This window comes from Oryctolagus cuniculus, chromosome 11, assembly GCF_051225735.1.
Source record: "Oryctolagus cuniculus isolate XC-2025 breed Fujian yellow rabbit chromosome 11, ASM5122573v1, whole genome shotgun sequence".
Classification (NCBI taxonomy): Eukaryota; Metazoa; Chordata; class Mammalia; order Lagomorpha; family Leporidae; genus Oryctolagus; species Oryctolagus cuniculus.
Genome location: NC_142877.1, coordinates 30,542,875 through 30,775,944, shown reverse-complemented (window position 1 = coordinate 30,775,944; position 233,070 = coordinate 30,542,875). Strand labels below are relative to the sequence as shown.

General features: G+C 46.1%; 2 protein-coding genes, 1 long non-coding RNA gene and 1 pseudogene across 12 annotated transcripts; 2 read left to right on the top strand and 2 right to left on the bottom strand.

Annotated features, from left to right (window-relative positions):
- Nucleotides 1–5,353: 5,353 nt before the first annotated feature.
- Nucleotides 5,354–61,828, bottom strand: CHGB (chromogranin B). 3 transcript variants are annotated; one of them, XM_070052062.2, is made up of 5 exons: nt 59,980–61,828; nt 15,359–15,405; nt 14,830–14,923; nt 6,861–8,554; nt 5,354–5,734 (listed from the first exon to the last, which is right to left on the bottom strand). In XM_070052062.2, exons 2-5 carry the CDS (start codon nt 15,359–15,361, stop codon nt 5,657–5,659), a joined length of 1,869 nt encoding a protein of 622 aa, XP_069908163.2. In that variant the 5' UTR covers nt 15,362–15,405; nt 59,980–61,828; the 3' UTR covers nt 5,354–5,656. The 3 variants fall into 3 exon arrangements, with proteins under 3 accessions (XP_069908163.2, XP_069908164.2, XP_008254507.4); XM_070052063.2 differs by lacking the exon at nt 59,980–61,828 and adding an exon at nt 21,000–21,024; XM_008256285.5 differs by lacking the exon at nt 59,980–61,828 and adding an exon at nt 20,148–20,477.
- SHLD1 (shieldin complex subunit 1) lies at nt 61,277–182,109 on the bottom strand. 8 transcript variants are annotated; one of them, XM_008256284.5, is made up of 3 exons: nt 181,998–182,109; nt 171,692–171,873; nt 61,277–62,302 (listed from the first exon to the last, which is right to left on the bottom strand). In XM_008256284.5, exons 1-3 carry the CDS (start codon nt 182,090–182,092, stop codon nt 61,860–61,862), a joined length of 720 nt encoding a protein of 239 aa, XP_008254506.2. In that variant the 5' UTR covers nt 182,093–182,109; the 3' UTR covers nt 61,277–61,859. The 8 variants fall into 8 exon arrangements, with proteins under 8 accessions (XP_008254506.2, XP_089163383.1, XP_089163380.1 ...); XM_089307257.1 differs by lacking the exon at nt 181,998–182,109 and adding an exon at nt 175,003–175,107; XM_089307254.1 differs by lacking the exon at nt 181,998–182,109 and adding an exon at nt 173,769–174,412.
- Nucleotides 182,110–190,184: 8,075 nt separating this feature from the next.
- Nucleotides 190,185–191,285, top strand: LOC138844478 (uncharacterized). The gene is made up of 2 exons (XR_011380363.2): nt 190,185–190,324; nt 190,926–191,285. It is a non-coding gene; the product is annotated as an uncharacterized LOC138844478 (long non-coding RNA).
- Nucleotides 191,286–192,844: 1,559 nt separating this feature from the next.
- Nucleotides 192,845–202,151, top strand: LOC100358858 (ER membrane protein complex subunit 2 pseudogene; annotated as a pseudogene).
- The last annotated feature ends 30,919 nt before the right edge of the window (nt 202,152–233,070 follow it).

The following is a 233,070-nucleotide window of genomic DNA, read 5'->3' as shown; positions in this document are numbered from 1 at the left end:
GTTGTTGGAGCCATCTCCTTCTGGGGACTCAAACCTGTTTCCAAGTCCTGTCCTATTCCCTAATTGTTAAAAATTTAGGATCCCCTGTGGAGTTTGTTAAACAGATTGTTGGACCCTTCATCCAAAAATTACTTATTCAGTAGTTCTGGGATGGCACAGAGATCCTGCATTTTTAGTAAGTTTCCCCTCCAGCCCTGGAGAACCACTGTGCTGTACCTGCATCACAGATACAGCTAAATGTAGAATGTTGCCTCATGTAAAATGGATATTCACCTTTGGAGCAGAGGGAGGTGTGGATAATTTTTTAAAAGGTTATTTATTTAGGGGCCAGCATTGTGGCATAGCAGGTAAGACTGTGGCTGACAATGCCATCATCCCTCCCGTCTGGGCACTGGTTTCTGTCCCAGCTGCTCCACTTCTGATCCAGCTCCCTAATGTGCTTGGGAAAGCTACAGGGGATGGCCCAAGTGTTTAGGTCCCTGCACCCACGTCGGAGAGCCAGAAGAAGCTCCTGATTCTTGGCTTCAGCCTGGCCCAGCTCTGGCATTTCAGCCTTTTGAGGGAGTGAACCAGCAGATGGAATATTCTCTTTTCCCCCCACCCACCTCTGTGTAACTCTGCCTTTCAAATAAATATTTGAAAAATTATTTATTTGAAAGGCGGAGTTATAGAGAAAAGAGAGATTACCATCCACTGGTTTACTCCCCAAATGGCCACAATGGTCAGAGCTGGGCCAGGTCCCCTATGTGAGTGCAGGGTCCCAAATACTTGGGCCATCCATCTTCCACTGCTTTCACAGGCACATTAGCAGGGAGCTAGATCTGAAGTAGAGCAGCCAGGACACCCGTACAAGATGTTGGCATGGCATCTCAAGGGCAGCTTTACCCAGTATGCCACACCAGTCCCAGAAATTAATGTATAGTGTCTTGGTGCCCCACTGTTTGTTTTTCGCCTTTTTTTACAGTTCCATTCATCTGAGGTGGTTTTTTTTTTGTTTTTTTTTTTTTTGTTTTTTTTGTTTTTTTTTTGGCATTTGGTTGAGCTATCATTAAAACAAGACTGGAAAGATTTTGACATTTCATTTTCACGTTGACAGGTAACAAAACACCAAAGAAAACTGTTTTGAAATGTGGGTAGGCTCAATCTGTTGGATTTTTCAGCATGCTTTGTGTTATCATTTGAAACCAAAACTTTCACACAGTGGAGAAATTGAGCCAGAAGGCAGAAGAGATGATAGAGGAGTCCTTTGCTTCCTGGGAGTCCTTCCCTGTCCTCGGTTGTTGCAGTGGCCTTAGTTCTTTTCCATTACCTGTGAGTGAAGCAAAGTTGCCACCTATGATAAAAACTAAAATTATATGGTGACAGATTGAAGGAAGAGAAGGGGAGGAGGAGGGATAACAATGGTTGGGGTCAGCAAGCTTGAGCCTATAGGTCAAATCTGGTGCTCTGCCTACCAGTTTTTTGGTTTGATTGTTAACTTTTTTTTTTTTTTGACAGGCAGAGTGGACAGTGAGAGAGAGAGACAGACAGAAAGGTCTTCCTTTGCCGTTGGTTCACCCTCCAATGGCTGCCACGGCCGGCGCGCTGCAGCTGGTGCACCGCACTGATCCGATGGCAGGAGCCAGGTGCTTCTCCTGGTCTCCCTTGGGGTGCAGGGCCCAAGCACTTGGGCCATCCTCCACTGCACTTGCAGGCCACAGCAGAGAGCTGGCCTGGAAGAGGGGCAACCGGGACGGAATCCGGCGCCCTGACCGGGACTAGAACCCGGTGTGTCAGCGCCGCTAGGTGGAGGATTAGCCTATTGAGCCGCGGCGCCGGCCGATTGTTAACATTTTTAAGTGGTTACAGAAGTTTAAAAAAAAAAAAAAAAAAAAAAAAACATGAAAATTACATAAGATTCTAACTGCAGTGCCCATAATGAAATTTGATTGGAGCACAGCCACACCAGTTTGTTTTCATATTGTCTATTACAGCTTTTGCACTGTGGCAGAATTGAGTAGTTGGATAGAGACTGTATGGCCTCAAGGCCTACAATGTTTGCTACCAGGCTCTTTGGGAAAGAATTTGCTGACCACTGATTTGAGAAACCCATGAGAGGGGTTTGAGTCCTTTGGAGCAGCCGCAGTAGGGAGCTGGTTTGGAGTAAGTTGCCACAAAAAAGGTGATGTGAAACCAAGAACCCCTCTTTGGCCCTCGGGACCTGTCAGCAGAACTTGAAAACAGCCATCCACCCCCCTCCCTGCCTTGGCTTTCCTTGCTGGGCTTCTAGGAGACCATGGTCTCCTGGTTTCCCTCTACCTGTTTGGCCTTTTCTCTTTGGCTGGTTCTTCTCATTGCCAAGGTTGACACGCTGCAGGTGTCAGCTATTATAAATCTACAACTCTCTCTGGTCTACACTGGCTCCCTAATTTGTTCAAGGGATTTGGGAACTGGGCAAAGGAAAAGCTGTGACCACGAGGTGGCAGTAGTGCACACATGCTTCATTAGGTGACAGTGACACTGCAAGGTGACAGTGGCAGTCTATCCACTGGCTATATGTTGGGGCATGCCACTCAGCAATGGAAGAGGGTAAGCGTATTCCCCTGGGAGAGAGGGAGATAGAGAGGGCGTCAGGTATGGGTGATGTTCTCAGCAGTGTGGTGGGGAGCAGTGCAGTGTGTGTGGGGGGGGTGTCTTAGAACCACAATGCTGTGTCTTATCAATGGGCTACAGATGTGTGTAGTTGGAGGGGGGATGAATATGCGAAGCAGGCAGGCCCTAAATAGCTAAAAATTACTTAAAATTTTGCTTAAAATAATTAGCTGTGTAAAAATCTGACCTTGGCAATCCTGGGCTTTTAGCTAACTGGCTTCCCCCTGCAATGCTGAAGTAAACAGCCCAGGGGCCAATACACAGAGGCCATCTTTGACTCATTTATATAACACTGGGTGATCTCATTCTCTTTTGAGGCTTTAAATACCATCTCTGTGATGATGACTCCCACATTAAGTCCTCAGCACAGGCCTCTTCCCTCATCTCCTGGCCCTTGTTCCCAACTTGACACCTCCGCTGAGTGTCTGTGCACACCTCAAATATGACATAGTCAAACCTGAGCTCCCCAGCTCTTCCCCTCCCAAGCCAGACACTCCCACAGTCTTCCCCCATCTCTGCGCTTCCCAGCTGCAGAGCCTAAAACCTTGCTATCATCCCCTTACTCCCTCACACCAAACCCATCAGCTGTACTTGTCATCTGCTTCTGAACAGATCTGAGGATCCGCTACTTCTCCCCAACCTGGGAGCTGCAATCCTGGTCCACGCCATCACAAATGACCAGCCAGGATATTGCAGTAGCCCTCTCACTGGTTTTTGTGTTTCTGCCTCACTCCTCTTATAGCCTTCTTGCCACCCAGCAGCCAGCATTGTTACAGCATGAAGCAAAGCATGCCAGTCCTCCATGGAGAACTCTCCAATCATAAAAGTCAAAGTCCTTACCAGGACCTAAATTGAAAAAAAAAAAAACGCTCTGCATGGTTGCCCCTGTCACTTCTCCACCCTTGCCTGTAAGAGCCCCTGTTCTGTCTCTCTGCTCTTCTTCTGACAGGCCAAGCACATTTCCTGTCTCAGGGACCATCTCTAAGCTGGTGGGCACCGTGCTGTGCTGTGCTCCGTCTGCCAACAGCTTCTCTTGAGTAGTGCAGTGTGTGCATGTGTGTGGGCAGGCTGGCATTTGGGGCATTCAACCATTTTGCTTTCCTCCAAGTGATTGAAACCCTAGTTCATTTTGGGCCCCTCAAATTTTCTTTAGGAAATTATTTTCTACTACATGGGATACAAGGCTTCGACAGAACTCCGTCTTCTTACAGGGTACAAATCAGCCAGACCTCAGGGGGTCAGGGATCTGTTTGGACAGACCAGATGTTCTGACTCCAAATCTACAGTGCTTCCTGTTATCCAGGCTTTCATATTAGCCCCCAAAATGGCCATTACATGGGACTCTTAAAAATCAGCTGATAGAATGATTTCTTCTTCTTCTTCTTTTTTTTTTTTTTTTTTTTTTGACAGGCAGAGTGGACAGTGAGAGAGAGACAGAGAGAAAGGTCTTCCTTTACCGTTGGTTCACCCTCCAATGGCCGCCGCGGCTGGCGCACCGCGCTGATCCGAAACCAGGAGCCAGGTGCTTCTCTTGGTCTCCCATGCAGGTGCAGGGCCCAAGCACTTGGGCCATCCTCCACTGCCTTCCCGGGGCCACAGCAGAGAGCTGGACTGGAAGAGGGGCAACTGGGACAGAATCCGACACACAGACTGGGACTAGAACCCGGTGTGCCAGCGCTGCAGGCAGAGGATTAGCCTATTGAGCCGTGGCACCGGCCGATTTTTGTTTGTTTTTAAAGATTATTTGAGAGGTAGAAGGACAAAAGGAGAGACAGAAAAGTCTTCCATCTGCTGGTTCACTCCCCAAATGGCCGCCTCAGCCGGAGCTGAGCTGATCTGAAGCCAGGAGCTTCCTCGTGGTCTCCCACTCAGGTGCAGGGGCCCAAGCACTTGGGTCATCTTCCACTGCTTTCCCAGGCCATTAGCACAGAGCTGGATCAGAAGTGGAGCAGCTGGGACACAAACCAGTGCCCGTATGGGATGCCGGCATCACAGGCAGAGGCTTAGCATACTATGCCACAGCACCAGCACCAGCTGATAGATGTTGGAAGTAATGTCTTATGATTGTTTTTCTTTATTCACTTATGTAAGGAACATATTTCACATGCTTCATATATTCAGTTGTAAGCACATGATGATACCCCCCACCATCTCACTGTTTTTGAAACAGGTTCTTCAAGCCTATCTAATCTCCTTCATCCTAGGGGAGCAGATGTCTTTTCCTGAGCTCTTTCTTTTTATCCTGCACATTGCACATTCTTCTACTTCAAAAGGTTCACTTTGTTAATGTATCCAGAAGCCAACAAATCTTAATGCTGTAAATATGTGTGCGTGTGTGTGTGATTTGCTTTATTTGAAAGACTGACAGAGAGGAGAGACAGAAAGAGAAGCCCTTCCATCTGCTGATTCACTCCCCAAAAAGCCACAATGGCTAGGGCTGAGCCAGGCAGAAGCCAAGAGCCTGGAACTCCATCTGGGTCTTCCACATAGGTGGCAGGGACCCAAGTACTTGAGCCACTCTCTGCCACGTTCCCAGCTGCACTGAATCAGAAGTGGAGCAGCTGGGACTCAAACTGGTGCTCCATTGCAGGAAGCCATTGTCGCAGGTGGTGACTTAGCCCACTGCAGCACGATGCTGGCCCCTGCTTTTCAGAATTTAAAGAACGGATTTGAGTGTTGTACTCCTCCCCATTACCCCACAGGAAGTGAAGAACCACGAAGCTTTTGGTCTCAGGTGAGTCTTTTATTAGTTCAAAGTGAGACAGATGTTTTTGTCAAAGACACAGTCATTGTCACAAGCAGGTTAATAGTCTATTTTGCAAGAAAGAATATGCTACAAGTCATGCTATTCATATCTTCAGTAGCATCCTGGCAAACATTGAAGATATTTGCAATTGTGTCAAACACTTAATGACTAGTAAATTCTACTTTCTGCCTTTGGGTAAATAAGTGGTGTCTTCCAGTGATGTGCTGGAAAATAGATCACATGAGGTCTGCGTCTTGAAGTCGCCCATTGCTCTGACCATCAGCCCCTTTGGCTGAATGTTTCAGCTATTTTCTGTAGTTCCAAATCCATCGCAGCCAAATTTTCAAGTTCTTTTTCCTGGAAAACACAGAAAAGTGGAATTGTGAGTTTCCAGGTTGCTGTGGTTTGAGGGAGCATGAACTGAAAGGAAAAGCTGAAGTACGTTTAAGGCCATGTGAAGGGGCTGGCGCTGTGGCTTAGTGGGTAAAGCTGCCACCTGCAACGCCAGCATCTCATATGGGCGTGGGTTCTAGTCCCGGCTGCTCCACTTCCGATTCCAGCTCTCTGCTATGGCCTGAGAAAGCAGTAGAAGATGGCCCAAGTCCTTGGGCCCCTGCACCCACGTGGGAGATCCGGAAGAAGCTCATGGCTCCTGGCTTCAGATAGGTGCAGCTCCAGCCATTGTTGCCAACTGGGGAGTGAACAAGCCAATAGAAGACCTCTCCTTCTCTGTCTGTGTAACTCTGACTTTCAAGTAAATAAGTAAATTTAAAAAAAATATAAAAGGCCACGTGAGTCAGTGGCATCCGTGGCTGTCAGAGTGTGGTCCCCTGAACAGCAGCATCAGCATCATTAGCACTACAAAAAAAAAAAAAAAAGTCAAAAATGCAGATTCCTGGATCTCGCTCAGAACCAGCTGAATCAGAAACTCCAGGGCCTGGGAGATTCTTAGGCACATTCAAGCTTGAGAAGCATCAAGCTACATAATCAGTCCTGGGGGGCAGGGTGTGGATTGTTTAGAGAGATAGAACTCAAATGTTACTTCCCCCAGATATAAATTTCTGATTGTGGTCGGGCATAAGCCAATAAAGATAGGTCAAAGCAGCTGATTTCTTCATCACCTGTAATCCCTCCCCTGGGAGCTACTGATGAGCCTTAAAAAACCTGATGTCAGGCAGTGTCTAGTACCAACTAGATGGAATCTATGGGGGTGGGTCCCAGGCACAGAACTTTTTCAAGCTTCCTAGATAATTCCAATGTGTAGCCAAGGTTGAGACGTACTACAATAGCAGCAGGTGGACAGGGATGTGGACCATGGCTAGATGGTTGGTGGAAGTCAGCCCCGGAGGTCACCTTGGCAGCACTGCTCTCATAGAGATTATATCCCACCAGTTTATCCTGCACTGGCATCAGGAAGTCTGGGACATGGCATGCTAACGTTGACCCCCACAAGTGAATTTTAAGCAGAAGCCCCATACTGTACCTCCTCCTCCGTCAGAGCCCTCTGCTCATCCCCGTCCCTTTCACTTGCCACCTCGTGGCGTGGGCTCATCTGCTCCTCGGAATCGTAGAAGTCGGGAAACTCTGCCGACTTCTTCCTGTAGTGAAGCAGCTGGTCCAGCTGGGCCACCCTGTCATGATGCCTCTTCAGATCCAGTCTGGGGGCCCTCGCGAAGCTTCTCTTATCATAGCCCCAGTTCACGTCCTCAGAGAAGGGCTTCCTCTCCCACCAGTCATAGCTGTATTCTGGGAAGAAATTCTTCTCGTTCAAGGTCACCCCATTTTCCTCTTCACCTTCAAGAAAGTTGTCATCCATGCTGTCTTTTTTCTCAAAGCGGCTGTTCTTCCACTGGAGAGGGTCAAAGTAGGGGTTGAACAGCCCCCCTAACCTCTTCTTCTTTTGCGTGCTGGGGTAGGGGCCGTATTTGTCTCGAAGCATCACTTCTTCCCTGTTTGCTTTAGGGTCTTGCAGGTCCTCTGGCTGCTGCCACCTCCCACGGGCTCCTTCCTCTCCATAGTTGGGGTAATCTCTGTCCTGCTCTTTCCAGTCCCCTTGTGATGGTCTCCTTGCCTCATCCATCTGGCTCTCCTGAACACGGTGGTGCCCTTCCCCCAAGAACCCTTCCTCTTCCCTGGCGTTAGAAGAGGCAGCCAGCTGGCCTCCCTTGCTTCTGTGATGCGGCCCCTTCCCCTGCTCACCGCCCCTCGCTTCCTCACTGTATCTGTGCTCCAAGCTGGGGTGGCCTCTCTTGTCCTCCTCCCGGCTCGCCACACTCTGAGGCCTTGGGGCCCTGTACTCCTCACTCCCTCTGCCCCTGTGCTGTTCCCCCTCCACAGCGTCAGAAGCCGGGACACCTGGATAACTCCTCACTTCTTCCCCATAGTCTGGCTGTTCCTCCGAAGCCCTGAAGTGAGCTGAGTGGTGGTCCCTCTTTTCCCCCACACTGGCCATGCCCACGTGAGCCTCCTCAGATCTTTCAGGGGCTTGTTCGCCCTCCCTGGAGGGCAGATTCCCATCCTGAGACCTGTCAGGCCTGCTCCTCCCGTGGTGGTGTCTGGGCCTCATGCGTCGTTTGGCCACCTCCAAGGTAGCGTCTTCCTCGCTTTCCTCCGACTCTTCCTGGCTCTGGGATTGGCTCTTTGGCTCTTGGGGGTGTTTCTCCTGGCTCCTTGTCTCCTCTCCACTCTCCTGGCTGCCCTCCCTGCTGTGTGTCTTCTCCTCAGAGGGTCCAGCAGAGTGTGTGTCCCACCTGGCCGCTAATGCCTCTTTTTTCTTAGCCAATGCCTGGTTTCTTTTGTTGAGAAAGACGTTTTGTGTCTCTCCTGGTTCTTCCGGGTGTTTCCCTTCACTGGCATCTTCCCCACGCCCCTCCTTCTCATCATTCGCTCCCTCTTCTTCTTCACTCATCTTGGCTTCTCTGGAGAGGTGACTGTCGGAGGGGTGGGGGCTGCCCCGAGGCTCGGCTGTGCTCTCTCGGCTGTGCCCGCCTCCCTCTGTCCATTTCTCTGTGTCTGCCTTTGCTGGGCCCTGGGCGTCCTCCTCCCCTGGGGCTCCTGCTTCCTCTCTACTCGAGGGCCTGTGGGCTTCCGAGACATCAACTGGGTCTCTTAACAATCTGACTTCGAACTTGGTGTTTTCATTGTCACTCTTCTCTTCATCTTTGGCCTCTTTCCCACCTATAATGAGAATACAAGAGTAAGTATAACTTCAAAACTGTTTCTAATTCAATAAGCACTAGCCTCAGCAATCACTACAAATCCTGAGGACACTGAAAATTTCTTGGATAATTTTTTCAATTAATAAAGAATATCCTCAGATTCCTTTTAAAAGCAAATGCTATAAAAGTCCCTTGGCTGTTTTTTCTTTAAAAGACTTATTTTATTTCATTTAAAACACAGAGTCACAGAGAGAGGGAGATACAGAGAGAGAGAGAGATCTTTCTTCCACTGGTTCACTCCCCAGATGGCCCTGGGCTGGGCCAGGCCAAAACCACGAGTTTTTTCCAGGTCTCCCACATGAGTGCAGGGGCCCAAGTACTTGGGTCATCCTCTGCTGCTTTCCCAGGCGCATTAGCAGGGACTTAGATCGGAAGTGCAGCAACTGGCACCCATAATGGGATGTTGGCATTGCAGGTGGCAGCTTACCCTGCTACACCACAACACTGGCCTCAGGCTTTTTTTCAATCTAATAATACACTCTATATTTTTATGTTTCCATACTATCTGACCAGCATTTCATCTGTAGTATCCATAACCAAATTGAAAGCCAGATATAGAATTATGAAACATCAGAATTTAGAACCAGAGCAACTCCTCTTTCCATAGACATTGAGACGAGACTCAGAGAAATATAATTAGGGACCGTTCTTTCCATATTTACTCTATGTGGGGTTTACATAGTTACCATGGTATCAATGACTCCAACCAAAATCTAGATAAGCAAAGTTAAATAGCCAAAATGAGAAATAATCAACATTCAAAGGAGAATTTAAAAATTTTTAATTATTAGTGTATCTGGAGTATATTACTCAATCAGCTGTGCAGACTTAACGCCACAGGAAGTGATGACATAACTCAGGCATTGGTTGCAGCGGGAAGGACCATTTCTTCCTTCACCCAGGTCCTTTGGCCAAATGTGTTCTCAGACACTGAGGATAAACTTCCTTGGCTGAGGTGTCTTTGTTTCATGAGTCAGCAGCAGATGGTAAAACTGATATTTTAATGGAAGGCTATTCTCTTTCCATCTTTTCCAAATTCCAGCAGCTCCTTCGCTGACTCCCCCTTCACTCATGAAAGGATATACAGCCAACACTGTCTCAGTCACTAGATAGAAGGGCTTGCGTTTCTTTCTTTCTTTCTTTCTTTCTTTCTTTCTTTCTTTCTTTCTTTCTTTCTTTCTTTCTTTCTTTCAAAGATTTATTTTATTTGATGGTAGAGCTACAGACAGTGAGAGGGAGAGAGGGAGAGGGAGAGAAAGAGAGAGGGAGAGGTCTTCCTTCCGTTGGTTTACTCTCCAAATAGCTGTAACGGCCGGAACTATGCTGATCCGAAGCCAGGAGCCAGGCACCTCTTCCTGGTCTCCCACATGAGTGCAGGGGCCCAAGGACTTGGGCCATCCTCCACTGCTCTCCCAGGCCATAGCAGAGAGCTGGACTGGAAGTGGAGCAACCAAGACTAGAACTGGTGCCTATATGGGATGCTGGCGCTGCAGGCAGAGGATTAACCTACTGCGCCACAGCGCAACGGCTTGGATTTCAACCCATGTCAATGAGTTCAGCTGTTAGGTAGGAAGTCAGTTATGAGCTTATGTGTGTGTGACATAAAGGCCTAAAGAGAAGACATCTATGTCCAGCATATGCATCTGCATCTCAAAGTCACCCTGACAATGTTTCAGGGGCAGCCCGGTTTTCGCATCCTGCCCTGCCCCCTTCTACCTGATAACCTGCCAGGTGGGGTCCCCGCCCCTTCTGCCTGACAAATCTTCCACAATCTCCCAGGTGCAGTCCAGTATCTGCATTTCAAACACCCTGCTCCGGATCCCCATTCTCTAGGGGGTCCTGCTCACCCTTCCTCTGAACCCAGGATGGCGCCAGCTAGGCTTCCTCCTGTCTGATACCTTCAAGGGAAAACTCAGATAGGAGCTTAATATTTACAGCCATAAAATCCTTTGTTTCAGGAGGAGATGTGTGAAGACAAAGACCCATCTCCTTAAAAACCCCCGGCCTTAACCAGACTGCACGCTCTGCCTCTCTGCTGAGCCGCCCGCCTGGTCTGGCCAGGTGTAATCTCTCCACTCAACCATGTAACCTCCACCCCCCCCACCCCACCCCAGTCTCTCAGGCTGTCTGGAGAGGTGCCCATCCATCCTTATGGATGTCCCTTCCCTAATAAACCTTGCTATTTTACCTCCCACTACTCTCTGTCTCACGCCTGAATTCTTTCTTGCGCGAAGACAAGAACCCTGCAATTTCTCTGATAACACAGCCAGAATGCCTAAGGCCAAGATCACTGCCTGCCTTGGGTCTAAATCTGCACCATCCATTGCAGGAGCCACAAATGTGCTTGGTCCAGATGGGGAATCATGCTGTCCAAGATTTCTAAGACTTCATAGGAAAAAAAAAAAAAAAGAGTGTAAAATCTCTTGGCCAGCACCGCAGCTCAATAGGCTAATCCTTCACCTGCGGACCGGCACACTGGGTTCTAGTCCCTGTCGGGGTGCTGGATTCTGTCCCGGTTGCCCCTCTTCCAGTCCAGCTCTCTGCTGTGGCCCGCGAGTGCAGTGGAGGATGGCCCAAGTGCTTGGGCCCTGCACCTGGCTCCTGGCTTTGGATCAGCACGGTGTGCCGGCGCAGCGGCCATTGTGGGGTAAACCAATGGTAAAAGGAAGACCTTTCTCTCTGTCTCTCTCTCATTGTCCACTCTGCCTGTCAAAAAAAAAAAAAAAAAAATCTATCAGTGGTGGGACTGGCACTGTAGCACAGTGGGTTAAAGCCCCGGCTTGCAGTGCCAGTATCTGATGTGGGTGCCAGTTCAAGTCCCAACTGCTCCACTGATCGGGCTCTCTGCTGTGGCCTGGAAACACAGTGGAAAATGGCCCAAATCCTTGGGTCCCTCACCAGCATGGGAGACCGGGAAGAGGCTCCTAGTTCCTGCCTCCTGGCTTTGGATCAGCCCAGCTCCAGCCGTTGCAGCCACTTGGGGAGTGAACCAGTGGATGGAAGATATCTCTCTCTCTGCCTCGTCCTCTCTGTAACCCTGCTTTTCAAATAAATAAAAAAATAAATCTTAAAAAAAAAGAGACCTGATTTGCCTTTAAAAAAATCTCTCAATGGTTTCTTCTGTCAATTATATGTTAAAATGATAGTATCCTGGAGGTATGTTATAGCAGTCTGAGCTCTCTCTGGGCAGACACTGATGTCATCTGAGAGTCAGCTGACATGGAGCTGATCAGACAGGATCCCAGCCTCCAGACGCACAGGGCCAGGTGGGTATGTGGGGTCTTAGTGCCAGGAACAGAGTGTTTTTATTTTTTTCCCAGTTAAGTGTGTTCTGTCTATAGCAGCTTGTGCCTAAGGCTTAGCACTTCTTTCTAAATTTAGCTATCAGCCCTGCAGGTGAGATTGGAAAAGGGCTATGATTAGCAGCACACAGTCACTGTCAATCTATAAAATCAAGGTGGGGAGCTCATGGGGGGAAGTGCACCTGTCATCCCTAACTGTTGTGCTACAAGGACCACCAAAGCAACCCCAACCGAAGAGAATTTTTGTTCTTGTGAAGAAATTGGATGGTGTATATTCCATGAGGCCCCTTCCAGCCATAAAACAATGATTCTCTCTTACTCTCCAAATGCTCATTTGCTCAATGAGTGCATCCTAACTCAAGACACGCAGGAGGAGGGGGCATGTAGCACAGCAGTAAGACGCCTCTTGGGATGCCCACATTCTCTACTGGAGTGCCTGAGCCCAGGTCTCAGCTGTGCTTCCAATCCCAGGTTTCCATGAAAGTGCATCCTGGGATGCAGCAATGAGGACTCAAGTACTTGGGTTCCTGCCACCATTGTGGGAGACCAAGATGGAGTTCTAGGCTTCTGGCTGTGGCTTGGCCTAGCCCTGGCTGTTGTGGGTATTTGGGAGATGAACCAGCAGATGGAAGATCTCTCTGTGTCTGTCTCTTTCTCAGCATTTCAAATAAATGAAATTAAACTGAAAAATACTTTTGAAAAAAGACATGCAGGAGAGAGGGGGAGTGGATATGAGCTTGAGGTGGGATGAAGGCTGCATGAAGGAATTGGCCACCCCCTCCCCCCAGGTGGCTACCAGCTCCAGAGTCTTCTGATCAACAGAGGACAGATTACCAAGACAGAGAAAACTGGAGTAAGACAGACGTTGCACCCTGGAGCCCAGGGGTGAGTTCTAAACAGCATTTTCAGGAAATTCAAATTCCAAATACCAGAGGTGATGCTTAAAAAAATAAACATTTAAATGTTTTGAAAAAAATCTCAAGATCTGGTGAGAGGGTTGTATTTCTGCACTATAGGATAAGAGCTGAGAAGTGTCTGCTCCCCACCAAGGAAGGGATTAATGTCTTCCAGCTTGTGAGTCATTTCCTGTTCTGCTGCACTCCTTTATGTTATCATCTGTGTAGCTCTGGCTGGGGTTCAAGGCTGCAACCTCAGAGGAGCTCTCACACCCTCCCCATCTCAGGGTCTGATGTCTCTATGGGTACAGTGCCTCCAGGGTCCTTATAACATGGGTCATCTTATTTTTACTGGTTTCCTAAGACTCTCTCAAGAGACATCAAAAGACCCCAGGAACCTAAAAGCCCATATGAGATACCATTTCCTAAGCAATCCTGGTTCTTTTGGTGACCTAAAATGACCTCTCACTTTTGCATCCATCAGGTAAACAAAAAGAAAAAGGCAAATAGCAAGAGGGATTTGCTGTTTGGAGACCTGCTCTGTTGTCACTCGTTGTAATGGCCAGAAAGAAAAATTCAGAAAGAGGTGTATGGGCCAGGTTGTAGGAAAGCTTCCATCCTCTAAAAGTTGATTCCCAAAGGCTGAGGCCCAACACCTTACCTTGAAATCCCCAAAGGTGGTTTAAGTTACCCTGGATCACTCTTCTGGCCAATTTCTAACATTACTTGTTGTCATCATGTTATGCATGAGGGCTCATGTGCAGCAACAATAACAGAGATTTGCAATGAGAGATTTTAAGAAGCAAAAGGAAAAAAAAGTCAAGCTGTTCCGAGCTTGACTGAAAAGTTAAAAGCAGAGGAAGATGTTAAAAAGAGCACTGTTGGGGCCAGTGCTGTGGTGTAGTGGGTAAAGCCACTGCCTGCAGTGCCAGCATCCCATATGGAAGCCAGTTTGAGTCCCGGCTGCTCCACTTCTGATCCAGCTCTCTGCTATGTCCTGGAAAAGCAGTGGAAGATGGCCCAAGTCCTTGGGCCCCTGCACCCATGTGGGAAGACCACGAGGAGTCTCCTGACTCCTGGCTTTGGATCTGGCACAGCTCCGGCCATTGCAGCCAATTGGGGAGTGAACCAGCGGATGGAAGACCTCTCTCTCTATCTCTGCCTCTTCTGTCTCTGTAACTCTGACTTTTAAATAAATAAATAAATCTTGAGAAAAAAAAAGCACTGTTTCCTGGATTCATTTAGACCAGTCTGACTTCATGCATAGAAGAGACTGCGTGGCTTTGTAAAATTGGTTGGTCTCATAATGTCAATTCCCAGTGGATACTGCTTATCTCACTGTTCAGATTTTGTTTTCCACAGAAGCTATTTAATATAAAGAAGACTTCCCAAAGGCCTTTAGTCTGACTCATTGGGATACTCTATTTCTATCCTAAAGCCTTCTAGTCCTTGGGCCTGGAGCTCCTGGTCCCACCTGGCAGTACCTTCCATTCTAATAAGCTCTGTGTTGAAATGTCATAACTAATCTATTGTGTAAGCAGGCTGGGAATTTTCAAGCCACACTTCTAAGCTTCTAACTTCCAGCTGTCAGAAGAGGAGAAAGCAATGAGAAGAGCAGTTTTTCACTCTCTCTTTATCCTTTTATCTTCCCCACTCCCAGGACCCCCTCCTCAATGAATCACATATAAGCATTCCCCACATTGCCTTCCATCAAAATGAAGGCCCATTCTAAAATATGGAACCAAGCTGTTACAGATCTCCAAGACTATGACAGAGTCCAGCTCCTTCATTTTGGTACAAAGAAGTAAGCCCAAGAGGCAAGGTGCCTTCCCCAGAGTCCCACTCTAAGTGGCAGAGCAGGGACTGGAACCTTTATCTTCCCAGACACCAGTGCAGCCAGTCAACACTCTTACTGCCATATTCTGCACCCCCTCACCCCAATCAGGTCCTGTGTAGGTAAAATGGAAGGTGACAGGGAGGGCGCAAGAGAAAAGTCACTGCAGGGACAAAGCAGCGCCTGCAGGCGGGGCACTTACTCTTCTTCAGGACCTGTCGGCACTCAGGGGTGATGGGTGGAGCACTGGTCTTGGACAGAGCACTTGAGAGAACCTCGATGATGCAGCGAGTAACCTGGAGAAGACCCAAAAGCAGTTGGAAAAACTGATGCCCCTGGGATGATGGACTGACTGCTCAAGTCAAGGAAGAGAGGCCAGCCTGTGCAACCTGTACTGATGCGGGATCTGTGGGCGAGGAGCCAGGTTTGGAGGACCATAAACCTCTCAGCCTCTACACAGAATGATACAAGAAGGCACTGAATTGGGAAGGGGAATAAACACCCACTTCTGAACAAGGACAATGAAAGACAATGCTGTGTTAACACAGCTGTCCTCAGGGCCACTAAACTATCCAGGAAGAATGGAAAAGCACTGCTCAGGAGACATATTCTCAGTGAGGAAAACCTGACTGTGTCCAGCTATGTGTGTGTGTGCGTGTGTGTGTGTGTTTGATTTGGTATGATGGGGAGTGGGAGAATCTAACAGATTCCAGGCTGACAGTTCTACTTACCATCTCTTCATTGTGGTTTCTGTTATCCACTGGCACAGCACTGACAGCTTTGAAGGAGAAAAAGAATGACAAATGACTTAAGTTGATTTTTGGAAGCTGTGTGAACCCAGACTCACAAAATCACTCCACATTACTTGGAGAGGGGGCAGAATTAGAGCTGACCAGGTAGCAGACAGTTGGGAATGCCTTCTACAGCAACCACACTTACCCCAGCTGAACTCACACACATGTAATCAAACAAAATTGTTTTCCCATAGCAATGTCTGAAACAATATCTAAACGCTATCTAGCATCCAATGTAAATCAAGTCCAGAACACAGAGAATTTCTTGAGCTGGTTGCTGGTTACATAGGTATACTCAATTTTCTGAAATATTCATTAGGCTATATATAGTTTCCTGTATGTTATACTTTAATATAAGTTTAAAACAAACCAAGTCTAGATAGAACGAAGGCACCCTCCACCTTTCCTTTCCTTTTTTTTTTTTTTTTTTTTTGGTTTTTGTTTTTAGAATATTTATTTATCTAAGAGGCAGAGTTACAGAGGAGGAGAGGCAGAGGCAAAGAGAGAGATACAGGGAGAGATCTTCCATCTGCTGGTCCACTCCCCCAAATGGCCACAATACTCAAAGCTCAGTCAGGCCAAAGCCAGAAATCAGGAGCTTCTGGGTCTCCCACATGGGAGGCAGGGACCAAAAACTTGGGCCATCCTCCTCTGCTTTTCCAGGCACATTAGCAGGGAGCTGGATTGGAAATAGAGCAGCTGAGACTCAAACAAACACCCATATGGAATGCTGCCCTGCAGGCAATGGCTTAACCAACTGTGCCACAGGGCCAGTCCCCCTCCTTTCCCTTCTGTCTACAACAAACAGGTAAAGATCTGTGGTCCCCTTTGCCTATTTCCATTCCCAACAACACATCCTCTCCTAAACTCATTTCCTTCACTGAAACATGGTTATTGTGAAATAATTACCTCGTTTTTCACCCCAACACCTTTGCCTGAAAAGGTTACAGATGCAGCTACATCAATGTGCTTACCCTCCCCTACATGGACTGCAACCATTAAAGAACCTAGAAGTTTCCTAATTCTCCTAGGACAGCATCAAGTCCATAATATCATATGCACATCAGTGTTGAGCAACTGATTTATGAGAACACTGTAAAAAGAAAAATTTTAATTTATTTAAGTCAAATGCCATGAGATTCTACCTATCTTAAAACAGCATTAATGGGGCTGGTGCTGTGGTGCAGAGGGTTAAAGCCCTGGCCTACAACACTGGCATCCCATATGGGTGCCAGTTCAACTCCCAGCTGCTCCTCTTCCAATCCAGCTCTCCACTAATGGGCCTGGGAAAGCAGCAGAGGATGGCCCAAGTCCTTGGGTCCCTGCACCCATGTGGGAGACCTGGAAGAAGCTCCTGGCTCCTGGCTGCAGATCGGCTCAGTTATGGCCATTGCAGCCATGTGGGGAGTAAACCAGCGGATGGAAGAGCTCGCTCTCTCTCTGTCTCCACCTTTCTCTGTGACTGTCTTTCAAATAAATAAATCTTAAAAAAAAAAAATAAAGCATGTGAAGTGCCTTTGTATTCTTAGGAAATATTTCTGGTATTTTAAAATTTTCAGTGCCATTTTTTTTCTCTCTCTTAACACTGCTTTGATTATTTTATCTTTCATCCTTTCTTATGTCTAAACCTTTTCTACTAGAGGAACTCATTGCATTAACATATAGATCCATCCATACAGTTCTCCTGGCACCCCCTGAAGTAGACAAGTCTGTAATGGTGGAAGACACCCAGTACAGAAAATTATTCTAGGTTCCTGAAGCAAAAGAAGAACTAGCGGGGCCAAGAACAAAACCTCCAGACATCAGACATGGAAGCTACTCAATGCAGATTGCTTATGACCTGCAACCTGACCTTTCTGCCCAAAATGCTTTGCTCTCCAAGCCTCCATAACTGGCCCCTCAAATTAATTACATACCAGGGAGCAACTCAGAAATAGAACAGCTATTTGATTTATTCACTTTACTAAGATATCTTTTTCAAAGCATGACCTGGAATATATTCCAATTCTTCCAAGAGGCCCAGAGTTATCCAGCCTATTAGAATAATTATAAAATGCTTGAGGAGTGGCTGGCAATCCACAAAGACTCCAAGTTTTTCCTAAAAGCAATTCAGACAGGATCCAGATGGCCTACCTTTAGGACACAGGGTCCATATGCTAGGTCATTCTTTTATGCCTAAAATAGTCTTTCTCAAGAACACACCTACTTTGGTGCTTTCTCTTTCCACTTGAAACCTGCTTTTTAAAAACATCCTCTGGAAAACAATAACCATGAGAGAATTACTCCCCTAAGAAATTAGAAGCTTTACTAAACCTTCTTTGATAACTGAGTTTTGTGTGAATATTTTTCTCTTTTTTCCTCCCCACAAATGTAAAATACATGCTTTTATTACCTGCTGGCATTGCTAAAGTGTCAGTATTAAAAATTCTCATATCTATGGAAGAGAAATTTTTATACTTTTAAAAAATTTGTAGCTTTTACCTGTAATTACAGAAAAATCCTATTTCTCTGATACTATTCAGACCTCTTTTTGATGTACTTTTTGATGTAAAGAAACAAGGGTCTGCCTGTGAAAGCATGTTATGCTTCTTGGTGAGACATCTAAATGCTTCTGTATTTCTTGCAGTAGAATCTGTGACAGCAATGTAATAGCCAAAGACATGTTGACTGCCATAGAGCAATTTAACTTACTTTTCTATACAATAAGATTCGGGATCACAAAAGAAAACAATGTTCATGTTAAAAGTGAAGTCATTAAGTGGTAGAAATAATATAATAAATCTGAGAATAATTTCTCAAGTATTAATACTATATGTTATGATTATGATTTGATCCCAGACTAAAAATAATAGCTGTAAAACAGATTAAACAAACTTTTCTAATAATAAGCTATGAAGACCCAAAGTTCTTCTTATAACATGCAGGCCAGCAAAATCTGAATGGCAGAAACCATCTTACCTAATATAATGTAGATATCGTGTAGCTACTTCATTCATATTAACTTTTAGAGTACGCAGCAGCTACCACAGAAGGTTGTGGATCTCCCTCTTGAAGCTTTTAATGGTGGAAGATGAACTAAATGGTTTCCTGAGGTTTCTCTTAACCTTGTGATTTTGCTAAATAACAAATTCTACTTGAAGGTACTCATATCTCATTGCCAGAGGCCGGGGGCAGAGGAGAATGGAAAGATAACTACTAATAGGTACAGGGTGTCTTTCTGAGGTGATAGAAATATTCTGAAATTTGATAGCGTTGCTGGTTACACAATGCATGAATATACTAAAAACCACTGAATTACACACTTTAAAAGTGTGGATTTTACGGTGTGTAAATTACAGCTCAAAAAATGTTTTAAAAGAATATCATGTACCCATTCTGTTGCTGTTAAGACATTATCTTACATAAGAGAGCTGTAGGTATTTTATCATCACAGTTAAATTAATCCCACAAATGTCAGTTTTTGAGGTCTACAGCAAAAATAGGCAGCACAGCTTCAACCTCTTAAACAATTCCTTTCTGAAAATGCTTTGACTAGAAAGAATTCTAAATCATTAATTTTAATTAAATTGAGAAAATTAGCAAATTATAAAAATAAAATCTTAGAAAAATTTTGAATATATGTAGTTTGCAGTAAAATAAATTGCCATTGGCTTTCAATCCATCTCTAAATTTTGGATTGAGTAATTTTTGTTAATGAAAGCTTCATGATAATAGATGGCAATATTTTAACTCTAGTTAGGAATCTCAACTTCAGATACAATTTGCTATAGATCATTCAAGAAACCACAGAAAACCTCTACTTCAATTCATGGTGGTATACATACATCTCAGCACTCTCAAGACACAGAATATTGTTACACACGCACACACACACACACACACCTGAAGATATTGTTTCTTTGAGATTCAGAGTAGTCTCAAACAGTAATCCCAGTCTTTCACACATATCAAAAATCAGCGGTTTAAAATGTCATACTCCTGAATGGACTGAATCATTTTTATTTTACTACTCCAAAGACCCTTTTGTAGTTACTTTATACCCTAATTATCTTTATGGAGTATAACAGTAAAAAATGTCTATTGCAGTTTCCATTCATAACTTTAAAATAGTTGGAGTGTGACATTACCTCTTTCTGCAGATGAAAATACAAAATACAGAAACAGAACAAACCTGTGCACACATACACATACAGATATATTATATACAAACGTTTCTCAAAAGGCATATCCTATGTGCAAATGGGACTCACTTCTCCTTCCTCAAGTTGATATCACAGAGATAGTAAAAATAATAAAGGACAATATGCAGAGGCCAGTTGATACCATACTACATATATTCCTGCCTCTCTGTGGTCACCTGTCTTTAAAGAGTAAATTAGATACAGAATGAGGCTTCAGTGTCCCTAGACGGGGAGAGAGAGCTGACATCCTAAAGTGAGCACAAAATGTGGGTTTCCTTGGAGGTGCGGCACGCTTTCCTCCTATCTACAGGAAAACTCAGATAGGAAAAGGCAGACTCTCCAGGCTGACCGAGTCAATCGGTGGGGAGGGGAGGCAGTTGAAGGGAAACCCAGGAACAAGAAGCGGAGACCCTCTAGCAAGGACGGGAAATCTGCCAGTGCACCTGCCAGTCTCCCAGATCCCGCGCCCAGATGCCCCGAGAGCTGCGAGGAGAACCGGGGATGGCGCTGTCCGCGGTGCTGAACGGCCCGCCGCGCCCACTCACCGGCCAGCACCGCGGCTCCCAGGAGGCTGAGAAGCACGGCACGCAGCATTGTCCCGCTCGCCTCAACCTGGGCGGAAAGAGGATGCGGCTGGATCCAGGAGGCCAGGGGCCTAGGGCAGGCGAGATGGAGGTACTCCGGGAAAGCAGCCGTGCGTCCTGGTCCCCGCGGTGCGGCGCGGCAGGCGCAGGCTCCGCTCTTTTAAAGGGCAGGCGGGGGCCGCGGGGCCGGGAGGAGCGGGCAGCCAGGAGGCGGCACCCCCTCGCTTGGCCTGACGTCACGAAGCAGCCCCCCGGGCGGCGGCGCAAGTAGGCGGAAATTTACGCCAGTCCAGGCGCCTGGGTGCGCAGGGTCGGGGGCGGGGGAGGGGAGTAAGATGGGCGGAGGGATGGGAAGGGAGAGGGCAGGTGGTGCAGCCCCGAGGCAGCAGAAGAAGCGAGCTCTACTTGCTTGGTCTGCAGAGCCTGCGCGTATCTCCCACCTCCACCACCACCCTCCTCCGCAACCACCTCCAGTTCTAAAAGCGTGCGCGGGAGGCTGCATGCACAAGCGTGCGGTTCTGCAGAGAGGGCGTGCGTGACAGTCCGATGTGTGTCTCCACTACCTAACTGAGGAAGAGACTCCTGCCCAGGTCGAGGAAGTGGAAAAGGGAACGATGACTTTAATAACAAAAGATGCAGCCGGAGAATATGCGACCTGCTGTTCCTTAAAACTTTTGGTCTTGATATCTATCCATGATTCATTCATTCTCTCTCTCTCTCCCCTCCTCGCTTTTTTTCTCCCCTCCCTCCTTCTCGGAATACATAACATATATATTTGGTTAAAAATAAAATCAGATGGCACCATGGATTTACCTCAAAAGTCTCCCATCTCTCCAGTTTTCAAATTGTCCAGTCCCCCTGCGGAGTCAACGCGACTTAACCAGTTTGTGTGGCTTACTTGCAACATATGCTGCTGCGTCTTTGGAATGACTGTGCTGTATCACATTGCATGGTTACACTAGAATTTATGTAACCAACCCCCTTTCTGGGTGGCTACCCTTTAGTTTCTGCTCCTTTACAACACAGCCAGTGTCAGGGGCAGGCAGGGAATAACCCATTTGTAGGAACTGGTGCATCCTGTAAGCCCTGTCCATTCTCTCCAGCTTTAACACAGAAACAGCAAAGTATTTTTAGTATGTGTGAGAGAAAGGTGAAAACCTCTTCCAAAGTATTTTGGATCTAGATTCCCTCATCCTAACGAGGAACCAGCAATGCCCTGCACAGAAGAGAAATGATCTCTACAACACAGGCTTTATGGAACACAGTGAGCCTTCATTCGTGGTCTCTGCGTTCAAGGAAGGAGGCTGCCTGTATGCTCAAGTAAAAGGAGGTTTCAGTTTCTTTTTCCTGAAAATTAATGCGGCTCAAATTCTTTAAGCATGGGCTACATGGATAGCTATATTTCCCTGAAAAGCCTGGGAATTATTACACCAAGACCGTAGCCACAGAATATTTTTAAAATATCAACACAGCTCTGGCCACTGCAGCCAACTGGGGCATGAGCCAGCGGATGGAAGACCTCTCTCTCTCTCTCTCTCTCTCTCTCTGCCTCTCCTTCTCTCTGTGGAACTCTGACTTTCAAATAAATAAATAACTCCTTCAAAAAAGAAAAAGAAAGTTTCACCACACCTTTAAAAAAAATAGACTTGAGGCACGCTTTTGTCACAGAGGTTAAGTCCCTGCTTAGGATACCAGCATTCCATATCAGGGTGCCTGATTTGTGATTCTGCTACTCCACTTCCGATCCAGCTGCCTGCTGATCATCCTAGGAGACAGCAGATGATGGCTCAAGTAGTTGGGTCTCTGCCACCTCCATGGGAGGTCTAGATTGAGTTCTGGGCTCTGGTCTTCAGCCTGGCCCAACTCTGGCTGTTAGGGATATTTGGGGTGTGAATGAACAGATGGAAGATCTCTGTCTCTCTGCCTTTCAAACCAACTGAAAATAAATTAATGTTTTAAAAATAGTCTTAAAAAGGATATAAGTGGGCCAATGGGTAAAATCTGAGTAAAGTCTACAGATTATATAATCATGTTATTATTGATTTCGTTTTTTTAAGATCTATTTATTTATTTGAAAGAGTTACACAGAGAGAGGAGAGGCAAAGAGAGAGAGGTATTCCATCTGCTGTTTCACTCCCCAGTTGGTCACAATGGCCAGAGCAATGCCCATCTGAAGCCAGGAATCAGGAGCTTCCTCCAGGTCTCCCACGTGGATGCAGGGACCCAAGGACTTGGGCCATCTTCTGTTGCTTTCCAAGGCCATAGCAGAGAGCTGGATCAGAAGTTGAGCAGCCAGGACTTGAACCAGCACCCATATGGGATGCCAGCACTGCAGGCTTTACCTGCTATGCCACAGCACTGGCCCCATATTGATTTCTTGATTTTGAGAATGATACTGTAGTTGTGAGAATGTCTTTGCTTTTAGGAAATGCACATTGAAGTATCTAAAGGCAATTATTCTCAATTTTTAAAACGAATGTAGAGTTAGAGACAGGAAAAAAGAGAAGGCAAAAGCAAGTAGGGCAAAATGTTAACATTTGGGGAACTGGGGGTGTAAAGTGTATGAGACTTTTTATACAATTTTGCATTTTTCTGAAATGTAAAATTCTTTTAAACATAAAAAACCGGAGTTTTGGGACACAAAAGAGTGTTCAATAAATCAGCGGGTAGAGACAAAGACGAGTGAAGGCCCTTCTCTGGGTGTAAATCTATGAGTCTTCTGCTGTTGAAATGGATTATGTAAGAGTTCCAACTGCTCTTTCAAATGCACTGATTGCCAAAAGTTCTTGAAAATTTCCACCTTCCAGGAGCATCTGCTGCCTGGTTCTCCAGCGATTTCTCTCTCTCTCTTTTCCTCCTCTCTCTCTCTCTCTCTTTCCTCCCTTGAAAATGCAAGGCTCAATAATGTTAATGTCAACTTGTGGCTCCTCAGACAGGGCTTCAGTTGTTTGTTTCTCATCAAGGCAAGTCCTGACTTAGGAAAGACCTTTTTATTGTTGTCAATTGGATTTGGAAAAAAAAAAAAAAAAAAAAAGGCAGCCCTGGCCTGCAGCGAGTTCCCACATTCAGACTTAGCTTTCCCTTCTCATTTTTTTTTTTATTATTCTGCCAGCGTTTTGTGATTTTCACCTCTTACATTTAGAGCTCCATGTCCAGAAAAAGAAAAAGGGATCAGGCGGCGCATTACTCAGGAATGCTTCCAAAGCAGGATGAATAAGGAAAAGCAGTGTTTTCTTTAGCAACCAGGGCTTAGAATAAACATGGTTTGAGATAGAGGAAAAGTCACCATTTTTTTAGCCATATCATCATCCTGGGAATTTTTACTGAAGTGACTGTCCTTTCCCACCTGCTCTGCAATACCACTTTGAAAAAATCTACAAAGTGAGAGCACACAGGTTGGACCTATTTCTGGAATCTTCCAGAACATTGGTGCATTCCATCTCGTCAGCCCTAGGTGCTTTGGAGCAGTACCATGCTTCCTCTGTAATATCTTCTTAATAAGTCTTGATTTCTTGTAAAAGAAAAAAAAAGTTCCCCTCACCTTCAGAGGAGGACTGGCTATTCTTGGTCCTTTACATGTTCATATACATTTTGTAATCAAGAATCAATTTCAATGAAAAAACCTACTAGGATTTTGATAGGAATGATATCAAATCTGTGGTCAGTTTAGGAACAACTGACCTATTTACAATATTGAGCAGTCTTAACCTTTCTAATTGCTGATAATATTCTGGATACTATCTTATCTCCAGTAACACAAAATACCAGGAAAAGAAGTCAAAGGGAAGAGTTTCTCCCAGGAAGTCTCTCTATTTTTATTTATTTATTATTTTTTATTTTTTTTGATAGCCAGAGTTAGACAGTGAGAGAGAGAGAAAAGGTCTTCATTCCGTTGGTTCACTCCCCTAATGGCCGCCACGCCCGGCGCTGCGCGGATCTGAAGCCAGGAACCAGGTGCTTCCTCCTGGTCTCCCATGCAGGTGCAGGGACCCAAGCACTTGGGCCATCCTCCACTGCCTTCCCGGGCCACAGCAGAGAGCTGGACTGGAAGAGGAGCAACCGGGACTAGTACCCAGGGCCCCAACCAGGACTATAACCCGGGGTGCTGGCGCCGCAGGCAGAGGATTAGCCAAGTGAGCCACATCACCAGCCCAGGAAGTCTCTTAAAGAATTAAAGATGAAGGGGCCGGGCGCCACCGCCGCGGCTCACTAGGCTAATCCTCCGCCTGCAGCTCCGGCACACCGGGTTGTAGCCCCAGTCGGGGAGCCTGATTCTGTCCCAGTTGCTCCTCTTCCAGGCCAGCTCTCTGCTGTGGCCCGGGAGTGCAGTGGAGGATGGCCCAAGTGCTTGGGCCCTGGGAGACCAGGAGAAACACCTGGCTCCTGGCTTCGGATCAGCGCGGTGCACCGGCTGCAGCGACCACTGGGGGGGGTGAACCAACGGAAAAGGAAGACCTTTCTGTCTGTCTCTCTCATTGTCCACTCTGCCTGTCAAAAAAAAAATTAAAAAAAAAAAGAATTAAAGATGAAGATAAATATATCTCCTTTAGCAACCATGGTTAAGAATAAACCATGGTGTTATACTGAATGGGTTGGTTAAGAATAATAGTAGATTATCTATTGGGGTCCAGCCTGGAAAATTAAACCAGTAGAGGGAAATTGACACAGAAAATACTCCAGGATCTGAAAAGTTGAAGGAGCAAATATGGAAAGGTTAGGAAACTCAGAAGTTAGCAACTGCAGTCAGCTGCTATATCTCTAGTGACAGAAGAACAGAAACAGATGTATCCATCCTCCCTGGAGCCAGAAACATAGGCCCTTCAGGGAATGGGAACCCCTGTGGCCTACGGAGAGATTTGAAGCCATGGGAAGGAAGGGCTGGCTAATGGGTGCTGGAAACACAGAAGAGAAGCAGACACTACTAGAGACGCATCCTCTCTCCCAAGGACAGAAAGGGAAAGAACCGCCTTGGCTTCTTCCTTTCAGTGCTAGTGTTCTGAGTGACTGGATCTAGCTGGGAACAACTGATTAGGAAGCCGGGGAGATGTAGTTTGCAAGGGCCAGTCCCCTCGAGAGTAGGGGAGGGAACTGGAAAGAAACAGACTAATGGCACACAGATCAAAATTTCCTAGCAGTACAGGTACTGAATTTTGTTTTTTCTCTCACAATTCATCAGTCCATTTCATTTACATATATGAATGCTGATTGCATGTCAAACACTGTAGTAGAATCACATTCCCCTGGCTATAGCAAATTATGAGATCAATCCTAACAATAATGGCACAAGGAAGTATGCTCCACCTGCTCTGGCAATGTTCAGCAGACAGGTAGAGAAGGTGGGAAGGGTGAAGGGTACACTCCAGTCCTAGAGATGGAAGATGAGAGAACATGGCAGGCCAGGAAAACAGTATTACCATGGAAACTGCTGCCCTGCACATGGACAGCTACAGCATTACCTGTGTGTGTGGCTATCGGGATAAACATTCATCTCATAATAAAGAGCACCATGCCAACAAATCCTTCTCCATGGGTAGTTTGGTCCTAGTATATATTTAGTATCTGGTTTGTTTCATTAGATCAGATTATTGAAGCACCAAACTGTAATTAAGAAATCACAAAGCAAACCTTCACCTTAAGATAAGATAGAAACTATTTTTTTTAAATCCACTAGACTATGGATAATGTAACTCCATGTAACTTGCATGCAGATACATATTAATAAAAACTAACATTTCTCAGAGGAGTCAAGAGGTAGGGCTATACTGTTTGGGTGTGACAATGAAGGGGATATTCATCTTCAATTTGGATTTTATGTACCATGGGATCTTCAGATGAACAGATTCACTTATTTGTTTATATATATGAGAGAAGGAAGACATTGACATTGAGACATAGGTAGGATAACAATACTTTGGATTTGATGAGAAGACCAAATCACACTCTTGACAAATTTCCTGAAGTCGGCAATTTTTAAAAAAGAATGATTTATTTTATTTGAAAGGCAGAGTTTGAGAGAGAGAGAGAGAGAGAGATCTTCCATCTACTAGTTCATTTCCCAAATGGCTGCAATGGCTGGGGCTGGGCAAAGCTGAAGCCAGGAGCCCAGAACTCCATCTAGGTCCCCAACATGGGTGACAAGGATCCAAGCACTTGGACTATCTCCCACTGCTTTCCCAAGCACATTAGCAGGGAGCTGAATTGGAAGTGGAGCAGCCAAGACTCAAACCAGCACCCACACTGGATGCCAGAGTCCACACAGCAGCTTAATCTGCTGGACCACAATGCTGGCCCCTACTTAGCAATTTTTCCCATAGTAAAGATTTAGAATGGAGGATGCTTGCTGGTATTTTGTATGTTCCTCTCCCAACACATGTTTACTTGGTTAGAATAATTTACAAGTTTCCAAAACACTTTCAGAAATGCTCTTCATTGGATTTTTACAAAAACTGTTATGGAATGAATTGCTCAGGTCTCTAATATCCATTTTATAGATGAGAAAAATGAGGTTAAAATGGAAAACACAAAATGTCTTGTCTGTGATCACAAGGTGGTAAGAAGCAGGGCTGAGATCATTTGTTTTTTTTTTTTTCAAACGTTTACTTGAAAGGCAGACAGAGATTGAGACAGACAGAGAAAGAGATCTTTCAACTTCTGGTTCACTCCTCAAATCTCACAGCTGGATCTGGGCCAGGATAAAACCAAGAATTGGGAACTTAATCCAGGTCTCTTACCTGGGTAGCAGAGACATAACTACTTGAGTTATCACTGTTGCCTCCCAGGGTATACATTAGCAGGAAGCTGGGATTTGAAGTGGAGCTGGGACTCAAACCCAGGCACTCCAATAGGAGACGTGGGCATCCCGAGACATGTCTTAACCCCTGTCCCAAATGCTCAACCCCAGACTGAGATTTATTTTTGGTTCATGTCTTAAGATTAATTTTAAGAAAAAAAATTTTTTTTTAATTGGGGGTATTAACGTAGAGTGAAGTGGTAAAGTGTGTAGGTCATTACAGTTCCACACACATGTGCACCCACATAGTCACCACCCAGGTCCAGAACATTCTCAGTACCCCAGAAAGTCCCCTTGTGCCTCTTGGTCAGCACTCCCCATCGATAACTACTCTTCTGTGTCTACTACCATAAATTATTTTCCAGACTGCTTTAAAACTTCATGTAAATGGAAGCATGCAGTATACCCTTTGCATTTACTCTGACTCAATATTTTATCTGTGGGATTCCTCCAAGTTGTTATACTGTATACAGCAGTAATTTGTTCTTTACAATTGCTATTTGTATTCCTTAATATGCATGTGGAACAACAGATTTATGTATTCTATTACTGGTGGCTATTCTAATTATTTCTAGTTGGAAATATGAATCAGTGTGTTCAGAATACAAGTGTCTTGGTGGACGTAAGTACTTGTTTCTAATGAATATCTACTCGTGTGACTTGTTGGCTCAGCTCTAATAGGAACTCTGCTCTCTGAAGGGGTGGTGCCAGAAGCGAGGATTTAAATCTGGGTTGCTTGGCTGTTGACACTCTTTTGTGACATAAGATTTCCCCCAAATGCAACCCTCTTCCGGTTGGAGGAGGTAGCAGGATTCCAGGGCGTCTTGAGTGAAAGGCAGCGAGAAGGAGGCCAACCACATTCCCTTCACTCCATACATTGGTTCAAGGGTTGGCCCTTGCTTGCTCAGTCTTGATGCACACAGGCAAGGCAGAGAGACAGAAGAGGGACACCCACTGGGAGAACACTTTATTCATCCTGTTCATTTCCTTAACCAGCTATTGCTTTGCTATTTCTTTCTCTCTCTCTCTCTTTTTTTTTTTTAAGATTTATTTATTTATTTGGAAGGCAGAGTTACAGAGAGGCAGAGGCAGAGATAGAGAGAGAGAGGTCTTCCATGAGAGAGGTCTTCCATCTGCTGGTTCGCCCCCCAGATGGCCACAATGGCTGGAGCTAGGCCAATCCAAAGCCAGGAGCCAGGAGCTTCTTCTGGGTCTCCCACGTGGGTACAGGGGCCCAAGGACTTGAGCCATCTTCCACTGATTTCCCAGGCCATAGCAGAGAGCTGGATTAGAAGAGGAGCAGCTGTGTACTTGAACCGGTGCCCTATAGGATGCTAGCACTGCAGGCAGCAGCTTTGTCCACTACACCACAGCACTAGCCCTGCTGTTTCTTTTTGAAACTGATAAACTAGGGGCTGGCACTGTAGTGTAACCTATGAAGCCACCACCTGTGGTACCGGCATCTCATATAGGTGTGGGTTCAAGACTCAGCTGCTCCATTTCCCACCTAGCTCTCTGCTCATGCACCTGGGAAAGCAATAAAAGATGGTACAAATGCTTGGGTCTCTCCACCTATGTGGGAGACCTTGAAGAAGCTCTTGGCTCCTGGCTTCAGATCGGCCCAGCCTCAGCTGTTGTGGCCATTTGTGGAGTGAAGCAGATGGAAGACCACTCTCTGTGTCTCTGCCTCTCTCTCTCTTTCTAACTCTGCTTTTCAAATAAAATAAATTTTAAAAATGAAACTGATAAACTAGATCAGCATGGCAAGAATGATAGGATGCTCCAGGCTCCTTTGACCTTAGGCTCCAGAAGAGATTACACACACACACACACACACACACACGCACACACACACACATACTGCAGCAGATGCTGCTGTTCCCTGCCCATTTCCCTTGCCTGTACCACTCTGAAGCACACTGGCTTCATTCCCAGCCACCAAGACATGTCTTTCTCAGCCAGGGAGGTTTCCCAAGCCACCAGAACTGACACTGCTACGCACATGGCAGGTTGGATGTGCTGGGGAAGTAAGGCCCGCAGGAGCAGCTCTGAAACAATGACTGGCAGGAGTCAGTGTATAAGTACGAGATTCCCAGAACCCTCTGAGCTGGATGCCCTACAGAGACTCTGAGAGCTCCTCAGTGGGACGGAGCTCTGGTTACCCAGGGTGGACACTTTCTCCATAGCATGCTCGTTAAGCCAATCTCTCCTCCCTGGCTAGCTTCCCCACTGCCCTGGTGCTTCTGTTTCTAGGATTTATCTCCAAACTAAATTAATTACAGTCAAACCTTTGTCAGGGTCTGCTTCTGGAAGAAATTGAACCGTGACACAAACCTATCTCAGTCTATGAAATAGAATTTTTCTTATTACATCTGATTTTGGGCTGAGGCCTCTGAGCTAGAAATCATGGATTTTTTTTTTTTTTAAGAGAACAAAGCCATCAGATTCTGGGAAAGAGAAAGGGAAGAAAGAGAGGATATTCAATTCTTTTTTTTTTTTAAGATTTATTTATTTATTTGAAAGAGTTACACAGAGAAGGAGAGGCAGAGAGAGAGAGAGAGAGAGAGAGAGGTCTTCCATCTGTTGGTTCATTCCCCAGTTGGCCACAATGGCTGGAGCTGTGCTGATCTGAAGTCAGGAGCCAGGAGCTTCTTCTGGGTCTCCCAAGTGGATGCAAGGGTCCAAGGACTTGGGCCATCTTCTACTGCTTTCCCAGGCCATAGCAGAGAGCTGGATCGGAAGCGGAGCAGCTGGGTCTTAAATTGGCACCCATATGGGCTGCCGGCACTAAAGGCATCGGCTTTACCTTATGCCACAGCGCTGGTCCCAAAATCATGGACTTCAAGTACCTACATGTCCCAAAGAGGAGCCAGTGATGACTCTGCAAGACTTACTAACATTGGGGCCAAAATGGCACAGGGGCTTCTCAACGTCCTTCTCAATGTGCAAGTGACAGAGAACTGGGCGTGCGAAGGCAGCTGGCTGGAGAAGGAATTTATCTAAATGCAGGTTGCAGGGAGTCCTGTGCTGCTCATGACACCTCCTCCTACCTACGCAAGGGACCTCAGAAAATGATTCAGCAGTTATCAGTGAGAGGAGAGACCTCTGTCCCCTTTCCTGGCTGGATGTGTGCTGAGCTGACACTACCAAAGGAGAGCGGGAAGGAGACCAAAAGGCAATTTATGTCCCTAGGAGTTCTGAGAGTTAGGGAAGAAGGTAGGAGGCTGGCTGGAGCATCCTGTGAGGGCAAGTTGAGGAGAGAGGGCAGTGGCTGGCATAGTTGCATGTCCAGAGATTTTTCCATGACCCAAGTGGCCTCCTAGGAATGCTACTGGTTTTGAGTCATCCCCAAAGGCTCCTGCCTGATGGAGCAAGGGGGTTCCAGGGATGTGCAGATGAAGGGAACTGGGGGATGTTGCTGGAGGTCAGGCAGAGATCATCAGACTTATCAGGCATGGGAAGCCACGGAGGCTCTGAAGAATCAGCAAAGACCCCTGTCATTGGCAAGCCATGCCTGGAGGTGTGCATAGCAGTGGATCTTGGTAACTGGAAAGAGAATCGCAGAGGATGCTGCGGCTTCTGTGACCCTCTTCCTTGTGCCAGACTCGAAGCGGCCAGAGGTAGGGGCAGGTAAGGAAAGAAACAAGGACAAAAGAATGCACCAGCCCTTCCCTTTCCTACACATCTGGTTCCTGGTCATGCAACTGGAGGAGCTTGCACCTGAGTGATAATGGAAGTCAGAGTTTAGGTAAGACTGTTTCAAGGTCCAGAGTTCTGAGATATTGTTCAAGGATCAGGAGGCAGTGGGGGGGATTTGACAGAATGTGCCTGAAGACAGCTTGCTGTAAGTAATGCTGTTTGCGGAGGGTACTTTTCCAGTTCAGGGTGTTCCAGATGGTAAGTGTGAGGCGCTGGTGCTGCAGCGTAGTGGGTTAAGCTTCCACCTGCAATGCCACATTCTATATGGGCATCAGTTTGAGTTCCAGCTGCTCCATTTCTGATCCAGTTCTCTGCTTATGGCAGAGGAGGATGGCCCAAGTGCTTGGGTCCCTGCACCAACATGGGAGACCCGGAAGAAGCTCCTGGTGCCTGGCTTCAGTCTGGCCCAGCCTCCTTTTTGGGGAGTGAACCAGCAGATGAAAGACTTCTCTCTCTCTCTCTCTGCCTCTGCCTCTGCCTCTCTGTAACTCTACCTTTCAAATAAATAATCTTTTAAAAAAGAAAACAGCAACAACAACAAAAAGACCCAAAAATGGTATGTGTGTAGCACAGGACTGAAACTGTTTACACAGTGTTTATGCATATCAGTGCTGCAATGTAAGGCGGAGTGCTCCAGTTGAATCAGAAATAATGAAGGGATAGGGTGTGTGGCATTGTGGTTAAGTTACTGCTTGAGACACGTGCATCGCATATCAGTGCCTGGCTTGAGTCCTGGCTACTCCACTTCCAACCCAACTTCCTGCTAATGTGCTATGGGAGGCAGCAGAGGATGCCACAAGTGCTTGGGTCCCTGCACCCACGTGGGAGACCCGGATGGAGTGCCACAATATCAGCTTTGTCCTGGCCTGGCCAGGGCTGTTGCACATATTTAGGGAGTGAAACAGCAGATAGAAGACCTCTCTGTGTCTTTGTCTTTCAAGTAAAACTATATAAATGTTTTTTTAAAAATTTAAGTTCATGAGAAATCCTCAAAAGACATAAAGCAGGTAAGTTCATATCAAAAGAGAAAGACCGGCCGGCGCCGCGGCTCACTAGGCTAATCCTCCGCCTAGCGGCGCCAGCACACCGGGTTCTAGTCCCGGTCAGGGCGCCGGATTCTGTCCCGGTTGCCCCTCTTCCAGGCCAGCTCTCTGCTGTGGCCAGGGAGTGCAGTGGAGGATGGCCCAGGTGCTTGGGCCCTGCACCCCATGGGAGACCAGGAAAAGCACCTGGCTCTTGGCTCCTGCCATCGGATCAGCGCGGTGCGCCGGCCGCAGCGCGGCAGCCATTGGAGGGTGAACCAATGGCAAAGGAAGACCTTTCTCTCTGTCTCTCTCTCTCACTGTCCACTCTGCCTGTCAAAAAAAAAAAAAAAAAAAAGAGAGAAAGACCACAATGGACAGAACTAATTCCAGAGGTCAGAGCAGCACTGGGGTTCCTCTACGCCTACAAGCAGAGAGAAGCCTGGCATAGCTGCTGAGAAGCCTGGGTGGGATCCCCAGTGAGAGCACAGATGGAGTGGTCCTCCCCTCCTTTAACATTATGCCCAGCAGAGACAGCTGAGATGTCAGACCTGTGTCGTGTTGCATTGGGTGTGTGTCGGGGGGGGGGTTCCACTTTTTTGCAGCGAGCTCTCTCTTACTGTGGGGACACCCACAGCCTGTTTCTCCTGCAGAAACCTTCTCAGTCAGGCACTCTTCCCAGGGATTCTAAAATTTTGCTCTCATTGCAAACCATGCACCTATATAAATGAGTGGCACTTCCAGCAGCAAGTCGGACATGGTGGCCTTGATCCTGAAATTGGACCATCTACTGGCCAGCGTGGCTGATATTGACAGCCCAGAGCAGTGCAGGGAGGGCTGCTCGGTGGGCTCCCTCGTCTCCTCTCTCAGCTGCACCCCAGGACACTCCTCTCTGTACTCATATCCAGGACTCCTGAAATACGAGTTGGCTCTGCCTCCGCGGTTGTCAGATTTGGCTGACTCTGCTCTGGGAGGAGGCATCCTCCTGCTGATGCTGAATTTTTCATTATTTATGGCAACTATTAGAGCGCAGCAACTCCCAGGCAGGCCTCTCCTCAACAGAAATGTATCCTGTGGATGTAACTCCAGGAAAAGTTCACGTAGGGTAATTTCAGTTTTATACCTATCAATATTTTATTTCCCAGTAATTCATAATGGTCCTTGAGGAGCCATGATTGTTAAGTAAATATGCATATTTTGAAACCTCTGAAGATGTAATTGCCCATATATTTGTTCTGGCCAACAAAGATATAGATGTATACACTTCTCATAAGTTTTATTAAAGGTCTGCTCTCCCTCTCTTTCTCCCTATCTCCTGGCTGCCTTTACTTTCTTTTACACTCACTCCCATAGCCTAGAAAAGAACCTCAAGGGCTTGGTGTTCTGGCACAGTGGGTTAAGCCACTGCTGCAACACTGGCACCCATATCAGAGCACTGGTTTGAGTCCCACTGCTCTGCTTCTGACCCAGCTCCCTGCTAACGCACCAGAGAAAGCAGGAAAAGGTGGCCCAAGTGCTTGGGCCTCTGCTACCCATGTGGGAGACTCAGATGGAGTTCCAGGCTCCCAGCCTGAGCCTGGCTCAGCTCCAGCCATTGCAGCCATCTGGGGAGTAAACAGCAGACAGAAGATCTCTGCATCTGTCTCCCTCTCTCTGTAACTTTGCCTTGCAAATAAGTGATCCTTAAAAAATAATCTCAAATATTTCTTTATTATCAAATAAACATGGTATTGTCTGAAACTGCAAATTATCAATGGATGACCAGATCCCAACTCAATCGTTCTTTAGAAAGTATATTATCTTGGCCGGCGCTGCGGCTCAATAGGTGAATCCTCCACCTGCTGCGCCGGCACACCGGGTTCTAGTCCCGGTCGGGGCGCTGGATTCTGTCCCGATTGCTTCTCTTCCAGTCCAGCTCTCTGCTGTGGCCCGGGAGGGCAGTGGAGAATGGCCCAAGTCCTTGGGCCCTGCACCCGCATGGGAGGCCAGGATAAGCACCTGGCTCCTGGCTTCAGATCAGCACGGTGTGCCAGCCACAGCGGTCACTAGGGGCCGTGAACCAACGGCAAAGGAAGACCTTTCTCTCTGTCTCTCTCTCTCTCACTGTCCACTCTGCCTGTAAAAAAAAAAAAAAAAAAAAAAAAAAAAAAGCAAGCAAGCAAGCATATTATCTTACCAGGCATGAAAGCAAATATTAGAAGACCTACTGAACTGGGTCCTGCCCCCACCCTCCAGAAGTGCAATAGAGGCAGACTCAAGGCTAACTTTGGAAAACAAAAGGACCCATTGCAGAAATACGACTTAAAAGGCACAGTGCTTCCTAGGGTCCTCCAGACTACCAGACTACAGCAGAAGACATGGGGTTCATCACACTTGGGTCTGTTGCATCATGAGCCAGTGGCCAGCCCAGAGGTAAAAAAGAATATAAAGAGGCATCTGAAAGACCCTAGCCAACTCCAGTCCAAGGAGAGGTGGGAGATGGGTCACAGCAACACGAGTGTTGGGGGTGGCTTCTTAGGGAAATGGTTTGGTCACTGTAAAGTGAACTCCAATCCCCTAATTCCTAAATTAACTCAAAGACTCCATGAAATGGAGAGATAGCATTCTTCAAGTTCTGGAGCAATGGTTTGATTGCATAAGTCGCTGTTTCGTTGTAATACTCTGGACAGTGTCCTGACAGTGGGGATATAAAGGGAGAAAGAAGACAGGGAGGGGTATTTGTTCAGTGCAGCCATAAGCCACTGGTTGGGACGAATGCCTCCCAAATCAGACTGCCTTAGGGTTTGAGTCTGGGATCCACTCCTGATTCCAGCTTCCTGCTAACGTTGACCCTAGGAGGCAGCAGATGATGGCTCCAGTAGTTGGGTGTCTGCCACCCACATGAGAGACCTGGCTTGAGTCCCAGGCTCCTGGATTTGGTGTGGTCCAACCCCAGCTGTTATGGACATTTGGGGAATGAACCAGTGGAAGAACTATCTCTCTCCTTCAAATAAACAATCAAGGAGAATATGTAAGAGGCAGAGTGTAACACAGAACTTCCTATCCTTCGCTCTGGATAAACACACACAGAGTAGTATTCTCGGATGCTGATAGTTCCTGCTTTTAGGGAACAGGAAACCTAGAAGATCATGCAAGGTTCAGAGCAGGTGTTGAAATGCCAAGTCAGTCAATGGCTCTCTACCGTCTCCTTTCCATACTCTCTTTTCCATTAGTCCTGGTCCAGCTTCATGGAAGGAAGACAACTTTGGGAGACGAGGAGACAATCACCCAGGGACCATGTCCCATCTCCCTGTCATTCTGCTCCAGATACACATCCAAATGACCCTGATGACACATCTGCCTTCCCCTTGAAGACCAGATTACCATCCCACCATGCAAGATCCAAAAGTAAAGCGGTAATTGGCACAAAATGTGTCATTACAACGTGCTAGTGAGTGCTGCAAACCAATAGGGTCCCTAAAGCCATTTCAGAATAACTTGTTCCTGCAGATACCCAAGGGGAAAGGATCCATGAGTAGAATTCCAGACACAGAGCAGAGGTTCCCTGAACTACCTCCGGATTCTTCAGCTCAGAATCTGTGGGTCGGAGCCCACTTGGTGAACCGGCTCTGTTCTGGCTCCACCCAGAAAGAGTGAGCCCTGGGATAACATCTTTGGGTGTGAAGAGCTTGCTGAAGCGGTCATTTCTGTAAGCACTGCAAAGTGGGGAGTGGACTGGAAGGCCTTCCAGAGATCCCAGGGAGAGGATACGATACAAAAACTTCAAAAAGTCCATGGAAAACAGAGTGACAAGATAACAATTTTGGTGCAAAAAAATTGAAATATATGCATAGTTTTTCTTAATATGCATTTTTCATGAACCTGTCGAAGACTCCTTATAAGAAGTATAGTTAAGAGTTTAGGGTCTCAAGTAAATTCCGTTTAAGCCACCTACTGGCAGTGAGACTGTGGGCAAATGACGTGAAATTTGCCTTCTTTATCTGTAAAAGGAGGTGCCAACAACAGTACCAACCTCAGAGAGCTGGACCATGCAGGCAATGTGCTAGCTTCTGTAACCCCCCTGATACCGTGCCTGACACACATAGTGTTCAAGACATCACACTGCTATTGGATTTTTTTAAATGGTAATTTGTTAAGATATGATTTACATGCAATAAAATTTATCCTTTCCAAAAGTCCAATTCAAATGATTTTTACAATATTTACAGACTTGTACAGCCATTGTCACTATGTAATTTTTTTTTTTACTATGTAATTTTCTAACTTTTTTAGCATCCCAATAAGAAATCCCCATCCTCCCTCCTCTAGTGCCTGGTAAAAGCTGATACATCTCTTGTCTGTATGGGTTTGCCTACTCTGGACTTTTCACATAATCAGAATCACACAACAGTCCTGGCAGTGGCCAGCAGCCCCTTAGGACTCAGCTCCCTTTGTCTCTCTCATTTCTCTTACTTTCCCTGCATGCACTTTTCCCCAGCAATACTGACCTCTGTGCTGTTTTGTTTTGTAAAGATTTATTTTATTTATTTGAAAGTCAGAGTTACAGAGAGAGGTAGAGACAGAGAGAGAGAGGTCTTCCATCCACTGGTTCACTCCCCAGATGGCCACAACAGCCAGAGCTGCGCCAATCCAAAGCCAGGAGCCAGGAGCTTCTTCCAGGTCTCCCACACAGGTGCAGGGGCCCAAGGACTTGGGCCATCTTCTACTGCTTTCTCAGGCCATAGCAGAGAGCTGGATCAGAAGAGGAGCATCCGGGACTAGAACCAGCGCCCATATGGGGTGCTGGCACTTCAGGCCAGGGCTCCAACCCATTGCGCCACAGCGCCGGCCCCTCTGTGCTGTTTCTAAAACATTCCCAGCACCCTTCTGCCTCAGGTCCTTCCCACTTACTGTGCCCTCATTCCGGGCAGTCCTCCTCCCCCACTCGGGGCTTTGTGTTCTTGCTGTCTTTTCAGTGAGGCCTCCCCGGACCTTTTCCCTGTCCCTTTGCCAGCATATCACGGTGGCTATGGTTTGGATACGGTTAGAGCATCCCCCAGTGCCAATGCTTCATGTGTAGAAACTGAATCCCTATTATGAGGTAGTAAGAGGATGGAAACTCAATCCAGTTGTGGAGTTTAGAGGTGGAGCCTTTGGAGAATAATTGGGATTAGGTAAGATCATTAGGACAGACCCTTCATGACTGAATCTCAATGGTTTTAGAAGAAGAGGGAGAAAGACCAGACAGATATACAATATGCACTACCTGCCATGATGTGACACAGCCAAGGATGTTCTCACCAGAGCTGAGCCAGAGCTCCCAGGATGCCCTTGAATCTGCGAATGACATAAACCTCTTCTCTTCAGAAAGTTAACCTACTTTGGGTATTTCACTAGAATAACACATATGAACTAACACATTCATCCTTTATCCCTCATCATTGTTCTCGATAGCACTATCACCACCAACAGAATCTTAGATGTCTAATGCATTTGTTTGTTGCCTATCTCTCCCATTAGAATGCGAGGTTCATGAGGTTGGGGGTTTGTCTGTTCATTCTGTACTCTGTTCTCAGCACCTATAGCAGCACTTGGCTCATAGTGGCTGCTTGGTGCATATTGTTGAAAGCATGAATGATGCCTAACCAGATATGGAAACCATTATTAGGGAGGGCATTCAACCAACATGATGATGGGCAGTCTACTCTTGGTGCCCAAGCTATGACGTTACATGGCTTCAGGAAAGGCACAGTGAGTGCCTATTGTGAACATAGCACTGTGGTAGACAAAGCATGATATGGGCTCTGGCCCCTTTGCTTAATTTGATTTGACAAGTGAGCGAAAATTGAAGTCTGATATTGCGCAAGCTGTTGGGATTCAAGGACAATTAAGACACATGGAAACTGCCCTTATTAAGGCAGGCAGGAATTCAGATAAGCAAATAAATACAGATGTTGCTCAACTTATGATGGGGTTATGCTCTGATAAACTCATCATAAGCTGTAAATATAATAAATCAAAGATGGATTTAATACACCTAACCTACCAAACACTGTAGCTCAGCAACACAGCACCCTGTGCAGAATGGATTGCTGACCCTTCTGGTTGCCAGGCTCACTGGGAGCTTTGACTTGCAGCTGTTGCCCAGCAACATGGCAGGACATCATACTGAATATCATTAGCCTGGGGAAAAAAATCAAAATTCCAAAAAGTACAGTTTCTACTGAATTCATATTACTTTTGTACCACCATAAAGACAAATAATCATGAATCAACCCACTGTTAAATCGGGGACTTCTGTAGTTTTAATATAGAATTCTGAGTTCTTCCTGGAAAGAAAAATGCAAAATGCAAATGTCAGCCAATGAAGACTTCAAAGGTTGGCAAAGGGATCTTCAAGGCTTCCACTGAGCTGTCTTTGAAATAATATATTTTATTTTTTAAAGATTCACTTATTTATTTGAAAGGTAGAGTGACAGAGGCAGACCTTCCATCCGCTAGTTCACTCCCCAAATGTCTGAACAGCCAGGTCTGGGCCAAGCCAAAGCCAGGAGACAGGAACTCCATCTTGGTCTCCCACTTGGGTGGCAGGGGCCCAAGCACTTGGGCCATCCTCTATTGCCTTTCTAGGTGCATTAACAGGAAACTGGATTAGAAATGGAGCAACAGGGACTCAAACCTACTCTTCGATATGGGATGCTGGCATCACAAGCAGCAATGTAAACTACTACACCACAATGCCAGCCCCTGAAGCTTACTATAGAAGCTTATTCTTTCACAGAATGATTAGTAACATTAAAAACAAAACAGCAGTTACAAGGCAGTTTGACACTGGTGCTGGAGTTGAGTCATAGCATCTTGAGAGAGTTGATTGTTAAAATTTCAGGTTGGTTAGCATCACAGTGGTAACCTAAATTTGGCCATGTTTAGAGAATTTACAGCACTGAAACTTTATATTGATAGATAGATAGATAATAGATATTGACAGATATAGATAGATATAGATAGATACACACACACATATATTATCTCTCAAGGATTCCCTCCCCACATCTAGCCCAGGAAACTGCCAAACTTTATCAGCATAGCCCTGGGCACAGGACAGATGAGCCATGGCAGACAAATGGTCACAGCATCTATTAGTGAAGAACAGCACACCCTGGTGATGGATCTGACTGGTCCTCCTTAGTGGATGAGGTCTGGAGGGAATAGTGGTCCCCCTACTATCATTTGTTGTTCATCCCCCAAAGGTTCATGTGTTGGAAGCTTTGCCCCTAATATGGCAATGTGGGAGTTGATGGACCTTTAAAATATGGGGCCTGGTTAGGGTTCTTAGGTCAACTGGGGGTGTACCCTCGACAGGGATTGTGAGACCCGTCTCTTCCTGGCTTCCTGTTTGGCGATGTGATCTTTTGCTTCCACGTGTGCTCCCACCAGCTGAATTAAGCTTTTTTCAGAGCCACTGAGCTCTCAGCCCCAAACTGTGACCTCTCTCTCTCTCTTTTGTATAAAGTTAGGTTGTCTCTGGTATATTAATGAAAAAATGGAGTAATAAACTCCCCAAGATTCATGTCCAAGTGGAACCCAGAATGTGTCCTTATTTTGGAAACAGGTGCTTTGCAGATATGATTGGAAAAGTTAAGGTGATGTCACGGTGGATTAGGGTGGGCCCTAAATCCAACAACGGGTGCCCAAGTAGATTTGGATACGAAGACTCAGATGTGAAGAGGGACACGGAAATTAGAGTGATGCGGCTGAAAGTCAGAGAAGGTCAGGGTGTCTGTTACTCACCAGCAAGCAGAATGAGGCAAGGACACACTCTGCCCTGCAGGATTTGGAGGGAGCACAGCCCTAACAACACCTTGACTTTAGACTTCTAGCGCCAGGACTGTGAGAGAATAAATCGCTATTGTTTCCAGCCACCAAGTTTATGGTCCTGTGTTATCACAGCCCTAGGAACCTCACACAGAACCGCATGAACAAGACAAAGATGTGGAGATATTCAAGAGAAGTCTGATGGAAAGAGAAGAGTAAGAATCGCTGCCATTTACTGAGGGCTTGGAAGCCTCCTCCATCCCTATGGTGTGCTTCCTGTGTTGGAGATGTTGTCTCTACTGAGGAACATTTCCTTAAAATACTGCTATTCAGTGGGGTTCATTAACCTTGTTTTGAAGCTCAGAATGGCAAAGTTCAGAAAAGTAACCCAACTTGCTTAAGGTCACACAGCTATTAATGACAGAGCTGACTGGCTTTTAGCACTCATATTCCTTCGCCCTGTGACAGAAGAGGGATCTGCTCGTGTGTCTTACCTCCCACTTCTCGGTTTCACCTAGAAACATCGTTTTCATAGTTGTCGTGGCTGACACGCCAGTTCATGTGCCTAGGAGGTTTGGGTGGATGTGGCAGCCTGGACTGCTGTCTTGGTCATGGAATCACATGTCATTTACTACTCTGAGGTGCAGTGAGCCCTGGGTAAAACAGCAGGTTCTGCAACTTGTCATGTGCCAAGAGCACACGTCTGGCTCAGGCCAGTTCAGGTGGAACAAGATGTGATCAAACCATATCGGGTTCTCAAAGTGCAGTACTCTTTTGAAAATGAATTATTCTTTATCACCATTGTAACGAATTGTGAGGCAATTGAGTCTGCTCCAGATACCTTCTGGTCCTGAGAAGCTAGCAAAAAAAGAGAGAGCACAAATGAAATTCGTCAGGTGCGGGCTTGCTTTCTAAGGGCAGTCCAAGTCAGTGGAAGCCTTTCTGGTTGCTTATCAGAGCCCATAAGCCAATAATCTTGAGGTGTTTAATAGCCAGGACAAACCCAGCAAAGAGTTGATGTCTCTTACATTTTAGAGAGTGTGATTGACAACAGTCAGTTCCATTCACACTTTATGTGTGTTGTCAGAGAAGGGGAGGATTAAAATTAAATTTTCATTTTAGTTAAAAAGGACTACTCGTGCTAACGCAACAAGCCTGCTTTGCTCTGCTAATTAGACACTCATGTAGATACAGATGTGAAGTTTACGTCATGTAGTGCAGTTGTAGATACGGCAGATGCTGTAATGTAGCCGTCCGTGACAGATACAGACATAGATGTAGATGACGCAGACATAAAAACAGATGGTGACAGAGTTGATACAAATACAGATAAGCCCAGCATGGCTGTACGCATGCCTACAGAGGATATGGATGTTGTAGACTAGGGTTTCCCAACTTCAGCACGACTGACCTTTTAGGCTGGATATTTTTTTGTCATCAGGGGGATGTCCTGTGCCTTGTTGCAGGTTTAACAATATTCCTGCCTGCCTTCTGCTCAGCAGACATGGGCACTTTCCTCCCCCATCAGGACTTGTGACAATCAGGAATGCTTCTGGATGTTGCCAAATGTTCTTGGGATGCCAAGTTGCCCTGGTTGAGAACCACAGATGTAGGAGAATGTAGTCATAGATGTACATTTTGACACAGTTACTCTTGTAGATGTACATGCAGATGCAGATGATACAGATAATGAAGATGAAGAAGGAGCCATAGATAAGAATATCAACATAGATATATGTAAAGTAGATGTAAATATAGAGGTAGAAGATGATGTAAGAGTGGATATAGGGGCTGGCGCTGTGGCGTAGTGGGTAAAGCCACCATCTGCAGTGCCGGCATCCCATATGGGCACTGGTTCGAGTGCCGACTGCTCCTTTTCTGATCTAGTAGTCTGCCATGGCCTGGGAAAGCAGTGGAGCATGGCCCAAATCCTTGGGCCCCTGCACCCACGTGGGAGACCTGGAAGAAGCTCCAGACTCCTAGCTTCTGTAGCCATCTGGGGACTGAGCCAGCAGATGGAAGACCCCACCCCGCCCCCGCCTCTGCCTCTCTGTAACTCTGCCTTTTAAATAAATAATCTTTTTTTAAAAAAGAGTGGATATAAATGACATAGCTCTAATCATAGGTGTAGATGCTACATTTAGGTATTATGGGTATGTAAATAAATTTATGTTTAAGTAGGAAAATGTAGGTGCTGACATAATTTTGAACATCACGAATCCAAAAGTCCCAAATCCCAAGTGGTCTAAAATCTTAAACTTTTTAAACACTGGCATGATGCTCAAAGTGGAAAATTTCACATCATGAAACTTTGTCTCATGAACAAATTTTAAAAATATTATCTTCAGGCTATGTGCATAAAGTATTTATTAAATATAAAAGAAATTCTGTGTTTAAACTTGGACCCCATCCCCAAGATACCTCATTATGTTTATGCAAATATTCCAAAATCTACTTCCCCCTAAAAAAATCCAAAGCCCCAAATACTTCTGAGTCCAAGCATTTTGGATGAGGATACTCATATTGCTTAATGTATAGGTGATGAGATAGACATCTTGGGGCCGGCGCTGTGGCACAGTGGGTTAACGCCCTGGCCTGAAGGGCCTGAAGCGCTGGCATCCCATATGGGCGCTAGTTCTAGTCCTGGCTGCTCCACTTCCTTTTTTTTTTTTTTTTTTTTTTTGACAGGCAGAGTGGACAGTGAGAGAGAGAGACAGAGAGAAAGGTCTTCCGTTGCCGTTGGTTCACCCTCCAATGGCCGCCGCGGCCGGCGCGCTGTGGCCGGCGCACCGCGCTGATCCGACGGCAGGAGCCAGGTACTTCTCCTGGTCTCCCATGGGGTGCAGGGCCCAAGCACTTGGGCCATCCTCCACTGCACTCCCTGGCCACAGCAGAGAGCTGGGCTGGAAGAGGGACAACCGGGACAGAATCCAGCGCCCCAACCAGGACTAGAACCTGGTGTGCTGGCGACGCAAGGCGGAGGATTAGCCTAGTGAGCCACGGTGCCAGCCATGCTCCACTTCCGATCCAGCTCTCTACTATGGCCCAGGAAGGCAGTGGAGGATGGCTCAAGTCCTTGGGCCCCTGAACCCACATGGGAGACCAGGAAGAAGCTCCTGGCTCCTGGCTTTGAATTGGTGCAGCTCCGGCGGTTGTGGCCATTTGGGGAGTGAACCATTGGAGGGAAGACCTCTCTGTCTCTCTCTCTGCCTCGCTCTCTGTGTAACTCTGACTTTCAAATAAATAAATTAATTAAAAAAAGAGATAGAGACATCTTGATAGATACGCAGATACATATAAATATAGAGAAATAATTTTCTCAAGGTAGGCATTTGGCTGAGCAGTCAGAACAGTCAAAACACCACTTGGGACACTCATATTCCATACTGGACTACCTGGGTTTGAGTCCCAGCTCTGCTTCCAATTCCAGCTTCCTGCTATGGCTCAAGTAGTTGGATTCCTGTCACCCACATGTGAAACTTGGCCTAAATTCCCAGCTCCCAGCTTAAGTCTGGCCAAGTTTTGACTACTGCAATTTGGAGAGTAAATCGGCAGGTGGGAGCTCTCCCTTTCTGTTTCTCAAATAAATAAAATAAATTAACTTTTAAGATATAAAAACATTTTTCAATTTTAATTTAAATTCTTTGAAGGTGGGGACTATGTCTAATAAATATTTGTATCTCCAAGAGCAATTTGGAGGCACCTATTAACGAGCTCTCGATTGTTTAATGAGTTCTACCACTTAAGGGCTGATAAAAGTTATCTTTCATATTTCAAGTGTGCTCTTTATTAAGAAAAAAGATTGCTTTCAGGAAAATTTATGACAAATTAAGATTCCAAGCTATTATAAATAAATGTTTAAGGATAGACATTTAATACACTCAAAGTATATTGTACATATATTTTCCCAGCATTTTATTTACTTATTTCAACTATACAGAAAACTTGGCAAAAATGTGCAACTAAGACCTGTGTACATATGCATATATTTTATCATTCACATTTACTGTACTTGCTCATCCAAAGTCTACCTATGTATACACCATTTATCTATCCATTTCTCTATCTTGTTTGTTAATGCATTTCAAAGCAAATTCTACATATGTTTTTTATTGCTTTACAAGCAGATTAAACTCCCAAAATGACTGCACTTGATCATGGGTTCACTCCCTGGGATGGCTGCAATAGCTGGGGCTGGGCCAAGCTAAAGCCAGGAGCCAGGAACTCCATCTGGTTCTCCACCATGACTAGCAGGAGCTCATTATACTGTTTGCCAAGCACAGGAGCAGGAAGCTTGATCAGAAGCAGAGCAGGTGGGACTTGAACTGGCACTACAGAATGGGATGCAGGCGTTTCAAGTTGTGGCTTAGCCCACTGTGCCACAATGCCCCATAAGGTCACTTGATCCTGAGATGTATGTTTCTACTAAAGGCTGATATGCAGGTTAAATTTTTATAAATAGTAAATGATGAAAAACTTTTAAAAAGACATCAGACTTCAAGATATCTGTTTATTAACTTAGGATCATATGGCAAACCACAGATGGTCTTTCAACTGTCCAGTCAATGTTAGTAGGATGTTCATCCTTAGCAAGATACCAAACAAAACTGAGTGACTGGTTCCTGCTTTTGCTAACGTCCCAGCATCTCTCATAGACATTGCCAAGTTGCCAACTCATTGTTGGCTGACCCTCAGTTTAAGCAAAAGCTATCCATAGTCCAGAAGGAATCCAACCTCTTTCCCCAGAAAAGAGAAATATTCTATTCTCTCAAGATCATGCTTCTCTACTTACCCAAGTCTCTTTATATACAGCAAATTGTAAATCTCTCCAAAAACATCAAAGCCTATTTATCTACTAAAAGTGAATTGGCTGTGGATTATATATCCAGGACATTTGCTGAATGGCAGGAAGTGGGAGCTGCTCAGTGAGCATTTATTCAGTTCTTCCAGGACTGTGGTCAAAGTCTGCCACTGTGGCACACTGGGTTAAGTTGCTGGTTGGGACACTGGCATCCCATACTTCAGTGCCAGCTTGAGTCCCTGCTACTCTGCTTCTGATAAACATTTCTGCTAGTGAGCCTTGGAAGGCAGCAGAAGATGGTCCACATACTTGGACCCCTGCCACCCACATGGAAGATCAGCCTGGAGTTCCTGGCTTCAGCCTGGCCCCAGACCTGTCTGTTATGGCCCTTTGGAAAGTGAACAGCAGATGGAAGATCACTCTCTCTTTCTCTGCCTCACCCCCATCTCTGTCTTTCTACCTTTCTAAAATAAATATATCTTTGTAAAAAAAAAAAATCCATGGCTGCTAATGAGTTAATGGGCAGGGCTGAAAGAAGACTCCATGTCGCAGTGATCCTGTAATTTGAGTGAAGCATTACTAAGCAGTAAATAGTGGAATAAAGAAATTTGGTGTAGGGGGATGGCAGAGGATATGTCTGCACCTCCTGATTCTGGGAAGATTTATGCTGGGCTTTCAGTGGGTGTGCAACCGAAAGTGTGTCCACAAGTATGAGGATGAACACAGGGTAGCAGATGCTGCGGGTGCCCAGTCCTTAGCATTTTGTGCACACTAGTCTCACTTTCAACTGCCAGAGTCGGCTTCTTTGCCTGAAGGTTTTGTCTGATGGCCAAGGCCTGCTATGTCCTGGAGAATGGGTGCCATCCCAGGTGCAGCCTTCAACCAGAGACAGATGGGAACTGGTGTTTAATCATGCTAGCTCCCTCGCTCCTTGAGCAGCTTTCCAAGCTGGCTTTCAGAATTTCCCGGAGGATTAATATCCAGCTGCCCATGGTGGTAACGTGATTGATAATTTGCACCTCGTATTGGCTCCTTGCCCCTGCCTATCTCAGGTCCCCACTGTCCTACTCAAATGTCTTGCACTTCTGAGAAGAACCTACACCAAGGACAAATACTCTAAAGGCCCTTCTGGCTCATTCATTTCCATCTTGTAATCCCTTAGGACAGTCAGCTGGCAGAGAAGATGGGGTCTGCCAAACATTCTTACCTCAGCCCAAAAAGTTCAAGGACATCTTTTCCTGGTAACAAAAAACTGCACACCTTTGGGAACAGCTGTCAGTGTCAGCTCTGGCCTCATGTTACTTAACCATACAACAGCACCTCCCATTATGGAATTTGAGAGTCATCCGAAATAGGCAGAATCCTAGCTCTCAACAAATCTCCTATATTCTGGTTCGTCTCCGCCCCACTCTGATGCATAGCAGCATGGAATATCTTCAAGTGCAAATTTAATCACTAATGGGAGCTTGCACCTTGCAGAAGAAGTTTTAATGCCTCTGGAGGCTAATGTGCTCACATTGAGCATCTGAGAAAAGTCAAGTGGACAGACTGGTCTGTGGTTTTCTTCCAGAAATCAGACCAGGTGGCCATTAATGAACTAGAACACACAAGATGAAACTGTTTCCCCTTCCATGAGGTTAAAGCCCTTACAAACTTAGCACTTAGAAAATTAATGTTTCTTTGGGGATGTAATCCCTCCTGGGTGCTGATAGGAAATGCCTCCATATTTTGTGAAAATAAAATAATTACTGTAGGCTATGTCCATATGCTAGCAGAAGTTCAAGAGGGGAGGTGGAGTAATCATTTGTCCTTATTTGGTCTTACTTTACATCCCAATACCCTTCCCTTTGTGATGTTGGTCATAATGGCAAGCAGGTTCCATTCAATGCTACACAAGAGGGCTTTAAAAAGTTCATGAAACAATTGAATTAGGAGATAATGCACATTTCCTGTGAACATTTTGAAGTAATAATTACCCAGATTTTCATTACTACAATGAAATACTTGAGACAAACTACTTGTGAAGGAAAGAGGATTATTTCAAGTCACATTTTTGGAAATTCACCCAAGATTTGTTAGACTCATTAGTTTAGCTTCTGATGAAGGCAGTGGATGGGTATAGTAGGGTGTATGTGGAGGAAGGATCATGTAGAGAGCCCAGGATGAAGAAGGGAGAGAGAGAGAAGGAGAGAGAGAGCGAAAGAGAAAGAGAGAAAGAGAGAGTCCAATTTGGCTTTTATAACCAACCCTCTCATGAGAAGACTGCCCATTAGGCTCACCTTATAAATAACATAATTGGACTAAGTTTCTCATCCCTTAGTACCATCTGACTTGTGGCTTTAAAGCTCTGTATGAATTCTGGAGCCAAAACATGTTCAAAACACAACATCCCTCATAGAAAGGAGCTGAACCAGATACCCTTCCCTGGTTCCTGGCCACTAAAGAACAGTCCTGGGGCCTGCACCATGGTGTAGTCGGTAAAGACGCCCCCTGCAGTGCTGGCATACCATATGACAAAATTGCATAGAACTAAGTGTGCACAAATAAGTAAAGTACAAAAGGAGAAATCTGAAGAGGATCTGTCTGTATCAATGGCAACAGACTGGCTGTGATATTACACTGCAGTTTTGCATAATATCATTAAAGAAAATGGTTAAGGATTGACAGGATCTCTATTATCTCTTACAAATGCACATGATTGTATGGGTATCTCAAAATAGAAAGCTCAACTAAGGGGCCAGTACTGTGGCACAGCAGGTAAAGCCACTGCCTCCAGTACTGACATCCATATGGGTGCCAGTTTGAGTCCTGGCTGCTCCACTTCCAATCCAGCTCCCAGAAGATGCACCTGGGAAAGCAGTGGAAGATGGCCCAAGTGCTTCAGCCCCAGCATCCACTTAGGACCCAGAAGAACTCCAGGCTCCTGCCTTCAGATTGGCCCAGCTCCGTCCATTGTGGCCATTTGAGGAGTAAACCAGTAGATGGAAGACCCCTCTCTCTCTCTCTCTCTCTGCCTCTGTAACTCTGCTTTTCAAATAAATAAATCTTTTTTAAAAAATTAAAAATTGAAAAAATAAAAAGCTATACAAAGTACACCAAACATTAGCTTAAGGCAATACCATATTAAAAAACAAAAACAAAAAATAGTCCCACAGTAAATCCAGTGCTCCCATCCAAGACTTTTAATTTAGACTCAAGAATGGTTTAGAATTTCATAACTGCAGTGGCATCTGACTCCTGGCTCATGGCCAATGGCCAGAATGGCAGCAGGGCCAGAATTGGAGAAATCCTAACCATACTGTCCCTGAAGCATGACCTAGGCTGTGTCCCTACTGCTCAGCCTCACTCACATCCTGCCTCTTTTCAGAACCTGGTTATCCATCATTCTGATCCATTCTGCTAGCCATTCACTATCCCTCTACTAAAGTCAGCCAAAGGGGCTGGCACTGTGGCATAGTGGGTAAAAGCCACCGCCTTCAGTGCCAGCATCTCATATGGGTGCCAGTTCAAGACCTGGCTGTTCCACTTCCGATCCAGCTCTCTGCTATGGCCTGGGAAAGCAGTAGAAGATGGCCCAAGTCCTTGGGCCCCTGTACCTATGTGAGAGACCTGGAAGAAGCTCCTGGCTCCTTGCTTCGGATTGGTGCAGCTCTGGCCATTGTGGCCAATTGGGGAGTGAACCAGAGGATAGGAGAACTCTCACTCTTTCTGCCTCTCCTTCTCTCTCTGTGTAACTCTGACTTTCAAATAAATATAAAACAAAATCTTTAAATAAGTCAGCCAGAGCCTCTTCTTTTGTGTGCAACCCAGAACCCTGACTGGCTCAGAAACTGATATCCCATAGTATACAGTATCCTTGGGAGGTCAGAGACCTGGACTCTTATCCAGGGGGCATTTGGATAGCTGTGGGAGCCTTTGTCTCTTTCCCTTCAAGGGGTTTGACTTCTTAATAAATACAGTTATTTTTCTGTTCTAAAGTTGTATGATGCTAGTCCACACAGCAGACTCATAGCATGATGATCGTTTTAAACAGCACTCTGACCTCAGAATCAGCCCTTAAGGCATTCTGGTCTGGCTGAAAAGGCATGGAAAGCCAAGACACTGAGGAAAAAAAAAAAAAGTCCTACATGAAGGATCTCGGTGAGTGAGATCCCAGTGGAAAGAAGTGGTCATCAAAGAAGGAGGTACTTTTCTCTGAAAGGAGGAGAGAACTTGTACTTCGCTTATGGCCTTGCTAAATACTGACAGAGCTTGTGGATTCCAAAGGCTTCCATAGCCTAGGCAGCTCATCTCAAGAGCCTCAGGTGTTAACTTTCATCATACATAGAGTGATAATTGTTAAATTAACAAGAGTCACTGGGGCCAGTGCTGTGGCATAGCGGATGAAGCCATATGGGATGCCGGCATCCCATATGGGTGCCGGTTCAAGTCCTGGATGCTCCACTTCCTATCCAGCTCTCTGCTAATGGCTTGGGAGGGCAGTGGAGAATGACCCAAGTTCTTGGGCTCCTGCACCCATGTAGGAGACCTGGAAGAGGCTCCTGGCTCCTGGCTTCAGATCGGCACAGCTCCAGTCATTGTGGCCATCTGGGGAGTGAACCAATGGATAGAAGACCTCTCTCTCTCTGCCTCTCCTTCTCTCTCTGTGTAATTCTGACTTTCAAGTAAATAAATGAATCTTAAAAAAAAAAGTCACTGTGTACTAACTTCCCATGCAGGACTTCTATCCTCAAAGAGTTGTATTATAACTATGTCTAAGTGCTCCCAAAAGATGTATTATTCTTGGGTGCTTTGTTAAAGTTAATTAAGTTTCTAAAAGAAAAAAAAAAAAGTGAAATTGTGCCTGAGGGAGCGCTGACAAAGGAGCGCCATACACTGATAAATTTTAGAGCTCTTTATTGCTGAAGGCCAAGAATGGGTTCATGTCCCAAAGAACTCTCAACCCCGAAGCTCAAAGCAACAGGGTTTATAAAGGCAAAAACCACAAGGAGGGGAGGCAGAATATGTGGTTACTAGGGTCAAGCTGCCCTAAGGCCTATGTGAAACTAGCATCAGTTGCAATCTTGACAACAAATTATAATCTTAACATTAGGTGCAGCCTATCTGTTTTAAGCTTGAGTGATCATGCTAGGGAGTTTCTATGCTCTGCCAAGTGGGATCCAGTGTATTATTATTGCATGAATACTGTTAGTGTATTAGTACTGCTATTGTCTGAGTTTTAGATCATAGTTTCAGGCCAGAATCTCACAGTGGGGGGTGCTTTCTCAAGATGGAGTTTTGGGTGCTCTGAAATGGAGTCCCTACTGTCAAGGTATTCCTTCAAAATTAACTTCAAGATGCAGTGACTTTGAATAGCCCTTGTCTTGACTGTTGAGGAATAGGTTTTTTGTTTTGGTTTGGTTTGGCTTTTTACTGTGTAAATTGTTGAACTCTTAGTATAGAGTTGGTCTAATGTGTATAAAGTTAATTGAAAATGGATCTTACTGGAGAACGGGACTGGGAATGGGAGAGGGAGGAGGAGGAGGGGTGGGAGAGTGGGTATGGTGGGAAGAACGACTATATTCCTAAAGTTGTGCTTATGAAATCATGAAGCCTGTATTTCTTAAATAAAAGGTTTCTTTTGGGGCCTACTAGGCCACAGCTCTGGCTCCTGCTTTTTTTTTCTTATTCATTTTATCTAGAAGGCAGAGAGAGGTCTTCCATCTTCTGGTTCATTTCTCAAATGGCTACAAGATCCAAGGGTAGGGGATATCGAAGCCAAGAGCCCAGAACCCAATCCAAGTCTCCCATTTGGGTGACAGAGACCCAAGCACTTGAACCATCACCTGCAGCTTCCCAGGGTACACATCAGCAGGAAGTTGGATTGGAACTAAGGAATCAGGACACAAAGCAGGCACTCCAGTATGGGATGTGGGCATCCCAAGTGGCATCTAAGTCACTGCATGAAATACCTGCCCCATACATTTTACAGAGCACATGTGTGTGTTTCAAATAAAATAACATAGAATTAACTCAGAGAAGACACAGCTTACCTAGAGATTATATGTTATGATTAAAGTAAAACTTTATTTCACGAAAGAAGTCTTAGGTAAACAGAAAGCAATATGCTGGATCATAAGCATGATGCACTTTTATTATACAATAAACTCTGATTATGGAATAATTCCTTGAGGCCATGGGTCCTGAGGGTTACCCCATCTGTGTCTGCTTTGCACTAAACCCAGGGTGCTACTGAGTGAATGGTGCTTAATCAGCTTTGGCTGATAGGCTAAACTCAGGAAATGAATTGTTATGAACAGCAGATTAATGTTCCATGCAACAACTCCACATGGTTCAATCAATTCAGAAGTCAGTTTCCTGAATCCACCCTCTTGGAGATTTGTCACAGCATATTTGGGCCTGAGGGGGATTTGTGGCTTTGCTAATGCCCTCATTTTGCAGAAGTGGAAATGAGGTCCATATGAGTGAGATGAGTCTCGCTGGACGTCTGAACGGCCGTGCTGCTGCCTCCGACGCCTGCAGCTGTGGGGATGTCTTTCAGAAGAGACAGGCCCACCTCCCACTCTGGCCACTTGCTCTTGGCTATAAAATTTTGTGGTTTTACTTGTAGGAAAGAGAAAGGAGCTGCCAAGCTGGCTCTTCCAGGAGGCCAAACCTGGAGATGTGAAAACAGAACCAACCCATGACATATGAGTATTTGCCCTGAACTGGCTTGGGTCTAGCCTGGGTTGGGTAAGCTTCCTGGCCTTCAGGAACTTCCTTTCTTTCCAGGGAAAGAAGATGTGCACACACTAACAGTGAAAGGGTGGTCATGCTATGCAGGATTCAAAGTATCCATGAGTAGTCAGGGAACCTATGGGGACTAGGCAAGGAGTGGAACGTTTTTGAGGGGCCAGGTGGGAGGATTGTAGAGAGGGCACAACGCTTGGGTTACATCAGCTTGCACCTGCGGTTATGCTTCTTCCTGTAGGTGTTGAGGAGTTTGGGAGGTTCGTGGGGGTGGAGGAGTGGATGGGATGGATCACCTTAGTAATTTGTGTGAGAGAGACTAGAAGGGACAGAACTGGTGGCAGGAGAAGCTTGAAGAGGGCCATAAATAAGAGATGACAACCTGAAGCAGGAAGAGAAAGAAAAGGCAGATGTAGGATTCTGGGTTTTGTTTTAGAATTTATATCCATCTATTTGAAAGGCAGAAAGACAGAGACAGACCAAGAGATAGACAGAGATCTCTTATTTGGGGGTCTACTTCTCCCAAATCCCTGCCAAGAGCAAGGGCCAGAGAGGGCCAAAGCCAGGGGCCAAGAACTCAATCTGGGGCTCTCACATGGGTGGCGGAGAATCAAGTACTTGAGCCATTGCCTGCTCTCTCCCAGGGTCTGCATTAGCAGGAAGCTGGAATGGCGAGCAGAGCCGAAACCCCAACACAGGCACTCTGATATGGGATGCTGGCATATCAAGTGGCAGGCAGCCCAGCCACTGCACCAGACACCCTCCTTAGGAGTTCTATTTTTTTTAAGAGGGGGGGAAAAAAAACGCCACCCTGTGCCAGATGATGTTCTGAACACTGTACAACTGTGAACTCTTTTGCATCTCCTGAATCAGGTACTACCATCATTCCAGCTTTACAGATGAGGAAACTGAGGGACTGTAAGGATAAGGAATGAGCCCAAAGCCATACACTAATAAACAGCAGGGTCAAATCCCACGTCCCACTCCCCTGCCCTGGCAGTCTGGCTCTGCCAATTATCTCTAAAGCACCACTCCATGCCATAGACAGTGAGATATTTAAAAGTGAAAATCATGATGGATCCACACTTTCAGGCTGAATGACTCAGACAATGTTAATGTCATCCATGGATTAGAGACATCATATGAGAATGTTAGCCCATGGGAAGGAGGATAAAATTTTTTTTTAACACATTTTGTTTAAGACCTCAAGGACGTGTACGAGTAGGATGTCCTGTTGGGGGAGAGGAACTTGGTAAAGACCTGAAAGCTGAAAGATAGATGAAGGTTTTGTTTGTTTGTTTGTTTGTTTTACAGATTTATTTATTTATTTGAAAGTCAGAGTTACACAGAGAGAGGAAAGGCAGAGAGAGAGAGGTCTTCCATCTGATGGTTCACTCCCCAATTGGCCACAATGGCCGGAGCTGCGCCAATCCAAAGCCAGGAGTCAGGAGCTTCTTCCAGGTCTCCTACACGGGTACAGGGGCCCAAGGACTTGGGCCATCTTCTACTGCTTTCCCAGGCCATAGCAGAGAGCTGGATTGGAAGTGGAGCAGCCGGGACTAGAACCGGTGCCCATATGGGATGCTGGCGCTTCAGGCCAGCCCCGATATATGAAGTTTTGAGAGGGATCCAATTCAAAAGAAGGGCACTGTGATGCGGAAACCTATGAAATTGCTGGTTCCTGGCGATTCTGACCAAACAATGGTGGCTTCCTATTGGACTGACCAGGCACAAGACTATGCATGAGACGTTGAAGTCACTGAGGAAGAAGAGGTACTTCAGACACTGACAGATTAGGAGAGAAGAAGAGGGGAAGGCAGAGAGAACAGGACAGGAAGATGGAGAGGGCAAGGCAGGCAACAGAAGAGTGGGATCATAGCCTCTTACATTATTTATCTTTAAATTGCATTTTGTTTTTATTTTTGAATAGGCAAGATGGCCACATGGCTGATTATTCAAAAAAAGATTTTATCCATCAGCAGTACCAGCCACAAACCACAGAATCCACTCTAGCTAGTTTAAGCAGAAAAGGACTGGCCAGAAATGTACCAAATGTTAAAAAGGCTAGAGGGTTAAGCTATTAAATTTGGGATTCCAGCAATAACTCTAGAAGTCAGATTACAGAATTGGAATAACAATGTACAGCTGCCCCTGACTCCTGTGCAAGACTTCCTCAGCTCTGGTCAGGAAACAGCACCCCGAACCCTGACCAAGCCAAGAACTACACCACCTAAGCCACACCTAGAAACTACTGCCATCTTTCCTAACCCCAGTCTCAACAACATGGATGCGCCACGCCTTGCCTATTTCTTCATAGGTCACATCTGAGGCTCAAACTTGTGTCTTGGTGTTGGAACCCAACTAACATGTCTGCAGCATAGCAGAAGAAGCTGGGAAATAGCTAACTATGACAATATTTGGGCAGGTGAGAGCATTTAGCCTAGTGGTTAAGATGCCCACATTCCACATCAGAGTGCATGGATCTGAGTTCCGGCTCCAATTCCAGCTTCTTGTCAATGCAGATCCTGAGAGTCAGCAATGATGACTCCAGTCCTTGGGTCCCTGCCACTCATGAGTTCCCAATTCCCAGCTTCAGCCCTGGGCTAGCCTTGGCTGCCAGGGACATTTGGAGAGGGAACCCGTGGACAGGAGCATTCTCCATGTCTGCCCATATCCCTTTCTCTGTCTCTCAAATAAATAAATACAAACTTTAAGAAAACTTAGGCAGATGAAAATGATGAGTGTCCATGAAGAGCTACAGTTGAGCCATCAATCTTCCCCTTTGTATAGATCATTTCATAAACAGCCCCCGGTGAATCATGGCTCTTCACGTTCATGACCTTGCGAGGTCCCTTCTCACCACAACTTGGAGCCTAGCCATGTGACGTGCTCTGGCCAATGGGGCATCGGCAGATGGGATGCACGCGGAGGCTACAGAGTGCTTGTGCAGTGGAACATGACCTAGGAACTCTGCCTCCATGAGATGCCCCAGCTGCCCCCACTGCCAGATACGCTGGTGAAGCCACCTGAGGGCCTTCCGCAGCGGCTTGTTTGCCAGGTGACAGAAGTGTTCCTATGAGCCTGCCCGAGTTCTTGACTCTCAACATTTTTAACTAAGCTTTTTTTTTTTTTTTTTTAAAGATTTTATTTATTTGAAAGGTAGAGTTAGAGAGACAGAGGCAGAGAAAGAGAGACAGAGGTCTTCCACCCGCTGGTTCACTCCCCAAATGGCTGCAACAGCCGGAGCTGGGCTGATCTGAAGATGGAAGCCTGGAGCTTCTTCTGAATCTCCCACGCCAGTGCAGGGGCCCAAGCACTTGGGCCATCTTCCACCACCTTCCCAGGAGCATCGGCAGGGAAGTAGAGCAGCCAGGGCTCGAACTGTGTCCATATGGGATGCCAGTGCTGCAGGCAGAGGCTTTATCCACTACCCCACAGCACCAGCCCCTTAACTAAGCTTTTTACTTTGAGATACCTGTACAGTAATGTGCATTTGTAAGAAATTATGAGGGGGGGTGGCTGGCACAGTGGCATGGCGGGTAAAAGTGCCACCTGCAGTGCTGGCATCCTATGTGGGCGCCAGTTAGACTCCACTTCCGATCCAGCTCTCTGCTGTGGCCTGGGAAAGCAGTGGAGGATGGTCCAAGTCCTTGGGTCCCTGCACCCATGTGGGAGACCCGGAAGAAGCTCCTGGCTTCTGGCTTCAGATCAGCACAGCTCCGGCCATTGCAGCCAACTGGGGAGTGAACCAGCAGATGGAGGACCTCTCTCTCCCTCTCTGCCTCTCCTTCCTTTCTCTGTGTAACTCTGACTTACAAGGAAATAAATAAATCTTGAAAAAAAAAAAAAAAGAAATAATAAAGGGGCCGGTGCCGTGGCATAGAAGGTAAAGCCGCCCCAGCAGTGCCAGCATCCCATTTGGGTGCCAGTTCCAGACCTGGCTGCTCCACTTCTGATCCAATCCACTGCTATGACCCAAATCCTTGGGCCCCTGAAGACATGTGGGAGACCTAGAGGAAGCTCCTGGCTCCTGGCTTCAGATTGGCCCAGCTCCAGCTGTTGCAGCCATTTGGGGAGTGAACCAGCGGATGGAAGACCTCTCTCTCTGCCTCTCTATAACTCTGCCTTTCAAATAAATAAATAAAGCTTAAAAAAATAATAAAGATCCTGTTAATTTTTAATCATTTCCCTTAATGATATTATTATGCAAAACTGCACTGTGGTATCACAGCCAATCTGTTGCCATTGATATGGACAGATCCTCTTCAGATTTCTCCATCTGTACTTGTAATCATCTGTGCACACTTGGTTCTAGGCAGTTTTGAAGTAACCATAAATTTGTGTACAGATACTGATGATTCATATGGCTTATTAATTTTATTGATTTTTTTGGAAAAATTGGCTTTTAGTTTAATTTTCTGCATATTTTTGTTGTTCTCAGTTTGGTTGATTTCAGCTCTTATTTCCTACTTTTGGGTTAGTTTGGATTTATCTTATTTTTCTTTTTCTACTTTCTTTAGGAATTTGAATATGAATTTGCTTTCTAGTGAACTTGGGACAAGTAAGGCCACCATCAGTGTCACTGTACACTGTAAGTTAGAAGGCATTTCAGACACATTTCCCTTACACATACACTGAACAGTCATTAACACATGAGGGCCTCAGAAAGACTCTGAGACATAGTTATCTAGTGTTTGCAGGACCAGAGAGGTTGGGTGATTTGCCTGAGGCTGCGCAGTGGGAGAGCCACATCTCAAACCTAGGTTTTCTCTGTTTCCCAGCTCCAGCATCTTGTGTCTGAGCTATTTGCTGGGTCCAGAAGATGAGTGCAAAGAGAAGAGGAAGAGCTGGACAGAAGTGAATTATGATTAGGGCAGGCATTTGGCACAGCCGTTAAGATGCTGCTTGGGATGCCCACACTCCATCATGGAGAGCCTGGTTCGAATCCAGGCGCCTCCACTTCCCATCCAGCCTTCTACTAATGCATATCCTGGAAGACAGCGGATGATGGCTCAAGTACTTGGATCCCTGCCACCCAGGTGGGAGCCCTTGATGGAGCTCCCGGCTTCGGCCTGACCCAAACCTGGCTGTTGCAGACATTTGGGAATGAATCAGCAGATGGAAGACTCCTCTCGCTCTCAATCTCTCTCCCTTCTACCTTTCAAATAAAATAAAATAAATAAAAATTTTAACTCAGTAACTTAAAAAAATAAGGGAACTATGATGAAATAAATTTCTTCTTGGTTCACTGTGTGTATCTATATGCATTTTTTTCTAAAGATAAAAGAGGGCTAGTGCAATTAGGCAGCAGCTTAAGCCCCTATCTGCCTATGGGCACTGGTTCAAGGCTTGGCTGCTCTACTTCTGATCCAGCTTCCTGTTAATGCACCTGGGAAAGCAGCAGAGAATGGCCTAAGTGCTTGGGCTCCTGTACCCATGTGGGAGACCTTGATGAAGCTCCTGGCTTTGGCCTGACCCAGTCCTGGCTGTTGTGGCTATTTGGAGAGTGAATCAGTAGATGGATGATCTCTCTCTCTCTCTCTCTCTCTCTCTCTCTGCCTCTCCCTATCTCTCAGTAACTCTGCCTCTAAAATAAATAAAATCACATTTTAAAAATAAAATACAGATAAAAAGGACCTAGAAATACAAGTGTACTTCAAAAAGTTTGTAGAAACAGAATTAAAAGACAAATTTACTTTGTTGAAAAAAGATTGAAATCTATGCATTCATCATCATGTGTATTTCCTATGAACCTTTTAAAGATTCTCTCATATATGATTTTTAAAAAAAAAGGAAGAGAAAACTGACAGAGAGGACTGAGGGAGGGTACAGGGCTGTGGGGGGAGGTGTGAAAATTGGGGCAGCATTAGGCATGACTGCACCCTAGTTGTCAGGGACTCTAACCAGAGCATCTGACAGCTGCACACCTGACCTCCAAAGGGTCCCGCCTTCTGGAATCAATGCAGCCAACATCAATCAGGAACACAAGAGTGTGCTTGCCAAAGCACTGGGGAAACTTTCATGGTCTGAATACACATGAATTACTAGCTCATGAACTAATAAAGTGTGCTCAAGGCATCCAGCATTAAGCTGCAGATGCTGAAGGAAGTGGAGAAGACAATAACATTGGGCAGGGATGCTAACTCTTGTGTCTCCCCTGAATCCACCGCCCACTGAGACAGCAGTCAGGAAGGCTGCACTACCGGGGGGTGTGGAGAGCTCTCAGCGCCGCTGCTGGTAAAACCACTGGCTCTGATGCACAGCTCTCAGGGATTTCAGAACAAAGCAATGAGAGGACAAAGCCAGATGGTTTTAAACAAGCAAACAGGCCTGGCGCTGGTCCACAGGCAAATTTGCTAGGAAGAATCATCATCCCAAAGGGGCTGCCATTCAGATCTCAGTAACGTGTTCTTTCCCTGAATGTGAACTTGCTCATGAGCACGGAGTTCTCAGAGAGATAGGGAAGGCAATTTTCCCCAAGAGAAGAAAGTACAGTCTGATAGAGCCACGCACTGGGAACTGACCAGGAGAATGGGAAAGGAGAGATGAAAAAGAACAAGTATTCTGAGTCCCAATGCAGCCCAAACCGAGCTGGTGTGTCTTTTATTTGTGTATATACAAACCAATATGCAAACAAAACTTTAGCATATGTCTGCTTCATTTTGCTTCTGATGAAATATTTTAAATTATGGACACTAAGACATTTTTACCTCTGAATCCTCTGGTATACATCTCTTAAAAATAAGGACATCCTCCTATATCTTGCTGGAAAATCTATAAATGTCCGAGTATCGACATTTTCCAGACTCGGTGTGCCAGTCGTGGGTGAACAAGACACAGCTCACATTCCATTGGTGAGGGTGGGATGGGAGACGCATGGAGACACAAACCACGCACTACAGGAACCCACCTGTGTGGAGCAATAAGCTGTCAGGGTGAAGATAACGGTGCTATGGGAGTACACAGAAAGGAGTGCCTCTTGGTACTGGTGGGAGGTGAAGGGAAGGTGAGGGGGAGTCTAGAACGGCCTTTTAAGGGCCGGCGCCATGGCACAGAAGGTTAACCATCTGCCTGCGGCGCCAGCATCCCATATGGGCGCCAGTTCAAGTCCCAGCGGCTCCTCTCCCAATCCAGCTCTCTGCTATGGCCTGGGAAAGCAGTAGAAGATGGCTTAAGTCCTTGGGCCTCTGCACCCGCAAGGGAGACCAGGAAGAAGCACCTGGCTCCTGGCTTCGGATAGGCGCAGCTCAGCCCATTTGGGGAGTGAACCAACGGAAGGAAGACCTTTCTCTCTGTCTCTCGCTTTCACTGTCTGTAACTCTACCTCTCAAATAAATAAAATCTTAAAAAAGAAAAAAGAAAAGCCTTTCTCAGGAAGGAATCTTCCAGACAGGAGCTGCAAATGGAATGGTGAGGTGGGAAGATGGACAGAATCCTGGACCAGGGAGTTAAGAATGAGTTCTGGCACCACCTCTACTGCCTATCAGCACTCTGCTTTGGCTCACTTATCTGCTTGATGGGTCCACTACTGATGTTTCACGGCTGACATTGAGTAAGCACTCAATGATTCCACCTTATAATATGCTGCCTAAGAAGGTCTCATGTGGGCAATGAGAAGCATGGGTGGAGGGTGATGAGATCAACACTGTATTCCTAATTTTTCAGCTGTTTATGAGGGTGCTTCAAAAAAGTTTGTGGAAAATGGAATTCAAAGATGAGTTTATTTTAGGGCAAAATAAAACTTTAAAGCTGTGCATAGCTTTTCCATAATATGCATTTTCCATGAATTTTCTGAAGACTTCTCATTATTTAATTACAAAGGTAATTACATACTTCCATGTCCCCATATCTTTGTTGACATGAGATAGGATTGAACTTTTCAATTCTTTGCCAACCATGTACATTTTAAAATAGTGAGACTTTTTAAACACTCCATTTCTTTACGACAGGCCGAGCAGCTGTTCATATTTATCGACAATGTGCATTTCTTCTATGAAATACCAATTCGTACTCTTTGTTCATTTTTCTATTCATTTGCCATTATAGTATTTATGTACAGCTGCTCCCTTCTTTAGAGCTCTGATGTTTCTGCAAATAAACTTACCCTCCCAGAGATCACGGCAGGTCTGAAAAAGGCCACAGATGCTATCGCGCGCCAGGCAGAATGCTCGTGGGGTGATAAGAGGTTGGTGAATTCACGTTCGGGTAGAATCAGACAATAATGCTGAAGGCCAGAGCCTCAGGACCTTTATCTCTTAGTCTTTATTAAAGGTTCACAGAGATAAATGGAAAATGTAATTCTAACCTCACGGAGATCAAATTAAACAGCAAGATCGCAGGGAATCAAATATCTTGTACCGACCTGTCACAGACACTTACTCAGATGCAAGGAAACACACACCACACTCTTTCTACCCTAAGGTGACTGTGGCTTTTAGACCTCTCAATGCACTGCTCTCACTGTGCTGAGCTCCTCCTGCGTGGATATTAAAGAGGGCTACAAGATTTCCAACACCAAAATCCCACTGCAAAATAGAAGCTGCTGCTTCCCACCGTGGGAGATTCAAACAGCCTGCATTCTTTTGGTCCCTTGAAAACAGCAGAAAATAACCCAGTTTCCTGCTATTGGTAGCCATGGAGACTGATTGCAAATATTTCAGTGACTGAATAATACTAAAAACTACAGCATTCTTCAAGGACATCTATTAATATGCTTCACATTAAAAAACAATAACACTGGCAGCCTTTAGAGTTAACCTGCAGGGTTCTGATCATCAGTCCTACTGGTTTCAAGATTATTGGGGGGCCATAAGTAGGAGAAGCCCAGAGAGAAAATACAGGGGAAGACCTGGAATACTGTCTTCCAAACCCTTCAAAAACCTGTCCTTTTCATTTCCTACCAGTTAGGCTTCCTTCTAGCGGGGCCGCTGCACTTCAGCCCGGAGCCCTGTTTCTTACCTCTGATCGTTGCGGAGCTGAAGTCTGAGTGTCATTCCTAACTTTAAGTGGCTTCTCTCTCCATGCAGGGGTGCCCACAGGACCTTCGTGGGATGGTGCACTCACTCTCAATGTCCATTTTTCAGGGCAGGAGTTTGGCCCAGCAGTTAAGTCTCAGTTTGGGATGCCCACACTTCATATTGGGGTGCCTGGTTTGAGTCCTGGCTCCTCCACCTCCAATCCAGCTTCCTTGGAGGTAGCAGATGATGCTTCTAATGGTTGGGTCCCTATCACCCATGTGAGAGACCCAGACAGAATTCTTGGCTCCTGGCTTCAGTCCAGGGCCAGCCCTGGCAGTTAAGGACATTTGGGAAGTAAACAAGTGGATGGAAGCTTTCTCTCTTCTGTCTGTATCTGTCTTTTTCTCTCTACCTTTCAAACACAAATAAAAAACGGTATTTTTTTATTACAGAATTTTTAAAAACGTACAGTTTTAGCGTGACCTATTTGCATAATCCACTTTCTGAAAAGCTTTTGGAATCTTTTGCCCGTTAAATTCACTTTGATTTTCTCAAAGTCTAATTGCACAGAGTTGCCAGCTTCTGCTGTTTCCCCCAAACCATATAACCCTTTCTGTCCATATAATTTATTTGAAGAACTGTTGAGGCAGGGATTAGTACAAGGGTTCCAATGACAGTCTCAGAGAGCCTGCTGCCAGGTGATGTAATTCTACCAACAGAGTCTCGCTCAGGGGTCCAGGACAAGACCTGCAGAGCAGAGCATCTGCAGGTCAGGTCTGCACCAGCTATTTAAAGCCTCCCTGGCAAGGCAGAGCTCAGGCCTGGGGAGAGGGGTGGGCGGCAGTGAGGCTCTGTTCTGGGCAAGCATTTGCCAACAGAGCACAGGATGCTGGAGACCAGGGCAGAGCAGGCATAAGAAGCCAACCATTCAGAGAGTGGCAGAGGGTTCTGGCAGCAGGAAGAAGACAAAAATACCAAGAGGAAGGAGGACCCAACCTGGGCAAAAGGTTCCTTAGTCTCCAGCCACAGACTGACACAGCTGCGTGGCATCAGCCTAGTGGGTCAGAGGTGTGTTTGTCCCTGCTTCGGTGAGTGGCGCACATTTGTTTTCTTCATGCCTTTCACATTTGCAATCTGATGGAGACAGACTTCTTCTTCTTCTTTTTTTTTAAGACAACTTCTGAATTTTAGCAGTTATTTTAGGTGGTCCAAATGTTCCCTCCACATTCAGTTGGTATTAAAAACAGAATTCTGGTTTTGGAGAGGAGGCCACAGGCTGATTAAGGTGTGACATACTTCTGGGGACTGTATTTAAATCTTTATATTTTTTTTAGGACATATGTTCCCAATCACATGGTCTCTGTTTACAACTTGGGATGATTCTTATACTTGATTCAGCAGAGAGCTTGGCACATCTCACAGCAGCCTGCTCTCTTAGGCTGGCTCCTCCCAGAAACAGACTTGAGATTGGTTCAGGAAAGGCTCCTGGGGACACTAGCAAGTGAATGGGAGAGCGAGGAAGGGGAGAGGGATACGCTAAGCACAGCAGTGGTTTCCCATGAGGTTCCAGCTTTGATCCAAAGAGGAGGGAATGCTAGAACAGGAATCCCACCTTCCTGGTTTAGGACAACGAATCAAGTCAGTCAGCGGCTTTGGCCAAGGAGGGTAGACAGATGGACTTGGAGGTGAGGTGGTCACAGGGATACAGAATGCACAGGCCGTGCTGGCTCTCCCTGTGGGATGGCTGACTTCAGGATCAGCTCTCTGGTGCCAGCCTTGAAAGCACTTAGCAGGAAGCTGGGCACACAGAACTGGCGATTCACCTGGGGGGATCTGGGGCCAGCAGGAGCACTGGCCACAGCACCGCTCTCCAGGCACCAGCTACGGCTCTTTCAATACGTTCTGCTGCAAGAGGAAATGAATGATATCTTTTGAAAGTCCTGGGATTGGCTTTTCATCATCCAGAGACGCACTTCTATCTCCCAGCGGGTAGAAGTGGGTGTCCCTGGCATGTCTCTGTAAGATGGAGCAGCCATCCCGGCTGAGGACAACCCGGGCCATCTGGAAACTGCGGAGGGCATACTCTCGGCTCTCCTGGCCCCTCAGTTCAGTGATTTTCTCAGACAGGCACTGGCAGACCCGTGCAGAGAGGGGATTCCCAGAGGCTGGCTGCAGACAGCCAAAGGCTTCATAGAATGTATCCAAGGACTTCCGAAGTCCATCATCTTCTTCCTCAGTTTCTGATTGGCGCTTCACAGAAGAATTGAGCCAGAAGTTCTCAGAGGTCCAGGAGTCCTTTGGTTCAGTATTTAGGTTATCAGTCTCTGCAAGACAAAACACATTCCAATAGTTGAACACATAATCAAAAACATCGGAAAATAAGCCAAGGGGCCAGTGCTGTGGCCCAGTGGGTTAAGCTGCCACTCGTGAGACTGTTACCCCATATGAGAGCTGGTTCAAGTCCCAGGTACTCCACTTCAGATCCAGCTCCCTGCTAATGCACCTGGAAAAGCCGTGGAAGATGGCCCAAGTGCATGGATCCCTGACACCCACATGGGAGACCTGGCAGAAGTTCCAGACTCCTGGCTTCCACCTGGTCCAGGCCAAGCCAGCCCTTGCAGTTATTTGGGGAAGTGAACCAGCAAATGGAAGGTTTCTCTCTCTCAATCTCTCTGTCTCTCTAATTCTCTAATTCCCTTTCAAATAAATAAATCTTAAAAAGAGAAAAAAGAGGCCGGCCCCGTGGCTCACTAGGCTAATCCTCCGCCTGTGGTGCCGGCACCCCGGGTTCTAGTCCCAGTTGGGGCACAGGATTCTGTCCCGGTTGCTCCTCTTCCAGTCCAGCTCTCTGCTGTGGCCTGGGAAGGCAGTGGAGGATGGCCCAAGTGCTTGGGCCCTGCACCTGCACGGGAGACCAGGAAGAAGTACATGGCTGCTGGCTTTGGATTGGCGCGGTGCACCGGCCGCCGTGCACCAGCCATAACAGCCATTTGGGGGGTGAACAACGGAAAAGGAAGACCTTTCTCTCTGTCTCTGTCTCTCTCTCTCACTATCTCTGCCTGTCAAAAAAAAAAAAAAAAAAAAGAGAGAGAGAGAGAGAGAGAGAAAAGAAAACAAGCCAAAAACAGATGATGACTCTTTTCATTTCAACACACAGGGGACCTAGCAATACACAGAATCAGCTGACTCCAGAATCTGTTCCCAACAAGACCATCTTACTTGCATGCATCAGGGGTCTTTCACCAGGGGTCCCTCTATAGAATTCCAGAGTGGCTGTGAACTTGGATGGGAAAAAGTCAAACCTTTCTTTTCTCTTACCTCTACCTTTTTCCTCAGTGATGAATGCAGACAACAAACCAGCTACATTAGCAACTGTGCCTGTAACTCTGTCACCAGTAGACGACAGCTCTGTTTATACCATATTATCATGTATGTGACAAAGACAAAACCCATGTGTTGAAGCCCTAACCCCCAAAGGACTGTATCTGGAAAGAGAGCCTTAAGGAGCTAATCACATTAATGAGATCACAAGGGTGGGATCCTACACCAATAAGATTGGTGACCTTATAAGACAAGGGAGAGAGACCTATGTACAAACATCAAGGAAAACAGGTGAAAACAGAGAGAAGGCAGCCATCTGCAAGCCAGGAAAAGAGTTGACCTTGGACTTCTAGACTCCAAAATTGCAGGAAAACAAATTTCTGTTGGTTAAGCCACCCCATCTACAATATTTTGTCATGACAGAGCAGACTAAGACACTCTATTCTGAACTTACCATAGTTATTAGTCCTGATACTAGAACTTCTTATTTAAGCATTAATTAAAAAGCATATATTTATTACAATATCACATACTTATTTTTAAAATATTAGTAATTACATTTCAGTATTTTTCTTGGGAATAGAATATCCTATGCATATTTGCTCTATGCATTTTTAAATTTTATTCTGAGAAAGGGTCAGCAGGCTTCATCTGATGCCAAAGGGGTCCATGGAACAACAAACAGGTAATTTAAATAACATTTACAGTTCAAACATTTTCTTTCTTGACTCCCAACAATGGTCCTATAGACTATTTCCTTGTTAAAAAAAAAAAAAGATTATTTTTTATTTGAAAGGGAGCGTGACAGAGAAAGAGAGAAGGATCTTCTGTTTGCTGGTTTGCTCCTCAAATGGCTGGCAACAGTCAGGGCTGGACCAGCCAGAAGCCAGAAGCCAAGAACTCCATCAGGGCCTCCCACAAGGGTGCAGGAACTCAACTACCTGAGCCATCATCTGCTTTACCAGACACATTAGTTTTTGTACACAAAGAAAAACACAAAAACTTAAAAAGGCAGACACAGACACATTAGCAGGGAGCTAGACTGGAAGTAGAGTAGCCGGGAATCAAACCAGGCACTCCAATTTGGGATGCCCGCATCTCAAGCAGCAGCTTAACCCACTGTGCCACCATGTCTGCCCTGGACTAGATGAAAATCCTCATCGTTGCATTTTCTTAAAGGGGGAATAACAAACTAAGTGACTTATGACAGACAGTGAAGGAACCAGAGCTGACATCCAATGCTCATCCCTCGTCTGCCTTTGTGAACCTCTCAGGGCACCCTAATTCCTAACAGAAGGAATCTCTTAAGTCTTTTGATAGTCAGGACTTTCTGAGCAGAGTGTCCAAGGAAACATTTTTATAAATAATTACTCTGAACCACCTAACTTGCGGAATTTCTTCTATAGCTACAAATTTACACTTGAGAAGCAGACATTTCGCTTCGTGGTTCAGATGCCCACATCCCAGTCAGAGCACCTGGGTTCAGTTCTTGCCCCTGGCTCCTTACTCCAGCTTCCTGCTAATGCGTACCCAGGAAGGAGTGGTGATGACTCCAGCCACTGGTGGGCTCTGCCACCTGCAGAGGAGACCTGGATTGAGTTCCTGGCTCCTAGCTACAACCTGGCCCAGCCTCAGCTGTCAGGGTCACTTGGGGAGTGAACCAGTGGAAGGAAGCTCTGACTGTGACTGACTGTTTATCTCTCTCTGCCTCTTAAATAAATAAACTTAAAAATTTAATTTAACATTTTGCTACATTCTCTTCTTATATAGATATTACATCTCTATAAAACTTTAAAAAAGATTTATTTATTTGAAAGTCAAAGTTACATAGGGAGAGGAAGAGACAGAGAGAGGGAGAGAGATTTTCCATCTGCTGCTTCACTCCTCAAATGGCCAGAACAGCCAGGGCTGGGCCAGGCCAAAGTCAGAAGCCAGGAACTTCTTCCTGATCTCCCACATGGGTGCCGGGGCCCAAGGATTTGGACCATCTTCCGCTGCCCTCTCAGGCACATTAGCAGGGATAGAGATCGGAAGTGGAGCAACTGGGTCTCGAACTGGCACCTATATGGGATGCCAACATTGCAGGTGGAGGCTTTACCCACTATGCCACAGTGCCATCCCCTACTTTTTTTTTTTTAAAGATTTATTTATTTATTTGAAAGTCATAGTTACACAGAGAGAGGAGAGGAGAGGCAGAGAGAGAGAGAAAGAGAGAGAGAGGAGAGGTCTTTCATCCAATGGTTCACTCCTCAATTGGCCACAACAACCGGAGTTGCACCCATCCAAAGCCAGAAGCCAAGAGCTTCCTCTGGGTCTCCCATGCAGTGCAGAGGTCCAAGGACTTGGGCCATCTTCTACTGCTTTCCCAAGCCATAGCAGAGAGCTGGATCAGAAGTGGAGCAGCTGGGTCTCAAACCGGCACCCATATGGGATGCCAGCACTTCAGGCCAGGGTGTTGACCTGCTGCACCACAGTGCCGGCCCCTGCTCCCTATTTTTTCTTTAAAACAGATATTAATATCACAAAGTGAGGATTCATGATAATGATCACAACACGGGAAAAGAAGGGCATGTCGTCATGTATATGGTATGATTCAGTGAAGCAGTATTTATAACTATATACTGAATTAAGTGATATTCACACAATATTTATACTCTCTATAGATATTATCTTCCTCAAATAAGAGAAAACATGTGACATTTGTCTTCCTAGGTCAGGTTTATTTCACTTAGCATAATGATCTCTGGTTCCATCCATTTTGTTGCAAATGTCAGGATTTTATTCTTTTCTATAGCTAAGTAATATTTATACCTTATCTTCTGTATCTAGTCATATCAGTTAATGGACATTTAGGTTGATTTTAGTCTTTAAATCTAAATATTACATTTTCCTTTTTGTGCTCTGATACAAGCTTTTATAAATCAGTATGTTTGACAATTTGCTGTTCCAGCTAACCCAATTAGTAGCTACAATAAAAACACTCATTCTTTCTAATGATGGATGGTACCTGACGGAGTGGGTGGAGCTTTAGAAGAAGAGGCGGAATTTTGACTTGGGCACTAGTTTTGCTTTTCTGCTGGATATGTCACCGTGATTTCACACGACCTTTCTGGCTTTCAGCTTTCTTACCTTTAAAACAAGGGTTTTACTAAATGCTCTCTTTTCTGGAAATGTCTATGGTAATATAAGGATCAGAGAAATAGATAAGCCAAAACACTAGCACATCTGCAAAGCATGTAGACATGTTCCTGAGAGACACACAAGGCTCACACATGGACAGGTATTCACATTTAGAGAAGTTCACATTTAGAGAAAGCGGACATTAAGGCAACTCATCACGTGTTGCTGCAACAGAGGGATGCTGAAGACCAGTCCCTTACCTGAGCTACCTGGACCCTACCTAAAAAGAGGTGGCATACTAGCACTCTTGAAAAAGCTCATGGAAAATATGCATTATTTTCAAAGTCTATTTATTTTTATTTGAAAGGCAGAGAGAGAGAGGGAGAGAGAGAGAGAAAGAAATCTTCCATTCAGATTCACTGATTCATTCCCCAAATGCCCACAACAGCTGGGGCTGGGCCAGGCTAAAGCCAGGAGCCCAAACTCAACCCAAGTTTTCCATGTGGGTTGCAGGGACCTACCTACTTGAGTCATCATCTGCTGCCTCCCAGAGTGCACATCATCAGGAAGCTGGATTGAAAACAGAGGCGGGACTTGATCCCAGGAACTCCCATATAGGATGCGGGTGTCCCAAGTGGCAACTTAACTGCTATACCACAACGCCTGCTCCTATTTTATTTTTTAATTCCATTTTTCATAAACTTTTTAAAGTATCTGCCTACTTCTAGACATCAAACAAATTAAAAACAATCACCAGACTTTACTGCCAAACAATAATGTAATAAATATAAGTGGGCTACTGAGGACTCCCTGGACAAATGCAGAGTAAAGGAGGGATCAGCATGGAGCAGAATTAGCGAGGAATACCTCTTTGGAGACAGCTACTTGCAATCTTTTTCTGAAAGACCAGCAATCAGGTATCACGGGAACAAGGAGGAAGTCATACACAAAGATCAAAGGGGAAGAAGCAGCAACCTGGGGAACCCCAGAGGGTTCCAGTCCTCCGCTGCCACTCTCTGTATTAACTTCAGCAGCCTGAGCCCCGGACTTGAGCAGGAGGAGGGTGAGAACTCAGAGTGGCAACAGGGAACATGCTCTTTAGACTCCAATAAGAGAGATGGCATTTCCATTGCAGTAGTTTCCAGGCCCCACAATCATTTTTTCATAAAAAGCAAAGGTAAAGAAGCTCTCCTTGACCCGGCTATGCCCAGGTCTCCTACCTGAATTCCTACCAACAACACAGGTTCAGCTGGACTGAACCTTACTGGATGGGTGGAAGGAGGCAGACACTGGCTTCTTTCTGGTCCCAATGTCAGAAAAACAGAGAGGAAGGGTTCCTGGCCCAACTCTTTGGAAATGCCAAGTTCATGAAAAGCCAAGGGAAGACTGAGCAACTACTCTAGACTGAAGGAGACTAAAAAGAGACAGGGCCACTAAACACAACAGGTGATTTGGAACCAGATCCTTTTGCCAAAACGCATATTATTGGGGAGAATGTCCTTGTCAGTGGGGAATCAGGGATAATGGGTATCAGGTTGGCCACTTTCAAATAGTTAATTTTTTTTCTTTTTTTTTTTTTTTTTGACAGGCAGAGTGGACAGTGAGAGAGAGACAGAGAGAAAGGTCTTCCTTTGCCGTTGGTTCACCCTCCAATGGCCGCCGTGGCCAGCGCACCGCGCTGATCCGATGGCAGGAGCCAGGTGCTTCTGGTCTCCCATGGGGTGCAGGGCCCAAGGACTTGGGCCATCCTCCACTGCACTCCCTGGCCACAACAGAGAGCTGGCCTGGAAGAGGGGCAACCGGGACAGAATCCGGCACCCTGACCGGGACTAGAACCTGGTGTGCCGGCGCCGCAAGGCGGAGGATTAGCCTAGTGAGCCGCGGCGCCAGCCTCAAATAGTTAATTTTAAAAAATAGTTCTTTGTACTACAATTATAAGTTTTCCATGAGTTCAAGATGGTTTTAAAAAAATTTAAGGGGCCAGTATTGTGGCACAGAGGATTAAGCCTCCAACCACAATGCTGGCATTCCATATGGGTGTCGGTTCGAGTCTTGGCTGCTCCACTTCAGATCCAGCTCCCTGATAAATGTGCCTGGGAATGCAGTGGAAGATGGTCCAATTCTTTGGGCCCCTGACCCCACATGAGAGACCTGAATGAGGCTCTAGCTCCTAGCTTCGGCCTTGCCTAGCCCTGGCTGTGAACCAGCAGATGGAAGAGCCTCTCTGTCTGTCTCTCTCCATCTCTGCTTTTCAAATAAATCTTTAAAAATTTTTTAAAACAAACTTTAGAAGGATAATTGTTAAAATGTCCTTTGGTGAGGCTGGTGCAGCAGTGTAGCAGGTAAAGCTACCACCTCCAGTGCTGGCATCCCACATGGGCGCCAGTTTGAGTCCCGGCTGCTCCACTTCTGATCCAGCTCTCTGCTGGCTTTGTTTATTTGAAATTCAGAGCTATAAAGAAGGAGAGAGATCAATTTTCCACCTGCTGGTTCATTCCCTAGATGGCTGCAACATCTGGAGCCAGGCTGAACCCAAGAGCCAGGAGCTTCTTCCAGTTCTCATACATTGGTGCAGGGGCCCAAGCATTTGGCCCATTTTATGCTGCTTTCCGAGGCACATTAGCAGGGAGCTGGATCAGATGTGAGCAGCTCTGAATTGAACCAGCGCCAAAATGGGATGCCGGTGTCACAGACAGTGGCTTTACCTGATACGCCACAATGCCTGCCCTTGGTGACCCACTTTAATATTACAACAATCACAAGCAAAGCATAAGCCCAGGACTTGGTAAATCGTACTTGTCTGCCAAGGGTATTGCCACTGAGGTTAGAGGATCCAAGGGGGACGGGGAAAATCAGGGGTCCTACAATGGCAACAAGAGCTGTCCCTTGCACCTTCTTCCCTGGAGATGACCTGGTGCCAGGTGAGAAGGCAGGAAGATGGGTACTGAGCAGTGTCAACGGGAAGGGTGGAGACAGCAGGGGATTCCCCGCAAGCCTGGGAAAGGTGGGGAATCCTGGAAGTGTCCCCTACCGCCAACGCAGTCATTTGTACGGAACACCACTCCTAGTAGCACGACAGGCACCCAGTAAGTGGCTGTCAACACACTTTGATATACAGTACTTTACATTTTCACCTGAGTTTCATTTTTCGTTTCATTTAATTTTGGTTTTTGAAATTCAGTGTCTACAAAAGAGCCTAAAAAAGCTAGCCTGTCTCCCATATTTTCCACGCAAATGTCAAGCAGACTGCAACTCATCTTCAAAGGAACAGCCCCTCACCCTTCAGAAGAACAATGACAGACGGGCTGAGTCACTTACTATGTCAGGTCTTTGAAAGAACACTGCCTCCAGTCCATTCCACTCTTTGATTTCCTTTTAAATTCTGCTTTGCCACCAACTACAAAGCTTTCTCTCTAACCAGGTGGCTGGTGTGGCCTTTGGATGTCTCTGTTCCTTTCCTAGCAAATGAAGATTGCCATTTCTCTCCTGATGTACCCACGTGTGGGGCGGATGGTGGCAACTTGGTCAGTTCCTGCTCAGTGGTGCATCTTCCACCTGGGATATACCCCAAACCTGTGGGGCTCTCAACTGGGGACAGCAAGGTCTACTCTGGAGAGACTCTAAGCACACTGATGTGACTGCAAAGTGCTACTTGCATTAAATGAGTGGGATCAAGGATATAAACAGCCTACAATGTCCAGGACACTCCCATACTACAAAGAATTCCTCAAAATGCCTGAAGTATCCCTATCTTCCCACCCATACCCTAAAGAGGAATAAGAGTTTTCAAAGGATGGATATTGGAGGAAGTGGGAAGCCAATGCTGAATCCCACTGCACTGTAACATATTGCTTGGCCTTGAGTTCTCCAAGGCAACTTTGCTATTGATCCCCATTCCCTACCCAACACCCTTCTCACTGGCGCCCATTCATATTATCCATTCTTTTTTTCTCAGACCTGCAGATGGCTTTTCTGGCTCTCAGGAGGGGCCCCAGCCCCAGTAATTCTGGCATTGTCTTCCCTTTTTATTTCAATATTCTTCCTATCATGAGTAAGATTTCTTTAGGAACTGACAAGAAGAAAAGGAAGACAGGGGTCGGCGCCATGGCTCACTTGGTTAATCCTCTACCTGCGGTACCAGCATCCCATATGGGTGCCAAGTTCTAGTCCTGGTTGCTCCTCTTCCAGTCTAGCTCTCTGCTGTGGCCCCGGGAAGGCAGTGGAGGATGGCCCAAGTGCTTGGGTCCTGCACCTGCATGGGAGACCAGGAAGAAGCACCTGGCTCCTGGCTTCGGATCGGTGCGGCGCGTAGGCCATGATGGCCATTTGGGGAGTGAACCAACGGAAGGAAGACCTTCTCTCTGTCTCTGTGTCTCTCTCTCTCTCACTGTCTAACTCTGCCTGGCTAATAAAAAAAAAAAAAAAAAAGGAAGGGCTTTAATAATCACAATACTTTTGCACGCATTGTTTCAAAATAACTTATTTAACAGAGGGTACATATGTTAAATTTTCTCTTGGCCAAAATGAAGAGAGATAACATATAGATGTTTGAGGATCTTATAAGCCTATATATATATATATATTTATATATCTTTAAGAGTTATAGATGCTCATGTGTATTCAATAATCCAAGACAATCAGCATGGATCATACGAGATGCATGGGTGTGTTCTGGAAGCACTACATTAGCATTCAGAAACCCAGATGCCAAATGGGGGTTTTTTTCCCGGAGAACTTTCCATGGCTACTTCTGTGGTTGATAAATGCACAGCAGGATTTTATCCTTCAACTTTAACAAGTTGCTGCTAAATGGATTCGATATTTAGCATTCTGTCTCCATCTGCATCTGCATCAAGAGCCGCCCCCACCTATTTGTCCAGAGTTTCTCTAGCAGCGGCTCATTAGGAGGATCTGTCTGTGGTTTCAAGGCTGTACTGAGCCAAATGAAATCTAAGACTTAGTAAAATATAGGGGAAAAAAATGTCAAGGTCAAGTACCAGGATTTAAGGAAAGAAGAAACATAAGGCTCATTCTGGGATCCTCTGATGCCTCCTAGTTGGGAAGCTGCCCCTTTCCCAGGGCACTGCGTGGCACAGTCCTAAGTCCCCAGGCCCTGCTGCCTTGGATTGTCTGTGGAGGCTCCTGGGGTTTTGTGTGGCTTTAAAGTAAAGTCATGGCATGAGAACAAGGTGAATGGGTGGTAGGGGCATGTCTTGCTCATCAACAGTTGTCTACCAGCACCCTTTGGATGCATCGCTCACCCCTGGCCAGGATTCAGACTTCCAAGGCCTCACAGCGCCCTGGGCAGGCTTCCTTGGGTGACACTCCCATTTAAGCGCATTTGGGGCTGCATCCTGTGAATGCGGGGCTGTGCCCTGCTAGGCTGCATTTTCTGGCTCCAGACCTCACTTGCTTTTCCTTCACGTCCTCGTCTGTCCCTCTCACTCTTGCACCACATCACATTCTCTGGAGGCAAGGCGCAGTGAACATGGTCACGAGATGACAAAGTCTGACTTCCCGCTGCCCAGCCCTGGAGGCGCCATGGAAGTCTGGTGCTCACCTCTGTGGGGAGCGGCCCGGACTGGACTGAGTTACTGGAATTAAGACTTATTCTATGCATCTGCTCTCCCACAATATGGCGCTGGGAGAGAAGTAAACAGCTTCTACACAGCTGCCTCCAGTTCAGCTAATAAACTGTAGGACTTGCTCCTGATTGGAGGAGAGCAGCGTACTTGGCGTGTGGGCAGCCGAGTTAGGATTGGCAGAGGAGGACTATAAAGGAGGAGAGAGACGGCATGCACCAGTAACATCTATGGGGAACATCTATCTGAAGGAACACCTGTGCAGCCCCCGAGAAAGCCGGCCGGCGGTGTGCCGCTCCCCTGCGGAAGTGGGGAATGTGGCCAGGGGGAACTGCCCTTCCACGGAGGTGGAAGGGATAATAGCCAACCCGGGAAGAACCAGCAGCAAACCCGGGGAGGGCCGAGCAGACGAAAGAACAGCGCAGGGTCCTGTGTCGTTCCTCCACGAAGAGGGGGAGCGACACACCTCCATCTGCATCACTGCCTTGAGACATCTGGCTTCCTTCCTGACCTTTGAAGGCACTGAGCAAATTCCTCCTCTGCATCTCTACACTTGCTGTTCCTCTGTGTTTAACCTGCTTTCTCCGCATAGCTCTGTGACTGGTTCCCTCACCTCCTCAGGTCTCTGTTCAGATGTTGCTTCCTCAGCGAGGCCCTTGCTATCAGCACAAGCTGGATTATGCTGCAGCGCAAGTAAGCCCCAAATCTCAGGGGCACGAGACAACAAGGGATGATTTCTCACTACCAGCAGATCTGTCACACTACAAGTACACACATACAAAAGTAGATCTGCTCATCTTGGCTCCTAACCCATAACCCAGTCTGGTGGAGCAGCTATTAACTCAACTTTGTTCAGTGACTGTAGCAGAGGTAAAACAGCAGGGTGAAGCAGGAGGTGGCTGGGCAAGCTCTGTCACTCTGTTCATATTCCATTGACCAATGTGAAGTCACATGGCCATGTCTGACTTCAAAGCGATGAGCCTGGGACTGGCACTGTGGCACAGTGGGTTAAGCCACTGCCTGCAAACATGACACTCCATATCAGAACCAGCACTGGTTCAAGTCCCAGCTGTTTCTCTTCCTATCTAGCTCCCTACTAATGTGCTTGGGAAGGCAGTGTGTGATAACCCAGTACTTGGGCCCTTGTCACCCATGTAGGAGACCTAGATGGAGTTCTAGACTCCTGGCTTTGGCCCAGTCCATCCCCAGACATTGCAGCCATTTGGGAAGTGAACCAACAGATGGAAGATCTTGTTTTCTGTTTCTTCCTGCTCTCTGTCACTCTGTCTTTATATAACTAAAATAAATCTTTTAAAAAGAAAGATGAACCTGAAAGATAATCCTGTGGAGAGAGGCAGAGAATCCTGACAAACAAAAATTCAGACTACCATACCTTCCCTGACCACACTATTAAAACTGCATGCATTTCCCATTTTTATAAGACCCAAAAGGTAAAAGTAACCAAACGTCTGATGATAGGTGCATGATAAACAAAGTAGGGGATGGACATGCAACAGAATAACATTCAGGAAGGAAGGGAATTCTGACACAGGCTACCACATGGACAACCCTTGGGGACATTACGTTAAGTAAGATTAGCTAGCCACACAAAGACAAACACTGTATGCCAAATTCAAAAGAGACAAAAAGTAGAATGGTGGTTACTAAGGGCAGGAAGCTTCGAAGGTAAAATGGGAGCTGTTATTTAATGGGTACAGTTTTAGTTATGCAAGATTTTTAAAAGAGTTCTGGAGCTAGGTCAACAACATCTCCTATTGGAGTCTTTTTGTCTCTCGTTATCTGTTGCATCCTGTGGGCCCAATACAGTAGCTAACATATGGTAAATACTCAGACTTCCTTACTGTATGTTTAATAAATCCAGTGCTTGTGCACTTGGTACATTTGTGGAATGAATAAATGAGACTCTTTCTGAAAGAGACATGTAAGCAACAAAATTATGGAGTTACTTGAGTCCCCTTTATTCCCGTCATACATACTGCACAGGGGTGTTTCCTGAAGACTCATGTTGTTCAGGACAATTTTTAAAAACTCTGAAAGGGAGGTGAAGAATTCTATACAGCATAATGAAAGGTGATCTGAACAATAGATACATATATACGTCTGTAGTGCAATACAGTAGCCAGCCACTAGCCACATGCAGTGCTGAGTACTTGAAATGTGGCTACTGGATGGGGAAGTAAGCACATTCAAAGGTTTAGCATGAAAAAAAAAATATGTTAATAATTTTAAAATTTGAATTAAATGTCATTAAAATGAATAGTTCTTAAGTATAGCTACTAGAAATTTAAAGTGAGATATATGTACACATATATGGCTCATGTTATACTTCTAATGGACAACAGCTGTTCTAGATGTTCTTTATAGCACAAGCTGGCATATTGAGTTGGTCAGGGCCGTACTGTCCTTCTCTGCCAGCTGCCAGTGGCCCAGTTGTCTCCGTCTTTCAGACTCAATCAATATTTACGGAACATCTACTAACCAAAGCTCAGGGCTTGGCCCAGTGATAGATGGCCAAGGTCCAGGAGGCAAAAGCTGGGTAAAGCTGGAATGAGCAGGTAAAACTGGGCCTGGGAAGATGAGTCATTTTCAAATAGATGAGACAGAGGAAGAAACTGCACCAGGTAGGGGGAAGGCAGGAAGCAAGAAGACATGGAGGCCAGCGCCGCGGCTCACGAGGCTAATCCTCTGCCTGCAGCACCAGTACTCCGGGTTCTAGTCCCGGCTGGGGCGCCGGTACTATCCCGGTTGCTCTTCTTCCAGTCCAGCTCTCTGCTGTGGCCCAGGAAGGCAGTGGAGGATGGCCCAAGTGCTTGGGTCCTGTACCCGCATGGGAGACCAGGAGGAAGCACCTGGCTCCTGGCTTCGGATCAGTGCAGCGTGCCAGCAGTAGCGGCCATCTGGGGGGTGAACCAACAGAAGGAAGACCTTTTTCTCTGTCTCTCTCTCTCTCACTGTCTAACTCTGCCTGTCAAAAAAAAGAAGAAGAAGAAGAAGACATGGAGACAGGAATGCTTAGGAGTGTGCAGGTGGTCCAGCAGGGCAGGGGCAGAGAATTCTTACAAGAGAGGAGAGGCTGGGTGAGGCTCTGCAGGGTTCGGGGGCCAGGTGTCTGACAGACACTTCTGACACCCCTGCAGCTTCAGGCATTCCTCACTGTAAGCAGGAGCTGTCACTGGGGTGCCCAGTATTCACTAGGGTGACTGGAAGTTTGCTTAGGCTTATGCCTAAGCAACTTGACTCTGGAAAGGGTCCTGGCTCACACGATGCACTACAAGTGTACCTGCATCATGGCACTTCAAATATATAACCTGGTGCTGGAGGAGTGGGGAAGACACACCAGGGCCAACAGTGACACTTCCCACCATACATCCTATGTTCCATGTCCTATGTCCTATGTGACTTTGTGCCAGGAATAACTTCAGTCTATGGTATAAACGGTAGGGTGTTCATGGGTTTTGTTTTTGGCTAAACCATCCACAGATCTGTCCTACTCTACTCAAGAAGATCCTCCTGCCCTTTTCTTTTTTTTTTTTTCAGCTGGCTCCTCTTGGGGTCCCTTGCTGTGCAAAAAACCTTTTGGTTTCTGCTGGGTGAAGGAAGGGCCCCAAATCCCTTCACCCACCAGCACCTCGATTGATTCCTCTCTCTGGTTTCATCTGGCTTTTTCCTGCTGTGTAGTAAGTCTAGCTTTGGAGTTCTAAGGCACTTACATCTGATCTTATTACTAACTGAAATTAAGACCAAAGGAACCAGTAAGCTTAGCCTTCCTTTTTCCCGATTGCAACCCTACCATCCAGGGTTTATTAATTTTAGAAACTGCAACTGTTCTTTTCAAGGGCAAAAATCGCACTCTCCCAAGGAGAGGGCATGTGGGTATCCAGATACTTAATCCCAATTAACACTACAAAAGGACGGATGGTTTCGTCAGGTGCTTTTGAAACCACAGCCTGTACTTGTTTACATCTGAAAGCTGAAACTGGATGAATCACCCAGAGGGGAAGTGGCATCTGCTGTCACCCTTCATCCCAACAACAAGCAGATGCACTGTGCAGAGGACAGGGTCCTCTACGAGGCCACTGTTGTGAGGAATAGAATGAATGCTGGAAAAAAACCAGATAGGCATGATCTGTAAAAATGAGCTGTCAGGCAATTTAATCACACCAATGATCTGATTTGTAAGCTATCTCACCTTGAACTTGGCATTCTATATGTTTCTTTTGACAGATTTATTTATTTATTCATTCATTTATTTATAAGGTAGAGTGACACAGCGAGAGAGAGACAGAAAGAGATCTTCCATCCAATTGTTCACTATCCATATGGCCACAATGACTGGCAATGGTTTAGGTGGAAGCCAAGAGCAAACTGGGTCTCCCACAAGGGTGGCAGGGGCCACATTTGCTGCCTTCCCAGGGATTAGCAGGGAGCTGGATGGGAAGCAGAGTGGCTGGGACTTAAACTGACACTCTGATATGGGATGCTAGTGTTGTAAGCAGTGGCTTAACCCACTGAGCCACAATGCCAGCCCCTATATTTTTCTTAAGAAATCAAAAAATTCTACAAATTGCAAAGAACTATAACATCCAGACTCATATCATTTCAAATTGACAATTAACATATTGTCATATTTCCATCAAATCTTATTATTAAGTCATTCCATTTAAAGTTTATTGTTTCCTCATGGATATTAATTTTCGTTCCTTGCAGCCCATTTGTATACCTTAGATGCACACAGACACGAGGGTCTTCAAAGAGCTCCTGGAAAGTGTGTATTATAATAAAACCATGCATGGATTTCAAAATTTCTTTGTACCAAAATAAGTATCTTTAATTCCATTTTGCCACAAAATTTGTGAAGCATATATATATACATGTATGTGTATATATATACAGACATATATGCACATTCATAGCAATATAATGTTGCTTTATCTGTGATAATGATTTTTATTTTACTTTCCATATCCAAACTTTTGAATCTTTCTCTCAATTTACAAAGTTTTGCATTCTACTTTATGACTTTTTTACATCTAGCCATTACTGATATGTATGAATCTGCTTCTAGTGTTTCAATGTAAGAAAATACAACATTATTTTCATTCCTTCTCTTGCTGATGAGCATATAGATTATACCTAATTCATCACTACCACAAACAAGGTTTCTGTGAGCCCCGAATAGTAATGCATAGCAAATACGTCCATAAATGGAATTACTGAGTTGAAGAGATGTGCCTTTTCAGTTTTGCTAGATCCTGCCAAATTACTCTCCAAAATGGTTGTACAATTACGCTCCCACCAGCAGTGTCTGGGTTTTCCCATTTCTTCACATCTTTGCCAAATCCCGGTGCTGTCAGACACTTCAAATCCCATTCCCCTGATTATGGCTGAGCTGTTTTCCACACACTATGGGCCATTTGTGGGCCCTGTTCTTCAATATCTTTCCATTGGGGTTTTTTTGTTGTTGTTGTTCCACTCTTTATTTTTTTAAAAATAATGGCTCACAAAACAAATTAAAAATAAAACATTTTTATTTGATTTTTCTTTGATTAATCTCATGACTAAATTATTCCAGTCTTTAACACATAAAGGGATTTTAAAAAAAGTGAAATAAAGACTCCTTGAGAAGGCACAAGGTTGGTTTTTCTTTCAAAAGCAAATCTTGACCGGCGCCGCGGCTCACTAGGCTAATCCTCCGCCTTGTGGCGCTGGCACACCGGGTTCTAGTCCCGGTCGGGACGCCGGATTCTGTCCCGGTTGCCCCTCTTCCAGGCCAGCTCTCTGCTGTAGCCAGGGAGTGCAGTGGAGGATGGCCCAAGTCCTTGGGCCCTGCACCCCTTGGGAGACCAGGAGAAGCACCTGGCTCCTGCCATCGGATCAGCGCAGTGCACTGTCTCTCTCTCTCACTGTCCACTCTGCCTGTCAAAAAAAAAAAAAAAAAAAAAAAGCAAATCTTCTCAAGCAAAACAACCCCTCACAGTGTCAGCTCATCACGACCCAAAGGTGACAATATTCTGTTTCAACACCCTTTAATAAAAAAGTCATGTACCAAGTGGATGCAAGAGCAGGACATATCCAGCTCACCTGCATCTTATTTTCTGCACTAGAAAATGGAGACAAGCCCAAAAGTCTCCAGATCACTGCATAAAAGGGGTTGGCAATGAAAATGCAAAAAAGTTCTATCTGCTCATTAATTTTCTTAACTCTAATGACCTCCACATGGCTCTCATTTGCCATAATTAGGGCCAGTGATAACTTTGCACGTTGGTGACCATGGGCCAAGCAGGGTTCAAGGGCCTCCCTCGATGACTCAGATAATGAACGTTTAGGAACCACTGGCTGAGATCTGAAAAATGCTGACCAATTCTCTCCTATGAGAAATTGAGGTTTACTCTGAGGCTTCATTTAAAAGAGTCTGGGTTTACCTTTGGTGGTAAAGGAGTAACCAGGCGAACAGATCAGCACCTGACCCCTTAACAGCTAGAAGCCTGGCTGCATTCATTCTCTGGACCAGAACCTTAGGGCCAGGATTGGAACAAGAACTCCAGTGCCCTGACCCCTCCACATGCTGAGGAATAGCTCTCAGCTCCTTCTGCACCTGTACTCCTGGGGACAATGGGGTGACAGACAAAAGGAACTAGAGCGACAATTTCCTTTAGAGTGAGGAGCTCCACTGACACACAGCAATCACTTCAAAAGTCCCTTTCCCCAAGTGGGTGCTTTTTGATTTTTGTTTTTGAACTTTCATTTCACATAGGAGATTTCAAGGGATTTGTTCACATCCTGGCCTTGATGGGGAGGAGCACTTGTAGGCAGAAAGGCAAGGCAAGTGATTTGGGTCTTGGTAACTATGGCAACACTGCTATTTTTACTATGACTGTTTACTTCAGCAGAGTTAAATTAAATGCTAGCAACTTATTAAGATGAGGGTTGAAATTTTAACCTCACTTGTAAGAAAAATATAAACCTTTTAAAAATGAGGCTTGACGCGTTGTCAGATGGATATTTACGGGGGAGATTGTCCCTGTTCCCGTTGGCTTGGCTGGGCAAGCAGAAGCCCAGTCCTTTTTCCTTGAAGAAGAACGGGGCCTCCCACAACCTTTCCAAATCAACAAGTCAATATTTGGTCATTTTATGATCTACAAGGGAACAGAACAGGGCTCCTCTGAAAACGCAGTCACTTCTGGCGTCAACATCTGCACCAAGACTTTTTCAAACAAGGTAACATCTGTGACAGACAGGGAAAGCTAGCGTTTTACTATATGCAATAGAATTTTTGTTAGATGCACATGTTTGCAAACAGATTTCACTCTATAGCAATCCACAGAGACACAGATTGAACTGTAAACCAATACACAGGATGCAATTATACAGCTGAGTGTTCCCCCTACTACATGATCACCCCAGGAGCCAAGCCCTCCTTTGTAAAATGCCAATGCTGCCCAGAACACGCCAGAAAGGGGTCAGTGCTGTGGTGCACGCAGAATAAGCCACTGCCTGTGACACCAACATTCCATCTCAGAGCGTCAGTTCAAGTCCTAGCTGCTCTGCTTCCAACGCAGCTCCCGGCTAAGGTGCCCGGGAAAGCAGCAGATGATGACCCAAGTGCTTTGACCCCTCCCACTTATGTGGGAGGCTGGGATAGGCCCAGGCCTAGCAATTGTAACCATTTAGGGAGTGAATCAATGGATGAAAGATTTCTTTTTCTCCCTACCTCTGTCTCTCCCTCTCTGTCAGTCTGTCTTTCAAATAATAAATAAATCTTAAAAACAAAAAACAAACATGTTGGAGCCTCTTAGGAAGTATCTCTCTCCCTCTGGAAGGAAGCTTCTTCTGAATGTCTTCACTGGTGACGAATCTCCAGCCTCAAGGGACAGAATTGCCTCCTGGAAACTGTCAAGAAGCATTAGGAGTGAAATCTAGTGAATAGTGTAGGTGACACAGCCGGGTAACATGGCCTGGGGTAGAAAGCCGGGTGTGTTCACAAAAGGAAATCGATTTTCTTAATGCTTCATGGGCTGGTTCTGAAAGCAGTCTTCACAAGGGCACACCTAAGTCAGTTCTGTGCGATGGCAGAAGCACGGACGCAGTGTGTACATGTGTGCAAATTTGAACTGGCCTTTGCAAAAGCACAAAGTCACACTGCAAAACTCTGTATGCTTCGGTCCTGACAGAAGAGTGCTTGTAAGCGTGGCCTTTGCACTTCGAAGACTTGAACTAACTGATCTTGCGCATGTCACTTATCATCTCTGAATCTCCATTCCCCCAAGTATAAAACAGGAAGAAGAACTGCTCCTACCTCTTAGGACTGCTGTTAAGAATTAAATGATTTGGGGCCAACGCCATGGCTCACTTGGCTAATCCTCCACCTGTGGCGCCGGCATCCCATATGGGTACCAGGTTCTGGTCCCGGCTACTCCTCTTCCAGTCCAGCTCTCTGCTGTGGCCCAGGAAGGCAGTGGAGGATGGCCCAAGTGCTTGGGCACCTGCACTCATGTGGGAGACCAGGAGGAAGCACCTGGCTCCTGGCTTCAGATTGGCGTAGTTCCGGCCATAATGGCCATTTGGGGGTGAGCCAACGGAGGGAAGACCTTTCTCTCTGTCTCTCTCTCTCTCTCTCACTGTCTAACTCTATCTGTCAAAAAAAAAAAAAAAAGAATTAAATGATTTATCAGTATAAAGCTTGGCACATGGTAAGCACTCAGTAAATCAGACACTTTGTTTGTTACCACAGCAACAAGAGTAGTCCCCACAGCAGAGCTGTTAGAACTAAGTAGTGAGGTGTTTGCTGTTTGTTATCTGGGCTTCATAAAGTAAACTGTAAATGCTCCTGTGTGTCTACTGCCCAGTGACAGACGCCTATCATAAGGAAAATCCAGACGGATAAGCATTCATGGGCGCCCAGAAAGCACATCACCTTCACCAATCTCTCCTGCCCCGTCCTGGCCTGGGAGTGACAGTGATGAGTCACAGGGAGCAGTGCCCATCTCACAGCAGGAAGACCATGGCTGCTGAGAGGGCCCAAGCACACCCACTGGCAAGCAAACAAGATTTCAATGTGGGCGGGGAATAGCAGGTGTCTCAGCGTGGGCAAGTGTCAAACACAGAAGCCCAGGCTGGTGGAGCCCTCCAGCTGTCCCCAGGCACGTCCCCCCAAGCGGGACCAGCACCAGAACGTGGGAGGGACCGAAATGTCTCAACCTCCAGAGAGCCTGGTGGTGGCGGTGGTGGTGGTGTTTATAAGTTGATAATAATTGTAAATCAAGGAAAGACCTTCAGGGAAAAGCTTGGCTTCGTAAATACACTGAAGATGGAGAAGTAGGCTGGCATTTAAAAAAACAAAAAAGATTGTGAAACTGGGCAGAAAAGATGTAGGGTTCACTGAATGACTGCTGGCTGAGTCAGCCTTGCAGCGCTGAGGTAAATTTAAGAAGGCTGCAAATACAAGGGAACAGTAATAGGGGATCATCCTCAACCCCTCGCACACCCCCACTTACACTTGAATTCAAGGACAGCAAAGCTCTGAGCTTCTCTTCTGGAGCATATAACTTCAGAGAGTATGGAAAACTGGAAAAAAAAAAAGCCACACAAAATGTAAAACTTGCACAGCATAATCTGTGCAGAAAAAGTGTGCAGGCAACAGGGGAGGTAAGGCTGAGATGATCAAATGACAGAAAATACAGCCATTAGGGGTTGGCAAGTACTCGCACTGAAATGTTTCTAACACGGAGTATTAAGAGCTAGAAGTGAGGGCAATCACAGAATTGAATTTCTGCCTTTACAAGGACACCTCTGGTAGGGTTGTAGATAAGGTATTATGAAAGTCCTCCATGTTGTGAAATATCTAAAACTGCTGGACAAAAATATTTGAAAATCTATTCAATGTGACTGGGATGGTAATAAAGCATGGAAAGTTTTAAAAGACAAAAGGCAAAATGCAAGTAGGAATTCTGAGAGCTAAGTGAATCCTGAGCTGCCGTCAAGACCTACCCTGTTGGCTTTAACGGCCACACAGGGTTTAGGACACAAGGCTTGGAGACATGACAAAATGTGATGCTTAAAAGGAGCTCACTGCAGAAGACCCAGGGCCCTGAAATTGTACCCGCCAAGGAAAGATGATCTAGGAAAATATTGCCTTGCAAAGGGTCCCAGTAAGAAAATTCATCTGTCTTGGCCTTGCTCTGGGTGGAGAAAGAAAAGAAGGAAAGAAAGAGGGAGGGACGGAGAAACAATCTTTCTCGAGATGTAACACAAGTCAGAACTCATAGGCAATTGTGACCTGAACTGAGACTACTTTTGTGGTCTAAAAACCCCAAGGCCAGTATTTATTTTAATATGGTTCTAGATTGTGCCCTCTTATGTGTAGTGAAACATGTAAATCTTAGAGGAATGTACTTTCAACCCACACCTCAAAAGAAACCCTACACATAAAGTTCCATTGACTATGAGCTCACAGTAAAATTAAAACTCACAAAATACATGTCAAAAATGGGTACTTTTATTGAGGAGGTAAGCACAAAGAGCCAGCACCAGAATAAGACTCAGATAAAATGTAGATACTAAATGACCACAGAACATAAAACAAGCATGCTTAAAATGTTAAAGAAATAAAACAGGAAATGGATGGTTTGAGAAAGCTACAAGGTTACAAAAAATGAACAGAGAATTAAGAAAAAGAGAAAAAAATTTAAAATGTAAAATATAGAAAACTGGCAAATTAAAATAAAGATATTTACATCTCAGAGGATGAGTAAAATGGAAGGCTAGACACAACTGGAAAGAGAATTAGAAAATAGAAATCAGAGCTGAAGATATTACTTAGAACTTAGCAGAAATATAAAAAGATAGAAAAATGAAAAAATACATAATTCATATCATCTAACTGGAATTTTAGAAAGAATTAATAGAATGGAAGAAAGACAATGCACAATGAGTTAGTTGAGATCTCCCGTAACTGATGAAAAGTATAATTTTTCAAATTTGGCAGTCACAATGCTTTACCAAAGCCAAGTGAAAAATGAAATGTATAGCTATGTAAAGCTGCAGACCATCAAAGGCAAAGACAAAAACCTTACAACCAACCAGAAAAGGCAGGTTTCCCATAAATGAGTGATAATCAAGCTGTGCGAGTCTCCGGCGCAACAACACAAGCGAGAAGGCAATGGAATAAAACCTCCAAAGTTCTAAGAAAATAACTGCCAACATAAGGCCGTTCAGGAAACGGTCAAAAGGTTAGACATCAGTCTCTTATCTGATCACATCAACAAAATGATAAAGGTCATAGCCAGACTGCCCTTACATCCAAAGCTAATTCTTTAAGAGTGCTTAACATTGACAATAGTAATATCACCTAAGTCAATTTACAAAGATTTTCACTGAAGGTAGAAGGAGGAACAACATGGAATTTTAAGGTTTTCTATCCCCTAGAATTGAATGACACAAGTCTGTGTTAAGTCTTCAAGGTGGTTCAGGACTCTTTGAAACAGGACTCTAAAGCTAGACTTTGATTTCAAATCACAGATGATCTTTTTAAAAGTAAGTTCATGTTCATTCTACATTTTCTGAAAGTCATATTCCATAATAAGCCAATTATGCATAATCATCCAACTTCAAAGTTGTTCTAGGTTGGTTTCATGAAAAATGTAAATGCTCTTAATGTTTTGCAGATGACATTTTCTCTCTCTGTAATCAACTATTTCCATTTGCTTTTCAAGTAATGACTCTCTCCCTAACTCAGCTCAAGCCCGCTGCACTAGGGGCGTCTGCACTGCAATGTTAAGTGTGCTGCCATTGGAGACCAAGGTATCTGTTCAAAACAGTCTCATGGAAAAAAGTATTTTTACTCTCCCATGATCTGCACTTACTTCGAAGATATCATGGAAAGGAACTGATCAGGTTTAAAAAACTAAGCTTACTTTTCCCAAATACACTATGCCAATCATGAGAAGATAAATAGAGAGCATCATGAAGTAATTACTGGTAACCTTATTGGCATTTAAAAGTTGTCTGTTAGCCGGCGCCGCGGCTCACTAGGCTAATCCTCCGCCTAGCGGCGCCGGCACACCGGGTTCTAGTCCCGGTCGGGGCGCCGGATTCTGTCCCAGTTGCCCCTCTTCCAGGCCAGCCCTCTGCTGTGGCCAGGGAGTGCAGTGGAGGATGGCCCAGGTGCTTGGGCCCTGCACCCCATGGGAGACCAGGAGAAGCACCTGGCTCCTGGCTCCTGCCATCGGATCAGCGCGGTGCGCTGGCCGCATCGCACTGGCGCGGCGGCCATTGGAGGGTGAACCAACGGCAAAGGAAGACCTTTCTCTCTGTCTCTCTCTCTCTCACTGTCCACTCTGCCTGTCAAAAAAAAAAAAAAAAAAAAGTTGTCTGTTACCTAAGGCCCTCCCGAAAGCCCTTTCATTTCACATATAAATTCATAAATCTAAAAAAGGAAAACAAACTTGAGAAGAAAAAAATAGAAAAATATTATATTGGTTATACTAGATGATTCATCTTTTTTTTACCTCTAAGTGACAAAACCTCAAAATGCATTTGAAACTTTAACTCCCATAAGGAGCCTCCCAAGCCCCATGCACACAATAAATCTTTCATGTAGGGCTGGCACTGTGGCAAGAGTAAGGCAAGCCACCACCTGCAACGCAGGCATCCCATATGGGCACAGGTTCAAGTCCTGGTTGCTCCATTTCCAATCCAGCTCCTGCTAATGCACCTGGGAAAGCAGCAGAGATGGCCAAAGTACTTGGGACCCTGTACCCAACATGGGAGACCCAGATGAAGCTCCTGGTTCCTGGCTTTGGTCTGGTCCAACTGGTCCATGCTGTTTTGGCCATTTGTGCAGTGAACCAGCAGATGGAAGATATCTCCATCTTTCTCATTCTATCTCTGTAACTCTGCCTTTCAAATAAATACATCTTAGAAAACTTTTTCATGCATATTTCTGTTTTTCTAAATCTTGATCTGGGTTATGGCTATAGGGGTATGTATTCATATATATGTAGAAGTTCACCAAGTGGTAACACATAAGATGTGGGCACTTTATGGGAGGTAAATTGTATCTCAATTAAAAGTATATCTACACACACACAGGTATGCACATTCTCTATTATCTGAAACTGTATTTCCATACATTCTTAGTACAATTTTGTCTGTCAGTCTTCCTGTCTGTCTTATCTACCCATCATCCCTCTATCTCCAACCACTAATCAGTCCATCTATGCTTCTCTCTATGACCTAGCTAGTGGAACAAAAACATTAAACTGTATAAAAAAATATATCACTAAGTGTAGACTAAAGCTCCAAGAAGTGAGAAAGATCAGTTTTGAATCATAGAATGGAAATTTTGAATGTTTTCCACAAGGGAGGATGTGTCAGCTATTTTTAAAAAGATTATAATTTTGAACAGAGATCTTTCTGAGGGAAAGGGAAAGAGAAAATGCTTCATTTGACATGACAAGTTAGAAAGTGCAAATCTGCCAGGTTAGGCAGGGTAAATATTTGCTGAAGATTAAATACATGGCAAAGGTACGTCATTAAATCTAAAGTAATTTAAAAAGCTCAATTTAATATCACATGCATCTACTTCACTTTTAATAAGCCTACGTCCTCAACAACCACAAGCCACAGTCCAATCTGTCTCCATGTTGTAGAAGGAAATGAAAAATGTCTTCAAATGACTTCCAACAAGGTGAGTCTGAGTTAATTGCTCTACGTGCAAGTGAAAATGAATTTGGTTAAACAAATGGGCCTGCCAACCACCTGCTGGACAAAATGTCATATCAACCAAATGTACATCAAGGGCTCACAGAAGGGCTGCTTAAAACTAATTTTAATTCATAACTAATTTTTATTGTAATCAATGTAATACATGCGATTACCTTTTAAAAGTCAGATGAGCCTAGAAGCCTCACAGTAAAAAACAAGTTTCTTACCCTCTTCATCTTCCTTTCCATTTCCCACAATCTACCCTTTCACCTTTCTATTCCTTCTGTTTTTAAAGTCTTTTTTTCCCTAAAGATTTATTTTATTTATTTGAAAGGCAGAGTTACAGAGAGAATGAGAGATATATATAGAGAGATCTTCCATCCGCTGATTCACTCCGCAAATGGCCGCAACAGCCAGGACTGGGCCAGGCCAAAGTCAGGAGCCTGAAGCTTCTTCTGGGTCTCCCACATGGGTGCAGAGGCCCAAGCACTTGGGCCATCTTCCACTGCTTTCCCAGGCGTATTAGCAGGGAGCTGGATCAGAAGTGGAACAGCTGGGATTCAAACTGACACCCATATGGGATGCTGGCATCACAGGCAGCGGCTTAACCCGTTAACGCCACTATGCCAGCTCCAGTTTTAGAATCTTTGTGTCTAATTAATAAGCTCATCTATGACAACGCATCAATTTTAGACACTGTATGGTGATAAACTATACAGAAGTCAAGAACCCAGCTCTCAGGTTCACACATGCACACACACTCCTATATATACACATACACGGAGGCTTCGCCTGCCCCAATTTCTAAATACAGTTAGGTCAATGTTCTTATAAAAGTCATGTTCAGAGTTTATATTATTATATAAGTGTTGATCACTACTGACTGGACTAAGAATGTCTTTCCTTTATTGCACAATATTACTGCTTCCATGGTAAGAAGATATTTCTTTTCTGCATTTGCTTGCTTTGCTTTTTAACTATCTCTGCCCACACCCTCCACAGCTCTTAGTACAGTTTCCCACACGGCCAACTGCAGGGATGATGCTCCATCCTTAGCCTCCTGGGAACTTCCCCGGGAGTCGTCTATCCTCTTGCTACCATCCACCTGACCACCCTCCAAGCCTGTGCACAGCTGGCTGATCTGAACCCTGCTCAGTTCCTCTTCCAAGTATCTTGTATTATTTCAATGATGACTTCCTTTGCCCCTTTTTCTGTTATTTTTTTCTTTTCACCCTTTTGTTTTTGTTTTGCAGATTTGTCCTGCCCCATTTTGCAAGTTGTTCATTTCTTATTAGTCTTGGTCTCTATATTTTGTAATAGAGAATCTCCTTAAACAGCTGGTAATCTTTGGCTGTGAGTTCATATTTATGAGTGAGGCATTAAAATGCTAATTAGAAGCTTCTACGTGGGAAAGGACTATGGACTGGGGATCTATATATAGGATGGACAAACTGCTTTGCCAGATATGGATCCTCTCTCCTCCTGACTGGCCAGAGAGTGATGGGTGAGAACACTGTTTTAGACAGGAAGGCTGAAGGGGCAGGCATTTTGGTTGCAGCACGTTAACCTGCCTACTGGGATGCCTGCATCCCATAGCAGAGTGCCTTGGGATTGAGTCCCATCTCTGGTTCTCTTCAAGCTTCTGTCTAATACACCTAGTGGGCAGCGGATGACAGCCCAAGTAACTGGGCCCCTACCAACCACATGAGATCTCCTGACTTTTGGCTTCAGTCTGGTCCAACCCTGGTTGTTGTGCGCATTTGGGGAGTGAATCAACAGACAGAAGATTGATCCCTTTCTGATTATTTCTCTCTGTGTGTCACTCTGCCCATCAAATAGACAAAAGATGATGATGATGATGATGATGATGATGATGATAGGAAGGTCTAGAAAGTCCTCTTTGAGGAGGGGCATTTCACCAGAGACCTGAATGCAAGAGGAAGTGGGGCTGGCAGGAGCACTATGCGGGGCAGGCAGGCTCCAGACAGAGGAAATGGCAAAGCTCAGTGATGGGAGCAGCCAGAGGCCACCATGGCCAGGGTTATTGGAACAAGGGGAAACCAGGAGGAAGAATGCACACTGCTGAAAGATGGAAGCCACTGTCACAACAGACCTTGCCAGGCATTAACAAGATACATAATACAGTATTTTATGAGGGGCCAGTATTATGGCGCAGTGGGTTAAGGCACCACCTGGAAGGCCGACATCCCATCTGAGCGCTGGTTCAAGTCCCAGCTGCTCTACTTCTGATCCAGCTGCTTGCTAATGTGCCTGGGGAAGCAGTGGAAGATGGACCAAGTGCTTGTGCCCTTGCCACCCATGTGGGAGATCTGGGGGAAAGCTCCTGGCTCCTAGCTTCAGCCTGGCCCAGCCCTGGTCATGCAGCCATCTGGGGAGTGAACCAGCAGATGGAAGATTATCCCTCGCTGTATAACTCTGTCTTTCAAACAAATAAGTAAATCTTTATATATATTTTTATATATATATATATATACACACACACACACACACACACATATATATCCAAACTATTTTTATAATATTTTACACTAGGCACAGAAAATGACTACAGATTTTCCTTTGGTTAATCAAGCAGGCTAACAATTATGTGAAACTGCTTGCCCTATTCAACCTTCTGGACATGCTGAAAAATTAAAAAAAAAATCCATACCACCTCAACACCTACACTGAAATCACTCTGAAGAAGTAGAAGTCTGTGCACACCTGTCTCAGCTAAACCAAAGGAAGCAATTCATCTTGTCCAGGAAAATCAAGGCTTAAAAAAAAACAAACCCAAACAAACCACAGTCAAGGCAACAAGAATTAGACAAAACCACACAGCAGGTGTTCAGCACAGCAGTTAAGTCATGTTGATAAGGATGTACACAGCCCCTGAGTGCTTGGCTCCAGTTCTGGCTGCTCCACTTCCGATCCAGTTTCCTGCTAATGTGCAGCCTGGGAGGCAGCTAATGATGGCTCAAGTGGTTGGCTCACTGCCACACGCATGAGAGATCTGGATGGGGTTTTGGTCTGCTGGCTTGGGCTCGGCCTAGCTCTGGCTCTTGCAGGCATTTGGAGAGTTAACCAGCAGATGGGAGATTTCTGTCCCTGCCTTTGTTTCTCAGCCTTTCAAACATGAAAATAAGTAATTAAAATTAGAAAGGAAAAAAAAGAGAGAATGAGACCAAAAAACAAAAAAAAAAAAAAAAGAAAACAACAACAACAAAACAAAAACAAAAAAAACCCATAGCTTCCATCTCAAGCACTGTTGCATTCAGAAAATGAGTATCTCCTGGCCCTGCTTTGGAAATTTAACTTCATCTTTAGTCAGTGATTTTGGTAGTTGGGGCATGAAAGGAAAATGCACAACACAGGGGCAACTTGCTAGGACAAAGCTGCTTCACAGAATGAAAAGTGTGCCCTGAGTATACCAGCTAAGGCATGAGACCTGTTTTCATCATTTAAAAATTATTCTGCAACCTTTCCTATGTGACACAACTTGGCAGAGAACTTCCATGTATTAGCTGGACACAAACTGGTTATTGAGAGATCAGAAGGTCATATAACTTGCTGGAGGGTTTCCAGATCCTTCTCCTTGAATTTCTGTAATTTGCAGAGTGACTCAGAGTTTACTTTAAATGCCATCTGTGCTCCTCACCAGTCTCTGCCAAAAGTCCTGACACTCGCATGCTGCCAAACACAGCCCCGACATTCCCCTTCCCTGTTCTCTCCACCTGGAGGGCTCCACTGCTCCACAGGGACCCCGTGACTGTACCCCTTCTCCAGGAGGCCTCTCCCAATTCCCCAGGTAGGTCTGACCAGCTCTTGGCACAGTTCTGCAGCACTCCATAGCACTTACTTCCTGTGGGAGGTCTGTGGGTGTCAGTTCCTTCATCCAACTGAGACTTCTTAGAGGCAGGAACCCTGTCCTAGCTGGAGTGTTCTGGCACAATGCACTAAGGGAAATGGTTTATAGCAAACCAGAATGAATTAGTGCACTGCCCTGGTTCTTATTGCTAAAGAACAATCCCAAATCAACATGACAGAATTAGCAGGAAGGATCTGGAAAGCTAGTGGAAAGAGGAAGGCAACAGCCCCTAGCTGAACCTCTGTCACTTCCCAGTATCTGCAGAATGTAACCTGTGTCTTCAGAAATACTAGCAGGTGGTCAAGAATAAAAGGAGGGGGCCGGTGCCGTGGCTCACTTGGTTAATCCTCCACCTGCGGCGCCGGCATCCCATATGACCGCCAGTTCTAGTCTCCGCTGTTCCTCTTCCAGTCCAGCTCTTTGCTGTGGCCCAGGAAGGCAGTGGAGGATGGCCCAACTGCTTGGGCACCTGCACCCGCATGGGAGATCAGGAAGAAGCACCTGGCTCCTGGCTTCAGATAGGTATAGCTCCGGCTGTAGCGGCCATTTAGGGGGTGAACCAATGGACAGAAGACCTTTCTCTCTGTCTCTCTCTCTCACTATCTATAACTCTGTCAAATAAATAAAAAAGAGAAAAAAGAATAAAAGGAAGCTGATGGGGGCTGGTTTTGTGGCACAGTGGGTTAAGCCTCTGCTTGCAATGCCAGCTTCCCTTAATACAGCACTGGTTCGAGTCCTGGCTGTTCTGCTTCCAATCCAGTGCTCTGCTAATGCACCAGGGAAAGCAGCAGAAGATGGCTCAAGTGCTTGGGTCCCTGCCAATCCTGTGGGAGAACTGGATGGAGTCCCAGGTTCCTGGCTTTGGCTTAGCCCAGCCCCAGTTGTTGCAGCCATTTGGGGAGTAAACCAGCAGATGGTTCTCTCTCTCTCTCTCTCTCTCTCTCTCTCTCTCTCTGTCATTCTGCTCTTCAAATAAATCTTTAAAAGGGAGACTTAGGGCAGGAATTTGGCTCAGCAGTTAAGACCCAGCTTGGGACATCGGTATTGCATTTCAGAGTTCTGGCTCTTCTCCCAATCCCAGCTTCCCACTCAGGCACACCATTAGGAGGCAGATTACTCAAGTAATGGGGGGCCTTACCTGAGACCTGGATGGAGCTTCGGTCTCCTGATTTTGGCCTGGCCCAGCCCCCGGCTATTGCAAATATTTGGGGAGTGAACTAGTGGATGGGAGATTTTTATTCTGTTTCTCTGCCTTTCAAATAAATAAAAATAAATATTTTTTAAAATAGATTTGATGACTTGATTTTTCTAATAAGTTTTAGAAAGCAGGGTATTATGGCCTGAATGCTGTGTCTCCTACAAGTTCCTAGGTTGAAATCCTAAACCTCAAGGTGACTGTGGTAGGAGGCAGAGCCTTTATGGGTTAATAGGTCCTGAAGGAGGAGCCCTGATGAATGAGATTAGTGCCCTTATGAAGGAGACCTCAGAGAGCCCCAGGGCCCCTTCCACCACAAGAGGACATAGCTAGAAGGTACCCAGGAACCAGGAAGTGAGCCCTAACCAGATACAAAATCTGCTGACCACTTGATCTTGGACTTCAAGTCTAAGGTGGCTTACCCGAACAGACTAAGACACAAGGTTGAAAACATGGAGAAGTCTTCTTACCATATACCTTTTCCACGACGGTCCCTGGCCTGCAGAACTGGAAGAGGATGGGGGCAGTGATGCAAGTGAAGTGCTGTTAGAACCTGAGAAACACTCACTGCTGTTCTCATTATCATTCTGATCACTCTTGTCATCTGTCTACACTCTGTAGTCTTTTTTTTCACTCTGACAATAGAGTATTTTTAATTACCAAAAAAAAAAAAAAAGCTATTTTATTCAAAGAATTACTCAAATCAGAATGCAACCCAGCTGGGTAAGTTTAGAACAATTTTTTACCTGTCTTACAATGCAGATGATTCCCTTCTTAGTTCTTCCTCTGCATCAAAGTTGCACATGGCTAATTTTTCTATCCAAAAAACCTTAAACATGAAAAGTTGTATTTGAAGAAGACTCACAAGATAGGAGAAGCACTCCGCAGAGTCAGGGAGACCCTACCACGAACCTTCCTCCCGCCCCCTGACCTCCAAGAGAAGGACGTGAATGGTAGTTCCCAATCTACCTACCCTCAAATTGACACTCAGCAGAACACAAGTGTCATATCTACAAACTCAGCATCATGCAGTTACGTGGATTCCAAGCTCAGAAAAATCAAAGAGAATCAAATGCAAACATCACTGAAAGTTTTGTCTCCCTAATGCCAAGGACATCAGGAGCGTCTTAGAGGAACAGAGTTCCAAGGGGATTATAGGGCCACTTTATGTAACTGACATAGGCTAAGCATTGGAGAGAATGGAAATGATGAAGATGTAAATCCTAACTATCTCATCTCTCTTTTCTACACAACTATTCTCTCTCTCTCTCTCTCTCTCTCTCTGTGTGTGCGTGTGTGTGTGTGTGTATCACACACAACAGGGTATTCACTTAGCTGGACTCTGTTCAGAACAGACAATATTTTACAGCAACAGTTAAACAGGGACAGGGCTTAGAGATAATGCAGACGTCACATCGTCCTCAACCAGAACAGAACAAACAAAACAATGTGCCCATTAAGGGACTTCAGAGGTCATAAGAAACACAGTCTATCAGTGTTCCAGGGATGATTTTTCTTCCCATCGGTGAATAATCTCATTGTACAGAGAGTCATTTAAACAATCCAGGAGTCTAAAGAGAAACTAGGGACAGAGTTCACAGGAGTCCAGGGAGAAAAGCATCTACAGAAAACCCAGGAGAGGCAGGGCAGCCTATTTTGGGTCTGCTTTGGGAGTCTATTTTTAGGAGGAAAGAACAGGGGTACAAGTACCGTGTTGTGTGCACCCAAGAGCCTGATGGGCCAGGGGCTCCAGGCCATGGCAGGGAGGCCATGTCAGCCATGCAGCACTGGCTAGTTACCTCATAGTTCCAGAAACGTGAAGACTAGCACAGAACTGGACAACTGCCCAGAAACTCTGTACCTGGAGAAGCAAATCTGCTACAATTCTAGGGCATAGAACAAGGACTCATGAGATTTTACAAGTCTTAAGGAAGTGGGAGTTGGCTCTGTTTTCAGGATAAGGTTAGGATGAACGTATTGTGAGGAGTCAGAAGGGCTAATAGGTGGTTAGGAAAAACCCTATGGGAATAAGGAACCAGGTGTTTGTAGGAAACATGCTATCAACTATTAGACAAAAGACACAGCCCCAAGAAAGTAGGGAACACATGGGTCCCATACCCATAGTAACCATATGAGAAACTAGGCTCTGACATCATACAGAACACAGCACAAAGCAGCCTGTCTCAATGCTTAGCAATTGATCAGGTAAGTATAACCTACCTCAACTGGTCAGGTCAACAGTATTTCTCAACTGTCACATCTCCCAAGAGGTGGACATTAGCTAACTGGTCAGGAACCAAGACTGCTATACAAGAGACAGAAAAAACTAAGCAGACGCCTGGCACATCAAAACTACGTAGAAGAATTGATTAACCGATATGCACTCCCTCTGTGAGCTCCCAATACCCAGACTTTGATGGAGCCCTCCCATGGGGACCCCACGTGGCAAGCAGGAATCTCTGTTTCTCAATAAAATCTACTTCTACTGGCTTTACTCGCCACCCCCCTTGATTGTCTGCATTGTAATTCTTCAGCACTGTGAGACAAAGAACCGACTCCGAATCCCTGTAACAGTATTAGGAAGCAGCATGGTTCTATCCTGGAAGAATTCTAAGCCTTCGTTAGTTAGTGTATAATGTGTACACTGTCCAGGCTAATCTCAAAAAGCACAAACAAGTGATGATGAGGAGCTTGAGTTACACATCATGTTACATTCTTTTCTGGAGACACACAAAAGCCCAGGTCTTAACCAAGTTTCATCTTCAGGTACAGAGTAAAGGAAACTGAGGCAGCAACACACAGTTTCCACTGTACTAAATGTGGCCTTTAACAATGTAGGTTTCTCTGTTGAACTCACTCCCACCTCTCCTAAGAAAGGAAAACAACGTGTGGGAGGCGGGAGAGAGGAGACAGCTCGAAAGCAATGGCATTACAGAAAAGCAAAAGGAGGAGAAATATAACAAAATAGTCAAAGAGCTTCCCGCTGCCCGGAAGGATTACGGTGTTTATCTTTTTCTTCTGTGTCCTTTATCTTATTTCCTAATCCTCAGTGAACAAGCAAATAAGCACATTTTGAGAGAGGGAAAGAGAAAGGTCACAGGGATTAGAGAAATCAAATTGAGACAATTAAAAGGAAGCCACAAAAGCACTGCTACTTAAAAGCAAAGGCCTGCTCCTGCCTCCAGCAGGACCTACCCTCCTCTTCCCACTTCTTTCAGGGCAACAGTTGATCACTTGCAACTTTCTATTAAATACCCACCAAGAGCCTGGCCCTGGATGGAGAAAGGAAAGGTAGTTCTGTTGGCTTCAGCAAGCTTGCAGTCAATAAAGAATCAGGGGTCAGTGCTGTCGCACAGTGGGCTAAGCCACCATCTACAGTGCCAGCATCCCATATAGGCACTGGTTCAAGTCCAGGCTTCTCCTCTTCTGATTCAGCTCCCTGCTAATGCTCCTGGGAACGCAGTGGGAGATGGCCCAAATGCTTGGGCCCTTGCACCCACATGGGTGACCCAGAAGAAACTCTGGGCTCCCAGCTTCTGCCTGGCCCAGCCCTAGCTGTTGCAGCCATTTAGGAAGTGAACCAGCACATGGAAGATCTCTCTCTCTCTCTCTCTCTCTCTCAATCTGCCTTTCAAATAATCTTTTTTAAAAAAATAAAGAATCAAAAAATAAGACACCTAGAGTTCTAACTGCTAAGCTATGTTCTTTGACAATGGCTACAATCAAAGCTTATAGAGTAGAACCTGGAGATGCCACAGACTTCACTGAACCACAAAACCTAAGTTGACATCCAAAGGAGGTGGGGATTTGGATATGCTTTCATGGGTCTTCATAGACTATGGCTAAGCCGATGTGTCTCCACAGTTTCTTTTGGTAGATAATAAAAGATATTGCAGTACTTGGGGGCTGACATTGTGGCAGAGTAGGCAAAGCTACCACCTGCAGTGCCAGCATTCCATATGGGCGCCGGTTTGTGTCCTAGCTGCTCCACTTCTGATATGGCTCCCTACTAATGGCTTGGGAAAAGCAACAGAGGATGACTCAAGTGCTTGGATCCCTGTTACCAACATGGCAGACCTGGATGAAGCTTTTGGCTCCTGGCTTCAGCCTGGCCCAACCCTGGCTATTGCAGCCAACTTGTGGAGGGGGGTATGAATCATCAGATTCATAGGATGGAAGATCCTTCTGTCTCCCCCTCTCTCTGTAGCTCTTTCAAGTAAATGAATAAATCTTTCAAAATAAACACAAAAACAAAAAGATGCTGCAGTATTTGCATGATCTTTAACCTTCTGTCAGGGTCACTTTAAATGACCTCTGCTGTGGGGAGCAATCCGGACCAGACTAAGTTACTCGAATTAGGACTTATTCTATGCATCTGCTCTCCCACAATATGGCGCTGGGAGAGAAGTAAACAGCTTCCGCACAGCTGCCTCCAGTTCAACCAATTAACTGTAGGACTTGCTCCTGATTGGAGAGCAGCGTACTCGGCGTGTGGGCAGCCGAGTTGGGATTGGCAGAGAAGGACTATAAAGGAGGAGAGAGACGGCATGCACCAGGAACATCTATGGGGAACATCTAGCTGAAGGAACACCCGTGCAGCCCCCGAGAGAGCCGGCCGGCGGTGTGCCGCTCCCCTGCGGAAGTGGGGAATGCGGCCAGGGGGAACTGCCCTTCCACGGAGGTGGAAGGGATAGTAGCCAACCCGGGAAGAACCAGCAGCAAACCCGGGGAGGGCCGAGCAGACAGAAAGAACAGCGCAGGGTCCTGTGTCGTTCCTCCACGAAGAGGGGGAGCGACATAATGGTGCCGTGACTCGGATAGGAAACCTAGCTCGGATAGGAAACCTAGGACGGATAGCAAACTTAGGAGGGAAGAAACGGGAAGAAACGGGAAGAACTGGGAAAATACCGGAGAGAGAGACTAGCAAACAGCCTAGGGAAAAGCCGGACGAAAAAGGAGCCGGAAGAAGCTATTGAAAGCCTAGGCATAGACTCGGATTCGGACTACGGGGGGAAGCTGGGAGAAATCTCTAAGGTCGAAAGCGAAAGTGAAAGCTAGAACAAACAGACTCGGACGCGGACTGTGGGGAGAGGCCAGGAGAAATGAGGGAGGAATATCGTTGGAGGAAAGTTTGGGGAAACATACCGGGTAGAGAAAAATGTTAGGGAAATTGAAGCCGCGGGGGGCAGGCCGAGGCGGAAACGAAAGCCACTTTGGGGTTCTCAAGTTAGCCCGGGAATAGGGGGCGAAAAGTTGAAACCAGAAGCTGAGACGTAAGCCAGATTGGGATCCGTCTGATTAGCCCGGGGAGCAAAGGACGGGAAGCCAGATCGTGGGGCGGAGACGTACGCTGGGTTGAATTCGCCAGGCTAGCCCGGGGAACTTGGATTGAATCCTAGTGGCGGAGACGCAAGCTACGCTGTGTTACTCGCGGAAGCCGCCGCGTGCAGAGAGAGCATGGGGCGTGAATAGATAGGGAACGCTGGCGTAGGCCGTGGTTCAGACGCGAAAGGGTTAAGCGTGGAGACCGCGGAGCGCGCAAAGCCAAGCCGAGCCGCGCAAAGCCGGGAAGCTGCGCAGATGAGAGAGGCGCGCGGGCTGAAGCGGCGAGGTGCCGGGAACCCGCCGGCGGGGCGAGGTGCCGGGAAGCTGCGGGGATAAGAGAAACAGAAGTTTGGAAGTGAAGTAAAAGAGAAATGGGAATGCTGGAAGATAGAAGTGAAATGGGAGAGGTAGGAATGCCCGGAGATAGAGAAATAGAGAAAAATAAGGCCTCCCCTCAACATGCCAATTAGAAGGCTTGGATTCGGTCTGCCCGATTAGTGAGGCGATGAGCACCTGGGCGGCTAGCCGCAGGTCACCGAAGACAGGCACGAATTAACATCAGTAAAGCTTCCCCACAATGCAATAATTAGGAGGCTTGGATTCGGTCTGCCTGATTTAAGGCGGTAAGCGCCAGCAAAGCTCGACCAGAGTATGAGCTGCAGGTCACCGAAGATAGGCACAAACTAACACTAATAAGTCTCCCCCACAATACGGCAATGAGAAGGCTTGGATTCGGTTTGCCTGATAGGTTTTGTAAACACCTGCAGGCAGTTCTAGCAGAGCAGAGTATGCGCTGCAGGGCACCGAACACAGGCACGCATCAGCGCCTAAAAACCTCCTCACAATGGCGAAGAGAGGACCCGGATTCGGTTTGCCTGATTGATAGGACTTGTAAGAGCCTGTGGCAACTCTAGCAAGTAGAGCAAAGTGTGTGCTGCGGGACACCGAAGACAGGCGCGTATCAACGCTAAAAAATAAAAACAAAGGGGGATCTGTGGGGAGCAATCCGGACCAGACTAAGTTACTCGAATTAGGACTTATTCTATGCATCTGCTCTCCCACAATATGGCGCTGGGAGAGAAGTAAACAGCTTCCGCACAGCTGCCTCCAGTTCAACCAATTAACTGTAGGACTTGCTCCTGATTGGAGAGCAGCGTACTCGGCGTGTGGGCAGCCGAGTTGGGATTGGCAGAGAAGGACTATAAAGGAGGAGAGAGACGGCATGCACCAGGAACATCTATGGGGAACATCTAAGGGAACCCGTGCAGCCCCCCAGAGAGCCGGCCGGCGGTGTGCCGCTCCCCTGCGGAAGTGGGGAATGCGGCCAGGGGGAACTGCCCTTCCACGGAGGTGGAAGGGATAGTAGCCAACCCGGGAAGAACCAGCAGCAAACCCGGGGAGGGCCGAGCAGACAGAAAGAACAGCGCAGGGTCCTGTGTTGCTCCTCCACGAAGAGGGGGAGCGACACTCTGCCTCCCGTGGAAGAGTTTTCTCCTAAGTCAGCATGAGGCACATGGTTATTGCAATGCCACATCTTTATTTTTATTTATTTATTTATTTATTTATTTTGACAGGCAGAGTGGACAGTGAGAGAGAGAGACAGAGAGAAAGGTTCACCCTCCAATGGCCGCCGCGGCCGGCGCACTGCGGCCGGCACACCGCGCCGATCCGATGTTAGGAGCCAGGTGCTTCTCCTGGTCTCCCATGGGGTGCAGGGCCCAAGCACCTGGGCCATCCTCCACTGCACTCCCTGGCCACAGCAGAGAGCTGGCCTGGAAGAGGGGCAACCGGGACAGAATCCGGCGCCCCGACTGGGACTAGAACCTGTGGTGCCGGCGCCACAGGAAGAGGATTAGCCTATTGAGCCACGGCGCTGGCACAATGCCACATCTTTAAACGCATGTTCTTTACACTTTTTATTAAGCTACAACATGCATATATAAAAGTACCTAAAGCCCACATTCTATTAATCTTCACAAACTGAACACACTCAGTGTAAGCAGTCCCCAGATCAAGAAACAACAGCACCAGAGCCCAGGAGCCCTCCTGTGTCCCTTCCTTCCTGCCCCAGGTGGTGGGAACTGGGCTGCAGGGTATACTATGTGCAGCTTTTGGGGATATAACAGATGCAAACAGATGTAAAGGCTTATGTGAGAATTAAGATTCCAGTTCTGCTTTTGCCTGCTCTGAGCTCTAACGACGGCAATCTATACCAGGCCTGGGCCAAAACTGATCTTCCATCACCAAAAATTAAGAGTCACCAAGCAGTCTATTTTCTTTTTTTTTTTTTTTTAAGATTTTTATTTATTTACTTGACAGGTAGAGTAACAAATAGTGAGAGAGAGAGAGAGACAGAGAGAAAGGTCTTCCTTCCGTTGGTTCACTCCTCAAATGGCCACCACGGCCATAGCTATGCTGATCCAAAGCCAGGAGCCAGGTGCTTCTTCCTGGTCTCCCATGCAGGTGCAGGGCCCAAGCAGTTGGGCCATCCTCCACTGCCTTCCTGGGCCACAGCAGAGAGCTGGACTGGAAGAGGAGCAATCAGGACTTGAACCGGCGCCCACATGGGATGCTAGGCGGAGGATTAACCTAGTGCACCATGGTGCTGGGCCCCAAAAGCATTCTATTTTCATCTACTTTAAAAACATTATCTTCAGGCAGGTGTTGTGGCACAGCAGGTTAAACTGGCCTACACCCCATGTTGCAATCCCAGTTCAAGTCCTGGTCCTGCTAATGCACCAGGGAAAGCAGTAAATGATGGCCCAACTACTTGGATTCCCGCTGCCCAGGTGAGAGACCCAGAGGGAATTCCAGGCTCCTAGCTTTGGCCTGGATTAGCACTGGCTGTTTTGGGCATCTGGGGAGTGAACCAGCAGATGGAAGATCTTGCTCTCTTTCTGTCTCTACCTCTCTCTCTGTCACTCTGCCTTTCAAATACATAAATAAATCTTTTAAAAAATATATTACCTTCACAGATATTGCCTAGTCTTGTTTTATTTGCTAAAGAAAAGACTGTTAAGAAGGCGATAAGAAATTATATTGTAGCTAAAAGCAAATTATAAAGGACAAGCTGCTTAGTAAAACACTACTTATAATTACTTACAATTAACTTCAAAATAAATCAAATTACCCATGTAACCCCAACCACTTACTGGTAAATTAATAGAAAAAAGGGACAGTATGAGCTTTTAATTGATTCTATTACAAAACTCCCAAACTGAAGCCTAAGTTATCAGGCAGACAAGAGGCAATTAGTTTCTAACAGATGCGTCAGTAAAAACCTGTTACAAGGCTCCAGAGTTAATCTTCCCCAAGTTTATGAAGACCATCTGCTCCAACTTTTAGGTTTTCACTTCTGACAAACCTACTCAGTCCCTCCAAACTAATTGCTTTTTGCTTTTATTTTTTTTTATCAGTATCTTTTCCTAATATCTCCAGTACATAAGGTTCACAAGAACTCTGTTATCTCAAACCACAAGTTTAATTTCCTTTCCAGAACATTTTTTCCAGAATATTAAACCTCAGGTGCAAAGATGATTTATTTACAGTGGGGCTTAAATAAATGAAGGTACTATGCTGTGCTGCTACTTCCTGTTTCCAAAAAGTAATCTTTTTTCAGGTTATTAAACATCATCTATGACCTTTAAAAACAGCTCCCTGAAGTCATTCATTAATAATTAAATTTGGTTAGGCTATCACAATGGTAAAAATAATATAAAATGAAGCCAATTTTCAATTATAAGAGCTGATAGTGCCTGTTATGCATCTTCAAAATTACTAAATAGGCTTGAAATGATCCAGATTACAATGAAATACATTTTACTTGGAACCCCAAATTAAGAACTACAAATAAGCACCGGTGGGAAAGAGAAACGAGAAACAAAATTAACACATTTAGGAAAAACCTATTACATAACATTCTGTTCTTAGGTCTAGAGATTATTTGATGAGCAACACAAACATGGCCCCTGCCCTCATGGAGCTAAAGATCTGGAAGAGGAAATAAAACACAGAATAAACAATCACACAGGAGGCTGGCGCCATGGCGCAGTAGGTTAATCCTCTGCCTGCGGTGCCAGCATCCCATATGGATGCTGGTTCTAGGCCCAGCTGCTCCTCTTCCAGTCCAGCTCTCTGCTGTGGCCCAGGAAGGCAGTGGAGGATGGCCCAAGTGCTTGGGCCCCTGCATCTGCATGGGAGACGGGGAAAAAGCACCTGGCTCCTGGCTTCCGATTGGCACAGCTCTGGCCGTTGCGGCTATCTGGGGAGTGAAACAACAGAAGGAAGATCTTTCTCTCTATCTGTAACTCTACATCTCAAATAAATAAGTAAAAAAAAAAATCTTAAAAAAAAATCACACAGATAAATTCAGCCAGAGGACATAATAGCAACCAAATCTGGTTGTGTGTAGGGAGGGTGGGTGTCAGGGAGTGACCTGGTTACACACAACACACGATAGAGTTAATTGTGCTGGATCTGCTATTCACAACAACACCATCTTTCACCAGGAAAATGACATTGTCCTACCCTTCCATCAGTCATTCCAATGCAATCCAGTTTTTGAGCACTCGTTTTCATTTCAGTGACCTGGGAGGCACCACGATGGAATGCAGGGATGACCATGATACATGCGGTCCCTGCCCACAGAGTGGGTGCTCTAGTCCACATGGAAAGCAGTGCCACCAAGAAACAGCAAGGCCACAGCTTGTGTGTGCTGTAACGAAGGCTGCAGAGAACAAGGATATCTGTGTGGACACGCAGCATTTGGAGAAATGCCTAGAAGGAGGGAAGGGCACTCCTAGGAAAAGGAATAAGCACAGAAAATTGAGAAGAGGTGCACAGGTCATGGTGTGTTGACCAGCAGAGTGCACACTGGCAGAGTGGCCGGGGAGGAAACCTGCGCTGGGGGTATGGGGACCTGTGGGTGGAGAGGCAGGTATGGGTCAGACTGCAAGGGGCCAGGACCCAAGGTGGAGTGGGGGTTGCAGACCATGGGTGCCAGAGGGCACTGTGAAGATTCTTCTCCCTGCCCTTGGGTCTGTGTCCACTCTGCACTGCCTCCATCTGTTCTGCCCTTGGGAGGCTGCCTAAATGGGCTATACTGATAGCTGCCCTTGCCCTCTGTCTTTGAATTGGGAACCAAGAGGAGGTCTAGCAAGAGGTGAGGGGAGGAGAAAAGCATAGTTGACCTATTCGTTTCCCTGGCTCCCGCAACCTGAGGTGGCTGCCATGGGCTGGCTGTGTTGCGCCACCAGGCTCACAGCTCCTCGGGCAGAGCTCCCTCGGTATTGCTAAGCCAGGTGGTGCTTCCCCTGCAGTTGCTCACACCTGCCTGTGCACGTGATCTCTTCATTACGCCTTAAACCACCTGGTGAGACTGTTCTCTGTTCCCCACCAGAGCTTGCACTGATACAGTCATGCAGCAAGGAAGAAAGGAGAAAGGCGCAGAGGGAGTTGCCTGTGGGGGACGGCAGATCATCACGCCAGTGAGGGGAGGACTGTGGGGAAGCGGGGGATGACAGAGCAGCCACAGACCACAGCTCTAATGTGCAACCTACTCTGTTGGAGGCTCTTTTTCCTAGGCTGTAACAGAACTCATGGAGCCTTTACGGCTCTCTGACCAGGCAGCCTACTGAACAGATGAGAAAACTGAGGCAAGAAGACATTAAGGAACTTGCTCAAGGGCCCCAGCTGGTACACTGTGAAGCCTAGAGTTAAACGCAGGGAAGTCTGGTGCCAGAGGCACGTGCTCAGTCACTGTGCCAGCCTGACCACTCTGGCTGCAGCCAAAGAAGAGGATTCAGAGTCCAGATCTTGGCGAGCCAAGGGACAAGGTGTTGACAGCTCTGTGTAGACTGCAGCAGTGGAACCAGGGAAGATCGTGCCTCCCAGACAGACTCTGCAACGACAAGGCATAATCATGTTCAGGCTTCAGATGACTGTATCCAGATAAAGTACAGTTACTTCTGCTATGAACCCCTAATTATATTCCTAAGAAATGTTGCATTATATATAATCCATAGCCTACAAGTAGCTATTCCAATATGGGCAAAGGAGGGTGGTGGTCACTGAGTGTTGATAAGGTTGAGTAATTTTTCATGTAGGAGCTTTGACAATAAAGAGTTGAATTAGGGGCTGGCATTGTGGCTCAGTGGGTTAAGGCCCCACTCGTGATGCTGTCATCCCATACAAGAGCGCTGGTTTGAGTCCCAGCTAATCTGCTTCCAAAACAGCTTCCTGTTAATGCACATGGGAAGGTAGCAAAAGATGGCCAGAGTGCATGGGCCTATCCTACCCACGTGGAAGGCCCAGATGGAGTTCCTGGCTCTTGGCTTCGGCCTCTCCAAGACCTGGCTGTTGCAGCCATTTGGGGCGTGAACCAGCAGATTGAAAGATATCTCTCTCTTTCCCTCTGTCTCTCTTGCTCTTCCTTCCAAATAAATAAATCTTTAAAAGAAAGGGCTGAATTATTTTTTGTTACCATCTACAATACATATATGGCTTGCTCACAGGCTAAAAAGGGAGGGAGAGAGGGAGGGAGGGAGGGAGGGAGGGAGGAAGGAAGGAAGGAAGGAAGGAAGGAAGGAAGGAAGGAAGGAAGAAAGGAAGGAAGGAAGGGAGGGAGGAAAGGAGGGAGGGAGGGAGGAAGGAAGACAGAACTAAAACCCTGGACTGCACAGGAAATAACCAGCAGCCCAGTGTGTACCCACTAACAGTAAAGAATAGCCCTTGCCTCCAGCTGGCCTCTTTCCAGGCACACAAGGACCCACAGTGAGCCCCTGCACCCCCCCAGCAGCCACTTCCTTCCCCCAGGACCACAGCTCCCTCTGAGGCATTCAACACCACAACTCTTAGGGGTCCAGAAAATTCAAACACGGTCCATGGCGTGACAGCCAGTGCTTGGAATGAAAAAGGTATAGTGTAAGGACAATGCGAATCAATGCTCCTTGAAGGTCTCTTGCAGCAGGTCAGACATGAAAACACCAGTGCTCAGGAACACGAGGCATGCTCTGCAACTCACACAGGCAACCACAGCACAGCACGTCCTGTCCCTAGCTGTAAGTGGTATCTCACCATCTTAGACTGTCAGAGCCACGCCAACATGCCTATTCACCTTAGAACAGACATCCACAGAAGCTCTTTCCTCCCCTTAGGGAAAATGCTCCCTAGTCAGACCCAGGTACTTCTTACTTACTCCATGGGCTGCAAAAGGTGCCAGCCTGGCTAACACAGTAATGAGGAATCCAATATTGAGCGTTAAGAAAGTCACCTAGTAGGTACAAGGCAGGCGTTTGATAATCACGGATTCTATGGACTGGCCTTGATGTCCTCACACTGGGTCCTGTGCACAGTGAAGACAGGACAAGAGAGAAAGGCCCATTTCTACAGTTGTTCACCCAGGATGGAAGGCAGGTGCCATGATCACGTGCATAATCAGAGTTTACGTGCAAGAGGGAGCAGCTGGCAGAGGGCATGTGCTAATCAGTGATGTTCCTCCACACATGCATATTAACAGGAGTCAAGAAAAGCAGACCCTACTGTGAATATTTACCCTTTCAGGTTGAAACTGTTAACCTGTTTTAAAGGGGCATACCTTAATTTGGGTATAATAGAAGGAGAGATTCATGAAGTACTTCGGAGTGGTCATACTTTGGCTAAGCAATCCTGTGGTTTTGTAAAGGAATCTGGGGCCAGCACTGTGGCATAGCGGGTAAAGCCACTGCCTGCAGTGCCAGCATCCCATATGGGCGCCAGTTTGAGCCCTGGCTGCTCCACTTCTGATCCAGCTCTCTGCTATGGCCCAGAAAAGCAGAAGATGGCCCAAGTGCTTGGGTCCCTGCACCCATGTGGGAGACCCAAGAAAAGCTCCTGGCTTTGGATTGGCCCAGCTCCAGCCACTGCCACCATCTAAGGAGTGAACCAGCAGATATAAGACCTCTCTCTCTCTCTCTCTCTCTCTCTCTCTGCCTCTGCCTCTCTGTAACTCAGCCTTTCAAATAAGTAAATCTTTAAGCAAAAAAAAAAAAAAAAAAAAAAAAAGTCAGTAAAGGAAGCTAAGGCCTCTAATGACTACAGTGGCAAGGTATGGCAGAGAAATCAATCTACAACTTAAGATGTGATAAATAATATAAATATAAGGATTCAAAAAGAAATCTAAATTTTAGGATCTCCAGATAAAATTGAGAAGACACAAATTTCAATCCACATTGCAGGAAACCAGAGATTTTGTCATAAAATTTTTCCACAGGTATATTTTTTTTTCTCTTAAAAATGTGACCTTCAGGGCAGGTGCTGTGGTGCAGCGAATTAAGCTGCCACTTGGAACACCTGCATCCTATATCAAAGTGTGTGGTTCAAGTCTCAGATACCCTGCACTTCTGATCCAACTTCCTGCTAACGCACCTGGGGTACAGTAGATGACCGCTCAAATACCTGGGTTCTTGTCACCCATGTGGGAGACCAGAGGGAATTCTTGGCTCCTGGTTTCACTCTGGCCTAGCCCAGGGCAGTGTATGATGTATGATACTGTATGTATGTATCTGTATGATACTGTAATGGTGAACATACGTCATTATGCATTTGTCTAAATGTGAAGAATAACACGTGAGCCCCAATGCAAACTATGGACTTTGGGTGATGAAGATGGGTCAGTGCAAGTTCGGCATTTGTAACCAACAAGCTACTCTGGTGTAGGATGCTGGTCATAAGGGAGGTTATGGAAGGAGGGGACAGGGAGTATAAGGGAAATAACCTGTACCTGCTGCTCAATTTTGCTGTAAACTTAAAATTGCACCAAAAATTAAACCTATTTTTTAAAAATTCACTGAATAAAGATAATAGACTACTTAAGCAGGAGTCTTGCAAAAGCCATGAAGCCATTAGCAGGAAAGTTCATTTCTGTTCCTTGCCTTTAAACCAGTGCTGCCCAAAAGAACTTTCCATGGTGACGAAATATTCTCTACCTGGGCAGTCCAATGTGGTGGCCACCAGATCAAGGGGTGGAGGCAGCTGAAACATGGCAAGTGCAGCAAAGGAATGGAGTTTTACATCATATTTAATTTTAGTTTGTTTTCTTTTAAATAGCCACATATAGCTTGTGGCTGCCATATTGGGCAGCACAGCTCTAAACTCATGGTTCTCTATCTCAGAATGGAAGCTGGATGACCTAAATTCTATTTCTGATCCTGACATCTGCCAGGATGTCACACACAAGTATCATCTATATTTTCAAATCTCAAAAACTTCAGGAAGAGACAAAACTTGGCATTTCAAAGGCTTCTGGCTTAACCACCAAGTCTCGGATCTACCCTAACCCAAACATCCCCACTTGCAAATGACTAAAATCCCCTGCACAGGCTAGGCTTCCTGTTGTCCTAGATAAAATATGAATAATAAGCACTGTACCATGTTGTCTTTCAATGTCACTGTTTATATGACATTGGATGTAGGCACTTCAGTGCACTTCCCTTTAAACACTCATTAAATCAATTAACTTGCTAGTGAAAGCTGTGAACACATATGTGTGTAGAAAAATATTCCTAGGCCGGCACCGTGGCTCACTTGGCTAATCCTCCGCCTGCGGCACTGGCACCCCAGGTTCTAGTCCCGGTTGCTCCTCTTCCAGTCCAGCTCTGTGCTGAGGCCTGGGAGGGCAGTGGAAGATGGCCCAAGTGCTTGGGCCCTGCACCTGCATGGGAGACCAGGAGGAAGCATCTGGCTCCTGGCTTTGGATCAGCACAGGGCGCCGGCCACAGCGCACCAGCCATAGCGGCCATTGGGGGGGTGAACCAATGGAAAAAAAAAGGAAGACCTTGTGGGGAGCAACCGGACTAGACTGAGTTACTGGAATTAAGACTTATTCTATGCATCTGCTCTCCCACAATATGGCGCTGGGAGAGAAGTAAACAGCTTCCGCACAGCTGCCTCCAGTTCAGCTAATAAACTGTAGGACTTGCTCCTGATTGGAGAGCAGCGTACTCAGCGTGTGGGCAGCCGAGTTGGGATTGGCGGAGGAGGACTATAAAGGAGGAGAGAGACGGCATGCACTGGGAACATCTATGGGGAACATCTAAGGGAACCCGTGCAGCCCCCGAGAAAGCCGGCCGGCGGTGTGCCGCTCCCCTGCGGAAGTGGGGAATGTGGCCAGGGGGAACTGCCCTTCCACGGAGGTGGAAGGGATAGTAGCCAACCCGGGAAGAACCAGCAGCAAACCCGGGGAGGGCCGAGCAGACGAAAAAACAGCGCAGGGTCCTGTGTCGTTCCTCCACGAAGAGGGGGAGCGACATAATGGTGCCGTGACTCGGATAGGAAACCTAGCTCGGATAGGAAACCTGACTCGGATAGGAAACCTAGGGCGGATAGGAAACTTAGGAGGGAAGAAATGACTCGGATTAGGAAACCTAGGTCGGATAGCAAACTTAAGAGGGAAGAAACGGGAAGAACTGGGAAAATACCGGAGAGAGAGACTAGCAAACAGCCTAGGGAAAAGCCGGACGAAAAGGGTGCCGGAAGAAGCTATTGAAAGCCTAGGCATAGACTCAGATACGGACTACGGGGGGAAGCTGGGAGAAATCTCTAAGGTCGAAAGCGAAAGTGAAAGCTAGAACAAACAGACTCGGACGCGGACTGTGGGGAGAGGCCAGGAGAAATGAAGGAGGAATATTGTTGGAGGAAAGCTTGGGGAAACATACCGGGTAGAGAAAAATGTTAGGGAAATTGAAGCCGTGGGGGGCAGGCCAAGGCGGACACGAAAGCCACTTTGGGGTTCTCAAGTTAGCCCGGGAATAGGGGGCGAAAAGTTGAAACCAGAAGCTGAAACGTAAGCCAGATTGGGATCCGTCTGATTAGCCCGGGGAGCAAAGGACGGGAAGCCAAACCGTGGGGCGGAGACGTATGCTGGGTTGAATTCGCCAGGCTAGCCCGGGGAACTTAGATTGAATGCTAGTGGCGGACACGTAAGCTACGCTGTGTTACTCGCGGAAGCCGCCGCGTGCAGAGAGAGCATGGGGCGTGAATAGATAGGGAACGGGGCTGGCATGAGGCCGTGGTGCAGACGCGAAGGGCGTGGAGACCGCAGAGCCCGCGAAGCCAAGCCGCGCAAAGCCGAGCCGCGCAGATGAGAGAGATGCGGGCTGAAGCGGCTCAGAGCCGGAAAGCTGCCGAGAAGCAGCCTCGGGGCGGGCGCAGCCGGGAAGCCGCAGGGATAAGAGAAACAGAAGTTTAGAAGTAAAGTGAGAGAAATAGGAATGTTGGCAGACAGAAGTAAAATGGGAGAAATAGGAATGCCCGGAGATAGAGAAATAGAGAAAAATAAGGCCTCCCCTCAACATGGCAATGAGAAAGCTTGGATTTGGTCTGCCTGATTAAGTGAGGCGATGAGCACGATGAGCACCTGCGGCGGCTAGCAGCTTATGCGCCGCAGGTCACCGAAGACAGGCACGAATTAACATCAGTAAGGCCTCCCCACAAAAAGGCAATGAGAAGGCTTGGATTCGGTTTGCCTGATTGCTAGGTTTTGCAAGCCCCTGCAGGCAGAGCAGAGCATGCGCTGCAGGGCACCGAATACAGGCACGCATCAGCGCCTAAAAACCTCCTCACAACATGGCGAAGAGAGGACCCGGATTCGGTTTGCCTGATAGGACTTGTAAGAGCCTGTGGCAACTCTAGCAAGTAGAGCAGAGTGTGTGCCGCGGGACACCGAAGACAGGCGCGTATCAACGCCAAAAAATAAAAAGAAAGGGGGATCTGTGGGGAGCAACCGGACTAGACTGAGTTACTGGAATTAAGACTTATTCTATGCATCTGCTCTCCCACAATATGGCGCTGGGAGAGAAGTAAACAGCTTCCGCACAGCTGCCTCCAGTTCAGCTAATAAACTGTAGGACTTGCTCCTGATTGGAGAGCAGCGTACTCAGCGTGTGGGCAGCCGAGTTGGGATTGGCGGAGGAGGACTATAAAGGAGGAGAGAGACGGCATGCACTGGGAACATCTATGGGGAACATCTAAGGGAACCCGTGCAGCCCCCGAGAAAGCCGGCCGGCGGTGTGCCGCTCCCCTGCGGAAGTGGGGAATGTGGCCAGGGGGAACTGCCCTTCCACGGAGGTGGAAGGGATAGTAGCCAACCCGGGAAGAACCAGCAGCAAACCCGGGGAGGGCCGAGCAGACGAAAGAACAGCGCAGGGTCCTGTGTCGTTCCTCCACGAAGAGGGGGAGCGACAGACCTTTCTGTCTCTCTCTGTCTAACTCTGCCTGTCCAAAAATAAAATATATATATATATATATATTCCTTAGGTAGAAAACCCACTGAAGGCAGGAACCATTTTAATTCACAGTGATAGGGCATGCAATAATATATAAATGCTCAACAGTGGAATTTTAAAGCCCTGACTTGCAGCGCTGGCATCCCATATGGGCACTGGTTCAAGTCCTGGCTGCTCCACTTCTGATACAGCTCCCTGCTAATGCGCCTGGGAAAGCAGCGGAGGATGGCCCAAGTCTTTGGGCCCCTGCACGCACATGAGAGACCTGGAAGAAGCTCCTAGCTCCTGGCTTCAGATCAGCTTAGCCCTGGCCATTGTAGCCAATTTGGGGAGGGAACCAGCAGATGAAAGACCTCCTTCTCTCTCTTTCTCTGTCTCTACCTCTTTCTGTAATTCTTTCAAATAAATATAATAACTCTTAAAAAAATAAAGAAATAAAGTCAAAGTTACAGAGAGAGAGACAGGGAGAGAGAGAGATCTTCAATCTGCTCTCACTCCCCAGTTGAAACAGTCAGAATTGGGCCCAGAATTGGGCCAGGCTGAAGCCAAGAGCTAGGAGCTTCTTCCAGGTCTCCCACGTGGATGGCAGGGGTCCAAACACTTGGACCATCTTCTGCTGCTTTTCCCAGGCCATTGGCAATGAGTTAGATCAGAAGTGGAGCGGCCAGGACACAAATCGGCACCCATATGGGATGCCAGCATTGCAGGTGGCAGCTTTACCTGCTATGCCACAATGCTGGCCCCAGAATACAGGTGTTTTAATCACATTTTATAAAATTAATTAGTGGCAGAACAAAAAAAAAATTCAATGTAGCCTGAAAGTGAAGAGATAACCTTGTTTTATTTTTTTTTATTTATTTATTTTTTGACAGGCAGAGTGGACAGTGAGAGAGAGAGACAGAGAGAAAGGTCTTCCTTTGCCGTTGGTTCACCCTCCAATGGCCGCTGCGGCTGGCGCGCTGCGGCCGGCGCACCGCGCTGATCCGATGGCAGGAGCCAGGAGCCAGGTGCTTTTCCTGGTCTCCCATGGGGTGCAGGGCCCAAGCACCTGGGCCATCCTCCACTGCACTCCCTGGCCACAGCAGAGGGCTGGCCTGGAAGAGGGGCAACCGGGACAGAATCCGGCGCCCCAACCGGGACTAGAACCCGGTGTGCCGGCGCCGCTAGGCGGAGGATTAGCCTAGTGAGCCGCGGTGCCAGCCACTGTTTTATCTTAAAACTTTGAAAAGTCACTCACCTAAAATACACAGGCCTAGCATTGTTCAAGATAATTAAAAAATAGGCCAGCGCCGTGGCTCAATAGGCTAATCCTCCGCTCCTGGTTTCTGATCAGTGCAATGCGCTGGCCATGGCGGCCATTGGAGGGTGAACCAACGGCAAAGGAAGACCTTTCTCTCTGTCTCTCTCTCTCACTGTCCACTCTGCCTGTCCAAAAAAAAAAAAAAAAAAAAAAAAAAAAGAATTAACAAATAGTAAATTCTAGGTTATTCCTATGAAGGTAAAATTTCTTAATATCTACAACACAAAAATCCTTTAAATGCGGGCTGGAACTGTGGGACAACGGGTTAAGCTACCGCTTGATGCTGGCACCCCGCATCAGAGTACCAGTTTGTGTCCCAGCTACTCTGCTTCTGATCCAGCTTCCTGCTAAAGTGCCTGGGAATGCAGCATGATGGCTCAAGTACCTGGGCCTCTGTTACCCATGTAGGGGAACAGGATAGAGCTCCTGGCTTCAACCTGGCTGTTGCAGACATTTGGGAAGTGAATTAGAGGTTGGAAGATCTCTTTCTGGTGCACTCGCTTGCTCGCTGTCTCTCTCTTTGTAGATCTTCCTTTCAAGTAAATAAATACATATTTTTAAAATCCTTCAAGAATTTGAAAAGATTAAAAATTTAACGAAGGTAGACATTTAGAATAGTGTTTGAAACGTTGCTCAAGATGCCCACATCCCATATGGGAGTACCTGGGATCGAGTCCTGGCTCCAGCCTCCATTTGCCACTTTCTGCTAATGTTCATCCCAGGAGACAACAAGCGATAGCTCAAGTAGTTGGGTCCTTGCCACCCAGGAAGGCGACCTAGACTGAGTTCCTCTTTCCTGCCTTTGACCTGGCCCAGCCCTAGCTGTTGTAGGCATTTTGGGAAACAAACCAGTAGATGGGAGATCTCTCTCTTTTTCTCTCTCTCTCTCTGCCTTTCAAATGAATAAAAATTAAAATGAATAAAGTTAACAAATGAACAAATAAAATTACTTAATCAAAGCCATATGAGAGTGCTCGAGAGACAAACAGCAACATCAATGTATCATGGTATTGTGTATATACTTTTTTAAAATTTTTTTTATTTATTTACACTTTTTTTTATTTATTTATTTGAGAGGTAGAGTTACAGGCAGAGAGTGGGAGAGATGGAGAGAGGTCTTCCACCTGCTGGTTCCCTTCCCAGATAGCCACAGCAACAGTAGCTGGGCCAATCCGAGAAGCCAGGAACTTCCTCCTGGTCTCCCACATGGGTGCAGGGGCCCTAGCACTTGGTCCATGTTATACGGTTTTCCCAGGCCATTAGCAGAGAGCTGGATTGGAAGAGGAGCAGCAAGGACACGAACCGGCACCGATATGGGATTCTGGCACTGCAGGCAGAGGCTTAACCTACTACGCCACAGAGCCGGCCTGTTGTATATACTTTTTTTTTTTTTTTTTTTTTTTTTTTTTTTTTTTTTGACAGGCAGAGTGGACAGTGAGAGAGAGAGACAGAGAGAGAAAGGTCTTCCTTTGCCGTTGGTTCACCCTCCAATGGCCGCCGCTGCAGCCGGCGCACCGCGCTGATCCTGGCAGGAGCCAGGAGCCAGGTGCTTTTCCTGGTCTCCCATGGGGTGCAGGGCCCAAGCACCTGGGCCATCCTCCACTGCACTCCCTGGCCATAGCAGAGAGCTGGCCTGGAAGAGGGGCAACCGGGACAGAATCCGGCGCCCCAACCGGGACTAGAACCCGGTGTGCCGGCGCCGCAAGGTGGAGGATTAGCCTATTGAGCCACGGCGCCGGCTTTTTTTTTTTTTGACAGGCAGAGTGGACAGTGAGAGAGAGAGAGACAGAGAGAAAGGTCTTCCTTTGCCGTTGGTTCACCCTCCAATGGCCGCCGCGGTTGGCGCGCTGCGGCCGGCGCACCGCGCTGATCCGATGGCAGGAGCCAGGAGCCAGGTGCTTTTCCTGGTCTCCCATGGGGTGCAGGGCCCAAGCACCCGGGCCATCCTCCACTGCACTCCCGGGCCACAGCAGAGGGCTGGCCTGGAAGAGGGGCAACCGGGACAGAATCCGGAGCCCCTACCGGGACTAGAACCCGGTGTGCCGGCGCCGCTAGGCGGAGGATTAGTCTAGTGAGCCGCGGCGCCGGCCCTGTTGTATATACTTTTACACAGTTCTCGAGATATTGCTTGAAGAGTCAGCTGGTGCATACCATGTGACCATGTTGAGCAATTCATCAATTCACAGTCCATCAAGCAGCACGGGTTTCCTAGGAAGGGAGCAGGGGCTGGGCTGTTGCCCTGACAACTACTGAAGAACCCACAAGAGGCAACAGCCAGGGAGAAGCAATCTCCCTGCCACAACCCAGACTCCAGCTGACCAAAACTAACTTCCAAATGTGGGTGTACTTGGAAATCTAAATGCTGTACAGTTTCTGCTGGGGAAAATATACACTGAGTTCTAAACAATTGATTCATAAAAGGTTTATTTGAACAAAACACCTATAAACACAGAGATACCCAAATATATGTAATTTAAACCAACTCTAGGAAAAAATATATAGAGCAATGAAAATAATTTTAAGTAAGTGCATTTCTTTGGTATCTGATCTATTTTAAAATACTTCATCCAGGTTTCTTTTATTACCTCTTATCCAATATAGGGAACATTTCTCTCCCTATGACCTTTTATTTTTCATCTCACTAATTCCCTTTATCAGAAAGAAAGGTCTTATTTCACTGAAGTCATGGTCATGGGCAAAATTCATGTCAAAATTCTATTCTACCCCAAACTATGTTTGACAGTTACTGTAAACAGCAGCACCTCCAGTGCACTTGACTAAAAGGTACAAGAAGGCGGCAGGAAGCTGTAGGTTCCAGTTCCCTCACATATGCAGGATCTTGCAGATTCTGTGCTGGGAAATAACACTTTAGAGCAAGGCAGAGAGCAGGCACATGGGTAATAATCCACTCCAGATCTGCACTATATTGCTCAAAATCGAGCTCTTCAATTATAGCAGAAATTTCAGCAGCTACTGCAAACATGCCAGGCCTTATTCCGGGAGCTGATGAGATGGCAGTGGGTAAGAGAGACAAGGTGTTTGCTCTCATAGAAGTGCATGTTCCCGATGCTAAAACAGACCATAAACAAATAAATCGAGTTTAACTGAAAGTGGTGACAAATGCTATGATTAAAGAAAATGCAGAGAAAGAGGACAGAAAGTACTGTGAGTGGGAAGGCCAGGTTGGACATGGCATGCTGATAGGACTTCCTGGAAGAAGTCACATTTGAGCAGAGAACCAGTCATACTCCAATGGAAAAACATTCCAGGCTAAGGAATCAGCAAGTACAAATCCTGGAGGTGGGAATGAGCTTATGTTTTGAGGACCAGAAGCAGGGCCAGTGTGGCTGGGAGAGGTAGGAGGGGCAGCCACAAGCAGGCAGGGAGGAGCCGGGTCACGTGAGGTCCAGAGCCAGCAGAAGAGCTTTGACTGTGCCTTCACTGCACAGCACAGGTTTGAAGCAGGAGAGCAAAGTGGCAGAACTAACAATTTTTTAATTTAATTTTTTTTAATTTTATTTATTTGAAAGACAGAGTGACAGAGAAAGAAAAAGGTCTTCCATCCGCTAGTTCACTCTCCAAATGGCCACAATGGCTGGAGGTGAGCCGATTCAAAGCCAGGAGCCAGGAGCTTCTTCCAGGTCTCCCACGTGGGTGCAAGGGCCCAAGGAGTCGGGTCATCTTCCACTGCTTTCCCAGGCACATTAGCAGAGAGCTGATCGGAAGTGGAAGAGCTGGGACTAGAACCAGCACCCATACGGGCTTCAACCTGCTGTGCCACAACACTGGCTCTAGAACTAACAATTTTTAAAAAGGTCATTCTGGCTGCTGCTGGCAAGTAGACCCAGAACTGGACAGCAGTTCAGCAGCTACCATGGGAATCTGTGCAGGACGGTGGCTTGGGCTTGGGCACAGTGGAGGAGACAGTGAGCCATCACATTGTGAACACATTGTGGAGGTACAGACCCTGGGACTTGCTTATATTGGATACACAGTGTGAAGAGAAGAGAGGAGTAGGTGTGGGGCCTAAAGAATTGGCTGAAGGGAAGACAGCTGGGGAGGGGTAGAGCTGTTTGCCTGTTTGCTTTTTTTCTTGTTGAGGATCAGGAGTTCCACATAGGGGCCAATGCTGTGGCACAGTGAGTTAAGCCCTGATCTGCAGCACTGACATTCCTATGGGCATGGTTCAAGTCCCGGCTGCTCCACTTCCCATCTAGCTTCCTGCTAATGTGCCTGGGAAAGCAGCAGAGGATGGCCCAAGTGCTTGGGCCCCTGTACCCACGTGGGAGACCTGGAGGAAGCTCCTGGCTCCTGTCTTCAGGCTGGCCCAGCCCGTTATTACAGCCATTTGAGGAGTGAACCAGGGGATGGAAGATTCTTTCTCTGTCTCTCCTTCTTTCTCTCTCTAACTCTTTCAAATAAAATAAATAAATCTTTTATAAAAGAGAGAGAGTCTGGCATGAACCTGTAAGTTTAAGGGGCTTCTTATTGGGCCATCTGGAGATGCTGTGTAGGTGTTATCTATACACATATGGGGCTCAAGGGAGAGGTCTGGCACCACAGGGTTTAAAAGAGGTCACCAAGGGGCAGAGAGCAGAGGGTAAAGGGAAGTCTTGAGGTCTGAGGTAAGTCAGAAAAGTGCTGAAGCACCAGCAAGACAGGCTAAGAGCAGCTGAAGAGGTAAGAGGGAGCAAGAGGAAGGAGCATCCCAGAAGTTGGGGAAGAACAGGGACCTGGGAAGGAACAGACCACGGGATTCAGAAGACAAAACTACAAGGACCCCAAGGTAACAGCACTGGGGGGACAAAACCCAGCACCATGGGGTTGGAGAGAAACTGGGAGAGGAGGAAGCAGAGAGAGTGAATGCAGACCAATGAGACGCATCCACCGCTGCTGCTACAAAAAGCACCCAAGAAACGGGGCAGGATCTAAAGGGGAATATGGGGCATACAGGAAGTTTTCTTTTTTTTTTTTTAAGTTGGGAAACATGACATAATCTTTGTATGCTGCTAAGGGTGAGCCGGTCGAGAGGGAAAAATCAATCATGCAGGAGCAAGGAGGTAATTGCAGTGAGCAGGGCTGTCACCAGGAGAGAGGAGACGGGGAGTGGGTAGAAGGACTGGCCTCCAACCACCCACTCTCACAGCTTGGGGCACGTGCACAGAGGCAGGTGGCTCAGGATGAGAAGGCTGTTTCCATTTTCTCCGTCAAACAAGAAGCCAGAAGCCGTGTGACTGGCTCAGGGAGTGATGGGCTCAGGGAGTGCTCCTTTGCAAAGGCATGACAGCCTTGGCTTCCTGTAGAACTGCACAACCACGAGCCTTAGGCTGGACGGAAGGGGGCGCCAGAGCCCACCAGGTAGCCGACTTCCTAGCATGAGACCCGCAGAGCCCATTTGTAAGGAACCCAAACAGCCTGGGGAACCTGGCTAAGCAGCCAAGAGGAGGCAAAAGAGAGCAAATCTCTCAGAAATTGAGATCAAGAACAGAATAACTATTAACCTTCCAACAATGCTTAAAAAAAAAAATCCTTCATGCATAAACTCTCTTTCTATTCACTGAGAAAAAATTTCCTCCATGTCTCCATAGGAAATTTACAGCTAAAGAAATTTACAGAAAACTCATTTGTTAAAAAAAAAAAATACGAACTGGGGTGGGTGTTGTGGCAAGTGGGTTAAGCTGCTTGCAACACCCATCTCATATAGGCACCTGTTCAAGTCCAGCTCCCTATTTATGCCTGGGAAAGTAGCAGATGATGGCCCAAGTACTTGGACCAAGGCCACCCATGTGGGAGACCCGGATGGAGTTCCTGGCTCCTGGCTTCATTACTGCCATTTGGGGAGTGAACCTGCAAATGGAAGATGTCTCTTTCTCTCTCGCTCTCGCTCTCAGTCTTTCAAATGAATGAATACATAAATAAACAAATAAAATGGACAGCCAATAACATGAAAAAAAATACTGCATTTTACCCACAGAGAAAGTTGAATGGTCATTGCTGGGGGCTGGAGTAAAAGGACTTAGTGTTTAAAGGGCACAGAATTTCAGCTGGGAATGATGGAAAAGTTCTGGTGAAAAAGTTGAATGGTGGTAACAGCTACACAATAATGTGAACTATTTAATGCACTGAGTTGTATGTTTTAAAATGGTTCACACCAGGGCAGGCATTCGATGCAGCAGTTAAGATGCCACTTGGGCTGTCCACATCCCACATCAGAATGGGTTCAAGTCCTGGCTTGGCTTCTGATTCCAGCTTTCTGCTCACGTGCACCCTGGGAGATAGCAAGAATGGTTCAAACAACTGGGTCCCTGCCACCCACAAGGAAGGAAGGCCAAGATGGAATTCCAGGCTCCTGGCTTCAGCCTGGTCCAACCCCAGCTACTGTGGACATTTGGACAGTGAACCAGTGGACCAAAGATTTCTGTCTTTCTCTCTGCCTTTCAAATAAAGAGAATAAAATTATAAAAATGGTTAATGTAGTAAATTTTATGTGTATTTTACTGCAAAATTTTTTACATTGCATGTCACTGGTAAACAAATGCAAATTTAGGTAATAGGATGCTACTCTGCACACAGGACACTGCTCCTGAAGAATGGCGAATATTATCCAGGGTGTGAAGAGAGGAGCCTCATCCCGGCCTGAGGTGTCATTTTCCCAGACAGTCACAGGACTCCAATATTTTGACCCTGTAATTTATCTGTCAGGGGTTCATTCTAAAGAAATAATTAGCAGCCAGACTCCCAAAATCTAACTGAGCGCGCGCACACACACACACACACACCCCAATCACGCGTGCGGGAAGGTCAGGAGGACACACTCTTATCATGCCCCACCACCGCCCCAGGCCCAGTGGACAGCACCTGGGAGAAAAGTCTGGAAGATGCCAGGCCCAGTGGGCAGGGCAGACTGGGAAAGCCCAAGGGGCGAGAACACACAGAAGCCTGCCTGGCCAAAAGACCCTGAACAGACAAGCGCGCATCCCAGCAGCACGCAGTGATCTGGGATGGTCCTGAAATCCAAAGCAGGGGGGCTGGAAGGACAAAGAGCAGGGGAAGGGAGAGCTCTGGACGTGATTTACAGGGATCAGAACCACTCAGCCAGGCGTCCCCTGACACACGCCACAAACGCATCACCTCCTCAAGGTCACCAGCATGGTCTGTGTATCATCGGGATGCAACACAAAACACAAGGGCTTTTGTGTTCACAATGTTTAGCATTATTTGAAAGAAAAAATATTAATAACAGCCAGGAGAAATAAATTATGGTATATCTACATAATGTAATGTTATTCAGCCATTAAAAATGGTGTTTCTGAATTTAAATGACATAAGAAAAGGCTCACAATCCAAATGGATAAAGAAAACTTAGACAACCGGCAACATCTGAGTCAGGTCTGCGGATTCCTGACGTTGATCATGCAACCACAATTCCGTAAGAGGGGTCCCTGTGTCTAGAAAGTACACACTGCACTGTACTCAGGGGCAAAGGAATCATGTCTGTTCTCTCTCTCTCTTTTTTTGAAGATTTATTTATTTTATTTGAAAGGCAGAGGCAGAGAGAGAGAGAGAGAAAGAGAGAGATCTTCCATCTGCTGGTTCACTCCCTAGATGGTGGCAATGGCCGGAGCTGGGCTGATCCGAAGCTAGAAGCCAGGAGCTTTTTCCAGGTTCCCCATGTGGGTGCAGGGGCCCAAGGACTTGGGCCATCTTCTACTGATTTCCCAGGCCATTAGCAGAAAGCTGGATTGGAAGTGGAGCAGCTGGGACTCGAACTGGCACCCATATGGGATGCCGGCAGCTATGCCACAGAGCCGGCCCCTGTACTCACTCTCAAATGATTAAGAAAATACACAGACAGCATTATGAAGCAAATGTGGTAAACTGTTAACAATGGGAGAATCTGGATGAGCCACATAATTTTGTACAAAGGCAAACAACTCAATATAAAAAAGAGCCAAAGGTATGGACAGGTAATTCACAGGAAAATTAAGAAGTCTAACAAAACAGTATGGGCTGATGTACAACCTTAGTAATAAAGAGACAGATGCAAATCAGAACAACAGTGAGTTCTGGTTTTTCACCCACGTCAGCAAGGATGTGAGAAAATAGGACCTCAGACATTGTGATGTAGCCTTTCAGAGGGTTACCAGCAGGTGTCTAACAAACTGGGAAATTTGTATGCCCTGGGGTGCACAAATTCCATTTCTGGAAATGTACAAGAGGGCAAGAGTCAGAGTACAAAATCACACATAGATTATGATTCTTACCCCATAAAAATGAATAAAGCTACAAGTAAATCACAAAAAAGACTAACAATGATTCTCTAGGATATAAAAAGTAGAATTTTCTTCTTTGCATTGCTTTTTAAAAAATTTATTTAAGTTATACAAGTTTCATATATTTCATATATACAGATTTAGGAACATAGTGGGATGTCCCCCTTTACCTGCCCTTCTGCCCACATTCCAACCTTTCCTCCCCCACCCTCTAGGACTCCCATTCTTAATTTTTACAAGAATCTGTTTTCAGTGTACTTAATGATTGTAGTTAACCCTACTCTAAGTAAAGGAGTTCAGCAAATAGTATGACGAGAAAGAAAACAAAACACAATAAAACACTGCTCCTTTTTTAAAAAAATGAAATAATCAAATATCCAGGATACATGCAAAAGTAAATATGAAGATACTTCAAAATGTTCATGAAAAAATGACTTAAAACATGTTTATTTTGGTAAAAAAAAAAAAACTTTGAAATACACGCATAGTTTTTACAAAAGATAGATTTTCCATTAACTTTTTGAAGACCCTCTCATGTGCATGCATTTCAAAACTTTTTGCAGCAAAGTAAACTTGTCTTTTACCTCTATTTTCCATAAACATCTTGGAGTACCCTGCTATATCTGCCCTCCGCTTGCACACCATAGGATTGCTGGTGACAGGTTCCTGGGCGGAAACAGAATGCCAACAGGGAACCAAAAGCTTTCCCATTGGAAGGCCCAGGTCACCCCCATGCAATGATAACTGGTGAAACAGTAGTTGCAATATGACCAAGCCTAAAGCAGGGACTGAGCTGAGCACCTTTCCGGTCTAAGTACTCAATTGTTGTTGAGGAACTTTAGGTCCAAGACAAGCATGTGACTGGCTCAAGACAGAACCCTAGGTCTAGCTCAGGGAAAATCAAAGAAAGTCTCTTCTAGTCGCCTGAAGCTCCATTCCCTTGCTTTCCTTTTTTTTTTGAAAAAAGGAAAGGAAGTCCAGAGCTGGGCACGTGATGCAATAGTTAAGCCATAGCTTGGAACACCCACACCCCATATCAGAGTGCCGGCTTTAGTCCCAGCTACCCTGCTTCCATTCCAGCTTCCTGCTAATGTGTACCCTGGGAGGTGGCAGATGATGGCTCAAGTACTAAGGTCCCTGTTACTCATGTGGGAAACCTGGATGGAATTCCAGGTTTTTGGCTTCAGCCTGGCCCAGCCCTGGCTATTGCAGGTATTTGGGGAGTGAAAAAGTGGATGGAAGATCTCCCTCCCTCCCTCTCTCTCTCTCTCTGCCCTTCAAATAAAATAAAATAAATAAACACTTTTTGTAAAAAAATGTATTTATTTATTTGAGAGGCAGAGTTACAGAGAGAGAGAGGTCTTCCATCATCTAGTTCACTCCCCAAATGGCTGCAAAGGCCAGAGCTGGGCCAATGTGAAACCAGAAGCCAGGAGCTTCTTCTGGGTCTACCACATGGGTGCAGGGGCCCAAGCACTTGGGTCATCCTCCACTGCTTTCCCAGGGCATTAGCAGGGAGCTGGATCAGAAGTGGAGCAGCCGAGACTCGAACCAGCACCCATAGGGGATGCCAGCACCACAGGCAGAGGTTCAACCTAGTACGCCACAGCACTGGCCCCTTAAATAAATATTGACAGAGAGAGAGAGAGAGACAGAGAGAGAGGCCCAGACCAGATTCCACTGAAAAACATCTCCCTCCTCCTATTTCCAATACCCTGAGCCCAGGGTGTGAGAAGTGCCCTACAGTAGATGAAGCAGCCAAAGAGAGGGGGCTTGTCTTTGGATCGCTAGTTTGGCTCTGGATTGAAATTTAAAACTTCAAAACTTCAAAGTCTTTCTGGGACTGATGCCCCCGGCAGGTGTCAGTTCTCTGACCCTACAAAATGAATAAGCAGCTACACCAGTTGGTTTCTTTGCTGAGACGTAGGGACATAGCCACACAGCTCTGCATTTTCACTTTAAATCTCTCAGGAAAACAAACAACAGAAGCAGTAAATGTCAGCTCACCTGAGGCAACACGACCAACTGTCAGTTAAATAAAATCTTGCCTGACCAGTAACCCGAGTGGTCAGCAGACTCCAGGGTGGCCCCTGAGAGCCCCCACCTCCCGATGCTCACATCCTGAGTATTCTTCTTCCACCCTTGCCAGGCTGTCTGTGTGGCAGAAGTGGTGAGGCAGCCCTCTGAGATCAGATTTATAAAAGACACGGCGGCTGCTGTCTCTCTCCCCTCTCAGCAGGGCAGAAGTCGCCTGCCACGTGTGGAGGACACTCAGCAGCCTTGGGAGAGCCCCGTGGAGAAGAATCAAAGACTCCAGCCACGACTTGCACAGTGCCTCCCAGAAGCAGGTGCCCCTGCTTCAGTCAAGGCCTCAACTCTCAGCCTGGCTGCAACCTTGGCAGCCTCATGCAGCCTAAGCAGAACCTCCCAGCCAGGCCCTGCCTGGATTTCTGAGCCTTGGAAGCTATGACATCATCAGTGTTTCTTGTTTAAATCACTGAGTTTTAGGGGCAATTTGTTTTCACTCCCAACAGATAAATAAACTCCCCATGGCTCCGTATCCAATATGCTAGAACAAAGTCTTTACCAAACTACATTTCATACATCAAAAACACAGTAGTAAGACTTCCATGCAACTTTGAAAACCTCATCTGCAATAAATTCATCACTGATGGAGCCATAATGTATTTGTGTGTGTGTGTGTGTGTGTGTGTGTGTGTGTGACAGGCAGAGTTAGTGAGAGAGAGAGACAGAGAAAAAGGTCTTCCTTCCGTTGATTCACCCCCCAAATGGCCGTTACGGCCAGCGTGCTGTGCCGATCCGAAGCCCGGAGCCAGGTGCTTCCTCTTGGTCTCCCATGCGGGGGCAGGGCCCAAGCACTTGAGCCATCCTCCACTGCACTCCCAGGCCACAGCAGAGAGCTAGACTGGAAGAGGAGCAGCCGGGACAGAATCCAGCGCCCCAACTGGGACTAGAAACCGGGGTGCCGGCACTGCAGGTGGAGGATTAGCCTAGAGAGTCGCGGTGCCGGCCACCATAATGTATTTTTTCAGTGGACGAAACAGACTAAAAGATTTTCCAAATGACCACCAGTGGCTGCCAGAGCACCCAGTACTCAAAGAGACTGTGGGAAGCACTGAAGGAGTGAGACACTGAGCAGCCTGTGAGGGACCCTTTGGGAAGCTCTGAGATAGCCCCCAGCCCTAGGTAAGAGATCAGGCGCTACTGGGCTTTGTCAGCCCTGCTCTTTTTCTCATGAACACTGAATCCAGGTCCCCAGCTAAAGCTTGTCAAACCTGGAGATGAGAAAGAGACAAGACCAAAGCAGACATAAACAAAGCCTTCCTGTGTGAGACAGCACAGCAGCCGCTCAGCTAACAGTTAATAGCAGATGGAAATAACATGAACTCTCCTTGGTCCTTCTCAACTATGCTTTCAAATCTTCCCAGGACAAGCAACTCTGAGTGTGCTTGGTAAAAGCTTCACGGTGGGAGAATCTCTTCCAACCTGAACATTTCAAGGGCTGGGTTCTTGGGTGTTCTATCACTATGTGGTGAGCTCCAAGAGTGTAAAGATGGCTTTTTTTTTTTAATAGAAAGCTTTTGTTAATAAACATAAATTTCATAAGTACAACTTTTGGATTATAGCAGTTCTTCCCCCCATACCCACCCTCCCACTCCCAAACCATCCCACCTCCTACTCCCTCTCCCATCCCATTCTTCATTAAGATTCATTTTTAATTATCTTTACATACAGAAGATCAACTCTATTCTAAGTGAAGATTTTAACAGTTTGCACCCACACAGACATAAAAAGTATAAAGTACTGTTTGAAGACTAGTTTTACTGTTAATTCTAATAGTTCAAAAGATTAAGGACAGAGGTCCTGGGGCCAGCGCTGTGGTGCAGCGGGTTAAAGCCCTGGCCTGAAGCACCGGCATCCCATATGGGCGCCAGTTCTAGTCCCAGCTGCTCCTCTTCCAATCTAACTCTCTGCTCTGGCCTGGGAAAGCAGTAGAAGATAAGATGGCCCAAGTGCTTGGGTCTCTGCACCCACGTGGGAGACCCGGAACAAGCTCCTGGCTCCTGGCTTCAGATCGGCGCAGCTCCAGCCAGTGACGCCATTTGGGGAGTGAACCAGAGGAAGGAAGACCTTTCTCTCTGTCTCTCCCTCTCACTGTCTGTTATTCTACCTCTCAAATAAGTAAATATGATCTTTGAAAAAAAAAAAAAAAAACAAAGGACAGAGGTCCTACATGGGAGCAAGTGCACAGTGACTCCTGTTGTTGATTAACAATTGTCACTCTTATTTATAATGTCAGCAATCACCCGAGGCTCTTGTCATGAGCTGCCAAGGCTATGGAAGCCTCTTGAGTTCACAACTCCGACCTTATTTAAACAAGGCCATAATCAAAGTGGAAGTTCTCTCCTCCCTTCAGAAAAAGGTACCTCCTTCTTTGATGGCCCCTTCTTTCCACCGGGATCTCACTCACAGAGATCTTTCATTTAGGTCATTTTTTGCCACAATGAAAGATGGCATTCAACTTGCACTTCAGCCCACGGAGCTGGCACATGGTAGGTGCTCACTGTGTATCTCAAGAATGCACTGAATTCAATTTCCATTTCTAAAAGCCTACTGATCAATCAGAATATCTGTTCAGTGCCTACAGGTACAGCATGGTGCAAGGAGCTGAAACTAAACATGGCAGATGCCTGAGGCAATAAATAAGACTGTCAAGCCTCATTGTGTATCCCCTGTTACCCAGTGGTTTTCCAGCTTAAACACAAAGGTGTGGGGGTTTCTTAGTAAGTTATACGATGTTCTCAGTCGTCTATGTAGTTCCTATGGTGCCTGAAATCGATAAGCATCCTTAACTACTTCTGCTATCTGAGAGAGGCACAGTAATTACAAGGTGAGTGCTGCAGCTAATAAGCACAGTTTGGAACTGGAAATAATAATGAAGGATAAGAGCATAGATCATTTTTCTCCTAATGTTCTCTACTTTCAAATTCTTCTACAATTAGCATGAATTGGTTTTAAAGTTGGAAGAAAATAAATGGCGCCCCTACAGAGACAGAATGAGGTAGAAAGGGGAAAACCATTAGGGAATTTGGCAAAATCTGAGTGCAGGGAAAGGCAGCTCCTGGCGGTAAACAGGATTCCGCGCACAAGCTTTGCACCCTGCAGATCTGGCCGAAAATCTCAGCACTGCTGTGGATTAGCTGTGTCGCCATGCAGGCAACTTTGCCTTTCTGAGTTTCAGCTTCCTGACTTGCAATGTAGGAATAAGTGTCTTCATTATTTAGAAAATGAAGATTAATTGAGATAACATATTCCAGACTCTCTCAGTTCCGTGGTCAGGGTAGGAGACATGGCGGCTAATACTTCTATTTTAGTATGGGTGACGCAGCTCCCTGAGTGACTGTGCAGGCCGCAAATCTCTCTCCTGATACACGGCTCCAAAGCATTTCCCATCCCATTCTTCTGCTGCCTTCCTCTTTTGCTCCCTGGGTTTGTCTCTGCCAGTGCTAACTAGTAAGCCCCACTGGTATGCGTAGGTATCAAGGGGGTGGAAGTAGGATTTAGTTTAGTGAGGTAGGGTCAGGTCACGGGACCCTGACATCCTACCACCACGGTATGTGATATCAAGCCTCCTGACCACTGTTTATTACCTACCTTGGGGACAGGATCCCTGCTTTACTTACTACAGAAAAATATTAGAAACAAAATCCAAGTAAATAGCCTCTGCTAATGGCAAAGCAGCTGGAACCAGAATTGCTCTTCCCGATGCTGGATACCGGTAGTGTAAGACTCTGATCCCTGAGAGAAGGGAGACAAGTGAGATGTGCCTCTCACTGCCCCAACTTCCTGCCTGCAGGCACTTCCAGGACCACATGCAGGGAGGGGGCAGCCAAGCAGAGCACAGCCACCTCACTGACTCCCTCCCTCTCTCTCTCTCTTTCCCTCCATCTTTCTTTCTCTCGCTCTCCCTCTCTCTCTCTCTCTCTCTCTGTATGTGTGTGTGTGAGAGAGAGACAGAGACAGAGAGAGACAGAGAGAGTGTACAGTTTTAGGTACCTGAGTTTGTGAGACAGAGCCCAGGAGAAGAGGAGTCTACACACAGAAGAATCTCTAGAAATTAGCATAGAGATTCTTTTGAGTCTTTCATTCAACACTAAACTGCATGCTTCGTCTGAAACTCGATGGGACAGGGGTATAGCCTAGCAATTAAGATGCCAGTTAAGGGGCTGGCACTGTGGCGCAGTGAGTTAACACCAGAATCCCATAGGGATGGGGAAGCGCCAGCATCCCAAATGGGCGCCGGTTCTAGTCCCAGCTGCTCCTCTTCCAATCCAGCTCTCTGCTATGGCCTGGGATAGCAGTAGAAGATGGCCCAAGTGCTTGGGCCCCTGCACCCATGTGGGAGACCCAGAAGAGGTTCTTGGATCCTGGGGCAGCTCTGGCCATTGTGGCCAATTGGGGAGTGAACCATCAGATGGAAGACCTCTCTCTCTCTCTCTCTTTCTCTCTCTGCCTCTCCTCTCTTTATGTAACTCTTTCAAATAAATAAATGAATAAATCTTAAAAAAAAAAAAAAAGATCCCAGTTAAGATGTCTGCATCAGAGTGCCTGGGTTCCATACTGCCTCCAGGCCCTGCCTCCAGCTTCTAGCTAATACAGACCCTGGAAGGTTCCTGCCTCCACACTGCAGGCCTGAAATGAGTTCCTGGCTCCCAGCTTTGGCCAGGCCCATCCCAGCCATTGCAGGATCTAGGGAGTGAACCAGTAGATGAGAGCTCTCTCTCGCTCTCTCTCTCTCTCTCTCCCTCTCTCTCTCTCTCCCTCCCTCTCTGCCTTTTGCATACGAAGAAAAGGTAAGGAGGGGAGGGAAGGAAAAAGTCAGACAAAGCCAGGGAAGCCATGAACTGGACGATTCCCAGAGCTCTCACGTATTCTGACAGCCAGAGTGAAGAGACCTGGTGAACTCCTGGGATGTTCAGGGGAGACCCAGAAAGGCTAAACGAGCCATAGTGGAATAATCACCACTCTAAAATCTCCCCAGTGAGCTTAAAAGCAAGCCTTGAAGGGATCGAGTTGATCAGTAAGTAACTGCTTATGAAAACGAACTTCAATACTCTGAAAAAACAGAAAAATCTAGATACTCAGCTGTGTTCCATCATTAAATTCAGTACCCAGTAAAAATACTAGATAGGAGATGAAGCAGGAAAACATAACCTATAACCAGGAGAAAAACTGTTCAACAGAAATGGACCTTGAAATGACAGTGATGATGGAATTAACAGACAAGGATTTGAAAGTGGCTGCTGTAGATAAGCCTCAGGCTCTGAAAGGAAGGCATGAGCGTACAACGCACAGGACCAGGAGCATCCGTCACAGCTTTTAAGCTGGCCCTTTCACACTGCTAAGCATGTGCACCACGGTGTGTGTTCTGGAGCAGAATGTGCGCTCACAGGAAGAGCATGAAACGGACTCAACATCGGAACGAGTTCCAGCGCAGCCGTGCCACCGCCTTGCCATGGTCCTCCGATCCCCACCTGCCTTTTCTGGAGCTCAGTTTTCTCATCTGTGAAATGCAGATGGCGACCTCGACAATTTCTCTGTTTTTAGACTCACACTGCCTCTTGTTTGTGCACAGAAGCATCAGAGTCCACTTATTCAGCATTTCACTTGAAGTCAGCCTCTCTGATGGTTCAAGCAGATTGTATTTGGCAAACTCTGGGTTTGCATGGCGGAACTTCATTATTTCTGAAGGGGAATCTTCAAATGATGCTTGAATCCATCCACCCTGGGAATCCTTATTTAAAACTAAAAAATTGGGGCAAGCATGTGGCACAACAGTCAGGTCACAGCTTGGGATGCCCACAATCTGGTATCACAGGGCCTCGTTCCAGTGCCAGCTACTCCATCTCCAATCCAGCTTCCTAGAGGAGGCAGCAGTAATGGCTCATGCACTCCAGTCACCTACACGGGAGACCCAGATTGAGTGCCGGGCTCCTAGCTTCAGCCTGGCTTAACTCTGGTTGTTGCAAGCATTTGGGGAGTGAACCCCCAGGTGGAGCTTTACAAAAAGCCCTTATTTTGGGGTGGGCATTGTGGTTCAATGGTTGCTAAACTGCCTCTTATGATCAAGAGCCGGTTTGAGTCCTGGCTGCTCAGCTTCCAACTCAGCTCCCTGTTAATGTACTTGGGAGGCAGCAGATCATGTCCTAAGTACTTGGGCCCATGGCAGCTCTTTTAGTATAATCAAACCAAACCAAATCACCAAGATCTTCCAGTTAGTAGAGAAAGCAGTTCAGTTCTCTATGACTACTCCCTCTTGGGGATGAGTGGATTCCAGAACTGCAGAAACCCCCAAGGACATGGGTGATGAAGAAGAATATCAAGGGGCTGGCATTGTGGTACAGTGGGTAAAGTTGCCGCCTGCAGTGCCGGCATCCCATATGGGTGCTGGTTCATGTCCCAGCTGTGCCACTTCCAATTCAGCTCTCTGCTAAGGGCCTGGGAAAAAAGCAGAAGATGGCCCAAGTGCTTGATCCTCTGGCACCCACATGAGAGACCCAGATGAAGCTGCCGGCTCCTGGCTTCAGCCTGGTCCGGTGTTGGATGCTGAGGCCATCTGTGGAGAGAACCAGCAAATGGAAGATCTCTCTCTCTCTCTCTCTCTCTCTCTCTGTGTGTGTGTGTGTGTGTGTGTGTGTGTTCTCCCTCTCTGTAACTCTTACAAAATTAAAAAAAAAAAATCTTAAAAAAAAAAAAAAGGACAACTACAACAACATTAGAGTGAATTCTTGAGGCCAGCATTGTGGAGCAGGAGGTTAAAATGCAGCCTGCACTGCTGGCATCACATATGCTGTTGATGGAGTTCCAGGCTCCTGGCTTCGGCTGGGCCCAGCCTTGGCCACTGAAGCCATTTAGGGAGTGAATCAGTGGATGGAAGGTCTCTCTTTTTCTCTTTCTCTTTCTCTCTCTCTCTCTCCCTCCCTCCCTCCCTCCCTCTTACTCCAATAAATAGATAAAATCTTAAAAAAAAAAAAAAAGCGAATTCTTGATGTCTCCTTCTAATCCTCTAGTGGTGTATGTCACTAGAGAAAGTAATTTAGAAAATACAGAACTTATTTAAAATGCCGCTGGCAATTTCAGCCTCAAAAGTAAAATTTCAGCTACAGCAGACTGCTCAATCTTTTTGAGCTCTGGAGTCATGGGAAAGAATTCATTATATTCTCGAGGGCTGCGCTCAGAAGCATCTGAAATTCTGAAACATTTAGCAGAATATGCAGGTATTCCTAAATAACTACCATTAGCCTTCTGCTTCAAGATTCCTGGGTTCTACACCACAATTTCTCAGATGAGAATGACTTTCTCCAGTGTTAATGAATATTTAATACTTTAAAGATCCTTCCTGGATGGATGCCCAGGCAGCCAGGAAGGAGAAACAGTGACAAGCGGCGTTTGAGAAAAACTGGCTCATTTGTTGATAGAGAGTCCAAGACAACCACTTTACTCAGTTCTTTCTGTTTGTTTCTTTTTTGCTTTGTAATCTGAGGAAACAGCACTGTAAATGCATGACCATTTCTCTAACTGCTCTCTTCCAGCATTTGGTCTTCTCCACAGAAAAGTGTAAAAGCCACACTTTATCACAGAATCAAACTAACTTGACAAGCACAAGAAAAATGTGCTAATTAACTCCCTTAACACCAAATTTCTCCCAGATTCCCCACACAAGTCACCGTATCACAGAGGTCATTCCTGGCACTGTGCATAAACCAGCTCCCCGTCCCTAACGTTGCTCTCAGTCCACGGCCATACCTCCCTGAACGCACCCGATCTCAGCTAAGGCTGCTCTCCTTTTCTTCACAGCACCAGCGGGCATGTATTTCTTTGTTTGACTGTTTATCTACCCCTTCTATACCCCTCCATCCATGACCCCAAGAACTAGAATTTTAAAAGCTCCTTGAGGGGCCGGAACTGTGGCTTAGTATGCGAAGCCTCCGCCTGTGGTGCTGGTATCCCATATGGGCACCAGTTTGTGTCCCATATCCTCCTCTTCTAATCCAGCTCCCTGCCTATGGCCTGGGAAAGCAATGGAAGATGGTCCAAGTGCCTGGGCCCCTGCACCTGTGTGGGAGACTCGAAAGAAGCTCCTGGCTCCTGGCTTCAGATCAGCCTGGCTCCAGCCATTGTGGCCATTTGGGGAGTGAACCAGCAGATGGAAGACCTTTCTCACTGTCTTTCTCTCTCTTTGTATGTGGTTCTACCTCTCAAATAAACAAATAAATCTTAAAAAAAAAAAAATGGTCCTTGAAGGCAAGGCCTTTGTCTATTTTGTTTCTTTTGTATCCCCCCAATACCCGAAACAGGGCCTGGAATGTAATAGGTGCTCAATAAAATATTTGTCAAATGACTGAATGGACAAGATTCACTATATTTTGGGCCCAGTACTGTGGCATAGCGGGTAAGGCCATTGCCTGCAGTGCCAGCATCCTATATATGGGCGCCGGTTCAAGTCCCAGCTGCTCTACTTCCAATCTAGCTCTCTGCTATGGCCTGAGAAAGCAGTGGAAGATGGCCCAAGTCGTTGGGCCTCTGCACCCGCATGGGAGACCCAGAAGAAGCTCCTGGCTCCTGGCTTTGGATCAGCGCAGCTCCAGCAGTTGCAGCCAGTTGGAGAGTAAACCAGCGGATGGAAGACCTCTCTCTCTCTTCTGCCTCTCCTTCTCTCTATGTGTAACTCTGAATTTCAAATAAATAAATAAAAATCTTGAAAAAAAAAATGGATTCACGGGGCTGGCGCTGTGGCGCAGTGGGTTAACGCCCTGGCCTGAAGTGCCAACATCCCATATGGGTGCTGGTTCGAGATCCGGCTGCTCCACTTCCAATCCAGCTCTCAGCTATGGCCTGGGAAAGCAGTAGAAGATGGCCCAAGTCCTTGGGCCCCTGCACCTGCATGGGAGACCAGGAGGAAGCACCTGGCTCCTGGCTCAGATGGGTGCAGCACCCCAGTTGTAGCGGCCATTTGGGGGGTGAACCAATGGAAGGAAAACCTTTCTCTCTGTCTCTCTCTCTCACTGTCTAACTCTGCCTGTCAAAAAAAATTAAATAAAAAAATGATTCAGTATATCTTAAAGAACATGGTCATCAGGGGATCAGAAAAGCAATGATATAACATGGAGAAAAAAGGAAAGAACTCAGCGGGCTGGTCGGGCACAACAGTCAGTGAAAGGAACCCACATAGCAATGCTACTTCTCATTCTCCTAATGCTGAGAAGATGAGGCTGAGGGGTGAAATTTACAAAGTTCCTATGCCTTTCTACCATTTGTCTGTGCTCCGGTATCTCTGTGCCTCTATGGCTACTGGTGTCATGGTAACCCAGAGGCACACCTGCTTGGCTAGCTGCCCACAATTCTGTTATGTAACTATTTGGCAATGAGCCACTGTTGTCTGTAAGTCCAGACAAGTAACTGGGGGGCATGGTTAGGGGCAGATGTTGGCAGACTAATGTGGATGGACAGATGTGTGACTATTTGCTAGTGGGTGCAGACATGAGGAAGCAGGTGTGTGGATATATGTCTGTGTGTATGTGTGTGTGCACGTGTGTCCGACCACTACCACAGCTACAAAGGTGGGTAACTCCCATGGCCCAGCTGTCTTCGTGGGCTAGTGGCTGTTTGTTGTGCATTTCTCACTGCTACTCTGAGTAAGGGAGGTATAAACCTACAAACAACTCTGACTTGCTCTCTGACCTGTGGGAATCCGAATCTGCTTGTCTGGGAACTGTGTCCTAATGATTCACTTTATAATGCAGAGACCATTTTACTGGTCTCTTGAGTACTTGTATAATCTATTCAAAATATGACCCACAACCTTTACAGAAGTCCACAGAAACGAATGTCACTGTCATAAGCATCACAATCTCCAAGTATGTCATTATTAAGGTATTTCTCACTATCTCCTTCTTGCCTACCAAGCACCCAGCACAGTAAGCAAGTAAGCACTGCTTTATATGCTAAATACATCACAGTTTCCCAAGCTCTGGCAAACAGGCTCACAACAGCCTGTGATGGAATCCTTACAAGTCCATGACCAAGTGAAAAAAATAGGAACTACTGAAAGTTGGTTTTTCTGTTAAGATTACTTCCGTCTGTCATTTTTTAATACTGAAATGTCCTTTCATTATAAATGATTGCAAGGGTCAGCATTGTAGCATAGTGGGTTAAGACTCCACCGGTGATACCACCATCCCACTTCCAATCCAGTTCCCTGCTAATATGCCTGGGAAAGCAGTGGAAGATGGCCCAAGCACTTGGGCCTCTGCACCCACATAGGAGACCCGGAGGAAGCTCCTGGAACCTGGATTCTGTTTGGCCCAGCCCCAGCCCAGCCCTGGCTGTTGTGGCCATCTGGGGAGTGAACCAGTGGATGGGAAGATCTCTTTCTCTCTGTCTCTCCTCTTCTCTCTTTAACTCTGCCTTTCAAATAAATTTTTTAAAAAATCTTTTTAAAAAAGGATAGAGGGGCTAGCACTGTGGCACAGCAGGTTAACACCCTGGCCTGAAGCGCCGGAATCCCATATGGGCGCTGGTTCTAGTCCCGGCTGCTTCTCTTCCTATCCAGCTCTCTGTTATGGCCTGGGGAAGCAGTGGAAGATGGCCCAAGTCCTTGTGCCCCTGCACCCATGTGGAGACCCAGAAGAAGCTCCTGGCTTTGGACTGGCACAGCTCCGGCCATTGTGGCAAATTGGGGAGTGAACCATCGGATGGAAGACCGCTCTTTCTCTCTGCCTCTCCTTCTCTCTCTGTGTAACTCTGACTTTCAAATAAATAATAAACCTTTTAAAAAAAGGATAGAAATGATTGCTGATTTATGAAGATAGTGTATGCTGATTTTATGCTGATTTTACAATCTTGGCAAAATAAAAAGTTGGGTCAATCTATACAGGTCCTCAAAAAAATGAAGAGGAAGAAAGAAGAAAAGTCTAGGACTCACAGATGCATATTATCTCACTTTATTCTCACAGCAACCCTATAAATTAAGTGTAATTCCCATTTTACAGATGAGAACATTAAGGCCTAGAAGTAAAGTAGCTCACCTTGGGTCACACAGCTGGTAAGTGAAGAATCCACAACTCAATGCAGGCATCCAGCTCTGAAGCATGTATTCTGTCTATTGTTCTGTTGCCAGACACCAGTTAGAACTAACACCCACCATGTCAGAGGTGCACTGTGTACAGAAAGGAATTAAAACTCCTGAGATTTGGGTGCATTCTGTGGTATTTCACCATTTGGGAAGCCTGTGTTTCTAATCTGGTAAATAAAGGCCTCGACTCTTAGGTGCCACTGGCTGGGCCATCACTGCCTTGTGACCGGGGGAACACAGGAGGGAGAGCCCTCTCCGTGAATCAAGGGGATTCAGGAAATATCTGTCCTGGAAATGTCACTTACAGAGACATATGACCTGGGACGTCTCCTTGAGCTGCAGTTCCTTCATCTGTAATTTGGGGAGAATAAGCCCTTTTCTTCAGGCTTACTGCAAGGATCAAACACTTGGCTGAGATCAGCACTCAGTAATCTCTATTTACAAAGTGGATACACTATTGAACTAATGCCGTATCTAACTGCTGCAGGAAAGCCAGGTGGCAAGTGTGATAAGTTATTATTAAGCCAGGGAGAGCGTCTCAGAGTTGGATGTCTAGATTCCAAGTGCAGGATGATCTTAAGAGCCAGGACAACTGCGGAGCTAGCAAAGGATTATAGCATAGCAACAGAAGAATCAATGGAGCAGAACATCTCTATGTGCCTACTGCTTAATCTTATCCCACTTCAAAGATACATTTGTGACCGCAGAGTGATGGAGTATTTTAAGACTTAGACTCTGTAGACACCTCAGGCAAATGCCCTCATTTCACAATAATTAAGTGGCTTACCAAAGGTCTCATAGCTAATCAGATAACAATGAGATTAGAATGCCCATCTCTAGTAGCCACCAAGACTAAAGCTAATCTCACTCCACCACAATATCAGTCCCCTTAGTTACTTCAAGTCTATGGTGGTTTACTATCGAACAATACGGTTTTTGCCAAAAGTGAAATTCATCATAAAGTAGACATGCTAGAAAACCTCCATAGGCGACATCACTGTGGACAGCGGCGTTTCATAACCTCAGCTCTGGGAGGCTGGGCAGCTCTCTGCAGGACAAGGGAAGCTGTCCTGTGCACTGTGGGATGCTTACAGGCATCCTTGGCCTCTGTTCAATAGATGCCAGGAACACACCAAGGCTGTAACTCCCAAAAATGTCTCCAAATTCTGCCAAATGTCCCCTAGGAGGAAGAAATCCCCCTTAACTGAGAACCACTGGCATGAACACTTGAGTTATATATACAACTGAGCGAGGACAGACATAGTTATAAGACACAGGGTAACAGTAGTCAGCAGAAAACGTTTCCAGCTACCCTGGAGCTGCTGAGGGCTGACCGCACTGGACATCTTGGTGGCAGAATGGCAGCCCCCTGGGAAGCAAGCTGGACAGTGGCACTGGGGGCCCATCCATAGGAGACAGCCAGCTTGGCTACCTGGATGCTGCCAGTCAAACACCTGACCACAGGGATGTGACATAGAGGCAAACAGGATTTTGACTGTGAGCTTAGAGCAAGTAAATTTAATTGCAAGGATCAACTTAGAGACAGCCATGTCTACCCTTATTCTCAAGATTCGCTCTAAACAGCAGTTAGTATTCATTTCATGGAATTAAAACGTGTTTCCTATTTCAGCCTAACATGTACATTCAGATCATTTCTTCTATTTAGTCTTAATGTTTAGTTCTTTAGGGATCTTTAAAAGCTGTCATTTTAAAATCACTATGGATATAGTTTTAGAAAGCAAAGTCCACCCTCAACAAGTCTCATCTCCTCTTATGAGAAATTACTCTTTTTCTATTCCATCTCTGGAAGTACATTCTAATGATGGATGTGTCACAGCTCTGTATCTGCTACCATGGCAATGCAGAAAAAATGCTGCCCTCTTACATTCCTTCATAGTCTGTTAATCTGGTGTTCTACAAATATTTCACCATGAATTAACTCCTAACAAACAATATTAACCTGTCTTCCAAAACACTTCTACTAACTATAAATATGTTTCCTGTACATTACAGGGAGACATTTGGTTACTTGGTCATCAGGTTTTATGATAAATATTTTCAGCTGCAATCTATGAAATCCCTGATACAGTCATGCATCACATAATGACGTCTGGTCAATGAGGATGATAGAATGCATACACCACGGTGGTACCACAGGATTACCCTGGAGCTGAAAAACGCTATTGCCTAGTGATGTCTAGCCACCATAAGGTTGTAACATAATGCATTATTCATGTGTTTGTGGTGATACTGGTATAAACAAAACTGCTCTGCCAGTTATATACAAGTATAGGCTACATAATTTTATATAGTACATGATATCTGATAATGATAATGTATGACTACACTATTGGTCTATGTATTTACTATACTTTTAAACTTCATGTTAGTGTATTTCTTCTACTTATAAGAATTTGACTATAGTGGTTGGTGTTGTGGCACAGGGGTTAAGCTGCTGCCTGCGACACCAACATCCCATATGGGTGCTTGGTTCAAATCCAGGTTTCTCCACTTCTGATCTAGCTGTCTGCTAATGTGCCTGGGAAAACAGCAGAGGAAGCCCAAGTACTTGGGCCCCTGCAACCACATGGAAGACCCAGAAGAAGCTCCTGGCTTCAGCCTAGACCACCCCTGGCTATTGCAACCATTTGGGGAGTGAACCAGTAAATAGAAGATCCCTCTGTGTGTGTGTGTGTGTGTGTGTGTGTGTGTATTTATCCTAATCTCTCTCTGTAACTCTTTCAAATAAGTAAATACGCAAATAATTTTTTAAAAAATAAAGTATACTCATTCTACTTATAAAAATGACTATAGAAGTCGGTGTTATAGCGCAGCAGATTAAGCTGCCAGCATCCCATATGAATGTCAGTTCGAGTCCCAGCTGCTCCACTTCTGGCCCAGCTCCCTGCTAACGAACCTGGAAAGCACTAGAAGATGGTCCAGGTACTTGGGGGCCTCTGTCACCCACATGGGAGACCTGGATAGATTTCCTGGCTCCTGGCTTTGGCCTGGCCCAGCCCTGGCTGTTGTTGCCATTTGGAAAGTGAACCATTTGGGGAACAGATGTGCGATCTGTCTGTCCTTCTCTGTAGCTCTGCCTTTCAAATAAATAAATCTTAAAAAAAAAAAAATTTACTGGCCAGAGCCGTGGCTCACTTGGCTAATCCTCTGCCTGCAGCACTGGCACCCTAGGTTCTAGCCCCAGTTGGGGCACGGGGTACTAGTCCTGGTTGCTCCTCTTCCAGTCCAGCTCTCTATTGTGGCCCGGGAAGGCAGTGGAGGATGACTCAAGTGCTTGGGCCCTGCACCCGCTTGGGAGACCAGGAGGAAGTACCTGGCTCCTGGCTTTGGATTGGCGGGGCACTGGCCGTAGCAGCCATTAGGGGAATGAACCAACGGAAGGAAGACCTTTCTCTCTGTCTCTCTCTCACTGTCTATAACTCTCTTTGTCTCTCTCTCTCTCACTGTCTAACTCTGCCTGGCAAAAAAAAAGAAAAAAAAAAGTACTGTAATACAGTATGCCATGTTATATCACCAGAAGACTCATCCATCTCAAATTGACCGCATTTCTTGATTGCATCATTTTCTCTTATGCTTGATTTATTCTTGTGCTGTCTCATTCATCATGGCCCTAGGAGCAATATGCTGTGTGTATGTGTGTGTGTGTGTGTTATATAGCTTATATGTGTAGTAGGCTATATTACCCAGGTTTGTGCGAGCACACTCTGTGATAACTACACAATGATTAAATCACATGATGATGAATTTCTCAGAATGTATCCCTGTCATTAAGCAATTCATGACTGTATTTAAAATACAGCAATGTAGTCCTCACATCTGGCTCCACTAATGAGAGCATTTATGCACCAAACTCATCGTGTAAGATACATGTAAGGAGATCTGCAAGACTATTTATGAGAGCATTATGTTTAGGGACAACCTAAACATCCATGAAAAGGCATCATGTTAAATAAATTATGGTCAAACCAAACAATGAAATACCACTAACTACTACATGTACTAAAATGGCAAGACACCTTGATACAGTATTAAGTGAAAAAAACAAGATACAAAATGGTCCTACAGTAAATTTGTCTATGCTTTTAAGAAGATATAAAATATATATACATATATATAATGCTGTTTGCTGAGTATAAAATACACATATGCCTATGTATGCATGCGCACATGCATCAGCAGGAATGGATATGCTTACAATTGCATGGCCAATGTCTGCAAGGATACACAGAAGTTATTTACAACGATTACCTCTAGGGAAAAACATTAAGGAGACAGAGAACACTTCACATTTCATTTCACACTCTACTACACTATATATTTTTTGTAGTTTGAAAGAAAAAAATGACTAATGATTTATTATTAAAAATAGGTGAGCTTTATCACAAGTATCCTAACTGGCATAGTGGCAACCTCCCTCAAAAGACTAGCAGCAGCAAGTTTATAATAAAGAAAAATTTTAGATCTATTCTCCAAGGCTCACTGCCAAAGTCACTACTGGCTTCTAGGGAGCAGGGACCCTGAGTCCTGACAAAGGAAGTCTCAGGAGTACCTCCTTTCCAACCAAGTTAAAGTCATTCTAGGGTTCTTGACTTGCAAATCAGAAGCATTCCACTCTGTAACTTGTGAAACTGCTTTGAAGAAGGGCCAGTGTGGTGGCCAGTGGGTTAAGCCTCCATCTGTAGCACCAGCATCCCACATGGGCTCTGGTTTATGTCCTGGCTGCTCCACTTCCTATCCAGCTTTGTGCTAATGTGATGAGAAAGCAGCACAAGATGACCTCAATGCTTAGGCCCCTGTCACCCAGACAGAGTTCCTGGCTCCTGGATTTGGCCTGATCTAGCCCAGCCATTGAGACCATCTAGGGAGTGAAACAGGGATGAAAGATCTCTCTCTCTCTCTCTCACTTTCACTCTCTCTGTAACTCTGCCTTTCACATAAATAACTAAATCTTTTAAAACACAAACTGCTTTGAAGAACTGAGATGGCTATTTAGATCAGAAATATTTTCAGAAGAAGTTAGGAGTATACATGAGAGTACTTCAAAACGTTTATGAAAATGGGAATTCGGCCGGCGCCGTGGCTCAATAGGCTAATCCTCCACCTTGCGGCGCCGGCACACCGGGTTCTAGTCCCGGTCGGGGCGCCGGATTCTGTCCCGGTTGCCCCTCTTCCAGGCCAGCTCTCTGCTATGGCCAGGGAGTGCAGTGGAGGATGGCCCAGGTGCTTGGGCCCTGCACCCCATGGGAGACCAGGAAAGCACCTGGATCCTGGCTCCTGCCATCGGATCAGCGCGGTGCGCCGGCTGCAGCGGTGGCCATTGGAGGGTGAACCAACGGCAAAGGAAGACCTTTCTCTCTCTGTCTCTCTCTCTCACTGTCCACTCTGCCTGTAAAAAATTAAAAAAAAAAAAAAAAAAAAAGAAAATGGGAATTAAAAGATAAATGTATTGTGGTTCAAAAAAACTTTTAAATTTATGCATAGTTTTTTTCATAATATGCATTTCCATACTTTTTTGTTGTTGTTGTTATTTGACAGGTAGAGTTATAGACAGCGAGAGAGAGACAGAGAGAAAGGTCTTCCTTCTGTTGGTTCACTCCCCTAATGGCCGCCAAGGCCAGTGCTGCGCCGATCCGAAGCCAGGAGCCAGGTGCTTCCTCCTGGTCTCCCATGTGGGTGCAGGGCCCAAGCACTTGAGTCATCCTCCACTGCCTTCCCGGGCCACAGCAGAGAGCTGGACTGGAAGAGGAGCAACCAGGACTAGTACTCGGAGCCCCAACCAAGACTAGAACCCAGGGTGCCAGCGCCGCAGGCAGAGGATTAGCCAAGTGAGCCATGGCGCCAGCCTTGAAGAGCTTTCATATGCATGGATTTCAAATTTTTTGCACCAAAATCAATTTATCGTTTAATTCCATTTTCCATGGGTTTCTTGAAATACACTTGTACTACATTTCCAGATTTCATATTTTTAAGACAAAGCGCCACGTTTGAATCAGAATTCCAGCATAACCAAACATGGCCAAGAACTGCCCTCGGCCCAGCACAGGAGAAACACACAGTGCAAAGCCTGATGGTGAATATGTGTAGTCCTACAGGGCTGCAGCCAAAGGCAGTGGGTCCAGCCATGGCACACAGCTACTAACCAACCCGGTTCTAAGCATAAAATAAGAACTGAAGGCAGAAAATTATCAGGCATAGGTTATACAACCAGTCACTCACTCTTAGGTGCTAAAGTCAATCTTCCAATGGAAAGACACACTTCTGGGCACCGTGGTGGAAGGGTGGTGATAGGGGGCTGGCAGCTATCACTGCCATACTCTGCATCTTCCCCACCCCCAGGTTATGCAGTTCACATTCCCTAGGTGCACAAAAACAACAACACAGGGTACAAATGGGAAATGTTGGCATCTTCACTGATTCATATCTCATGAGCAGGCAAAAGTCAACCATCCACCATTCTGCAATGACAACAAATGCTGAATCTGTCCCTGAATCTGTGACAGTACCTCAACAGCTCCTGGGACAACAACGTAGAGCTCTGTTCTATCTCTACCAAAATTTCTACAATATATGCCTCTGTTCCACCTCTGCCAAAATTTCTATTGCATAGTTTCTTTTAGGCTAAACTTAATTCCCTCATAACCTGGGAGCTGCATGCCTAGGGATGGACATTTGGCATAGCAGTCAAGCTCCAGTCAGGATGCCCACACCCCATATTGCAATGCCTGCATTTGGATCCCAGCTCTGGCTTCCAATGCCAGCTTTCTTCTTATTCTTTAAAAAAAAAAAAAAGATTTATTTATTTATTTATTTGAAAGTCAGGTTGAAGGAGAAAGAGAGAAAAAGATCTTCTATCTGCTGACTCACTCCCCAGAAGATAGCCACAACAGTCAGGGCTGGGCTAGGCCAAAGCCAAGAGCCTCTTCTAGGTCTTCCACGTGGGTAGCAGGAGCCCAAGCACTTGGACCATCCTACTTTTCCCAGGCCATTAGATCAGAAGAGGAACATCCAGGACAGGAACCAGCACCCACATGGGATGCCAGCACTGCAGGCTTAACTATGCCACAATACCAGACCCTCCACTTTCTTCTAATGTGCACCCTAGGGCGGGGGTGTCGCTCCCCCTCTTCGTGGAGGAGCAACACAGGACCCTGCGCTGTTCTTTCTGTCTGCTCGGCCCTCCCCGGGTTTGCTGCTGGTTCTTCCCGGGTTGGCTACTATCCCTTCCACCTCCGTGGAAGGGCAGTTCCCCCTGGCCACATTCCCCACTTCCGCAGGGGAGCGGCACACCGCCGGCCGGTTCTCTCGGGGGCTGCTCGGGTGTTCCTTCAGCTAGATGTTCCCCATAGATGTTCCTGGTGCATGCCGTCTCTCTCCTCCTTTATAGTCCTCCTCCGCCAATCCCAACTCGGCTGCCCACACGCCGAGTACGCTGCTCTCCTCCAATCAGGAGCAAGTCCTACAGTTTATTAGTTGAACTGGAGGCAGCTGTGCGGAAGCTGTTTACTTCTCTCCCAGCGCCATATTGTGGGAGAGCAGATGCATAGAATAAGTCTTAATTCGAGTAACCTAGTCTAGTCCGGATTGCTCCCCACAGATCCCCCTTTCTTTTTATTTTTGGCGTTGATACGCGCCTGTCTTCGGTGTCCCGCGGCACACACTCTGCTCTACTTGCTAGAGTTGCCACAGGTTCTTAAAAGTCCTATCAGGCAAACCGAATCCGGGTCCTCTCTTCGCCATGTTATGAGGAGGTTTTTAGGCGCTGATGCGTGCCTGTGTTCGGTGCCCTGCAGCGCATTCTCTGGTCGAGCCTGCAGGGGCTTACAAGCTCTATCAGGCAAACCGAATCCAAGCCTTCTCATTGCCTTTTGTGGGGGAGACTTATTAGTGTTGGTTTGTGCCTATCTTCGGTGACCTGCAGCTCACACTCTGGTCGAGCTGCTCGCTGGCGCTTACCGCCTTAAATCAGGCAGACCGAATCCAAGCTTAATATTGTTGTATTGTGGGGAAGCCTTACTGATGTTAATTCGTGCCTGTCTTCGGTGACCTGTGGCGCATAAGCTGCTAGCTGCCCGCAGGTGCTCATCGCCTCACTTGATTAGGCAGACCGAATCCAAGCCTTCTAATTGGCATGTTGAGGGGAGGCCTTATTTTTCTCTATTTCTCTATCTCCGGGCATTCCTATTTCTCCCATTCTACTTCCATCTTCCAGCATTCCTATTTCTCTCACTTTACTTCTAAACTTCTGTTTCTCTTATCCCTGCGGCTTCCCGGCGGCCGCCCCGAGACTGCTTCTCGGCGGCTTCCCGGCTCTGAGCCTCTTCAGCCCGCGCTTCTCCGATCTGCGCGGCTTCCCGGCTTTGCGCGGCTTCCCGGCGCCTCGCCCCGCGGCAGCTTCACGGCTCTGCGCGGCTTCCCGGCGCCTCGCCCCGCCGGCGGGTTCCCGGCTCTGCGCGCACGCTCCGCGGTCTCCACGCACTTCACGCCCGCACCACGGCCTCGCGCCAATGCCCCGTGCTCTCTCTGCACGCGGCGGCTTCCGCGAATGTTTCCGCCACCACCGGCATTCAGTCCAAGTTCCCCGGACTAACCTGGCGAATCCTGGCGGCCCACGTCTCTGCCTCTGGTTCCAGATCTTCGCCTCTTGCTCCCCAGGGTGACTTGAAGAATTCCAAGATGGCTTGGCCTGCACTCGCGGCTTCATCCTCCCTAACATTTTTCTCTACCCGGTGTGTTTCCCTAAGTTTTCTTCCAACAATATTCCTCCCTCATTTCTCCTGGCCTCTCCCCACAGTCCGCGTCCGAGTCTGTTTGTTCTAGCTTTGACTTTCGCTTTCGACCTTAGAGATTTCTCCCAGCTTCCCCCCGTAGTCCGTATCTGAGTCTATGCCTAGGCTTTCAATAGCTTCTTCCGGCTCCTTTTTCGTCCGGCTTTTCCCTAGGCTGTTTGCTAGTTTCTCTCTCCGATATTTTCCCTAGTTCTTCCCGTTTCTTCCCTCCTAAGTTTTTTATCCGTCCTAGGTTTCCTATCCAAGCTAGGTTTCCTATCCGTCCTAAGTTTCCTATCCGAGTCACGGCACCATTATGTCGCTCCCCCTCTTCGTGGAGGAGCAACACAGGACCCTGCGCTGTTCTTTCTGTCTGCTCGGCCCTCCCCGGGTTTGCTGCTGGTTCTTCCCGGGTTGGCTACTATCCCTTCCACCTCCGTGGAAGGGCAGTTCCCCCTGGCCACATTCCCCACTTCCGCAGGGGAGCGGCACACCGCCGGCCGGTTCTCTCGGGGGCTGCTCGGGTGTTCCTTCAGCTAGATGTTCCCCATAGATGTTCCTGGTGCATGCCGTCTCTCTCCTCCTTTATAGTCCTCCTCCGCCAATCCCAACTCGGCTGCCCACACGCCGAGTACGCTGCTCTCCTCCAATCAGGAGCAAGTCCTACAGTTTATTAGTTGAACTGGAGGCAGCTGTGCGGAAGCTGTTTACTTCTCTCCCAGCGCCATATTGTGGGAGAGCAGATGCATAGAATAAGTCTTAATTCGAGTAACCTAGTCTAGTCCGGATTGCTCCCCACACGGGGGGAGTGGGCAGCAGTGATGGTTCAAGTATTTGAGTCCCTGTCACTCAAGTGAGAGACCTGGACTGAGTTCCTGGCTCCTGGCTTTGAACTGACCCAGCCCCACCCAGCCTTTACAGGCAATGGGGAGTAAACCAGCCGATGGGACATTTCCCTCTCTCAATCTCTCTTTAAAATAAGTAAATATATATTTTTTAAATAAACTGCATATCTGGTAAGCACAGAAAGAGACACAAGGCATTTATTGCAGATAAACTGCGTTCTCACGGTAGCACCGAGGCTGCTTGACTTATAACGCGGCTACATGCAATAAACTCATCATATGTGGAAAATACTGTAGATCAAAAGGGAACTTAATACACCTGACCTCCTCAGTGTTGTGGCTCAGCACCACGTACACAGCAGAATGTGGGTCATTTACCCTCAACTCCGCGGAGGACTGGGAGCTGTGACTGTCGCTGCCACCCAGCGCCAGAGGACAGGATTGTCCCGCACATCACTAGTCCAAGACAAAGTCAAAAGTGAACACTCCGAGTATAGTTTCTAATGAATGCCTATCACTGTCACAGCATTGTAAAGTCAAAACACCACAAATCACAAAGCATCGTTACGCTGGGGCTGCTCTGTGGGAAAAGGGTCAGTGCTTCCCAACCACCACCAAGCACAGGATAACTGACACATAAGCACATGTTCTAATTTTCAACAGGGAGGAGGGAGGCACAATCTGTAAACATACATGATATGGGCCACTGAGCATGACTCTTACATGAGAGCTTAAATGTGTAGGGATGGAGACTGTCATTGCTGTCACTCTGTTTCTACCTCCATCAGAGAGATGTTATTATCCCCATAAAAAAGATGAAAAAACTGAGGCTCAAAGAAGTTCTTCAATTTACCCAAGGATACCAAGTAAAAAGTGAGAAAACCCTTCTGAGACGGACAGAAACAGGACTTACGACTCCCAACCTACTACAGATCCCAACCAATGAGGAGCAAGGACAGATGCCCTACTGCCTACTACTACAGCTCCCAACCAATGAGGAGCAAGGACAGATGCCCTACTGCCTACTGCCCTGTTACAGAGTTTCCCAACCTGCAGATCTGCCCAGAACAGCCCAATGTAACGGATTTGTGACCTCATTGACATGTGAGCCACACTGTGTGTGCAAAATAAAACAGCGCCTGTGCAAAACACCGAACTAAGTGCAAAACAAAGCATCAGGGGCAAAGGGGAACCACCAGGCCTCCCCAACCACATAAAAACACCTGTTCAGCTCTGTCAGCCAGCCAGTCAGCAGAACCTCTTCCCACCACGCTGCCTCCTTTGCACTTGAGCGTAAGTCCCTAAAAATCCTTGTCTGGGCTGCACGTTGGCCTCTTGTTAATTTCCATTTGCAAATGAGCCAAAGAACTTGGGTCAATGCCACTTCAGAGGACATGCTTTGGCCCCATTCAACAGAGACATGGAGGTCACCAGGCTTAGCCACCCACCCTGCCAGGTTAAGCTCTCCTCCTGATTATAAACTTAGCAGACACTCTAGAACTCACACTTTTTTTTTTTTTTTTTTTTTTTTTTTTTTTTTTTTTAACAGGCAGAATGGTCAGAGAGAGAGAGAGAGAGAGAGAGAAAGGTCTTCCTTTGCCGTTGGTTCACCCTCCAATGGCCGCTGCAGCCGGCACACTGTGCTGATCCGAAGCCAGGTGCCAGGTGCTTCTCCTGGTCTCCCATGCAGGTGCAGGGCCCAAGGACTTGGGCCATCCTCCACTGCACTCCTGGGCCACAGCAGAGAGCTGGACTGGAAGAGGGGCACCGGGACAGAATCTGGCGCCCCAACCAGGACTAGAACCCGGTGTGCCGGCGCCACAGGCAGAGGATTAGCCTAGTGAGCCGCGGCACCGGCCTAGAACTCACACTTCTGTTACCTGTCCACAATATTTTATCCTTTTAAAGAAACTGACAAATGTAGAGAGCCCTAATTTCTTAATTTAGACAAATCAAAAGGAGGACTGAGGCCCTGTTAAGTTAAAGGGAGAAGCACAATTGTGTTACTGCAGTTTCATGACCGTTAGACCAACACCCGGACAGGAAGGCAGAGCTTTCAAGGGGCCAAGGCCTGCCTCTGGGGGAACACAGGTGCTTGTGGTTAGTGTGGGGTCACCTCTGCTTTGCCCTCAGCTGATTGCTGCTGGACTCCAAGATTCCCAGGCTGGGCAAAGGCGTAATGTGGCCACTGGCATATGCTCTCTCTGTTCAGTAAACAAACTGCACTGCAGTCTTTGCAAATGTAGAATCTCTCTGGTGGTTTTTCTTTCCTTCCTGTCTTCAAACGATTCAAGTTTGCAAACTCAACAGGAAACAGCTTGTGCAAAGTTGAACAAGGTCCTGCTTCTTAATCCAAATTCCTGTTTGAATGCATAGGCACAAGTTTGCAGGCCAGACTCAAAAAGGAAAGGGACAGTGGCACACATGCTGAGGTGACAAAAATGGCTGACAGCCAACTTTGCCAAGTTGTGCAATTTATGCACTGGAATTCCTTGGATATGTTTTATGTTATGCTATAACTGACATGTTCCTGAACAGTCACAGGTCAGCTCTAAGACAATGAAAGATACAGGATGTAACAGACCCTGGATAAACAAAACTGGCCTATAGTGATTATAAGTCACATTAAAAAAAAAAAAAAAAAAAACACAGGAGACTGAATGTAAGCCAGAGAATTGTGTCTTGCATTATATACTAATGCTTTACATTCATTCTATTGATTTAGCTGTAGGAGTAAGAAACCTCTTCTTGACTGAAGAGGCATGAGATAGACCACTAACCCCAAATAGCAAGCCTACCACCACCTGCTCTTTTTTTTAAGTCCATGTGTTCTTTTTTCTAAGATTTATTTATTTACTTATTTGAAAAGCAGAAATATGGGGCCGGCGCTGTGGTGTAGTGGGTAAAGCCGCTGCTGCCAGTTCAAGTCCTGGCTGCTCCATTTCCGATCCAGCTCTCTGCTGTGGCCTGGGAAAGCACTGGAAAATGGCCCAAGTCCTTGGGCCCCTGTACCTGTGTGGGAGACCCAGAAGAAGCTCCTGGCTACTGGCTTCGGATTGGTGCAGCTCCAGGTGTTTTGGCCAACTGGGGAGAGAACCAGCAGAAGGAAGACCTCTCTGCCTCTCCTTCTCTCTATGTAAAACTCTTTCAAATAAATGAATCAATCTTTTTTTTTTTAAGGGCAGAATTACACAGAGAAAAAGAGAGAGAGAGCCCTTCCATCTGTTGGTTCACTCCCCCAAATAGCTACAATGACAGGGGTGGAAGTGCAGGGTGGGGAGCAGGTCAAAGCCAGGAGCCAGGAACAACATCAGGGACTCCCACGTGGGTGGGGAGACCCAAGTACTCAGGCCATCTTCCTGTGTTTTCTCAGGCACATTAGCAGGGAGCTGGCACTCATACAGCATGTCAGTGTAGGCAGTAGCTTAACCTGCTGCGCCACAACACTGGCCCAGTGGCCATGTATTTTAAAAGTATATTCTTAGGGCCAGCATTGTGGTGCAACAAGTTAATACTCCGCTTGTGATGTCAGATCCCACATGGAGCACTGGTTAAAATCCCAGCTGCTCTGCTTCTGATCCAACTCCCTGTTAATGTGCCTGGGAAAGCAGTGGAAGATGGCCCAAGTGCTTGGGCCCCTGCCATCTACACAGGAGACCCTGATGGAGTTTCTAGTTCCTGTCTTTGGCCTGGGCCAGCCTTAGCCTCCAACAGTTGTGGCCATTTGGGGATTAAACCAGCAAATGGAAGATTTCTCTCTCTCTTTCCCTCTCCCTCTCCTTCTCTGTGTCACTCTTCCAAATAAAGAAATCCTTACACACACACGTACACACACACACAACATAGTCTCTGTTCAGCTGCATAACTACTTCAGAACTTCTGATTTCAAAGGCTCAAAGCAGGTTTTTCTCCTTCATGTCTGTTACAGAAACAGAGCCAACAGAACAGAGATGCAGAAAGAGACTGATTATGAAGATCATCTCTCACACTTACAGAGGCTAAGTCCCAATGATGTGCTGTCTGCAAGCTATAGCCCAGGAAAGGTGGTGATGTAGGTCCTGTCCAAACCGGAAGAGTCCCAGGCCAAGTCCAAAGAACCAAGAGCACCAGTATCCCAGTGCAGGAAAAGACGCATGGACAAGCTCACCCTTCCTCCATAGCTTTATTCTATTAAGACCCTCGATGGATTGGAATGAGGCCACCCACACTGGTGAGAGTAGATTTCTACAAACACCTTTGCAGACGCACATAGAAGCCAGGTTTTACCAGCTATCTGGGCTTCCTTTGGTCAAGTTGACACATAAAATTTACCGTCACATCATTCCTCAAGGTTCTACTTTATGGAGATACTACATGAAGTCTACATGATTTTAATATTTCGAGGCTCACTGGGTTTTCCAACCTCTGCTGCTGCTAATACTTGCTGCTTAAAAATGTGTTGCATATGTGTGCTTTCATAGTGACTCTTTATTTATGTGTTTATTTCTTTATTTATACCTCTACTTTTCCATTCAAAGATGGAAGGTAGCTTTAAGGACACGCAAAAGTTACCAAGATGACAAAATATAGAACCAAGTAAAACAAAGAAGAAAGAAACCCCAAATCTCTGGAATGTGGAGGGGAAAAGGTATAATTATCATTTCCCAAAGAAAGAAATCAGGACACAGAGCTGCTACATGACTTTCTGAAGGTATGAGATGTCAAAAGCTACCAGTCTGCACACACACCCCAGGAGGCAGTGGTGATGCCTCAAGTAGTTGGATCCCTGTCACCCACCTGGGAGTCCTGGATAGTTCCCAGCTCCTGGCTTTGGCCTGCCTAGCCCTGGTTGTTATTGGCATTTGGAGAGGGAACCAGCAGATGGAGGACTTTCTCTCAGTCTCTGTCTCTCTTTGTGTGTGTGTCTGTATCTTTGTGTGTCTACAATGCCACAGTGCCAGCCCCTATTCTGAGAACTTTTTAAGCACTTTCCAAGCAACCTTGTGCTTTGTGATATAGTACCTAGTGTCATTCGAATTTTAAAAATGAGAACTGAGGTCACAAAAGATAAAGTCCCTTGGCCCCAAGTCACAGGGCCAGTAGATAGCAGATCTGATCCCACATGGTTTGACTGCTGACACAACCCCTAAGGAGAATGACTCCAGAGATACAGTGCAGACAGAGGTCACCGGCAGGAAAGCTGGGCCTGGAGGAACACGGATGTCCTTCCACGGAGCTGGGAGGATGAGAAGAACATGTATGGTCGTGGATTGAGGAGAACGCAAGGAATACTACGAACTCAGCTTTAAGACAAAGGAAGGAAGGAAGGCTCTAAATCCTCCAGATGGACATGCCTTTCATTGGGATCCTGGCCACCTGTTGGGCAGGAGAAATTCCTTCAAGTGCTCTCACAAGGGGTAGGACTCTGATTTGTATCCCAAACCAATCTTACCTACAGGAGAGCATAACAAGATAATCATAGTGATTTTTAAAACAGCAATTGTTTTTCTCCTATGGTAAGTTTACAGCCATCAGTAAGGATTTGCCAAGCACATCCTATGACCAGACACTGTACTAGGCACAATGATTTTTAACTCAGAACTTCGTAAGGAAGACACAGGATTTCCATGATACATTAACTATTCAGTAAATGTTAAGAACTCCCTGAATGTTAAATAGAGCACGCCTTGTAATTCTCACATCTCTAGGATGCATTGGTCTCAATCTCCTTACACATTCCTGTTAAGAGTCCTCTCTTACTCCCTAGGTCTTCAGAACCCACTCCTGCCTTCTGCAGCAGTCCTGCCTGAGACAACTTTGGCCTGTGGCTTCTTTCTTTCTCTCCTTCCTTTTTAGATTTAGATTCATTCATTCATTCATTCATTCATAAGGCAAAGTTACACAGGGAGTGGGAGAGACAGAGAGAGAGAGAGAGAGCGCTTCCATCCACTGATTGGGCTGGGCCAGGCTGAAGCCAGGAGCCAGGAGCTTCATCTGGGTCTCTCACATGGGTGGCAGGGGCCCAAGGATTTCCACTGCTTTCCAGAGTGATAGGAGAGAGCTGGAACAGAAGTGTAGCAGCTAGGATTTGAACCCATACGGGTGCCCATATGGAATGCCAAAGTTGGCTTTACCCACCATACCACAGCGCTGGCCCTTGGCTTCTTCCTTTCATCAACTCCCATCTACCCTGACCTCTGAGGGAGTCTCAGATATCTTCGATTCTCCCCTCTCCAGGCCACTGACAGGATGGTACTCCCAGCTCCTTTGTGGAAATGAACCCTGGCAAATCTTTCTGGGCAAGCAGTTGCAATTAGGAGCACTGATTGATGCTTGCCACTTCCAGGGCAGACCTTGACCTGCCAACACGAGGCCCTCCAGTTCCCTTTTTCCTTCTACATGGCAGTGGTAACATTTGGGATGGTGGCCCAGCATGACCTTATAGCACAAGTAAGAAACAAATTAGCTTTAAACCACTTAGAATTGGAGGCTGGTTTATTACCAAAAGCTGAAGTTAGCCTTTCCTGACTGACATAGCCTTTCAATGATATTCAAAATTTCTGGTCCACAGTGATCACTCTTTGTTCTTTTCCAGAATATAGATAACAGATAAGAACAGAGATGTAGAAATAGACATACATATATAGCTATAGAAAGAGCCATATGTAGGTATCTATAGATATAGACAGAGATACCAGTTTTTTTCTTGATAAATATTTTAGAGTTTGAGGTGGGAAGAAGAGGATGGAATACGTGCCCTACTAGATACCTCAATCTAATTCTGTATATAAACTACTTTAATCAGAAGTAAAGATAGGGACCAGCTGCTGCCTGAGATGCTGACACCCCATACGGGCACTGGTTCAAGTCCCAGCTGCTCTACTTTTCTTTTTCTTTTCTTTTCTTCCTTTTTTTTCCTTTATTTGAAAGTCAGAGTTACAGATGGGGGGGGGGTCTTCCCATCCATTGGTTCACTCCCCAATGGCCACAACGGCCAGCACTGGGCCAGGCCGAAGCCAGGAGCCAGTAGCACTTGTGCCATCCTCCACTGCTTTTCCCAGTCCATTAGCAGGGAGTTGGATCAGAAGTGGAGCAACTGAGACATGAACTGGCACCCATAAAGAATGCTGGCATCACAGGTAGTGGCTTTACCTGCTGTGCCACAATGTCAGTCCCCATCTGTTCTATTTCTGAGCCAGTTCCCTGCTAATGCACCTGGGAAAGTAAGAGAAGATGCCCAAGTGTTTGGGCCCCTGCACAGATGTGGGAGACCTGGATATAACTCCTGGCCCCTGGTTTTGGCCTTGCTCAGCCCTGGCTGTTGCCAGCATTTGGGGAATCAATCAATGGATGGAAGATAGCTAGAATGCTTTGTTGTAAGAAAAGGCTCTCCTGTGCAGCATTTGATGTTTAGCTTCATCTCTAGTCTTCACCCACTAGATGCCTGTAGCACCGCCCCCACACAAAATTGTTTCCTTACATTGCCAAACACCCACCAAGGAATAAAATCACCTTCAGGTGGGAACCACTATAATCACAGAAACTGAAGTCTTCTCTTACTGAACTGGACAGTCATTGACTTTCATAAGAGCTAAGATATTATCAAGACTATGTACTAACACAAGTGTTGTTCCACTTCCACATAACTATATCTAAGACTAATCAGTCCAGGGGCTGGTGCTGTGGCACAGCGGGTAAAGCCACCACCTGCAGTGCTGGCATCCCACATGATGCCGGTAGCTCTCTGCTATGACCTGGGAAAGCTGTGGAAAATGGCCTTGGGCCCCTGTACCCATGTGGGAGACCCAGAAGAAGCTCCTGGCTCCAGATCGGTGCAGCTCTGGTTATTGAAGCCATTTGGGAAGTGAACCAGTAGATGGAAGACCTCTCTCTCTCTCTCTCTCTCTCTCTCTCTGCCTCTGGGTAACTCTGCCTTTGAAAAGGAAGGAAGGGAGGGAGGGAGGGAGGGAGGGAGAGAGAGACTAATCAGTCCAGTCCAGATTCTACTGTTCAGGGCAATGATGTCTCATCACCTTTTCCAGAACTACTTTTGGGGCATGAACCTTGGGTTTGCGAGTATCCGTTTAAAAGACTTGGACAAAGTTAAGGCAAAATTTAAAGGAATGTGATATTTACCCAACAGAAAAATGGCCATTCACCAACTCCTTCCCTCCCTATATGTCCATGCTATTCTCCCATAATGGGTTGAGTCAGGGGCAGGCATTTGGCACAGCTTGGTATGGCTGCATCCCATATCATCATGCCTGTCTTGGTTTTACTTCCAATTCTAGCTTCCTGCTAATGTGCACCATAGAGGCAGCAGATGATGGCTTAAATACTTATGTCCCTGTCACCCACTTGAGAAACCTAGATTGAGTTCCAGGCTCTTCGTTTCTGGCCCATTCCTGGATATTTGAGGTGGCTAAGGAGCAAACCAGTGGATAGAAGATCTCTGCCTGTCTGTCTCCCGGACTTGTGAATTAAAAATGAAAATAAATAAAGATTTAAGAAAGAAAAAAGACCTGAGTCAATACCCTCATCCCTTGAATGTGAGCTGGCTTGTGACTATCTGGACTCATAGAATACAACAGAAGTGAGCCCAGCCTTTGGGAGAATTGGCAGTTTCTGCTTTTCTTCTCTTGGGAGGCTCACTCTTGGGATTTGCCCTGTCATAACTCAGCCATCATGTTGCTAGAAGCCTGAGGCACACGGGCATGGAGAGGCCATGTGTGACCACTCCTGCTGATAGCCCAGCTGGCTCCCAGGTGGTGGCTAACATCAACTGTCAGCCAAGTGAGAGCAGCCATTAAGTTTCCAGACCATGCAAGCCCACAGGTGACTGCAGCCCCAGGCAACATCATAAAAACCACCCAGCTGAACCAATTCAACCCACAAAATCATGAGCGATAAGACAACAGTTGTTTCAAATTACTAAGCTTTGAAGTAGTAAGGCAACAAAAGATAACTAAAACATGACCTCTGATACAAATGCTGTTAGGGACAGAGACAAAGGGTCATGTACATGTGTGGGAGGCCTATAGTCTAAACAGTAGCCCCAGAACAGACTGAACAGAGGCTTGTGACATGGTACATCCTAGGACTACACGGCCAGGAGACCGTAATTCTTGAGTATCCCAGAGATGTCAGTAAAATCAAGTGGCTGGATGTTCATGATGAATAGTGACGTCATAATAATGTGCCTTAATTAGACATGCCCTTAGTCAAATCTTCCTGAAACATGCATTTCTGTGACCATCACCATGGCAATACTATTAATATATGTCATAGGGAGGGAACCAGAGTGCTGGGTTTCATATACATTATGCTTTTTTCAAAAAAAAATATTTATTTATTTGAAAGGCAGAGTGACACACAGAGAGGGAGAGCTGGCGAGAAAGAGACCTTCCATGCACTGGTTCTCTCCCCAGATGGCCACAACAGCCAGGGCTGAGCCAAGCTGAAGCCGGGAGCCAGGACTCTTACCCCCCAACACACCCCCACTGCCACCCCACACCCCTACCCACCTGGTGCCCAAGTACTTGAGCCATCTTCTGCTGCTTTCCCAGGCACATTAGCAGGGAGCTCTGAGATGGGATGCCTGTGTTGCAAGCAGTGGCTTAACCCACTGTGCCACAGAGCTGGCCCCACATACATTATCCTTAATCCTCGCAAAAGACTGGCACCCTCATCTCTCCCCTCCCTTCTTTCCTCTCTCCCTCCTTTCTTGCCTCCTCCTTTCCTTTTTTAGGGTAGTTCTAAATTTTTTTAAATCACTTTATACATTGTTAAATGAATAAAGCTTCCTGTCTCTACTTTGAGCAAAAAAAGAACCCAAAGTCCTATGTCTGTTTTTCTTCCCAGTACTTAATATGCTGGGAGACATTCAACAATCCTTCTCATTTTCCTGGCTAGTGGCAAACAACTTCAACTTCTTATGCCTGTTGAGAGCTGAGTTAATATTTGGAAAGTGATATGCAGATTATAGTCTAAAACCAGGAGAGACCAAGTATCCTTCACCTCACTTCCCCTGTTGTAACTTACCCTGCATGTTTACCCAGTGTCAATCATGTGGGGGCACACCTTGTCACCTCCCCCACAGGTGAAACCTGCAACTGATCACAAGCAGGAAGATTACCTGCACAGACCAAACAGCTTCAGGCAGTGGCAAGGGCTATGGCCAGGATTGAGCAGCGGGAAAGACATTAAATTTCGATCCTTCTGTAAGCTTCCTGTAAGGCACCCAAGCACAATATTCAACATAGAGCATGCATTGATTGAGCACCTACTGAATAAACATAAAGCACTGACTAGAAACAGTGTGACTGTATGGAAGTAATTTAAGACCATTGCATTCCTTGTGTGGGAAAAAGTATGATGATCTGATATTAATGGCTCCTATTGACCTCACAACATTCAACTCCACATATCAAAGAAAATGTTCATTTATGTAGCCAATTTCAAATTTGTTTTCCCAGCTGCTGAATCCTGTTAATTCCTATCTTACTATATACTACTGTCTTGGAATAGCTGTGAGGAGTCACCAGACAATTTATATTCAGGAGGTGCAAGTTTTGAGAGACAGGACATTTCAATTAACCCATTCCTTGAAGGAAGAAATCAAGACTTCCATAGGCTTGCCCACAAAGATCAATGATCTCATCTTCCCATATGAACTCAAATTCAAATTTAGGGAATTAGCTGCAAGTTAATAGTCAGAGGTACAGCGGGGGAACCATGGGGTATTTCCCAGAGATACCACAAAGCAACAACAGGGGAAGTACCCTTAAATCATAATTAAGCAATTATCTGTTTCCTATTTTGACTATTTCTTTATATCTTCTTAATAATACATCAATAATAATAGTAACAGTGACCAACGCATCAATTAAAAATACTTTTACACTTTATAGGTAATTTTGAGAGTGTTCATGATGAGAAAACTCTGAGGACTAGTAATAAAGTTATGAAAATGTTTCCTGTAAGACCTATATCATTATTTTGTATAATTGCTCCTCTGCCTTGGGAAATGCTACTTTCTATTCCTTAAGTCATTATTTCTAGCTGCACACAGAATGTTATGGCTTCAACAGCTAATCTTTACATGGAGGATTCTGACACGGGGAAACAAGTAGATACTTGCTGTTTACTGAAGAGATGGTCTTTTCTTTCATGAGTTTGCTCACTTTTATGTGTTCTGTGCAGCTATGAAATTTATATTGCCTGATTTTGTCCCCTCGGATTTTAACATTACATTTTATTTTCCCAACTAGACCATCAACTCCTTGAGTACAGGAATCATTTGTTCCCATTGTTTCATATCACCCTCAATCTGTAGCAGGGTGCAATAAAGACAAGTTAAAAATGGTTTCACTGGGCTGATTATACTAAACCCCATAATAAACACGTTATTACACAATACATTCTCACAGGTATGGGACTACTTAGTGTTAACTGGGATCTTTCATCAAAAGATGGTTTGTAGAGAGTCACAGGAACATCTAAGACACAAATCAGAGCATTTTGCAAGTGAGAAGACATCTGTTGACAAATACCATGTTCCCAAAGAAGATATTATATGGGAACAAGATGAGAAAAACCAGCCTAAAATTATATCCAAAGTAAGCAAAAGACACACACACACACACCCCACTCAAAGTGAATGCAAGGAAGTAACTCTATAGATACTTTGGATCAGTGTTCATCAGAATAACCTCTCTGTATGGGTTCTGTCACAATATGAATCGCTTTTTGCTTAAAACTGAGCAACACTGGTTCTCCTGGGTGGAACTCAACAAAGAAAGTCCAGAAACCAACCCTAGTAATGCCACTAGTACTAACAGCAGCAGAGGAAGTGTCAGCCAGCCTATACTAAGTGGACTCCAAGTGTCTCAATGAATCCTCATGACAACCTGCAAAGCAGACACAGATGAAGAAACCGGGCAAAGGGAAGTGGAGCAACTTGCCCCAGGTCAGAAAGCTAGTGGATACAGACAGAGACAAGGCCAAACCCAGACCAGCCTAGTTCAAAATCAAAAATAAAAATGTAGGGTCTGGCGCTGTGGCATAGTAGGTGAAGCCACCACCTGCAGTGCCGGCATCCCTTATGGGCACCAGTTCAAGTCTCAGCTGCTCCACTTCTGATCCAGCTCTCTGTTAGGGCCTGGGAAAGCAGTGGAAGATGGCCCAAGTACTTGGCCCCTGCACCCACGTGGGAGACCAGGAAGAAGCTCCTGGCTCCTGGCTTCAGATTGGCCCAGCTCTGGCCATTGTCCAATTGGGGAGTAAACCAGCGGATGGCAGACCTCTTTCTCTCTCCCTCTGCCTCTCTGTTACTGTGCCCTTCCAAATAAATAAATGAATCTTAAAAAAAAAAAGATTTGGATATCAAGAAAAGCCAAAGCCAAGTCTATTTTTTAAAAAATTTAAAAAATTAAAATGTAGGCCGGCGCCACGGCTCACAAGGCTAATCCTCCGCCTTGTGGCGCCGGCACACCGGGTTCTAGTCCCAGTCGGGGCGCCAGATTCTGTCCCGGTTGCCCCTCTTCCAGGCCAGCTCTCTGCTGTGGCCAGGGAGTGCAGTGGAGGATGGCCCAAGTGCTTGGGCCCTGCACCCCATGGGAGACCAGGAGAAGCACCTGGCTCCTGCTATCGGATCAGCGCGGTGCGCCAGCCGCAGCACACCAGCCGCAGCGGCCATTGGAGGGTGAACCAACAGCAAAGGAAGACCTTTCTCTCTGTCTCTCTCTCTCTCTCACTGTCCACTCTGCCTGTCCAGAAAAAAAAAAAAAAAAAACATTAAAAAGTAGAACACAATTGTTGAAAAAGTAGGGGAACATTAAAACCAGAGGGAAAGAGATACAATTAAATAAACAGCATTAAGACAACTGGCTCCCATTTGGAAAAATGACAAAGCTATAACCCCACCTCATACCTTATACCTAAATAACTCTAAGTAAAAAATTAAAGCTTAAAACCACTAGAAGGTAACAATTTGTATAATATATTTATTATTATATAATATATATTATATTATGATTGTCTAAACATTATACCAGGTAGCACTCCTGCCACCCACAGGGAAGACCTGGATTGAGTTTAAAGCTCCTGGCTTCACTTCCAACCTTCAGTCCCACCAACTGCACGTATTTGGGGAGTGAACTAGCAAATGGGAGATTGCTCTCACTCTCTACCTCTCAAATCAATTTATATATATATATATATATATATATATATATATATATATATATATCTCAATCTCACTAGGAAGGAACATTTAGCCTAGCAGTTAAGGTACCTGTGTTCCATATCAGAGAGTCAGAGTTCAATACCTGGCTTCCAACTCCTGACTCCAGCTTCCTGCCAATGCAGACCTCAGGAGGCAGCAGTAATGGTTCAAGTAACTGGGTTTCTCCACCAAATGAGAGATCTAGATTGAATTCCTAGCTCCTGGCTCTGGCCATTTTGGGCATTTGGAGAGTGAACCAGTCAGAACACTGTGTGTGTGTGTGTGTGTGTGTGTCTCTCTCTCTTTGTCACTCAGTCTCAGATTTTTAAAAATATTATACCAAATCATAGACTTTAATTTGTACAGTTGACTATATAAGAATCTAAAATCTCTATATATCAAGAAAACACATGTTTATTGATAATTGTCAAGAGACAAGCTAATTACCATTAATAGGAGGTTAGTTAAAAAGTTAATAGTATATTCATACTCTAGAATGCTTTGTAGAGACTTCAAACGGACTGAGGTACTGACATTAAAGAATAGCTGTGATTGAATGTGGACTTTTAAAAGGCAAGTTGCAGTATACCATGTTTTTTAGAGATTATTTTTGTTAAAATCTATGAATAAACAAATGTGCTAACATATATAAATTTGTATGCCCACTGAGATGTATTTATGGGCACATTTGAAAAAACACCGAGATCCCAGACAGGAAGTTTTGAAAAAGAATAACTAAGTTGGAGGATTCATACTTCCTGATTTCAAAACATAGCTACAGTAATCAAAACAGTGTGGTATTGTCATGAAGACAGATACATAGACTGGTGGAACAGAAAACCAGAACATGGTTACATGATCTTTGACAGGGATATCAAGACCACTCAATGGGGAAAAGAAGGTCTCCTCAACAAACAGTGCTGAGAAAACTGGATTCCCACAAGCAGAAGAGTGAGGCTGAACCATTATCTTACATCACATATAAAAAATTAACTCCAGCTCCTGGGTGAGGGCTGGAATGACGACCCACTACTCACAGGGGTTTCGAGTCGCAAGAGTAGCCCAGGAATGGTTAAGAGCGCACAGCTCTTGGTGTAGCAACTAAGATGCAAAGTCCCAGCTCCTCTGCTTCTGGTCTGGCTCTCGACTAATGCACAGCCTAGGAAGCGGCAGTGATGGCTCAAGTGCCTGTGCAGACCCAAATTACTGACGCCATAAACAAGAGTGTCACATTGTTAAGTCAACAACAGGAGTCACTGTGTACTTACTTCTCATGTGGGATCTGTCCTTAGTGTGTTGCCCAATGTGAAGTAATGCTAGAACTAGTACTGAAACAGTATTTTACACTTTGTGTTTCTGTGTGGGTGCAAACTGATGAAATCTTTCCTTAATATATACTGAATTGATCTTCTGTATATAAAGATAATTGAAAATGAATCTTGATGTGAATGGAATGGGAGAAGAAGCGGGAGATGGGAGGGGTGTGAGTGGGAGGGAAATTATGGGGGGGGCCATTGTAATCCATTAACTGTACTTTGAAAATTTATATTTACTAAATAAAAACGAAAAAAAAAATTAACTCCAAATGGATGAAACATGTCAACGTAAGATCCCAAACTATAAAACTCCTAGAAGAAAACACCATTGAAAAGCTTCATGACAGTGAATGTGGCACTGATAATTTGGATGTGGCATCAAAAGCATAGATAACAAAAGCAGAAACAGACAAATGGTACCACAGCAATCTTAAAAACTGTAAAAACAGGCCAGCGCCACAGCTCAATAGGCTAATCCTCTGCCTGCAGCGCCAGCATACCAGGTTCTAGTCCCAGCTGGGTGCTAGTCCCGGTTGCTCCTCTTCCAGTCCAGCTCTCTGCTGTGGCCCAGGAGTGCAGTGGAGGATGGCCCAAGTCCTTAGGCCCTGCACCCACATGGGAGACCAAGAGAAGCACCTGGCTCCTGGCTTCAGATAAGTGCGGTGCGCCTGCCACAGCAGTCACTGGGGGTGAACCAAAGGAAAAGGAAGACCTTTCTCTCTGTCTCTCTCTCTCACTGTCCACTCTGCCTGTCAAAAAAAAAAAAACTTTTGAAATTTATTTTATTTATTTGAAAGATAGAGAGAGATCTCTCACCCATTGGTTTACTCCCCAAATGCCCACAACAGATGGAATCAGGTCAGGCCAAAGTCAAGAGCTGGGAACTCAATCCTTGTCTCCCATGTGGGTAGCATGGACCCAAGTACTGAGCCATCCCCTGCTGCCTCCAAGGGCACACATTAGCAAGAAGCTGGAATGGAGAGAGAAGCCAGTGCTCAAACCCAGGTACTTTAACATGGGATGCGGGTGTACTAGGTGGCAATTTAACCCCTGGGCCAAATGCCTGTCTCCAAACTTGAAAACATTGTGCATCAAGGGATACAAACAGAGAAAAGGCAAACTATAGAAAGGGAGAAAATATTTGAAAATCATGTATCAGATATAGAACAATGTCTAGAACATACAAAGAACTCCTTTTAGCCAATAACAAAAGATTAAGTAACATTTTTTAAAACAGGCAAAGGATTTCAATAGAAATTTCTCCGTGTCTATTGTTGATAAGACAAATGGCAACAAACATGTGAAAAGATACTCAACATCACTAATCACCAGAAAAATGAAACTCACACCCATTTAGTATGGTCACTGTCTAACGAATAGAAAGTGAGAAGAGTTGAAGGATGCAGAGCAACTAAACTGTGCTCTGTTTGGTAAAACCACATTGTATATTTTTTCAACTTGTATATTTTTCTAAGTTGAGTTTTGAGAGTTCTGTTTATATTCGACACTGGTCCTTTGTGAGATTTGGGATTAGCAAATATTTTCTCCCAGTCTGTAACTGGTCTTTTCATAATCTTCACAAGGGCTTTCACAGAGCAAAAGTCTGAGAATTTTCATGAGATCCAAAAATATTTATCAATTTGTTTTGGCTACTGTGAGGGTGGAGGCTTCCCAGGCCAGGGTGTCTGGTGCAGTGCTGTCCCACCTGCTGGTGCACCCCAGAGAATGTGGGCAGGAGAGAAAACTCTGGGACTCAGGAAGACAAGAGACCTCAGGCCTGGCTGTTGGTTGCACTGGCAGAATCCTCTTGCATGTGGTCCCCTGAACACCTGGGGATCACTGAGCAGAGGAGGAAAGTCTTGGGTAGCCAAGCAGCAGGGGACAGTGCTTTCCCAGGCCACTTATTTTTAGTGGCCTTATTCCTATCAATCCCCCTTGTTGGGTGCTAGGCTTTCCTGGTGATGTTGGACGGGCAACCAGTCTATCCTGGGGAGATATGAGCCTAGCTGGTGGGTCAGGATTCACTGGGTATGTTCACTTTCTTCAGTTGAGGAGGAGGACATAAGATACCTGGCCACTACATTCTTCCTCCAACCCTGGGGCCCCTGACCAGTTCACCTTCTTATCACGTCTCAGAGTTCTCCTTTAGTTGTTTCTTGCATTTCCAAGATGTATACTTATACTTAGCAGGGAAAAGCAAGGAGAAATAGGATTGTGCCATCTTGTTGGCAAAGATTCCAAAACATATTTTAAATCTCACAATCACTCTTTAATGCTACTGTAATTTCATCAAAGCAGAGAAACTTAAATCCTCTCGTCCTATCTTTGCCAAAAAGAATACAAGTATGAGACAGTATTGTGATACAGCAATTAAGCTGCCACTTGGGCACCCACATGCCATATCAAAATGCCTGTGTTCAAGACCCAGCTTTGCTTCTGGTCCAGCTTCCTGTTAAGCAGCAGTGATGGCTCAAGTAGTTGGGTCCTGACCACCTACATTAGAGACTTGAATGGAGTTCTGCCTGGCTATTGAAAGCATATGGGGATTGAACCAGCGAATAGACAATCTCTCTCTCTCTCTCTCTCTCTCTCTCTCTCTGGTGCGCATGCATGTCTTCTGCCTTTTAAAATAAATCCAAAAATAAATAAATAAAACTTTTTAAAAGTACTTTTCACTTGGCAAATGTACAAAGAAGAATGAGATGTCACCGTTTATGCTTGTCTTCCAGCCTGCCATCGACCAAGCAGGATAAATGGAAAAAGTTATATAATGCACACCTAACAGTGGTGACCTGAAGGCAAATTAGTTGCTCAGATTTCAGCCAAGTAAACAAATCTCTAAGAGCTTTAACTTTTACTTCTAGTGCACAGATTAAAGGACAAAGGCTTCACACACCTGATACACGTTTCCCAGGCAGGCTCGGGAATGTGCACAAAGCAGACGCTGGAGGGCAGCAGACATTGCTCAATGGCAAGACCGCTCCGTGCACCAACTCCAGGCCAAGGCTCAGAGCAGCTGCTGTTACCGGCTAAAAATGTGCAGTATTATTTTAATCCCTTTTCCCCCAAATTCTACTTTTAAAATTGTGCTGGTCCATGAGTAACTTCCTCATATTTTTACTTATACTGTGCCTGACATTCTCTAATATTTTCTAAGCGCTCTTTGTAAAAGAAAATTCTGGCGCTCATTTCAGCAGCTCACACACTAAAACTGGAATACTACAGTAGATAAGCACGGCCCTTGCACAAGGGTGACAAAGAAAGAAAATTCTAGACAAAACAGTAACAATATACTGGGAAGATGTGGGGGCATATGCCTGGTTATTAGTATTTAAATTTGCCCCTCAGTTGTATCAATTTATAAGCAAGAAATAAAAATCTCACAATACTACAAAATGTGATAGGAATACGTTTTCTTTAAGAAAATAGCTTCAAGGGGCTGGCGCCATGGCTCACTTGGTTAATCCTCCACCTGTAGCACCGGCATCCCATATGGGCACCGGGTTCTAGTCCCGGCTGCTCCTTTTCCAGTCCAGCTCTCTGCTGTGGCCCAGCAAGGCAGTGGAGGATGGACCGAGTGCTTGGGCCTCTGCACCCTCATGGGAGACCAGGAGGAAGCACCTGGCTCCTGGCTTTGGATTGGCACAGTGCCGGCCATAGCAGCCATTTGGGGGGTGAACCAACGGAAGGAAGACCTTTCTCTCTCTCTCTCTCTCTCTCTCTCTCTCTGTCTATAACTCTACCTGTCAAATAAAAAAAATTTAAAAAAAAAGAAAATAGCTTCAAAAGTGATCTTTAGGGGTAGCCTTAAGGCCATAATCTGATACAATATTATTAGAGAAATATTTGCTGACTAAACAACTCCACTGGGAAAACACTTTCTACCTGATGGTTAATACAGGTGTAACATTCTACCCTCATTGCATTATAGCTCCTTACAACCATTCGTTTCTCTACTATTTTCTTTTAAAGGAAAAAAAAGGGGGTGTTTTGCAAGATACTAGTTTGTTCTAGACTAAACAATTTCCAGATGAGAGTTAAATCTGCAGGATCGGGGCCGGCACCACGGCTCACTTGGTTAATCCTCCGCCTGCGGCACCGGTATCCCATATGGGCATCGGTTCTAGTCCTGGTTGCTCCTCTTCCAGTTCAGCTCTCTGCTGTGGCCCAGGAAGGCAGTGGAGGATGGCCCAAGTGCTTGGGCCCCTGCACCTGCATGGGAGACCAGGAGGAAGCTCCTGGGTCCTGGCTTCGGATCAGCATAGGTCCAGCCATAGCAGCCATTTGGGGGGTGAACCAATGGAAGGAAGACCTTTCTCTCTATAACTCTACCTATCAAATAAATAATAATTTAAAAAAATCTGCAGGACCTACAGAAGAACATTTGCTTTTTTTCTTGAAAGCTTCCTGATACTATCACACACACACATACTATCATATACACACACTATCATACGCATATACCATCAAACCCAACCACAATCACAGGCATGTATCTGTGCCCAAGACAGATTAAATCTGATGACAAAGTCGCAAACTGATGAGCAAGGCACCATGATAAATATTTAAAATCTTATCAAGTTTCACTTACACGCTTTTCATTTATTCATTCAAAGAGTGTTTACTGAGCACCTACTGCATGACAGACACAACACCCTAGGTGTCTAGGTTTAGCAGGCAACAGCTACAGTCACTATGTGATTAGAGAAGGCAGAGAGCGAACCTCCAGTCAAGCATGGAGGACCCAGGAATGAATCAAAAAGCACTTACCCTTAAAACACTGTTCCAGTAAACTGGGTTTCGTAACTTCAAGTAAGTTAGCACCCAGCTATCAAAAACTCCATGGAGGGGTGGACACTGTGGCACAGCAGTTAAGACTCACTTGGGACCCTCAAATTCCATATTGGTGTCATCTGATCCCTCTCTTTCTGCTTTTCAAACACATAAAAATTCAGATAAATAAAAAATAAAAATTCCAGGGGGCGAAAGAGCAGCCAATCAGCATACAAAAAGCAACTTCAAATGGCAAAGAGCCAAAAATAAGAAGACTTCTGGAGGGGCCAGCACCACAGCACAGTAGGTTAATCCTCCACCTGCAGCGCTGGCATCCCATATAGGCGCCAGTTCTAGTCCCAACTGCTCCTTTTCCAATCCAGCTACCTGCTAATAACCTGGGAAAAGCAGCAGCAGAAAGCCATGTGCTTGGGCTCTGCACCCATGTGGGAGACCCAGATGAAGCTCCCAGCTCCTGGCTTTGGCCTGGCTCAGCCTTGGCCATTGCGGTCATTTGAGGAGTAAACCAGCAGATGGAAGATCTTGTGTGTGTGTGTGTGTGTCTCTCCCTCTCTCCTTCTGTAACTCTGCCTCCCAAATAAATAAGTTGAAGGAAGGAGGAAAGGGGAGGGGGTGGGGGAAGGAGAAAAAGGAGGGGAAAGGATAAGGGGAGGGGGAGGGATAGAGGGAGGGAGAGGTAGAAGAGCAGTGGTAGTTCTGGAGCCAGATGAAAAAATGTCTTCTGTGTAGATAAAGTTACCAAAGGTTCCACTCATTCCAGTAAATGGAGTTAAAATTCCTGACTTGCTTTCTTCCCTGGATTTTAACAAATGAAGCTGGATTCAGGGCCAGTAGTGGAGCAGCAGGTTAATGCCCTGGCCTGAGGCACCGGCATTCCATATGGGCACCTGGCTGCTCCACTTCTGATCCAGCTCTCTGCTATGGCCTGAGAAAGCAGTAGATGGCCCAAGTCGTTGGGCCCCTGCACCCGCGTGGCAGACCTGGAAGAAGCTCCTGGCTCCTGGCTTCCTATCAGCACAGCTCCAGCTGTTGTGGCCAACTGGGGAGTGAACCAGAGGATGGAAGACCTCTCTCTCTCTCTGCCTTTCCCCTCTCTGTGTAACTCTGATTTTCAAATAAATAAATGAATCTTTTTAAAAAAAAAAAAAAAAGAAAGAAAGAAACTGGGAAAAAAAATGAAGCTGGATTCTACCTAGTGAGAAGAAGTGAAGTGAGAAGGCAATGCCTTCTCTCCAGGTGGTTCGCAGGCAGTTATAGCTTCTTCCAGAGAGGGAAAAGCAGTATTAAGGGAGAGCTCAGTGAACAGAGGGTGCAATGCTGGTCAAGTGAACCAGGAGTTACCAGCACCTGCTAACAGTGGGCAGACATTCAGTTAGTAGACAGAGGTAGTAGGGAACCACAGTGGTCTCTGCAAGCATCCAAAGCCTGACACCTAACACACAGTTTTTAACCACATCTGGATAATATATTTCTTTTAGTATTCCGCTTTTGAAGTCAGCCTGACCCACGCTTAACTCTGAGCTTCCCATCATTTTTTGTGTGACATGTTAATATATAACCAGGGGCTGGCGCTGTGGTGTAGCAGGTAAAGCCATCACCTGCAGTGCCAGCATCCTATATGGAGGCCGGTTTTTGACCCAGCTGTTCTACTTCCAATCTAGCTCTCTGTTATGGCCTGGGAGAGCAGTGGAGGATGGCCCAAGTGCTGTACCCATGTGGGAGACCTGGAGGAAGCTCCTGGGTCCTGGCTTCGGATCAGCTCAGCTCCGGCCATTGTGGCCATTTGGGGGTTGAACCAGCGGATAGAAGACTTCTCTCTCTCTGCCTCTGCCTCTCTGTAACTCTGCCTTTCAAATATATAAATATATATATTTATATAAAACCAGCCTCTCTCAGCTCTCTCAGGCTTCATTTCCTCACGGGTAACATGGAGATCATAATAGTTTTTATGGGGCAGGTGCTGTGGTGTAGCGGGTAGTGCTGGCATCCCATATGGACCCAGTTCGAGTCCTGGCTGCTCCACTTCTGATCCAGCTCTCTGCTATGGCCTAGGAAAGCAGTAGAAGATGGCCCGAGTCTTTGGGCCCCTGCACCCGCATGGGAGATCCGGAAGAAGCCCCTCACTCCTGGCTTCGGATCAGCACAGCTCAGGCTGTTGCGGGCAACTGGGGAGTGAATCAGCGGATAGAAGATTCTCTCTCTCTCTCTCTGCCTCTCCTTCTCTATGTAACTCTGACTTTCAAATAAATAAATAATCTAAAAAAAAAAATAGTCTTTATGTACTTCTTGGGGGTGGTTGTGAGAACTAACAGGAACAATGCGTGCGACAAGCAATTGGCAATGCAGTAACAGCACCACTTGGGACCCCCCTCCCTTCTCAGGGTACTGGGCTCAAAGTCCCAGCTCTGGCTCCCAATTCCAGCTTCCTGCTATGTGCACCCTGGGAGGCAACAGGTGATGGCTACAGTAGTTGGGTCGCTGCCATCCATGTGAGATACCCAGATGGAGTTTCTGGTTCCTAACTTCGCTGGCTCAGCTTTGGCTTTTGTAGGCATTTGGGAAGTGAGCCAGGGAGGGGATGGAAGTTCTCTCTGCCCCGCCCCTCTCCCAAATAAATAAAATATTTAAAAAGGAATATTGCATGCAAATATGCCTGAATTGCAAGTGTACAACAAATGATATACTATCAATTTGTTGGTCTTCTCTTGTGCAGTGTTGTCTTAGAAATATACAGCAATGAACAAGACTAGTGATGGTGCTTGGCAATTATAATCAGGTTGCTTTCTTAGCCTTTAAGAAGACACAGCTGAATGACAAGGCATAATGAATGCTCACTTGGAGGAAAACTGTGAGGGCAGCCACAAGGTCACAGCTGTGCACCTGGACTCTGCAGATAAGTGCCCTGTCGATGTAGCTGGTGATGGGAGCATGGCCTGTTTTTTCAACTCAGTTGGGATTTCTTTTTAAAACCGTATCTGTAGGCAAAGCGCACGGAAGTAAACAAGTCTTTCTTCTCACAGCAGGTGTCCTTGGAATTCAAAAGTGAGGCACAAGGAGATATGCCACAGATAGCAAAGAGCATTCTCGAGCTTTTCAAAATAATTCCTCTGTTAAGCTGCTATCATCTCTGTGTCTATTTAATGTAATCTACAACCTAGCATTCTAAAAGACAGAATTCTGCTATTTATCCTAAAAAAAGGGGTGGGATGGGGAGGGGAGTACTAAAGTTGTAGTTAGAAGTAGCATTATCCAAGAAAGAGGGATTACCAGGTTACTACATGACTTCGGCTGATTTTCTTCATTATCCAGGAGCTCGACTTCTCCATGGGGAGAATGAGAGCACTGGGTGAGCTCAGGGGCTCTCAGACCCCTTTTGCTTGCCTGGAAGCCCAGGGCGTACATGAGCTGAGAGGATGCACAGGCTGGCGAGACCAAGGCATCCACAAACTCAAGACCCCCTCCAATCTCAAGCCTGTAGCTCTAACAGGGCTGTCTGGGGCGTTGTTTGAAAACAACCAGACTAGTAGAGCCGCGCCACCTGCAGTGTCACAGCATCCCATATGAGCGCTGGTTTAAGTGCCAGCTGCTCCACTTCTGATCCAGCTCTCTGCTGTGGCCTGGGAAGGCGGTAGAAGATGGCCCAAGTCCTTGGGTCCCTACACTCATGTAGAAGCTCCTGGCTCCTGGCTTAGAATCAGCGCAGCTCTGGCCATTGCGGCCATCTGGGGAGTGAACTAGCAGATGGAAGATTCTCTCTCTCTCTCTCTCTCTGCTTCTCTGTAACACTGCCTTTTAAATAAATAAATAAATCTTAAAACAATAAAAGAAAAAAGAAAACCACCAGCCCAGAGGGATAGCCTCAGTCACACTCAGGGTTTATCCGTCGCTGCTTGAGCCACTCAGGACACATTGCTGCCCTCCAACAGCAAAATGCAAAGAGTTCAAATTCCTGTTTTGGAATAAAAATTCAGCCTAGATGACTGAATCTGTTCAACTCAACCCAGGAAGGGACAACAAATGCCAAGATGCACCTGCCATTCAGAATATTCGAATCTTCCAAATGGAACCCAGAAACTTGGTTTCAGAAGATACCCAACTTGGCTCTCAGTCACTGTCTCTTTCTTTGCTTTCTTCATCATATTTTAGGTGGAGTCTATGGGGTACTGACTGATTAGCTAGCTACTAAATTGGAGATCACTTAATGCACTGACAAGAAGGAAATGTCTTTATATTTACACGTCTAAAACGTACCCTGAATCATATTTTAAAATAATACATCCAGAATTTTATAATTGTTATTTAAATTATACTTTGAGTTTTGGGATCTAAGAGTTTATAATTGCTTTTTTTAAAAAATTTATTTATTTATTTGAAAGGTGGAGTTACAGAGAGGCAGAGAGAGAGAGGTCTTCCATCTGCTGGTTCATTTCCCAAATGGCCGCAACAGCCAAAGCTGGGCTGATCCGAAGCCAGGAGCCAGGAGCTTCCTCCAGGTCTCCCACGCAGCTGCAGAGTCCCAGTGAGTTGGGCCATCTTCTACTGCTTTCCCAGGACATAGCAGAGAGCTAGATGGGAAGTGAGTCTCAAAGTGCTGCCCATATGGGATACTAGTACTGCAGATGGCGGCTTTACCCACTACACCACAGCACCAGCCCCTATAATCGCTTTTTTACAGGAATAAAATTTTATAGAATTGCAAAGATATGCCACATAAATTATAGAGAGGAAAAAAGACAAATCTTCATCTATTCTTTAATATTAAAATTCCTTAGATGGAGGCAGGTGTTTGATGCAGAAGCTAAGATTCCACCTGGGACACCAACATCCCCTATTGGAATGCTGGGGTTCAAGTCCTGGTTCTGTTCCCCATATTGGTTTCCTGCTTATGCACATCCTTAAGCAGAGATGATGGCTAAGTACTTGAGTCCCTGCCACACACATAGGAGACTTAGAATGAATTCCAGGTTCCTGGCTTTGGCCTGGCCCAGCCCATGCAGTTGCAGGCATTTGCAGAGTGAATCAGCGGATCTTTGTCTCTTTGTCTCAATTTCTCTTCCTTCCAAATAAATAAAATAAGAAGTTTTAAATAAATAAATGCTTTAGATAAAATGCCTAAATACACAGGTTACAAAATGGCCTTTGAAGACTGAGTTGTTGACAAATTCCCACAGAAGAATAAAGGGGCATTAAACCACCATTTACTTTAAACTTATAGCCATCTGCCAGCGGGAGTCTTTAATCATCAAAGACCTATTGTGTTTAATATTCCATCCACTGCATACATTCAACGAATTTCCCTGACATTGCTCTTAGAAGTTCAAGTTTGAGGAAAGGGCCGAGATTTCCTACATCATACAAAAATGTCTAAACTTCAGGGGGACCTTTTGTCCTGTACTAGAAAGCACTTGGGAGCACTCTAGAACAAAAGTGCCCTGGGGCCCTGACAACATCTGCCACAGGAACTGCCCCAAGACCACCAAGCTACAGGGTACTAGGGCTGTGCCTCTAGGAAACTTCTGTGACCTTTCTTTTGAGAGGTCCAACCAAGATTATTTGTCCTTTAACTTGGTTCTTCCATTGTGTATACCCCTAGACTTCCTTTGAGGCCAGCAACAAAAGTAGAAGGAAACAAGTATCTTAACAGGGATTTCGAGCCCATCAACAAGTCTGGGCTTGGGCCTAATTGGTGGATTCAATTCCACAGTGTCTGGAGTGGCCTGGAGTTGTTGGAGAGGTGGGGGAGGAGAGCACATTTCAAAAAGGGGGACAGTCAGTGAAGGCACCAAGGGTTGGTTTAGCCCGAAAACCAGAGTCGCAGACAGAGGCCACTGGGGGCCTTCGCTCAGTTGGCACACACCTGCAGGGCCGTACCCATTGTTAAAGTACTGCAGTACTGTACTGGTTGTTAAATAATTGAACAAATGCCGGGACACCGGATTACAGAGTCCTGCAGAGAAGGCAGAAGAGCTCTGATTGGAGCTGGCAGAGAAGAGCAATACGGAACATCTCAGAGGGATTCAAACAGAGGAACGCAATGCAATGGAGACTGTCCCGGCAAGACCTTATGGCAGCAGTCTTCTGTCTTATTTCACCAGAAGGGGCAAGGGGAGGGGCCTCGTAACCCTGCCCCTGGCTTGGGTGTAAAGTTTATTCCATCAGCGCTTCATGAGAAGTGGCTGCCCTGCCTGGGAACTTCAGGACAAACTGTTTATTTAGGCAATATGGCAATATATGGCCTGTTCTTATCTCCTTTACATACCTGGCTGAAATGATCCAGGGTTTGTGGGTTTTTCTAATACTCCTGGATTTTAACCAACCCATTCACCTCCGGGAAAGTGCTCATAAAGTCTTATGTCTCTTGCCACTTAACCCTCCTCCAGGGCACAAACAGTGAAAACGGTAGTTGGGCATGTAAGGTAAGGACAGAGAAGTGTCCATCAGGTTTGGCTCTGGGGGAAGATCATTGACATATGAGCAACAGCAGGCTCAGTCCATGGGTCACAGGGAGCAGAGGCCACATGTGCAGGATTGGGGAACAGTTAAAAGATGAAGCAGTGGAAAGAAGGAACGCAGGTAGCTCCCTCAAAAAGCCTGATTGGGAAGATCAGGACAGTGCTAGGTCTATGGCCAAAAGCAGCTAGAAGGGAATCCTTACAAAAGTTACATTTAAGCCTGGTCCAGATTCTTACAACCTAGCTTTTGCAGTGGCCCCTACTGCCACCCTTCTCCTGCCTACTATTCTTCCAGAGGTCAGAACCATAACACTGACTTCAACCTTGAAGGTGGGACCTTGATACCCACCAGTAAGACACCTGCACATCTGGATGCCACCTGCCTGGTTTCTGAGTATTTCTTCTGGCTCAGCTATTGCCAGCAGTAGGCTATTCCACTCCATTAGTGTAAACCCCATCTCCTTGCCAACTGTGTTCCTGGCTTTTGACAACAGGGATGATTTGACTGAATCCTAATGGTCAGCTCCTGGCTCTTATTTCATTCAGTAGCTGGAGGAGCCAGATCCTTGGTTCACCTTCAGACCTCCCTCACCTTCTCCCTTTCCACTGTAAGCAATCTGCCACACTCTGCCAGTTCTCGAGACAGCTGTATTTTGAGCCAAGTACAAGCTTCACAAATGTGGCCAACAATGTGCTTCTCTGAGTGAGGACCAGGCTGGGCACAGACCAGTGCAGTTACTTTAAATGACTACCTTACTAGCAATCTTTGACTGAATTTACCCATCCCTAACTCAATTTTCAACACTGAACAACAAACAAACCAAGAACAGCCCATTTCCTTGGGAACAGAATATGTTAAGAATCTGAAACAGGGCTGGCGCCACAGCTCAATAGGCTAATCCTCCGCCTGCGGCGCCGGCACACCGGGTTCTAGTCCCGGTTGGGGTGCCGGATTCTGTCCCGGTTGCCCCTCTTCCAGGCCAGCTCTCTGCTGTGGCCCGGGAGTGCAGTGGAGGATGGCCCAAGTGCTTGGGCCCTGCACCCCATGGGAGACCAGGAGAAGCACCTGGCTCCTGCCTTCGGATCAGTGCGGTACGCCGGCCGCAGCATTCCGGCCGCGGCAGCCATTGGAGGGTGAACCAACGGCAAAGGAAGACCTTTCTCTCTGTCTGTCTCTCTCTCTCTCTCTCACTGTCCACTCTGCCTGTCAAAAAATTTAAAAAAAAAAAAAAAAAAAAACATTGATAAGAGCCTGCTGAAGGGCTATAGAAGACAACAGAAGCCAACAACTACCTATAAACATGAAGTGATGGGAAGGAAATGGAGTCAAATGGAATGAAAGAAAAATGGATTCCTAAATGTAAAATTAAAAACCCAGGTCCCCAGGGTTTTGAGAATTTTGAGAAACCTGAGGTGGAAAATGGTTGGACCCTTGGAGCTGGCACTGTGGCCTAGCAGGTTAAGTGACCACCTGTGATACCAGCATCCCATATGAATGCCAGTTAGAGTCCCAGCTGCTCTGCTTCCAATCCAACTCCCTGCTAGTGGGCCTGGCAAAGCAGCGAAAGATGGCCCAAGTGCTTGGGCCCCTCCTGTCCATGTGGGAGACCTGGATGGAGTTCCAGGATACTGGCTTTGGCCTGGCCCAGCTCCTACAACTGAGGCCACTTGGGAAGTGACTCAGTGGATGGAAGATCTCTCTCTCTCTTTCTCTCTAACTCTGCTTTTCAAATAAACAAATAAATCTTAATAAAATAAAAATAAGGAAACGGTTGAATCCAAGTAAATCAGGCTGGACTATCAGAACAGTGCCCAGTCTCAGAGTTTAGGGCTGTCTGCCTCAAGTCCATTGCTTGGTGATGACCAGATTACCAGCAACAACCTCTCCTAATTTGCTTTTATAAATAATCCCTCACAAAAGGTAGCATTTCAGGGACATCAGAGAGCCAGGGTTCTCCTCCTCCCTCCTCATGTTCCCCTTACCCCCCACAATCTCCCTTCTACCTGCCCCCTGACTTCTGATATTTCACTGCTCCTTTAGGTTAAGGCTACACTTGAGGCTACAGTTGGTTATTTGTATTTTAGTTTAATTTTCAAATTGTTTTGAGAGATTTTCAGAGCAGACTCAAGAAGGCCCTGACCATCTAAGAGACAGGGAAGAGGCCCAAGCAAGAGGAAGAAGGAAAGAGAGCTGGACCCAGACAGGGCACAGAGTGATTCACCTGGCCATGGAGTGCGTATTATGTACATTTTCTATCTCAGCAGAGAGGGTACAGTTCATACCACTGACCAATAGTTTACAACTGACTGTGACAAGTGGCTACAGTTCTGCTGGGTCCCCATCAGTCACACATTTTAACTTTTCCTCTGGGGAGCAGAGGAGACCTGACCACCTCCTCTTTCAATACTGACCACACCAGGGGGCTAAGTGTGGGCTTCACCTAACTCAGTGCTGTGCATGACTCTCCTTTTACATGGAACTTGCCCAGGTTATCCAAACCAGCCTTAAGCTACATACAGAGGTTAGAGGGAACAGAGACTTTTTAATGTTATGATGAACTTTAGCCCTAAATCCATACGGGCTTATCTCAATGAAATAACAACATTAAGGGTTAGCATTTGCTCTTTCATTAGTCATATAAGTATTTACTGAGTACCTGCTGTCCTGGAATTCATATACCAGTCAAAGGAAATAAACAATAAATTAGGGACAGATGTTTGGTGCAGCAGTCAAGGCACTATTTGGGACACCAAATCGGAGTGCCTAGGTTTGAGGCTCGGCTCCACTTCCAATTCCAATTTACTGCTAATGTGCACCCTGGGAGGCACAGTACTGATGGCTTCAGTACTGGAGTCCCTGCCACCCATGTGGGAGACTGGGACTGAGTTTTGGACTCCCAGCTTCACCTGGCCAAGCCATGGCTCTTGTAGCCATTTGGGAACCAAATCAATGAATGGAAAATCTCTTTCTTTCTGTCTCTGTCTCTGTCTCCGTCTGTGTGTGTGTTTCTTCTCTCTGCCCTTCAAATAAATAAAAGTTTAATAAAGAATTAACAAACAAATGCAAAGGGTATCAATGGCACTAAGTGCTATGAAGAAAAAGGAAACTGGGCAGGAGTGTCAGCGAGAGGTGGCGTAGCTGTTACCCAAACACAGGAGGCAAAGGTAGGCCTCCCTGGGAAATGAGCATACAAGGCAGAAGCAGGTATCTGCTGTGGCAGAGGCACAGCTGGGAGGCTGGAGCCCAGTGAGGGAGTGGAAAATGGTGGGAGATAAGGTCAGAAAGGCAGCAGGTGCACAGCCCAGAGAACATGCGTACTTTAAGAAGGACTCTGACATTTGCTCTGAGTCAGATGAGAAGCCCTATCTGATTTATATTTGAAAGTATCCTTCTGGTTGCTATGCTGATAAGAGCTTTTTGGGGGATAAGAACAGATGCAGAAAAGCTAGTGAGGAGGCTGTAATACTAATGCATAAAAGGGATGACAGTGGCTTGGATCAGGGTGGTAGAAGTGGAATTGGAATCGGCCAAGATAGTTTAAACTCTACATTTATTCTAATGGTAGAGTTGGAACAATTTGCAGATAAGCTGGACGTGAACCTTAAGAGAAAAAAGAAGTGAGGATGACTCCCAGATTTTTGCTAAGCGAACAGAAGAAGGCAAATGCTTTTTTGAGCCAAGAAAGCCTCAAAACACAGGTACATATTGGCGGGGGAGGGCTTGGGAGGAGATGGAAGAATTACAAATTTGGTTTAGGATATGCCAGGTTTAAGAAGTCCAACACATATCAAGTGATGATGTCAAGTACACAGATGGTCTAAATGTCAGGCTACAGGTCCAAGCTGGAGATAGAAATTTGGAACTGAGCAAGGTACTAAGGGCATTTAAGGTCCCCATATTGGATAAGATCGCTCAGGGAGTGATGACAAGAGAAGCAATTTGAGAACTCAGTTCTGAAGTTCTCCAACATTAAAGGCTGAAGAGATAAGGAGGATCCAGCAACAGAGAGTGAGAACAAGAAAAGTGAGAATCATGAGAGGCTACCTCCCAGAAGCCCAGAGAAGAAAAGATTCAGAAAGAAGAAGGTCGGGGCCTGCACTGTGGCACAGTGGGTAAAGACACAGCCTGCAGTGCCAGGATCCCATATGGGTGCCAGTTCAAGTCCCGGCTGCTCCACTTCTGATCCAGCTCTCTGCTATGGCCTGGGAAAGCAGTAGAAGATGGCTCAAGTCCTTGGACGCCTGCACCCACGTGGGAGACCCAGAAGAAGCTCCTGGATCCTGGCTTCAGATTGGCGCAGCTCTGGGTGTTGCAGCCATCTAGGGAGTGAACCAGCAGATGGAAGACCTCTCTCTCTCTACCTCTCTCTGTGACTCTGTCTTTCAAATAAATTTAAAAAAATCTTTAAAAAAAAAAAAAAAACAATGCCAACAACAATATTGACTGAGCACCATGCAAACACTGTGATGAGTAATTCACTTTGCCCCTGAGTAAAACCTAATTCCTGCATCGCTGTTGTGTAGATGATTCTGGAGCTTAGAAGGGAAGTGGCAGGCCCTAAACCATAAAGCCAGGAGCAGCAGAGCTGAACATTAACCCAGCTTTGTGGACCTTAAGATTGGGCAATGAAGGGATGAAAGATGGGCTTTACAAACAGAGGTGGTCACTGCCTCCTGCAGGAAATTACCATGAGGCCTCAGGAACAGACTTTTTGGCAATTCAATCATAAAAACTTACGCAGATGTTGTTACTTAAACCTAGAGTGTACTTCACAAAAGGAATACTGAATATTGTTGTCAGCCGTAACCCATAACAGGCCTACACTGCTATTTTCTGTAGTTTAGAAAGAACAAAATACAAGAAACAATTCTGCCATCTCCTTGTTGTGGGTGGTGTCTCCTGCCTCTGAATGCATTTGGATGGAGATCAGAAAGGGAGCAGGAGATGGAAAAAAAAAAAAAAAAAAAAAAGCTGTGGGAAACAGCTCCTTGTCACTGTCACACCAGGGAAGCCGTCCTTTGAAGTCCCACCACCAACAGCTTTGCTTAGGTTAAGTTGCTTTTCTACCTAAGACAACAAATCATTCCTTAGAGACCTGCTATTGGAAGAGATGGAAACCAACCAGCACACAGCTGTGTATTTGCCAAGTTTTCCGTTTGCTGTTATTTTGTTCTAAACTCTGCTTTTTACCTGGATCCACATCAGAAGAGCAAGGAAAAGAATGGAATTCCACAGAGCTGAAAGCCTCACTGTCGGGCTCCTGGCAGGATCTCTGCAGCACATAATCTCTGACGTCACAGGCAGATGGTAGGTCCAGTACACAGCTCTCTTGGGACTGGCTACCTGGGGTGGCTTCCTGGGCCTCCATAGTCCTGCCATAGGCAAAAAGAAAAGAAAACAAAACAGAACACTTCAATACAGAAGACGCTACATGTCATGAGCCTTCACATGAACCACAGCCTGAAGAATCTTCGAGATCAAACAGCAGTAAGAACCAATGGTCTTCCTTGTCTGCTTTCACTCAGAATTTGTTTACCATGTTTTCTCATTCTTTGAAAGAAGTACCCAGAGCATAAGGAAGTCACTAATAATTTCAGCTGGGAAATAAGCTGCAGTTTTTTGAAAGGGGGAAAATTCAATCATAGAGAATGCCCATCCCCAACAGACATAAAAAACTACGCAACACTGTGATTGAAGGGCTAGAAGAATGTTTGAGGATGACAAGGGGAGATGTCCATGATATAATAAATGTAAAACACTTTAAAACAATAGGTAGCATTTTACAAAATAAATATCGTGCAGGGGCAGGTGTTTGCCTAAGTGGTTAAGATGCCATTTGGGATGCCCATTAATGAAGTGCCTGGGTTTGAGTGCTGGCCCCCACTTTTGATTCCAGCTTCCTGACAATGCTCACCCTGGGAGGCAGCAGGTAATAGCTCAAGTACTTGGGTCCCTGCCACACTGATAAGAGATCAAGATTGAATTTCAAGGGCCAGCGCTGTGATGTAGCAGGTGAAGCGGCAGCTGGCAGTGCCGGCATCCCAGATGGGTGCCGGTTCAAGTCTTGGCGAATCCATTTCCAATCCAGCTCTCTGCCATGGCCCTGGGAAAGAAGAAGATGGCCCAAGCCCTTGGATGCCTGCACCCACATGGGAGACCCGGAAGAAGCTCCTGGCTCCCGGCTTCAGATCAGCACAGCTCTGGCCATTGCGAACCAGCAGTTAGAAGACCTCTCTCTCTCTCTCTCTCTGTCTGTCTTCAAATAAATAAGTCAATCTTTTTTTTTTTTTTTTTTTTGACAGGCAGAGTGGACAGAGAGAGAGAGAGAGAGAGAAAGGTCTTCCTTCTGTTGGTTCACCCCACAAATGGCCACTACAGCCAGCGCTGTACCGATCCGAAGCCAGGAGCCAGGTGCTTCCTCCTGGTCTCCCATGCAGGTGCAGGGCCCAAGGATTTGGGTCATCCTCCACTGCACTCCTGGGCCACAGCAGAGAGCTGGACTGGAAGAGGAGCAACCGGGACAGAATCCGGCGCCCTGACCGGGACTAGAACCTGGTGTGCTGGCGCCGCAGGTGGAGGATTAGCCTATTGAGCCGCAGCGCCAGCCCAAGTCAATCTTTTTTAAAAAAAAAGATTGAATTTCAGGCTTCTGGCCCTGTCCTGGCTCACCCCTGACTACTGCAAGCATTTGGGGAATCAACCAGTGGATGGGAGCTCTATCTCTGCCTGTCTCTGTCTCTGTTTTTCAATTAAAAAAAAAAAAAAGAAATATCATGTGCAGGATGTGTATGTGTGTATGTGTGTGTGCAGTAGAGAGACATAAAGGTAGGGGGACAAAAAAAGCCAGTTCAGTAGATCCCAAGTGAATTTCAGAGGTTATCTGGGTAGGGAGATTACAGGTGAATTGCATTCTCTTCTGTGGCCTACTCAAACATGCATTCAGTTGATTATTCAACTGGCCAGGCCTGGTGCCAGGCCCTGGGATACAAAGGTGAATGTCATAGCCTCTCCCCTCCAGGAGCTCACAGTTTGGGGTTTTCCAGACACAGAGACACATCATATCAACAGAGTGAGTCAGGACAGAGAAGATCCCCAAAAGGAACAGAGGACTTTCTGGAGGAGGTTCTCTCCAGATGTTGGAGAGGCTAGGCCACAGCATGAACAAGAGAAAAGCTGGTTTGGACAACCCCTAGTGGCATGGGGAGTTGAGACTTTAATGTGAGAGTCAAGGAGAGGTCATGTACTGAGCAAGTGAGGAGGGACAAACCTTGTGATGTCTGCTGGACGGCCTGCAGTCCTCCTCCTCCTGCACGAGCCCTGGGAAGGCCGGCAAGGCCTAACTGCTGTCAGCAACTTAGATATAAAATTCTCTCTCTGAGCTCCAAAGACCACAAGGGTAACTGGCTGAATTTGGCATTGGGACATTTGTCTAAAATTAGATGTCCCCTACCCTTCCTGGGCCTGTGTCCATTTGTGTGGCATTAGATTCTCTACTAGAGGGTTCTTTGCAGTACATATAGCCCTGGCCACTGTCTATGAAATAAATACACACCTGAAGAGACCCTCTGCTACTCTTGTCTCATAAGATGCTGTCATTGGGGCTGGTGCTGTGGCATAGCAGGTAAGGCCACCACCGCTTGCAGTGCACAGCTTCAGCCATTGCGGCCAATTGGAGAGTGAACTAGTGGATGGAAGACCCCCCTCTCTCTCTCTCTCTCTCTCTCTCTGCCTCTCCTCTCTCTGTGTAACTCTGACTTTCAAATAAATGAATCTTTAAAAAAAAAAAAAGATGCTGTCATCAATAAATCTGATAGCCACCACCGATAAATACCATGGACCGCTATGCCCCATGCAGAGGAGTGGCATGGTCAGATCTGCAGGTCTGACAGCTGGATAACAAGTGGATCTGCAGGGCTTAAGCCTGCTTAATATTGAGCAGGTAAGCTCATAATCAGCAAGAATGCATTCACCTGCAGTGGTCCAGGTGCTAGAGGAAAAGCATGTGACTTAGGTAAGGACCTGTGGATCAACAGCGGGGAAGAGGTTAAGAATACGTTTTGGGTATAAGTAGGGGTGAATATGTGGCCCAGCGGTGAAGCTGCTGGTTAGGATGCATACATCCCACTGCTCAATACCCAGCTCGGGCTCCTGATTCCAGTTTCCTGCTAATGCAGATCCTGGGAGGCAGCAGTGGTGGCTCAAGTAGCTGGGTCCCAGCCACCCATGTAAGAGACCTGGACTGAGTTCCTGGCTCCTGGCTTCAGCCCTCCTGGTCACTGCAGACATTTAGGGAGTGAACCAGCAGATGGGAACACTCTCTAAATATATGTCAAATAAATTTTAAAAGCTTACAAAGTTTTTTTAAAAAAGAGAATATATTTAGAAACTAAAATCAGACTAGAACCTAACAACTAAATGGAGAAAGAGGATAAAGAGCAGTTGAGAGGTGAGTACTGTGGCCCAGTGGATTAGGCCACCACTTAGATGCCAGCATCCCATACCAGAGTGCCAGTTTGAGTCCTGGCTGCTTTGCTTCTGATCCAGCATCCTGCTAACGCATCCTGGGAGGCAGCAGGTAATGACTCGAGTACTTGGATTCCTGCTGCCCAATGGGAGACCTAGACGGAGTTCTGAGCTCCTGGCTTCTGCCTGGCCCAGCATGGGCCGTTGCAGGCATTCGTGGAGTGAACCAGTAGATGAAAAACCTCTGTCTCTCTCTCTCTCTCTCACTCTCTCTGCCTTTCAAGTAGATGAAAATGAATAAACATTTTTAAATTTTTCTTTTAAAAAATAAAACATTAAAGCAGAGCTGAGAGTCCCAGGTGCCATGAGCTTTGTTTGCAATACCCCTATGAGGCAGGAAATCCTATTATTACACTCATTTACACTCAGACTCAGTCAGAGAGAGAAGTAACTCACCCTAGAAAACATCTAAAAAGCAGCCAAGCCTAGATGAACCCAGCCTCCTATCTCTACACAGCCTCTGTGCTGTAGCCTAAGCCACCGCCTGATTAGGCAAAGACAGGGCTCATAGGAAAACAAACCCACAGGGAAGCCTGGCAGGATCCTTCCCGTTTGAGGACACGCAGTCACATGCTGTTGTGGACATTCGCGCAGGCAGAGTGAGTCAAGGCATCAGTTGATTGCTCCTGAAAGGAGTGGAGTGATCAAGGTTCCCAGAGAGGCAAGAACACCCTGTCTTTTGGCAGCTGCTGTGTTAGTCAGCCAGGCTCAAGGTTTCAGCAAACACCTCTGCGGCAGGCACCTCTGGCTGCCCCTTCCCTCCGCACGTTACCTAACCCTGAGCTCTGGAGGTTTCTGGAAGGGAACAAACAGGTCGGTGAACAATATCAGCACACACCGCCCGCCTGAGAAGGCAGCCATCCGCTGAGGGTGTCCGTGTCACTGCTGATATAAAGCGAAAGGAAACCTTTTGGAAAAGCAGCACACTGATGGAGTACCATGTCCTCACTTTTAGAATCATGTGTAAGGAGGGTACTTCAGGAAGTTTGTGGAAAATTGAATTAAAAGATGCATTTATTTTGGGGTAGCCATTTGGCCTAGCAGTTAAGCCACTGCTTGGGCAGTTAAGACACATCATCCCACATCAGAGTGCTTGGGTTCAAGTCCAAGCTCGGCTTCCTGCTCATGCTCACGATGCGAGGCAGCAGTGATGCTTCAAGTACATGGGTCCCTGTCACCCACATGGGAGACCCAAATGGAGTTCCAGGCTCTAGGCATCAGCTGGCCCAGCCTGGCCACTGCAGATATTAGGAGAGTGAATCAATAGGCAGGAGTGCTCACTCTCTCTCCCTCCCTCCACACCCCTCTCTCGCTCTTTCTGATTTTCTGCCCCTCAAATAAACAAAAGTTTTTTTCTTTTTAAGTACATTTATTTTGGTGCAAAAAATTTCAAAATCCATGAATTGTTGTTTCACAATTCACATTTTCCAAGAACTTTTGGAAGACCCTGCAACACAAGGATTTCAAAATTTTGTACCAAAATAAATGTATCCTTTAAGTCCATTTTCCATGAACTTTTTGAAGAAGTACCTTGGTATTAAATGCCATATACATCACAAATCAAAATAAATAAATAAACAAATAAAATGCCTACTGAAAGCAGAATCCTTTTTATTATCAAATAAGTATCTATATGTATCAAGTTCATTGTTGGGGACTCGATGCATTTGCCCAGGAGAAGCGAGCAAAGGGGACAGATGAGATCCTTTCTGCCACCTGAAATGAGCTGGCCCAGCAAGTAGAATGCAATGATTATCCTGTACCTCTTCAGAAATGTTTGTTTTCCTCTCTTCACTGTGCTTTCACTATACAGTCTAAATACCCTTCTCTAATACTGGGATTGGGCATCAGAAGTGCCTGTGGACAAAAAAGAAAAAAATCTACCTACCAGGAGAAGGCAACCATTCTCTTACTTCTCTGCAGAATCTTTTTTTATTTTTTAAGATTTATTTTTATTTAATTTGAAAGGCAGAGAGAGAGAGAGGTGTTTTCCATCTGCCGGTTCACTCCCCAAATGGACACAAGGGCTAGGGCTAGGCTAGGCCAAAGCCAGGACCCAGAGCTTCTCCCAGGTCTCCCATTGTGAGTGCAGGGGCCCAAACACTTGGGCCATCTTCAGCTGCTTTCTCAGGCACAGCAGAAGGGAGCAAGATAGAAGTGTAGCAGCCAAGCCAAGCCGTGGCTCAATAGGCTAATCCTCCACCTTGCGGCGCCGGCAAACCGGGTTCTAGTCCCGGTTGGGGCGCCGGATTCTGTCCCGGTTGCCCCTCTTCCAGGCCAGCTCTCTGCTATGGCCAGGGAGTGCAGTGGAGGATGGCCCAGGTGCTTGGGCCCTGCACCCCATGGGAGACCAGGAAAAGCACCTGGCTCCTGGCTCCTGCCAGGATCAGCGCGGTGCGCCGGCTGCAGCGGCGGCCATTGGAGGGTGAACCAGCGGCAAAGGAAGACGTTTCTCTCTCTGTCTCTCTCTCTCACTGTCCACTCTGCCTGTCAAAAAAAAAAAAAAAAAAAAAAAAAAAAAAGTGTAGCAGCCAGGACTCAAACCGGTGCCCATATGGGATGCTGGCCTCGCAGGCAGAGGCTTTACGCACAATGCCACAATGCCAGGCCCCCTGCAGAATCTTACAGACAAAATTCCAGCAGGGGCCATACAGAAGAAGTAATTTAACTTTTTTTTAGCTAATTTTTTTTTTAAATTAAGGCACTTTCCATCCCAGTATTGTACATAATTTCCAGATGTAAACAAAGAATTATACAATGAACAACCACATAGCTGCCACCTCTCCTTTCCAATTAACATTTTACTATGATTTCCTTTATCATACAATCATCCATCTACCCAACTCTCATCCATTAATCTATCTTTTTAAAAATACACCTGTCTAGGACCAGCACTGTGGCATAGTAGGTTAATCATCTGCCTGTGACACCAGCATCCCATATGGATGCCAGTTCCATTGTCAACTGCTCCTCTTCCAATACAGCTCTCTGCTTATGTCTTGGGAAAGCAGTAGAAGATGGCCCAAGTCCTTGGGCCCCTGCACCCACGTGCGAGATCTGGAAGAAGCTCCTGGCTCCTGGCTTTGGATCAGCCCAGCTCTAGCCATATGGCCATTTGGGAAGTGAATCAGCAGATGGAAGACCTCTCTCTGCCTCTCCTCTCTCTGTGTAACTCTGACTTGCAAATAAATAAATAAATCTTTAAAAAAGAAAAAGAAAAAAGAAAAAAAGAAACCCAGGCTTGAACCCCAGCTGTCACTTTTTTGGCTGTGTCACCTTGCACTAGTCACTTAACATTGGCGTCTTCATTTTTAAAAATGGTTATCTTCTATCTATCTATATGAGTATGATAAAGTAAATGGGACAAACATAATTAGTAAACCTGGAACATGTTATTTTGGAGTTTCTTATACTTATGTTGCAAGTTTTTTGAAGGTATAAAGTTATATCAAAATAAAAGGTTGTAAAGTATGAAAACTTTGTGACACCTGCTATCCGCACAGCTGGTCTACGTCCTCCACAAACTTCTCAGAAGAGCCTAAAATTGGCTCATTTCCTCAACTTCACCAGCTCCCCAACTCTACTCCATAACTTGCAGAAACTCCTTCTTCCAATGCCCTGTTTCAGAAGTCCTTCTCCTGACTGCCCTCTCACCTCTCGGCCTGTTCCTATCCTGCATCTCCGGGTAGACTTCCTTGAAGCTTGGCTTGAGGCGTGTGCTCGCCTTCCTCTTCCTCCTCTGAGACACTAACGGCCACCCAGAAACTTTGCCCCAGCCCAGCTGGCCCAAGCTCAGTGGTCTTGCATCTCCTGTATAACTCAGCTACACAATGGAAGAAGAGCAAATACCTCCCAATACACTTTTTATCTCCAGTACTACCCTGACATCAAAGCCAGCTAAATATCACAAGAAAACCAGAGACCAATAGGATAAACATAAAAAGGCATCAGCATAGCACTAAAAAATTAAATCTAGCAACATAAAAAAATACACCATGACTAAGTAGGACTAATTCCAGGAATTCAGTTATTTTAATATCCAAAAATCAATGTAAAACACTATCTTAGTAAAATAAAGAAAAAAACAACACACACACACACACACACACACACACAAGCATTTGACAAATTCAAGCACCCCTTCATAATGAAAGCACTTAACAAACAAGAACTAAAAGGAAACCTCCCCAACCTGATAAGGGGCATTTGTGAAAACCCCATAGCCAGCATCATACTTCATAGTAAAAGATCGAAAGCTTTCCCCTTGTGATCAGAAACAAGATAAGGAATGCTGATCATGCCATTTCAGCTTTGTACTCAAGGCTTTAGCCAAGACAATTAGTTTCGAAAATGAAATAAAAGGCACTCAGGTCGGAAAGCCAGCAGTTAAACTACCATTATTAGCAAAAAGAAACAAAAATGATGTCACATATAGAAATCCCAAGGACTCTACTAAAAAAGAACTAGCAGAACTAATATGTTAAAAAAACACTGCAGGATGTAGGATCTTTACTTAAAGAAAAAAAATTATATGTCCGTACAGTAGAAAAACAATCTGAAAATAACATTTAAAACATAATTCCAGGTTGGCGCCGCGGCTCACTAGGCTAATCCTCTGCCTGCAGCACCAGCACCCTGGGTTCTAGTTCTGGTCAGGGCGCTGGATTCTGTCCAGGTTGCTCTTCTTCCAGTCCAGCTCTCTGCTGTGGCCCAGGAAGGCAGTGGAGGATGGCCCAAGTGCTTGGGCCCTGCACCTGCATGGGAGACTGGGAGGAAGCACCTGGCTCCTGGATTCGGATTGGCACAGTGCGCCAGTCACAGCACGCCGGCCGTGGTGGCCATTTGGGGGGTGAACCAACGGAAAAAGGAAGACCTTTCTCTCTGTCTCTTTCTCTCTCACTAACTCTGCCTGTAAAAAAAAAAAAATAATTCCAGGGACTAGCATTGTGGCATGGCAGACTAAGCCACTTGCAATACCAGCATTCCATATCACAGTACTGGTTCAAGTCTCAGATGTTCCACTTCCCATCCAGCTTCCTGCTAATGTGCCTGGGAAGGCAGAGGAAGATGACCCAAAGATGACCCGAGTACTTGGGCCCCTGACACTCCTGTGGGCAATCCAGATGGAGATCCTGGCTCCTGCCTTCCAACTGACCCAGACCTGGCTGTTACAGCCAACTGGGGACTGAACCAGTAGATGGAAGATCTCTCTCTCTCTCTCTCTCTCTCTCTCTCTCTCTCTCTGTATCTCTCTGTTACTCTGCCTTTCAAATAAACAAATATTCTTAAAATACAATGCTTAAGAATATATTAAATAAAAGGTACACTGAAAACTAAAAAAGATGCTCAAAATTAAAGACCTAAATGAATGGAAAACCATTGTATGTTCACAGATCTGACAACTTAATGTTTTAAGTCAGCAATATTCCTAAAATGATCACTGCAATTTTTATCAATATCTCAGGGTTTTTTTTTTTCCCAGAGATTGACAAAACTGTTCCAAAAGTTCAATGGCAGAGCAGGTGTTTGGCACAGTGACCAAGTCGCCACTCGTGGCACCCACATCCCATGATGAAGTGCTTGGTTCAAGTCCCAGCTCCTCTGCTTCCAATACTACTTTCTGCTAATGCACTGAGAGGCAGTAGATGGTGGTTCAAGTATGGGGGTCCCTGCCATTCATGTGGGAGACCCAGATTTATGCTCCAGGTTCCTGGCTTTGGTCTGGTCCTGCCCTGGCTGCTGCAGACTTTTGGGGAGTGAATCAGATGGCAGATGTCTCTGTCTCTCCCCTTCTCTCTGTTGTTCTGCTTTTCAAATAAATAAATCTTTATTTTAAAAAATTCAGTGGAAATGTAAGGGGCCCAAAGTAGCCAAAACAATCTTTAAAACGAACAAACTTAAGAGTCTTATTTTCTGATTTCAAAACCTACTATAAAAATACAGTTACTGTGTGGTACTGGCATGAGGATAGGCTTATAGATCGATGGAACAGAACTAAGTCTAAAGTAAACTCTTACAGTTATGGTCAACTCATTTTCCACAGGGAGCCAAGACGATTTAAAGGAGGGAGGCCAGGCTTTCAACACTGGACAAATGTGTATCTGAGTACAAACACATGAAATGATGCAGGCACTTTGGAAAATAGTTTGGCAGTTCTTCAAAAGGCTAAACACAGAGTTACACTTTGATCTGACAATTCTACTCCTAGGTGTTTGCCGAAGAGAAATTAAAACATATGGCCACAAGATAACTGCACACTCTTAGCTACTTTCTTCATAATAGACAATAAGAGAAAGTAGTCCAAATATCCATTGACTGATTAATAGATAAACAAGATATAGTACATTCATTAATTGAAACAGTTTTCAGTAATAAAGGAATGAAGTTCTGATACTTGCCATTATGACAATTAAAAACATTACCCTCAGAGAAAGGAGCCAGCCACACAATGCATGATTCTGTTTGCCCAAATCGGCAAATCTATACCGACAGAAAATAGATCAGTTGCTGTTTAGCACTGAGGGGTCGTGATGAGCGGACAGTGACCGCTAATGGGTGGGGATTTATTTGGGGTGATGGAAAATATTCTAAAATTGGAAAGGCTGCACAACTCTGTACAAAAACTCACTGGATTTTACATTCTGAATGAGGAAACCTTACAGCATGTGAAGAGAAATTCCTCAAAAAAGCTGTTTAAAAAAAAAAAAGAAGAGGAACGGAATCTAATCCAGACCCAGCGCCTGTGAATTCCGGAGATTCCCCAAAGGGGAGGCTGCAGCGGCCAAGTGCAGGGGCGGAGGGGGCTGAGGAGCCGGCGGGAAATGATCGTGAGCCAGGGGAAGCCGCCATGTCTTCGCTATTCTGAGAGAATGGGACACATCGCAGCGACCTCCTCCCGGCCCCCTTCCCTGGGCACTCCCCAGTCCACTGAAATCTGGCACAGAAAATGCATCAGGCTACAATTAACACTCACCGCGCTGCCAACAGCAAGAGACCGGAACCGGAAGTGGAGACGCCATCATTGTTTTGGGAAAAGAAAGATTTGAAAAAAAATGTCCCCGGAACCATCCTTGCTGTGGGCAGGCAAGAATAATAGCAAGCAGGAGCGGCCATCTTAACTGAGGGCACTTGCGAGGCCAGTGAAATTTGCGGCCCGTGGTTATTTAGGCAATTTCTAGAGGAGGCTTATTGATAAGTGTGCTTGGTAAGCACCAAAGGAACAGGAAAAATATTTGTAAATATTTTTGAAATTTAAATATTACGTTATAAATACGTTATTATACATAAATATTACATTATAAATAAATTAACAGAGGTTGGAAATATTTTAATATATTTATGCTTCCAGGAAGCTGTTCACAACTGCCAGAACTGAAGTACCACAGAGAAAGGACTGTGGAAAGACAAAACTATAACAACTTTATCTGTGGGGCCCGTGCTGTGGTGTAGTAGGTAAAGCTGCCGCCTTCAGTGCTGGCATTCCATGTGGACACCAGTTCGAGTCCCAGCTGCTCCACTTCCATTCCAGCTCTCTGCTATGGCCTGGGAAAGCAGTAGAAGATAGCCCAAGTCCTTAGACCCCTGCACCCATGTGGGAGACCCGGAAGAAGCTCCTGGTTCCTGGCTCCTGGCTCCTGGCTCCAGATTGGCGCAGTTCTGGCCATCTGGTGAATGAACCAGCAGATGAAAGACCTCTCTCTGTCTCTGCCTCTCTTGTAATTCTGCCTTTCAAACAAGTAAATAAATCTTTAAAAAAGAAAAAAAAAAGAAAAAAAAAAACCTTCATCTTGATAAGTAGTGCCCCAAAGCACTAAGCAGAGGAGGTTGGCTTAAAAGACTGAAGAAAATAGGAAAAAAAAAAAAAAACAGCAAAATTACTTTCCTTGTGTGTTTAAGACTGTGGGGACTTCCTTATTACACTGACTCAGGTTGACTGGAATTTTCAGTGTCTTGGAGACTGACTCCTTTCCCAAGGGAAGTTTGATTGCTTAGCACTTATCATGAATGGCCCCGTGCTGGTTTGCTCTGATCCCTGGGGTTTAGTGCTGTCAGTGCTTCCAAAACAATGATTTTCCATAAACTTCATTCCACAAGACTGAGGGTTTCTCTTTTTTCCCCATTTCACTACCTTCTTGAAAGAGTCATATATACTGATAGCCTCCTATAGATCCCACATTTGGATTACACCCCAAAATTAGGAGTCTTGCACTTTAGATAACTTTTTTTTTTTTTTTGACAGGTAGAGTTATAGACAGTGAGAGAGAGAGACAGAGAGAAGCGTCTTCCTTCTGTTGGTTCACCCCCCAAATGGCCGCCACGGCTGGAGCTATGCCGATCTGAAGCCAGGAGCCAGGTGCTTCCTCCTGGTCTCCCATGCTGGTGCAGGAGCCCAAGCACCTGAGCCATCCTCCACTGCCCTCCCGGGCCACAGCAGAGAGCTGGACTGGAAGAGGAGCAACAAGGACTAGAACCCGGCGCCTATATGGGATGCCGGCCCCACTGGCGGAGGATTAACCAAGTGAGCCACGGCACCGGCCCCTTATTAAAAGATTTATTTATTTATTTATTTGAAAGGCAAAGCAACAAAGAGATTTTTTTTTTTTTTAAGATTTATTTATCTGCTTGAGAGGCAGAGTTACACACAGAGAGAGGGAGAGGCAGAGAGAGGTCTTCCATCTGCTGCTTCACTCCCCAAATGGCTGCAATGTCTGGAGCTGAGCTGATCCAAAGCCAGGAACCAGGAGCTTCTTCCGGGGCTCCTATGCAGGTGCAGGGGCCCAAGCACTTGGGCCACCCTCTACTGTTTTCCAACCACATTAGTAGGGAGTTGAATCACAAGTGGAGCAGCTGGGATTCAAACTGTGCCTATAAGGGATGCTGGCTCTGCAGGTGGCAGCTTTACCCACTACTTCACAGCATCAGCCCAGAGTTATCTTTTTTTTTTATGTGGAATTTTAAGTACACCACTCCTGTGCTCTTAGACAAAAGCCCAAGCTTCTTAACAAGATTTAGAAGCCCCCACCCTTGTCTCCTTACACTATCCCGGAGCCTTCCCTTCCACTATACACTGTTGCCTTTTCCTTAAATGCCCCAGGCTTGTCCTCTCTCCTCGCTGTGCTATTTCCCCATATCACCTCCCCCCCACCACCACCACCACCTTAAGATTCTTCTCTCCTGTTCTTTGGTCTTTTCATCCTTCAGATCTCAGTGTGAGAGAATTCTTCCCTTGGGATCCTCCAGCTTGTTAGATAGGAATTATTCCTCCCTCTCAGGAATGCTGACTGTCCTCTAATTAGAGTGACCTCTACCTTGGTCACTCTAATTCCTTTGCCCTTTCCATCTTACCCACTGAACTGTACATCTTGAGGGCAGGGAGCCGGTCTATCTTTTCCCATGTTTGTATTCCAGAGCCCAGCCCAATGACTCAGAAAATGCTATCATATGCATGAATGAGTAAGTCTCTCCCCGGCTCTCCCCCATCCCCAGTTCCCCATCCACACCCACTTCAACCCTTATACTCTCTGAGAAGTTTCAAAAGCATCACCTGGTCATACCAGTGAAGCAAACCTTGGAGTCTTTTGCCCTTGTCACTTTTGCTTGAAGAAAAGTTTGTGGTGAAGTAAGGTGGGGGTAGTGCTTTATGGCAGGTTAAACTGCCACTGTGACACTGGTTTCAGTTCCAGTTGTTCCACTTTCCATACAGCTCCCTGCTAATGCACCTGGGAAGGCAGTAGAAGATGCCTAAATACTTGGGTCCCTGCCACCCACATGGGAGACCCAGATGGATTTCCTGGTTCCTGGCTTCAGCTTGTCCCAGCCCTGACTGTTGTAGCCATTTGGGAAGGGAACCCGTGGATGCAAGATCTCTCTCTATCCTCTCTTTGCACTCTGCCTCTCAAATAAGTAAATAAATCTTAAAAAGGAAAAAAGAAAAGTTGGAGCATAAGTTAACCCTCATTAATTCTCCAGTGCTTTTTCCATAATGTGGCTTATCTTCCCATAGGCAAATTTCTCAAGTCAGGAGTGACTTGATTCACCAACAGCATGTCTCTCTCTAACTGCTTTAGGTAAGAAGACAGAGATTAAAGAAAGAGCAGGAGGAAATATGTCCACTGAGGCTGCCTCTAAACTCTCCAGATCCGCATCGCAGCAAAGCTGATGCCCAAAACCGAGCCAGACAAAAACATCCAGCATGCTGATGATTGCATCCCTGCAACAACCTATTATAATAAAATTACCATGGCTGACACTCCCACTCTCATCACACACCTGACACCATGATACTTTTTTTTTTTTTTTTTTTGGACCGACAGATTTAGACAGTGAGAGACAGAGAGAAAGGTCTTCCTTCCGTTGGTTCACTCCCCCAAATGGCTGCTGCAGCCGGTGTGCTGCGCCTATCTGAAGCCAGGAGCCAGGTACTTCCTCCTGGTCTCCCATGCGGGTGCAGGGCCCAAGGACCTGGGCCATCCTCCACTGCCTTCCCAGGCCACAGCAGAGAGCTGGACTGGAAGAGGAGCAACCGGGACAGAATCCGGCGTCCCGAACAGGACTAGAACCTGGGGTGCCAGCACCGCTAGGTGGAGGATTAGCCTAGTGAGACGTGGCGCCGGCCGACACCATGATACTTGTAAGACTTGCTAAAAAGGCAGAAATTAGGTAGTCATCAAATTCCTGCCCTTTGCTGGAAAATTCCACCCAAAGCAACCCCTGTGCTTCCAGATGTCATAAAGGGATGACCCTGAGTCTCCTGGACAGTGGCTCATTCTGGAACATGGCCGCACTCCCTCCCGAGTGTGTACTTTCTCTTTGCTAATCAATCTTATTCATCTGCTAACCTTTATGTCTTGTCCTTGACGTCCTCAGAGTCTTTCACAGGTCAGAGACAATAACCTGGACCCCGTAGTCCCGCAACATAACCATCCTCTTTTACAAGAAATGAAGTAGTCGTTTACAAAAAAAAAAAAAAAAAAAAAAAACCTTACTTTCACAGATAGAAAAACAAAGAATCATTGCATTCCAGAAATATAAATTATTTTGCTTTTGCCATTGTTTTGTCATTGATTATGTAATCAATGTGTAAATTGGGTTATGTCAGTTTTACAAAACACTGTATACCTCATGTTGATTTTCTGCCATCAGCTAAGCCATGTGCTTCAGCCAAATCTTTCAACAGAGAGAAGGCATTTTAGTTCAAAGACCAAAATAACTCTCTCAAAAAAGACGATGTCATTTGCAATCATCTTATCTCTGTCATTCTGAACCTTGATCTAGCTAATCTCTCAAACAAGGACTTGGCTTTAAGAAAGGGGAAAAAAAGTCACTGAAGTTCAAAGGTTAAGTAATTATACTTAATGAGTATCAAGGCATCTGATTGATTTTCAAGCATGCAATACTCTAAAGCCGTTATTAAGCAGTAAATAAGTTGATAGCCAAGGGGAAAATATCAGACTGGGTGCTCCCCAGCTAGGCCAGAAGACCCACAGGAATGGAAGTGTGGGTTTTATTTGAAAACTAATATAGAGCATTTGGAGTGTTTCTGTCAGTAGCTTCTTATATATTTATAAAAAATGTAAGCTTGGACTTTTAGAACTAAAATCAATGCTAGTGCAAGGCCATGCAGAAGAGAGACTTGAAATATACTGCCTAATGGGGCAGACACTGTGGCACAGGAGGGTAAGCTGTTACTTAGAACACACACACACCCCATAGCCCCATAGTAAGTGCTGATTCTATTCCCAGTACCTCTGTTTCTGATCCAGCTTCCTGCTAATGCATCCTGGGAGGCTGCAGATGATGGTACAAGTAGTTGTGTCCTTGCCACCAGTATGGGAGACCCAATAGAATTCCTGGTTCCTGGGTCCTAGTTTCAGCCTGGCCCAGCCCTAAGTGTTGTGGGCATCTGGGGAGTGAACCAGTGAATGGAAATCTCCCCCCCCCCCTCTTTCTGTCACTCTGTCCTACTATAAAAATATAAAAATATAAAAATACATGTAAAACAAATACTCTTTGATGGACATTCCATGATGCTAGGAGAAATGGTCCATCTCCTTAGACTTTAAGTGTGGGAAGCTTTAACAAACAACATGCCATTCCATACCACTAGAGACAAATGCGTCTGACCTCTGACCCAGAGCCATCTTCAACTCTGCACTCAACAATGAGGCAGCCAGTGCCCTGCATGTGGAGACAGGAGGCTGCACTAGAATCCTGGCTCCACTACCATTTGTATGGCTATAGCCATTTAACCTCTCTGGAACTTACTATCCTTGTCTGTGGAAAAGGGACAATAAAAGACTCCTAGACTATTAAAAAAGAAAAAAAACAAGCAAACAAACTGTGGGGCCAGGTGTTTAGTTTCAACAGTGTCTAGCTATTGCAGGTATTTGTGGAGTAAAACAGCAGGGAAGGTCTAACTGTCTCTGTCTCTTTGCCTTGTTTTGTTTGTTTAAGTATACATTCTTTTTTTTTTCTAAGATTTATTTATTTCTTTGAAAGAGTTATACAGAGAGAGGGAGAGACACAGAGAGAGTGTGAGAGAGAGAGAGATCTTCCATCCACTGGGTCACTCCCCTAACAGCTGCAATGGCCTGGGCTGGGCCAGGCTGAAGCCTGGAGAAAAGAGTTTCTTCCAGGTCTCCCACATGGGTGCAGGGGCCTAAGCAGTTGGGCCGTTATCCACTGCCTTCTCGGGTGTGTTAGGACTGTATTGGAAGCAGAGCCACCAGGACTCAAACTAGTGCTCCAAAATGGGATACAGGCATTGCAAGCAGCATCTATTGTACCATAACGCTCACCCCCAGGAAAATTACCAAGCACCAGTTATTGACCCTCTCCTCTCCTGCACAACCTGTAGGAAGCCTGCAACATGCCGGGAAGAGATCCTGCAGCTTGTTCGATGTCCTCATCCTGCATCTCTCCTGAAGCTGCAGCAGCATCCCCACAACACTGACAAACAAAGGGTTTGCGTAATGAAGAACATGAGTTCCAAAAGTTCTCTCAAGTTGCGCAACTCTTTGTTTTCCGTTCCTGACAAGCGTATTTCTAAATATTGATGACTGGCAAGGTTTTGAAAGCATTATCCAAAACCTCGTAAGCACGAGGAAAGGGGTGAGGATTTGACTACAAAGAAATGTGCATGGAATATATACTGGAGTCACATTCAAATCAGACAGCATCTAATGCCCATATTATGTAAAGAAGTGGCTCCGGTGGAGTTGCAGTGGAAAAATGTTGTGGTCAATTTGCTAGGTGCAACTGGCAAATCCCAAGACATTTGCATGGTTGTGCATGAAAAAACTGTGGTCCGTACACAGGAGTTACCTCTAGAAAATAGAATAGGATGAGGCTGCATCCTATCGTGAAGGGACACTGGCTGTCACTTCTCACTTTGTAAAACATTACATTGTTTGCTTTTTACATATTACTGATGTGGGCAAGGTAGGAAGTCAGGAAAGGATAAGGACCTAGGGACTACCGACACCCCAGCATATGCACCGCCCTAATCTCATCACCGTCCGTGCAGATTCAACATGACTGGGGACGTGACATACCCACCTGTCCTCAGGCAGCCAAGCTTCACCTTTCACTGGCACTGGGCACCCTGATACCTTCTTGGAGATGAGACTCTGCCCTGAGCACTATCTCTACCTTATGAAAGGATGGTCCCAGCCTGGATGGGGACAATTCTCAATCTTTCTCTCTCTCTCTCTTTTAAAAAATTTATTTATTTATTTGAAAGGCAGAGTTACAGACAGAGAGAGGGAAAGGCAGAGAGAAAGGTCTTCCATTGCAATGGAGGAGTTGGGCTGATCCAAAGCCAGGAGCCAGGAGCTTCTTCCAGGTCTCCCACACAGGTTCAGGGGCCCAAGGACTTGGGCCATTTTCTACTGATTTCCCAGGCCATAGCAGAGAGCTGGATTGGAAGTGGAGCAGTAAGAACTTGAACCAGCGCCCATATGGGATGCCGGCACTGCAGATGGTGACTTTATCCACTAAGCCAAAGCATTGGGCCCCACAGTTAAGTTTTAATTAAAGAAAAAATTGAAACAGAGCACATTGAACCCATTAATTATTTTGTAAACAGCCCTGTCCTGGACATCTCTGACCCAAATCCTTTGTGTTTTAGAAACACTACTTGTGGCCGGCGCCGCGGCACAATAAGCTAATCCTCCACCTAGCGGCGCCAGCATACCGGGTTCTAGTCCCGTTTGGGGTGTCGGATTCTTTCCCAGTTGCCCCTCTTCCAGGCCAGCTCTCTGCTGTGGCCCGGGAAGGCAGTGGAGGATGGCCCAAGTGCTTGGGCCCTGCACCTCATGGGAGACCAGGAGAAGCACCTGGCTCCTGCCTTCGGATCAGCGCAGTGCGCCGGCCGCAGCGTGCCAGCCGTGGCGGCCATTGGAGGGTGAACCAACGGCAAAAGGAAGACCTTTCTCTCTGTCTCTCTCTCTCACTATCCACTCTGCCTGTCCAAAAAAAAAAAAAAAAAAAAAGAAAGAAAGAAAGAAAAAGAAAAGAAAAGAAACACTACTTGTAAGTACTGTAAAAACTGCAATGTCAGGGTGCCTTATTGCTAAGGTGGTTTGTTTAAAGGCCAAGAGAGGAAAAATCACTAATAAAAGCTTAAATGAGAACAAATGTGTAATTATGAAACTCAAATGCCTGAAACCAATTGATGTAGAAAATAAAAGCACGGAGCCATCCCTAGCCATGGGCCTATTATCTTCAATTGGCTCCCTCCTTTGTTGTGGATGGCCATACAGACTCGGGAGAGGCCAAGGCTAACCTCATGTCTGCAGAGATTCTCTCAGTCAGCAGCTCCTATTCCCAGGACTCCTACTATTCCTGTGCTATAAAAAGGAGGTAATAAAGCTGCGGGAAGCATGCTTTCCCTTTGCCTTCCAAGTGACTATCATTTCTCACTCCATTTTCTCTGAGGAGCACTTACCTACTGGCCGCTGATAACAAACATCTAGCTATAAACACCCATTAGCAATAAGTCCCTGCAGCCCACTGAAATCAGCGACCTTCCCAGGAAGCCAGGGGTTTCTGAAGTTCCCGTGAGCAGAGGCAACCCCGAAGAGGCTACTAAAGAAAAATTACAGGAAGCTACTGTCTTGGGCTAAGCTCCAATTGACCAGGCTAAAAATTAAAAGGGAAGCAACTCAGCATGCCGAAACCAAGCTGTCTATCTGACCTTCAGAGAAATCAGGACTAGAAAGAAGCCAAATTTCCCAAACTGGCCAGTTACGATTTCAATGATAGTGAAGTTCCCTCAGTCTCAGTCCCAAAATGGAAAAGGTAAATCCAGGTAACCTGGTGACAACCAGTTATTTTCCTATTTCTCTCTCCCTGTTCTTTGTTTACCAGGAAAATGAGTTTGCAAGAACTGATCGGAGGGTGGGGAAGAGGAGTGATCCATTTTTTGTCTTTGATTGCCACTTTCTTCAGCCTTTTCTGTCTATAGAATCTACTCCTTGGGGACCAGCACCGTGGCACAGTGGGTTAAAGCCCCAGCCTGCAGTGCCAACATCCCACATGAGTACCTGTTCTAGTCCTGGCTGCTCCTCTTCTGACCTAGCTCCCTGCTAGTGTGCCTGGGAAAGCAGTGAAAGACGGCTCAAGCCCTTGGGCCCCTGCACCCATGTGAGAGACCCGGAAGAAGCTCTGGGGTCCTGGCTCCTGGCTCCTGGCTTTGGATCGACTCAGCTCTAACTGTTGTGGCCATTTGGGGAGTGAACTAGTGGATGGAAGATCTCTCTCTACCTCTGTCTTTCAAATAAATAAAAATCAATCTCTCTCTCCTCTGATAAAAGAAAGAAAAAAAATTAAAAGAAAGATTTAAAATGTAAAAGGCCAATTAAAATCTTAAGTTTAAATTGTAATTTTGTCTTTTGACAAGGCTGTCTACCCACTGGAACAGCACAAGGTAAAACATCTTGCAGGGCCAGTGCTGTGGCTTAGCAGATGAAGCTGCTGCCTGCGGTGATGGCATCCCATATGGGCACTGGTTCATGTCTCAGCTGCTCCACTTCAGATCCAGCTCTCTGCTATGGCCTGGGAGAGCAGTGGAAGATGGCCCAAGTTTTTTGCCCCTACACTCGTATGGGAGACCCAGAAAAAGCTCCTGGCTTCGGATCGGTGCAGCTCCAGCTGTTGTGGTCAACTGAGGAGTGAACCAACAGATGGAAGACCTCTCTCTCTCTTTCTCTCTCTGTAACTCTGACTTTCAAATAAACAAATAAATCTTTAAAAAAAAAAATCTTGCCCAAGTGTCTCTGTCATTCTACGGATTGAATTTCCACCATTAGAAATGTAATCCTTTGAGGAGCTAGCACCGTGGTGCATAGGATTAGAACTCATCTTATGATGCCCACATCCTAGACTTACCTAGTTTCTTCCTACTAATGCACCTGGGAAGCAAAAAATGATGGTCAAGTACTTGGGTCCCTGCCACACACATGACAGTTCCTGCTTTCAGCCCAGCCCAGCCCAGACTATCGCAGCCATTTGAGGAGTGTACCAGGGAACGGAAGCTCTCTTTCTGTCACTCTGCCTTTCAAATAAGTAAAGACAAAAAAGAAAGAAATGCAATCCTTTGAATACTGTAGAGTCCTCCTTCCAAATGCAAACACTCACACTAGCCACATGAGCTAGTGAGTTAAAAGTTGGGTTATGAAGTGTGACCCCTAGCATCAGGGGGTGTCAGGGACTCCCCAGGAGGCAGACAGAACCCACAAGGCCCAGCCCTTCTGACTCTGCGGGCTCTAAGATGTCCAGCTCAATGGATCCCTTGTGTAAACAAAGCCAGGCTGAGAGCCTACAAGGAAACCTCAACTCTGGCCGGGTTCCCTCTGACGTCACCTCCCTCCCCAGCCTGAATCGGCAGTTTCCCAGCAGACAGCAGCCACCAGTGCAAGCGGACTGGTGACTCACTGGCGTTATTCTCTCCTCTGGTTTGGGAGCCTGCAAACCTGCAGAGCTGGGCAGGCGTAGCGTTCCAGGCAGGACAACTGGAAACTTCCCCTTCCCTTGCACAGCCAAGGACTGGCTTTTTGGTTTTTGGTTCTAATTATATTTTAATCTTTTCTAATCTTTTCCATGAAGCATGAGTCAGTATTTTGCTCTAATTAAGGATCTTTTTGCAAAAGGGCATGCCATGTCCACATTCTTTCTCTGAGCATGAAATGTACCCTTCGTTTCCCAAGCTCTAACAATAGTAAACTAAGGACCATTCCCACCAGCACGGGCCATAAAGAAGCTTTCGTAACAGAACATTAGTAGTGTGTGTTGAATCTGCAGACAGCATGGAGCAGGGCAGGGAAGGAAAGAATTGGCAGATTACATGTCTGCTGCACTCACAGCCAGGTGGGAGGCAGAGACCCCCACATGCCACCTCCTTCAGGGAAGCATCTCAGAGATTAAAAGCGGCAGGACTTTGAACAAGGCTTCTGTCACCCCATCACGTTCCAAACGCCAGTGAGAGCGTGCCCTCAGTTAAGGTGACAAGATGGCCTTATCCTCGGCCTTCTCCTAACGGCTGTCTCTAACCTGCCTAGCTTCCTCTGCCTCTCTCTGTGTCTGGCACTGCTCCCCTGCTTTGCCGGAGAAATATAACGAGTTCAGCATAATAGTTTTATTATAAAGCGAGCTGCTTCTTGCTGGCTGTTCTTTCATTTCCTTCCTCCTCCTGGATCTATCGGATGAAGCTCCCATGATGATGGAGCTGGAGTAGAAGGGATTCCTTGTCCCTAAAAGACAAAAAGAAGTCAGATAACTCAGCTCTCAAGAACTGCCAGGGGAGAGACCCACGTGGGCACAATGGTGCCTTTGGAAACACACTCTCACGGACTGCATGTGCTTATCCAGCAGCGCCTGGTCTTCCGGCTGCTGGTCTTTGATCAGCACAGACTCTTCTCCACCGTGATTATTCCAAGTTTCTCTCCTCTCCCTCGTGGCTGCCGACTTGTTTCCTGATGTTATTAAAGATCCAAACACATCCAGATCCAGCCCACCTCATCCTGCTTCCCTCCTCTCAACCCAGAAGCTGCAAAACAGTTATTTTCTGACTTTCTATGCCCTGTTCTCTGCCCTAGTATGCTCACAGGACACTCACCCTACTCATCGCCCCTCCCCCTCCTTTTTTGAGCTAATTGTTCCACCTCAACTTGTTTGATAGATCCCTTTATCTATAAGACATATTGTAAGTATAATAGGTCATAATATTTCTTCTAAGTGCGTCATTTGTCTTTTTTTTTTTAATTATGTTGTTTATTGGAAGTCAGAGTTATGATGAGAGAAAGGAAAAGACACAGAGAGAGAAATCTTCCATCCACTGGTTCACTTCCCAAATGGCCACAATGGCCAGGGCTGAGCCAGGTGGAAGCCAGGAGTCAGGAGCTCCATCCGGGTCTCTCATGTGGGTAGCAGGGGCCCAAGCACTTGGATTATCTCCCACTCCTTTTCCTGGCCATTAGCAGTGAGCTGCATTGAAAGTGGAGTAGTCAGGACGCAAGTGGGTGCCCGTATGGGGAAATGCTACTCCACCATTTGTCTTTTGATTTTATTTATGGCACATTCCGTTTGCTTGATTGCTTATTGTGTTTTTTTGCCATGAAAAAGTTTTCTCTTTCTCCCCCTCCTTCTCCTATATTTATGGACTTTTCTATTTGCTTTGTTTATTCACAAATCTTCCATTAAACAAAAAAAACCCTCCCTCAATCCTATGTCTGTCTCCAGTCTTGCCTAGCTCTTTCCTCATCTTCACAAATTTTAACAGAGTTGTTTGAGCTTTGTCTTCATTCCCTCCATTGAACATTTTACCCTCTTTTGAGCCTGAATTACCACCATGACACTGAATTCAATGGGCGGTTTTCAGGTCCTATCAGATCTGTCAACATTTCAGGGTTGAGCACTCTGAAATGCTCTCTCTTGATTGGCTTTCAGGTCTCTACTATTTCTTTCTTCCTCCTTAGTCTGCTCCAGTTTCCAGTGCAGGCTCAAGCCACCCTACCCACCCTTAGGGCTCCTATGCTTAGTCCTTACCCTGTCTACTACTATAGATCTCATATCTGTCTATAGCTTCAGCTCTGTCTCTCTGCTTCTCAAACAAACAAAACAACTCAAAGATCACTCCAAAACACCTGTCTCCCACCCATTTCTCACCTTGAAGCACATCCAGACCCACCTTTCTAATCCCCTTTATGAGATTTCTGTTTGCATATTTCAAAAGCATCTCAACATCAATATGTCCAAAACTGAACTCAAGAAAGACCCATTTCATCCTACCCTCGCCTCCAAATCTAGTGCCTTTTGATTTCACTGCAAAATATCACCGTGTCACCATCTATGCCGTGGGGGAACTAGGAATCCCGTATACCGTGCTGACATCTTTCCCTTCCTTACACTTCAGATCTAAACCATTGCCAGAGGCTGGTGCTGAGATGCAGTTACCACTTGTGGCACAAACATCCCATATCAGAGTCCCTTCTCCAGTCCCAGTCGCTCAGGTTCCAATTCAGTTTCTTGTTAATGTACCTGGGAAGGTAGTGGGTTCCCGTGACCCCTGTGGGACACCAAGATGAAATCCCTGGCTCCTGGCTTCAACAGAGATGTGAACCAGAAGATGGAAGATCTCTATCTTTCTTCTCTCTTTCAAATTAATAGATATATTTTAAATAATTAAACAATAAACCATTGCCCACTCCTAAAGACTATTCCCATCAATCTACTTTTCCCCAGTTCCACAATCTAGTCTGAGCTACTCTCACCTCATAGCTGGCTTCCTTGTCCCCCAATTTCTCATTCTTCATTAAGCAGCCAGGGTGATATACTCTATTTTTTTTTAATTTATTTTACTTATTTGAAAGGCTGAGTTACACAGAGAAAGGGAGAGACAGAAAGAGAGAAAAAAACAGAGACAGAGAGATCTTCCATCTGCTCATTCACTCCAGGCCACAAGGGCTGGGGCTGGGCCAGACCAAAGCCGGGAGTCAGGAACTTCATCCAGGTCTCCCACATGGGTGCAGGGACCCAAATACTTGATCCATCTTCCACTGCTTTTTCCAGGCACATTAGCAGGTAGCTGGATCAGAAGTGAAGCAGCCAGGACTTGAACTGGCACATCATAAGATGCCAGCATCTCTGGCAGCAGCTCTACCGCTATGCCACAATGCTGGCCCCATTTCTATTTTGAATTTATTTTATGATGGTATTTTCAGGATCAGAAATTCATCTTTTCTAAGATATTGTTTGTATTACTTATTTTGTAGATAGAGACAATGTTCTCATCCACTGGTTCACTACCCACACTGGTTCACATGCCCACAATGGCTAGGGTTGGGTCAGGTGGAATGCAGGAGTCAGGAATTCAATCCAGGCCTCCCGCATGGGTGGCAGGGACTCAATTACTTGCGCTATCACCACTGCCCCCCATGGTGTGCATTAGCAGAAATACTAGAATCAGGAGCCAGAGGCAGGTGTTGAACCCAGCATCCTAAACTGCTAGGTCAAATGCACACTCCTATTTTAAATTAAACCATTTCATTTCCTTCCCATTGCTATTTTTTTTAAAGATTTGTTTATTTATTTGAGAGGAAGAGTCACAGAGAGAGGGAGAGACAGAGAGAGGTCTTCCATCCACTGGTTCACTTCCCAAATGGCCACAAAGGCCAGATCTGAGCCGATCTGAAGCCAGGAGCCAGGAGCTTCTTCTGGGTCTTGCCATGCAGGTGCAGGGGCCCAAATCCTTGGGCCAGCTTCAATGCTTTCCCAGGCCATAGCAGAGAGCTGGATTGGAAGAGAGAAGCTGGGATGCCGGCGCCGCAGGCAGACACTTAGCCCATTACGCCACAGAGCCGGCTCCTCCCATTGCTGTGAAGCCATGATCATGACATGTCTCCAAGAGTCTCTGCAGTCTGACCTCTTCTGACCTTCCTAGTCTTTTCTTGCATCATACTGTCTTCCCTTTGCTCTTTGAGCTCCACCTCTGCAGGCGACTTTCAGTTCCTCTGGCCAGTTCCTCTGGTACTCTCCCCTACTTGGAGTCTCTCTTCCTGCTGTGGCCTTTGCTAGGTCAACCCTCTTCCTCCCCCATCCAGCCCAGCCCCATTTGTGCTCCCGCCAGCTAGAACCAGTGTCCTATTATATCATCTCTTAGTACCATGTACCTCGCCTTGGAAACATTTAATCACGGTTAACATTTTATGGCTACGTAGGATGACTATCGTTCATATCCATGAGGCAGGGCCATGCCAGTTGTTTATTTCCATTTTATTTCAGTATCTACCTCTGACCCTGACACATGGTAGGTACTAAGTTCTCATAAATGAATAAAGTTAAAGCAAGTCTGAACTCTTTCAAACTACCTATTTTCTGTCCTTTAAACTAGCATATAAATAAGATTTTTGTTTTTCTGAATGTTTTTTAAGAAACATGGATGACAACCATAATATTATGATTATAATATTGGGAATCAAAAAAGTCTAGTTCTAATTCTGGGCTTATAAATTACAGTAGTGAATTCAGGAAATGAGTTTGAATATTGCAGACTGCCCCAAAGCATCCAAATTCTGGCTGCTCTTCTCCTATTTCCATTACACTTGTTGCTCTCATGTCTCTTCTGTTGGATTATCAAATTCTTGATGAAAGACCCGATGTTTTACTGATTTTTGTATCCACATGGTGGCCATTACTTCAAAGCACATAGAATATATTCGATGTTGAATAAATGAGTTAATAAATGCACAATATGTAATGGAATGGTTGTAAACACCACTATAAAAGTCAAATAGTAATAAATAGAGGGACCGGAGTTGTGGTGTGGCAAATAAAAAGCCACTGCCTGTGACAACAGTATTTCATATGTGCACCAGGTCATGTCCTGGCTACTCCACTTCTGATCCAGTTCCCTATTAGTGGCCTGAGAAAAGCAGCAGAAGATGACCCAAGTGCTTGGGCCCCTGCCACCTACATGGACCCAGAAGAAACTCCTGGCTTTGGCCTGGCCCAGTGCTGGCCATTGTGATCATCTGAAGAGCAACCCAGCAAATGGAAGATATTATTCTCTCTGTCTCTCCCTCTCTCTCTGTAACTCTGACTTTCAAATAAATAAAATGCACACTGGTCTTTTAATTTCATTTTTCCATTAACATTTTGTAGCCCCCTTCCAATACTTTTAGTTAGATGCCATTGGTCAAAACTTGGTCACATGGCCACATCTAGCAGGAAGACAACCTTAGAAATGTCATCAATCTCACTAAAGGAAGCCATGTGCTTAATTAAAAGTTAGAGTGGGGGTGGGGTTGGGTGTAGCAGTTAAGATGTCACATAGAATGCCTGCATATGATATCTGAATGCCTGGGTTCCAGTCCTAGTTCTAAGTCCTGACACCATGGCCAATTCTAGCTTCATGCTAATGTGTACCCTGGGAGGCAGCAAGTGATGGCTCAAGGGGTTGGGCCCCTAACGCCCACATGGGAGACCTAGATTGAGTTCCTAGCCCCAAGCTTCCAACTAGCCTAGCCCTGAATACTGTGGGCATTTCAGTATTGAACCAGCAGACAAATGATTTCAATATCTACCCCTCTCTCTCTAACAATTAAAATAAATAAATAAATAAACTAGAATGAATGGGTAATCTCTGCCCTAGTACATAATCAGAAAAAAAATTAAAAGAGAAATTTACATTGTAGAGAACAAAACTCAGAGAAAATCTATGGATTGAGCCCATCTTCCCCTTCCTGGTCCCCATGTGTGTGGGCTGCTAAGCACTACACAGCTACAAAAGTAGTGGCCAAATGAGTGATCACTGAGCTCTAGGTGGACCTCAGCCCCTCAGTTAATCCTGCTCTGGCTCTTGGTCAGCTCCCTCTTCCACTCCTCCCTTCACCACTTTCCCAAAGCCACAGTCCTTCCTTCTCTGACCCTACAGGATAGAAAACCAACGTGTTCATGTATGAGTCAGCTCACCTTCCCCAAACACCTATCCTCTAGGGTTTTTGTTTGCTTCATGTTTTGTTGTATGCTGCCCTTCCACCTGGTGAAGATAAATCCAGGATTTTCTTAATATTTGCTCTTTCCCAACACTTTCTAAACATTTCCAGGGCTTTCCTACCTTAGAAGAAGCAGGAAAGATTCAGATCTCCTTGATGATGTGTGCTTTTGTCTCTCAACCACTTTCTCTATTTGTCTTCATAGTCCAAACTTCTAGGAAAAATCACCTACTTCCTATCTCCCACTTCAACCCATTGCAATCTCATTGCAACATGACTTCCACCTCCATTGATGGCTAAAACTGCTCCAGTGGAGAGCCTTAATGATCTACCAGTTGCCAGATTCATGGTTCTCTTTTCAATCTTCATCTTTCCAAAAATTCCTTATACTTTTCTTTTGGAAATGTCTCTGATGGCTTCTTTTTTAATATATTTAATTTTTATTTATTTTAATTTTATTTGAAAATGAGAGAGAGAGAGAGAGAGGGAGGGAGGGAGAGAGAAGAGAGAGAGGGGGAGAGAGAGAGAGAAGAGAGAGAGAGAGAGAGGAGAGAGAGAGAGAGAAGAGAGAGAGAGAGAGAGAGAGAGAGAGAGAGATCTTTTATCCACTGGTTCACTTCCAAATGACTGCATGACAGCAACAGCCGGGCTGGGCCAGGCTGAAATCAGGAGCCCAGAACTCAGTTGAGGTTCCCATGTGGGAGGCAATGACTCAAGTACTTACTTAAGTCATCACAGTTGCCTCCCAGAATGTGCATTAGCAGGAAGCTGGAACTTGAAGCAGAGCAAAAACTCAAACTCAAACACTTGAATAAGGGGTGTGGGCATCTCAAGTGGCATCTTAACTGCGGTGCCAAGTTCCTGCCAGCTCTATGGATTCTCATGACCACTATGCCTATTCCTTTCCATTTCCTTTTCTGTCATTGGTGATCTGAATGACCTGGAGGCAATTTCATCCTTTTTCAGTTTCAAATAACGTCTATGTGTTAATAACTCCCAAATCTCTAGCTCCAGCTCCAGGTTAAAGTATTTAGTTACCTCCTGGATCTTTCCACCAAGATACTGATTTAAAATTTTTTTGTTTAATTAATTTTTTTAAGATTTATTTATTTATTTGAAAGTCAGAGTTACACAGAGAGGAGAGGCAGAGAGACAGAGAGAGGTCTTCCATCCACTGGTTCACTCTCCAATTGGCCGCAATGGCCGGAGCTGCGCGGATCTGAAGCCAGGAGCCAGGAGCTTCCTCCGGGTCTCCCACGTGGCCGCAGGGGCCCAAGAACTTGGGCCATCCTCTACTGCTTTCCCAGGTCACAGCAGAAAGCAGGATCAGAAGTGGAGCAGCCAGGTCTTGAACCAGTGCCCATATGGGATGCCAGTGCTTCAGGCCCTGTTTAATTTATTTTTACTTATTTGGAAAGGTGTAGAGACACACACAGAGAGAAAGAGAGAGTTCCTACATTTGCTGGTTCATTAACCAAATGTCCACACTAGCCAAGGCTGGGCTGGGCCCAAACCAAGAGCCTAGAACTCAATCCAAGTCTCTCACATGTGTGGCAGGAACTCAAGTATTTGAACCTTCACCTGCTGCCTCCAGAGTATGCATTAACAGGAAGCAGGAATCAAAAGCAGAGCTGTAATTTGAACACGGGCACTCTGATAGAGGATGCCAATGTCCCAAGCAGCATCATAATTATTGCACAAAATGTCCACCTAAGGATATTGATTTGCTTACAATTTTTTGTGTAACAATTTGGGCCAGGCTTAGTTTTTTTGTTTTTTTGTTTTTTAAGACATTTATTTGAAAGACAGAGTTAGAGAAAGAGAGAGAAACAGGTCTTCTATCTTCTCATTCATTCTCCAAATGGCCATGATGGCTAGGGCTGGCCAGAGTGAAGCCAGGAGCCTGGAACTCCTTCTAGGTATCCCATGTGAGTAGCAGGGCCCAAGTACTTGGGCCATCTTCTACTACATTCCCATGCACATTAGCAGGGAGCAGATGGGAAGTGGAGCAGTTTGGACTCAAACCAGAGCTCATATGGGATGGCCAACATTGCATACAGTGGCTTAACATGCTGTGCCACAGCATGGAACACATTTGAGTGGTCCTTTTGCTGATTTCATTGGATTTCACTCATACAGCTGCACTTATAAGGTGGTTCATCTGGGACTCAACGGCTTAAAATGATCTTGCCAACATTCTTAGTGGTTAGTGCTAACTCTTGACTAGGACACCTCTATTCTCTTCTGCATGGCATTTCACCAGACTTATTCACATTACTTCCTCCTACTCCAGCCAAAAGAAAGCAAGCCTCAATATGCAGTGCCTTTTAAGCCTCTGATTGGGTCAGTCTTGCTAATATCATGTTGGCAAAAGCAACTAAGCAACCAAGCACCAACTGAATGGGTAGAAAATAAACTCTACTTCCTGGTGGAAGGAACAGCAAAGTCACACAGCAGAAGACCATGTGTCCAGAGTGGGGAGGGTTACTGCTGCAGTAACCATGTTCTTCCCATCCAAACCAGTCTCTTCTGTTTTTCCTATCTTTGGGAATGGTGCCAATCTCCACTGAGTCACTCCTGCCAGAGTTGTTTTAGCTTACTCCTTATCCCTTTTAGCAGAAAGCATAAGTTGGAAAAAATTCCAAGTCCCGACACCTTTCTCTACTCTGCAGATGTTAAATGATAAACATTCCCTCAGATTACTTATTCATCAAATGATGCATTTCTGACCAACAGGCAGAAGTCTTCAACTTGTTTTGCAAAAACGTTTGCCTTTTTATTAAAAAGAACATACCCTATTTTTCTTATTTCCTGCTTCCATCCCTGAACACAGACAAGACAGCTGGGGCTCAAAATTCACCATGATTCAGTGGGCCTAGGATGGGGCATGAGAATTTATATTTCTTTTCTTTTTTAAGATTTATTTATTTATTTGAAAGGCAGAGTTACAGAGAGGCAGAGGTTGAGAGAGAGAGGTCTTCCATCCAGTGGTTCACTCCCTAGATGACTGCAATGGCTGGAGCTGTGCCGATCCGAAGCCTGGAGTTTCTTCAGGGTCTCCCATGAGGGTGCAGGGGTCCAAGGTCTTGGGCCATCTTCCACTGCTTTCCCAGGCCACAGCAGAGAGCTGGATCAGAAGTGGGGCAGCCAGACTCAAACCAGCACCAATATGAGATGCCGGCACTGCTTTATTTGCTATGCCACAGTGCTGGCCCCAAGAATTTATATTTTTGATTAACTCTAGTTTCTGGAAAGGTAGCAAAGGTCTTAGAGCTTTGGGATATCACTTTGGAAGAAATGCAACATAAAATGATGAAACAAAGAGTAAAAAACTCACAAAATGGTGAACACATTGTGGAAGCTGGAGAAGAATGAATTAATGAGTATGGTCCTAAGTTTGGAGAGGATATTGAGATCAGATATGAAAGGTGACGACTGTCACTCTAGACTATGGTTGAGATGAGTTGGCATTGTTTTGTCTTCTGGAGTTAAGAAGACACTTCCCTGGCAATCGCAGAGCCACATGAGTAACAGGCATAAGATTTGAGGTCATGGAATGATATGATGATACTCTACCAGTGTACATTCAACTTTTACAAGAAGACTCAACTAACACCGCAGCCAGAAAGCATAAGATTGCCATTCAGAAGGCCCAGCGGAAAATGTGTAGGCCATTCGGGAACTGCCTGTGTGTCTGGAGCAAATTGTTAGAGATCAAAGAAGCCTGGCATGAACTTGCAGAACTTTCAATCAATGAACATGACTGTGCAAAAGCAGCCTTTGTTTAGAGGAGCTTATGATGATGAATCACACACAACTGCTTGTATTGTCAGCACTGTCTTGATGTTAAATACACCCAACAAGGACTTGAAAGCCTGGAACTCAAGAAGCTGTTTTGCACAGGCGCTGCAACTGAACAACAGAAATATCTGAGCTTTACCTATTGGCAAGTCATATTGCTCCTAATCCAAAAGCAAGTGCAAAAGTTGAAAAAAGACAGCATGAAATATGCTGGTTGGGCAGCTACTCAAATAAACAGAGCTTATCAGTTTGCCGGTAGAAGTAAGAAGAGAACTATATACTCTCTGAAGGCAGTTGAAGACATGTTGGAAACACTGTAGATTACTCAGTCTTAAGGTTTCAAAAACTCTTTGATATCAGATTTCACAATTGCACAATTGAGCTTACTGCCCTGTGACTTATTTTTTAATTGTCCAGTGCTAAGTATTCTAATTTTCTCTTACAAAGAATGTGTTTATATAAATCTAAAAATGCCTTTTCTAGGTAAACAGGAAGATGGGGGAAATTCATAGAAGAAAGATTTAGGGCTTACTGGTTGTATACCAGTCTCTTCATATCACATACATAATCATTGTTTCTAAACCACAACCTGATGTAGAAGTGACTTTGTTAAATAAACCATGATGTGCATAGGGAGATTACTGATGCCATAAACAGGAGTGTCAATTGGTAAAGTCAACAACAGGAGTCACTGTGCACTTACTCCTCATGTAGGATCTCTGTCCTTAACGTGCTGTACACTGAGGCTTAATGCTATAACGAGTACTCAAACAGTATATTTCACTTTGTGTTTCTATGGGGGTGCAAACGACTGAAATCTTTACTTAATGTACACTAAACTGATCTTCTGTAAAAAAAAAAAAAAAAAAAAAAGAAAGAAAGAAATTATCAATTCCCAACTTGACTCTCACTGGGATTAAACATGACAATAGGTCTGATCTGATTTCATCATCATTTAAAAAAAAATCATCTATTATTTTTCACTTTATGTTTCTGTGTGGGAGCAAACTGTTGAAATCCTTACTTAAGGTATACTAAGCTGATCTTCTGTATATTAAGATAATCGAAAATGAATCTTGATGTGAATGGAAGGGGAGAGGGAGTGGGAAAGGGGAGGGTTGTGGGTGGGAGGGACGGTATGGGGGGGAAGCCATTGTAACACATGAGTCGTACTTTGGAAATTTATATTCATTAAATAAAAGATAAAAATAAATAAATAAATAAATAAACCATGATGATTTATTACACTTGAATATGAAGATTTAAAAAAAGAATTTGCATTTCTAAGCTCTCTAATAGTATTGATGCTGTTAATAGTGAACAAAACACTTTTCTAAAAATGTTTTATTTATATTGCTTATTTTCACCTACTTGAAAGACAGAGAGAGAGAGAGAGAGAGAGAGAGAGATAAAGATCCTCCACCACTGGTTCACTTCCCAAATGGCTGCAACAGGAATGAACCAGGTAAAAGCCAGGAGCCAGGAACTCCATCCAGTCTCCCACATTGGTGGCAGGGGCCCAAACACTTGAGCCATTATCTGAAGCATTCCCAGAGTGAGTATTATCAGGAAGCTGCATTGGAAGCAGAGGGAAGCAGAGAAACTGAGACTCAAATCAGCAGTCTGATATGGGTTCCAAATGTCATCTTAACTTGCTATACCACAATGCTCACTCCACAAATCACGTTTTGAGTGGCATCAGAACAGAGTCTGTGATGACAGATTCCATCTGCTCTAACTAAATGGTTCTCAAACACTGGGACATCAGAATCTCATGGAATGCTTGTTAAAACAGATAGCTGGGGGCCAGCGCCGTGGCCTAGCAGGTAAAGCCGCCTCCTGCAGAGCCGGCATCCCATACGGGTGCCTGTTTGAATTCCGGCTGCTCTACTTCCTATCTGGCTCTCAGTTATGGCCTGGGAAGGCAGTAGAAGATGGCCCAACTCCTTGGGGAAGAAGCTCCTGGCTCCTGGCTTCAGATCAGCACAGCTCTGGCCGTTGCAGCCAACTGGGGAGTGAACCAGTGGATGGACGATCTCTCTCTCTCCCTCTCCCTCTCTCTCTCTCCCTCTTTCTCTCTGTCTCGTTCCTTTTCTCCCTCTCTCTCTCTCCCCTTCTCTCCCTCTGCCTCTCTGTAACTGTCTTCAAATAAATAAATAAATCTTTAAAAAAAAAAAAAAGCTGGTTTCTATCTTCAAAATTTCTACCTCAGTGGGTTTAGGGCAGGGTCTAAGAATGTAATTTCTTCTTCTTCTTTTTTTTTAAGATGTATTGTATTTATTTGAAAGGCAAAGAAATGACAGGGAGAGAGAGGAAGAGACCTTCCATCCATTGGTGTACTCCCCAAATGACTGTACTGGTTGGGGCTGGGCCAGGCAGAAGCCTGGTCTCCCATGTAGGTGCACGGATCCAAAGCACATGGGCCCTTTTCCACTGCCTTGCTAGGTGTATTTGCAAGGAGTTGGGTTGGAAGAGGAGCAGCAGTTTGAACTGGTGCTCATATGGGATGCTGGCATTGCAGGTGGCAGCTTAACCTGCTGTGCCACAGGCCAGCCCAATTATGTGCATCAAGCTCCCACATGAGGCTAATGCTACCTGTTACCACACTCTCAGAATCGTTGCCTTAGTGCAGAGTTTCTTAGCCTTGGCACTTTTGCTTTATTGAGCCAGAGAATTCTTTATTGTAGAGGGCTTGTTCTGTTCAGTATAAGATGTTTATCAGCGTCCGTGGCTTTTACCCACTTGATGCCAGTAACAGCTCCTCCAGTTGCGATAAAAGTGACTCCAGATATTTCCATATGTCCCCTGGGGAGCAAATCATCCCTGGCTGGAAACCATTGTCATGAAATGACTATTTTATTTCTATTAGTCTCTTCCGTTAGTCTCTGAGTTTCATAAGAGCAACACCCTGTTTTTGTATTCCTAGTGCCTTAGGTAGGCACTCAAGAAATATTTGTTCAATAAATGAATGAATCTAATTCCAACAGAGGCCCTTTGATGATTTTTTTTCACCAATCCCTTTCTTACATTCTCTCTCTTATCACCAAAAAGATAACAATACATCTCCCTGCCACCACCCTGTGATGTACAAGACAAACAGACTCCTAGGATTCTTTGGCCGGGACATACGGGCTGAATGCATTCCCAGGCTCAGCCTTTGTCTGAAAGGGCTGGTCCATCCAGATAAACAACATCAATTGTCCCAGAGAGGGAAGAGAAAGGAGTTTCCTTTTTTAGGATAAGGTGGTTGGGGTGATGTCGGATTGCTCAGTGTGGCCCCACGCGCCCCACCTTCTACTGGGAGAGGAAGAGGAGGTGAATCCGGCCCCTGCTTCTGCAAGAGCTTCCGGGTAGCAGCAGGACCTCGATAGGAGCCATCTGTGTGGGTGGCTGTCTATGGAGGTTGGAGTGCCAGGGAGCATTCTCTATGAACAGGCTCGGCGCTGCTGAGCCACTCACTGGCCTGCCCAGAGTGGCAGAATCTACAAGTAGGGCCTCCGCTTCCAGTCTTCTCTCTGTACGTTAGAGCACATTTGTGCTTTTAGTAGTGGCATCCAGGAAATCACCAAAGGCTCGCTTCGTAACGAGAACTGCATGAACTCTGGTGGGCTGGTAGAAAGAAGACGTTTCTGGTCCAGGTAGTGCTGCTCCCCAGTACCAGCATCCCGGGAGCTGCACATGCCACCCAGCTGGCGCAGCATGAAGGCAGGGAGGCTGAGAATGTAGGAATCCTGGCAGACAGCAGCGGGATCTGGGCTCTTGTGGGACTGGCATCACAGTCTGTTCCTGCTCATGCACACTTGACTTACCCAACTCCCTCCGCTTGCCTCGTATCTCTAAATCTGGAGCAGCTTAGTGAGCCTGTACTCCCCTAGCTAAGGTAATTAGGGAATAAATTGTTCCATTCTGCATTGTTTTGGACCACAAATGCCTTGCTCCATGTGCCAGCCAGGTTCTTCAGGCCAGGTTTTGTGGATGCCAGAGGGCAGTCGGAGACTTGCTCACTGGCCTGTGGGGAGATTAGCGATCATTGTGCTTTCAGAGCTGTGAGAAGGACATTTTCAAAAGGGGCAAAGCGGAGCAGAACTTTCTGGCTCACTGTAAACGGGAGTGTCATTTTATGATGCTTTTCTGAATTAATTGCCTCTTTGGCACTGCATAATAAAAGGCGTTTTGAGCTGGTCTGAGAGACAAGGAGGAGTTTATTGTATGTGCACTGGCATAATTCACAGACCGGGAGTCAGACAGAGGTTAGAGGGCACCGGGAAGGGAGGGAGCCCACACTAGAAGCCGTCTCTGAGTCTTTCGCGCCTCTTTCTGTCTCTCTGGCTCTCTTTCCCACCTCGCCCCTCTTTCTCTGTGCTCTCTCTGTCTTTCTGCTGCTCCCCTTCCCTCACACTGGCTTTCTCTGCTACTCCTACCCTTGTGGTCCTCTCTGGCTGCCAAGCTCCTGAGTTCACATGTGGCCCTGAGACACTGACCGCCATCCTCTCCCTTCCAATCGATGATCCCGAGGAGAGAGTATCGAATGCCTGTGTCCTGGGTCCACCCAGCTACAGGCTGCACAGCACGACTGCCTCCAGAAGGTGGGGGCACTTTCCAGATACGCTGTTGTCTTAGAATGGGTTTCCCCAGGAGCAGACTTCCAGTCCAGGACTTGAATACTCAGTTATTTGGGGAAAAAATGAGCAAATGTACAATTCCATCCCAACCTCTATTCCCTTGGCTGGGGCTGGGGCTGGGCTATGTTTTTGTGCTTTACATTAAGTATTATCACAAATGAGTCAAAGTGTGCTTTTAAAAAATTAAAAAGTTAAGGAGTTAAAGCCCTGGCCTGAAGCGCCAGCATCCCATATGGGTGCCGGTTCTAGTCCTGGCTGCTCTTCTTCTGATCCAGCTCTCTGCGGTGGCCTGGGATAGCAGTAGAGGATGGCCCAAGTCGTTGGGCCCCTGCACCCACGTGGGAGACCCGGAAGAAGCTCCTGGTTCCTGGCTCCTGGCTTCGGATCGGCGCAGCTCCAGCAGTTGCGGCCATCTGGGGAGTGAACCAGCGGATGGAAGACCTCTGTCTCTGTCTCTACCTCTCTCTGTAACTCTTTCAAATAAATAAAATCAATCTTTTTTAAAAATTAAAAAGTAAATAATAGTTATAACAATCTAAAGTTATTTACTATTAAAGAAAGCAATGTTGTGACATAAAAGGTTAAGCTGCCACCTGTGACACGGACATTCATCACTGGAGTGCTGGTTTGAGTTCTGGCTGCTCTGCTTCCAATCCAGTTGGCTGTGAAAGCACCTGTGCTCAGGTCTCTACCACACATGTCAGGGACCAGGATGGAGTTTCTGGCTCCTGCCCTCAGCTTGGCCCAGATTCGGTGACTGTGGACATTTGGGGATCTTCAGGAACACACGGTAATGCCCTTGGCCTTCATCTCCACTCACCGCTCACTCACTGAGTCACCCAGAGCAACTTTCAGTGCTGCAAGTTCCATCCATGGTAAGTGCCCCACACAAGAGCACTATTTTTAATGTTTTATGCCTTATTTTTACTGTACTTTTCCCAAATTTAGATGCACAGTTGCCACTGTATTAAAATCTCTTATAGTAGTTTGCACGGTAATGCATTAGTCAACCTTGTGTTACCACAATGAAATATCTAAGATAATCCACTATGAAAGAAGGTTTATGTTGGCAGTTTTAGAGGTTCACTGTCCAAAATTGGGCCCCACTGGTTTCATCCATGTGGGTGCAGGGACCCAAGCAGTTGGGCCATCCTCTGCTGCTTCCTCGGGTACATTAGCAGGGAGCTGGATTGGAACTGGAGCAGCCAGATCTCAAACCTGTGCCCATACGTGATACCAGCGTCTCATGTGGCAGCTTAATCTGCTGTGCCACAACGCTGGCCCCAGGACAAACCTTGGATTTTGTTCTCCGTATCATCCATCATGTGCTGTATCCGGAAGTCACTCTCTGGGGCTTCATTTAAACCACCATCACATTGATTCAATCTCAGTCCATAAAGATATAGAAATAATTCCTCCCCAAGTAGATTTCACTAACAGTCTTGTAACATTTCTGTAACTAACAGCAACAACAAAATAAGTTATTTGTATTACTTTCCCATTACTGCAGTAACAAATTACAACAGATGTAGTGGCTTCAAAAACACAACGTAATAGCTTCCTGCGGAGGTTAGAAGTCTAAGATGAGTCATCCTCCCTCTGGAAGCACCAGAGGAGAATCCACCTCCTAGATTTCTCCAGCTCCAAGAGGCTGCCCGCTCTCCTTGGCTTGTGCCCCTTCCTCCAGCTTCAGAAATGCAATGGGGTGGAAAAAACACCCTCTCTGTCGGAGGTAGTTACCCTTCTGGGTAGAACTGGGTGCTGGAGAAAGCAGGAGAATAACAAGGAGAAATTGGGGTACGGAAATCTCTTTGGGGTGCTTGGAAAGTGTGGTTGCACTGGGCCTTCACAACAGGAAAATGGGTTCTAGTTGGGATTGGGAGGGATGTTTGGCATTAGTGCTACGTCAGCTCAGAGATCGTCTTGTTAGCTTGGGGCTGATTTTGCAGAGACTTCCTGCCTTGTAGATACTTGGCTTTGCCAACTTTGGCTTTTATCAAGCTTCTTCCCCAAGTCTGCTGTTTACCTGACCAAGCCTCCTCTTCCACTCACCTTGACTCCTCTTCACTTAGATTTAACATACTCTCAGGCTTCAATAAGGCCCATTATTATCAAAGTATAAATATTTACCAGTGGCCGGCGCCGCGGCTCAACAGGCTAATCCTCCGCATAGCAGCACCGGCACACTGGGTTCTAGTCCCGGTCGGGGTGCCGGATTCTATCCCGGTTGCCCCTCTTCCAGGCCAGCTCTCTGCTATGGCCCAGAGCACAGTGGAGGATGGCCCAAGTGCTTGGGCCCTGCACCCCATGGGAGACCAGGAGAAGCACCTGGCTCCTGCCTTCGGATCAGCGCGGTGCGCCGGCTGCAGTGCGCCAGCTGCAGTGCGCCGGCCGCAGCGCGCCAGCCGCGGCGGCCATTGGAGGGTGAACCAATGGCAAAGGAAGACCTTTCTCTCTGTCTCTCTCTCTCACTGTCCACTCTGTCTGTCAAAAAAAAAAAAAAAAATTACCAGTAATTCTCACACTTTCCCTATCTCGGCTCTTATTAGTAAACAAAGGGTTATTTTCCCTTTCATCATTCTATGTAGAAAAGGATATCAACTCATTTTTGTTTAAGCCATGCAAAAAAAGTGAAAGGCCAGTGACAGGGGACAGACGTTATGGAGCAGTGAGCTAAGCCACCACTTGGCCTGTCCACATCCCACATTGGAGCGCTAGTTCAAGTTCTGTCTTCTCTGCTTCTGATCCAGCTTACTGCTAATGCATACCCTGGGAGGCAGCAGTTGATGGCCAAAGTATCTTCTACCCACGAAGATCTAGGTCTCCCACTTTTTTTTTTAGACATTTATTTTTTTAAAAAATATTTATTTATTTGAAAGGCAGAAAGAGAGAGAGAGAGAGAGAGAGAGAGGACTTCCTTCCACTGGAGAAAGGTCATACAAAGGCAAAGAAGGCAATTGTCTGCAAGTCAGATAAACAGCCTTCAGCAGAAACCAGAACCTTGGTCTTGGACTTCTAGGTTTGAGAACTGTGAGAAAAGAAATTCTCATTGCTTAGCCACACAGTCTGTAGTATTTTGCTGCCCCGGTCTGGGTTTGAGTAGACTAACAGAGGTGCAAGAGGGCTTGCCCAAGGGCATTGCAGGTGGAGTTGGGTGGGAAGCTTTGTCAGCCCTGGTGGAACTCCCCCCCACCCCCAGCAGCTGCTGAATTCAGGGGTGGGCCAAAGCTGTGTCTGCTACACCATGGTTTCTGTCTTTCTTTTTTGTTTTTTTAAGAAGCTTTTTTTTTTTTTTTTTTTTTTGGACAGGCAGAGTGGACAGTGAGAGAGACAGAGAGAGGGGTCTTCCTTTGCCATTGGTTCACCCTCCAATGGCTGCCACGGCTGGTGCGCTGCGGCCAGTGCACCGCGCCGATCCGATGGCAGGAGCCAGGTGCTTCTCCTGGTCTCCCATGGGGTGCAGGGCCCAAGCACTTGGGCCATTCTCCACTGCACTCCTGGGCCACAGCAGAGAGCTGGCCTGGAAGAGGGGCAACCGGGACAGAATCCGGCGCCCCGAGTGGGACTAGAACCCAGTGTGCCGGCGCCGCAAGGCGGAGGATTAGCCTAGTGTGCCGCGGTGCTGGCTTCAAGAAGCATTTTTTAAAAGATTTGTTTTATTTATTTGAATGGCAGAGTTAGGGGGAGAGAGAGAGAGAAAGAGAGAGAGAGAGAGAGAGAGATCTTCCATCCTCTTGTTCACTACCCAAATGGCTGCAATGACAGGGACTGGGCCAGGACAGAGCAAGGAGCCAGGAGCTTCTTCTGAGCCTCCCACATGGTTACAGGGCCTAGAGACTTGGGCCATCCTTCTCTGCTTTTCCCAGGCCATTAGCAGGGAGCTGAACTGGAGGTAGGACAGCCAGGACTCGAACCAGTGCCCATATGGGATGTTGGCACTGCAATTTAACAGTGCCAGCCCTACACCATGATTTCTAACCTTCTACAAATGCTGCTGCACTGAGTAGTCTCATCTATATACCATTTCTCACATGTTGGAGTATATATTAGGGGTAGATTTTCTCAAATAGATTGGGCATTGTTCATTGTCATAGATCTGGCCAAATTATTCTCCTAAAGGACTGTATCAATGTACATTGTACCAGCAATGTTTGTTTCTCAGAGAATTTATCAAACATTTTGATCTTGCCAACCTAATGGGTAGAACACAGAGCTTTATTGTGATTGTTGTGTGTAAACTTCTTTGGACTTCATGTAATAGAGGGAGGCAAAGATAGAAGAAAGGAAGTTTTCCTGTTTCATTGCAAACCTCAGCTCAGAAATCAATTCTTGACCAAGGGCGTGGATACACCAGCAACCTCCAAAGCTCTGGGGTCTTTGGCATAGCTGGAGCAGGAAGAAATGCTCCCTGGGTATATCCTGTTCAGGCATCATTGCAGCTCAGTAGTAGCCATGGTAACAATAGCATTGTCAACAGAGACAGAGGAAGTATATTCACAGGCGTCAAAGGACTTGGGGCAGATTAAAGCCCAGGAAACCACACTGGGGGTGGGGTGGGGCCCTAGTACACAGTGCATGAAGCTAGCTGTGTGAGCTCGTCTAAGTCACTCATGCCTGCTCTCACAAGAGTAGGATCAGAGAGAGAGGAAAGCCAGATGTGCCATTTCAGTTGCTTGCTTTTAGCCCTGCACTGGGGCCACAGTTACTTTACAAGTCTTCCTCCTCTGTAAGACAGAAGGACCATACAGAACATTCAAGCAGGTGGAAGAAATTATTTGCTTTCACCTCCGCTGTTCTGTAGTCAAACTAGGAATAGGATGAGTGTGTGGAGTGCTAGAGAGGGCATAAGGATGATGCAGGGGATTTAGCAGAAGGAAGTTTTTGGAGAAACAGATCTGGGGATCCATACACAGAAACTTGTGTGTGCGTAAAGCTCCATAGGGAGAGATCTCTTGTACATTTTTTTAATTTGTAAAAATCTCACATGGATAAAAATTTGTGTTGAAAATTATCTGACTTCTACTTCTGGTAAGACTGACCAGATAATTCTAACAAACTCTCCCATTGAGGAAAATCTTAAAAGCTGGGGCAACAATGACTATACTTCTAACCTACTGATGAGTTAGCAACAGAATAAAAAAAGACTGAGCCAAAAGGAACCTAGGATTAGCTCGGTAGGCATGGTACTCGGAACTGGTTTTGCCTGAGGGTCATCTGTTGATCTGAAAGTTACAACCATACAACAGAGATGTGATTTTAAAATCTCAAAGAGTGAGATTTTTTCCCCCTGAACCTCAGGGTTCTGACAGACCACCCTCCACCTGGGTTGGGACCATACCTACATCTTCTGGTAAAGGGTGACCCAGAAATATACCAGCCCCTGATGATCTGAAGCCAGGTAGTTGAAGGAAATTTGAAGCTTTCACATGTATTAAGGTAAACCCATACTACGTTTGCTTCTAGATGATGGGTAGATAGGGACAAATATCTTCCGTGAAGAAAAGTCCCATCATCCCAGACCTCAAATAATCCCCACAGATCAGTCCCATGGAACGCCTCAGTCAGGGCACTTCACCTAAAATCAAGGAGCAAATCCGCATTGGAGGGAATCCATGCAGCAATCTTCCAGAAGTGAGGGCCATCTTTTACACAGACTTGTTTAATATACGTAGGAAAACGGGGGACATGAGACAATGATGATTTAAACGAACAAATAAAAACCCAGATCAGAATAAATGATGGTCTTGTTCACAACTGTCAGGGGTAAAGGAATAAAACATCCATGTAGTAGCCCTCTCCCGTGAAATGCTTCTGGGTACCACAGTGGGTTCACACCCCCTTCTTCCACCTTCATTGAGTTCATACTCTATAGGTTGCAACTCATGTCCCCTAACTAACTAAATGGGTTGTGTTCAATTTCTGCTTAGAAACTTACACCTACATAAGAGTCCATTTTTTTGTGACACAACAAAGTGGTAGGGAAGCAAGGAACACCCAGAGTCCACAATATCGGTGGCGTTTCTGAGCTGGCTACCTGCATATTCCTGGAAGTCTCTGCAGAGTTGCTGGCCAGGGGTGTCGCTTTCTCTCTGTCCTACTCTCTCTGATGCAGTCTTTGTTCCATTCTGATCACATTACTGGGGTGTTCTATTTTAGGCTAACCTTGAACAACTTGGGTTGCTTTGCTATCACCAAATTAAACCATTGGTTTGCTTACCTCAGGCCTTCTGGTTCGTCTCTTCTATCAGTGGGGTGGACTGTGAAAAGGACATTCATGGCACACGGTGGTCAGGAGACCAAAAGACCCCTCTGTTTGCAGGACAAGTAACTATGGCCCAGCCCATGCACTACAAACCTCTGTGCCCCCAACTCTGCACAAGATGCAGTCTAAAATGATTGCATTTTTCCCTGCACCATTTTACTGAGTTGCTGGCAGGTGCACATCTGGCTGGGAGTAACTGCAGGAAAGACTGCAGCTCACTGTATAAGGGATGGAATTCTCTCCTTCCCAAGTCTTCTTGAGCCACCCTCAAGGAGTCGGCCTCACATCCTCCCCTCTCTCCATCTTTCCCCCACTGTGCTCTGAGCATTTCCTGGGTGTAATGTAACCCGCCTGCCCACAGCCTGCTCGCAGCCACTACTCTTCTGTTTTTCAGTCATAAGTTCTAACACTTCCTCCAAGGATCCCTGTGAATCTATAGCCTGTGCAGCAACATTTCCCATCTTGTTCCTTTTCCCTACATAATTCCTTTAAATGTTGTCTAATGAGGGAAATATTTAGTCCCAAATTCTTTGGTTAAGATGAAGTTAAAATTTTAAGAAAAAGTAGCTCAAGGTTTTCCAGTTAACTCAGGAGAAAGCTGGATTTGTTCATCTTTTCTGAGGACAATGTGCTCATTTATTGCAATGTGCAGATCACTTGAGGATTAAGCCATGAAGAGTTTGGTTGATTAAAGCAGCCCTGGCTGTGTCTCTCTCTTGTCACTGAAGAGTACTGCTAATACCAATTTGCTAACAACAATAAACTGATTCATACTCTGAATTCACATGAATAAATGAGTACATAAGTATTATGAATAAGTTCTCTTATTTATTCATACTCTGAATAAAATGCTTCCAAATCATAATTTCATGATAAATGTTGCATGATCACACATGCGATTGACAGTATATTTATCACAATATATAATATTATATATATCATACAATGTAAAACAAGGGTATTTCAACAAGTTCATGGAAAATAGAATTAAAAGGTATATTTAAGGATGTGTTTGGCCTAGCAGTTAAAGCACCTGTTAAGGTGCCTATGTCTCATATTGGAGTGCCTCAGTTTAATTCCTGCCTCTGGCTTCTGATTCCAGCTGCCCGCCTGTGCAGTCCCTGAAAGGACTTAAGTCATTGGATCCCTGCCAACCAGATGGGAATCCTGATAAAGGGCTTGCCTGCTTGTTTTTTTAAAACCAGTTCCTTGCTGCTATGTCTTGTGGCTCAATTTGCAGTCAATACAATACTGACAGAAATCCAGTCCCTCCCATGCGACTACCATGGGTACCCAGGATGCTCTGGGAGCTCTACAGGCTCTTACAGACTAGGGTTCACTGCATCAGCCTCCCCCTCCCAGACTGGTCTGGGTCTAGGATGGCTGGATTGCAGTCTCCTCTCAGCGTTAGGCAATCCTCTCTTCTTTCAAATCAGAAACCTGAGAAGAGACACCTTCTAGCTAGGTTACGTCCTGGGACAGTGGTTTTCTTAGGCCAACAGTCTCCTTCAGGTAGTATGGGCAACAAGGCAGTTAAGAGATGCCCTGTGCCATGGCTCACTTGGTTAATCCTCCGTCTGCGGCGCCAGCATTCCATATGGGCGCCAATTCTAGACCCAGTTGCTCCTCTTCCAGTCCAGCTCTTTGCTGTGGCCCGGGAAGGCAGTGGAGGATGGCCCAAGTGCTTGGGCCCCTGCACCCGCATGGGAGACCAGGAGGAAGCATCTGGCTCCTGGCTTCAGATCAGCGTAGCTCCAACTATAGCAGCCATTTTGGGGGTGAACCAGCAGAAGGAAGACCTTTCTCTCTGTTTCTCTCTCTCACTGTTTAACTCTGCCTGTCAAATAAATTAAAAAAAAGAGAGAGAGAGAGATATGCCCTGGGAGTGGTTGAGGAGTAACAGAGCTGGATTCACACATACCTCTGTCTCTTACTAGCCACGGGACAAGGATTACTCCTCCAACCTCCTAGTTTGGATTTCCCTGAAAGTGGGTCCTAAAGCATAGATTTGATTTCAAATAGCTTATTTGGCAGATGACCCAGGAAATAGTACGAGGGGAATGAGACCAGAAGGGGAAGGCCACCAAATAAGGAGAGAATGTGTTGTCAGCAAGTCAGCACTGTAGACAACTAGAGCTGAATTAATGCTTGGGAACAGTATAGAATGTGAGCCTAAGCCACAGAACAAGAGAGCTGGGTCTTTATCAATCATTGATTAAGGACTGCAGGGGAGCACAGAGGAGCATTAACTCCTTGGCACTGTAGGCCTGCCCTTAGATGGGCATGGGAGGCTCTGGCAGCCAGAAAAGCCTTCAGACAAACCACTGTGCCTGTGGGCAGCTGGACACCTGGTCCCAACACAGATAGCCCCTGCTAACACCTGCTGCGTTTTCTGTCATCTCTAAAACTCACCTCATGCACTGCACCAAGGAATCCCTCCAGCAAGTGAAGCTGCTGTCATTGCAGCCAAATACAGCAGGGAAGGGGAGAGAGGGTGTGGTAAGCTGAGCAGTAGCCTCCACCCCCAAAGATGTGCACATCCTTATCCGCAGAACCTGTGAATGTTACCCTACCTGGACAGAAGGGACTTCATAGGTGTCATTAAATTCAGGATCTGAGATGGATAGATGATCCCAGATTACCCAGATGGGCCCAAGGTCATCACAAGAGTCTTTGTAAAAAAAAAATAAGAGGTCAGAGTCAGAAAAGGAGACAGCGCCAGGCGTTCGGCATAGCTGTTAAGAAACTGGTTAAGACATCTATGTTCCACACCCAAGGGTCTGGGTTCAATTCCCGCCTCTGGCTGCAGACTCCTGCTAATGTGGACCCGGGGAGGTAATGATGATGGCTCAAGTAGTTCTCTACCATGCACAGAGAAGGGCTGAATGGGTTTCTCAGATCCTGGCAGAGGCATTTGTAGGCATTTGGGGAGCGAACCAGTGAGATCTCTCTGTCTGTCTGTCTCTCCCCTAAGATAATAAAAGAAAAAGGAAAACAATACAGAATGGTGGCAGCAGAGGTCAGAGTGACATGAGGCCATGGACCAAAGAATGCAGCAATTTCCAGAAGCTTAAAAAAGGTCAGGCTTCTCCCCTGGGAATGCAGCTGTGCTGACCCATTTTAAAGGTCTGAGCCCTAGAACTGTAAAGTAATAAACACAATGGTTTGAAGCCACTGAGTTCATGGTGGTTTATCATAGCAGCTTCATGAACCTAGCACAGAAGGGTGCACCCGGAACAGGAAGAGCTAACACATAATACTATCTGCCATGACCTAGCACCAGGCACTTCCAGCGTCTTTCTCGTCTATGATTTGTTTGTCATTGTTTTATTGACTTCTACTCCTTACACAACTGTGGTTATGTTTGCTATGCTTTATCTCTTAGTTTGCCATATTGAATGTCCATTTATACCTCTCCTGTTCTATAGTTTGATGACTGCTTTAAATTCATTTTGTCAGGGCTGTCGTTGTGGCATAGTCGATTAAGCCACCACCTGCAGTGCTGACATCCCATATGGGCACCAGTTCAAAACTTGGCTGCTCCACTTCTGATCCAGCTCCCTGCTAATGCACCTGGGAAAGCAGCAAAAGATGGCCCATGTGCTTGGGCCCCTGCACCCATGTGGGAAACCCAGATGAAACTCTTGGTTCCCAGCTTTGCCCTGGCCCAGCCCCAGCAGTTGTGGCCATTTGAGGAGTGAACCAGTAGATGGAAGATCTCTCTCTGTGTCTCTCCCTCTCTCTCTGAAATTCTGTCTTTCAAATAAATAAAATAGATTTCTTTAAAAATTCATCTTGTCATTACGGTTTCCCAGACAACAAAGCTCTTCTGGAAAAATATGTGATGGGAAAACCTTGCACTATCTGCCAATCTGAGTGATGGCTGATGTAATTTCACTTGAAGAAGGATGAATAAAAATTGGCCTTGGCCCCTTTAATTCTGGCTGGTTACAGATAGGTACTGTTTTTCCTCTGCTGTCTGCTCTGGCTGAGTACAACCAGTTGATTATTCAAAGGAAGGGCTACTTGGGATTTTCCCCCTAGAAGTGACAGCTAAGACTAAAATCTTAGCTTCCGTCAACTCCAATGCTTACATTTCCAGTCCGAAGTCACGGAAATGTCAGCGGTGTGCCATTCCTGGAATCCACGCGCACAGCTCTGCAGGGAAAGCTAGACTTGGGCTCTGGTTCGTTGCTGCCTGAGGCTCTTACTCTGTGCAGCCTTGTCAGCAGGAAAATCTAGGACTCTGGTCAGTGACTGCATTGATATGAATATGAGATTGTAGTGAATGCAACAACTAACACTTTTGTATTCTGGGAAAATTCTTGGTGTTTGGAGGAAGAATCTCAATCAACTTGCAGGTCAGTATGCTATTGTACTAGGGCTCTCTCTCCCTCTCTCTCATGGTTTCCCATTTATTTCTAGAGATAAAGGGAGAAAGGCAATCAACCGGCCCATCCTTTCACTTAAGCAACACTCTTAGTTTCCAACCCGGTAAATCTGGAAACAAAGGTGTATTTGATTTTGAATCTTTCTGGAGTCTTGTGAAAGATCCAGGCTCCTCATGTTTCTGAATCATTGCATCAGCTTCCTACCTGTTCCTTTATCTGCCTATCTTTTAGGAAGTAGCTTCCTCAGGGCAGGGCCTGGCCTTATGGATCTTTCTCTCTCCAAATCCCAGTCAGTTCTGTACACATGGGAGGCGTCTCTGCTGGCTGAACAGAACAGGGCGGCTGACTGGACACATTCACACATGAGTAAATGAAGTTCATGGTTTATCACTGGTGAATTGTTCCAGGTCGTAGCCGTGGGCCCAGTGCGCAGCCTGAGAAAGCTCTGGGATTCCGTGTTGACTATAAATGACGCAACACAACTGAGCCTCACCCACCTGCTTCTCCAAGATCCCCTCCCAGCCTGCCCCGCTTTGGTGATTTCACTCCCCACATGCTTAGTCATTGCTGTGCAGTTCAGCAAGTGTTTTTCTGCTCTGATGGAGATGCTAAAGCCATGTACACTGATACCCACACCTTCACACTGTTTGCAGGCTGCAAAAAATACCTCAGTTTCAACAACCTGATGCCATTGCATTTGTGTCTTGGATGACTCTCAGGACAGGTAAAATGCTCTCAACATCCTTAGAACATGAGATACAATTTTTTAATATTATTTATTTGAAAGGCAGAGTTACAGAGAGGCAGAGAGAGAGAGAGAGAGAGAGAGAGAGAGAGAGAAAGAGAGAAAGAGAGAGAGAGGTTTTCTATCCTCTGGTTCACTCCCCAATTGGCCACGGCAGCCGGAGCTGCACCGATCCAAAGCCATCCAATCCCACATGGGTGCAGGAGCCTAAGGACTTGGCCATCTTCCACTGCTTTTTCAGGAGCATTAGCAGAGAGCTGGATTGGAAGTGGAGCAGCTGGGACTCGATCCAGTGCCCATATGAGATGCCGGCACTGCAGGTGGCGGCTTTACCCACTATGTTACAGCAGCGGCCCCCATAAGATACCATTTCAAAACAACTCACTAACAGTCCTGAAGGTATTTTATTTTCATGGGGTCAATGTTGTGGTGTAGCAGGTAAAACTGCCACCTAAGAAGCCAGCATCCAGCTGGGTCTCGCCCAGCCCTGACCATTGGGATCATTTCTGGAGTGAACAAGCAGATGGAAAAATCAGTCTTTCCCCTTCCCCCATTCCTTTTCTGTAACTCTGCTTTTCAAATAAATAAATTAATAAATATTTTTAAAAGTATTTTATTCTCAGGGTGGATGTTAGACACAGTGGTTAGGATGCCACTCGGGATGCTCACATCCCATATCAGGGTGCCTGCTTTGAGTCCCAGCTATTTGGCTTCTGATCCAGCTTCCTGCTAACAGCAGGCAGCTTCCTGCTGATGGTTCAAGTACTTTGGTCCTGAGACAAGTACTTGAGATGGAAGACTCAATTGGGTTCCCAGCTCCTGACTTAGGCCTGGCCCACCCTGGCTATTGCAGGCATTTGGAAATGAACCAGCAGATAGATAGATAGATAGATAGATAGATAGATAGATAGATCGATCTCTCTCTTTCTCTCTCTCTCTCCCTTTCAAATGAAAAGGAAAAGAAAAAGAAAGCATATTATTCTCCTGCAGCATGGAAACAATGCTAGGATAAAAGTCTGAAGGAAGACTGGTCTCTCTCCTCTTTAATTAAGCATTTACTTTTTCCAAACCTCAGCCTCTTCATCTGTATAATGGGACCTAATTCTACTACATTTAATGTGAATAATTAATGATTAGTGCGAATGTTAAGGATTTATGTGAAGATCAAATAAGACCAGGTCTGGGAAAGTGTTTGAAGGCTCTAAAAGACTCCATTTGTGAGCTAGGATAATTTATGGAAATGCAAATGGGTTTTATTTTCCACTGTGTTTTCCTTGGGCCACCAGCCCTCTGCATTTGCAAGGTAGAAGCAGCTCTTCCCATTTCGTGGGAAGGCTGAAGGTCACTGAAGGTGGGGGTGAGACGGGAGCCTCTTTCAAAGATCAGGGTGGCATTAACAGGAGTGGTTGTGTGGAATGTGGTGGTGCCTGCCCGGACCCCTCTTCAAGACCAAAGTGTTCCCCCACAGCTGCCTCCAGAGGCTGCCTTGGCACAGGCTACGAGGTCTTTCGGGGACTAGTTTGGGCCTAATGACCGATGGCTGCCATTTGAGACAACAGTGAGGAGCCACCCCCGCTTCAGCTCTGCAGGTGCGATCAGCTGAGGCTCATACTAGGGAAACCCAACTTCCCCTATGCGCCCTATCCTCCTTTCCTGATTCTCCCAGAGGCGCTGTCCCGGGAAGCGCTCCTGAAAAATAACCCCCTCCCCCCCACCCCGCAAATCTTCACCTCTCTAGAACTTCCCCAACAGTAGGAGGAGCCTGGGGGCAGCCTGGGAGTGCTGCATGCCACCCGCAGCTCCCTGGGTGCACCAGGAGGCAGAGGCGAGATTCATAACAGAAGGGCTGTGGGGTGCATATTGGGGGGTGGGGGGTGGGGTGGCAGGAGCAGGCTGGGTGGGATGTGGGGGTACTGCACTACCCAAGAGGTAAGACAAAATTCTTCTTGAGATCTGCGCCTTTCCTTCTCCCTGAAACTCCTCTAGTTTACACGGGTTCGGTGATATCCCCATTGGCCAACAAAGGATGCGTGACTCCGCGAGCGTCATTGCGCACGCATGCGTGTGTTGGGTCTAGAGCAGGGTGCTGGTGTCTCTCCCTGGGTTATGTGTGCTGCACTCTGCAGCTCAGGGCACAATGTTTCTGGAGTCCACGTCCTCGTGTTTCCTTTGGCACGTAAATAAATTCCCAGGGTTGTTGCCAGAACTCAAACAAACAACCCTGACCTCAGCCTGAACTGAAAGGCTGGGGGGATGACCTCAGACAGCCTTTCCTCCCGATTTGAGGTACACGGGCGTTCTGGTGCCGTGACCCAATAGGATCGTGTCTAGAGATACTCGTGTTCTCTAGCCACATGGCCTGAGCTAGAATCTCACAACCAGCCAAGGACGTGGCAGGAATGGTGTGTTATGCAGAGAAAGCTCATTAGCCGGAGATGACTCGTGTGTCGTGGGTCCTTGCCCCACGACCAATGAACACTGGCTCATGAAAGCAGATGCCTGTAAACAAGCCGCATGGGCTCACACGGACAGGCAGACCGTGCAGTCAACGATGGCACTAAAAATCATCGTTGGTAAGTGCTGTCTCCTTGGGTTTCCCCGAGCTCTTACTTGGCTTTCCCACAAGCCTGATTTGGGAAGTGACCCCAGGAGGCGGAAATAAAACTGGAGAGAATGAGACAGAGAAGGGAGAAAAGTGCACACAAATTGTGTTAATGAGCTGGTTACTGCTGCGGGCAACTGGGGCTCCAGCCTGCTGAGTCCTTTGAGGAACCCTGGAGACTTCGGACAGGCACTGCCAGAGGGTGGAGACTGCGGCTTCTAACCACTGATCCCATTGGATGAGCGTGAACCCTGGGCTGGTAACTCCCCTGCACTCTCAGGTCATGCCTGGATTTGGCTCAGTCGCCTTCCACTGTCTTAGAGAAAGCAAATAAAGGAGGGCACCTGGCGTGGGCACCTGCATCCCGTGTCAGAGTCCCCAGGTTCAAGCCCCAGCTCTGCTTCCACTCCAGCTTCCCGTTAAGGCACACCCTGTAGGCAGCAGGTGTTGGCTCAAGTAGTTCAGTCTCCGCCATCCACAAGACAGACCTGGACTGAGTCCTGGGCTCCTGGTTTCAGCCTGACCCAGTCATAGCTGTTACAGATGGAGTATCTCCTCCCTCCCCCTCCCCCTCCCCCTCCCCCTCTCCTTCCCCCCACCCTCTCTCCCTCCCTTTCAAGTAAATACATGAATACAAAGTTAAAGAGAAAAACATTTCTCTGTTTCTACATATGCTTGATCAAAGTGCTGGCAAAGCACATGAGCTGTCCACCGATGATGCACTGAAATCAGATGGGTGGTGGTAACCTAACACAGGACATCGCAAATATCTGTTACAGATGTTTAATAAAAGTATAAATGAACTGCTCCGAGATGGGTGCACACACCCCATTCAGTCTTTGGCTATGATACAAACATGAGCTTTTTGCCCAATATTCTCTCCTTTGGGGGACCACTTCTCTGCCCATTTCATTGCAATTGTGGCTGTTTTGTGTGGCATGCAGAATAACAACAGTCCCTTGAAGATGTATCCATGTTACAGTCCCCAGAACTTATCAATATGTGAGATTACAGGTCCCAACTGCTCCATTTCCAATCCAGCTCCCTGCTAATGTGCCTGGGAAACAACAGAGGATGGCCCAAGTGCTTGAGCCCCTGCTTGGGGGACCTGAAAGAAGCTCATGGCTCCTGACTTTGGCCTGGCCTAGCCCTGACCATTGTAGCCATCTGGGGAGTGAACCAGCAGATGGAAGAGCTCTTTCTCCGTGTCTCTCTAACTCTGCCTTTCAAATAAATAAATCTTAAAAAAAAAAAAAAAAGAAAGAAAGAAGAAGAAGATATAAAAGCATGGAAGATGGCTGTCTACAGGTTTTTTTTTTTTTTTTTAAGATCTTATTTATTGATTGAGAGGTAGAATTACAGATAGAGGGAGAGACAGAGATGAATGTCTTCTATCTGCTGATTCACTCCCCAAATGGCTAGAAACAGTCAGAGCTGAACCAATCAGAAGCCAGGAGCCAAGAGCTTTTCCCAGGTCTCCCACATGGGTGCATGGGCCCAAGCACTTGGGCCATCTTCCACTGCTTTCCCAGGCCATAGCAGAGAGCTGGATCAGAAGTGGAGCAGCCAGGACACAAACCAGTCCCCATTTGGGATGCAGGCCCCTAAGGGTGTGTTTGTGTGTGTGTGTGGTTTTTTTTTTTTTAAAGGAAAAAATAATGTTTTTTTGAAAGGCAGAGAGTTCTTCTTTTCTGGTTCACTCTCCAAATGCCTTCCATGGCCGAAGGGGTGGAACCAGGAGCCAGGAACACAATCCAGATCTCCCACAAGAGTGGCAGGAAACCGATTTCTTGAGCTATCACCTACCAGTTCCCAGGGTCTGCACTGGCAGGAAGCTGGAGTCAGGAGCTGGAGCCAGGAGTAGAACACATGCACTGTGATGTGAATGAACACAGGAGGTTCAACTCCTGCTCAACACCCACTCCTGTGGGAGGTTATTAGAAGCCTTGCCTGGAAGTCCATTAACCAGAACATAGTCCCATGGCTCCAACTGCAAGGGAGCCTGGGAAACGTGATCCACAGGTCCCAGGAGGAAGAGGAAGGGTTTCAAGGCCAGTTAGAGCGCCTCTGCCTCATAAGCTTCACTGTGAAATCCTTTCCTTTGTAATCTAACTAGCATTTATATTCATGCTGAGGCCGGCGCCACGGCTCACTAGGCTAATCCTCTGCCTTGAGGTGCTGGCACACCGGGTTCTAGTCCCGCTCGGGGCGCCGGATTCTGTCCCGGTTGCCCCTCTTCCAGGCCAGCTCTCTGCTGTGGCCAGGGAGTGCAGTGGAGGATGGCCCAAATGCTTGGGCCCTGCACCCCATGGGAGACCAGGAGAAGCACCTGGCTCCTGCCATCGGATCAGCGTGGGGCGCCGGCCGCAGCGCGCCGGCCACGGCGGCCATTGGAGGGTGAGCCAACGGCAAAGGAAGACCTTTCTCTCTGTCTCTCTCTCTCACTGTCCACTCTGCCTGTCAAAAAAATAAAAAATAAAAATAAATATATTCATGCTGAAAGATTTGTCATGAACATAATTTTCATTTACTTATTTTTATTTTAACATAAACCTTATTGCATATATTTGAAATTTATCATGTGATGTTACAGATGTATATTGACAGTAAAATGATTACCAGCATAGCCAAAAAAATCCATCATCTCATAGAGGTGCCTTTCTTTTGTGGCAAGACCAGCTACATCCTACTTATTTAGCAGACATTTCTAATGAAAAGTTAATTTATTAACTGTAGTCGTCATGTTGCACATTAGTGTTGGTTATCCTACATGCCTGCTACTTTATATCCTTTGGCCTCCATCTCCCCCTTTCCTCCTTTTAATGTCTGCTCAAATTCTGCTTTTTGCAAAAAAGAGCCCACAGTAACCACCTCCTCTTGAGCTCCTAGAACCTAGAGTACTGTATATGGATAGTTTTGTGTTCACAGTGTTTATCAAGGAAGAGGAAAGAAAGGCAGCCGCTGGGGGTGGCAAGATTTCAGAACACCCAGGGGAGTTTTCCCACCCACACATGCATTCCCCCGCAGAGGGTGAAGTCTGTCCCCCAGGAAGCCCAGCGTGTGCACACTGAGACTAGAGCCAGTGTGAGCTGAGGTTCACAGGGGTATGTGAGCTGGAAGAGGGGCTGAGGACTGCTGGTATAAATTTACCCCTGCAGTGTGCAAATCTGGTCTCGTGACTCCTGCACACAGAGCCCTTAGTTATGAGAGTTTACTTTGCAATAAAGGGATAAATGCTGCATGGCAGATCAGAGTGCCCAGAATACAGCACATTCAACAGTGCCAACAGGATGCAGGTTACACTTGCTACCCGTCTCCTGTGTGGACTCCTGTGGTGGTCTGGGAAATATAAGAATCCTCTTCTTAGGATAGTGTTTTTGAATTCAAGGGAAACCACTTATACTGCAATGCACTTAGCAAAATATTTTTTTCGAAACAGACATCTGATACAATCATATATTTACTTCTTGGGACTGGCGCTGTGGCATAGCAGGTAAAGCTGCCAGCTGCAGTGCAGACATCCCATATGGGCACCGATTCAAGTCCCAGCTACTCCACTTCTGATCCAGCTCTCTGCTATGGCCTGGGAAGGCAGTAGGAGATGGCCCAAGTCCTTGGGTCCCTGCACCTGCATGGGAGACCCAAGGGAAGCTCCTGACTCCTAGCCTTAGATCAGCCCAAATCTGGCCATTGCAGCCATTTGGGAGAGAAGCAGTGGATGGAAGACCTCTCTCTCTCTCTCTCTCTGCCTCTGCCTCTCTGTAATTCTGCCTTTCAAATAAATAAATAAATATTTTAAAAATATGCTTTTTCATTAATTCATTAAATTTCAAATTTAACCCCAGGTGGTGCCAAACAACATGAGCCTTTCATCACTGAGGAGGGACCAGGTATCACAGTCTTTTTTTTTTTTTAGAAAGCTTTTAATAAATATAAATTTTGAAAGTACAACTTTTGGATTATAGTGGTTTTTCCCCCCATAACCACCTTCCCACCCGCAAACCATCCCATCTCCTACTCCCTCTCCCATCCCATTCTTCATCAAGACTCATTTTTAATTATCTTTATATACAGAAGATCAACTTAGTATATACTAAGTAAAGATTTCAACAATTTGCACCCACACAGAAACACAAAGTGTAACGTACTGTTTGAGTACTAGTTTTACTGTTAATTCTCATAGTACAACACATTAAGGACAGTGATCCTACATGGGGAATAAGTGCATAGTGACTCCTGTTGTTGATTTAACAATTGACACTCTTATTTATGACGTCAGTAATCACCTGAGGCTCTTGTCATGAGTTGCCAAGGCTATGGAAGCCTCTTGAGTTCACAACTCCAACCTTATTTAGACAAGGCCATAATCAAAGTGGAAGTTCTCTCCTTCCTTCAGACTCCCTTCAGAGAAAAGTACCTCCTTCTTTGATGGCCTGCTCTTTCCCTGGGATCACACTCACAGAGATCTTTCATTTAGGTTTTTTTTTTTTCTTTTTTTTTCCACAGTGTCTTGGCTTTCCATGCCTGAGAAACTCTCATGGGCTTTTTAGCTGGATCTAAATGCCTTAAGGGCTGATTCTGAGGCCAGAGTGCTGTTTAGGGCATCTGCCATTCTATGAGTCTGCTTTGTATCCTGCTTCCCATGTTGGATCATTCCCTCCTATTTAATTCTATCAGTTATTATTAACAGACACTAGTTTTATTTATGTGATCCCTTTGACACTTAATCCTATCTTTATGATTAATTATGTACTTAAACCGATCACTTTAACTAGTAAAATGCCATTGGTACCTGCCAACTTAATGGGATTTATGTGATTTATTATGTGAGGTATCACAGTCTTTTAAAACATGGCCTAGTAACGTACTCCTTGTCACAATTCAATGACGCAGGTCCCATCTCTATGCCCACCTTACAGATAAGCTCAGAGCTGTGAAGTAACTCCCCTAAAGGAATCAGGAAGTGAGAAAACAAAGGCAGGATTCAAACTCCTATTTGTCTGACTCCAGACAAATCCACCACCCACTTCACAACATGCAGGTTTTTGGTGCTCCAGTGTGCATGCCTATTTTCCCTCCACCCGGAACACTTTCTCTGATCTTTGCTGAATAAACCCTTCTTGCGACAATCATGCTGTGGGTACTCCGCCTATATCCTCTTGGCTTCACGGGTTCATTGACTACCAGCCAGGCTTCAACTGCCAGCACCTGCATCTTTCTGCCTGCGAGCTTTCTGAGTTCCAGCTGTCTGCTCTGCCTCAGCAGGTGGAAGTGCCAGGGAACTCATGCCCCGCCCCCACGAGAGGCTCTCCACCACCTATGATGGCAGTTGATGTACGAATCTCCTGGTCCCCAGTCCCAGTCCAGTCCAGTCCCCTAAATATAGTAGGACTTGGGCCATCTTCCTCTGCTTTCTCAGGCACAGTAACAGGGAGCTGGATCAGAAGTGGAGCAGCCGGGACTTGAACCAGTACCCATATGGGCTGTCAGCATTACAAGTGATGACTAAACCTACTGAGCCACAATGTTGGCCCCCCATCATTCACTTTTACTGGTATCTTTTCTTTCCTTGTCTCACTTTCTCCTGCCCTGCTAGTGTTGGCTGGAGTCATCCCCTGAACGATGGACGTGCATGGAAACCTTTGTCTCAGGGTCTCCTTCTGGAGGGTCTGACTCAACACACACCCTCTCTGGAAAGCCCCCACCACTCCTGTCAGCCAACGTGGCTGTTTCCACCTCTGCCCACTGTTTGGGGCACACAGTCCCATGATAATGCGGCTCATATTCCTTTCAGTGGTTAGATTACAGGTGATGTCGGGGTGTCGCTTGTCTGTTGCCCTTGTAACAAGTTACCACGAATTTAGTGGCTTAAAGCAACATCCGCTTATTACGTCACTGTCCTGTAGGCCAGAGTCCAAATGTAACATGGCACAGCTGGCCCATCTGCATAAAGGTTAACAAAGCTGCCAGTGCAGAGCTGGCAGAGCTGGGCTTCCCTCCGGAAGTGCTGGGGATGGATTCCCTTCTAAGCTCTTCCAGGTTGTTGGCTAAATTCACTTCCTGGTGGTCCTAGGAACAGGGTCCCAAGGTCCTTGCTGGTGGTCAGCTAAGGGCCACTCCTGCAGGACTTCTCACGCTTTCTGCGTGGCCCCCTCAGCAGAGGCAGGTCAAGCCTGTCTCCCTCTTCATGTCCTGTGCCTTCTCCCTCTGCAGCGTTTCTGACTCTCAGCTTCTAAGGAAGCCTGTGATTGAACCGGGACTACTCAGATGACACCGGATAACCTCCCTGCGCTAAGGTCCTTCACCTGAATTCCATCTATAAAATCCCTTTTGTCGTATAATGTAACACATGTACAGTCTGAGGGAGGATGGTGTGGGCGTCTTTAGGGGTCATTCCATAGGTCATTTGGCTTACTGCATCCATCTTCTCCGGTCTATCAGTTACCTCTTTTTTTTTTAAGATGTATTTGAGAGGCAGAGTTAACAGAGAGAGAGAAGGAAAGACAGAGGGAGAGAGATCTTCTATCCACTTCTATCCCCAGATGGCTGCACGACCGGGGCTGGGCCAGGCCGAAGCCAGGAACGAGGAACTTTCTCTGGGTCTCCCACATGGGTGCAGGGGCCCAAGCACTTGGGCCATCCTCCACTGCTTTCCCAGGTGTATTAGCAGGGAGCTGAATCAGAAGTGGAGTGGCTGGGACTCAAACCAGCGACCATATGGGATGTTGGTGCTGCAAGCCATGGCTTTAACCTGCTGAGCCACAGCACTGGCCCCTAACAGTTACCTCCTTATTAAGACAGACACCTGCAATTCTGTGGTGTAAACTAACAACCATTTCTCATCTTCATTACTCTGCCACTAAAAATGGGTTAAGCTTGGCATTGTTTCTGCTGGTCTTGCCTAGAATTGTGCATTTACCCAGCAGTTTGATTGAGGGTAGCAGGCTAGGCCATATAGGGCCTGTGACATCACTTCGTCTGGCCCTGCCTAGGCAACCACAGGCAGAACTCAAAATTCAATAAATCTATATAGCAGGCTAATGTTTAAGTTAATAATTTTGTATGACCCATGAATGATGTTATAAATATCCAAATAGCCCTTGGCAGGGAGGCAAAAAGGTCCCCCACCCCTGGAGGGTCTAAGAGAGCCTCACTCTCATGCCTGTGTCCTTGACGTTGACCGTTGGCTGGGCCTCTCCCTTGCTCTATGGTGTCTCGTTATTTGGTCATTTATCCCAGGCTTCTTTGCAGGATGGCAGGCATGTTAAGAGAGAGAGGATGAGAACTGCAAGGCCTCTGTGTTCTATGCCCAAAACTAGGATAGCATCACTTCTGCACATTCTGATGTCCAGAGCCAGTCACAGATCAGCCTAATTCCATCAGCCACACTAACACTGGGAGCATCTGAAGGACAGAGACCGGATTGTGATTACCACAGTGTCTTTCTAGCAGTCTGCCTTGTACATAGTTGATGCTCAATATACTTTGGCAATGAATACTTTTTTTCTTTAATTATTATTTGAAAGGCAGAGTTACAGAGAAGCAAAGGCAGAGTCAGAGAGAGAGAGAGAGAGAGGTCATCCATCTGCTAGTTCACTTCCCAAATGGGCCACAATGACTGGAGCTGGGCTAATCCAAAGCCAGAAGCCAGGAGCTTCTTCCAGGTCTCCCACGTTTGTGCAGCGGCCCAAGGGCTTGGGCCATCTTCCACTGCTTTCCCAGGCACATTAGCAGGGAGCCAGATTGAAAGTGCAGCAACCAGGACTTGAACCGGCGCCCATATTGGATGCCGGCACTGTAGGTGGCGGCTTTACGCAGCACCCCTTCCTTTGTTCTTAAGCTGTAAACCATTTTGTCTGTTTTGTCTTTTCAAGTCTTATTGCTCTACATGCTCAGTTCTTAAAGGCATAGAACACAGCAGATAGCTCTTGGGCTTCCTATCACCAGCACAGGGTCCTGTTCCAGAAGTGCTTGCCATGGTTGTTAGTTGAAGGGTTCAGAAACTGTTCAGATGGTCGAAGGAAAACAACTTTGGAGACAATTTACTTCCTGCGTGGCTCTGCATGAGTTCATGCTTCAGCCTCATTGTCTTCCAAATGTGGGTAGCAACACAACATCAAATACAGCTGTGAGGTTCCGTTTCATACTTACTAGGTGCCTACTATGTGGCAGGCTTCGTGTGAAAATGGCAGGTGTCATAGTCTATGTGTCAGCTTACCTGGAGTATAGGTTTGTGCCATCCATGTGAGAGACTAGACTGATTACCAGATCCCAGCTCTGGCCTGGCTCAGCCCAGCTATTTAGGGAGTGAACCAGCAGATGGAAGGGCCCTCTTTCTCTGTCTCTCTCTCAAATAATTTTTTAAATTTTAAGATGTTTATTTTAGTGCAAAAAAATGGAAACTGTATATAAGGGAGCCTTCAAAAGTTTCATGGGGCACCAGTATTGTGGTGCAGCAGGTTAAACTGCCACTTGCGACAGCAACACCCCATATCTGAATGCCGGTTCGAGCCCCAGCTGCTCCACTTCCAATTCAGCTCCCTGCTGATGTGTCTGGGAAAGCAGTGGATGATGCCCAAATACTTGAGCCCCTGTCACCCACAAGGGATACCTGGTTGGAGTTCCTGGCTCTTGGCTTCAACCTGGCTATTGCAGCCATTTAGGGAATGAACCAGCAGATGGAAGATTCTTTCTTTCTCTCTCTCCCATTTAAAATAAATAAAGAAATAAATCTTCTAAAAATTTCATGTAAATACATATTATAAAAAACTGCATGGATTTCAAAATTTTTGCATCAAAATAAATTTATCTTTTAATTCCTTTTCCCACAAACCTTTTGAAGTACCCTTGTATCTGTATTTGTGTCTGGATATCTATGTAACACAGTGTAAAAAGAAGATCTAGGGGCCGGCGCTATGGTGAAGCAGGTAAAGCCGCCACTTAGTGCCGGCATCCCATATGGGCGCTGGTTCGAGTCCCGGCTGCTCCACTTCCCATCCAGCTCTCTGCTATGGCCTGGGAAAGCAGTGGAAGATGGCCCAAGTCCTTGGGCCCCTGCACCCATGAGGGAAACCCAGAAGAAGCGCCAGGCTCCTGGCTCCGGATCGACTCAGCTCTGGCTGTTGCAGCCAACTGGGGAGTGAACCAGCTGATGGAAGACTTCTCTCTTTGCCTCTCCTTCTCTCTGTGTGTAACTCTGACTTTCAAATAAATAAATACATACATATATATATAAACAAACAAACAAATCTTTTTAAAGAAGAAGAAGATTTAGTAATTTATTCCCAGAGCGCTCACATCATTGGGGAAAAGGGAGCAGAAAAAAGACAATCAATGAAGAAGGAGACAAGGCGCAGAGACAGAGAGTGGGGGACGGCTCCTTTCTGGGTCAGGTGGTACAGAGGAGAGGTGAAAGGCCTGCCTGCACTCACTGCATTCCTTCCCTGCCCTGCAGCATCTTCACCTCCACTGGACAAGAGAACACTTGCAGAAGTCACAGGACAGCAGAAGCTAAACACAGCGTTAGGATTTGAGAGGTCGTGATAACACCCTCCACCTTCAAAGAAAATGTCCTTGACTGGTGATATCCGGGCGAATTTCATTCTATGTTTTCTTAGAGATTTGATTGGTTGATTGATTTAAAAAGTAGAGCAACAAAGAGAGATATTAATTGTCTCATCCACTCCCCAAGTAGCTGCAATAGCTAGGGCTGAGCCAGGTCAATGCCAGGAGCCAGGAACTCCATCCTGGTCTCCCACATGGGTGTCAGGGGTCCAAGCATGTGGGCTGTCTTCTGCTGCCTTTTTAGATGCATTAGTGGGAAGCTGGGTCAGAAGCAGAGCAGCTGGGATGGGAACTGGCACTCTGATATGGGGTGCTGGTGTCACAAGCATTGGCTTAACCCGCTGTATCACAACAGTGGCCCCTCTGACTAATTTCAATTTTTTATTTACTTTCCTGTATTTTCCAATATTTTCCAATAGTCATGCTTTTGCTTTCATACTCAGAGGGAAAAAACGAGGTGATTTTTTTCCTCTAAGATTTATTTTATTTATTTGAAAGGCAGAGTTATAGAGCGAGAAGGAGAGACACAGAGATCTTTCATTTGCTGGTTCTGTTCCCCAAATGGCCACAACAGCCAGGGTTAGGCCAGGCCAAAGCCAGGAGCCAAGAGCTTCTTCCAGGTTTCCCATGTGGGTACAGGGACCCAAGGACTTGGACCATCTTCAGCTGCTTTCCCAGGCACATTAGCAGGGATCTGGATTGGAAGTGGAGCAGCCAGGACTCAAACCGGCACTCATATGGGATGCCATTGTGGTAGACAGCAAATTTATCTGCTATACCACAGGGCTAGCCCCGGAGCAATTGCTTTTTTTAAAAAAAATCAATGGGAGTAGGCATTCTGGCACAGCAAGAGAAGCTTGGGACGACTTCATCCAGTATCATAGTGCTAGTTCAAGTACTGGCTACTTTGCTTCCAGTCCACCTTCCTACTAATGCATCCTAGGAGGCAGCAGATGATGGCTCAAGTGCTTGGGCCCCTGCTACCCCTGCCATGAGATTCCATGCACCTGCCTTTAGTCTGGCCCAACCTGGCTGTTGTGGGTATTTGTGTAGTGAGCCAACAGATGGAACATCTCTCGCTCTCTCTCTCTCTGTCTTTGAATTATATTAAAATAAATAAATAAATAAGCATTTAAAAACTATGATCTCATCAGCCTCTCTAACAGCAGCAGACTTTAAAAATTCATAAAAGTGTCTCACAAAAACTCATGCATGCATTTCAAAATTTTTCACACCAAAATAAATGTATCTTTCAATGCCATTTTTCCTACAAACTTTTTTGAAGTACCTTCATACCGTATCCAGAAGAAAGTCTTTTCTTAGAGGCAAATGTTTGGTGCCGTGGTTAGGAGCAAGCATTCCATTGGCTCAAGTACATGCATCCCTGCCACCCACATGGGAAACCTGGATTGAGTTCCCAGCCCCAGCTGTTGCAGACAATTGGAGAGGGACCAGCCAATGGAAGATCTTCAGCTTGACTCTGTCTCTCTGCCTTTCAAACAAACTTTTAAAGAAAAAAAAAAAACTTTCTTTTTTGTTTTTGACAGTCAGAGTGGAGAGTGAGAGAGAGAGACAGAGAGAAAGGTTTTCCTTTTTCCATTGGTTCACCCCTCAATGGCCGCTGTGGCCGGTGCACCATGCTGATCCGAAGGCAGGAGCCAGGTGCTTCTCCTGGTCTCCCATGGGGTGCAGGGCCCACCTCCACTGCACTCCCAGGCCATAGCAGAGAGCTGGACTGGAAGAGGGGCAACTGGGACAGAATCCGGTGCCCCAACCAGAACTAGAACCCCGTGTGCCAGCACCACAAGGCAGAGGATTAGCCTATTGAGCCATGGCGCCGGCCAAAAAACCCTTCCTTTAGACTGATTGGCCACTTCCCTTTCCCAAAAGAAACTGAGATCCAGGGTGTAGGGTGGTTATTCTGTGCCATCTGGCTGTTTAGTGGCTGACTTGGGCTCTCCTGGGATGAGCGTACTCATAGGCCTTGTCTTAAAGTGAACTCTCAGAAGCTGACTCTAAGACAAGGACTCTGGAGCCAGCAGTTTATGTGGGAGATGATCCCAGGAAACGTGGTTGATCCCAGAGTTGGGAGAGGCACAGTAGGCTATGAAGGCACATAGATGGACGCGTAGATCCTGTCTGCAGAGGACCCCTGGGAGAGAGCTGGAGTGTTGAATACATCAACTATCATCAGCAGATATCAAGGGCAGTCGCTGGGCACTCTGCCCCACAGGTGGGCAAGGTGGGCTGAGATACAAGAGGAAGCCCCCAGGCAGCTGGCAGTGGAGATTTGCCTAATGATGGACTCAGCCCAAGGGGCTATGGGTGGCCTACAGGAACACGTGCCATAGGACTCACAGGGAGAGACCTAACTTGTGAGCCCAGAGGAGAATCAGGATCCCAGACTTCCAAAACCATAAACCTGCACTGGTGGTCACAGGCCCCACTCCACCACCTTCAGAAGTGTCACTTAGATTCCTGTAGGACCTCCAGGAAATTATCATGAGGAGCAGCCCAGTACTTCACAGCATCCAGTGATACCTAGGTCCACCTAGATTCTTGGGTTGCAAGTGATAAATGCCAGTTCCAATCAGTGCAGACACAAAAGGGGGTGGGGTTATTGCTTCTTTGCATAAGGAAGGGGAGAGCTCCAGTGGCTTAGAATTCATCCACACCTAAGTGGGGTGCTCTTTCATACCTTTTGCACTGAAACACCTGACATGCTGGCAGCAGCCTGGCTATTCCCAGAAGAAGGGAGGGATCCTGGGCACACAGGGTGACAAGTGTCCTCCTCAACCCTGGAGCAGCTAAAGAAATTGCCACCAGCAGAAAATCGTCCTGAGAGGGAATAGTGGGAGTTGTGGGCTACGTTGTGTCCCTGAAAAAGTCATGTCACAGTCCTCACTCTTGGTTCCTGAGGGATGTGACCTTATTTGGAATCAGGAATCTTTTCAGACGTGGTCAGTTTGAGATTAACTCATCTGGATTAGGATGGGCCCTGGTCCAATAGCACTGGTCTCTTTATAAGAGAAGAGACACAAGCAAAGACAAAGAAGGAGAGACCTATG

Bases quoted from the DNA above. Each gene is read 5' to 3' on its own strand.
- CHGB (XM_008256285.5), bottom strand. From the start codon at position 20,196: ATGCTGCGTGCCGTGCTTCTCAGCCTCCTGGGAGCCGCGGTGCTGGCC. The intron at 14,924-15,358 runs GTAAGTAGAACT...GGTCTTCTCCAG, and splicing joins GAAACCACAATGAAGAGATG to GTTACTCGCTGCATCATCGA. The intron at 5,735-6,860 runs GTACAGTATGGG...TGTGTTTTCCAG, and splicing joins GGGCTCTGACGGAGGAGGAG to GAAAAAGAACTTGAAAATTT.
- SHLD1 (XM_089307254.1), bottom strand. From the start codon at position 173,926: ATGTCCCAATGCCAAATTCAGCCAGTTACCCTTGTGGTCTTTGGAGCT. The intron at 171,874-173,768 runs GTTTGTCCCTCC...TGCCTATGGCAG, and splicing joins CGTCCAGCAGACATCACAAG to GACTATGGAGGCCCAGGAAG. The intron at 62,303-171,691 runs GTAAAAAGCAGA...TTTGTCTTGCAG, and splicing joins CTCTTCTGATGTGGATCCAG to AGACTGATAACCTAAATACT.